The following is a 288,358-nucleotide window of genomic DNA, read 5'->3' as shown; positions in this document are numbered from 1 at the left end:
CAATTCAAATGTTTCGGTACACGTTTTACCGATTTTAAATCAAAATTTGATATTAGCTCTTTGTTCGAAACCCATTTTCGTACCGATGACACAACCACACTCACTCTTTAGACGCAATAACTTCGCTTCGACTGAACCGAATGCCACCAAGTTTTCACTGGAAGTAACACTAGGGAAGTAACTTTTAACGCCCTAACTCATTATAAAATGGCGCCATCAAAAACATTTTTATGACGCCAGTGTTGCGTATTTTGGACTTCACCTTGTAGTTATTGGCCAAACCTTGTAAATCTATCATCCTTGCACTATTTGGTGGAAATTCGCAGCTTTCATACAAATGTGAAATATGAGCACAAAAATGTGACTTATTATGCTCGCTCCTTCATTTCGGCGCTGCCTTAAACAAATGATTGCATGATTGTTTTTTTATACAATTTGCGTGCAATGCTCGACATTCCTAAGCAACTAAGATGAATTTATTATTTGCCTACCAACGAGCGTCAAGTCGAGCAATTTAGGGCTCACTACCTTTAGCTTGTCACTTCTCCACCTCGAGCTCTGCATCAAATCGAAAATGTTTACTCTACAATTTGAGCAAAAGAAACAAAAAAATACTTTTCGTAATTCCTTTTACTCGGACAATTTTTATTTATTTCCAATAGAAACGAGCTAATGTTTGAGAACATTCTTGACCGACCTCACATGGCCATTTCTGTCAACACAGTTTGCTTGGGCAATAGCCGACTTGATTCAATTGCTTTACATTTGTTCGGGTTGATGCGACAGTTTGGTGGTGGTGGTGGTGGTGGTAGTGGTGATGCTGCTGCTCTTGGTCGCAATGGTGATAGCCATGGTGCACCACTGCCGCTGCGGTCAATGTATCAATTTGGGCTATACTCAGAGTAGATTTCCTTTCGTAAAATATCTAGCTAAACTAAACTGCCCCTTTTACCATTTAATATGGTATAGTATATGGTATAGGTGTGCTGGTTTGCCTGGCTAAGCAAGTGTGCCTGTGCCTGTGCCTGTGCTTGTCTGTTGGTCTGTTGCTCGGTTAGTGTGAGCCTTGGAAAAGAAGAATGCTAAAATTCCGGTCACATACGCAATGCTCACTAACGAGCGATGGCAGCAGCAGCCAATAATTGGCCGGCCACAGCAGCTGCTGTCACATATAGAAAAAAAAAAAACAACAATAATACTCGACTGGCTGGTAGCCGTTTGCCGCTGTTTTTTGTGCTACCACTCGTGGCGTGGCGGTAGTGGACACAAACCGCATCAGCAATCACGGCATGTCCCAGGTCGGGTTCTATTAGCAATTCTCCGTGCGCCATAACCGCAATTTTCGCCACAGGGTGGCTTTCCGCTGAGCAGCTGTACACTAGTAAATACTATAGGTATTTATTGGCTGCGTGCCGACTTAAGTACATTGTTGTTGTTGTTGTTGTTGTTGTTGTTGTTATTACGATGGATATGTTCCTTTATTTATGACTATAAAAATTGCTGCCAAAAATTATTTCGACGAAAATTAATAAATGTTCTTGCAGAAGGAATATGGAATGGCATGAAATAAAATTTCAAAAAGCAACAGAAGAGAGAAATGAAAAACAAAAATTATCAATTGCAATGCGAATCAGCGAACATTGCCAAAATTTTTGATGAGTCTCATTATATTTACAACACCAACAAAGGACCACTTGATTTTGTGGCTCTGCTATGATTAAATTGAATGCTTTAAATGATGTACTCCAAAATAACCCTGTGATAAAGTTGCACTCTGCTCGATTAGACTAAAGACAGCCAATAACCTCTGTAATTTGATTAAAAGTTTTGTCAAAATTTTTTTGCACTAGAAACTTCGCATTTGCTTTATTGCGAAAAGTTGCAGATGCAGACGAATCTACTACGTGCAAAGTGTAACTTCAACTACTTATGTATGCAGTTTTTGGTTTCAAGAAGAAACGCACAAATAACAACAGCAATAATAACAACAACAACAACAGCTAGCACATCACCATCATCAGCAAGCAATAAAAATAAACAAAAGTAGCAAACTTGGCTACAACTAAACAAATAAACACAATAAAGTATGTAAACAAGTGGCCACAAAGGAGCTACGCCGAACGGCCGAGTGCCAGAGCGGGCGCGAGAGAGAGAGAGGAAGCGAGCGTGCAAGAGAGATAAGCGCAAACAAACGAAGTGCCACAGAGAAATGGAGACGAAATGGGGACGAAATGGCGTGTCACCCAACCACGCATACAATCACAAGTGCGTGTTGCCGCGCACATACATAGATAAGTTCACTTGCAACATGCTCGATGCTCGTTCCAGCATGCGACTGATTTCATAAAATTTATTATAGACATAAGTGTGTAAGTGCATACCTCGCAGGCGTTGTGCTAATGTACGCACACACACACACACACAAACGCATATACTTTACTCTGACTTTTTCTGCAAACACTTTTAGAGATTGTGGAGTTTTATTTGAATTTTTATTAGTTTTCATTTGCGTTTCTTTCTTCTCTGCGACTTGCACTTTATAATTGGGACAATCTTTGTGTGCGTGAGTCTGAGAGCTACGAAAAACAAATGAATTATTGATGCTACTTAAGTTTGCTTGAAAACTGACGCAGCATAAAATTCTCCAGCTCTGAGTTAGAGAAAGTAATCTAGAAAAGGCTTTTTACAAGCCGAAAGAAAATGGTTTTTACGGTTTTTTTAAATACATTTTTGGTTGAATAAAATTAAATTTGTTTAATTAAATAATTTACCTGTGCCTTAAAATGGGGTAAAAAAATAGCAAATTTAATTAAATAAAAATAAAAATTAATAAAATTGTGAAAAAGAAAGAGCTATCGACCGCCTATCGTTTCAATTCTAAAGCGTAATCAGATTAGTGGCACTTTTTCCAATAGGGATTTTTTTGACAGATCTCGCGTGACTACAGCCACACTAAATACATCATTTTTTCAGTAGGTATTCATTGACATTTGATCATGGAACGACTTATGGCACAACAACATTTTCGAATCGTACAATTCTATTACAAAAATCGACGCTCTATGAAAAGTGTTTCTCGTGCGCTCAAGCCAACCGAGTTTTATTCAGCGAAGATGCCCGTTTTTGGCTTAATAGCTACAGTTGCGGACAAACCATCTGTACGCCCCCTTTTTTCTAAATTTCTCCCGATCTAAAGCATGTAAAAGAAATGTAATGATGCAGTTTTGTTTTAAGTCTAATTATATAACAAATGTAAAAAAAAAATATTTTCAGTATTTACTTTAAAAGTTATTCACGAAAAGCCAGAAGAAAGGCACTGACAAAAGTGTACATACGAACTTAGAAAATAGGAATTATCCAGGAAAACTGATTCAATTTGTGGAAATTAATATTTTTTTGCACAACGCTGGGCTTTTGCTTGCAACGTCTGGGCATTGAAGCTACTAAATTTTCAAGCTCATCCCCTGAGATATTCTGCCATTCCTCCAGCAACTTCTCTTTGAGAATTGGAGCACTAGTAATAGAGTGCTTTCGAATCTTTCGCTCCAAAATTTCCTAAACATGCTCAATAATGTTTAAGTCTGGGCTTTGTGGAGGTGAAAATAGTTGCCTTGGAGCATAATACAGCAGCCAGTCCTTGACGATCTGCGCAATATGCTTCGGAACATTATCCTGCTGGAACATCCAGGTCGGGCCTAGTCTTAGTTTGTCCACGGATGGCATCAGGTTTTGTTCGAAAATAGTCTTGTATTAGAAGTGATACATATTTCCTGCAATGAAAACGAGGTTTCCAACTCCTGTGGCTGCAACTGCTCCCCAAAGCATGACACTGTCACCACCATGCTTTACTTTCGGAATCAGAATCCTAGGATCCATGGCAGTGTTTGGGATCTCCAAACTTTGACTTTGACGTCATATCCCGATATGTTGTATTTGGACTCATCAGTGAATAAAACTAGTTTCCAAAACTCGATTCCCTTATTAAGGAGCTTTTTTGCAAGCTCCAGACGAAGCTTTCGGGTTTTCTCGCTTATAAGGGACTTCTTGCAAGGAGTTCTGCAATTGTAACCTTCATTATTAAGGGCCCTGCTTATTGTGCGTGAATGGACAACAATTTGAGACCTTTTGGCTACCTCCTGGGCCTAATCAGAAACATGTATTTTCGGATTCTGATCCCCTGCTTTGCAAATAAAGGATCCATCTTTCCGGTTGAGCTTCTTGGGTTACTACGCGGCTTACTCTCCAGAGAATTGGATGTTTCAAAGTTTTTACAAATAATTGGTACCGTAGACTTGCTTAAATGTAATAAATCAGCTATTTCACCAAAGGATTTCTTATTACTTCTGTACTCAACAACTAATTTTCTCAAATCAGTAGAGATTTCTTTGCGGAGCGACATTATTCCGATCGTACACTTTTTCGAAAGACAGAATGCCATAAATTTTAAGAAGAATGCAAAGTAGAACCACAAAATAAAACAAACGGTACTTTACAGTTAAGTTTTCGCAGAAAAGAAGGGCAAAATAAGTGTCTTAATATAACGTATGTACACTTTTGTCAGTGCATTTTTTTGGTTTTTCCGGAATAACTTTTAAGGGAAATACTGAAAATAATTTTTCTTTTTAACTTATGTTATATAATTACACTTAAATCAAAATTGCATCATTACATTTCTTTCAAATGCTTTAGATCATGAGGAATTTAGAAAAAAAGGGTCGTACGGAGAATTTTGTCCGCTTCTGTATGTCAATAAGCAAAATTGTTGTATTTGTGTTCAAGAACAGCCATTACATCCTTTGAAAATAACCGTTTGGTGTGGCCTATGGGCTGGAGGAATCATCGGTTCATATGTCTTCAAAGGTGAGGCTGGCGCCAATGTAACAGAGAATTGCAAACGCTATCACTTTTTGATGCCGGAATCCGGAAGCCCGAAATCTCCATAACATTTGGTTCCAACAAGACGACGCTACTTGTCATACAGCCCGTGAAATAATAGATTTACTGTGTCATCATTTCGGGGAGAAAGATATCTCTCGTCTCAGACCAGTGGATTCACAATCAAGATCGTGTGATATCACACCTTTGGACTTTTATTTGTGGGGGTATGTAAAAACTAAATGCTAAGTGAATAAGCCAGCTTCAATTGAGGCATTGGAAGCCAAAATTACTAAAGTTCATTCACGAGTTACCGAACGAAGTCCTCCAGCGAGTCATTCAAAATTGGATTTACGGATGGCCGAATTACGGCGCAGTTGCAACCAAAATTTGAAAGGGAATATCTTAAAAAAATAAATTTCTTGAATGGTTCTACACAAAAATAATAAAAATTGTCTAATCAATTTGAATTCTCTTTGTTTTATGTGATTTCAACTTAAAATGCGGTATTTCGAAGTTGATCACCGTTTAAAAGGAATTTTTTTAAGTGCATTAAAGTTTTCCTAATTTGGTTTCCTCATCATCATTCAGCCGTTTGCACCCACTGTTAAACATAGGCCTCCTCCATTGGTTTCCAATTTTCTCTATTTTTTGCTGTTTCTATCTAATTTATCGTTATTCTTTTGATCTCATCGCTCCATCCTGTGGACGGCCTTCCAATTTTCCTCGTTGTCCATCTGTTACCAGTAACGTGCGCTATGTGCAGCCATAGGTTATAACAGGTAGAACGCGCTGATCATAAGCCTTTTTTTAAGGCACATAGGTAAATTGCGGCCGTCGTAGCCGAATGGGTTGGTGCGTGACCACCATTTGGAAGTACGTAGGTTTGCATCTTTGTGAGGCAACAAAATTATAGAAAAAGTTTTTTTTTCTAATAGTGGAGGAGGAGTTCGACCAAAAACATAACAGAAATTACGCGCTTATTTATTAATTTTTTTTTATTTTTATTGGAAGATATGCCATACTTTATGATGCATCAATTAAAAAAGCTTGCTGTAAAAACGTATCAGTAGAATCTATCTTGTACAGGACTGCTAAAGATATAGAGTAGTTTCTGTCTCAGAAAGAGTTCGCAGAGCGAGAATATGGGACCTTTCCCCCTAGTTGAACTCGCCGGATAGATGGACACTGAGTAAGAACCTAATGAAAGACTAAATGTCTACCCTCCCTCGCTTCTCGCTAATTTTATGGTTATTGTTTGCGAAGATACTCCGTCAGGAATTCACGAGGTGAGACCCGGAATTATTCGGAGTCCTGTTTATAACAGCTGTATGGATAATGAAATAGATCATCTCGGCACACTCTTCTCATTTTTCTTACTCACATGACAAAAGATTAAGATTTAGGCACCTTGGCTCTAATTTTCTTGCTACTGATTCGGACTAGGCACAATGATGATAGATTACAAGGTTTGGCCATCCAGAGTAAAGTTTTGAGGGTAACATTGGCTGTTACGTCAATAGGGATTTGACAGAGAAAAATTGAATGAAATGAAAACAAAATGTATAAAAGGTTAGTTGAAGGCTGATTGTAGCCTTCCAATGAGTCGTTGTTCGGATGGCAACGAAGTATCAGGAGCAATCATTAGTTTTGCTAACCTCTGCTGTAAACAAACCACTGTCGCATCGCATGTTACGTCAACAAAAAAACAATTACCTTCAAAGTCGCTGAGAGCCGGTCAATGGTCTTATGTTGGCCATATCTTCTATATTCTACACAAGGTGGCGGATTTAGGTATTACCCACCTCATAAGTTTCGACAGTAGTTTGGCACGGTTAAGACAAACATAAGCAGTCATCACTCGGTCTTTCATTATAGCCCTCTCAAGAGATATATTATATCAACAAAACTCGATACGTATGTCATTTTTGTCACTATGCTTGATATTAAAAATAGGAAGAGCCGAGTTATAACCACTTGAGTTGGCTAAAATGAAGTCCACTCAGAAAGGGGTGTCGGCGGAAGAGAGATGAAGAGGTTTTTCGCGGAGGTGGCGAAATAATGCTACACGAGGACGGTGATAGATTGCAGTTCCCACGATGGTGCGAAGCAGACCAATCTTAGTTAACAGAAGCTTAAAGTCTTAAAGGAAAACTCCTAACGTAATCTTAGCTATTCGAATGCCGGATGGTTTCAGTCCCGTGTCAAGCTGGTTTGATTTACATATCGGGAAGAGATTCCTAACTAGTCAAGGTGCAGAAAATGGAGGAAATAGGAGAAACTTTTACTGACTTTATGGCCCTGGATAGGGTGATCCAATGGTCCCAGCAAAAAGAATCATTCTTCAAGCAGAGACCTAGGTTTGGGTGCTGAACCTTTCTCGCATTCGTAGCTGCTTGCTGGATGGACGCCGCCTGGCTTGGGTGTTTGACTCTTACAAGCCCGTCAAATCGCCTCCTCCCAATTGAGGTCGAAAACGACTTAACATGTAAGCCCAATATTCCAGGACTGATGGCGGCATGCCCAAATCATTTAGCGAAGTCGCTAAACAGGCAGGCCACATCACTCTTGGAGTCATGAACAGTGCTAGGGAGGACGGCGCCATTTCCAGGGAGGAATGGAAGAGAGTAGCGTCCGCCATCTCCGCTGTCTTCATGAGGGTAGTAAGGGAAAACCCTGGCCTCGGAATGTGAGGACACCGACCTTGGGATGCTGGAGAGGATTATCGAAGATGATTATTCTTCAGATAAATCTTCAGCATTCTAAGGCGCCGTCCGCCAATCTACTGCTCCACCTTGAACAAGGTGGAGTTGATATAGTTCTGATCCAGGAACCGAGGCAGCGGCATTTCTGGACTCAGGACGAAAAGATACAAGCTGATGGCGTACAGCGGGTTAGGTAAACCAAGATCTTGTATGCTCATCAGGAAGGAACTTAATGCATTTATCTTGCCTAATTTTAGCAATGAAGACATTGTGACTGTGAGCCTAGAGGGCCCTGCGGGGAAGCTATGGCTGATGTCGGCATATATGGCGCATGAGGACGAGGTGGAGCCAGCTCCAATGATGCTGAGGGAAGCCCTGGCTGAAGCGAGACGCAGGAAAACCGGCGTAATTGTAGGGACGGATGCAAACTCCCACCATACCTGTTGGGGAAGTTCCAACATAAATGCAAGAGGTGAGTCACTTTTTGATTTTATTTTAAACGAAGACTATTTATTTGCAACAGGAGTAAGGACCCCACTTTCATTACCGCAACCAGGGAGGAGGTGCTGGATCTTACTCTGGCCTCCTCCTCACTGTTAAACCGAATTTCCGATTGGAGGGTGCTTAACACTCACTCCTTCTCGGATTACAGGTATATTCAATTCTCTCTCACTGAAACTCGTCCAAAAAGACCCTCCTACCGGAATCTGAGGAGAACGGACTGGGATATTTACGGCAGGAATCTGCTGAACCTTCTCCCCGAAGCACCCAGGGAAAATTTAGATCTCTCGGAGGGAGCGATCGATGATCTGGTTGAGATCTTCACCTCAGCTTGTAATAAGGCTCTTGAAAGCTCCTGTCCACTTAGAACGCTCCCTAAGAAGGATAAGCCACCTTGATGGACAGCAGAGCTCTCTGAGCTTAGGGCCTCGTGCAGACGCCTCTTTAATAGGGCTAAAAGAATTAAGTCTCCCTCAGGATGGGAACTGTATAAAGTAGGACTTGGAATCTACAAGTCCGAAATTAGGAAGGCCAAGAGGGACTCTTGGAGGAACTTCTGTGGAAGCGTGGAGGGCTGTCATGAGTCTTCAAGATTCAGACGAATACTCACGAGGAGCTCGGCTCCCTTGGGATACCTGAGGGATGAATCGGGACGTTGGGCGATGAGCGGCGAGGAATCACTAAAAATGCTTCTCGACGCTCATTTTCCAACGAATCCGGTATCTAGCAGCACCAGCTTGGGAAGTACACCAATCGGTCTTCAGAACCGGGGCTGGCTGCTGAATGAGCACCGCTTGGCCTGGGCCATTGGCTCCTTCGGGCCCCTCAAGTCACCTGGTCCTGATGGCATCATACCTGCCCAACTGCAGAAATCTGTAGTGGTGTCATGCCGCTGGCTGAGCCCCATCTATGCGAGCTGCATAGCCAGGGGCTATATACCGGGATCTTGGAGGGCTGTGAGGGTTGTGTTTATACCCAAGGCTGGCAAGAGCTCACATGTTTCCCCAAAGGATTTTAGGCCAATCAGTCTCTCATCTTTCTTGCTGAAAACCCTTGAGAGGTTGATTGACCTACACATAAGAAGCGGAATTCCTCGGGGGCGTTTGTCGCACACCCAACATGCATACTGTAAAGGCAGATCAGTGGAATCTGCTCTGCACACAATTGTTAAAGATATTGAGGAGTCTCTATATCAGAAGGAACTCGCAGTCGGCGCCTTCCTCGACATTGAGGGGGCTTTTAATAACGTTCTCCCGGAGGCAATCACTAAAGCTCTGGATAGGCTGGGGGTCGGAGCCGATCTTTCCAGGTTTATCTACAGAATGCTCAGCGACAGAACGGTCGTGGCAGAGTGGGGCGGCGTCTCTCTCCGCCGGCAGGTGAGCAGAGGCACGCCGCAAGGCGGGGTCCTCTCACCATTCCTCTGGATCATTGTTATCAATGACTTGCTGGAGGAGCTGGTGAGGAGGGGCTGTAGGGTGATTGCCTACGCGGATGATGGGGCATTAATTGTTAGAGGAAAGTTAATAGATACCCTGCACGATTTAATGCAGGGATATCTGAACGTAGTTGTTCGATGGGCAGCAGATTGCGGCTTATCGGTGAATCCTCTTAAGACGGAGCTCGTCCTATTTACGAGGAAATATAAAATACCCAGAGCTCAACTCCCCTCGATGGGGGGCGCTCCGCTGGTGCTTTCTGACAAGGTGAAGTACCTAGGTCTAATCCTTGACAGCAAGCTGACGTGGAAGCCCAACATTGAGGAGAGAGTAAGGAAGGCAACAATCGCCTTGTATGGGTGCAAAGGCGCAATTGGCAAAAGGTGGGGCCTCTCGCCCAGAGTTGTATTCTGGCTCTACAATACCATAATAAAGCCAATTTTGTTATATGGAGTCACTGTCTGGTGGAACTCACTGGAGAGGACGACATCAGTTAAAAAGCTAGAGAGAGTCCAGAGGTCTGCTCTCATTGGGGTCAGTGGGGCGCTTCGAACTACTCCTACTCTGGCGCTTAATGTAATGTTAAATGTGGTACCTATAGACATCGCAGGCAGAATTGCCGCTGCTCGTACCGCAATCAGACTGAGGGGCTTGGGCTATAAGCTCAACCTCACATATGGACACTCAAGCATCCTCAGAAACTTTGAGTTCATCCCCTCGTCGACGGACCAGTGTGTGCCTTCGCTAAGTCCAAGCGGAACTTTCTCCACCTATATTCCACCAAGGGAGGAGTGGAGCGGGGGCAACACCTGGGGACAGGGCCTCGTTAACCTGTTCACGGATGGCTCGAAGTTGGATGGTCGGGTTGGAGGAGGAGTATTCTGTAAAGAGCTCCCCATCAAACTCAAATTCAGGCTACCGGATCACTGTAGTGTGTTCCAAGCAGAGGTGGCCGCAATTAAAGAAGCAGCTGACTGGCTACTTACTTGCGTAATAACTGCTAAAAAGGTAAATATTTACTCCGATAGCCAAGCGGCCATTAGGGCTCTAGGCTCTATTATGGTGCATTCGAAGCTGGTCAGGGAATGCCTGGTCTCACTCTCGATTGCATCAGAATTCTTCGATATTAAGATAATTTGGGTACCTGGTCACAGTGACATTGCAGGAAACTGCGAAGCCGACAAGCTGGCCAGACAGGGGACCTGTGAGGCAATGTGTCCGCGAAAGGAGAGGATCGGGATCCCCTTGACAACCTGCGCTCTACTCCTGGAAGGATGGGCTATGCACCAACTCAGCGAACGCTGGGCAAGTACACGAACGTGTAGAGTCGCGAAGTCCTTCTGGCCACGTTTGGATAGGAGGCGCTCGAGGGATATCCTGGGGATGACAAAATGTCATCTCTCAAATTTCGTGGGCATCATTACGGGGCACTGTCCGCGAGGTACACATGCCGTGAAACTCGGAATTACTTCGAGTCCTTTTTGCGTCAGCTGTATGGAGGATGAGGTGGAATCATCTCAGCACCTGCTCCTAAGCTGCCCAGCCTTCGCGGGACTAAGATTCAAATATCTTGGTTCTTACTTCTTTTCTGCACCTGCTGATGTAGCAGGTGTTGATAACAAAAATCTGATGAACTACATCAGCAGCATAATGAGGTTAACACAACCGCGGACTAGTCACCGTTCGTAGTCCACAAACACTCACCACTCCCCATCCCTTCCCTTCCTCCCCCCTCTTTGTCCTTCAATGGTATCGTAAAGGACGAACCAAACTATTTCGTCCAAGTGGGCCCTACCCTCTGGGCAACCATTACAACCTAACCTAACCTAAGCCCAATATTAAAAAGAGGGATAAAAGGGCATCAGTTGCCTTGTATGGCTGCATGGGCGCAACTGACAAATACTACTATTCACATGGAGGCCACGTCTGGTGTAACTTGATGGAGAGGACACCGTTGGTTAATAAGCTCGAAAGAGTTAATGGATGTGGCTTCATTAGAATTAAAAGGGCGCTTTCAACCACTCCAGTTCTAGCAATGCTAGACCAATAATGCAATGATAAATGTGGTTCCCGTGAGCATCGAAGGCAATCTTACTGAGAGGTTCGAGCTACAAGCTACAATGGTGACTGCTCAAAGCACGTCCTCGCCGGGCCCAAATAGCACCTTCTCCATTCACTTCTCTTCAAAGAATGGGTTGGCATGGTACAGCATTTGGAGGCAGGGTTTGGTGAACTGGTTCATGGGTGGTTTGAAGTATGGCAGAGAGGTTGATGAAGAAGTATTCCGCATGGAGCTCTCCTTTAAAAGCCGAAGCCACCGTTCCGCTGCAGTGTGTCGCAAGCTGAAACAGCTGTGATAAAAGAAGCAGCTGATGGACTGCTTACTTCTGGAATAACTGTCATGGGAGTAAATATATATACCAACAGCTAAGCAGCAATTAGAGCCCTGTTACTTATACTTATACTTATACTTATACTTATACTTATACTTATACTTATACTTATACTTATACTTATACTTATACTTATACTTATACTTATACTTATACTTATACTTATACTTATACTTATACTTATACTTATACTTATACTTATACTTATACTTATACTTATACTTATACTTATACTTATACTTATACTTATACTTATACTTATACTTATACTTATACTTATACTTATACTTATACTTATACTTATACTTATACTTATACTTATACTTATACTTATACTTATACTTATACTTATACTTATACTTATACTTATACTTATACTTATACTTATACACTCGAGTTCCCTTTTTTAATTTTCTTTAAATCTACCCTAACTCCGAAGAAAACTAACTAGAACTCGTAGTACCAACGAGCCAAGGTGGTCGCTTCTTAACACATCAGTGCCAAAGACCTCAAGCCTGATATGAGTAAAGGCCAAGCAGATGCCCATAAAGTGGTTCGCCCTCTCATCTTCCTCTCCACATGCTGGACAGAGTGCACTGTCTCAGATGCCTACCTTTTCCATGTGCTTCGCCCATATAAAGTGGCCCGTCATCAGTCCAACCACCCGCCTATAGTCGCTTCGGCTTCATGACGGGAGGATCTGCAGCAGTCGGTTGGATATGATAGGTAACATCTGTTTTGTCCATTTGCAGCCTCTCGCTTGGCGGAATTGTAACCTAAATTTGAACCTGAACTTAGAATGGGAATTAACTTTGTGGTTTGAATTTGAATGCTGTTTGGCCTTTAAAATTGTTTAAATTTTACTTGATTTGGTTTTAGTGGTGTGAACCGTCGGTTTTGTAAATTTCAGTTTTAATTTAAATTTAACTGCTTACATTTTTTTCTACAGTTATGGCTCTAATATTTATCTGGTGTTTACCACAATTTAAGCCGATTTCAGATTATTGAATGAATTTGTTGACAGGCTCAGACCTGAAATATGTGATCTACAACATAATACCCGACCTGACTAATGACACTTTTAATAACTCAACCGTAATCTGAGCGATTATCAGTCATCCACCAGTCGCATCCACTTACAATTTAATCAGTATTTATGCATTGTATATAAGCGAATTAAATAACAAAAGGATCAAAATTAACCTGCTGACGCTATTTATTAAGATGTCATTTATCAAAAGGATTCTAAACGCGAAATTGCACCTCGCAACTAAGTGCCTGACTTAACTAAATCAGCTATGCGCATCTTTTCATTTCCTTATACATTTCTACTGGCAGTCAACCATACAAAGTTTGTATAAATGTGGCATTTTCAAGGATATTGCAATTTACTGTAATTTTGACAAGATTTGATTTCACTTTTTCTTCCTTGATTTTTATACTCTAATTTAATTCCCAGGTAGAACTCGCTTGTTTGATGTATAATAGGTAGAAAAATTTTCTATGCATGCATGTAGATTTGTACTGCTGCTGCTTAACTATGCATTAATGCCATCCGAAATTGCATTACTTGATCCACCCATCAGCCGCTCCATTCCTGCGCATTTGTGTGGGGCGCACGCTTTGATGCATATCCTTGGCACTTGTCAGCGCACTCATTCAATTTAGTTGATTTGCTTGACTGTTTGGTGTTCGTGTTTTTTTTTTGTTTTTTTTTTTTGTACTTGCTTTTCACTGAAGTCACTCATTGCCTTTGCTACTCTTGGTCGCATTTGGCAACTTTGTTTGAGAGTCTACATATCATTGAATGCAAAGTTATTGCCATGGAGCGCTGTGAGCAATGATGCGTTGATGCACATGCAAGTGTACGTTGGTGTATGTATGTATATGTACATGTACATACATATATATGGCACATATGGGCTCCGTGCTACTTGTGTATGCATTTGTATGTGCACTAACGGCGATATGGAGTGGTGAACTTAAATAAGAACGTTACTGAAATTAGATTCATTTGTGAGAGATTAAAGTTTGAGATTCCTCGATTATTGGAAACTTTCCAAAGGAGCACACAAACGCAAAACCAACAGCGATATCTGTGCTCACTCGCTTATTACGTATTATCTTAGATGAGATTATTGAGTTTCAATCATACCAATGCACAAAGTAGTCCTGGTTGTAAATCATACCAAAACAAAAACATTTTCAACTGCTATTGACGTCAATACGCCAATACTGCAGCAGCAGTAATGGCAATAGTTCACATTTTGTCCGCTTGCTTGCCATTCAGCCAGCCAACCAGTCAGCCAGTCAGGCAATCCAGCAATATGCTTTCGGCCTACTCTTACATGCAATTTGCATATTTCAAGAGCAACTACCGATTTTTGTGTTGTCCTTGAATTTGCCCAAACAAATAGCATCTGCAGACCTACAAAGTAAAGGGCGGCATACGTATAGAACTATTTATTTACTCAGCACTCGGTTTGGTAAGCCTATACGGAGTACTTTATATCCACATAGGTGCATACTTATGTACAAACAAACAGGGTGGGCAAATATAAAAGTTTATTTTTTAGACATAAATTTTGTTTAAGTGAGCGACGTTCTTTATTTTATTATTTCACACGCTTCGCACAGCAGCTGATATTCTCTGGAGGCTTATGAGATAATTGATGGACATGCCGTGTGTGTTTGCGGCTCTTCTCAACAACAGCAGGAAAGTAAAAAGTTGCACAAAGGGGCACTCACTTTGATTCTCTGCACTTTTTCGTAACAAGTGGCTCCTCTCACTCGAAGACCAGATTTTTAACACACCTTTCACCTTTTACCTCCCAAAGTCCGGACTATTACTTAGAGCTCTACGTAGGGCACTGGGGTCTGGCCAGACTTTCACGACTTTGGACACGATTTTAACATACATCTTTTGTAGCTATGGACTTGAGCTTTCAATTAACTTCCTAAAATTTAATTTTCTATCGATTTATGGATATAACCTTTTAAAAAGGATCCGCTAACAGGACGAAAAAAGGCCAGACCCGGCTGCGCAACCGAAGGTTTTAAAAAAGGTGTCCAACGAAGGGACTACTCCTTTCCTCATACCACCGACGAATGTACATATTGAGTAGGTAGATAGGTAGGTAAGGTGGCTGTCGCAATGACATACTTAGACCTGCCGCATATCCACTGAAACTTATCCTTATACTATGGGTTCCGTTTTAAACCATCTGATAGCTATTTAAAAAATGAGCAAGGCTTCGTTAGTTTTAGCTGCGCTATTTCCGCTGCATTAGTTAAAAATGCAGTACCAAGAGTGTAAAGCCTCCTTCTGGCTAAGCCTTCACACTCACATAAAAGGTGTCTGACTGTTCAGCCTCTTCTTCTTTATGTTAAGACAGCTTCTACAGAGATCTTAGTATGGGAGTCCTAACCTTCTGTATTAAGTAGCTTTAACAATTTTTGAAAATAGTTGTATTATACTTGTATGTCACAGTGTGGCAATTCGTAAGACTTCTAGATAACTTTTGCTCTCATGCAGGCAAAGCAAATGTAAGAAGAAACTGTAAGAAATGTCGAAGATATCAGCAACTCAAGATTTCAGGGCAGCACAGACAGAAAATTTTCCATAAAGATCTTTGAATAAACTCGCAAAAGCTTAAGTTGTCTCAGCACTGGAAGTCAAACGACGATTCGCTTAAATATGAATACTTAGTTTGAGACTCAGAGCAGAGTGTATGGGCCTTCAAAAAGATCAATGAGGTGGGTTTACACCTCGACTATTTCAGAGAATTTATATTTTCCATTTGTTTATGGATGGAAGTTAAATGCAAGGGCTTGGACGATAATATATTGTATATAAAGTGTACTCTCTTCTAACGAACTCCTCTCTTAAGCGGACACCTTCCAGAAGCGGACAATTTTTTCAGTCCATACCACAAAGCCTTAATAATTAAAAAAAATAATAATTTCTCTTGAGCGAACGATCCTCCCACAACACCTTAAACGTCCCATACCCTTTTTGCAAGCTTTTCTCATAAGCGAACAAATTTTTCAGTCGCTTAGGTATCCGCTTAAGATAGTACAGTGAAGAGTAAAAGTGGCGCTTACATCCTTCTTGAGTGTTTGGCCGAGCTCCTCCTCCTTTGTGGCGTGCGTCTTGATGTTGTTCCACAAATGGAAGGACCTGCAGTTTCAAGCCAACTCCGAACGGTAATTGATGTTTCCTGAGGAGCTTTCTCATGGCAGAAATACGCTCGGACCGCTTTCAGGAAAATCGTTTTCATCATTTTGGTGTTTCATGCACGGAGAGGGTCTGCTCCTGGAAAGATGGGCCTCGTGTCGACTCAACGAGCGCTGGGTTAGTGTGCAAAGGTGCAAAGTTGCGAAATCCTTCTAGCCACGGGCAGATCGAGGGCGCTCGAGGGAACTTCTAAGGCTAACAAAGCCACAGCTCTCGAATTTAGTAGGTGTCCGGGTACCGGGTATTGTCCGTTAGAAGCCCATGCGGTAAGACTTGGGATTGTTTCAAGTCCTTTCTGTAGAAGCTGTGTGGAGGACGAGTTGGAATCAGCTCAGCTCCTAACAAAGCCACAGCTGTCGAATTAGGTAGGTCTCCTTACCGAACATCGTCCGTTAGGTGTCCATGCATGTAAACTTGGGATTGCTTAAAGTCTTTTCTGCAGAAGCTGTGTGGAGGACGAGTTGGAATCATCTCAGCTCCTAACAAAGCCGCAGCTGTCGAATTAGTTAGGTCTCCTTACCGAACATCGTCCGTTAGGTGTCCATGCATGTAAACTTGGGATTGCTTAAAGTCTTTTCTGCAGAAGCTGTGTGGAGGACGAGTTGGAATCATCTCAGCTTCTAACAAAGCCGCAGCTGTCGAATTTGGTAGGTCTCCTTACCGAACATCGTCCGTTAGGTGTCTATGCGGGTATACTTGGGATTGCTTAAAGTCTTTTCTGCAGAAGCTGTGTGGAGGACCAGTTAGAATCATCTCAGCTCCTAACAAAGCCGCAGCTCTCGAATTTGGTAGGTAAGGACATCGTCCGTTAGGTGTCCATGCGGGTAAACTTGGGATTGCTTCAAGTCCTTTCTGCAGAAGCTGTCTGGAGGATGAGGTGATGTCATCTCATACATTCTTCTCAGCTGCCCTTCTCTCGTCGGGCAAAGATTAGACATCCCGGCTCTCACTTTTTCGCTACATTTGCGGATTTTATGGGTTTAAATATTACACCCCTTCGGTAGCTCGAAGTGGTTAATACGAACGTAAATAATTTCTTTTTCCACCAGCCTGGTTTTTTTCCTTTTTCTTTTTCTTTTTCTTTTTCTTTTCGTTTTCCTTTCTCTTTCCTTTTCCATTCCTCTTCTTTTTCCTTTCTCCTCTCCTTTTATCACAACGGACGAATTTTGAATATTTGTCCAAGTGGGTCCCTCGCAAGGGCAGCCATTTATCCTAGTCCAACCATGCACGGAGATTTGAATCTGACACGCAGCAACCCATTCGGCTACGGCGGCCGATATTTGCTGTGGACGATATTTGCTTTCAGCTATTTGATGCGTCAACCTCCCAAACTCTTGATCTTTTGCGATCCAGGCTCGGTAAAGCTGTTATCAGCCACCTTAGGGATGCCAATGAGTTGGCTCGGCGCTGCGATTGAGTACTGGTATTTATGTGTGAAGAGATATCTTAAAAGATCTATATTGTGAAGACATTTTCAAAACGCTTTAGGTCTTTAAGGCGCGCCACGTCTGAGTTTTGGGTTAGATAGTTAAAGCGAGAAATCGTCACCAACACCATAAATAAGTGAGTGCTTTTTTTGTCTTTTAAAAGGGTGATGATATTCTGAAAAAAACGTATACTTTATTATTTTTGGACCACCCTTTTTTCTTCCTAAATATAGTACATATAAGCGATTGCCTAGCAAATAGGTAGGAACTATAGACTCCATAAAAACTAATTTCCGAGTTGCAAGTGTAATTTCCATAACACTTTCTCGCATACCACAATGACTGAACACAATATTGGCACTGGCACTACCACAGTCGCTGCCACATCGGTACCTCAGCTGGCGCTAGCACCGACTTTGACGCTCACATCGGTGCTGGCTGTGTTGGCGGCAGGAAATAGCAAACACTAGAAAAATATTGTTTTCCTTTCAGCTGCTCTGAGGCGGAAGCGAAGCGAAGCGCAAAGAAAGACTGCAAAACTTTCACATTTTCCTAACAATAACAGAAGCAATTGCATGGAATTGTTGTTGGCTGTGATGTGTAGTATGTGTATGTGTGTATGTATGCATATTAAACGGCACTGGCTGTGTTGTACGCTTTTGGCAATTGCGTGCATGCAGATGCTCTGTATGGGCGGTACCCTTTTTGTCCGTCCGTCCGTCTGTCTGTCTGTGTGTCGGGCTGTATCTATGGGAAGGTGTGTGTGTGCTGTATATATGTATGTGTGAGTGTGCGCCATTATGTGTGGGTAATGCAATGATAACAATGTGGCAAGTGTCTCTTGTTATAAAGCCGTGAAGTGCCGCAGCAAAATAAAGAAGCTACATAAGTCGCACGTACTTATTCGTATGTTCTGGCAGGCACTTATGTACGCATAAGCAAGCACCTTGGCATGCATAATATGTATGTATGCGTACTTGCAACACATGCATGCCACATGCTACATGCATACACAATTGCATATACATACATGCGTGTACTACTTATGGGTTTGCTTGTTTTGCACGCATTCGTATGCAAGCATGCATATTCGTTGTAAGCAGGAAAAATCCTTGAACTCATCAATCAAAATGAAAAATTTTGTTGACAAACATGCAGTGTTGTATGAGATGGCAAAGGGTGACACATGCAGCGGGTGCGGGCGAGTGAGTGCAGTGTGTACAGTGGCTGTGCTCAAGTCAACGAAGTGCTAGCTCAACTTCTGCCTCAATCGGTTAGGCAGGCGTATTGGTTGTATGTACATACATATTTTGCTTTTAACGTTCAATGAGCGAAGTTTGAAAATGGAAAACTACCACTGGAAAAACTTTCTAATAAATCGTCACTCAAAACAAAATGGCGTTGAGGAATTGGTAGCGAAATGATTGGAAAATATGCAAAGTGGCATAGAATTTAACTCTAGAATTCATACCATGCCCAGGTTACTTTAAGTTGATTTATGTGGAAGTTGCGTATACGACACGTAGAGTAAAAAAAAGAAACTTATTAAAGGCAGCAATGCGTAAAATTCACACAAACCTTAGGATACCAGTTTTGTTTAGGAAAGGAAATATTGCTTTCCTTTCGTTAATTTAAAAATATTTTTGAATTAAAATAATTTAAAAATTATTTTAAGTTATTATAATTCAAAAATATTTAAAATTCAATTAATTCTTCCTTTCGTTAACTTAAAAATATTTTTGAATTAAAATAATTTAAAAATAATTTCAAGTTATTATAATTCAAAAATATTTAAAATTCAATTAATTCAAAAATGAAGGGTGGTTAAATTTCAAGGGCCGCTGTTGAATGTGAACCACACCTAAACGTCAACGACACCGTTGGACTTCTTTCTTTGGGGTTATTTGAAAGAAAAGGTGTACGTCGATAAGATAGCAACATTTCAAGAGCTAAAGGATGAGATAATTCGGCACATTAACGGCATAGAACCTCAATTATGCCTCAGCGTAATCGAAAATTTTGACCTTCATTTGGAGCTGTGTCGCCGAGGCCGCGGCCAATAGTTTACTTTATACGTAATTGAACTATACTAATATTATCATAATAAAGAGAAATGACAAAAATTTCCTAAAAAAATTGTATTTTATTCAAAATCAACACTGGCCCTTGAAACTTAACCACCCTTTAGATAAGGAACTATTTGCATTTGGTGGTCTTTGGAGGTGTGCCGTCGAGGCTGTGGCAACTATTTGGCCAATACTTTGTTTTATACGTAATTGAGCCATACCAATATTATCATAATGAAGAGAAATGACAATAATTTCCTAAAAAACTTGTATTTAATTCAAAATCAATACCGACCCTTGAAACTTAACCATCCTTTATTTTTCCCAAGTGTTGATTGCTATTTTTAGCAGCTTAACAAATAATTCTGATGAGCGCAGATCAGAAAGCTTTTGAAATGACGACGAGGCGAGTTACATTAAATATGTTTCTTTGAAGTGAAACTTCTTTGCGCGCGTCAGAGTACTCGTATAATTTCAAGGCCGTGACACATGAGCTAGCGTTACGAAAAACCGTCACGAAATGTATAAGCCTACGGCATACAAGCTATTCTCTTTCTCCGCTTTGTGCAGGGCAAAACATACACATTTTCCTGTGTTTGTCCTGTAGTTTGTCCAATACGTTAAAAAGCAGTCACAATCACTAGTGTATGGCGCACTGTTAAGTGTTACTTCCATTGATGGATTGTTTACGAGTATAATTACGCGCAATGATGATTTGAGACTCTACCATGGCCAACCTCATTGTTGTCATCATTGCATCATCATTGCACCATTGCAAGCAGAATTTTGAAGACTGTCGATGAATTGTTTGGAAACTCTTGACCAACAAATGATTCAATTTATATAACAAACAGAAGGATTGTCGATATACTCTTTTAATTGTCAAAGTCTACGTGCTCATGTTACTGACGCATTGAATCCAGTTGTGGAAAAATGATATGTGGTAGTTTTCCATTAGACTTGGTTGCGTGAAGACGAAGAAATCAGTTTACCGAATTTTAACTGCATCATCCAGTGGAAAAGAAGTAATGTTCGAACCGGAGGAGTCGCTATCTACCACAACAGAACTGATACCGTGAATGTGCTCACACCACACTTACGACTTACCGCTGTACAGTCAATATCAAATGCAGCTATAGCAGAAGATGTCGGTGATATTTATATTTATGTGTGGGGTGCGATAAATGGACAGAACATAGTAATTGTGGGTGTCTACATAACTGGGCTGTCAGTTGCGGTCTCAGAGTCAACTCTGGCAAAACGGAGTTGATGCTATTCACCAGAAAATACAAGCCTCCACCTTTTAAGCTCCCAAGATTTAACAACCAGTGTCTTACTCCTTCATCGAAAGTCAAGTATCTTGGCGTAATACTTGACCCCAAGTTCCACTGGAAGCTGCACATAGAAAATTGAGTTAAGAAGGCCAATATAGCCTTCTACGCCTGTAAATCTACGTTCGGGAAAAAATGGGGTCTCAAGCCACGTGTCGTACGTTGGATGTACAACTTAGTGGTTCTGCCTGTTTTGACATACGGTTGCCTAGTTTGGTGGGTAGCTCTTCAGAAGGGCCGCAACACCACTAAATTAGAGAGAGTGCAGAGAACTGCAGAGAACTGCATTTGTGGGCATCACTGGTGCTTGTAGAACATGCCCCACTGCTGCGCTCAAAGTTATTCTGCACTTACTTCCTGTGGATCTGCAAGTTAAATCCATTGCTGCTCAGAGCGCTATTAGATTGAATGAGATTGACCTTTGGAGACAACTTCCTGCAGAATATAGTAGCATCTTGAAGCAGATCTCCCCTTCCTTCTCTCTTATTCGCACTGACCTCTCCATCCGCAAACTGTGCTTTGAGGGTTGTGCTAGGGCTATCTTTCCGAGCAGGCAAGACTGGAAGGAGGGGAGAGTCGGCACGGATATAGATACCTCTGTTTTCATTGACAGATTGAAAATGGAGTCTGGAGTGGGAGCGGGGGTTTACTCTAAATCAGCCAGCATTTCGGTCTCCTTTAAACTGCCGGAAATAAGCAGCGTTTTTCAAGCAGATGTCTTCGCGATCCTGCAGGCATGCTAAAAGCTTCGGGATCGCTGTTGGGAGAGATACATTAATATTTTTTCCGATAGTCAAGCTGAAATCAAGGCGCTGTCGTCGCCGTATTGCAGCTCTCTTCTCGTGAACTCCTGTAAGAAAGAACTCAAACGTCTCGAACGTGCAGGAAACATTTCCCTTATCTGGGTTCCTGGGCACAGGAATATAGAAAGAAATGAAATTGCCGATGAGCTTGCCAGAAAGAGGTCGACAGAACCGGTTTCAACTGTCCGCTTCTTAGACATCGGTGTCCCCTTGACCGTTGTTAAAGGGAAACTACACAATTTCTTTCTAAAAAAAAGCGCAAGACAGATGGAGATCTGTCTCATCGTGTGCTATTTAAAAAGCACTTTGCCCTCAATACTATAGAAACAAAACGCTAAAGATGATGGGAATCTCCCATCACTCAATTTCCAAACTCATTGCGGTGTTCACTTTTCACTGGGTGATGCGGAGAAGCTTGGAATTCCATACGACCCCTATTGCAGAAGCTGAAGGATCCCCCTGCGGAGAAAGATACTGTGGAACACTTTCTCTGCAAATGTCCGGCTCTGGCGGGTAGGCGTTTAGATTCCTTAGCGTGCCCTTTGGAGATGACTTGAAGAAATTCTCTAGCCTAGATCCCTTTTCTCTCCTCCGCTACATCAACAGCACTGGATGGCTGTAGACGGTTTTCTCTCCTCCCTAAATCCTTTTACAGGTAGTGGTCCACATTATGGTATCAAAACGGCACGAGAGTGCTACTTGTAGTGTACCTGGGGTACTCTTGCCATTTTACCTACCTGCCTACCTACATAACTCCGAATTCACACATCAACGATAATCGCATTTCTACATGGTTTGTTATTAAGATACACTAGAGATGGTGGTAAACTTCTTCCTCAACGCGACGATCTGAAATCTCTCATATTAACTGGAGACTTCAAAGTAAATTTTGCTTGGAACACTTCTATGAAATTTTTAGAATTTTTAGAACATCAACTGAATTTACAAATGAGTAATGACCGCTATATTTCAACAACAAATTCAGGAACAACGATAGATGCCGTATTTTCTCGCTACATCGCCAAAACCGAGTGAAGAACATATTCCACAATTCGTGACAAAAATTTTGACAAATCCTTAAAAACCACCATTTATAAAGTTATGAATACATTTTTTGTAACAAATTTTTTGAAAACAGACTTCAGTATCGTATTCATTACACCTCAGACTGTCCAGGAATGGTTCAGTTTTTAATTTGCACAAATTATTGTCTTCGTTATTCTAATTTGTATCATGACAAAAAAATCAGTCTTTTTCGTATTTGTACTTTCCTTTTTTCTCTTTAACAAACTTTTAAGCAATTATGACTTTCAGGTTTTCACCATTTTAAAGAGCCTTTCACACACTATTCGAATCAACAAAAAAGTGAAAAATGATTTTTTGACACGTAAGGTACCTTTTCATAGACTGTGACCTGGTCTACATATATTCTATTTCAGTTACCACAAACCGATTGTATACACTACTGCTATTGCACCATTAACACAAAATGTACAGGCTATTGAAGCACCGACTAATGTACAAATTTCAGAAATAAATGAATGATATTATTATCCACTACTATTGTGTGTAATTTAATAAAGAATGTTTTCAATCCTCGTTAAAATATTTTAATTTAATCCAGAAATTAAAAAGTTTCACTTCAAATATGCGCACATAGTGCGGCTGGTCTTTTTTTTACTTATTCATTTACTTTTTTTTTAATATGCAACACAGAACCGTGGGCTATATTTTCGCATTGGATACATAATAAGTTGACAATATATTTTAAATCTAAAATTTATTCCTACAAAACTAAAACTATTACCTGCATTTGAAAATTTTTTATAAAATTTGGATATATTCAATATAAAAATATTTTTATGAAGTTTTTTTAAACAAATATTCTCTATTTTTTTACGTTTCAATTTATTTTTTTTATTTTTTGAGATAAAATATAATTCTGAAAAAATAATTACCAAACAAATTTAATTTTTTTGTTCCACATTTTTGTGAATGACATTTTTTTTGCCAAATATGAAAGACACTTGAGTTTTTTTTCATTAAAAGTGCGGAAAATTTAGTAGCAAAAAATTAATTTTTTTTTGTCCAAATTTTTGCGAAAGAAATAATTTTATGTCATATGAATAACTGTGGGATTTTGTTATATTTTTTTCTTCATTATTTAGGATAAATTAGTTTTACTTTTTACGATAAAATATAATTCTGAAAAAAAAAAATTATCAACAAATTTTATTTTTTTGTTCCACATTTTTGCTACAGAAATTATTTTTTGTTATATGGAAAACCGACGGATGTTTTTTTTTTTGTGTTCTCATTAAAAGCTGCTATTTTTTCAACGTTTTTATAATTTCGTTTCTTTATTTTTTAGGATGAAATATAATTCTGAAAATAAACACCAAAAAAAATTTTATTTCTTGTTCCACATTTTTGCGAATGAAATTATTTTTTGACAAATATGAAAGATGAATTTTTTTGCATTAAAAGTGAAGAAAATTTAGTGGGAAAAAATTTAATTTTTTTGTTGCAAAGTATTGCGATATAAATGAATTATTTTTTGTCCTTCGTAAAAAACAGTCGAATTTTTTTAATTTTTTTCATTAAAGGTTGAGGAAATTTAGTTGGAAAAGTGTTATTTTTGCGGTCTAAATTTTTGCAAAAGAAATAATTTTTTATCATATCTGAAAGATACTCTGATTTTTTTCCTATTTTTTTCATTAAAATTTAAAAAAATGTAGTTGTAAAAAATTAAATTTTTTTGAATTAAATTTTTTTGTTCCAAATTTTTGCGGAAGTAATTATTTTTTATCATTTATGAAGCACAGTCGCATGTGTTTTCTTATTTTTTTATTAAAAGTCGAGAAAATTTAGATGGAAAAATGTTATTTTTGCATTCCAAATTTTCGCCAAACAAATTATTTTTTATCAATCTGAAAGATTTTCTAATTTTTTCCTATTTTTTCATTAAAAGTTGAAAAAATTTAGTTACAAAAAATAAAATTTTGTTGTTCCATATTTTTGGGATTATTTTTTGTCATACCTACATGAAAGAAAGTCTGATATTTGTTTTATTTTGTTAATTAAAAGTTGAAATAATTTAGTTGCAAAAAATTGAATATTTTTTTTTTCAAATTTTTTGGGTAAAAATTCTTTTTCGTTACATGAAAGACAGTCGAATTCTTCTCTAATCTTTTCATTGAGAGCTGAGTCCTGGAGAGTTAGCAATCCCTGAAATTTTAATAGTGCCTTGAATACTCGTTTACATAATGATTAAAGGTTTAATGGCGAAGGTGTCTTTACCCGGTAAAGTACCCGGCGGGTTAATGTTCTTGTAAGCGAAAAGGTTGAGGTGGGATTAACAAAAAGAAACTTAATCGGATGTTGTAACGCCTCCTACAGCTGCCAAGTAAAGGGGCGTGTCGAGTTTATGGTAAACAAAAGATATAGCTGTAAACTACTTTCGTTCACTCCGGAGGACGAGCGTCTCGCGCCGATTCTCAGCGAGATTTTAACATCTACCCCGACGAAACGATTGCTTAGTGCTTTTGGAATAAAAATGCTTTTTATGGGATTCATCACCTGAAAGTTAAGTTGGTTCTGCGTGATCGGAACGACCCGGATTTGAGTCCGGCCAAGACCTGTTACTTCAACAGAATTCCCCGTAATTGTATGGGGAATGTTTTTGCTGGTAAAACAACATCAACACGCGCGAGCAAGGACGCCCATTTTTCTATCTATAGGTATCGCTGCCGAAGAAGAAGTTGGATTCAAGAAGTCTAAACTATGTTACAAACTGCGCGTTCAATAGATTTACATTTGTCGATCTACATCTGTCAATTCTGTGTCCAAAAAAGTTGTGGGTCGAGCAATAACCCTATACGACAGGAAAACAAACACTTCTATGGGACAACGCTAATATTTGGTGTAACGAGAGCCGTTTAAGACTGTCACCGGGAGTTGAGAAGAAACGAGAAAGGCAGATCCAGAAATAACTGAGTGTGAAGAACTTGAGATGTTGATCGATAGGAGGAACTACCAAAACTATCAAAAGTTCGAGTAATTTCCCATAACTAAGAATTGCCTGGAGACTGACAAATTCTTCTTAAATTTTCAAACCGCTTGCGGCAGCACGAAAGTGAGCTACCTGCCATGCGAGCTAATATGTCATATCTAGAACTCTATAAAACTTATACGGATGTAAAAAATTACGGGAAGAGCTTGTCCAAGCTGTTCAATACCAAATCTGGTATCGATACCCATGTCATTGTTGAATTTATAATTCTTAAGTAGCAGTGAAAGCCAGCATTTCAATCATTACTAATGCCAAATTATATCGAATGCTGACTTATGGGCCGGAACCCAGCAGAACCCAATATTATTAGAGATCCGAAAGAGACAGTGGGGCTGAACTGGCCATATTGTACTCCAGGGCCGCCATTGTGTGGATCCTCCTAGGAAGCCCCAGACTTGGAAGACCAGCGAATAAGTGGAGACGACTGAAGTTAAAAGGTTGGCGCAAAACAGATTTGAATGGAAGAAATTCATTCCACACTGAAACTGTAGGAATTCATGATGATGATAATTGCCAGACGTAAGATTCAATGTACATAGAACCTTTCGTGCCAAGAATTTCTACTCTAGACACTTGCTAATCACGCAACTGCGGAGTAACTCTGCACTCGGCGAAGTAATGCCGACAATCTACCGATTCAGGCCTTTTAGTCCATCACAGTTGAGGTCAGTCGTCTACAAAAATTAGTGCAAATCCTCTGAAGTTTCGGGGAAAATTCAGTCTCTCAGGATTGGCTCACCGATTCAGTCATTTATGTTTGAAGATTTACCGGTAAAGGGGATTCCGCAGGATGGGCTGGCCAGTTGTTTAAGTAAAATGTATATATAATCGTCAAGACCAAGGCTATTAGAGTCAACCGCAATAAACCAAGACCTATAATGGCAGGCGGGTGTCCGGTGGAATTTGTCGAAAGCTTCTGCTACCTCGGCTCTACTATCACGACTGGCGGCGGGGTAGTCTCCTCTGCAGGCACACTAAACTGCGTTTATTCAACTCATGTACGAAGTCTGTATTGTTGTACGAGAGTGAAATATTGCTGGTTGCCAACATCATCACACAGAGGCTACAATCTTTCGTCAACAAATGCATCCTCATCATCTGTAGAATATTCTGGCCGAACACCATCAGCAACGACGCACTGTGGAGAGCAACGAATGAGAAGCTGAAAACGGCGATAAATTGGTCACACGCTTAGAAAACCACCAGATGGCATCACGAGAATGGACACTGGACTGGAACCCGCAGGAGAGGAGTGGTCGCGATCGGCCAAAGATCACTTGGCAAAGGTCAATGCTGAGCGAACTAGCAGATGCCGACATCTCATGGGACGGCGCAAAAAACAAACAGCTCAGAACCGTGTGCGATGGAAGAGTCTTGTCGAGTTTCTATGTTTTCGAGCGAAGTGAACAAGGATATAAAATTAACTGGCGCTTATACCCTGTATTGGGTTTGTGGCCGCGCTCCTCGTCGTATTTGTGGTGCGTGATGTTTTCCCACAAAGGGAGGAACTTACGTTCTATGGTATGCCGCCTCGCTATGGCAGATGGTACACCCGGAGGTTTGCCATTGCTTGCCGAGAGGTCACCGCTTAAAGAAAAAAACTTTTTCCATCAGTTTGGTGTTTCATGCACGGAGATTTGAACCTACGCACTCCTGAATGGTAGCCACGCACTAACTCATTTAGCTACAGCGCCGCTAATAAATATATATACTTTAATATTTTATTGCATTTTTTTAAAAGAAACCAGCAAAAGGTGGATCTAATGATTTCTTCTTTCCTTGACTCTCTACTAAGTATTTATGTAAAAGTATATTATTTCACATTTGTGGAACAACATTAAGACGCACACCACAAATAGGAGGAGGAGCTCGGCCAAACACCCAAAAAAGGGTGTACGCGCCAATTATATATATATATATATTATTCCACACCCTGTTAAATTTTTCTTATACCTGAAAAGCATTTCCGGTCTTCATTTATTCACCATTAAATTATATGGAAATGTTTGCGAAAAATATGTGTCTCTCTATCTGGGGTTTTTCTTGTTTGCCTTTTACGTAAGAGTTCGAAAAGGGCGCCGACTGACAGCAGCGCCACAGCTGCAGATCGATGGAAGAAAGACAATCCGGAAGGATGTTGTAGGAGACAGCTTGAAAGCGTAACATATGCAAATCTCCGATTGCAAGCTCACCCCACTCCACACACACACACACGCAGCACTCATTCTTTTGCATTGCTCGCATACGGAGCCTAGCTACGGCTCACTCTCTACCCATTCCCTGCCCAGCTGTTACACTTATTTTCCACATTTTTTCCGCTTGTGAAAAGTTCAAAATTTTTTCCAAAGTTTACACACATTACCCCAAATGACAAATGGCAATGCAATAGCAGATAGACTGGTATGCGTTCATGCAGCACACAGCCATCACCTTTTGTCCGACTTGCGGCTGGAGTTATGTAAGTATGAATGTATGTGTGCATGTAGGTATGTAGGTAATAGCGGGTGTGGCACTGCTTCAAAGCATTGTAAATATATGAAATTTCTATGGAACCTTTTGCATAGCTAGCTTTCCTCTATTTTCCGTTTTCATTTGTTGGTTTGTTTTTAATGGCTTTGGAATTTCTATGCTGCCTTTGTTGTTGCTTTTCCACTCACTTTGTTATCGCTGCAATGTTGTGATTTTCCGCACACGCCTTCAAAAACAGTAAAAGTTGCCCTCAACGCTTCTAGTTAAGATAGATGTTAAAAGGGTGCATCTTTAAGTTTTCTTCCTTCAGGCTGCTTGTGTGGGAGGTGGGCGGTGCGTTGGAAACTAGATAAGAATTTTATGGAAACTTTGCTTTTAAGCTGAAAGGGAAGAGAGGTGGCTAGCACTCGAAGAAAGTTATGAAATTATGCGATGTGGAATTCCAAATATTAATGTAATTGCAGGAGGAAGAGAAAAATGGGGTATATTACGATTGTCGTTGTCGTTGCGTAGAGTCCAATGTGCGCCCAATAAGCCATCATCAATAGTTGCCGCCAAACGGGTGCAGCCAGGTGTGGGTATCGTCGCATATTTTAACAAATTCACAGACATAAATATTGTAAGCAAAGTTGGACTGACTGTTTGTGATTTTCTAATTTGTACACAATTTCGAGGCTTCAGGCCTCACAAAACTTCAAGGAGGAAATATAAAGGGTGGCATTTTCCAAAAGTGTAAAATTTTAAAAATGTTTCATAGTGCCTTGGATACTCGGTTTCGTAATGGTTAAATGGTTTCGAAGGTGTATGCTATTCATGGAGCAATGAACTTTGTTGTGGAAAACAATTGGAAAGGCAAATCTGTATGTGTCTGCAGCGACAACAAAGCTGGTCTCATGGAAAAGTGCCTTAGACAGCCCTCCAACCACTTCCAGCGTAGTTGAGTCCTATAAATCCAGGCTGAACTATGCCAGAAGACATAATATCCTGATGTTAACATGGGTCCCGGGACACGTGGGTATCGCTGGTAACGAGACTCCCTTCTGCAGTCATCAAAGCCACGGTTAGCAAACGGGTTATTTCAACCCACAAGCGAGCTTGGCAGGCTAAGAGAGACTACAGATGGACAAAACTGATGCTACCTGTCATGTCCGACCGACTGCCGCATTTCCTCCTGTCACTAAGCAGAAGCGACTGTAGGCAGCTGATTGGACTGATGACGAGCCACTTTCTATAGGCGAAGCACATGGAAAAGGTAGTCATCTCAGACAATGACCCTGCCCAGCATGTGAAGAGGAAGATGAAACGGCGGACCACTTTCTGTGCGTCTGCCTGGCCTTCGCTGAATCAGGCTTGAGGCCTTTAGCACTGATGTGTTAAGAAGGGACCACCTTGACTCCTTGGCGCCACAAGATCTACTTAAATTTCTTCGGAGGTTGGGTAGAAAGTAGGTAGGTAGGTGAAATGGCTGGAGTACTTGGGAGTGTCAAGTAGCCCTAAAGCGTCATTTTGATATCATTGTGAGACCTACAACAGAAGATATCTACAGCCAACCAGAGCTGTTGATGTAATAGAGAAGATAGATGGGATTTAGGTTGGCGCTCTGCTTCAGGCTGTCGAAGAAAGTAGCACCTAGTGGCCTGAATCCTCAAGCTGCCAAGCTTGGGCATTTACAGAAAGATCCCTACAGTTTCTGCAATGGATGTTAAATGGTAAACCTAGCTTTTCCGCGTGTGTGCCGACCGTCCAATAACCGCCAAACACAGCTAAGAGTTTGGAAATTGAATGGCGAGGGGTCCAAAGGACTTTCTGAGTCCTCCGTACATTGTATTGGGGCCAAAGGGGTTTCGAAATAGCACATGAAGAAATGGAACTCCTTTTTTTTCTGCGCTTTCCTGAGAAATATTTTGTGCAATTCCCCTTTAACAACTTTCAGGGAGACGCCGATGACCGGGTAGGAGGACCCTGAGGCCAATTTGGTCCCCTTCCTGGCAAGTCCATCTACAATTTCATTTCCCTCCATGTTCCTATGTCCTGTACCATGATCGCGGCTTGACTATAGGAAAAAATGTTAATATCGCTCTCACGTTCCCTAAACATTTAGCATGCCTGCAGAAAAGCAAAGACTTCTGCCCGAAAAACACTAGCAGTACTTGGAGAAATCTGTCCAAGCTCGGAGAAATACGGTGTTAACTGCCTCCAGAGGCCAACCTTCTCTCGGGTAGACTTAAAGATAATTAAAAAGGGAACTCGAGTGCGGCATAATGGACTTAATGTTGTCTGAGTGCTGTACTTGATAGCTTCTCTCAAAAAAAAAAAAACAAAAAAAAACCCGGGGAGTTGGTACCCTTGTAAGAGAAAAGTGTGAGGTGAGATGAACAAGTAGAAATGTGTAACGTTTACTGCCAAGTAAAGGGACTTGTCGATTTTGTGGTAAGCTTTCATTCACTCCGGCCGGTGAGCGTCTCTCCCCAATTCTCATTATCGATCACTTTTCCGAGTAGCAAAGATCACACATTAAGAATACCTAGCGCAAGTTGTCACCGAGATGGTAGGAGGTCGTTGCTTTGTCGGGATTTACCTGCATCTTTACATGCCAAACCTTACCATTTTTGTTGATAGTCAAGCGGCAATCAAGGCACTGGCCTCAGCGCGCATCAATTCAAGATGTGTTAAAGAATGTATGAGGTCGCTTTCGCTTATTCAACAACACACTTTGTTGGGTTCCCGGCCACTTTGGAGCGGGGGGAAATGAAAGAGTGGATTAGTGTGCCAGTAATGGCTCAAAGCTTGACCTACAACGAGTGGTAGAGGACATAAGCATTAATCTAAATGAACTATACACTGCGATAGATTTTTGCGCGATCGCGGAAACCAATAAAAGATGGTATATGACCACTAACTGCAGTCTCCAAAGCGCTCTGGCTAAACCTGAATCTTAAAAGGAGAAAATGTCTGCTTGGATTCAACAGATCAACTACCAGCATCCTCACAGGTGTTATAGCGGGTTATTGCACAATTGGCATCCTATCCAGTAGAATAGTACCTGACAATAAATCTACCCGATCTCCGAAAAAATCTGAGTAGATCTTGTAGTGCCAACGAGTCAAGGTGGTCGCTTCTTAACCCATCAGTAACATAGACCTCAAGCCTGATTCGAGCGAAGGCTGGGCATACGCACGGAAAGTGGTCCTCCGTCTCATCCTCCTCTCCACATGCTTGGCAGAGTGCATTGCCTGAGATGCCTACCTTTTCCATATGCTCGCCCATAGAAAGTGGTCCGTCATCAGTCTAACCAGCTGTCTACAGTCCCTTCTACTTAATGTCAAGAGGATCTGCGACAGTCGGTTGGACATGATAGCTAACATCAATTTTGTCTATCTGCAGCTTCTCTCAGCCTGTGTTGAAGTAACCTGTTTGCTAATCGTGGCTTTGATGGCAGCAGAAGGTAGTAACGGAACGGGCTCCGGGCGAAAAAAGTTGTTCTCAGAGCCCATAACGAGTCAGAGGTCTCAGTGAACAAACAGTCAATTATATGAATTAATCGAGTTTCGAAGGCGAGAGTTCCCCCAAACTTCCCAGCATTGTCGCCACGTCAATAGCGTAGATCAAACTTTGCAGCTGTGCGCACTGCAAAAAGGTAGTTAATAAAATAATGAAAAAATTAAAAAAAAAACCATAAAGTTCGGGGCTAAGCCTCATACCGCCCACACCTGCTACTTCTAAATAATTGTAAACTTCCCAACTTGCTTAAGCCATCTGGGGACGGCTGTCTCCTTGTCGCCTTGACTTCGTTACACTTTACGAAAAGCGAAAACTTTTGCGTGATAAGAAAAATGAATGAATGCGAACATAAACAACAACAAAACTGTTGTCACCGATGCTACCGATGCACTCAATATTGCAATGGCATACGAAAGAAGAATAATAAGAAGGAAAAAAACGAAACAAATAGAGGAAAGCAAAGAAGCAGAATAGGACTGCACAATGAAAGGAGCAGAGCATCTGACAAATTTCTATGCTTCCCTCACCGAAAAACGCAAAAAACTTGCTTACAACGAAAATCCTTCGCTAACACATACACACACACAATCTCACATGCATGCACGCATACAAGCAAACATTCTTCCATGCATAAATCATGTTGTTTGTTTGTTGTCGTCATCTTCGTCGTCAATGTTTTTGTTGCACTGTTGTTTACGTGCAGCGCCAGCAAAGAATGGCAATGCACAAAAAACACGCAGCTCCCTGCCATGCACAATTCGAGCAAAATAGGCAAAAAGCGGGGGTTACTGAGAATTTAAGTTGACTCTGCTCAGTGACTGGCAAAACAGCAGCGCTAGCAAAGATCAGCTGTGCGCTTGTTAACACCGGCAGCCCCCTCTCCTACTGTTGTACTCTCGTAGCAAGCCTTGAGCGTGAGTGTTGTGCGTGTCATTGTGAAGCAGCGCTGAGCTACCAAAGGAAGTATGAAATAAGGCTGTGGGCGTGGGCGGTGAGTGTTTGTTGCTGCCGAGTATGCCAGTGTGTCATTGTTTTGCATGCGCGTGTGTGTGTGTGTGTGCATGTGCCACGTCTATACTCCGGCGCCACAATTGGCGTCGCTGCTGCTCCATCGACTGCATGTTGCCCTCCTAGCACAGGTGAAGCGATAATCTGCGGAAAAGCTAAATGTGGCGGCGGCAGATAAAAACTACAGCGGTGTGAAAAAAGTGGCAGAGAAGAGAAATGTCAAATTGAGTGCATTGGCAATGTGCATACAGCGGCGGGACTCAATTGCAAAAAGTAAGAAGCATGCAATTCGTTATGCACACGTACGGGTGTATGTGTGTGTGTGTGTTCGTATACCTATTTATGGAGGTACACTTATTTATATATACAATCCTTGCCTACTGCTATAGTCGTCGCCAGCGTCGCAAGAAAATACAAAAGGGAAATTAACTCAAGTGGCTGCAATTGTTCAGAAGACTTCCGTCCGCAGTGGCGGTGTTGTTGGCGCGCAGATGCTGCCGACACAAATATATACGCATGTTTGTATGTGTTTATCCGTAATATCTGCAATAGCAGCGCGGAAAAGTATTGCCTTTGCGCTGCGCTAACGAGATCGACGACATAAAGACGCAGCCACTGCGTCTACGGATGATTGCAAGTGCGCTTAAGCTTGCATTGGAAGCACCGGCGTCGCTGGCCTATTGATAGACTATCGAATTTCAAGGTAAAATACGTGATTGCCAATTCCTTCATATTCACTTCGCTATGCGCTAGAAAGCACACAATAAAGGGGATAAATCGCGAAACGTTGCCAGGTGTGGGAGGTGGAAGGAGGAGCTGTCGGAAATGCTTGAATATTTCAATGTCTGGATTACTTAAAAGAGCAAAAAAAAAAGTGTACAACTTAACAATTTATTTGTATAGCTATTTTAGAAACTGAGTTTTATTTTAAATTTAATTTAATTTATTTTAAATTTAATTTATTTCAAATTTAAATTGATTTTAATACCCACCGACGAAGTTTCATCAAATTATGCAGGTAATTTTTTTTATGAAGTGGAAGACTTCATCACTGTAGAAATAAGGTATGTTCGAGAGTTTTTTAAAAACTCAAGTTGGTTTTACAGGGTGTAAACCAACTTCAGACGGGCATCAGCTGTCTGTTAATTATCTAAATGAAAGTCCAAAGTATTGTTTACATGCACGAGGAAGCATTTTGCTGAGAGTAAACGCGAAAAAAGAAAATCAGTAATGGCTTTCAAACATAAAAGAGTGATTGCATTATATTTGACTGGAAAATCACAACCAGCGATTGTTCGCGAGCTCGAGCACATTAAAGTAAAGTTTTCTTTTTTTTATCGCACCATTATTCGTTACAATCATACTGGTAGCATCGCGAAACCTCATGGAGGTGGTCATGAAAAGACTGCAACGTCACGTGAAATGGTTCAAACAGTGAAGAAGCGACTTGAGCAAAATCCCCGATGAAGTGCCAATCAAATGGAACTGAAAATATCTGACCATAGCATCCGCCGCATACTGGACTGATCTCAAAGTCAAGGCTTACAAGATCCAAAAGGCACATGATATCACACCAAAGCAACAACAAATCAGACTTGAGAGAGCGAAGGAGTTGCTTCGCTTGACCGAAAGCGGTCAATTTCCGACCAAAATTGAGCAATTCGTAAACTCCCAAAACGATAGGGATTATTTGACCGACAGTTCATACGAAATTTTGAGTCATCGATTGGCCACTGGGAGACATCACCCGCCCCAGGTCATGGTTTGGTCCGCTGTGACCGCAGATGGGCCCTCTTCAATTGTTTTCATCGAGCCTGGCGTCAAGGTAAACGCGAAATTATATCGCGAAAGTATTCTGGAGGTTGCTTTGAAGTCGTGGGCAGGCAAAAATTTCAACGGCAGACTATGGACGTTTCAACAGGACTCGGCACCGTCTCACAAAGCTCGAGTGAACCTAGAATAGCTAAAAAACAACGCTCCGAACTTCATAACGTCCATACAATGGCTCTCAAATTCACCAGACGCGAATCCTATGGATTATTTGCTCTTTGAGCCATTTTGGAGAGCAAGAGCCGGAACTAAAAGATTCCCCAGTTTCGAGGCGCTGAAAAAAGCCATTGTCCGCGAGTGGGCCAAAATACCTGCACGTCACATTCGGGTAGCTTGCGACTCATTTCTGGACCGTCTCAAGGCCATAGTCAAGGCAAAAGTTGGTCATATCGAGCAAAAATAAATTGATTCTTAATTTTGTATTATTTTCACACATTTTTTAACTTAAATTGAATAAAAGTAATTTTCCAAACTAAATGTATGGCCTTTTTAATTAGTTACTGTACTCTACCGGACTCTGTAGAAGAAATCGGGACAAGATCTCTATGCAGCGCCCCAATGGGTTATGAGCTTGGCTGTGTCCCATAGTGGGCAACCCCTACAACAACCTAACCTAACCCAATTAGGACTCTCCTTGATTTGTGCGGTCTCAAATCCTAAAGGTTTTTAGATTTGCAAATGCGAGCAATTCGTTAAGATCAGAAAATAATGGAATTGGAAGATCAGAAAAAGTGGTTTGGGGTTCTTTTGAGAACCTGTGGCCTATTCCTGGACAGATGGGCCTTGCGTGAACTCAGCAAACGCTGGGCTAGTGCGGAAATGTGTAAAATAAGGCATCCTTGTGGTCATGCCCAGATGGGGGGTACTGAAGAGAACTTCTAAGGCTAACAAAGTCGAACCTCTCGAATTTGGTATGTATCCTTACCGGTTGATCGATTTCTTGAGGGTCTTAAATCAGGTCGTATATCCGAGCCTGTAGAATCGTTACGAAAATTGACGAGTTGCTTAATTTTTGGGACGAAAAAAAAGACAACGTAATAGTTGGATCATTGAAAATATGAAAAAAATGTCACTTAAGAATGGGGTCCTGATGATTAAAGCTTAGAATATAGGAAATACAAACCACTTTTCCAAAGAGAAGTTTTTTGCGGTAGTAGGCGATCGTTCTTTGTTGTACGAACATTTAAATAACTGAAATACTGCCCCATACATAATATGATTGGGAGTTTTTGGCTAAGTCAGCTGTGTGCACTAACATCTTTCGGTTCCGGCGATTTCGATAAGCTTCCCTTCATGGGTGGATGTTTCGTCCCGAAAACTGAACCTTCTGTTTGCTGAACTAAAGATGCGCAAAATTCCTCTCATCTCACAAAGCCGGTACAGTTTTTCTGGGATGACGTGAGGTCAGCTTAAGCGTAACCGCCGGACGGGCTTTATAAGGAGCGGACCTTTGAAGTGCTTACCTCTAATGAAAGTTGAAATGATTGCGTGAACGAGCTGCTAAGCGAAGTATTCCCTAAACGAAGTATGGCTGCGCGAATATAGGTAAATTCTTCCGAACTGAGATGAGAACTGCAGATGAGTTGGCATGGAAGGAAATTAAGCTCAAGCCAGTCAACTCTTCACATAGTACACCCTCTACTGTATCTTCATGTAACCTCCGACTTAGATCCGTTGATTATTTAACAGAAAAATCATAACGAATGTGCCATGAAACCTGCGTGCTCGTTGAAGACAGATCTTTCCAGGAAGATCTAGAGATCTAACTTTCCTTGACCAATTCGCATATTGGTAGGTATCATAACTTGACATTGCTTCATAGAGACGCATGACAGGCCGATCGGTCTCCCTTCCTTACAACAGATGTGAAGCAAATGAGACCAAATTGCAATTGAGATAAAAATTTATCATTTTACCCAAGTGCACCACTTTTCATCCTGTGTAGAACGGCAGCCGTGATTGTCGTTCATCATCAAACATAGGAATTCTCATATGAGGCTCTATAAAATTTGTCTAAGAATTTTGTTTGTTGCATATTTGCAGGGACCAGCTGGTTAATCATGAATATCAAATGATCCTGGATGCCAAATTTACAAAGACGTCACGACATTTACTTGAATGCATAATTTTTGTAAATGAAAAACGTTTATTTGAAAAGTTCAAATGTTTTTATTTTAGTACTCGCAAGGAGGTTACGGCTCACGTAACCGATTGGGTTAATGCATGACTACCATTCGGAAGTGCGTAGGTTCCAATTTTTGTGTATGAAACCGCAAAATGAACAAACAATTTTCTTATAGCGTACGCTCCTCGGCAGGGAAAGGCAAACCTCCGAGTGAATTTCTGCTATGAAGAAGATCCTTATAAAAATCATTTGTCATGCGGAGTCGGCTTAAAATTGTAGGTTCCTCCTCAAGACATACGTCAGAAATAGGAGAAGGAGCTCGGGCAAAAACCGAACAGAAGTGTATGTGCTAATTATTTATTTCTTATTTTGTTTTTAAGGAGGTTACGAAGGCCGATGATAGAGGTTTGCGCTTTGTTGAACATTTTTGGACAATTGGGAGGCTGAGTTAAAATACGCTGTAGCCGAATGGGTTGGTGAGAGACTAGACATTCGGTAGTGCATGAAACACCTGAAGCTAGAAAATATTTCTTTCTATTAAAGCTCGCCTTTCAGCAGTTAATATTCGTGTTTCTGTAAGAAAATCTTCTCATAAAATGCCATACGGAGGCGGCACAAAAGTATAAGCTTCCGTTTTGTTGGAAAATATCAGACCGCATACCAAAAAATTTGCGGAAGAGCTCAGCCAAACAACCAACAGAAAGGAAATAGTTTAAATCCATTGCAAAACTTTTTGAATTGCAAATTATGACTAAATAATTTTATTTTCAAATTTGATAGCTATAGTCCGGGACCAGGGGTCGATTTTGGACTGCGTTTTTATACCGTTAAATTCTTGACTATACTTGTGATTGACTGATTGTAATATTGAGGGCAGACGCCATCCAATAGATAACGAAACCAACCGTCAGCTGGAACAGTAGCGGTGGGTACGTGCGTTTTTTGTATTGTTGACATTTAGTATATTAGAATGAAAAAAAAAAAAAATAAACAGCTGCGCCGTAGAGGGGGGAAAAATACGTCAGCTGAACAGGCGAACTTGTAAAATAAATTAAAAAGTAAAACTACTTTATGCCGATTGAAATTTTTTTTACATAATTTTGGACAAAATATAATAATGATGTTCAGCTACGTTTATAGCGGTGGGAAGACCGTCAGCCGAAGCATTGAAAATTCCGCACGCCGCCGAGATGTATGAACGCAATGATACATTCTTGCTTCGGCGGACCCCTCTACGGCGCAGCTGACTACTTTTTTTATTCTACTAAATGTCAACAATACACAAAAAAAATTTCAGCCGGTATTAAATGAGTTGTTAAAAATTTTTTTTCGACACGTTTCGCAGCATCCCATGCACGTACCCACCGCTACTGTTCCAGCTGACGGTTGGTTTCGTTATCTATTGGATTGCGTCTGCCTTCAGCATTAAAATCAGTCGGCATGAAAAGATGAGGTCAAAATGACCCCTGGCTCCCGGACTACTACGAGCACATTCTTTATTCCTTTTCTATTAATATTTCAATACTTTCTCTCAGATATTTCAGTGTCATTTGTTCCATTTTTCTTGAATCATTGCTTGGAGGGGGGAAGCTAAAGTTCTGGTCTACCTAATATTGCACCACTTCGAGTATTTACTGGAGGTTACTGAAAAATTGTTTTTAAAATTTCTACTTTTGCGAAATTCAAAAGTTACGCACACAATTAACCTCTCCAATGGTGCAATTACTATTTTGCGTCCTAGCCAATTGTATGAAATTTGAAAATTTCCTAAATACACACATACATACATAAATATGTAGTTGCGTGGCGAATTAATTCACTTAATTTGCTTTCACTAAACAAAATGGACCACTTTGCTGGCAAATAACACCCATAGCTAAAGAGCGGAGTCGAACGGAATGCTTCCACTACAATTTGACACAAATTAAAGGTAAACAAAAGAGGCGTGACGCCATCGACATTAAAAACAGCAGCAACAGCAGCAACAGCAACAGCGACAACAGCAGCAACGCGACCATTATTTGCGTAATATAATGTGCGAGAATATTCACTTCGGATATTTGGTGTCATTATGGTTGAAAAAAGAGCGATAAATAAGTGAATGGGAGCAAACAGCAACGGGAGCAATGTGTGCTTGTATGTATTAATCAATAATCAAGGGGAAATCACAACAGCAGGACGGCGGAGATGAATGATGTGGTGAAAATGAGCGGACACGTATGCATGCACAGGTATATGTAACGTATATGTATATGTATATATGAGTACGTATGTGTATATATAAGTGCGTATATGTACATCTGAGAGACTATTTCTCTGTTTGTTTGTGCCCAATAGGCATATGGACATGCAGATATGCAAGTAGTGCAATGCGCGTGAATACACAAACAACTTCTACTCACATACAAACACACACAGGTGATTTTGTCAACTCCTGTTGTCCACTGTACCTGAAGTCATGTAGAAAAAACTACTCATTCATGAACGTTAGCCTGTATATGCATATTTATATTCCTTTATCAATTTAACTGCTGGTGACGAAATATCCACCAACTATTCGGCTGGTGAGCTTTCAGACGGAAGTGTCGATATGTTTCGTAGTTTCTCTGCAGTAAATTGAGTTGGTTCTGTTCTTGTGCTTAACTGGATCTTTAGTTGTCACTTCTATAAGGTTAATAGAGTACCTCAATAAGATGATTTCTTGACATCTGTTTCTCTCTGTTAAGTTTTGAAATTCATGCAGAATTAATTTCGTCTGTAAAAATTGAGTTGAATTGAAAATTTCCAAACAAAAAAAACGTACCATACCTTTGATGTGCTTCGAATTGGCTGCCTTCTACGTCAGTGGCAATAGGCACTCTTCGTGTGCAAGATGGATAATTTTCTGCCTCTGAAATTTCAGTCTTCGAGGCAAAGTTCGGCAAGAAAAGCCATGTTTTTTAGAATTTTTATTTAGCGATGTCTGAGTTTATCTAGTCTATTTCAATATAATAATGCAGCATTTGGATTTGGACATTTGATATTATTAAATCTTTCCCAAATTTTTCCTCGTCAGACGAATTCAATTCTTGAAATTACATTTGGATGTAAGCGCAAATATGATTAGAAAATTAAAGCACGCGCAAAATTGAGCGCTGATTCTCGCATCCACTCTGTGATGCCTAATCTTGATCAGCGTCGATCGATGTATGGCTGTGCGGCTCGGCTCGACTTTTAGCGTCCACTAAGCAGGTGCACTTAGTTGAAAAATTTGAATAGATTGGCTTGTTCAGACAAAAAATTTGGTCGCCAATCGGTTATGAACTTCTGAGCTACAGTTCCAGGTAATCAAAAAGCGGTAATTGAACAGTAAGAAGTCTGTCCAGTGCCAAAATACTGCTCCCTCTTCAAGTTACTCATATGAGATTTAATGTCAAACACTTGCACGCGCTTCTCTTTCAGAATTTTTTTGTGTCAAGAATGTCTTCAAGAAATTGCTCTAAATTCGCCAGATTTATAGTTTATTTTAATTATTTGCACAAGATAACAAAAATTGTCAGTGCAAGATCAAGTTTTAACTATGCCACTTTCACTAGTTTTACACCAGTTTAGGGCCAGTAATGACGCAAGTGCCATAAATCCATTCCTTTATGAGGCCATCAGAAGTTTTACTACCGAAATTTTATTACCAGGTTGGGCACTTACGCATAAGCACAAATGTATGTATGTATGTATGCACATGAGCGTATATGTATGTGCCTACATTTAAAACTATGCTCCTATGTATCATTTTCGAGACCGCGGAGGTCGTTGTCAAATATAGCAAATTCACAGAGTCGACTTGATGCTGCACAACCTGATACACCTACAGCCCACCGCTAGCCACAGCCCATCACTGCACTCGCTCGGGCTCGCATTGCTGAAAATGAAGCATCAAAAAGTGGCATAAAAACAACAACGACGGCGTATGTAGCATGTTGCAGCTGACTGACGGTGACGAGGCACCTGTAAAATGGGGGTTTTAATGGCAAAAGGTAAATACTGCATATTATCGTGTATATTCGATGGGAAAATAATGGATTGACTCTGGCAGCTTGGCTTTGGAAGCGTGCAGAGCTCCATTGGCGCCTCATCCTTGCCTTCACACTTGTATCTGTAAAGATACCTTGGCAACTGTGGTGGCACATACATACCTACCTGTGTAATAATATAGCTCCAGATGAGTATGACAGCTGCTGTTAAGTTGTTTTCCATTCGGAATGGAGCTTTTGTTTTTGCACTCGCTGTCAAGGTAGATATGTGTATAAGGAAGCGATGTAGCGAGTTGTGTGTGTGTGTGTATCAGACCATATATATTAATACAATTCGAGAGTCTGTTTGTTGTATTCGCTTTGGTAGCAATGTTTCGTAAAATTTGAGTTTCAGTGAGCCACGGAGGCTGTTTCAATTTCGGTAGACCCAGAAGCTGCTGATGGATAAAGTTCAACGCGATCTCCCCACCTCTCGACCAATTCGTCGATGCCGTTCCGCCAAAAATAACCTGGTCTGGTGTCAAAGAAGTTCTTGAGCCAGTTTTTAAGAAGGTTGTTATCGAAGGTACATCTTTTATATGGTTTGACAGGGAGCAGAAAAGCTGGTAGTCGGTCGGTGCAAGGTCCAGAAAATACAGCGAATGCTGAAGGAACTCCCATTCGAGCTCTTGAGGTGCGACTTTGACGACTTGCGCAACATGGAGCCTGGCGTTGTCGTGGAGGAGTATGATTTGACCAAGTCGATCATTATAGCTGGGCAATGTACAACTCCTTGTTGGCCCTGGCATTTTTTTCGAGCATTTCCCAGTGCACCACGCCCTCCCAGGCCCACGTAACACATATCTTGATCTTCTTTGTACGAAGATCCGGCTGGTCTCTCGGCTTTGGCGTATCTCCTGGAGCCACCCACTCCTTTCTTTGTTTCATATTGATATATAGGCATCATTTCTAATCTCCCGTGACAATTCGGTACAAAAAGCGCCGTTTATGACCACGTGCTGCTTGATGGCAGGCAAGATGTTGAGAAGCAATTTGAAGGCGACTTTCTTTGTTTTTTTCGTTGAGCTCGTGAGGCATCCAGGTTCCCAAATTTTCGGTAAACCCCATTGAAGGATGGTGATTGAGAATCGTTTTATGATCGCAGTTCATTTTTCCGGCAATTCACGGCTGGTTGGGCGATCGTTCTCTTTCAAATGTGATTTGAGACCTTTTTCATCGAATTCAGAAGGCCTTCCGCTGCGTATCATCGATGTCAAAGACGCCATTTTTGAACTTTGTAAACTATTTCCGTACTGTAGATTCGCCTATTACCCCTTCTCCCCACGCGTCGCAAATGTCCCAGGCTGCTTCGGCATGAAAAGCACAGAATAGCAGGTGTCGAAAATGTTGATTTTTGCCTCCCCGGCGTTCCATTTTTAAGCCTCAAAAATTAAATAGCTCAAAAATACTATTATCATAGTTGTGTTGAGCAGAAAGAGTTCTATCGAATGAATACTTACCCTTTGCCAAACAGCAAACAAATCATGAACCATGTGCAGGCGTTGTGTCCTCTGATTACACCCACCAGTACTCTCAGATTCTTCCTACCAAGTTTAAGGAGAGAGGTCATCAATTTCCTGTTTGGTTCCTTCACAAAGCACTTATCTACTCTGTAAGAGCCTAACCCAGAACAACGTCTTCTAGAGGTAGACCTCCTCAAGTCGTCAATCCATCCATAGTTGAATCGATGCGGAATTGACACCTAGAAAGGGTTCAGGGCCTAGTGGCATACTTGCAGAGCCTTCATTAGCCTGTTTATCAGCCAACTCATAATACCAAAATGGCACCAGGCACCCAATAAGGACAAACTTTGTTGTTTGTCTTACATTCACCGACTAATTTCAAAGATCAGCTTAGGTCAGCAAAGCCTCTTAGTGCAGCTTGACTGTCACTGCAAATTCCAATACTATAAGTACTACCTCGCTACTTCAAAAAAAAGTGCCACTCTACTTAGAAGTTAAGATAAAAAGATATATTCGAAAAGCTAAACAAGAGAAAGAGGGTTTGGCTTCGTTACTCTCCTTTAAACTTCTAAAGCTCCTTAAAAACGCACTGCCCTTGTGGTGTCACTTAAACTTAAGTTTTTCACCTTTCGTGCGAGCCCTGTGAAGTAGGGGACTCAGAATGCGCCAACCACAAAACCCAATTCACCATGTCATACGATGCCCTTTGTAGGACTAATATTTTGCTTTCCAAGGTTCCATTTAGATCATTAAAGGGCTTTGTTTATCCTGATAGAGAGGTTAGATAGCTTTCCTCACTCTTCGGAAAGCTGATGGCCTTACCAATTAGCGCGGGTGTATATAGGTTAGATGAGGTTAGGTTAAGCGGTTGTCCACTGTGGAAAATTCTCCCATATCTCTCTCCGGCGCAGGTCCCGGTTTGATATTGGGATTTCGCTATCAAGTCATCATCCCCATTTGTTTTCTTTTGCTACATAGACAAAATACCTCTCGGGATCACCACGGGTTCGACGATAAACTTTCCATTGTGGTACCATTAAACAAAAAAAAAATTAGATACAATGAAGAAGTAAAGGAAAAAGTACGAATTCCCATTTACCAGTCCACCTTCGCTGTTCTCGATACCACGAACTTCGCCTTTACATGAATGAGCTCACATCTTCACCTGGAGCTTATTACTCTCCGCCGGTTTTGGATTTAGAAAAACATTTCTTTTGGCATCGGCTTGTTGGCCTACCATCTTCACGAATCCATAGCCTGTGCATTTAGCAAAATTTGTGTTTGTCGATAAGTAGCCTCAGAAGAAAGATTTTCTAATTTTGTTTTCATCGTAAGCACGACTTGGGTTTTTTGTGGTATACGACACCTAACAATAAAGCAGACCATGCATCAGACTTATTACTTTCTTTTGCCACATTTTTCAGAGATTTTCGTGATGCTAAAGAATACGAAATATCCCCATCGGTCTCATATTCCAATTTTTAAAGAGTTGTTAGAGTCAAAGGCCATAACAGAAACGAAAGAACAGCGCCTTGAAGCCAATGCCTACCAAAATCTGACTGCTAAGCACAAAGCTTCCACTTTCCTTTACACTTCGGAATTCTATTGATAGATCCATATAACATTTAATGAATTAATCTCTAGCTAGTTTCTTTCACTAACTTTTTATCCTGCGCGGTAAAGCCTCGGATTGCCACGATCTACTCTTTTTATGCATTTAAATATATACATAATTACACTTACATACATTCGTCTGTATTGGCAATGCTATTACACGAACATGCATACATACTTACCAGTTTTGTTTTGCTTTTCGTATTTTCTGCCCTCTTTGTTGTTTTTATACTCGTCCCATTCCGTTTGTTGATTCGGTTGTTAATGTTGTTTCTGGTGTTTTCCGAACGTTTGCTGTTTTTTTGTGTTGTTGTTATTGTTGTTTTATTCGGTTCACCTCACTGATGTGTTGATGGATGAGCTTGTCAATTATTTGTCATTCACTTGTTGTTATTGCATATGTTATTGAGCTGAGTGCAGCACAGTTACAGCAGCAGCAGTAGTGGCACCAACAGCAACAGCCACAGCCATGGCAACAAAATGGCTACCACATAAAGCACATTGCTTTCCCATTGTGGCTGTAGCTCCATCCTACTCACCTGTCTACACAATTTCACTTTTTCTACTGATACCATTTTTATTTTTGTTAACATATGGAATTGTTTGTTTTTGTAGCCACGAAAAATTCACTAGAAAAAACTGTTAACCATTAAGTAATTGCAACAATGCCGGAAATATTTTGATTGCTGTCAAAATAAGCAACAAACATGCACACTCACACATATATATGTAGGTGTGTATTTGTGTATGAGCGTATATTAGCATAATGATAATGGTTTCCTGGGTGTGTTCGGAGTTACTACTCCTGTCACCAAGAGCTTTAAAATTAAATTGGCGTAGAGCTTAAATTTCTATAATACGAAAGATAAATAATTCTTTAATGGCCTCTTTGTTACGGGCTTTTTTTGGTGAAGATGCTCAGCCATACAATAGCGTAAATTGTGCAAAAGAGGGGAAGAAATATTGAGTAGTTGGGCTGAACATTTAGATTTTTTGTGCAATTCTTTTTTCTTTGAATTGTAAGTCAAATAATTTTGGGTTAGCACTGAAGGCCCTAGTAGCCAGTGTGCTAATTAAGTTAAGGTTATATTGTATACATATATTTCCTATAAATAAATTTGGGTCTAAGAGAAAACAAAATAAGCGCTTTCTATAGGATTTTTTCTGTCTTTTCCAATAAAAATTAAAATGTTAAAAAAAAATTTTTTTTGTGCAAGTTTTTTTTTCTTTGAATTCTAAGACAAATAATTGTCGGTCTAAGAGAAAACAAAATACATGTTTTGTGTAATATTTTTTCTGTATTTTACGATAAAAAATAAAAAAAAATAATGTTTTACAAGTCTTTCTTTTTGAATTGTAAGTCAAACAAGAAAAAAACAAAATTAATGCTTTCTATAGGATTTTTTCGATACTTTCCGATAAAAAATTAAAAAAAAAATTCAAACAATTTTTTGGTGAAAATACAATAAAACTTTTAATTTTTATATGAATTTTTTTCTTTCAAATCAGAATTTCCGATTTTTTGCTTTTTGGTTTTTGAAGTATGCCCAAATGAAAGCTTAAGTTAAATCCGGTCACTTCTGCATTATTACTGAAGAATGTTTGGAAAATGTTTTGTCCTGTTACAACAACAGCAACCAAAACAGCAAGAAATACTGATGTAGTTGTAGCTGAAGTTGAGCTGATGAGGGTTTGATTTTTTTCGCAAATGGAATTATTGCCCACAAATAAATGGGTTATTAATTACTAAACCAAAAAGGGAATTAGCGCCCAAGTCATCTGAATGGCTACAAAGACGCCAGCTCTAAAAACACTCGTTGCGGTATCTGCCGTTGGTAGGAGAGGAAGAGGAAAGCCTCTCTTGTGTTAGAAAGATCGGGTGGACTTAGGACTTAGCTGCACTTGGTTTGTTAAACTAACGTCCGTTGTCACGAGCAGGAAGTGACTTTCGCGCTTTGTTGAACACGACTAAAATAGGTTAAGGCTGTCGCCTCATTTCAAATGGTGTTTATTGGGCGTTTCTTTAGAAGCGTGTAAAAACGAAAAAATATTTTTATTTTAGTTTTGAGTGTTCTGTTTTTTAAACTATTGTTAAAAAATAAAATTTTTTTTTTTAGCCGTACGAAAGTCGTTCAAAAAGTTGTTAGCTTGCAAAAAATGGTATTCACATGGACACTGGACACAGATATAGACGGTTCTACAGAACCGATTTTGACGAAATAATATTTAAATGACGCATAATTGATGTCGTTATCGTGTGAACTACGATTATTAGGAAATAATGTTTTTAAGTTTTTTTCGGACCTTTAAAGTCAAAAAAGGGTCCAAAAACGGGTTTTCATCTTTGAACATCCGCGATTTTGTAAAAATTGTTTTTTTTTTTAAGATTATACGATAACGACATTTATAGTCAAAGACTTTTTGACTTTTTGATTTCAGACACCTGTGAGTCCGAGAATTCGTATCGCCAACGGTATACATTTTTTTTGGAAGACGGACAACTTTTTGAACGAACCTCGTATGGTGAACATTTTTTTTATTAGATGCGCAACTAAGTTGTCGCTGTTTTTTTGATGAAAATACAACTTTATTCTGAAAAAATGGTTACAAGTGAATCGTTGAAAGTATTGTTCATCGCTGGCTACTACTTTTTCCCATCTTTCTGGTAGATTTCGTATACCGTCGCGGTAAAACTGTTCATCTTTTGAGGCTATCCACGGATCAAGCCATTTTTTGGTGTCTTCATGTGAATGGAATTGCTGGACCATGGCCCGACCATGCGCCATCGATCGGAACAGGTGATAATCGGACGGCGCAATATCTGGAGAATATGGCAGGTGGGGTAGGATTTCACATTTCAGTATTTCCAAGTAGGTTTTAACGGGCTTGGCAACGTGAGGCCGAGCGTTGTCATGCTGTAGAATCACTTTTTCATGCCTCTCCTCATAATGCGGCCGCTTCTCGCGCAGTACTCGGCTCAATCGCATCAATTGAAGTCAATACCGATCCCCAGTGATGGTTTCGCTTGGTTTTAATAGTTCATAACAAATAACACCGACTTGGTCCCACCAAATACATAGCATAATCTTCGCAGCGGGAATATTCGGCCGAGGCGGCGACGAAGAAGCATGACCTGACAGTCCCCATGACTTTATTTTCTTTGGATTGCTTGAATGAATCCATTTTTCATCACCTGTCACGATGCGATGAAGAAAAACCTTCAGTTTTTGCCGCTGGAGCAGTTGTTTACTGGCGAAAAAACGACGTTCAACATCCCTTCATTTTAACTCTTAAGGATCCCAAGTCCTCTGTTTCTAAATCATTCCCAAAGCATGCAATTGCTTGGAAATGGATTGGCGGGTAACTCCTAATACTGAAGCAAGCTTTCCTTGCGTTTGACACGGTTCCTCATTGAGCAATGCCTCCAATTCAGCGTCTGCGAAGGTTTTTGGCCTTCCTTCAGCGGAAACTTAGTAGCGAAACTATACTTTTTAATAATGAATCAAAAAATACCAAGATACTGAAAACAAAAATAAAAAATCGTTTTTCGTTTCCGTTTTACACGCTTTTAAAGTAACACACGAAAAACACAAATGAGGTGATGGCCTTAAGTGGTTATTGCGGCAATCACGAATGGCTTCCGAGGGCGTTGGTTCGCAACAATACAAAAAATTCAAAAGACAAAAAAAATTATGGAAAAACTTCACTTTCTATTTTCATTCCCTCAACTATCATATTATAATATGCCCCTTCCCCTCTTCTCATCAGAACCCCGCTTCTGTTGTAAATCTTTGCATATTACAACTTCCGTCACATGAGTTCACACCGGATAGGCGTTAATTATGCAAATCGTTCATTCGTGATATCCGCTCATTGTTTTCGTGCACTGCCTGCGCCTTGTTCAGGTTTAATCGTTAGCAATCAGTTATCCAGATATAATTAAAATTAATTGACTTGCGAGGTGAATAGATACTAATCAGTCAAGTTGCTCATAAATAATTCACCAGGTGAGCGAGATTTGATAGATGTGTCGCTGCTTCTGCTTACTCTTTGACTTCTGTGTGTTTACATTGACAATTTCTGAAAATGCTGATAAATTAAAGATTTTGGTCGTTAAACACTTTTCATATTCCCTCTGCTTTGTTAAGCACACAAAATGCCTTCAATTGAAAATTTAAGTATTTAACCAATTGACTACAAATACAGACACTTTGGCAAACATCGAATATTCTGTAAATCAAAATTTGTCATTCGATTGAGAATAATATGCGTTTGATTGCCACAATTACGGCAAAGTTGGAAAAATTGACAAATCACATCACAAAAGTACAAAAGTACATATGTACGCATGTAAGTATTTGACAAAGTTTAGCCAATTTTGTAACTTTTCTTGTTACGTTAATGAGCTTAGCGTGAATGACAGGAAAATCGGCTGCGGTAGCTCAATTGGGAAGCCGAGCAGTTGGTCGTTGGAAATGTGTGACATTGGATTTTATTGTTAGTCTGGTGTTAGACTGTCTGGTGTTCGTAGGTAGGTAGGTTCATTTTCTTGGCCGCAAATGTGGCCTTGGCGAATTTCAGTTTACGCAATCTTTGGTTGATTGGTTGGTGGTTGCAGTGTCGGCCAAGTGACTTTGCAGGAGTAAATTAGCGAGTAGAGGTGGCCATTGCTTAGAGTTTTTATTTTACCGTAGACCACGTGGACAAACAATTTGGTTAAAATATATATATATGTATATTATTGGGTATGGGAATGAGTTTCCGTCCTTTCTTAGCCAAAGTTACGTGAAGTATGTGCCATTGGAAGCTACAACTTTACTATATCTTTCAGGCTGCATACGGATTCCTCTGCCGAAAAATTCGAGTTCTTTTGACTTGACCCATTCATTGAGCCGGTTTGCGATGCTCTCGTAAGAAGTGAACCGCTCTCCAATAAGAGCTGACTGCATCGATCGGAACAGATGATAATCCGATGTCTGGGGAATACGGCGGGTGAGGCAAGATTTCCCAATTTAATCCCTTTAAATATTTTTGAACCAATTTAGCAACGTGTGGCCTGGTGTTGTCATGCAGCAAAATCACTTTGTCAAGTCTACCGTCCGATTCCGGACGCTTTTCTGTGAGAGTTCGATTCAAACGCATTAGCTTCAGCCGGTAACGACCACCAGTGATGGTTTCATATGGTTTAAAGAATTCATAGATGACACCGTTTTGATTCCACCTTATGCACAAGATAACCTTTGAAGCATGAATATTTTTTTTCGCTATCGATGGACCTGGTTCACTCGGCAGGTCCCAACTTTTTCGACGCTTAGGGTTATCATAAAGGATTCATTTTTCATCGCCAGGGACGATGCGATGCAGAAAAACTTTTCTCTTCTGTCGTTCAAGAAGCATTTCACACGTCACTAAACGTCTCCCCATATCACACACCTTCAATTGATGCCTGCAAACGTTTACCGACGGTTGATCAACTTTTTAGACAATAAATTAAGGATTTGACATGCGTCTTCATCCAATAATTGTTATAGTTGAGTATCTTCGAATACTTTCGGTGCCCCTTCGCGATCCTCATTACTCACGTCGAAATTGCCACTTTGAAAGCATCGAAACTACTCAGCTGCACTTTTCTTTAAAAGGTAATAATGAAGTATGACTTTCCGCAAATGCTGTTTTTTCGGGACGAACGTAAACATTTTTGACGTGAGATAAAAAAGAATATTTACGCTTCAAACGAATGTCAACTACTGCGATCGAGACCTCACATATACACCTTCAAATCACCAGTATGTTACTCGAGCGAACGCAAAAATAGTATCAGCAGCGAGATCTCTTTACGAGGGCGGACACTTATTCCCATAGCCAATAGTTTGGGGAAAAAGAAATCCAATATTTTTATGGTTGAAAACTGTTTTATTATCGATCTTTATCTCCTGCGAGATTTTAGCGATATTTTTGACGACGAGCCTGCCTATGCGAGATGCCTCTTTAAGATCAAAAATGCTTCCATTTTTGGGTGTTTGGGCGAGCTCCTCCTCTCATTTGTGGGGTGCGTCTTGATGTTGTTTCACAAATAGAGGGTTCTGCAGTCCAAAGCCGAATCCGACGAGCAGATGATTTTTTTATGAGGAGATTTTTTCATGGTAGCTGTTTTCGGAGGTTCGCCGTTGCCTGCTGCTATTAGAAAAAAACACCTTTTTATATCATTTGAAGTTTCTTGCACGGAGTCTCCACACTTCGGGTCTCCACATTTCGGGTCTCCACACTTTCGAATAGTAGTAATTCACCAGCCCATTTGGCTACGACGGCCGCCTAATTTACTTAAGCTTAATATTTCTTGTTTCACATATTTAGCGAGCATCACGGGTCTTACGAACAGGAAATCTTGGATAACACAGGCCGACAAGGAGTTGACCAGAAATCAGAGGGTACATTTCTAAAGGATTTCGAAGTAATGAATCCAAATGTGGGGTCATAATTGCTCTGATGGCTCAGGCTTCGAAGATATTTTAACCTAATTTTCCTTCAGCTGTTAAAAAAGGTAAATGCTTATGGCTATGAGTCATGGGTAATATCAATCAAGGATGAACAAAATCTCCGAACTTTCGAAAAAAGAGTCTTACGATATGTGTAGGATCCAATCCGGGCTGAGGATGGTTGTTACAGAATCAGATACAAGGAGGAGCTGCAGCAGATTAGGATTAGGTCGTGTAATGTGCATATGTAAGGAACGTCTCTAAAAATCATTCCTAAATTACAACGCGCTGACCACCAGATATAAAGGCGGGCCTGGGAAATGCTGGTTCGACGACGTCTTCGAAGAAATCAAGAAACTGAAAAGACATAACTGGTCACCTGCAGCATTGAACGGAGTAACTTGGTGAAGGCTAGTTGAGGAAACTAAAGCTTACTCCGAGCTGTAACGCTGCCTGATGATGATGATGATGTTGAAAAACGTGGACCTCGCATTTTATTTTGGATGCTCGGGATCAAAAAGAAATCATTAGATGCCAAAGCAGCGACTGTAAGGTAGGTGATCTTTTGAGTACTCAAAAACTCTCTTGTGTGAGTTGTGTGCCGATACGTGAGAGCTGGCATTGTCTTGGTGAATGATGATTCACCTTCGGCGGTTGGTTTTAATTAATTTTCCGAAAACTTCTGGTAACCAAATGGTTGTATATAACTCAGAATCGACAGTTTTAAGTTACGTTTTTTGAGTAATAAATTTGCCACATGACCAAATTTTCCGAAAAAACAGGCGTCTATTTACTTTGAGGTGTTTCTTCTGCAAACATCTTTTGTTAGATGAAGCTCGTCTTGGAATACCCACACAGTTGATTGATATTTTGTTCCCGGCTCATATGCATGGACCGAAGATTCATCACTTGTCACGTATTACGATGTCGTAGAATTGCTTTGAACCACCGCAGCTGAATTTCTTCAACATTTCTTTACACCAATCGATAGAAGCCCTTTTTTGGGCAATTGTCAAATTATGCGGAGCCCAACGAGAACAAATCTGATTGACGACCAAATATTACCAGCGTTTCACAGTGGCTGTCTGGTGCCAAAAGCGGAAGTAAGTTTATTAATGCATTTTTGTCTCGTAATCCTTATCGAAAATCGTAATAAATCATCGCAAGAAATTGTTGGCGAGTTAGTTCCATCTTTGTTTGGCAAAGAAGCTCGGACGATGGCAACATCCGATGAGGTATCCCTTGGAGTGTTTGGGAGAAAGATTCTGCGGAAGATTTATAGACCTTTGCAACGGCGAGTATCGTATTCGATGGAACGATGAGCTGTATGAGCTTTACGACGACATGGACATAGTGCAGTAAATAAAGATCCAGCGGCTTCGTTGGTTGCCTCATGTCGTCCGAATGAATACAAACGTACCGGCTCTGAAAGTATTCAATGCGGAACCAGCTGGTGGCACAACAACGTCAGGAAAATCAGATGCGGAAGGACTTGACTTCACTTGGTGTTTCCAGCTGGCACCGGTTAGCACGAGAAAGAAGCGACTGGGGCGCTTGGTTAAACTCGGCCAAAATCGCTTAAGCGGTAATCGCGTCAATCAAGAAGAAGGAGCATCATTCCATCTTTGGACGGGGTTCATTTTTCAACTTATTCAATTTAAAAATATCGCATAACAACTCATCATTCGCAATGTTGCAAAGGCGAAAAATATAAAAGGCAACACTTGTAAAATAATATGAAAATGATTAATAAGGCAACTACGAATGATTAAATTTGATTTTATCCATTCGAGAAAAATATAGTGGAAATCTGTACTTGCAAGTTTGCTGATCAAAAATGTGTGTAAAACTCTATGAAAAGCTTTTCAAAAGTCGATGTAAATAACATCTGCCTGAAAATCATCTTGAAACCCAGATATTCAATCCTATGTCAAGATGGCAAGGTTAGAGACGGTCGAAGGATTTGGAATATGCCCGTGCTGTGGTAGTGGGTGACATCAATAGTTGAGTAGGTTAACTGACAATAGAGTATCCAAAGGGTGATTTTTTAAGAGCTACAGGGAAGTTTTTCAAAAAAACACACGTCAAATTCAGAAAAATGCATGCAGCTTTTATTTAAATCGATAGTACAGACCGCGACTGCGCTTCAAATGGTCTATCCGCTTAGTCCAATTTTGGCATACTCTTTCCAATGCTTCGGCCGGTATCTCACATATAAATGCTTTCATGTTGTTATCCACTGCGTTAATTGAAGCAGACTTGTCTGAATAGACATGAGCTTTAACATAGCCCCACAAAAAATAATCTAAAGGCGTTATATCGCACGATCTGGGTGGCCAATTGACAGGTCCCGAACGTGAAATAAAATGTTCACCGAACTCGCCTCTCAACATGTGGCACCGTCTTGCTGAAACCACATGTCATGCAAGTCAAGCTCTAGCGTTTTAGGCAAAAAAAGTTGGATATAATTTCACGGTTACGTTACGATTCGCAGCATCTTTGAAGAAGTACGGTCCAATTTTACCTTCAGCCCATAAACCGCACCAAACTGTGACCTTTTCTGGATACATTGGTAGCTCTTGCAATTCTTCTGGCTGATCTTCACTCCAAAATCGACAATTCTGCCAAAAATGAGCTTCGTCGCTGAACACAATTTTTCGATAAAAAAGTGGATCTGAGACCAACTTTCCAAGAGCCCATTCAAAAAAAATTCTGCGTTGCGGTAGGTCGTTCGGCTTCAATTCTTGCACCAGCTGTATTTTGAAAGGCTCCACACCTAAATTCTTTCGCAAAATTTTCCACGTTGTTGAGTAACAGAGGCCCAATTGCTGCGAACGGCGACGAACCTATAATTGATGGTCATAATTACACTGGCTGATACAGCTGCGATATTTTCTTCAGTTCGCACTCAACGTAAGCGTGTTGGTGGTTTGATGTCCAATAATGTAAATTTGGTTCTAAATTTAGTCACAATAGCTCGAATAGCCGCTTCAGGGGGTCGATTAAACTGACCATAAAATGGAAGAAGCGCGAGATAAACTTTCTTAACAGAATACGTATTTTTATAATAAAATTCAATGATTTGCAAGCGTTGTTCGTTTGTAAGACGATTCATGGTTAAATTATAGACCAAACTGAAGATGTGAAAAAAAAACACGAAACGTGCGTCAGCAGTTTAAACCAACTGTTTAAATAGATAATAGCTAAAAAATCAGCTGTTATACAAATAGAAAATATTATTTCCGATTTTCTTCCGTTAAATAAAGCAAGAATATTCATGAATAAATACATTGGTTACTAATGTTTTTGTGAACTTAATTTCTTGGCTCTGGGAATACGACTTTGATAGCGCCAATCGGATTGAGTCTGGTTCACAGCACCTAGATATGTAAAAGGCGGAGCGAAAGGGTTCCGGTTAGCAACTGACATCCTTCTAAGTCAAATTTCAGAAGATGGGTTTGATGCATCATTCCTTAATGGTCAGGGTGACACAGTGAAACTGAAACTACGATTGTCATTTCAAATGTATATCAAACCCCATTTTTGCCGCCTGACTTTACCATTTAATTAGTCCGCACACTATCTGCCCACTCACTCATAAAAAAACTCATTTCAGACTGCCTGAGCAGCTGCCTTATCGGAGGCTGATTCTGTTTAAAAATGCATTGGTGCATGATATTCTAATTAAATGAATATATAAAGTGTGCAAATCGTAAACATGCAAATTAAATTGATTATAATTTTAGTAATTTCCACATCATAAGTTCGCTTTATTAATTTTAAATGTTTCGAAAATATTTTATTATTGTTGATGAGGAGAAACTAATTCATTTTAATTGAATCACATTAAATAATTTGAGTCACCACAAAAGTTGCAGACAAGTTCACTGATTTTTGGGGAGAACACAAATTTGCCCTTTTTCTTGCTTTTCGGCGGTAGACCTCGAAACTATTACGAACAGGGTGACCAAAGCGCACTGGAAGTGCTGTTAATAATTTCACATTTCGAATTTTATAGAAACGATTTTGATACACTTGAAAGCGTCCGGTGGCATTTATATTAACGTTTTGCTGAAATATTTGCAAAATGTAAATGGTTTCTGAGCTAAAGAAAAGTATCACAAGCAACTATGCAACGTTTCTTCGAAGAACTCGAAGTGATTGCCTTACAAGCGTCTGAAAAGACAAGAGGCTACATTCCATACTTCATTTCAATTATATGGCGATATCCATGGCTGTTAGAAAACGACTTAGTGTATATCTTATTTATTAAAAAATAACATTGTTAAAGTGTTGAATAGAGTTATTCCTTGTTAATAGAGAAGATCCAGCAGTACTTTACGGTGGCAAATGTTTTTTGGTGTTACCATATGCTTCCGTACATCAAACGTACTAGGTTCCCCAAAGGATTGAAGGGTCGACTAAGCGGTGATGTCTAAGAATTGTGCCGCCGAAGCATATAAAACTGGTTTTGCCAAAGACTGGGCACCCATATACGAAGTTTCTTCTTCTATACGAAATCTCTCATACCACGAAGTATCTTCTTCTTCCAGATACTTTCCACATAAAACTGCGTCTTTAAGCCCAATCCTGTAAAGATACTCGCTTAGTTTAGGGCTTAAGAAGATTTTCAGACTACCAACTTGACTGAAAGTTCCGTTTTACGACAGTTGGTTTTACGTAACCGGAACGAACCGGGTTTTGTATCCGACTAAGGACTGTCACTTCAGCAGCATTTCCCATATATGTATGGGAGATGTTTATGCTGCTACAACAACAACAACCAACTTGACTCTTCCCTATCCAATAATCGTAAGGAGTCTGTGGAAATAGACGTCACATATTTTATGCACGGTTGAATTGTACCCAAGAACAACTTTGAATCCGGCGACTTTTTCAGCCAAAGCCTCTTGTCTTGTGCGTCATCCCACTACCTTCATTTACCTCCCTTTACCCTATGCGGCAGAGTTCACGGATGTCCAAATAAGAGTAAGAAATTGCATCCTAAATAATTTTTACCTGCAGGGAGGCATCGTATTGCTATCAGATTAGAGAAATATTTCGCCTTTGTTTACTCTCTCTGCTTATCACCTCGCAGCTCAGCATCGCGAACACAAAATACACTGGTGTTACCCCCAAGGGGAAATTATAGTTTAATTGGTCTTGTTACTGATAACTACCAACCGCGGAATATATTAGAGACCCATCCCCATCCCACTAGGGACCCTACGGCCTCAGCCGTTCACTTTGTCACCTTGATCATTGAGGGATGATGTATCGAACTCGCCTTTTGTGATTTTATTTAGAAGGATGATAGATTGCTAACTAGAGCTCTTTTGCTCCTCTTCTTACATTGGTGCTCCGAACTGCCTCAATCCGATTGGTGTCCTCAAAGCTGATCTTACGGTTTTATTCTCTCCACCAACCTTTAGAGAAAGGAAGGAAGGATTTGCAATTATCAGAGTGCCTCGCAGATAATCTTTTATTCAAAGGCACACAAGGCAGCTGCAGCATTTCTAATCGCCTCTTCTGCGTGGTTGAGCTCATTTACTATATCAAAGCACCATATGGGTATAAGGTTTGAAAATGAAAGTTTTTATGTTATAGGTCTGTTAAGAGTTGAGCTCTACAAAACCGGCTGAACTTGTTTCTATATTGCCACACGATGATTTTAGCTCTTTCCAGTAGTGGACAATTATATTCAGTGAACTGAAACTAAGGACCGAAATGGGTCCTTTTCCACTCATGAACGAATATTTTTGGTAAAGTGCATCTTAAGATTTAACCCAAGATGCGAAAACCCAACCGCGGAATCCATTAAAGACCCATTCCGGTATATAATATTGGCGTCACCTTTTCTCTTTGTTACCCTGCTGCACTGTCACTGGATGTTACTTGCTTTCCCCACTGGTAGTCCTCTAAATTCAGTAAAATGGACCTAAGAACCTAAACAAATTCTAAGAGCCTTTTGAAGCCTTTTCCACTAGTGAAGGAATGTTGTCAGTGAAGTGGAACTTAGAATTCAACTCTACCCCAAAATATTTTACGCTCTATGACTGTTGGAATGGTAAACAAACGAACAACGAAGTTTCCTCTTTGTTACGAACATTTTCATCTTTGCTTTCACAGGAGTGGGGTTTTTATCTATATCATTCAATACAGATTTTTTTGCGTTCACGGAGTGATTGCAGATTACTGCCACTGACTATTATTATAAAGATCCAATGGATAGGGAACCATTCAAAATCCTCTCGACAAGAAGATTGAAAAGGGCTGTGAATAAAATTTAAAATTTTTTTAAATTTGAATTGGTCGAACCAAGGAGCTCCGAGAGATTTCGTGGTTCCTAAAACACTCAGGCTAAAAAGCCCATTGTGTTTAGAGCTCTGGAAAGAGGGTAGATATACAAGGGGGAAAGGAGAAAAGTATTAGAGAAAGGGTTAGGAAAGAATAGAAATATATAGAAAGGTTAAAGTTAATCCTGTGAGAGTTCTCCAGATTTTTTGGTAAATCTTTAAATATCCTCCAGTTTTAGAGAATGAATATTATTCATTCTCACGACTTCGGAACCCAAACCTCGTAGTCTTAAGTAAGTCTAGCAAAGGCAGCACACTCACAGAGAAAGAACTCAGTGCTATCCGCTCCTTCCAAGCAAGACAGGCACATCGGGTCCTCAATGATTCCAATGGTGGTCATATGTTGACCCCATTGGGTTGTGCCCTGTAATAATACCGACCATCAACCGCACGTCTTTCCTTCCAAGTTTTAGTATAAAGTTTCACAGTTTTCTGTTCGGACTTGCCACAAAACACTTTGCAGTTCTGCAGTGTTCTAGACCGGACCATAAAATACTCTGCTAAAAAAACCGCTCGACTGATCGCTTGCTGATATCAATAGGTGCTATTATTATTATGTTTCAAAGAATCGCTAGGATGCGCCTAAGCAATGGAGACAAGAAATCTGACACCTAAAGTGCCTTATCGGAGATAGGCCTTATCGAAATTGTAGCTGTCGAGATAGCCGTACGGCAAATTTCAAATAAAATAAAATACAAATTTTTCAAAAATTAATCTTTCTGAAAAGTTACAGTTTTATTGGAGCACCCTGTACTCTCTGTGAAAATTATTTGATTCATCTATCACAGTTCTCGTCTTTCCTTAGACTTTTTCGTATTTTCCAATCGTACACTTCCAACTTGCTTTCAAAGTGCATTGACTGAATTGAAAATTGCCAACTACGTGATTGCCGTGTGGCAGCCACGTGAAGTCAGCGACGCTTTGTTCATTGCACTCCCACTTTAAATCGATGCAAAATCGCATTTTCTGTCTGATTTAATTATAAGTATTTGTTATTTGTTATTTTTGGTTTTTCTGCTGTCGCTGATGTCGCTGAAGTTGTTGTTGTTGTTGTCACATTGACTATTGTATGATATTTGCTAAAAATCCATTTAACCGTGTTTAATTTGTGCCATTAGCAGTTGTTGCAACAATGGCAATACAGAGAAACGCAACTGCGAAGAGCTGCACATCGCAGCATCGCAGACAAAAGCACTCAGAAAACGACCGCGACCCATTGATTTGCACCCTCTTGTCGTGTCATTCTACAATCCAACACCCACAGGCGATGTCCTTTGCACTCTTTCACCAAAAGTTTAATTAAATTTTCAAGCTTAAAAGTTTTGCAAAAACGTGTGCCTTAGTGATGTATAGCGGAGAGAGGCACTACTATGTAGAGTAGGCATTACGATAGTAGAGGGAGGTGGAGTGGGAGGGGCCATTGACAGGCTGCGTGCCCTCTTTTTTGACCAGCTAATTTTATACGCTTCAGTAGTTCGTAACAAGTTGCATAAGTGTCAAAGTGAATGAAGCGCAGCGAACAAATCAAAGCCGATTTTTTGCTAACTTTTCAACTAGCGGATGGACTCATTTCTCCCACACACACACACACACTTACGCACATTCAAACTCTTGCACACACGTCCGCTCTCAAAAGCGCACAACGGCATACAAGGTGGTTGAGGTATAATTTTCTTATTGACTAGTAGGTTCTTTGACTCTGAAGGCTCTTCCCCAGATCAAATATGAACTCGCAGTCAGCAAAATTATTTCCATAGTGAAAGCGGCGTTTCTGTCGAATGCGTCTGTTAGGCAGAAGTTGGTGGCAAAAAGTCCATGAGGCTGGTTCGCTCACTAGGATCTGCATTGCATATCAGTGAGAATTCATCCAAGGAAATTTAGCTCGAATGAGCTCGATCACCTAAACTTTGGCATACAAAATTAACTTCTTCGATGAGACACAAAAGGATCCGAAAACCTCGTGCGGCAGTTTTGCCGTAGGAGTTTCTCGAATTGGTCTTGAATTGGCTGAAAAATCAGTTTTTCTTATGAGGCGTATTTTCATCTGAACATAAGAATTTTGCGCGATTTGTTTATAAAAAACTCCGTTTCTCAGCTAGGGTCGAAGAGCTGCTCGAATTTACCATTGAATTTAGCTGAAAAATTATTTTTCTCGCAAGATAAAATTCCATCTCGTTATAAACGTTCAAATACATCAGCTGACAAATCTAATTATACCATCCGTTAATTGGACTCTGAGGCCTGCTCAAATTGAATATCATTTTTTTTTTCGAAAATATTTTCTCACGTTTCGAATTGTTATCGCATCGGCTCTGTTGGTCTCTGTGATATCATTGCAAAGGAGATAAGAAAGCTGGGAGGAAAAGAAGAAGGAAGAGGGGGATGTGTATTTGGTGAAGTTGACCGAACGATGTCTGATTTACGGTGGGTTTAGCCACTTCGTACTGCTGACGAAGTTCACAAGGTTTTTAATATAACTGCCTGCTTTATCAACATCGTAGCACAGAAAGGAGAGCCACGATACTTAAATCTTATTAACCCTACGAAAGGGCACGACAGTTAAGGAGAACACGCCGAGACGATTCCGCCTCATTCTCCATACAACTGAGTCAAAAAGGACACGAAGTAATGCTGAGTCTCACAGCATGTATACCTCATGGCCAATGTCTTGCACCCTGTTTGGGGCACCCACAAAATTCGCGAGTTGAGATTTTGTTAACCTCAGCAGATCCATCAAGCGCCTTCGATTCGCGCCTCGTGGCCAGAAAGATTTCGTGACTTTGAAAAGTTTGTGCACTTGCTCAATGTTTGCCGAGTTTACGCGAAGTTCAGCTCTCCAAGAGCAGACCGCTGGTAGTTAAGAGGATTCCAATCTTCTCGTTTGTTAACAAACAAAGTTGCCAGATTTGCGGATCAGTTTGCGCCACAAATATGTTCATAATGGCCGCAAAATTTTGACTAACAAGTTTTCATTTTGACGAACTAAACTGCCACTTTTTCGGATCGGAAAACCCGCTGGTGGTTATTGAGAGATCTGTGCTTTCATAGAAAGTGACCATGTGGAATGGATTTCAGAGAGTTGGCATATTATTATTTTATTTTTGTGAAAATACTGTTCCATTTAGCCTCACGATGAGCACAAACGATCATAACTGACGATTTTTTATGGAGGGAAATTAAAGTTTTGCGCTTGGACGCTCTCTGGATGCAGCTAATCGAGTCAAGCTCGGTAATGGAGGAACATATTATCGGCGCTTTTGGGGATACTAACTGGCCTACGAGACTGTAATTTGATGAGTCGTGTGAGTTAGAGTTCCTTTTACTTCTATTAGGAGCGCAACGTGTCATGGGGCGGGTGTGTGTTAGGCACGGAAGGGTAAGCGTCGAGTTTATTAAAATATAAAAAATACAAAATTATAGGAAAATATTAAAAACAAATATATGCAGTCGAATAATCGTCCGAGTCTTTCGTGGCTTAAAGCCAGAAGCCGTGAACAGAGTCTGTAAATAATAAATTTTTTTTCTTTAATTCCCTTTAAATTTTAGAAATAATGTTACTTGAGGAGCACCCTCTAAGAATGCGAGTGTATAAGTCAATGTATTTCAATGTATTTGTGTTCAATGAGCTGGTGCGTGCGAGGCGTAGTCATCCTTTGATGATATTAGATGACTTCAGTTGTTACTGTGGCAAGTTTATGTTGCAATTGTGTGATAGTAGTTTCATTGAGTTTTTGTGGCATGAAACTTTGATACAAATTGATGTGGCAAGTGGACAATTGGGTTAATTAACGATTAATATTTAATGTTATGTAAACTTGTCCAAAAGCTGAAAGTTTAATTTTACGCTTTTTCTATAAATGTCGCAAACGAGAGTGAATGAGCTTTAATGTAAAATGCAACGGATGTTGCCTCAGGGATCGTGTTCGAGCAAATTGATTTCCATATATTTTAGTTGTGACTCAAAGGAGCAAAATTATATTAATAATTTGCGTTTGAATAAAACTTCTTCTTTTGAGTCTCTAAAGTTATGTTTTGAATTGGGAAGAGGCTTGAATACTTCACCAATTGCCTGTCTCCTTTACTGAGTTGCGCCAGCTATTTATGCCCAGGCAGAGTGGTGCTTCCGGGTGGATCCTAACAACGTATTTGCAGGTCTATGCCTACGGTCGCCGTAGCCGGATGGCTGGTGCGTAACTACCATTCGGGAGGACGTAGGTTCGATTCTCCGTGCATGAACATCAAATAATAGAAAGATTTTTTCTAAGAGCGGTCACCCCTTGGAGGGCAATGGCAAAGCTTCGAGTGTATATACGGCATAAAAAGGATTCTTATAAAAGCCATTTACCATACGGATTTGACTTAAGGTCCCTGTAGGTCCCTCCAATTGTGGAACAAGATCAATATGCACATGACAAATAAGAGGAAGAGCTCGGCCAAATACCTAACAGAAGTGTACGCGTCAATTATTATTATTTTTTGTATGTGTCCGTTTACCAGTTATGGATGCATAATTGAAAGATTTTTGCTCCGGATTATCTTCTTTCATATCTTTTACTTGGTCAAGAGAGTAAACGTACCGTTCGTCATTAAGTTTTCTTCGCTATACGTCGCATACGCGGGGCTAGTGATATTTCGGATGAAGGATGAAAGGATGAGGAAGGTCGAAAATATCTTCTCAGCTATGTCTTTTTTGGTCTTTCCAAGATATAGTGATTGCAGTAGCCGAGTGAGGCTTATGCGTGACCACTATGCGGGTGGCATGAAAATCGATGCATAATTTGAATATAAAACATAAATTGAAACACCGGCTGCCGTCAGGTAAGCGCATAACTTGTAAGTTCATTTTTGCCATGAATAATATTCCACTCTTGTAGGCTGCATCAAGGCGCGTACACAACAAAAATGGTAGGGGAAGCTCGGTAATGAGACAAGATCAATATGAAAAGATCAAGAAAGATATTAGGGTATCACTAGTATGAGGAGAAACTTTCCCATTCAAAAGAAAAATATTCAAAATTATTTTTCACATTATAGAATATCTTTTACATCCTGATATCACGTTTATAATTCAACACACTCCAGGCAATTTCAGACTCGCTAATGAAGGGGAAAAAAGTCTTTCATAGCCATATTCTTAACAACACCACAGGGTCATCCTTACTTTCCTTAATATAATATTAATCTACAATAGATTCGGTTATAGCCACACACACTGGCCAAAAAATGTGTGGATGCATTTCGGAACCTTCGGTCTACTCTATATAGACGATTTACTTCATTTAAATTGTGGAAATTTCTAGGAAATATCTAACTAACAAAGGAAAGATAAAATTTGTCAGTACTAATGTCATTCAAAGTTCCCTCTCGACGAACATAACTAACGCTCTATAAGGTGCAGAAGCTTGGACGATGACAACATCCGATGAAGCGTCCCTTGAAGTATTTGAGAGAAAAATTCTGTGAAAGATTTTTAAACCAAAGTTCAATCAGGTTAAAAGAGGTTCACCTCTAGAATTAATCACTCAAGGAACAAGGTAGCATTATTAGGCAGTTAACATGACTTGAGATGGAATTGAGAGTCGAAGTAAGGCTTTTCTCTATATCAGCTCATTTTTAAAATAGATGGAGCTCCATTTCTTCGTATGCTATATCGAAAACCCTGTGGCCTAGTAAAAGGCAGGACTCAGAAAGTTCTGGAGACTTCACGCCACTCAATTCCCAAGCTCGTAGCTATGTTTACCGGTCAGTTGACGATCGGCACACACGCGGGGTTTATCATTTAATCCCCATCGTAGAAGATGTGGGGATCTTTGATAGAAGGAGCACTTTCCCTGTAAATGTCAAGTTTCGGCAGCTAAACGATTAAGGTCACCGCGTCTTTCTTTCTTTGACAGCGTGGGGTAGTGCGCCAACCTACATTCTGTCAAAAAAGTACCGGGAATTGTTCAATAAAACGCAAAATAATTGTTTAATCATCAAAATTGGTTTTGTCGCCTTCAAAATGGACTCCATTTAAAGCAATACGCATATGCCAACGATTAGTCTAGCCATCAAAGCACCTTTTAAACGCGTTTGAAGAAATCTTCTTCAGCTCCTTCAGCGAGTTCTCCTTAATGGCCTCCATCGACTCAAAGCGGCGTCCGTGGAGTGGCAATTTAAGTTTTGGGAAAGTCACAGGGGGCTAAACCCGGTGAATACGGCGATTGTTTGATGATATTTGTTGAGTTTTTGGTCAAAAAAGTGTTCACAATATGAGCCTTGTGAGACGGTGCGTTATCGTGGTGCAAGATCCATGAGTTTTATTTCCACAAATTGGGCCGCTTCCTACACAAATTCTCTCTCAAGCGCCGCATAACTTCCAATAATAATATTATTTATTTACCGTAGGACCATTTGGAAAGAATTTCAGGTGCACAAAACCATGACAATCAAATAAAACGAGTAGCATGACTTTCACTTTTGACCGACTTTGAGGTTGTTTTTTGGGCTTCGGCTCATGTGGATAGCGCCATTCAGCCGCCTGTTGACTGGTCTGCATGGCAAACTTATATACCCACGTTTCATCACCTGTTATGATGCGCTGGATAAACGTTGAGTCCGAATTCACTTGCTCAAGCATATCTTCAGCCACCTTCTTCCGAAGAATTTTTTGAAAGAAATTCAAATCTCTTGGAACGAGTCGAGCAGGCACGCGTCTCAGGCTAAATTGATGTTTTAAAATGTTGCGAATTGAGTCGTGAGACACGCTAAGGTCACGAGCGACTTCCATCAAACTTAAATGATGGTTTTCTAGCACCACTTCCTTGACTTTGTCGACGTTTTCATCCGTTGAAGACGTTGATGAGCGACCAGGTCGGGGCAAATCTTTCACGACTTCTCGGTCCTCTGCGAAAGCCTTATACCACTCGTAGACCCGTGTTTTTGATAAAGCACACTCGCCATAGGCTTTCTGCAACATTTTCAACGATTCGTCACACGAAGTCCCTTTCGAAACACACAAAATTTAAGAAAAATTCGATATTTTGATCCATAGTTAAAATCGCTTAGCACACCGTTGAGCACACGGTTGACTGATATAATTAATGCCAAAAATAAAATAATTGACAGAGTACGTTCAAACTTTGCGACACTGTACCAACAAAAAAAAAAATTTGACGTATGTGTAGCGCGCCTTTTTGGGTGTCTGGCCGAGCTCCTCCTTCTATTTGTGGTGTGCGTCTTGATGTTGTTCCACAAATGGAGGGACCTACAGTTTCAAGCCGACTCCGAACATCAGATATTTTTATGAGGAGCTTTTTCATGGCAGAAATACACTCGGACGTTTGCCATTGCCTGCCGAGGGGCGACCACTATTAGAAAAATGTTTTTTTTTTATTAATTTTGGTTTCACCGAGATTCGAACCAACGTTCTCTCCGTGAATTCCGAATGGTAATCACGCACCAACCTATTCGGCTACGGCGGCCGCTGTTTGCCTGTTGCAGGCATAATGATATCAAAATGGCGCTTTTGTGCTACTTGGGGAGTACCAGACTGGTACTTTAGCAATTTCCCATACCTACCTACGGTGTTGGGTGTTTTCTTCAACACACATATCGATCATTCGTTGTATGAAGAAATTTACATTAGTATTAGCAAAAACTATAATTGTATATATATAATTCCATATATTTGTTAAAAAATTCAAATGTGGCAACGCTATTGCTAATACTTGCATCTGGGGAATTGCCAAAAATCTATTTTTTAATCAAACAGAATCAATCAAAATTCAAAGAGTAGAAGTGGAAGTATCTTCTTTATTGTATCATGGCCCAGTCAAAGCATCCTCCGAGAGAGATGTGAAATATCTCTAAGTAATTTCCATTTACTGCCGCATGGTTTCATATACCCTGGAGTTGCACAACTCTATCCATCAACAGAGCTTCTGTGTACACAACTAAAACTCCGCCTACCACAAAAATGTTTTTGCGGCTACGACGCCAAACAAGAAGAAAAGAAGAAGATGTGTCATATATAGAACAGCGGTGGTAATAGCATTACTGTTAGTACAACAGGAAATGGCTTTATTCACGAAAATTGTCCTAAACTCTTAAACTTTCATTTTAGGCTAGAACTAACTGAAGTTTCGATTAATTTACTGATGAACTAAAATTTCAAATGTATGCGCAAATGTGTGATAAAACTTTCAAAAATCTGCTGCATAATTTACTCTCCATGTTCATGGAATTTGGCTCACGATCTGCCATGAATACTTTGACGCAGTTGCATGTGCGCTCAGGCCTTCTGACCCCCGTCCAATAGTAATTAATGTTGTGTGCGGCTTCGTCTCGTGCGTGCCATGCCTTCAAATTACAACTTTTGTCCACTGCAAAGTACTTTGCCTGATCATATGCATGTATTTATGTACGTATGTATTCGCCATACAGAATGTGCCTTCAAAAATGTCACGCTCCACTCCACTTGCTTTGCAGGCTTATCCTTCGTTGCACGAGTAGCAGTCCCAGTGGCTGCAGTGGACGCGGTTTGCACGTTCGCGTATATCTCACAGCCGCGACCATGGCGACCAAGTGATAACTTTTTTAAACGTGCTTATTTACATATATACATACACATATGTATTCATATATATGCGTGTGCATACACACATACAGATGTATTTACTTTGATGAGATTTTTTGGTAATTTTTGTAGTGAACTTAAAGAGCGAAATGTTGTGTTGCTATATTTTTTGCTGAGTGCTGTTTTTTTTCTTTTGGTTTTTTGACACTTGCAAATTTTCCTAAGTGCCTGCAATCTTGTTGCTCCTTCTAGTTCCATTTTGTTTGACTGTTGCATGCATTTATTTTATGAAAATGAAATGTTAATGTTTGCCTTTCGCAGCACTTGCTCGTTGTCCTATGTTGGCTTGGCTGAAGGTTTATAAATTTTAATTTGTTACTCAACAATTTTTTATGTGTTTTTCTTTTTTTGTTTGTTGAAAATTTTTTATTATTCTCAACAAAAAAGTGCATAATAATCACAACCTTTATAGGCCACATGCAGCTCGGAGACAACAGCTTGGCGAACAGAATGACTGGAGGCTACTTTACAGCAGCCTACTCGTCTTTGTTCTAAATAAGTATACTCGTAATTCTTAGCTGCAATAGTGTGAAGATTTAGAGTTGCCAAGTAGAAATAATTGTTAGAAGTAGACACTTTAGAGATTCTAAATTAATTAATTTTAGCCGGGAGTTATAGGAAGGAACAGGGGCCTCAAATCGTGGGGACGTAATATCTCTTTTAGAAATATTTTTTGAACGCATTCTATTCTATGTATTGAAAGTTGGTCGTAAGGTCTCCAAATGGTAACAGCGCACTCTGCGTGAAAACGAACAAGAGCAGTACACAGCAGTTTGTAGGTATACGGATCAGAAAATTCAGATGTATTGCGACGAATGAAGCCCATAACCGAATACGATGTTGAAGGAATAAAATTAACGTGACCACTGAAGAAAAATTTCGTATCGAATAAAGCTCCAAGATCCTTAAACTCGGTTACACTTTGTAGTACATTATTAGAAATGGTGTTAAAAATGTATTGACATCTCGAAAATTGATGAAAATTGTTCAAGTCGAGTTGAAGCTTCTGAGCATCCCCTATCAGGTGTTTGAAGTTTTGAAATAAACGTTAAAAATCCACTCAAGTGGTTTTGAAATTTTTGTCCATCTACCTGTTCCTTCTTCTTCTTCTTCTTGTTCTTAGCATCACAGTCGTTGGTGAACCATTCATTCACAACCCATAGTTCGCAAGCATAAATTTTGTATATCCTTAACTTTTGGTCGCGAGATGTCTATTTGTTTACTTGGGCTTTTCTTCGAAACCATTGAACCGAGTTTGGGAGTAACTATTTTTATTAATCACTAGTTCGAGTTGGCGTCGAAATATATAAAATCGTATTATGGTTCGAATTTTCGTTCCAGCCTGCATGAAAGTCTTTAAGTGTGCGTTATCATCTCGTTTGAAGGAGATATAAAAACATCCTTTTTCATTAAAAACATTTAAGAGCCCTGTTACATTTTACATCTATACAGTCGAATTTTTTTCATATTTGAGGTTTGCTGACACCGGATGACTAACGGAGCCATATATATTTGAAGCCGTTATACAATTCATTCTAGGGTTGTCTATGTATTTAGAGATGCGTGCCAAAATTTCATTACTAACATTTTTCTACTGTTTTTTTAAGCGCTATAAATTTGTTTTATGGTCCTTATTTCTATTTTTCCCGAAGAGGACAACACATTAGGACTACATGGAAAAGGTAGAGCCTTAATATATTAGGTATGGGAATAAGTTTCCGTAATTTCTTAGCCAAAGTTAAGTGAAGTATGTGCCATTGGCAGCTACAACTTTACTCCATCTTTCAGGCAGTATACGGTTTCCTCTAACGAAAAATTCGAGTTCTTTTGACGTCATCCATTCATTGAGCCAGTTTGCGATGCTCTCGTAAGAAGTGAACCGCTCACCAATAAGAGCTGACTGCATTAATCAGAACAGATGGTAATTCGAGGATGCAATGGCTGGGGAATACGGTGGGTAGGGCAAGATTTCCCAATTCAGTCCCTTTAAATATTTTTGAACCAATTTAGCAACGTGTGGTCTGGCGTGGTCTTGCAGCAAGATCAGTTTGTCATGTCTACCGTCCCATTCCAGACGCTTTTCTTTGCAAGGTCGATTCAAACGCATTAGCTGCAGCCAGTAATGATCGCCAGTGATGGGTTCTGATGGTTTAGGGAGTTCATAATAGATGACACACTTCAGATCCCACCAGATGCACAACATAACCTTTGAAGCATGAATATTGTTTTTCGCTGTCTATGAACCTGGTTCACCTGGCAGACTCCAACATTTTCGATGCTTGAGGTTATCATAATATATCCATTTTTCATCACGATGCTGAAAACCTTTTTCTTTTCTGCCGTTCAAGAAGCATCTCACACGTTACCAAACGGGTCTCGATATCCCTCTCCTTCAATTCATGTGGCGCCCAGGATATTTACGCTCCAAACGAATATCAACTAGAATATAGAGCGAGCGCAAAAATAGTATCATCAGCGACACCTTTTACGAGGGCGGAAACCTATTTCCATACCGAATATTTCACAATCAACTTTGACTATCAACACGCATTAAGTTAAGACTAGCGCCATGCTTTTCTATAAAAATGGTGTAACATACAGGGAATGTGGTTATAGTTATAATGGGTGCAGCGAAAATTAAAATTTTTAAAACTTGACTTACAAATCAATCTACTTTGAGCAAGGAGCTCCATTGAACCTAAGAAAAAGGTTCCTCCAGACCATAAAGTAAGGTTTAAATTATTCACATTCAATATTAGAAGAACTTTTGCAAAAAAAAAGAAACATAGATCGAAGGCAGTGTGCGATAGAACAGAGACTTAATGTTAAAGCAAGCCTCTGCTATCTGCCTCTGCACCTTACCATGAAAGCGATGAATATTTCCTGTCAACCATTAAAAAAGGATTTACACCACCGGAAACATTCCTCTATCTTGATAAGAACGGTTTTATACAAAATAAGGACCATATACCGATAATTTATCACATTCATAGAAGAGCCAACGTCAAAACAGTCACGTCAAAAGCCCTTAACAGAGAAAACCAACGTTTTGATACATACATCTCCCCCAGAGACAAAATAGAAGCCCTTGATATTAATAAAAAATGCTGGTGGCTAAACAATACACAAACATAAACACTATTTCATGCCGAATACCCGAGATATCTTCCTTTTAAACCATTTTATCTTCTATTAAAAAAGCTAAGAATGCACTGTTTTTTACAGGTTTTTTTCTCTGCAATATAATCATAAAATATTATAAAAGCTTCAAATTAAAGCAGACACATCTAAAATACCATCAATTAATAAAATGTTACTATATATATCTATAAGAAGCTCGTCATGTACTTGAGAACTCGTCTAGAGTCATTGTATAATCATATCATATACTTAAAACTATTGTTTATTTTAGTACATAACATTATTAATACCAAATAAATAATCAACTTAAAAAAAAAAAACAAGCCTCTGCTATGTTAGTTGTTGATATCGCAACAAAATCGACTCAATACCTTCTTCCCAGCTTCTAGACAGCTACATTTAACAGGATAGGAGCATTTATCGCAAAATTTAACATACGGCTCCTTTCTGAAACCATTTCTGGACCATTGTCGCTATAACCGTCAGGTTTTTGCACCTCATAGCGATTTCTTTAGGAACTTTAGAGATAAGAAAAAGCCAGGATCTACAAAACACTTCCTAAGCAAATGCTCTGCACATCGAAAAAAGCGCTTCAGTTTACTAAGAGGGCAATAACCTGAGAAGTATGGACGCAGCTCAATGAAAGCTGACTGGTTTCGTCTAAACATCGGGATGGTTGTAAGATCTTTAGGCATAGGTTGTAAGATTTTGAGCAGCAATTTTGGAAATACCAATGCCACATTGGACCGTCGGCTAATTGTTATTGTTATTATTTGGCGGTCGCCGTAGCCGAATGGGTTCGTGTGCGACTACCATTCGGAAGTGCGTATGTTCGAAACTTCTTGCATGAAATACCAAAATAATAGAAAAGGTTTTATCTAATAGTGGTCGCCCCTCGGCAAGCTATGGCAAACCTCCAAGTGTATTTATGCCATGAATATGTATTTATGTTCTTCATAAAAAATCATTTGCCGTTCGGAGTCGGCCTAAAACTGTAAGACCCTCCTCCATTTGTGGAACAAAATCAAGACTCATGTCGCAAATAGGAAGAGTAGATCGGTAAAACACCTAACAGAAGTGTTGTTAAAGTATACGCGCCAATTATTGATTTAATTTTTTTTGAACGCCACATTGGACCGTCGGCTTATTATTATTGTTGTAATGTTACCATAATGCATTGCTTCTGATAAATTTGGCTTCCTACTAAGGTTTCTTGATCCATATCACCAATGGATGGCTTAGCGTCGCACCACCTAGGTGTACTAGTGCTCGGTTCGCGAGAACTCCACATTTACATAGGAGCTCTGAAGGGCTCTGGAGTTTTATCATCAGGTTCGCAAAGACAGCAAACGCTTATTTCTATGTATTAGTCCTAGTTTTCTGAAATAGTAACGAGGACTACGTTGAAGAAAAAGTGGCGCTTCTTCGAAACTACTTCTCCATAGGGTCCATTCGAAACTACTTGTTCAAATATTCTTCAAAGGACGCCGGTTTTTAGACTCGATATCATTGAAAGGGCCGGCCCGATTCATTTGAAGATCTATTTGATTTATCGAAATGTGGAGAAAGGATAGTGAACCACTTTCATTGGCATCACAATGAGCCTCTGTAGCCACTGAAGTATAGTAAAAACTTTCTTTTACATCACAATGAGCCTCTGAGGCAAGTGAATAAACTCTTTGGGAGTATTTGAGAATATACAGGGTTTGATTGAAAAGTAATGAGCCTTCCCGCGCGGAGCGGGTGCCAAGCGATCAACCGAATCGGCTGGTGGGGGAAAATGATCGTTGGGCCTTCCCCTTCCACTAGAAACCGATCCCAGTTCGCTGGCAGGCAACAGCGGTGCAGTCAACATCGCTCCGCGCGTGAAAGCTGTTTAAAAAATGTGTTAGGATTTTGCAGAGGCGAAAATGCAGTGATCGTTGGAAACATGCTGATCATCTTTTTCGACTCTGGAGGCAGCGTCCACAAGGAGTTTGTACCTCCAAGAAGCACTGTAAACGCGGCATTTTACAAAGAAGTGCTCCTTCGGTTGAAAAACCGCGTTGCTCGGGTTCGGCCCGACCTCGTCAACAATTAGACCCTTTATCACGACAATGCGCCGGCGCACACCACCTTCCTCTACACCTCTGCATTGGCCAAGATGGGGGTTCCGGTGCTTCCCCACCCTCCCTACAGCCCAGACCTGTCCCCTCTGGACTTCTCCTTGTTTCCGCGCCTGAAAAGAAAACTGAAGGGGAGGCGTTTCGACTCCATTGAGGCGATCCAAAAAACTGTGAGAGCCGAATTGAACGCGATTCCGGCGGATGAGTTTAAAAAATGTTTCCTGCAGTGGAAGGACTGCTACCAGCGGAGTATTGACGCTCAAGGGTCCTATTTTGAAGAATATTAGTTGTATAAGCCAAAAGGTTTAATAAAACTGCTTAAAAAATAAGGATCATTACTTCTTAATCAAACCCTGTAAATAGGGATCGCTTTCTTGAACAGCATACGCGACCCACAGGTAAACGAGTAAGTTTTCGGCCTCGCATCTAAGTGAAGCTAAACTAACTTACCACCTCTTTTCCTTCACTTGATCTAATACTTTTCTCTCGTCTCATAGTTGCATCACAAATTTATTGTTACTGTTACTATTTTTATTACCAAGTGGGCTTGGCATTTCGCCAAGGTGGGTAGCAATAATTATTTTACAACAAAGTACTTTCGAAAATCTTTACATTCATAAAATTAATTGTTACACTATCTAATCTTCTAGCCTCATTTCTTGGCAACCCATCTAACTTCTATGCTTGCTAACACACACACACATGCACACACATACACGTGCACTCGTCTTTGTCTGTAATTATTGCTGCATAATTTCAACGACATCCTCTTGTGCTGTTGGTTTATGGCTTTTCGCTGCCTTTACGCTGCCTTAACGCTGCCAGTCATTGTTGGCTTATTACACTCACTAACTAGTCCTTGCTACACACACACACACAATGTCTATATGTGCTTATGTATATGAGAGTTTTGTACATATGAGTAGAGCAAACATGCGGCTGTGGCTGCAACTATGATTTCGGCTTTGCTTTTGGCTTACGGCGACACTTGGCACTCAGCAAAGCCATAAAGAAATTATGCTTTGCATTTTTAATGATTTTGCAATTTTGTCAACACTCCACACCCACTCGCAATGACTAGTACATTCTTGCAAATATCAAGATGGCAGCGCATGCTCCACGTTATCCTTTTGTAGCGGAAATGAGCAAAAGATGATAATTAATTTTTTGTTGTTGCTCCTGATGCTGTTCCTACTGCTATTGCCGAATTGTAGCGCACGTGTATGGCTGGCTGGCTTATATCTACTTATGGTATACATCCATTATCTGGCTGCTATTCAAATAATAAAACAACGAAAAAAAGCACTCGTTTGAAGTGGTTCACATGCCGTGCGGTGGGTAGGCATAGTTTCCTGTTTTTTACCAGTGCATGTCTTACATTGAATTGTGTTTGTCTCTTCTTATTGTCTATTTCTTATGTTTTGTCTCTTCTGTAACTCATTACCTAGTATTTTCTTACATAATCCAAGGAATGTAAGCAAACATATGCTGCTTAGAATTCTAATGACTTTTTTCTGCACGCCATTCAAAATAGGCGCCTTCTTTTCTATTTAAATACAAATGCTCTGTGCTGTGCTGCTCTAAGGAAGCTGTTACCCGTAAGCATATGTATGTATCTTCAAGTCCTTCGCTGCGTGCTCGCATATTTTTTTTCAACTTAAATATTCATATCATTTGTATGCATTTCACGCGCTTTGTAGTCATTTACGCAACTCGGTCCTTCTTCAAAAATGACACTTTTCATCATTGAATTGCTCACTCCGATAGCTATGAATGTCGGTAAATGTGTTACTCATACAGATATACAGATATGAAGGTGCTTGGGTGTGTTTATTTGTATTTTGTTGTTGTTGTTGTTGTTTTTCACTCGCTGCGTGCTACAATTTCAATTTAGGTGCGTTGTGTAGTGTCAATCGCATCCAAAGTCCGCTTTTGTTGGCTGCTGGCTTATCGAAGCATATCAAATGTAGTGCGCACTCATACGCCTCGCCGGCTGGTATTGGAATTTTTAGTACAGTGTTTTAATTTAGAAATTTAGCGCAACAAAAATGTGTATACCTACATCGTAACGAATAATTTTCGAATATTGCTTATGTATCAGATTTTACGGCGCTGTGATTGATTAAGGGGGGAGCCTGCTTTAGAGGCTTCCAAAAATCGATTTTTGTTTTGCATAAATGTCTTCCCAAACTATGCAAGAATGTATCCTCAAAATTTTAGAAGCAAATTCAAAATATTTTCGGAGTTACAGAATAATTGTAAGATATCTAAATCTTAGCACTGCGAGAGCAGGATAGCTAAGAAGAAGGTGCTGAGACGATTCCACCTCATCTTCCATACACCTAATGCAAAAAAGATTCGAAGTAATGCCGAGTCTCACTATATACATACAGCGTGGATAGCATCCTCTAACACTAAGGAACCATAGAAGCTCCCTTGGGCACCTCCGATCCATCACCCATCCGTGGACAAAGGGATCCCGCAACCTCACAGGTTTGTGTATTTCCCTAGAGCTCGCTGAGTTGATACTAAGCCCACCTTTCTAGAAGCAGATCACAGGCAGTCGAGGGGATCCTAAGCTTAACATTTTACGGGGAAAACTAAGTCACAGCTTTCCTACCTAGCCAACTCATCAGCTCAAAAGTTGCCAGATAAGCCTAATTTATCCATATCTCCTTAACCTTTGTTAATCCCTTCAACTCTTCCAATCCATACGTAGTGGAAATAGTCCCGACACCTTGTTTGTATATTTTCCTAGCGCTTCTTATCTAGTTAACGCGAAGCCCACATTTTCAGCAGCAGACCACAGACAATCCTCTCATTTCGCGGGGCAATTAGCTCATAAGTTCCCTGTCTAGTAAACTCAACCATCCAGCTGCTTCTTGCATTATCCCTGTGACTAGGAACCCAGCTGAGCCTAATATCACAGAATTCGGATGTAAAAAGAGCAGGCAGACATTTCTCGATTTGTTTCGAGCTCAGGACCATAATTGCCGAGTAGATATTTATATTACTTCCGCAATAGTTATTACACAAATGGGAAGCTGCTTCTTTAATTGTGGCGTCCATCGCAGGAGTCCGCTAGCCTGAATGTTTAGTGCCTTGGCGATGTCATGGCAGCTTATGTGACGGTCCTGGTCAATCTTTCCGATAATTTCATCGACTTTTTCACCGATAGGTCGACCGGAGCGAGGTGCATCTTTCACATCGAAGTTTCCAGAACGGAAGCGAGCGAACCATTGTTGTGCTACACGAACTGATACAGAAAAAGAAGTGGTCGTGCTCACGTGGTTTGAACCAAAGCAGCCATAAAAGCTGTTCGAGAAAGAACTCGCAGAATTGCCCTTAGAAAGCACAAAATCAACCAGATCTATGTCAAGACTAATTAAACTCGGCAGATGCAAGCATCTTCTTCCGTGGCACACGGCCAACCGCCATGAAAATATTACTTTCATAGATGAGCAAACTTTCACTGCTGAAGAATTTTTTAATAAACAAAACAACAAAATCTATGTTAAACCTTTTAAAGACGCAAAAAAATGTTGTTTCAAGGGTTCAGCGCAGCCACCATCCAGTCTTTAATGGTTTGGTGGAAAGTGTCTTGTAAAGGCGTTACTTCTCTTCATTTTTGCGAAAAAGAGGTTAAATCCGGGACAAAGTGTACAAGGATTATGCCTTAGAGGGCGTGGTGAAGCAGTTTGGACAGTCTCAAACAATTTTTGGCTCGAGCAACACGTCAATATCCATTGCTTTCGTGCGTGCGGCAATAGCTGGAAGACCTAATCGTTTGAAAGCGTGTGTAAAAGCAAATGGTGATCTTTTCGAATGAATTTAAGCTTTTTTTGTTTAATATTTACGTAATTAAATGAAACTAACTTCATTGAAAAAAGTATTATAGTTGCATATCTATAACGGACTTAACTTGCGAAAGATACTTGTATGCCTATATGTGAGATTAAATCTCTATTCCGAACCTCTTAGTCTGATGTTCATAGACTAAAATTCGGTGTTCAGCTAAAATAGGAGTAGGTCTAAGCGACGAACTGATTCCAATGAGAGCAGACCTTTGAACTCTCTCTCTAAATAGTTTTCGGTGTTGTTTACATAAATCGCATACCGATGCACTGTCCGTCGACTAGTATTGGTATTTATATTTTCTTAACACACACTCTGCTGCACATCAACTTAAATATGTACATGTTTATGTTTGTGTGTATGTATATTATGTATGTTTGCGTGTGCGCTAGTAAGCCGCATATTTACACTTGTGTAGGCTAACACAAATGTGAGTATTGAAATTTTATTCTTTACTTTAAGTATTTCCTTTTTGGCGAAGTCTATTTTTTCATGTTCTCGGTTTGTTTATTTAAACCGCTCACTAGTACTCGCGTGTATGGATGTGTGTGCTTTTTATATTGCATATTTTCGGTTTTTTGTTGTTACATTATTTGTGTGCCTTGGGTGGAATGTGTTGGAAATTGTTTTATTCACACGCCCACGCACGAGATTTTGCCGCTTAAATATTCCAACAATTTTTATTTAGCCCTTTTATTTGCGCTAGAAAAAAAAATGTTGTTACAGTTGTTGCAAAACAAAAACACAAAAAAAAACCAAAATGTTTTCAATTATTTTTTTTCGCCGCATTTTCTTCTCTTTAAATTTTTATGTACTTTTCCGCAATGGCACCTTTTTTCATCTGCACTTTACATTTGCGTTGGTTTGTTAAATTTTTTAATCCACTTTTCAGAATTTATTATGTCAGTGTGTTTGGGTTCAAAAACTTTTGTTTTTAAAATTTCTCCGCATTCTCATTTTTTTAGTATTTTTTTTTTATAACTATTTTTTATGCTCTGTCATTTACGCGCATTTTCCCACAATTTGTGCTCGCTGTTTGACTATTCCCATTGCAGCAGTGCTACATAGCCACCCTAGTGCCATAAGTTTATGAGACGATTTACCGTACCTTTCTATGTGCATGTATGTATATATATGTATGTATATACATATGCATGTAAATTTGAATAACTGTTCGGCTATGCGAATGTGGTTGTGGCAAAACTGTACTGGTCTGCCGGTGTTCGCGTGAGAGACGAGTGGCCGGCAATAAATTTACAATTATTAGTCAAGCACAAAGTTGGGTCAGAAGTGCTAAAATGGATTGCGTAAATGTGTATAAAATTAGGAGCAAGTGAAAATTTCGAAATTAGTGCATATTCATGAACACACTTACATAGACATGTGTAAGTATGTGAGGGTTGCCTTTTACCTTTTGCGGCAAATAATGAAAACATAGTAAAGTAATAATGAAAATGGCTTTATTGTTTTTCAAAATATCCCCCTTGGAAGTGAATGTAGTTCGGCATTCTCTTGAGCCAATTTTCAAAGCAGTTTTGCCACACAGAAGTGGATACCTCCAAAATGAGCTTCTTCTTCTTCTTCTTGATGGGCGTTAGCCGCTTACGCGATTTTGGTCGTGCGCGTCAGTCGTTTCTTTCTCGGGCTAACCGGCGTTAGTTGAACAAACCAAGTGAAGTCAAGTCCTTCTCCATTTATTTTCCAACGCAGAGGAGGCGTTCTTCTTCCTCTGTTACCACCGGCTGGTACCCCATCGAATACTTTCAGAGCCGGAGCTGGACGAGATGACCCAGCCAACAAATCCGCCGGATTCGCTGCGCTATATCTTTGCTGTCGTAAAGCACATACAGCTTATCGTTCCATCACCTGGAATATTCTCTATTGCCAACGTACAAAGGTCCAAAAATCTTCCGCAGAATCTTGGAGAGGGGCGTTGAAAAACGTTGACCTCGCATTTTATTTTTCATATTCTGGAATAAAAAGAAATTTGAAATCTATGAACGTATTAGAGTCGTTTGAAAAGTGTGAAACTACTTAAATGTTTAGGGTAAACCATTTTTTATTTTTCGGCATAGTATTCGTTTAGGGTTGTACACTTCATCCAACGCTGTCCTAGGATTTGTCCAAGTCCTAATAGGATTTGTCCAAGACAGAAAAATAGCCATTCGTTTCTGCAATCACCTCGTCGTTCGAATAAAATCTTTTGCTCGTCAATCATTTCTTCAAATTGGGGAATAAGTAGTAGTCTGGAGAATAGGGATGATGTGAAACGAGTTGGAACTCCATTTCCATTAATTTTGCTGCCACAACTGCTGAGGAAAAGAAAATTACTCGACTTCCTCGAGACAAATGAATGCCAAACACAAAAAATATACCATTCTGGCTTAAGGTTAGATTAAGTTAGGTTAAATGGCTGCCCTTTCGAGGGGCCCACTTGGACAAAAATTTCAAATTTATCCGTTGTGCTACTATATTCGGGGAGGGGAGGGGAAAAGAAGATGAGGGAGGAACCAGACAGGTGGCAAAAAGCAAGAAGGGGCTTGGATTAGAGGATGGCAACCAACAGTGGCGATTTAAATTTGTACTAACCGCTTCAAGCTACTGATGAATTTCACCAGATGTGTGATATTTAAACCCGCAATATCCGCCGGTGGAGCGAAAAAGGGAGGTCTCACATGTTTGAACCTGCGCCCGACGAGAGCAGGGCAGCTGAGCAAAAGGTGCTGAGATGATACCACCTCCAGATGAAAAATAAATAAATAATTGGCGCGAACACTTCTGTTAGGTGTTTGGCCGAGCTCCTCCTCCTATTTGTGGTGTGCGTCTTGATGTTGTTCCACAAATGGAGGGACCTACAGTTTCAAGCCGACTCCGAACGGCAGATGTTTTTATGAGGAGCTTTTTCATGGCAGAAATACACTCGGAGGTTTGCCATTCCCTGCCGAGGGGCGACCGCTATTAGAAAAATGTTTTTATTAATTTTGCTTTCACCGAGATTCGAACCAATGACCTCTCTGTGAATTCCGAAAGGTAATCACGCACCAACCCATTCGGCTACGGCGGCCACCGTCCTCGTCCTCCAGATGGCTTCTGCATTAAAGGCTTGAATCAATCACAAGCCTCACCGCATGGATACCTAATGGACAATATCCAGTAACAATACCTAGCAAATAGCTGCGGCTTTGTTAGCCTTTGAAGTTCTCCGGAGCGTTCCCGATCTACCCACGGCTAGAAGGATCTACACGTCTACGCACTAGCCCAGCCCTCGCTGATTTGACGGGAAACTCATCTTTCCAGTAGCAGGCCACATGCTCTCAAGGGCACCCCAATCCTCTCTATGATATGCAATGAGGCCGCCTCCAGGGCCTCATGTCTAGTCAGCTCATCGGCCCAGCAGTTTTCCTTTATGCCACTATGACGGGAAACCCAAATGTGCCCAAATCAAAGTATTCGGATGCAACCGAGAGAGAAGTAAGTCATTCCCCGACTAATTTCGAACGCACAAACGACGAGCCCAATGCCCTAATTGCCGCTTGGCTGATGGAGTAAATATTTACCTCCTTTACAGTAATAAGAGAAGCTAGCAACCAATCCACTGCTTCCTTAATTGCAGCTACTTCCACTTTGAAAACACTACAGTGATCCAGAAGCCTAAATTTGTGCTTGATGAGGAGCTCATCGCGGAATACTCCCCTACCAACTCTTCCGTCCAACTTCGAGCCATCCGTAATCTGGCTGAAACTTGGTGTGTGTTCTTCCAAGAGATGCTACTACCTATGTATATGCGCCAGTAGTTCCATATCTCTGATTTTACACGTAGTTTTCAAACTATCACCGTAGTTCACAGCCTTAGTTAATTATACTCACGCGCTCTTCAGCCTGATGAATTTGTTTTTAGTCTGAAACTTTCTTCCTCCCACTGTAACAATTCTTAAGTCCTTTCGTATACTTGTATAGTTTTCTCTTTATATGTATGTATGTAGGCACAGCTAATTGTGTACGCCACTTGTCACACTCTCCATTCTCCATGAGGTACATGCAACACTTTACACTTCACAGGCCATACAAGTAGACTTTCTGTTGTTCTCCGGTGTTAATGAAGTACTTCAACCGACCTCATGCGGCACATATGCGTACACAGTTTGAGCTTACACTTAATCATGCAACAGGCGGCACAAGTTGGCCAACACCACTTGGGTCAAGTATACATGCATACATACAAACATATGAGTGAGGATCGGCAGGTCCTTTTGCTACTAATTCGGTGGAATGTATTTGCGGATGTGAGTACATGAGTGTAGGTAGACTTTTGGCGTATGTATGTGAATATTAGATTGGTTGTATTATACCATATACAGTTACAATATTTTGTATTTCACTTCTCACATTTTCACTAATAAGAGTAGCTGTGCGCTGCTGTGTAACGCGACGCTTCTACATACAGCTACTCAACTATCGCGCGCTCTAAACTAATCATACATCCGTGCAAGCAACTGAATGACGCCTGCAACAAATTCCTTTTTACTTTCATGCAACGAACTGCAGTTACTTGAAGATGCGACTCAAAGAAACTCTGCTATTTTGCTTATTTATATTTGTAATATTAAAAAGTTTCTCCTTAGATATCTCTCGCGTATACACACACACACACATGCGCAACCCGCTCATTCATTCACTGGGCCACTCCATTTCTGGCCAGCTTTTTTCGTTAGTTACTTCTTCTAAGTAGAACTGCTTTTCAATTTCCTTTTGATTATGCTAAGAGCGCTTCACTTTCTTGAAGCTTCAACTTCGCCTCAGCCCCGTTGGTAGGGCCAATACGGGCAATGTTTGACGCAGCAGCAGGTTTCTATTGATGTTGATGACTTAGTTGTAGTGAAATTTTTATTTATTTACCTGAGAAATTGCAATTGAAACTCCGTTGATGGGCGCTGGAAAGACTAAGTTTTGGTGGTGGTAAATGTGCGTGTGTGTGTACGTGTTTGTGTATGCAGTTTAACTTCGCTTAGCCTTTCAATATTTTCCAACATGAACACAAATTCCCAATTTAGTGAAATGGTTTAATAAGTCAAAAGGTTGCGTGGATCTATTAAAGGATAAAATGAGTATAAAAAGAGAGTAGCATCTGGCAAAACTGAGAAAGTTGTGTGGCTTGGAAAGTAGTTACAGCAAAATATTAGTAGGTAGGAGGATTCAATTAGAAATTATCTGTAGGGACGGATAATTTTTAGTTACAACTGCACACACACATACAAACTAACTTTTCCAATATATTTAGTTTTTAAAAAGTTGCAATAAATCTTATCCTGCCTTAGGCAATTTTTAGTACTTAAAGTAATGGATTCCTACTGCATAAGATGAGATATTTTCGACCATATGTATGTGAAAAGTAGAGACACTATTTATTGGTCAAGTGAAATTTTTTGTACTTTTTAAGGTACATACATATAACCATTTTTAATACATAAATTCACAAAAAAAAACGTATTAATACAAGTTTTCACAAAATTAAGAACCAAAAAAAAGTTTTGATATTTTAAAATTTTTTTAATTATAAAATTTTTAAATTAACTTTTTTTTTTTAATTAAATAAATTCGTTAAAGCAAAAGAAATGTTTTCAATATTTTTAAATTGGTTTAATTAAAATGTTTATAACTAATATTGTTTTTTTTTTAAACTTTCAAATTAAACAAATTAATTAAAAGTGAGGAAAATGTTTCGAATATTTCTAAATATTTTCAATATAAAATCTTAAGATTAATTTTTTATTTTATTTTTAAATTTAACAAATTAAATGAAAGTGAAAAAATGTTTTGAATATTTTAAAATTTTTTAAATTAAAAATTTTTAGATTAAATCTTTTTATTTTTAAATTTTTTTAATTTTAAATTAAAAAAATTAATTAAAACTAAACCAAAAATATTTTAAATATATACAGTGAGGTGCAAAAATGGAACATAAATAACATAAGTTACGTTTAGTACCATATCTACGCAAACAAGCTTGTTTATTTGAATGCAATTGTACATGTATTATATAATTAGTGTGTAAGCTTTCAAATGAGCCCATAACGGTTAAAATCTAACAACAACAACTACTCATTGGAAGAGCTGAAAATAAAAACACAAATGTTCCAATTTTGCACCGCTTACTTCGTTGTTGTTCAAGGCTTAATTTTAACGGTTATTTTTAAATTTGGCTGTGGTTTCTTTTGTTCTTTTTCTGGAATTGGTGTCATAAAGTGTCAAAGTGTCAAGTCATTAATAAATAAAACTATGAAACCAAGTGTTGAAGAAAATATTGTAAAATCTGTGCGGGACGGGTTGTCTATTCGAGAATGTGCCCAAAAATTCAAAGTTAGTCACACCGCAGTGCAAAGGCTTAAAAAAAACATGATTTATTGCAAGTTAAGCAAAATCCTGGGCGTCCAAAAAAATTACCGAGCGGGAAAGCCGGCATTTGGCTAAATTAGTTACAAGCGGTAGCGTAAAGACACCGTCAGAAGGCATTCAGACAATGAATTTGAAAGTCAGCAAATGGACAGCGAGACGAAATTAGGATTGAAAGCTGCAGAAAAGAAGAAAAACCCGCTGCTTTCAAAAAAAAAACCATAATGAGCAGGAAAAAGTTTGCTGAAGTACACACCGATTGGACTAATGCAGATTGGCAGCAGGTACTAAGCAGTAAAGCTTGAATAATTAATATCATTTAATGGATATTTTTATTTTTTACAGGTGATATGGTCAGATGAAACAAAAATCAACCGATTTGAATCGGATGGCTGTTCATGGTTTTGGTCAAACGATCCCCAGCAGTGAACAAAGTCAAGCGTGAAAGAAACCGTGAAGCATGGTGGTGGCAATATAATGGTTTGGGGTGCATCACTTGTAATGGTGTGGGTCCTTTGATCAAAATCGAAGGACGAATGAAAAAAGAGCAGTACTTGACGATCTTGCAAGAAAATTTGCCTGCTGCCATCCAAAAAGCCGGTCTTGCTGTTGAAAAAGTTATTTTTCAACAAGACAATGACCCTAAACATACGGCAAAAATGGTGTCCAGCTGGCTGAAGTCCCAAAAATTTTCGGTTATGCAGTGGCCAGCACAAAGCCCTGATATGAACCCCATTGAGAATTTGTGGAATCTCGTAAAACAAAAGCTCGCAAACTATGTAAACCCGCCAAAAGGGATGAATGAGGTCTGGGAGCGAGTCCAGGATGTGTGGTACTCCATTCCGCCACAAACTGTGGCTAAATATACAGAAAGTGTGACTAACCGTATAAAGGCATTAAAAAAATCGAAGGGGCTTTGGACGAAATATTAAAATTATTTCTTTTTTCTACTTTTTTTATAAATAAATAAGCGGTGCATAATTGGAACATTTGTGTTTTTATTTTCAGCTCTTCCAATGAGTAGTTGTTGTTGTTAGATTTTAACCGTTATGGGCTCAGTTGTAAGCTTACACACTAATTATATAATACATGTACAATTGCATTCAAATAAACAAGCTTGTTTGCGTAGATATGGTACTAAACGTAACTTATGTTATTTATGTTCCATTTTTGCACCTCACTGTATATGTACATTTTTTTAATTAATTTTTTTTCATTTTCAAATTAAAACAACTAATTACAAGCAAAAAAAAAAATGTGTTGAATATTTTTAAATTTTTTAAATATAAAATTTTTAAACTAATTATTTATTTTTAAATTAAGCTAATTAATAAAAAGCCAAAAAAATGTTTTGAATATTTTTAAATTTTAAAATATAAAATAAAATAAGAATTTGAATTAATTAATTAAAAGCCACCAAACATGTTTTGAATTGTTTTACATTTTTTAAAATAAACAGTTTCAGATTAAATTTGTTTTATTTTTAGCTTCAAAAAATTATGTAAATGAAACCATAAAAAATGTTTTCAATATTTTTAAATTTTGGAAATATAAAATTTTTAAATTAAGTTCTTTGATTTTTAAAATAAAAAGTTTTAAAATAAAAATATTAATTAAAGCCAAAAAACAATGTTTAAAATTTTTTTAAATAACTTTTTTTATTATTTTAATTACATTAATTTACATTTTTTTTTTATTTTTAAATAAAAAACTTTTTGAATTTTTTAAAAGCTTGTGAATTAAAAATGTTTAGATTAAATTTGTTTTAGTTTTAAATTCAAACAATTAGTTAGAACCAAAAAAAAAATGTTTTAAAATTTTTAAAATAATTTTATTTTATTAAATGTGTTAAACAATTAATTTTTTAATAAATATAAAATTTTTAAATTAAATTTAAAAATAAAATTTTTTAATGAATATAAAATGTGTAAATAAAACTTTTTTAATTAAAATTTTTTGTTTTTAAATTCAAAAAATTAATTAATAGCAAAATAATTGTTTTTAAATGTTTATTTTAATTCATTTATTTATTTGAAATTCTTTAATGTTTTTTTTTAATAAAAAACTTAATTAAAAACCAAACCAAATATTTTGAATATTTCACAACTTTGTAAATTAAAAATTTTTAGATTAAGCTTTTTTATTTTTAAATTCAAAAAATTAGTTGGTTGGTTGGTTGGTTTAAGGGTGACCCCGCATCGGAGTGCCACATAGACCGCAAGTTGGGTCCGTTGTGTTGCCCTAGAGCTCATTATTTTAAATGATTTCCCCACCTAACCGAGATTTTTATTGTAGATTTTGGTCAAAGATATTAATTCGTTTCGAAAATTTGACGAGAGATTCGATTTTCAGGTCCGAGAGTACTGAAAGATTGTCAATTGTTGGAGAGCCTAGAAGAGCGAGTCGACTTCTGGCTAGACCCGGACAACTGCACAGCAAATGTCTGCTCGATGCTTCCTCATCTTCGTCCTCGCAGTATCTGCACAGGTCGTTTTGAGGAACCCCGAGCCGACGTACGTGAGTGCCCAAAAGGCAGTGGCCGGTGATAAGAGATGTTATATGCCTTAGTTCGTGTTTCGAAAGACTTATAAGGGTTTTTGTCTGTTTCAGATTGTAGGATGGCCAGATTTGTCTGGTCGTAACGCAAGTAGTTTCCACTCGCCACCTCCGATCAGCAATGCTGTGAAATTCTCGATCGATGAGCATTTTACATGTTGAGAGCGGAATGTGGATTGTGGGTAAGTCACTAACATATGATTGCGCAGCTCCAGCTCTTGCGAGCTCATCAGCTTTGCAGTTACCTTCGAATCCACTGTGACCCAGTATCCAGATAACTTGGACAGAATTCTGAACACTTATCTCGTTAAGAGATAAGAGACAGGATCGAACCACATCTGAGTGGGTATAAGAGGAGCTGAGTGCTCGAACGGCCGCTTGACTGTCGGTGAAAAAGCGGATATCCTCTAGTGATATTCTATTTTCTAAGAGAGTTTTCGCAGCATACCAGATAGCGCATACTTCCGCTTGGAATACGCTACAGTAGTCGGGTAATCTAAATGATAGATTGATGTGAGGGGAATTGGAAAAGATTCCAAATCCCACTTTGCCGTCTTGTTTTGAACCATCTGTATATATAATCAGAGGGCCATCGATTTCGGTAAGATTTGTCTTCCATTCTTCCCTAGTTGGGAGTGAACAGGAGAATAGCAAGGGTGGTGATGGAAGACTTACATGATAGTCTATGTCGGAAGAGATAACAGTGTTCCTGTTCAGTATGGCCGAATGGCCGAGATACTTATTCCATTTCGATATAGCATTCATGCGTGTCGCTGCTTTCGCTGCAATCGCTTTGCCAGCCAGATCGATAGGGAACAAGTGAAGCAACGTGTTTAGAGCCTTAGTAGGTGTTGTACTTAAGCATCCTGTTATCAGGAGGCAGGCTGTTCTTTGAACTCGATCAATTGTGGCTACTCTACACCGTTTTTCGAGTGCTGTCCACCATACAACCACACCGTAGAAGAGTATCGGTTTGATGATCGAGGTATATATCCAATAAATGATCCGAGGTGAAAACCCCCAGGTTTTGCCTATAGCTTTCTTACAAGTATAGAGAGCTATGAAAGCTTTTTTACATCTGTTTTCGATGTTCAATTTCCAACTCAACTTCCTATCTAGAATAACTCCTAGATATTTAGCTGAATCAGATAGAAGTAATGATTCCCCTTTTAAAGTTATTGTTTGCAGTGGAGGAGATTGTTGTTTCCTATTGAAGAGAACAAGATCTGTCTTTGCTGGATTCGCATTTAGTCCGCATTCGGTGCACCATTTTGACAGAATATTGATTGAGCGTTGCATGAGCTCAGTGAGGGTATTCAGGTGTTTGCCTGACACGCAGAGATCAATATCATCTGCATAGGCTACAACCTTGCAGCCTGCTTTTTCGAGATTTCGAAGCAAACTGTTTACAGCGAGATTCCAGAGAAGGGGTGAAAGTACTCCGCCTTGAGGAGTGCCTTTGACGGCGTACATTCTCATGCGGCTTAACCCAAGCTCTGAAGTGATTATTCTATTTTGGAGCATTTGTTCGATCATCTTTCGGATGGAGTAATCAATACCCAATTTGGCAATTTCAGACAAAATAGCGTTGGGTTCAATATTATTAAAAGCACCTTCTATGTCCATAAATGCGACAAGAGAGTACTCCTTATTGTGAAGGGAAGTTTCCACTGTTTGCACCAGTGAATGAAGTGCCGTTTCAGTCGATTTCCCTTTAGTGTAGGCATGTTGTGCCTCTGAGATCAACTTAGTATCAAGTTGGGTTTTGATTTGCTCATCTAAGACTTTTTCAAAAGCCTTTAAGCAAAAAGAGGTTAGGCTAATGGGCCTGAAGTCGTTTGGTTTACAGTGTGAAGGCTTCCCCGTTTTCGGAATGAATACTACCTTCGATTTCTTCCAAATTGTCGGAAGATAAGACAGATTTAAACACTTGTTAAAGATCCTGGTTAACCAAGGCAGTAGAATTTCTAGTCCTTCTTGAAGTTCTGCTGGAATGATGTTGTCAGGACCTGGTGATTTAAATTTTTTAAAGCTTAGTATTGCTGTAGAGATGCTATTAGAGCTGATTAGATCTGATCTATTCCCATAATTACTCTGAAAAGTGCTGGGAAGTGCAGGTAAGTTGGCAACACAGCCTGGAAAGTGAGATTCTAGAAGTATTCTAAGAGTGTGGTCAGTTGAAGTAGTCCAAGTTCCATCTTGAGTCATGATAAAACTGGGAGAGACTGGGTTTGAAGCAAGAATCTTGCGTAGTCTGCTTACTTCTGAAGTGTTCTCTAATTCTTGAGTGTATGATCGCCAGGATGTGCGTTTCGCACTTCTGACAGCTTTCTTAAAGTCTTTGAGACATTGTCGATATTCTTCCCATTCGTCTGTTATTTTAGATTGCTTAAAGAGTTTCCGAGTTCGATTGCGAAGTTCTGAGATTTCTGGAGTCCACCATAAAGGTTTATGCTTACCTCCTGTTTTTGTCAGGGGACAAGATTGTCGTGCTGCGCTTTGACACGTCTTCGTTATCATGTTGACAGCGTTTTCGACATCGTTTTTATTTGCCATTTCAAACTGCCTGATATCAGGAAGTCCATTGGCAAGATGTTCTTTATATTTGATCCAATTCATACGTTTTTTGTTAAGGTACTTCATGGGTTTTGCCGTTTCGGCTTTTAAAGTGAATGTTATATATTGGTGGTCGGAAAAAGAGTGTTGTTTATCAACGCTCCAGTCCTGCACCAGTTGTGTATATGATTCGCTAGCAAGAGTAATATCGAGTACCTCTCTTCTAGACGAGTTAAGAAACGTAGGGACATCACCTCTATTACATATATCAAGCTTATTCGTTAGAATATAATCAAAGAGTTGCTCACCTCGTGTGTTGTTGTTTGTACTGCCCCAAACAATATTATGTGCATTAGCGTCTGCTCCAATAATTATGCGTTTCTGGTTCAGATGCGCCGTATTGACGAGCCTTCTCACTGCTTCAGGAGGAGGCGCCTCCGCTGCGTTGTAGGGCATATAAGCCGACACAATCCAAATCGGGCCGTGGACAGTTTCAACCTCTATGGCAGTGGTGTCAGCATTGCTAAAGGGAAGAAGAAAAGCATTAATATGTTTTCGAATGAGAATACAAGAGCGCGATCTGACGTTAGCCTCACCTTGAAACAAGGTGTAGTGCCTATCTTTCAGGCCGCATATCTTGTCCTTTAGTTAGTTAAATTAGTTAAAACGAAAAAAAATGTTTAGAATATTTCTAAATTTTTGATATACAAAATTTTTAAATTAATTTATTTTATTTTTAAACTCAAAAAAATAAAAAAAACCAAAAAAGATATTTTTTAAACATTTAAAGTTTTTTTAAATATTTTAAAATTTTTTAAACATAAAATTTTTAAATTAATCTTTTTTTATTTTCAATTTTTTATTTCTAAATTAAGCGAATTAATAAAAAGGCAGTAATGTTTTGAATATTTTTAAGCTTTTATAATTAAAAAATAAGAAAATTTAATTTAAAAATTTTAAATTAAAAAAATTAATTAGTATTGAAATAATACAATAATAAATTAATAATAAAAATTAATTAATAGTCAATTAAAAACATTTAAAATTAATTTAAAATTGAAATATTCATTTGTTGTTTTTAACAAACAGATTACACGCTGTTGATAAATTCCATAATTTTTATTTACATATTTTTCTAAATCTCTTTTCTCAGATTATCACGTTTTTTTAATATCTTCTATATATCTTAAAGTACGCAAGATAATATTAAAAGTTGAAATAACTAAAAAATACTCCAAAATATATATTTCATAAAAAAATTTCAATGAAAAAAATTTGTTTTGCATTTTTTTGATACTAAATATAACTTAAGCACCCTTAAAAAATATATAATGGACATTTTTGTAATGATTTATATAAATTTTTTTTTCTTAATTTTTTATTTCAAAAATTGTTTTTTTTTAATATTCCTATATTAATTTTTTTCCCCTTAATTTGTTACATTAAAAATTAAGAAAAATTAAGAAAAAATTTTCATATCAAACATTTTTGCTTTTAATATTTTTATATTACAAATTTTTTGCTTCATTTTTTATATTAAATTTTTTTTATTAATTGTTTACATTACAATTTGCTTGCATAAACATTTTTTTTAACATATTGATAGTAAATGTTTTTTTTTTAACATTTTTATATTAAATATTTTTTTCTTAATTTTTTATATTAAAAATATTTTTTTTTAACTTAGTACCAAATTTTTCTCTTAATTTTGAAATTTTAACACTTTTATATTACATTTAAAAGTACATTTATTTTTAATGCAATTATTTCAAAACGAACTTAAGCCTAATTACCATAAACAAATATTATATATAAAATTTTTAAAAAATTTTGAATACGAACCGAAATTTTATAGTTAAAATTGCCTTTAATTTAAAATATTTTAAAATAATTGTTAAATTTTTTTTGGATTGAAAACTAATTTTTTTTATTTAATTTTGCAGTAAAAACCAACTGAATTGGCGATATTAATAAATTTACCACCTTTATAAAGGGTTTTTCAATAAGGGCGGGTAGATGTTGAAATGGAATGTCGTGGCGTTTGTTGTGTGGCACGTAGCGCCGTCCTGCTGGAAGCACATGTCGTCTAGGTTCATATGGTTCAATATGGGCCATAAGAAATTGGAAGGGCCACCACGTCTACCGAAAAATGGGCGCAACGCACGCAACGTTTGCGTTAATGAACACTCATTTTGATAATCAAGTTTTATCATTTGAACGTGCTGTTCAATCGTGTAACTTGCCATGATGATTTGGCATAAACAACTGAATAATAAACAAACGATTTGACAGATGTCACCAAAAGAAAATGGCTGCCACAGGGCGCCAAAATCGACCCGCGCCAATTGAAAAACTCTTTATTATATATTTCCATATTCTCCACTTTTTTCTTCAAAGGCAAAATGTAATACATCTTTTATCACTGTGCGCATATTTTAGCAGAAGCAATTTCAGAACTAAATTCAACTTAAATACCCTTAAAATATTCTTTTATGTACAAATATTTTATTGTTAAACTCTAAGTTGAAGGTAAGAGTAATTTTAATCGATCGACAGATATTTGAAGGTTGAGACACCGTATAGTAATGATTTTTTCTCTCTTTTTATGTGGCCTTCAGCTATGGTGACAAACGAAATTGAGCGCGTAACTTTTACTGCCACTCGGCCACAGCATTCTGCTCGCTCTTTTCACACGTATTGATACACTCTTGCGATCGGTCGGTGCTCAGACATGAGCGAAGGCTGTGTTGATATTTTTCGTATATCACCAACACAATCTCAGTGTTTTTGTGAAAGCAAACCGCTCTGACGACCCCGGTTACACCAGCCAATCAGGTGATTCTTTTAAATTCGCTGAGAGCCAGTTAACGGTCTGGTACTCGGCACAACTTCTACATTTTTTTCACCATGGTTGTACACTCTACAGAGTCAGCTCGCTCAGGGTTGTAGTCCACTAACAAAGAGCTTAGCAGGCACCAAGGCAGAATAGAACGACACTGATTGCATAACTTCGAAACTTTTTTTTTTTTTTATTGAAACGTTATAAAATTGGTATACATTTCATGGTATTACGCCTAGCATAAGCTAACAAGTAACATTATTCTATCCTTAACATTGAAATTTAAAAACAATTATAAATATTTTACAAACAATTATACAGCGTTGGCGACTAAATCTCGTGGCTTAGTTCTTCGAAGTCTTCTTGTGCAGACTGTTTTGGTAAGCTCTGCGGCCTCCGGGTTTATGTGCTCTTTCAGCCTGGTTTCATGGTTACTTGCAAGAATTTGGATTATATCAGCGACTTTTTTCACCGACAGATCCTTGTGCAGGTCGTGATTTCGCACATACCAAGGTGCGTTGACCATGTCTCCGAGAATCTTATTCTGCAGGCGTTGTACAGCTTCAATGTTTGATTTAGTGGTACATCCCCATAATTGAATGCGAAACTTCGAAACTGAACAACCGAATGGACGAGGTAGTAAAATAATAATTAGGTACTTAAGTCTAAGTGCATTTTGTTAAAGTGAGTTATATTAATTAGCATTAAAACGGAAAGTACAAGCTCCAAGTGCATGTATCTCTCTTGTTATTCTTCTTAATTGACGCGATAACTGCTTAAGCGATTTTGGCCGAATTTAATAAAGTTCGCCAGTCGTTTCTTTCTCGTGCTAACCAGCGCCAATTGGACACACCAAATAAAGCCAAGTCCTTTTCCACCTGATCTTTCCAACGCAGAGGAGGCCTTCCTCTTCCTCTACTACCACCAGCTGGTACCGCATCAAATACTTTCAGAGCTGCAGCGTTTGTATCCATTCGGACGAGATGACCCAGCGAACGAAGCCGCTGGCTCTTTATTCGCTGCACTATGTCTGTGTAAAGCTCATACAGCTCATTCTTCCATCGTCTATTATAGTCGCGATCACTCACCAATGTGCAAAGGTCCAAAAATCTTCCGCAGAATCTTTCTCCCAAACACTCCAAGGGACGCCTCATCGGATGTTGTCATCGTCCAAGCTTCTGCGCCATACGCCGTACATATAAGCTTGGGCGATTTCCCCTGCTCTTAAACCATTATAACCTACTGGCCAATCCAAGCACTCCTTTAAGCGAAACCGGCTTAATTTAAGCACCTACGAAATCTACCTGTAAATGTCGACATGCAAACTTTGTTTTGCGGTTACGAATTTTACCTTTGTTTTGTTAGCATAGACTAAGAATTTGACATAGTCCCACGGAAAATAATCGAGGGGTGTCATTGTTATTTGATCACCCTATATATTCAGAGTGCAGATAAATAGTCCGATTCGTACTAGCTCTGTCTAGAAAAGAAAGCAGAACTATTGTAGGTATGCTGACAGGCTACAATTTACTAGCGGCGCTCGCATACAAGATAGAGATTACAAGCAACGATAGCTACAGATTTTGCAATGAACTAGAAGAGAGGAAAACGCTAGAGCACCTTCTATGTTCCTGCCCTGCATTAGCTAGAACCAGATTAAAATGCTTAGGAGCTTTACAATATGAGAAGTTAGAGTACCTCTCGGGGATAGAGCTCCAAAGTTTACTTAGATTCGCAAAAGACGCAAACGTATTACAAGATGTCTACTAAAGGGTGTTTTTTTTAGAGGTTAGATTTTTTTTGGCACTACTTTTTTCGTAGATGGTCTTTTTGACAGCTGTCACTTGATTTATGCTCAGTTTGGTTTGCCATTTCATAATGAATAGACTTACACCTGAACAACGTTTGCAAATCGTGCAAATTTATTACGAAAATAATGGTTCGGTTCGCGCGACGCATCGCGCGCTGCGTCCAATATTCGGTCGACATAATCGTCCATCAGAGTCACTAATTCGATTAACCATGGATCGGTTTCGCACCACGTTTGCTCTAGTGGATAATACGCATCCTCAGAGACGTCGTACAGTGCGCACCGAAGACGCTATTGCTGCTGTGGAGCAGAGTATCGAAGAAGACCCGAATGAGTTCACTCGCCATCGCGCGCAGCAATTGGAGATGTGCCCATCCACTTTATGGAAGATTTTGCGGAAGGATCTTGGTTTGCGGGCTTACAAAATCCAACTCGTGCAAGAATTGAAGCCGAACGACCATCAAGCGCGTAGCACGTTCGGTGAATGGGCCCAAAACGAGATGGCCACCGATCCCGATTTTCACAAGAAAATTTTGTTCAGCGATGAAGCTCACTTTTGGTTGAATGGGTATGTCAATAAGCAAAATTGTCGCATTTGGGGTGAACATAATCCACAAGCCATTGCTTAGACGCCGTTACATCCTCAAAAAGTCACTGTTTGGTGTGCTCTATGGGCAGAGGGAATCATTGGTCCATATTTCTTTAAAAATGAATCCGGCCATAATGTTACAGTCAATGGAGAGCGCTATAGAGCCATGATTAATGACTTTTTCGTGCCTGAATTGGACGATGTTGATGTGGACGACCTTTGGTTCCAACAAGACGGCGCTACATGCCATACAGCCAACGCAACAATCGATTTATTGAAGGAAACTTTTGGTGAGCGCATTATCTCGCGCCGTGGACCTGTGGCGTGGCCTCCAAGATCGTGCGATATAACACCGCTGGACTATTTCTTGTGGGGCTATGTGAAGTCGCTTGTCTACGCAGATAAGCCCGAGACGATTGACGTCTTGGAAGAGAATATTCGGCGCGTTATTGCTGACATACGGCCCCAATTGCTGCAAAAAGTGGTCGAAAATTGGGCCTCTCGGCTGGAATTTATTCGAGCCAGCTGCGGCGGCCACTTGCCCGAAATCATTTTTAAAACATAATGGCAAACCCTTATCTTTATAATAAAGCTAAATTCTTGGCCATAACATTAAATTATATACGTTTTATTTCATCTTGAAAACCTAATCTCTAAAAAAAACACCCTTTACAAAGAAATGTAAGGGTCTAGCTCCATCTGGTAACACTAAGGATCAATAGGTCTATGTGGTGGCTTTCAGCCAGCCAGGTCAACCGAACCTAACCTAACCTAACCCTATATATTCGATATGGAATTGGTGAAATTCTGACAGCAAAATAAGTCAGTAAGGCTAAATATTATCGAAAATTTCGTCGAAAGAGATCACTGCGAAATGTTTATTCATTGGATACTGCTGCTCCATATTCTGAGAACTTTTTAAATACTAAATTTTTTTTCCAACTTTAAATAGATTCAAAATAAGCACCCTTTACTACGCATTCATATTTAACAAATCCCGCTCAAACTTAAATTTATTGCCTGGCTAAGTTTGTTAAAGTTTTGCAAAATAATCGTAAATATAAACTAAAAACTTCAACCTGTACATTTTTAATTCATTATGTTTACTTTTTGACTATTTGTTACTATGCGCATACATGCGAACATATGCGCATATGTACGTATGTATGTATGTATGTGTGTAGATGTGTATTTAACTGCATTTCCCTTGCTGTCATATTGACTCCTCTTCCGATGCATAAACAAATTTTCGCTTCCAAAAAACATATTCGCTGCACCATTCCGCAGTGCGTGGGGGAATTCAGGCCAAAATTTCACAACAGTACAGCCATTACAAATTTACGCTACATAAAATGTTTCTCAACTTTTTCTGTCTATTTCAAATGCAATAAAGTGCAAACAAATATATACATGTGTAGATGTGTAGGTATGTATGCATGTGCAAACACAAACATATGTGCATAGTGGCGTCATAAAAAAGTTTGAAATTGTTGATGTTTGTGACCGTTAAGGTGATGAAAAAATAACCAAAATTGCCATGGAATGCGTGGAAAAATAATAAATAATTTGAAATATTGAAAAAGAACGGAAAATATTGCAAAGGTGAATTTGTGTGTGTGTATGTGTGCATGTGCTAACAGAAATAACTTTAGTTCAATACAAATAATAATAGAAAAAAATAAAATCCATTTCCAATAGTAAAGCCAAACTTCGTCGAAAATCACAACGTGAATCGGAAAAGTTGAAAAGTTCACAACGATGTGTGGGGCAGGGTGAAAAAGAACGCTGGACAGATAATTTTTTGTTTTCATTGTTTTTATTATTGTATATTACTAAATCTTTCCTATTACTTAGAGATTAACAATAAGTTTTCAAATCTTAGTGTAGTTTTCCTTACTCTGGTTAACAAAACACCCTTCAGTGGTGAAAATAACCCATTCTGAGTGCGATTCATTTGATTTTGGACTTTTAAAGTAAAAAGTCCGAAAAATCAAACCAGAAGAAGAAACCACTTTTAAATTGTGAACTACTTAATGCCTTGAGTCTAACCAAGTACCGTAGAATCGGGTTTGAACTGAACAGCGGCTTAACTGAACTCCTCGATCGACTTAACACCAAATTTTTTCATTGAATTGTCTTTAGAGTGAAAATAATTTCTTTTGCGCTAAGTAGAATAAATATTAAGAATTCTATAAAAAATATTTATAATGGCGTTAGAAGCTGTTACAGCCTTTGACAAGACCTTGACAATATACTATACTTACCCTTCGAAAGTTTAGAAATGAAGCTGTGAAGAAGTGTTTTAAAGGACAGAAACGAACCAATATGAAAGACTTGTTTGCAAAAAAAATTGTTTAATTATAAAAAGGTTTGAATTGAATATTTTATCATTCGGTAGAATATATACGAGGTGTGTTCAAAAAGTATCGCGAATTTTGAATTTTCACAGGTTACGTATATTGGAATTTCGATTTTTTTGTGGCGATATGTTGGTACTCATGTCTTTGACCAATGCCGACGAGTTCGGCCATTTTGAATGTTCAGTTAATTGTTGACAGCTGCTTTGCTTACACGTTTTTCGGCGCGTCTTCGATTTTTACCCATTCAAAAAGATGTATCAAAGAACCTGTATGAAATTTTGTGTGAAAAACGAAATTAAGTGCGCGGATGCATTTCGAATGTTGACTGTGTCATACGGAGAAGCAACGTTTATCGGTGGCACAAAATGTTCTCAGAAGGCCGAGAAGTGTGGGTGTTTGGCCGAGCTCCTTCTACAGCTCCGACCTACAGTTTTAAGCAGATATTTTTTATGAGAAGCAGAAATACATTCGGAGGTGTGACATTGCCTGCCGAGGTGCGACCGCTATTAGAAAAAACTTTTTCTTCATTTTGGTGTTTCACCGAGATTCGATCCTACGTTCTTCGCTTAATTCCGAATGGTAGTCACGCACTAATCATTCGGCTACGGCGGCCGCCAGTATTGGCAAACCTTTTTGTGAGGTCAGCGACACTGATGAAAGCGCTTTGAAATTGAAATTTGAAATTTTAAAAGTGAGCCAAGAAGCACCTAGAGATTGGTAGCTCCAAAAAAAAAAAAAAAAACTCAGGCTAAAAAGCCCATTGTATTCGCAGCTATGGAAAGTAAAAGGGTATATTTCCTATCCGAAGATATCCTCCAGTTTGGAAGAACGAATATTATTCATTCCCATGAAAACGAAATCCAAAAATCCTAGCAAAGGCAGGACACTCACAGGGAAAATGCTCAGTGCTATCCGCCCCCTCTAAGCAAGACAGACAAATTGGGTTCTCAATGATTCCAATGGGAGCCATATGCTGACCCCATGGCTTGTGTCCTGTAGTAATACCGACCATCAACCGAAAGTATTTTCTTCCAAGTTTAAAAAAAATTAAAAAATTAAATTCTATTCGGGCTTGTCACAAAAAACTTTGCAGTTTTGCAGCATTCTAGACTGGACCATAGCTCTTTATGTAAATTGCATACATTATCGCTGATCCAATTCATAATTCCTGGAGAACTAATTGCGATTATTGACTTTGGTCCCTGGGAGTAACCGCTGATCTGCAGTTGGCCAATTTATCGGCAATTTCATTACCCGAATAAAAACGTTGGATGCCGAGAGTTATAGCGTCCGCCTCCTTGCAAATTTGGCTTTTGGCTGCTCACTGCTCATTGCTCAGCCTCTGTAATGCGAACGGAATTGGCAGCTCTGTTTCTCCCTTGAACTTGTCGCTAAGCACAATTTCGACACCAATCGGGCTAGGGTCAATAGCCAATATGAGAGATAACCTCGCTCGAAGTGTGTCACGACATGATTTGTTTGCATTAACTGCTTTAATTTTGCAAATTTTAACACACATTCGTCATCAAATAATTTTTGTTTACTATTCTCCAATAATCCATTCACAGCTAGATTACAGTGCTCAGGTGTTCAACAAAACGTCTACGATAGTTGAGAAGCTGTAACTAAGACATTACCTCGGCGAGCATCGAAAGCCTCACCCCGTCAGTGTGGGACTTTAACCCGAACTAAACTTCCTACCGTCAAAGTACTGATTCCCCGGCTTTCTTGCCGTTCGCATTATCGCCTTGTCGCCCGCTGTAGCGAAGTTGTGGCATTATTTCGGCAGCCGCATGCGGTATGTCCTTCCATGCATTGTTGCTCTTCAGCATCTGTGGCAAATTCTGGGGCGTGTCGCTACAGTCGAGTTTATCTTCTAGTGTTTTCCTAAGTCTTCTGAAACGACGATGTACGAGAAACACATGTTCTGAAATGCATGCTCGCACATGAAATGCTCACAGTATGGAGGCTCTTCATGCCCAAAGCGATGAAGCTATGCTTCAAAGCATCCATGACTACTACGGATTTGGATAAGGTAGTAATCGACCTCCCCGTGCTTTCTTTCAAGCTATTATTTCATTTTAAGAATGAGGTAATGGGTCCACCTGCCTTTTGTCTACGGGTCTACACCTGCCCACAGGTCTATGTATACTGCGCAATTTTACCATTTTTACGGGTTCATTGGGATCGCATTGCTTGTTGCTGCGCCTTATGGCATCCTCATCGCTGTGGCAATCAAGTATGTGTAAATGACGTAATATCTTCAATTTGACGTAAATGCGTTGAATCGCCTGGAGCCGTAACTTTAATATCGTCCAAGAGCACCGATACGACGGGATTGCCTAATGAGCTTCTTCCACTTTTGCCAACTGGGCGGAGCGCAGCGCATGTTACGTCAAATATAAGACGAGTAGGTTGAAAAAGTATTATCGGTGAAGAAAAGGTGAACGTCTCGCATCGGGATGCCCTTCTAATTGCAAATACGGTTTTATCAAATATATTTCTGAAAATTTATCTTCGCCAGCTATAGTACTAAACAATTCCTCGATCGTGGATCCTCTATAAAACCACTATGGGAGTTACCCAAGGATGATAAATTTACCAAATTTGCTCTTTAACTATGGTGAAAAAGAAAATTGTGAGGGGAACTTTGGCTGCCACGTCACTTGAGGATTCGGCAGCCGAATTCTGCACGATCATTTCGCACATATTCACACACTCGTCCAATTAGTCGTTGTTCAGTTTTTTGTGAATGCACCCCAAGTGACGTCAGCCTATCAGCTGATTCTTTTAAATTCGCTGAGAGCCGATTAACGGTCTGCTAAATAGCACACCTCGAAAAATTTTCACCGTGGGAATTACCCACTCGCTGTGGTTAATTCTCTCTAAAATACTTTGATGACCACCTTCTCTGTAGCTATGTTTAGGGGGCAACAAAAAACGGAGAAACGTTGGATGAAGCTCTTCGGAAAATGGATTTTATTTTTGCTGAAAAGAGTGACTCCTATGCTAATAAATCGTTTATCGTTATAAATGAGTTTTTCAAGGGTATCTTTAAGAAGTTTTGGGCATGTTCAACTTAAACTTATGGCGATTGCTTATGGGCCTCGCTTACACTGGGTAGCTAAAATCAGGGTATCTTTGAACCGAAATCAATGAAAAGTTTGCTATCTAAACCGCATATTTCTTAATGACTCTTATCATTTTTATATAATATTTGCTCAGTACAAATGAGGTAGCCAACACTCTCTTTCACCCCCTGTTCATTTAACAATTTACAGAATTGTTGCAGGCATCTCGCAATCGCATATGGCTAACGTCATTTATTCATATTTTGTTATTGCTTCCCTTGTTGTTCTTATGTTTACCCTATCACCATCAACTATAGAAGCAGTAACAACATCGTCGCCAGCGGAAGCTCAACAATAATCATATTGACTATTTAGTGTTATTCTTTCCTGTCTAACCGCCTGCCTGTCAGTCCGTCTGTCCGCCTTCCGTCATTACACATACCATCTATTGTTGTGTTTGTAATTCTTCTTGTTCACATCCTGCTAACGAATGGGTTGCCTTTGCAAGACATACATACAAGCCAGGCAATCAGTTGCGGTGGCACTGGAAGGAAAGCGCGCTGATGTTGGAAGATGGACGCGTAGAAGTGGAAGTGGAAAGTGCACGCCTCGGCAATATTCTTGCCGTTGAATAAATTTGACCCGCTTTGGACCTAAGCCAAATAACTAAACACGAATAAAGTCAGCTGTTGTTGAGCAATGGCGATGTGCTCTGGGGGGTTTTCGTCTCGGTCACAGAAATCATCTGCTGGCATTCGCTAAGCGCCGCGGCAGAGTTATTGTTTACACATGTAATGAATACAAATATAATATATGCTAGAACTTGTGAATTGACGTACATACATAGATGCATATAGATATATTACAGTGCACTCTCTTCTAACGGACATCTCTATTAAGCGAACACCTGCCATAAGCGTAAACTTTTTTCAGTCCCTCAGGTGTCCGCTTGAGAGAGAGTATACTGCGTATATACTCATGGAAAATCAACTAGGTGTCCGATTGTTTTTATCAATTTTGTTTGTTTTGCTTCTACTTATTTCATGTCTATTAATTTTTCCTGATTTTTGACTTTTTGCCAATTTTTTGCTGACGGTGACACGCATTTTCTTCCATACAAAGTACGTTCGATAATTTTTTTATATGGAAAAAAATTACTACCACTATCAAAAAAAAAAAAATTCCAAAAACCAACACTATTTCCTAACTACTTGCAACTTGCACTTTATTACACTAAAATTGAATGGGCTGTGAAACTGCATATCTAAAATTATTCTAAAAATTCTAATTAAAAAATTTGGAATTTTGGTGATATTTTGCAGAATTGTTATAATTTTTGCAGAAAATTTGAAACACCAAAGGGTTTTCCAATACGAGGTATTATTCCCGTAAAAGATCAATGGTTTCGTTGCTTGTGTGGCACGTAGCGCCGTCTTGTTGAAAATAAACGTAATCCAGATCAATACCATCCAATTCCGGCCATAAAAAATCATTGGTCATCTTTCGATAGCGCAATCTATTCACCGTAACTGTTGCAGCAGCTTCATTTTTGAAAAAGTAAAGTCCAATAACTCCGCCGGACCAGAACCGCACCAAACAGTCACACGTTGAATATAGAGAGGCATTTCAGCAGTAACTCTTGGATTTTCTGAGCCCCAGATCGGACAATTCTGCTTGTTGGCAAAGCCACCGAGGTGGAGATGGGCCGCATCACTCAAGATTATTTTTCGATGGAATTCTGGATAATTTTCATGTATTTCAAAGACCCAATCAGCAAAGACACGACGTTGTTGATGATCGGCCGGCTTGATATCTTGTGTTAACTGGACTTTATAAGCCTTAAGCCCCAAATCTTTATCCAAAATACGGTATAATGACGTTTGTGGAATGCCTAATTCCAAATAACGGCGAGGAATGGACAAACCTGGGTTTTCTCCAACACTTTCTGCTACAATAGCAATATTTTCGGTTGTTCTTGAGCGACGTGCAAGGGTTCTATTCTTCACATCACTAACTTGCTCCAACAGCTTGAATTGTTTCACCAATTTCTGTATTGCGGTCCGAGAAGGTGCTTCACGATGACCCAAAAATGTTCGATTTTTCCGAACCGTCTCTGCCAAATTTTCACCATTTTTATAGTGAATTTTAATAATATCAATGATTTGTTTAAGCCGATAACGTTCCATTTTTATTAATGACGTAGTTTCTACTTGTCAAATATCAAAAAATGACAGCTTCAAAAGTGCCATCTACCGAAATAGCGGGCTATTCAAAAAAACAACAGTTATTGGAAAACCGCATATTTGTGTCGGTTTTGTTGTACAATGAGTTGAGGTAGGTAGGTCAAATGGTTGAAGTACCACTCTGACACTCCGCATGTGCCACTAAAGCGACATTTTGATTCCTTTATCAGACCTCCAAAAGACAGATATCCATAGCCAGCCAGAGCGGTTGATGTAGTGGAGAAGATTGATGAGATTTAGGTTGGCGCACTGCCCCTGGCTGTTGAAGAAAGGATCACCCAGTGGGCTCAATCGTTTAACTGCCATATCCGGACACTTACCGAGAAAGTGCTCAACAGTCTCTTTCTCTGAAAGGTCCCCACAGCATCTGCAATGGGGGTTAAATGGTAAATCTAGCTTTTCCGCGTGAGTGCCGATCATCCAATGACCGCTGAACACAGCTACGAGTTTGGAATTTAAATGGCGTGTAGTAACCAGGACTTTATGAGTCCTCTATCTATTGTAATTCGGCAAAGGGTTTTCAAAATAGTAAATGAAGAAATGGAGCTCCCATCTCTTCTGCGCTTTCTTGAGAAATAAGTTGTGCAATTCCTCTTCAACAACAGTCAGCGGGATGCCAATGACCGGGTAGGAGGTTTCTGAGGACACTTCAGTCCTCTTCCTGGCAAGCTCTTCTGCAATTTTATTTCCCTCTATGACCCTATATCCTGGAACCCAGATTAGAGAAATGCTACGTGCATACCCAAGAGATTTGATCTTCTACCTTACATGAATTGACTAGTTTGGATCTGCAAAATTGTGTCATCGGAGTCATTGTTCGCGGTCTGACTATCGGAAAAAATATTAATATCTCCCTCCCTCCCACGTTCCCTAAGCGTTTTGCATGCCATCAGGATCTCAAAGACTTCTGCCTGAAAAACTCTAGCAGTAATCGGCAATTTTAAGGAATTAGATAAATTGGCTCTCTTGCCAACAGCTGTAAAGGCTTTTCCAATAAGAGGTGTGATTTTGATATTCAAAGAAAAATGCTATATTATTTTTTAATATAAATGATCGGATGTTTATTTCATTATAAAGAGGAAAGTATGCCGTTAATAGTGGGAAATAACGTCAGCCAAATGACCACCACGACCACGCTTACAGGACAATATCCATCCTTTTCATGAAATTTTCCATAACCGAATTGCAAAGTGGCTGCCCTATGTCCTCGATAGCCTCACGAATTCCATTTTTGAGGTCCTAATTCGACCCTGAGCTGTTGGCGCAGACCTTCTCTTTCAGGAGGTACCAAGGAAAAAAGTCACAAGGTGTTAAATCACAAGATCTCGGTGGCCAATTGTGATCACCTCTTCGAGAGATAAACTTTTCCCGTAATAGATCAATGGTTTCGTTGCTTGCGTGGCACGTCTCACGCCGTCTTGTTGAAAATAAACGTTGTCCAGATCAATGCTATCCAATTCCGCCCATAAAAACCATTAATCATCTCTCGATAGCACAATCCATTCACCTATAACACCTGTTATTGGAAAGAACTTTTTAAGAACTAGTTGTAAAGTATAGAAAACAGTTGAAAAACGGAAAAATTATTATCCGTCGAGAAAGATAAGTATAACGACTCAATGAAAATATATACAGGTATCCCTTGTATAACGCGGTCTTATACAACGCGATTTCGATATAAAACGATTTGGAAAAATTAGGTTTCAGTACAACGCGAAATTTAGGCTTATATAATGCGAAGGGGAAAATACATAATTATAAAATCTTAACACTAATTTGCGTACCACATATTTATAATATGTAATGTATTTTTAATGTAAACCGGGAATTACCCTTTTTTGCCTTAGATAGATAGAATAGATATTAATCTAGCACCTTATTACGAAATTGAAAAGGAGCTTAAAAAAACCACCCACCAAAAACTGATAACAGATTTTGCAATTATAAAACCAGTAGAAGAACAACAAGGTCCCACAACTAGTTTCTTATCCAATAGCGAAAACTATGTTGAAGAAATATCTTCTGATGAAGCTATTGCTCCCCCAAAACGCCCACGTGCAAAGATCTTTGAAGACAGTGAAACAGAGTAATTACCATATGAAGCTTGAAGAATAACAATAAAGTTTTTAATAAACATTTAATTTGTTTTAGTTTGTTTTTAAATTTTTTGTTTTGTGTTTTTAATTGTGTAAGAAAGTCTGAACTTTAGTATTGAGTTCAAATATATGTGCATCTGTTATTTTGTATGTATTTTATTTAAAAAAAAACCTATTGGAACATAACCCCCAAATTTATATGAAAACTATGTTTTAGATAACGCGGAATTACATAACGCGCAATTCTTCTGGAACGTAACTATCGCGTTATACGAGGGATACCTGTACAGTGAAATTCCCCATTACGGACAGTCCTTATAACCGGACAGCTCCAATAACCGGACAAATTTTGGGCACACAGGTTTTTCATTCATTTTTTCATACAAATATCATCCTAATAAACGGACACTCTAATAACCGGACGCGGACAAAGTATTTCAAACCATTTTCATAAAAAAATTTCTCATAAACGGACAAAATTCAAAAATATCACAAGCAAGCTTTGTTGTTCATTATAAAAATGAAATAGGTGATTCCCCTTTTAACATGTATGCACACATTCAAGCCCTGTGTTTTAAATTAAGAGTAGTTTTCCATTCAGTTTGTTAAGTCAGTTGCATGCGAATGGTTTTGTTCAAAATTCGTAATAATATGGCGCCGAAAAAGAAAGTACTTTCTATTAAAGAAAATATGGAAATTATTAATGTTTTCGAAAAAGATAAATTATCAGTAGGTGGAATTGCAAAAAGGTAAAGTATACTGAGCCCAAAAATTTAATGGTAGGTACACGTTTCTATTGCTTTGAAAGGTTCAATATTGGCAAAACACAAGCTGCTGAAATCAATAAAAATAAAAAAAAAATTCGTTCTAAATGGGAGTCTGGAGTTAATGTTCATCAAAAGCGAGGCTTTCTTAAAGAAGGCGGCTCTGGGTGTACCTAATTTTAATGCTTCAGATGGATGGTTAAACAAATGGCGAATAAGGAATAATGTTGCTTTCAAATGCGTATCTGGTGAAGCTGCAGATGTAAACTAGGATGGTGTCGAACAGTTTAGGACAAAACTGCCATCTCTGTTGACCGGTTACAAGCCTCAAGGCATTTACAACGCAGACGAAAGTGGGCTTTTTTTCGTGCCTTACCTGACAAACCGCTCGCTCTTAAATCCGAAAAATGCGTGGGCGGTACACTATTAAAGGAAAGACTCACAATTTTGTTCTGTGCTAACATGGCTGGAGATAAGGAGCTTTTGGTTATAGGCAAAGCAGTCCGTCCTCGATCTTTTAAACATGTCCCAATCGCAAAACTGCCAGTGGATTGGAAGTCTAATAAAAAAGCATGGATGACTCGAGAAGTAATGAGGGAATGGCTGCAGCAGGTCAATCGAAGAATGAAAGCCCAGAATCGAAAAATTATCTTGTTTTTAGATAACGCGGCTTCTCACCCAAAGGAATTAAACTTAACCAACATAAAAATTATTTTCTTGCCGCCAAATACAACGGCAGTTAGCCAACCCCTTGATCAAGGTATAGTCCAAAATTTTAAAACTTTGTATAGAAGCTTAGTTTTAAAACACTTGCTATCTAAAATTGACAATACAAGTTCAGCCTCAGAGCTTTCAAAATCGATTAATGTACTAGAAGCTGTGTATTTCATCAAAGCATCTTGGGATAAAGTGGAAGCCACAACCGTCCGAAAATGCTTCCGTAAAGCAGGATTTTTGGAAACTTATGAGGATCTTCCTGATTTTGATTCTGAAGATGATATTCCACTGGCAATCTATAATAGGCTTCAGGAAGGACTAGACTTTGCAAACGATTTGGAAGGATCCAAATGGATCAAAATGTTTTCACTGAGGACAACAATATAGAAATTCAATTTGACCAACAAGATGATACTATGGACATAAGTGATTCAGAAGACGAATTTTCAGAAGAAATAAGTAAGCCTATAATATCATATGATGAGGCTTTAAAACTTGTTGCGGGCTTGAAACAATTTGCAAAAAATGACTATGTAGCTTTTTAGCACATTAAAAATATCGAGAGTCACTTTGAAAATGAACATTTTAAATTAAAGCAATCAATGTTTAAGCAATCAAGCATTACCGAATTTTTTCAATCAAACTAGTATTGAAATGTAAAGACTTGTACAATGCACTTAATCGATATATGTACATACTATATGTATTTATATGTGATACTAAAGAATGCAAATATTCTTTACTTCCAAAAATTTCTTAAATAAACTATGTACAATACAATTTATATGTATGGTATATATTTTGTGACTTCATCCCTTATAAGCGGACATCTCCCATAGCCGGACAAAACACTGCGACGGTGAGTGTCCGGTTATAAGGAATTTCACTGTACATATTTTTTTTTTTTTTGTTGAAAAGTATTTACGTTTTAATCTGTTATCGTTTCTTGGGGACGAATCACTCGCACTTCAATTCGGTTTTTCCAACCACTCGCACGAAAGTTGGGTTATTCCGAAATGTCATAAAATAATAGACAATTTTGTTTGCATTTGATTATCGCTAAATAAATATTTGATGAATTAAAATAGTTTGAATTATTTTATAACTATTAATTTGGAAATAAAATTGAATAAATAGCAGTATCATATGGGTTCATATGTAGTAAATGGTTAAAATTGATAAAATAAAACTTAAAATGCAAAACATTTAAGTGATTTTATTCAAAAAACTCTCACAGAACTGGGTATCTTTCTTAAGTATTTTTTAATAGCCAAATCTGGTGAAAATGTGGCACACCCATTTTATTGTCCATGAGTGTATGTGCATTTATATTTATGAACTCAATATTTAATTTATAAAGAAAGAAAATTTCAAAAAAGTTTCGACTGTAAGCTCATTCCACTATAACAGGGAAAAAGTGTTCATCTCAAAAGAAACCAAAGCAGTCCAAAGGATTAAACTTTGATCGCACCAACTTTTTTCCCAAGATAACTTCTTTTTATTTTTATTTTTAAATAGAAAAATATACACAATAAAAAATGTAGCACCCTACAAATTTTTTCGCTCTTGCACTGCTTTGCCCGCTTGAAGCTAAAAATACAGCCTTACTCAATTCGATTCTCCATCAACAGAACAGTGTGCTGACATCTACTGCCATTTTTACTAATTAGGGCGACACCTTGTGATGAATAGAGAACTGTCCAAAGTTCCTGGTGGCATCTTGCGTTGGGTAGTCGCGACCCTCAATTGGCTGAGGCGCCACCACGCGTAGACTAGCCGAGATGTTCAGCAAAGGAAAGTGTCGCTAGATGCCGCGGTGGCAAGTATGAGTACACGTTATAGGATATTCGTGTTTTTTATGGGTTCCAGTCTCCGGCATCAGATAATCTGAATTGAGCTACTCACGTGGGCCACAGTCACGCCTTCCTATTCTGTCCCTGCGGACTGCATTGCCGATTTCAACGCAACTGCATAGTTCTTGGTTTTTCAATAAGAAGCATTTTTATAGCAAATTCTGCAAAACGCATCCTGTACCTGCATCAAATACAGAGTATTATTTGAACTGTAGCGCAGTTTGCATAAATAGGGATAGGGAAATTCATTTTGCGCCCGTTGCAAAAATTAGAAATTTTCCTATACGGTGATTAATTTTGGACCAGTTGGAAACATTAGAAATTTTCCGATAGGGTGATTCATTTTGAGCCATTTGCAAATAAAAGAAATTTTTCGATAGGGTGATTAATTTTGCGCCAGTTGCAAAAATTAGAAATCTTCCGATAGGGTGATTAATTTTGCGCCAGTTGTAAAACAAAGAAATCTTCTGATAGGGTGATTAATTTTGCGCCAGTTGCAAAAATTAGAAATCTTCTGATAGCGTGATTAATTTTGCGCCAGTTGTAAAAAAAAAAGTTCTTACGATAGGGTGATTAATTTTGCGCCAGTTGCAAGAATTAGAAATCTTCTGATAGAGTGATTAATTTTGCGCCAGTTGTAAAAAAAAAAAGTTCTTACGATAGGGTGATTAATTTTGCGCCAGTTGCAAGAATTAGAAATCTTCTGATAGAGTGATTAATTTTGCGCCAGTTGTAAAAAAAAGAAATCTTCCGATAGGGTGATTAATTTTGCGCCACCTTGCATTAAGAATTCTGTAGCAAATATGAGAAGGTGACAATTTTAAGTGAATTTTACCCTGAGAACTTCTAAAGATGAGAAGGCGTAAGTAAAAATCTTTGAATAGAGAAACAGCTTTAATAGTTCTCTCCATCCAATGTTACCAGAGACGCAGTTTTAATTGTAAATTATAGGTTTTTAGATAATTACCTCATAGTTCATATTACAGTGAATTGCTGTGGAAGCACAATGTTGAGGAAATTGTGAAAAAGGCCAGTAATGCGCTGTACGCATGTAAAAGAATGCTGGGCGTTACTTGTGGTCTATCGCCCGCACTGATGCATTGGTGCTACACGACAATAGTCAGATCGATATTGCTGTATGCGGCCTTAGTATGGTGGACTGCGACAAGAAAACTCACGCACTTAATGCCACTGGAAAGGATTCAGCGACTCGCTGCTCTGTGCATAATAGGAGCGATGAAAACCACTCCAACGGCGGCGCTAGTAAGGATACTCAGTATGCCACCTATTGACCTTATGGCGGAGAATCTGGCAGCGAAATCCGCGGGGAGGTTAGTGGCTGCTGGAGTATTCACTTGTAGAACCTTCGGTCACAGCTCAATAGGAAAGAGGAGTTCAGGTTGCATAGACTACAAGGACTCCGTATTTTAATTGGGAAAGAAGGTTTCGTACTACAATTGAAGATGAGGGATGACACAAAGGCATGAAGCCTGGCAGTAGGCCTTTTCACATCTACACAGACCGCTCTAAAACTTTGGACGGAGTGGGAGCGGGCATTTACTGCTCGAAACTAGGGATTAGGCAGCCTATCAAGCTGACAGACCGGAGCAGTATTTTCCAAGCGGAAGTTTTTGCTGTGGGGAAAGCCGCGGAGCTAGCCTACACTAGAAGAAGAAAGAACCCAACAATTAATATATACGTGGATAGTCAAGCAGCAATAAAAGCAATAAGCTCATATTGTATTAAGTCCAAAAATGTTCAACGGAGCAGGGAGGCCATAGAACGGCTAGCCGCAAACAGAAGGCTGCACATCTATTGGGTACCTGGGAAACGAAATGATGAGATAGCAAAACGTGCTGTTAGATTACCATTTGATCAAGAGAACGACATGCAAAAACCGCTAAATACAGTATACAACGAAATGGACGACTACATGAAAAGGCGAGTGGAAGCTAGGTGGACTAATCTCGCCACAGGCAAAACAGCAAAAGTCATGTGTAGTACAAAGTACAAAAACTCACTCAATTCGTTCTTACACTCTCGCGAAAGGACTGCAGAACTATCATAGGTATGCTAACAGGTCATAATCTATTGGCTGCACATGCGTACAAGATAGGGATTGCTAACATGGGCAAATGCAGAAAATGCAGAGAGGATGTTGAAGAGACTTTAGAACACCTTCTGTGCGTTTGTGCTGGTCTGGAGGACGTCTCAAAAGCGGATCTCTCAGCTCTGCTTAGATTCGCCAAAAACGTTGACATCCTACATGATGTCTACTTTCAGTATTCTTAGAGGTCGGTCTCCATCTGGTATCGCTAGGGAACAAAAGGTCTATGCGTGGCTTATTGCCAACCAGGCTAATCTAACCTAACCTAGAGTCAGGGGGCCAACCTTTAGACATCGCAGGCAGAACTGCCGCTGCACGTACGGAAATCAGGCTGAGAGGTTCGGGCTTCAGACTCGACCTCTCGTACGGACACTCAAATATTCTAAGAAATTTTGGATTCATCCACCTGACAACGGATCAATGTACACCCACGTTTAGTCCAAGCGGACCAAGTGGCTCAAAAATCGCGTTGATTTTTAAGGGGACAGATACCTGTAAAATTTTGAAAAAAAAATTTGTTTTCATAAAATATTAATATAACCCTTTAAGAATATGACACAAAATTTTTAGAAAATTTAAGTATTTCTTATATTACATATAGATCGTCTGCTGTGAGAGTTATAGTTACGTTGCCGACTTTAGACGCGTTTTCTCAAAACTATATTTTTCGAATTGGCGTACACGATAACTCGATCCTGCTAAAATCTTTTTTATGATATTACTTTCTATGTGAATACAAGTTTTCGAAAATTTTTCGAAAAAATAATTTTTTCGAAGCAAAATAGTAGGAAAATTCGACCCAAAATTCAGTTTTTTTTGAAGCATTTTATTCATATAGAAGTTATGACATTAATAAACAAAAAAAGAGGTTGTCTGTAAAGTCGGTTTACTGACGATAGTTTAACGTGACAACATCATAAGAAAATACTGATGTAATGGTTGCAATTTTTAAAACAAAATTTTAATTTTATTTGTTTGATAGATATTTTGTATGGATATAGAGGAGGAGGTAAATGGAATTGCAATGGAATAGGTCAAGTTAAACTTACACAAACGTGAAAATTGACGAAACATTTATCAAATTCATGAAAGATATGTTCAATTTCGATTGTGCATCAGACGTTAGTAAGTCAACAACACTAAGAGGCAACATCATCGATTTGCCTTTTTCAAGACACTTTACACTCGAAACACTCCCTTTCATTTCCTACTTTTTCTATCATCGTCCTATTCTCAACAGAGAAATGGTTCATTACCACGCACACAGGAAGAAGGCATATGCAAATACAAATATGTGAATTTATATACAAATGCGCATATACATACATATACATACATATATATGCTCACTCAAGTAGGACAGAGCCAGATGTCGAACGTTGCCGAACGCGGGGGCCGATTGTGCTTTTTGTCGTTCGTTCCCCGCCCTCGCTTGCAGTTCATGCAAGGTAACGACGATTGGGTAAGGTAACGACACATTTTTTCGTGCGTGCAGCCGGCTAAATCGAATTATAAGACGTTATCACGTCAAAAAATTTTTGGTTTTTTGTATTCAGGTCACTGACGCCGATGCTACAATGCCCGCCGATTGAGAAGCCCCAGTGCGACCTTCCTAGAAGAATTGAGTGTACATCCGCCATTTTAAATGATTGAAATAAAAAGAAAAAATTTATATTATTCTAATGTATAAATAAACTGAATGCTAATTTCAAAAAAAAAAATATATTAACTTCAGTTAAAATATATTAATTTTAATGAAAATCAGGGAAAATATGGCCCATTATAGGTATCTGTCTCCTTAAGATTTTTTCCTTCGCGATCTTTTGCATTTTCCCCATACAGCGAATGCTTGATATGTTTTTTTTTGTGGAATAAAACACCCAATACCATCAGTCGAGTTTTGTTACAAAAGTGTGCTGAAAATGCAGCTTCTGGTTTTTATGAGCTTTTCGTTATCTGGTGCACAAAATTCAATGTCGTTGCCATGTCAGATATTAAATATATATATATAACCTTTATTACAACTTCCTAATAAGAAGTGTAACTTTAGTGTCTAGAACGGCTAGTAGCTTTTCTCTTTACAATGTGTGGATGCATGCAGAATCTGTATGTCATCTTAGTACAAAATGGAGCCAGTTGACTTACTTACCTGGTACTTACTTAGCGCTTTTATCCCTTCATATCTATGTATTTCAAGCCTTCAGAAAAGAATACACAAACTGCAGATTTTTTTGGCAATTTAATAATTTATACTCTTTTTGTGTTGCATGAATTTTTTGTAACAATTTCTAATGCTGCATTAAAATCTTAGAAAGTAAAATATAATATATTCATTTATGTATATGTCCCCGCTTGCAGTGGTAGACTTAGCGATATGCATGATCGATCAGTAGTTAATAGTTAGTTATACATACACACATACATACATACATATATGTAATAATAGTTGCCTTTTTACTGCGCTGCCTTCTGCCTTCTAATTTGTTACTTGGTTATTTGCATAGGATCAGAGAGTCTTACTAATGAGACAATTTAAATAGTGTAAATGTTATTTGAAATAAAAAATTTGGTAAAGAAAAAAAGAGACTATAAATAAAAAGTTAAAAACACTTAAACGAGTACAGCATTTGCGGCAAGTCTTGCTTCATTATTAACTTTCAAAGAAAATGCAGCTGAAGCATGTCGTATGTTGATCAATATTTACGCTAATCGCGCTCCATCACATACAACTTGTAAAAAGTGGCTACGACGCTTCCAAAGTGGCAATTTCGACGTGAGTGATCACGTGAAAGATCGCGAAGGGGAACCGAAAAAAATCGAAGATACTCAACTACAACAATTATTGGATGGAGACGCATCTCGAACCCTTGATGATATGTCTAAAGAGCTGGACTTTGACAGATCAACCGTCGGTAAACGTTTGTATGCGCTGGAAATGATCGAGAAGCAGGTAACTGTGTGCCATATCAATTGATGCCATAACGATAGACGATTGGTGACGTGTGAGATGCTTCGTGATCGGCAGAAAAGAAAAGGTTTTCTACATCGCATCGTTACTGGCGATGAAAAATGGATCTATTATGATAACCCTAATCGTCGAAAAAGTTGGGACCTGCCAGGTGAATCAGGTCCATCGACAGCGAAAAAAAAATCATGCTTCAAAGGTCATGTTACGCGTCTGGTGGGATCAGAAGGGTGTCATCAATTATGAACTCCTTAAACCATCTACAACCATAACTGGCGATCGTTACCGACTGCAGCTAATGCGTTTGAATCGAGCTCTCAAAGAAAAGTGGCCGGAATGGGATGGTAGACATGACAAACTGATTTTGCTGCATGACCACGCCAGGCCACACGTTGCTAAATCGGTCCAGAAATATTTAGAGGGACTAAATTGGGGAATCTTGCCCCACCCGCCGTATTTCCCAGCCATTGCACCCTTGGATTACCATCTGTGCCGATCAATGCAGCCAGCTCTTATTGGTGAGTGATGCACTTCTTACTAGAGCATCGCAAACTGGCTCAATGAATGAATCAATTCAAAAGAACTCGAATTTTTCGTCAGAGGAATCCGTATGCTGCCTGAAAGGTGAAGTAAAGTTGTAGCTTCATACTTCACATGATATCAAGTATTATTTAATTCCTTAAATAATTCGTAACTTTGACTAAGAAAGGACGGAAACTTATTCCCATACCCAATACATAACGGCAAATAGATTTTTATGCGAAGCTTTTTCATGACAGAAATACACTCGGAGAATTGCCATTGCCTGCCGAGGGGTGACCGGTATTAGATAAAAATTTGTCTACGATTTTGGTGTTTCATTTCACCAACCCACGATGACCGCTGTAGCCGAATTTTTCAACCGACCATGGTGAAGACAAAATTTGGTATTGCATGTGAATGAAATGGCATTCCGAAAAAATTGTGTACTACCATCGGACATCAAGAAGCTTGAAACATTAAACCAAATTTTCTGTTATTTTTTTACAAAGGACTTAGTTTCTTTTATTGCGAAGCAAACACAGCGAGCGGCCTTCTCCGAAAATATAAGCAACCAGTTCTAGGTCGATGCTGAGGCAATACATCTCGTATACCCTTATCACAAGTTCGGAAAGTTATTGGGGGAAAAATGCTTTTACACCAACTGAAAAGACGATGCCTGAGAAAGTATTTGTCTTTAGTTCGTGAAAGTAAGAGAATTAAAAGAGTTCAACCAGACTATGGAACACTTCTTCTAATCGGGAAATTGTGCGACGAACATAACAAACCATTTGATTCAGTCCCTAAAACCTCGCGAGGGTATTCAGTTGATATACCTATATGGGCAAGCCTTATGGAATTCATATGAGGTGTTGTCAAAGGGCAATAAAATCGAACCATTGGCATCAACTTGTGTTGGAGTTCAAGTATTTAAAAAACAAACGAGAATAAGCAATCTGCTAAGGTAACAAACTGCGATCGAAGCATAAAACAGCACAGAGATGCAGATAGTGCGAGAAATGTCCGGAAATGCCACAGTAATACGAGAGAAGTGGACTTAATGTTTGGTCTCATTGAGCGGTACCATATTCAAGCTAAAACTCGAAACCCAATGAAACGACTTTTTTACTACTTTAATATGTAGAGCTGCGACCAATGCATACATTTTATATCGGCGAGTGCATTTAAAAAACTAATGACTCAAATAAATCGGCGAGGGAAGCGAAATTATTGAAGTTGCTTGGGTTCCGGGACAATATTGCTGCTGATATTGTGGCTTCTACCAACATATGAAGGAGAAAAACGTGGAAAAAGGTGGATGCTGAGCTCCTTACAGATGTACGCTTCGATTTACGATCATTTTCCTGTCTGGCTTTCCAAAAGTGACGACAAAAAAGTGTAAGCTATGCCTAACTTGAGACATTCAATGTTTTTGCTCCAAATGCTAGTCAAACTCGTGCTAATTTACAAATAAAAATCGTTTTTGAAGTGAAAACTTCTTTAGAATCGTTGGGAGTGATTTGAGACTCGATGAAACGAAAAAGCGACACTCTTTGCTACGAAGCGTTATATGTTGATATACGTATATGTGTGTGGCTGCGTACTGCTGAGCCACGCTAGTATAGTGAGTATTGTAGTATGTATACTACACTGCCTATTACTTGCTTTGGTGTTTAGTTCAAGCGTCATACGTATGTATGTTTGTATGTATGCTAGTACGTATCTGTGCGCGCCTGCGTATTACGGAGCCACGGTGAGCGAGAAGGCATTATGTATACCAATACTACACTACCTAATACTTGCTTAGACCAAGCATCCTACGAATGTTTGTGTGTATGTTAGTACGTCTGCATAATATACGCGTTACGACGCTCATAATAGCAACCGCGTGTGCTGTATTGCGTCTGTATTTTTATATTCGTAAATATTTTTTTTTCATTTTTAAATATTTACCGCAATTATGCCGAAAAATAATGCAGAAAAGTGTCGTGAATATCGACAGAAAAAATAAAGTATACACCAGAAGTATCGCGGATACTTAGAAAAGATTACGATAAAGTTCCAATGATTTTAAGTGCCGATTTTAACGTAAATTTTGCATTGGACACAGCGGTTCCTTTAATTAACTTTCTCAATACAACATTCAATTTAAAAATGTGTAACAATCGCACTGAATCGACAACACGATCGAAAACAACAATTGACGCGGTATTTCAAAGATATGTTGACAACATCGAAACCAAAGCATTTGTATCATATTTTAGCTATCATAAGCCACTCGTATCATTTGTTGAAATTGAAAACATTGAGGATGAATAATAATAAAATGAAGAAAATAAAATATGAACTTTATAGCAATATTATAATGAACCTATAATTATCCCGCTCCTAATGCTGCTTTCGTCTCATTCTCTCTCAGTTTGTTTTACGGAAGGTTTCACTTCTATCGCGTCTAAATTTTAATTTTTAATTTAATTTTTTTTTTCCTATGATAGTAATAAAAAAAAAACCGATTTGAAGTTACTGTAAATTTATTTTCAATTTTAAGGGGTTACATATGTATGTCCAGAATTTGCAAAAAATCGATTTTCTTCGATATTTTGAAAGTATAGTGTCTTAGGAATATACTGTGAAATTTTCATCCGGAAATTCCCAATTTTATAGCTTCTACAGCCCAATAACTAGGTAGAGAGCGGTCCGCGTGCTTCTGTACTACTACTTTTTCCGGCACGGTTTGCATGATAACTCATACAGTCTTTTAATACTTTTTAATATTCGAAAGTGTTTTCTCTCTAGTCCGTATTTTTTATATTTTTATTGAACAATTTTATAAACTTAATAAAAGTGTGACATTTATGACGTAAAACGCATACTTTGGTTTAAAATGCCGTAAATTGCAAAATTTTTAGAAATTCAAAAATCCGGCTCGACAACTTTATTTTACAAGAATTTCTTTACTTTTTACAGATCCATCAACATTTCAAGGAGAAGTGATGCAGATCGTGGAGCAAGTTTTTTTTCTTTGGTTCACGTGATTTTTATATACTTATTTTTGTAAACAAAAATGAAAAAACATTTAGTTTAAATACTAATAAACAATATATACAATTTTTTTATATTTATTTCTATCGTTATCTCTTCTAAAAACAGTTTTCCTTTTAGCGCATTTTTGGCGTTACTGGATGTATGTAACCCCTTAAAATTAGCGTACATTTACACACACTTACAAATCTGTCTGACTTTAGTGAGTATTGTACCCCAGCATTCCTCTCGGGGTGCCAAGTTGATTGCATTTATACCGACTTTTCTAAAGCCTCCGACAAAGTTTCCCATACGGTGTTGATGGGTAAGCCCGCTTGCATGGGTTTTTATTCTACTTTTCTGCAATGGCTTAAATCCTTTTTGAGTCGGAGGCGGTGCGTTGTCACACTCTAGATGATGTTCAATCTGAACCTTTTTGCGCTACCCCTCTGGCGTACCACAAGGCAGCATTCTGGGTCCATTGCTGTTTATTCTGTTTGTAAATGACATGGGTTCTTGTTTTTCAGGCGCCCACTTTCCATTATACGCTAACGATCTGAAAATTTATTAAGTCGTTAAGAACACTGCAGATATGATGAAACTCCAATCCGCTCTAAATAAATTATATTTTTGGTGCTTGAGATCACATCTTTCTTTAAATATTGAAAAATGCACTCATGTCTCCTTTTCAAAATCACGCAGTTTATTAAAAACTCAGCACGGCTTCTCTGGAGGAATTTTGCAAACCCTTCATGAATTTAAGGATATTGGCATTATTTTTGATATTCCAGTTTCATTCATCAGCCATATTACTTTTGTTGTTTGAAAGGCATACGCTATGCTTAGTTTTGTGCCACGTAATAGCACTGAATTTACCGATCCGTACGCCATAAAACTGCTTTGTACCTCTTTTGTTCGCTCGCATCTGGAGTATGCGGCAATAATCTGGCGCCCTTTCCATCAGTTCCTCATTGATAGGATAGAGCGCGTGCAGCAGGTGCTTCTAAAATTTGCCTTACGTTTATTGGGTTTCTACGATTGTATGTCTATCGCACCTTTAGCGCTGCTCAATTTGAAATCGCTCGATAAAAGTAGGTCCTTATATTATCTTCAACTTTTATTTTTTCCATTATACAAGGAGTCTATGACTAGCCGAGTCACGAATAAATTTTAATGTTCAAGAATAAATTTTAATGTTCCGCCGAGGTAATTTCGTGCTTCGTTGCCCTTCTATGCCGATAATGCTAGAACGAATTATGCACGCAAAGCACCTATTGGAAGGCTATTTGCGAATGCAACCAAATCTCAACATCTATTGATTTTGAATTTTCTTTGGGCTAAAACAATTTTTTTGAAAAATAACAAAATGACAGACTTTTGAAAAAAGGTATGTTTTTCGGGTGGAAATCGAACTGTAGTATTTCCCCATGATTCAATTATTAAAGGTTTGCTCACTAGTGACATTCGATTTTTGACACTCCCTTACAAAAGGTTGTATTTAAGAAGGAAAAAATTAAATCCTTTTTGGGAGAAATGGTAGCAAAATAGTATTTTGTTACTTAAATGGAAACAAACTGCGAACGGTTTAAAAAATAAATTTTAATTAATATTTGAATGTAAATAATGGTATAGATAGAAGTGATTAGCGGAAATTGCCAAGTCTAATATTAAAACAAGAAATTATTTCACATAATCCAAGATTTTATTTTGTGAATTAATTTTTAAAATTTAAAACCAATCGCAACGTTTCGCCAATATGAAACTATTTTGTTAAAAATAAATAAATAATTGGCACGTACAATTTCGTACAATTTGTTTCGCCGAGATCCTCCTCTTATTAGTAGCGCGCGTTTCACAATTGGAAGCCGATTCCGGTAGATGGTTTTTTATGAGAAGCTCTTTCATACTGGTACTGTGCTTTTCTAAGCCTCCTGTGGACACTTCATCCATCCATAGGAAGGTGGGCTCATTGGAAACAAGTTCTGCCAACTTTTTTATAATGAGTTCTGCAATGTAATCGATTGCGTCGGGACTATTCAATAATTCTCCCTGCTGTAACTCTTTAGCAAACGCTAGCTCTTTGCAAAACATGAGTTCCGTTTAAATCACCACATCATAAGAAATAAAGCTTTGTAAATTCTCCATCTCGATCTAGGATTGTGTCAAATACTTTACTATGTCCTGACTTAAGCGGTATCTATTTCATGTCATACTACCATAGTCCTGAACATACCGATAAAAACTCTTCAGCGAGTTGTTGCTCGTAAGCAGTCCATTTTGAAAATGAAATGTTTTTTCTACAAATTTTACTTTTCCTCCACTTTTAGTCAAAATTTCTAGAGCTAGCAACCCAGTGTCTTGCTAAGGGAGCCGATTTGTCAAGAGGGAATGAGAAAGCTGCTTACTAAGCAAACCTTTTATTATTGAATCATGGTATTTCCCATTGTAGCACCTGCCACAATGACAAGCCTACCGAATAATAATCTATTTAACTGTTTCGTTTCAGATGCCCTGAAGAGCCAAAATCCTGTTGACAAGCGACCTATCTTTTTTTTAAGACGCTTACTTTGGCGCGATAACCGCTTACGCGATTTTGGTCGAGTTTAACAAAGCGCGCCAGTCGTTTCTTTCTCGTGCTAACCGGCGCCAATTGGACACACCAAGTCAGGCCAAGTCCTTCTCCACCTAATCTTTCCCACGCAGAGGAGGCCTTCCTCTTCCTCTGCTACCACCAGCTGGTACCGCATCGAATACTTTCAAAGACGGAGCGTTTGTATCCATTCGGACGACATGACCCAGCCAACGTAGCCGCTGGATCTTTATTTGTTGCGTTATGTCTATATCGTCGTAAAGCTCATACAGCTCATAGTTCCATCGCCTGCGATATTCGCCGTTACCAACGTGCAAGGGCCCAAAAATCTTACGCAGAATCTTTCTCTCTCAAACAGTCCAAGCGTCGCTTCATCAGATGTTGTCATCGTCCACGCTTCTGCGCCATACGTTAGGACGGGCATGATGAGAACCATGTAGAGTGTTAGTTTTGTTCGTCGAGAGAGGACTTTACTACTCAGTTGCCCACTTAGTCCAAAGTAGCACTTGTTGGCAAGAGAGATTCTACGTTGGATTTCAAGGCTGACATTGTTATCGGTGTTAATGCTGGTTCCTAAGTATACGAAGTCCTTTACAACCTCGAAATCAAAACTGTGAACAGTGTATACTCGTACTACTTGATATCAATAATAACATACTATAAAATCAAAACGATCGCATTTTATTAAAAAAAAAAATATTCCTAAAAAATATCTATAAAAATGAGTATTTGACCAGACAACAAGCGACCTCGATAGGTCGAAATGCACCCAAATGAATTTATCGTTTGCTCCGATTGCGTTTTGGATGAAAAAATGCAATTAAAAAATTAAAAAGTTTCTATGATATTTTACAATTTTATTTTATCTCATTAGTAGGACTACTCATTTCTACTATTAGCTTTTGCGCACTTCCTTCGCTCAATGTAAAGTGCATCATATCAAATTACTCGTATAAGCTATTTTTTCGCAAGTTTGCTCATAAAGTGATTTTCGCTATTTCTTTTTTTGTTTTTTTTTTTGTTGCATTTTTTAATTTTGTAATTTTTTAGCTAGCTTGAACTATAAATACAATACTTTCGCAGTTACTGCAGATTTTTGCAGCTTTTCTTTTACATACATACATACATACGTGTGAATATATGTAGTTGTATATTAAGTAGTTTCGAAAAAATCGGTGCATATTGAGATAAAATTTGCTGCGTCTGCTGGTGGTGTGGCTGGTGTGGAGACATTTATTGTATGTAATATATAACAATGCATTTCACATATATTTACTATGTATAACTGCAATAGTTACTGTTTCGTGAATAGAAGACATTTATTGAATTCATTCTCTGCTTCTCTGTTTCTCTCTTCAATTACAATTTTTAAGTAAATAGTTTGTTTTTTTTAATATTAATTTTAATTATATATTTTTTATTTTTATTCATAGTTTAGTTGTAGATATAAACAAATCGCCAACTCAATTCATATGATCGTGCATACATATTTTATTATATATTTTTTATACCTTTTAAGATTTTACATACATACGTACATACAACTTAATACCATAACAAAATATTCAGTAGCGTAAAATTAAAGTTTTTTTTTTTAAAGATAGTATAATACAATTTGTACAAATGAATTTTTTTTTTTAATTATGGATACTTTTTTTTAATTCTTTATAAAGGAAATTTGACAAAGGCAAGGATATTAAGGGAGGGGAAGAAAAGTAAACTAAAAATGGGGATAATTTAAAATCAAATATATGCTACTATATTTTCTAGGGGCTACAGTTTTCAGCGCAAGTGCGCGCACATCCAGATGCACTCGTATATACAGTGAGAGTGACTTCAAATCGTACAACTATTTTCTTGGTAATATTTGTCAAGCTTTCTTCTTTGTTAAATTATGTAATAATATATAAAGTTTATATTATTGTAATAGAACGCCGAATAAATTAAGTTTATTTAGAAAAAAAACACGAACATTCAAAAAAATGTATATTAGAACAATTTTAATGACTAAAATTTGTTTTTAGAATTTTTCCGATTATGCAGTTTAGCAGCTCATCAAATTTTAGTCTAACTTCGTGCAAGTTTGTAGTAGCTGCTATTAACCGTTCAGGCTTTTCACGTAATTTTTGATTTGTACAAAGAAAAAATTTGAATGTTATGTTTCATGAACTAGTCTGAAAGAAACTAGTTTCATTTTCACAAATTGGAAATAATTCAGAAAAGCAGAAATGTATTAAAAATTATATATTTAAAAAAATTGGTTTTGTGGAAGCAGTACTAGTCCGCAAGTAACCAGTTACCATTTGAATCAGTTTGTATGAAAATATACCATTTCAAATTACAGTTATCACCAGATTTTGAAATTTAAAATTTAAATTTTAACGAATAAAATTGTTCAATGTTTCATAGACTAGTTCGAAAGAAACTAGTTCCATTTTCACAAATTGCAAATATTTCAGAAAGACAGAAATTAAGAAAATGCTATGTACTAGTCTGCAAGTAACTAGTTACCATTTGAATTATGAAAATGCAAAATTTCAAATTATACTCGAATTTCTAATTGAAATTTCACTTTTTGATTTTTACGAAGAAAAATTTAAAATATTTGACGAGCTAGCCCGAAAGTAGCTAGTTTCATTTTCATAAATTGAAAATATTTCAGAAAAACAGAAATTTGTTAAAAGGTATATATTAAAAAAAATGGTTTTGTGGGAACAGTACTAGTCCGCAAACAATTTCAATTTGAATAGTGTGAAAATAATTTGAAACGTAGAAAATTATTTTTCTCACCAGTTTCTGAAAGGTTAATACTATACTAGAACAGTATTAGTCTCCAAACAACCAGTTGCCATTTAAATAGTGTGAAAATAATTTGAAACGTTGAAAATTATGAAAATGAGCAATTTTAAATTGTATTTCTAGCCGAAATTTGAATTTTCGATTTTTACGAACGAAAATTTTCAATGGTTCACGAACTAGCCCGAAAGAAACTAGTTTCATTTTCGCAAACTGCAAATATTTCCGAAAGACAGAAATTTATTAAAAATGCTATGTTTTCAAAAATTAATTTTGCAGGAGCAATACTAGTCCGCAAGTAACTAGTTACCATTTGAATAGTGTGGAAATAATTTGAAACGTAGAAAATTATGAAAATGCACAATTTTAAATTATATTTCTAGCCGAAATTTTAATTTTTGATTTTTACGAACGAAAATTTTCAATGGTTCACGAACTAGCCCGAAAGAAACTAGTTTCATTTTCGCAAACTGCAAATATTTCCGAAAGACAGAAATTTATTAAAAATGCTATGTTTTCAAAAATTAATTTTGCAGGAGCAATACTAGTCCGCAAGTAGCTAGTTACCATTTGAATAGTGTGGAAATAATTTGGAACGTAGAATATTATGAAAATGCATAGTTTTAAATCATATATCTAACCGAAATTTTAATTTTTGATTTTTATGAAAGAAAATTTTCAATGGTTCACGAACTAGCCCTTAAAGAAACTAGTTCCATTTTCACAAATTGTAAATATTTCAGAAAGACAGAAATTTATTAAAACTGCTATGTTTTAAAAAATTGGGTTTGTGGGATAGTACTAGTCCCCAAACAACCAGTTTATATTTCAATAGTGTGGAAATAATTTGAAACGTAGAAAATTATGAAAACGCCCAATTTTTAATTCTATTTCTAATCAGTTTCTGAAAGGTTAATCCTACACCAAAAAACATTGGTTTCATTTTCATGCCTTCTAAATGCTCAAAAGTCACTACTTAAAACTTGCATTGTTACATTAGAATTGCATCAGCGGCAAAACTGTATAACTGTATAAATTAAATTGTTTTTTTTTTAGTTTTTAAAAGGTTTCTGATTGTATGATTTTCAGTGGCATCCCACTCTGCATGCATGAAGTGCGCATTTCTGGCTGTTTTCAAACTTTCTCTAAATAAGCTATGTTTTTTATTTTTTTAATTTTAGTTTTTAAATTTATTTATTTAAATTTTGTTCTTCATTTTTCATATGTATTTTTAATTCTTCATTCCATAAGCCATTCATTAAGTACAATTAACATTAATAACTCTATTAACAGTGTGTTGCAATGCGTTTATTTTCTCTGCCTATATGTGTGCAAGTTTTTTATTTATTTGTTTTTGTTTTTGTTATTTTTTAGTTAATTACAGCGGGTAATTGATATTTAGTTGATATTTTAGATTTATATATTTTTAATACATAATCTAAGGTCTTTTTTTAGTTTTTCGCTATTCTACTTTACTACACTCTGCTCCATTCTAGGCTGTCTCGTTTATCACTTGGCGTTTTGCCCAGCTGGTGTTTTTTTTTTTATTATTTTTAATCTGTGTTAATTCTCTGTTTTACAGATTACTTTAAGTAATTCTGCTTCAGCTGCTGTAACTTATTTATAAATTATTTAAGTACATTTAAAATGAATAATTTAGTTATGTGTAATGCAAACACGTTGTTCCTCTTTATCACTCTATCTCCATCTCTGTCCGTATTTTACTCTAAAATACTATTCACAACAACTATAACATCGCTGCATCGAGCATTTGGAACAAAACTAGCAAATGACATTTAATCGCAGTGTGCTCTTCTTTCGAAAGCTTTTCAAATTTTAAATATTTCACGGACTAGTCCGAAAGGAACTAGTTTCTTTTTCACTAGTCAGCAATATTTTGGAAGTATAGAAATTTATTTAAAATGCAATGTTTCAAAAAATTAATTTGGCTGGTACTAGTCCATAAACAACCAGTTTCCATTTGAATAATGTGGAAATAATTTGGAAAGTAGAAAATTATGAAACTGCATTTTTAACCAGTTTCTAAAAGGTTAGTACCAAAAAACATCGGTTTCCTTTTCACCAGATTTGAACTAATTCAAGAGTATTGAAAAGGTTGCAAAAATTGTTTGCCAGTATGAAGTGAGTAACACAATTTTCACGAATTTATACAATTTTATACAAATTAATATATACGAATCAAAAAAGAGGCACTCACTTTTATACAAGTTTAAAAATTTAGGAGAATCCTCACAAATGATGTTTAAACGAGCGCTAGTTTGAAATAAACTAGTTTCATTTTCACTAGTCAGAAATATTTTAGAAGTAATATATAAAAACTTGATATTTTTTCGGAAGCTTTTAAAATTTCAATTTTTCACGGACTAGTCCGAAAGAAACTAGTTGTATTCTCACTAGTCAGATATATTTTAGAAGTATTCAAATTTATTACAAATGCAATCTTTAAACAAATTGGTTTTGCTGGATCAGTACTAGTGCATAAGCAACCAGTTTCCATTTGCATGGTGTGGAAATAATTTGGAATGTAGAAAATTATGAAAATGTACAATTTTAAAGTCAACTGCATTTTTAACCAGTTTCTAAAGGGTTAATACTATACCAAAAGGCATCGGTTACCTTTTCACCACGTTTGAACTAATTCAAAAGTATTGAAGCGATTGCCAAAGCTTTGAAAACAGTCCAACATTGCATACATTTAGGCATTGATACGTAAATGAAAGTAACACCGAAGTAACCATACGTAGCCCAGGATTCGTTTGCTACATGTTTTGCAAATGCGACTCGACAGTCGATTGGTTGCTTCGTCGCCCATTGTCTCTGCAATCGTTTTGCTCTACATTCGCCTGTCTTATTTGAGTTGCTAATCTTCATCACCCATTACTCGAACACATCAATCGTGCCATAGATTCTCCCTCACTGATATCTCCTACTTAGCAGTACGAGTACTTTTCATACCAACTCTTTTATCTACAGCTGCACCTGGAATGTTTGAGCCGGTACCTTCGGCGGTGAAATGAATGGATTGGTACTGTGTAATGGTGCAGCTGTACTGCTCACCGGGGTCGTAACTGCGGTCGCCACTGGCATTGTGGGCGCCACAGGCAGATCGGGTGAAAGTGGCTTTGTAACGCCGGCCACCCACTCGGCGTCGAAGGGATCAACACCTAAGGCAGGCGCGGCGCTCATTGATTGTGTACGCCCAGTCGAGCTGAGCATACGTGGCGCGCGTTTGATGGCTGCTGGCGATGTCTTCTTCACTACTTCACCCAGCCATTGATCGGCATTGGGCAGTGGTGCGACCACTTCCACAGGACGTGCTGTTGGTGGTGGTGGTGGTGGCGGCGTCATTGTCAACGTTGGTGTTGTAGGCGTCCGCACTGGTGAATTGGTGGATACTGGCGACACCGAGGAGATGCGTGGCGCTACTGATACCGTAGGTGTAGTGGCTACACCAACCATTGAACTGCTGCTACTGACTACACCCTCGACATATTCATATCCTTTACTGCCAGTGGTAATGCTATGGTTGCTGCTGGTGGCCGGCAAGGCAGTTGGTGTGGAGATTCCCTTGTGTTGTTGCGTCTTTTCGGCCGCAATAATATTCTGATTAATGCTCAAGTTGTTGTTGAAATTCAGGTCGTCACCAGCAGCGATCATTGCATCGGTTTGGCTGAGCAACGATAGACCCTGACTGAGCTCCTGACACAACTGGCTAACCGTATCGATGCCATTATCCATATCTGCGATGCCCAGTTTAGCTGGTGAGATCTCTGGTATTGGTGAAACACTACGATTTGGCGTAGCCAGTGCAGCGGCAAGCGAGCCGCCACTGGCAGCCGCTAAAAATGCTTTCTGTCTTTCTGTGTTGGACGGAAGATCGTTAATCCGCAGTGACATCTGTCGCTTAAACGGTGACTGGCTGCCGATGGTGCTGAATGCGCGGAACGACCCCTGACGTTCCAACATTGAAGGTGTAGCATGCGGACGCTCAATGGCGAAGGGATTGTAGGGTTTTGGCTGTGGTGGCACAACAGCCGATGGTGTTTCGCCTTGCGCTAAACGCTCGGTCATTGTTTGCTGGCGGAACGAACCGGTACGCGTAAATGTCGAATTTTTAACATCGAACGTCATTGTGACACCACATTCCTTATCGCGACGTTGCTTACGCTCCAAACAGACGGCAAAAGCGCAACCCACAGCGTGTGAGAGTCGTTCGCCGAGTTCTTTACACGCAAGAAACCCATGACACATCCAACGCCGTGTAGTGCCATCGCGACAAATGTAGCTGAAGCCGCGTTCGTGGTTACGATCTGGAGCGCAGAAACTCACTTTCTCGATTGTCTGATCGACAATGAGGCCCTTCGTCTCATCGTCCACGACGCGTAGTCCATCTCCGCTAACGTGCAGCACTCCGCGTATGGGTCGGCGGCGCGAATTCTGAAATGGAAAGGGGCAATTAGTATGACTGTAATTGAGTTGAGTGATAAACGTAGAATACATTGTGCATACGCCCACATTTGCCAGCTGATAAAGCGAGGGCGATAAAAAGTGTGAATTTTTTAAATGTTATAATAATTTCATTTTCATGCATTTGGTAGTGGCGATAAGCCGTAGTACGCCCATTTTTTGAAATGGAAAGCGAATGCTGCGCGAAAATGTAATGAATTACTCATAAATTATATAAGAATATGTGTGGTACAAAAATTTATAATACCTTGCAATAAAAATAGTGAGTGAAAGCTGTCGTAATGGGAGAACTAGTTTGAAACAGACTAGTTCCACTTTTACAACCATAAAACGTCTCGAAAAATTAAAATCCAGATCAAAAGAGAATAGTGGCCTAAAAGTGACTAGTTATAGAACTAGTTCCAAACATACTAGTTACATTTTCACTAGCTAAGAACCACTTCAGAAGAAAGAAAAAATATACGAATTCAGAGTTTCAAGAGCATTGAATTATAAGTTCAGTTTTAGACTTAACGACTCAATATACCACTACTTCTCTAGAAGCAAGTAATTGGATATTAACTGTATAAAAGGTATATACGAGTATTTATGTATACAGTTACTCATACGAATGTAAGTACACACCTTGTCAAAAGTCTATCAATTATTCTGAAACTACCTTGGGAATAATTTAGGCGTATCCGGAATCAGATCTAATTCCACTTTCCCAAGCTTAAAACGTCTCCAAAAATGAAAACTCAATTTAACAAAAAAGAGAATATTTCCCTAAAAAGGACTAGTTTCAGAACTACTTCCAAATATACTAGTTCCATTTTCAGTAGTTGAGACCCACCTCTGAAGTAAGGAAAAAGTGTACGATTTCACAGTTACAAAAGCATTGAATTATAAGTTCAGTTTTAGACTCAATGACTCAATAGTCCACTTCAATAGTTTTTCAGATTTAATTGTATAAAATGAATATATACTATAGTTGGATATATACATGTAAAAATACGCCATACCACAAATATACCACTTATTTTGCAACTAGCTTAGGAATAATTTAGACGTAATGGTAAAGATCACAATTCATAGTTCCAGGTATATCATTTGAAAGTCTAGTAGTAGTCCGAAAGAAACCAATCATATGATTATTTATTTTGATGGCATGTATTCGTAAAGGCATTTTTAGACATTTTAGAGAAAGCCCAGTTTTGGTCCAAAAATGACCAGTTGCATTTTATATACTTCAGAACTAGTTTGAAAGGAAATAAGAGGCTGCCAGCACCGTTTTAGTCATATATGAGCGCAGACAAATGTTTGATTGGAGAATAATTAAAATTAATTGCTTTTTGCAGGGGTCCACTACTAGTGTGAAAGAAACTAGTTACATTTGTCCTCGTTAAAACCTGGTTTGGGAGGAAATAACAAGTTTTCGAAAGCTTGTTAGCCAGAAAGAAGTATTGTACATGCATGTAGTTGATGCCGATAGAACTTGTAATCACTACACAGCTTTTAGAGATGCAATATAGGGTCCAAAATAACTAGTTTCAGTCTGACTGGTTTTATGCGAGTTTTAAAAAAGTCGTAAGTCATGAAAATCTTTTTACTTATATGTATGACATCAGAATGTTATTTGGTTCTGAGATGTCGACTGATTAGACAACTTGTAAAGGCTAATGGTGGCAGCACGACGAATAAAATAATGAGTGGCATGTTGAAGATTGAATGCATTTATTATATATGTACATATGTACACATGTATGTATGTCTAAAAAAAATACAAATTTTAATTTACGATAAATGTGAAACCAATTTGATTCATTCAACTAAACGAACATTTTAAGCAAAAATAATGGATTTTTTTGCTTAAAAATAATAATAAAAAATTATTTCGATATTTCAAATTTTGTTTAGCAGGATTCGTTATTTCTGCGCATTAACCAAAAATCTCGCTTTCAGCTGGCAAATATGCTAACATTTCAAATGCACAAGAAACATGTCTCAACTACTTACATCTCTACTTACCCTCAATACTTTTAGGGCCTCCTCGCAAACTTGCATACCGCGCGACTCGAATACCTCAACGCAACCCAAATATTTCACCGCAAACGAGCAGGTCGCCGAACGTACTGCTTCTTCATCTGCCTGCCATTGATGCGGCTTCGATGATTCGGGTACACGGTCCTTCCGACGACGAAACGAATCACGAAAGGATCGACGCAAGCGATCCATTTTCTTTGGTGATTTCTTGCTAAAGCGAAATGATGCGGATTTCTGCGTACATGAGGGGACAGAAACGGAGAGAGAGAAGGGCAAAAAGAAAGAAAAATTAATAATTCATGCATATTCAAATTTACTGTTTTAGACAAAAGCACAAAATGCAGAAAAAAATAAAAAACAAAAACAAATAAGACGCGATCGTGTGAAACAAGTGCTAGACTACCGTTGAGTTTAAAATGCGTTCAGCGCTACAGCCAAAGCATGAGCAACTATCATAGATTGCCCTTTGTATGCATGGATGTGTGTGTTTTTTTTTATTTTACCTTCTTTAACAGCTAAAACCTACCCCATTTTTAACATCACCAAATTTTCCGCGTGTGAAGCCGCGCTCCAGTGGTTCGTGTGTGTGTGACGATGAATTTCCCATAGCGGTATTAAATTGAGCGCTCCGCTACTACTGTCGACCCGTTTCCTTCCTTCCTTCCTGTCGTGCTTTCCGGCTGGTCGTGCTCACTTGCTTGACTGACTGGCTGACTGACTGGCTCGTTTACTGACTCACTGTTGCTTGTTAGCGCGTTAGAGCTCGGCGAATGCGTGCTCTAAGGGTTGTTGCATACGACTGACCGTTAAATTTTGAAAAAATTGCGATGCTTAAACGTGTTGTTGTTATTATTGTTTTACTGATTGCTTGCTTGGTAAGATCTATCAGTAATTTTGGATGCTTTTGCGTCTCTCACATCTCGATATCACAAATTTATCAAGTTTTTTTTGTTCTCGCTTAAGTGTTTGTAAGTGTGTGTGTGTGTGTGATTGTCTCCGTTTTTTTTCCTGTGTCTTCTTTTTGTTATTGTTATTGTTATTGCAATAAATATTATATGTGTTTTTGCAATGAACAGCCGCTTATGGTTTTATTAAACTGCCATTAATTAAATATCCACACAGAATTAGTATCAATTACACACAAATGTACTTGAGTTGGTTGGTTGTTTCAATTTATTTTTGTTGTGAGTGGGTCGTTGTTGAAGGCTAAAACTGTATTAAAAATGTTTATTAAAAAAGCTGATTAATTTTTTTTTTAATATCTACACCTCGTTGACACGCGACACATTAGCGAAATCTTATGCAGGAGGTTAAATGTTAAGCAAAAATCCTCTTCCACAGATTTGAAGCAGCAGATGCATTAAGTATTACAGTAAAGTGTTAAAAAATCAAAATTTTATTAAATTTACAAAAGACCAGGCTGGTCTTATGAAACATCTAAGGTGACTCACGAGCTCTTTTTCAACTCATTTCATTATTACCAACTAATAGACGCAGGCCGACCGAGGCTTCAAAACATCAACCTATCAGAAATTCTTGTGAGTAACATTTTCGATTGAATGGCTTGCTAAGAAGCTTTTTTAAAATACATACATACAAACATAAATATGCATATGTATATGTATTGTTATTATTATTATTTCCTATGGTTCCAGGGAGGTACAAAGGGCCACCAAAATCGTAGGTATGACTACATTTTAACAATTCGAAAATTAATCAGTATATTTCTGATACAAAGTGGTGTAAAATTAATCAACTTTGGAAGCCTAATTAATATATTTGGGTAAATGGGTCATATAAAAATAATTACTTCTGTTAAGTGCTAGGTCGAATTCTTCCTCTTATTTTTGGTGTGCGTCTTGATGTTTTCCACAAATGGAGGGACCTACAGTTTTACAGCGCCTCCGTAATCGGGGCTTTGTTAAGGCAGAAATACACTCGGAGGGTTGCCATTGTCTGCCGAGGTGTGACCGCTGTGCAAAAGAATATTTTTTCTACCAATTGGTGTTTCGCTTCCGGGTTTTTGAAACTGTGCGGTCTCATAAAAGTAGTTGAAAATATTATGAAACATTTCTAGTTTTTTTATTGGAAATAAATATTTTAGTCAAAACAATTTTTAAAAACATTTCTTGATTTTACTGTTTTGGTATTACTATTTTTTTCTGGTAAAAACATTAACTCTTCTAAAACAAATTTTGAATATCTTTTGATTCTTCTAAAGGGTGGTTAATCTTTAAGGGCCGATGTTGAATGTGAATCACACCTAAGCGTCAAGTTTCTTTCCGCATTTCATTTGACATTTTTCAATATCAGACAAACTCAATTTGAACCATGGAAAGATACACAATCGAGCAACGCGTTAAAGTTATTCAGGCTTATTATGAAAACGGGTGTTCAAATCAAAATGCATATCAAAAAAAATTATCTTCACTGATGAGGCACATTTTCACCTCAGTGGATTCGTCAATAAGCAGAAATGCCTTATTTGGGCAAATGATAATCCAAGAGTGATTGCCGAAAAACCAATGCACCCACAAAGAGTGACTGTTTATGGGCCGGCGGCATCATTGGGCCGTATTTTTTCCAAAATGAGGCCGGTCAGTTACTGTGAATAGTATTCGCTATCGTGAGATGATAACGAACTTTTTATGGTCCGAATTGGAAGATATGGATGTGGACGATATGTGGTTTCAACAGGACGCTGCCACTTGTCACACAGCTAACGAAACAATGGCCCTTTTGCGCGGAAAATTTGATGGCCGAATAATCTCACGTTGCGGCGGTGTCAATTGGACTTCTTTCTTTGAGGTTATTTTAAAGAAAAGGTGTACGTCGATAAGCCAGCAACAATTCAAGAGCTAAAGGATGAGATAATTCGGCACATTAACGGCATAGAACCTCAATTATGCCTCAGCGTCATCAAAAATTTGGACCATCGGATGGAGGAGTGCCGCCGAGGCCGCGCGGCCATTTGGCGGATATTTTGTTCCATACGTTAAATTGTTATGTAAATTACAATAATTTCTAAAAGAAAATGTATTTTATTCAAAATCAACACCGGCCTTTGGAACTTAACCATCCTTTATAAAGAGAGGTATCCTTCTGTTCTTTCATTTTAATCAATCCATTTATGGTACTATTTATGTTGAACATTGGGTGGCAGCCCTGTTGAAAATAATTTTAATATTTCATTGAAAAATTAGGTGGCAACCTGGATGAAAATAATTTCTTATTTTAAAATTTTCTTAATATGTTAGATTAAAAGGCCTATTCTAATTAAAAATTGTAATAAATTAATTTGTATATTTAATGATATTGCGGAACTAGGTGGCAACCGTTTGGTAAATTATTATTTTTTTTATTTCCTTAGTTTTATGCATAAGCGTTCTATTCCATACCAATAAACTGAAAAAATTATAAACAATATACAATATAAATATAAATATCCAATAGCTGGCAACCCTAACGAAAAACACGCTCAGTTTAAAATCTTTTCCTGCATATAAATTTTGACGAACACCAATATTAGCACAGATGTATGTACATATGCACATGCATATATTATATAATACTTTTTTTGATTGCTAAACAGAGTTTTTACACTCGCTTCACTCGAAATTTGACCTACTTGAGATATCAAGATGAAATACAGCCTATCCTTCAAGATGATTTAGTTGTCAGAATAGCAAATTTTATCTCAATCCGTTCAGTGGCTTCCAAGTTTGTCGTAAATAAATGGATCAACGGCTAAAAATGACTGAGCTGCATTTAACGCAGAACTTTTATGCAAAATCGAAACTCATAAACGCACACACCAATTTTATTCATGTATGTATGTATATGTGCAATATAAAAAAATATTTATAAAAATTTCTATTTCATTATGCTTTCCATTATCTATTCCACTTAAGTGCCCTTGTGCCACGATAAGCATTAATACCCGCCTAATATTCAGCAAACCTCACAGATTTTTCGTTGAAAAAAAAAGAATCAAACTCTTGTTAAAATGGTGACTCAGTAAGATAAAGGCTATGACAAAAGCAAAAATAAAAAATAAAAATACCAATGAGCACAACTGCAACACGTTTTTGGTTTCATTTCAGTTTCATTGTTGGTCTGTATGAGGAATCGTGTCGATCAGGTTCGTTTGGCTGCCAGTTGTTGGCCGACTGTGATTGCTTGAGAAGTCATATCATTAAAAAGCACCCATACAGTCTACATTGCCAACACCAACCATGGTAATGTGTTGTTGTTTCAAACACGTCATTGCCGTTATAACGTCTGTTACTGATATCGCGAACAATATGAGTAAATTCCAAAAATTGTAGAAACTTCAAAAGCTTGTGGAGAGCCAGCCACTCATAAGCATAAAAGTCAGTTGGCAATCAATCACACTTTTGCTTAGGCGATTGAAGGCGGCGATATGGGTGGGGGAGTACAATGCGTAAGCCCAAAGCATACAAGCATTTGAGTTGAAAAATTATTCACTTATTTGACAATGACTTTAGTTGATGATAAAATGTGTGAGAAGTACAAAAAGAAACGATTAGTAGGACAAGATATACCGGCAGTTATGGGAGTGCCCAATTGAATAACTATTAAACTTTCAAGTGATTGACTTAAAGAATTTTTTGATGGGAGTTCTTGGAACTCTTGTGTGGCTATGATAAAGTCATATCTATGAATGTGAAAAATGATGCTTTAAAGGCACCGGGTACTTTTGGCTTTCCAAGTACAAAAAAAAAAAACAATAGTCTTAGTCCAATATCTCCAGACCCGGTAACCATCCAACACAAATCATTAAACTCGTAAACAGCTGCGTCTTGGAGTTAGTTGAATAGGTCTATGAACTCATCTAGAAGTAACATAATAAGCCGGATAAATTCCATTTCCAAAGTTCTTTTGTTGTCATATCGATACTGCTCAAATCGATGAAGCTGTGAAGTGTTATTAGGCAAGCCATCTAATCGTGAGCTCAGAAAGCACGATGTCTCAATGAGTGCATAGAGTGGAGAGAAATTTCGTTTTATTTTACACTACCTGGCGATTTAATGTATCTCTTTTATAAACCAATTCATTAAGCTTCCATATATCGCCGGATGAACCAGCAAATCGCTAAGAAAATATCAGCTATGAAGAAAATAGTGTTTCGTGGCTTGATTTCTGTTTCTCAATAGCAAGAAAGTACACCACAGATCATTATAGAAGAGATGCCATCCATTTAGAGACATTTCTGACCAGAAAAGTGAATGATTTTTTAGTTGTAAGTTTATTCTACTCAGATAGACAGTCAATTGATGACGTGCACAAACATTGTTGATAATTTCGAAAAACTTGCTCTGAAAGATTTAGACTTGAAAAAGAAACTCATCATCTTGGAATATCATTTGCGACCATTCCATGGTCATTTTGGTATTTTTAAGTTTTAGCGTTAGATGGGTCCTGAAATGTTAACATCACTTTAGAGCAACGACGCGTCAAGTGTGCAACGAGTTTGTGAAGCGAGGAGAGTAATGCAACGAACAGGGTTGTTAATTATGCGAGACCTTCTCGGACGCTTCGAGCCCCTTCTCGGACTGCTTGGGAGCTTATAACATAAACATGTTAATATGAACAAAGCGGCCCGACATTACTGACGAGTACGGAAGATAACATATAAGCCAAAGTCTTCGATCCGAATATATTAGCAAGGACACTCCGAAAATACTCCTTAATAATACCAAGCTCGTCGTCAGATTAGTCGCTGGCTTTCTTACTGGGACTTACAGAGTAATTACTAAGTACTTGTCATTTTGTCAGTGCAGATTGTGTGATGGGGAGCAAGAAATGGCAGCACACTTATGCTCCATATTGAAGCGTCCAGGTTTCACTTCTCAGATTTACCGTACTTGAAAGTGCATCAGCAATAGGAACTAGCATTAACACCGATAATAATGTGCGCCTTAAAAGCCAACGGAGAGTGTCTCTTCCTAACACGAACTAATATGGACTAGATTAGATTAGATTGGACTAAGTAGGCAATTTAGTAGTAAAGACCTCTTTCGATTAACAAAACTAACACTTTATACATCTCTCGTCATGCATATCCTATGATATGGCATAGAAGTTGGGACAATGACAATAACCGGTGAGACGTCTCTTGGAGTCTTTGAGAGAAATATGCTGCGGCGGATTTTTTAGACCTTAGCACGTAGGCAATGGAACTGATGGAGCTGTATTAGCTTTATGGCGACATTCAGCTCAGTTGGCTAGGCGTGATGGCGTCTGAATAGATACAAACATTCGGGCTTAAAAGATATTCGATGTGGTAACAACTGGTGGTAGCAGAGGAAGGAAAAGGCCACTTGTGCGTTGAAAAGATCGGGTGTACAAGAAGATCAAGAAGAAAAATGAAGTGCACGGTCTAAGCAGCAACTCACCAAACGACTTGGCGTGGCACGGTATGGTTATATGTTTCATACTAAAGGTCTATACCGAGTAGAGATTTGTTACAAAAGATCAATTCTAATCGCAGTGATTAGCTGATGATTAGTCTAAAACTAATCCTATTTAATTAATAATATATTGAATTCATAACTTTCGAGGATAGAAGCTAAAGGGCTTGATTATGATAGCGGTTTCTTTAATTAAGTAAAATTTGTAGCTACTTTTTCTTTCTTTAAAGCTTTTTTAAGCAATTTACCCAAACTCCCACTCGATACTTTTTCTAAGCTTTGGTATGATTAGACAAATTTTTAATTGTGATTGCATTTTTTATCCTGGAATAGTAAACAGGGTTCAAGCAAGTATGAGAAAAGTTTTGTTTAATAAAAACAAAGACTGACAAGAACTCATTGATAATATCTAAAAAAGCAGCAGCAATATATATACACTTCTTCTTCTTCTTAATTGGCGCGATAACCGCTTACGCGACTTTGGCCGAGTTCAACAAAGCGCGCCAGTCGTTGCTTTCTCGTGCTAACCGGCGCCAATTGGACACACCAAGTGAAGCCAAGTCCTTCTCCACCTGATCTTTATAACGCAGAGGAGGTCTTCCTCTTCCTATATATACACTTGAGCCCACATAATTAAGTCCCTTTACCTTTTTACTATGTTGTCTCTTTACCTTCTGGCAATGTTTTTCATGCTAAATTTTTTTCGTTCATTTTTTATGAAAATACAGTTGTATGCACAATTGTATAACAAAAACTTTATAAATTAAGGTTCCAAGCTTTCCACAAAATTCATAAAAATTTAATTAAAATTTCAAAAAATTGTCTTCAAAATTTCCAATTTTTTTATTAGAATCTTTATAGAAATTTTATAACTACAGTTTTCTATAGCCTACAGTTTTATAGCACATTCAACTTTATACTTATACTTATAAGTATGGGCGAAGTTAAGTTGAGTGGCTGAATAGTGTCATTGTGATACCACTGGAGCCGTCCTTTAGCCGTCCATCATAAGTGTAAAAAGGGTTATTTTCAGACCACTCAAAAATCGCATTGATTTTCGACATTTTTTTTTTTGCATACGATGTGGAAAATTTTCTTCTATATTAAATAGATGCCCGACATGTCTATGGCTATATGTAAGATGTTGCCAAACACCGTACGCAGAAAAAAAAATTGCCAAAGGCGAGCGCGATTTTTGAGCGACTTTGAACTTGCACTTTATTATTGCAAAGTGAAATGGGCTATAAAACTGCATACACAGAATCCTTCTAAAAATTCTGATTGTTGGCGATTCTTTGAAATTTGTAAAATTTTTGTGAGTTTTATATAATTTTGAAATTTTGGTTTATAAGGTTTTTTTATACAATAAAGTATATTTTTATAAAAAAATTACCGAAAACAATGTAAAATGAAATTATTGCGAATATTAAAAGAGAAAAAATGATTTAATTATGTGAGCACAAGTGTATATACATATGTACGTATGTACTTTTATCCACATGAGCTATCCAAACATTGTTTTTATTTTAATTTCGACTTATTTGTCTTCGTCTCTGAAACACTGAGTGACGCATTTACCTTCACCAAGTCTCTTAAACTTTTTTCATTCAATATAAATTTGCATATGCAGTTATGTCCATGTGTATGTGTATACTACATACGTAAATATTAACCTTTATAACTCCGTACATATATACTTATTTGCATAACTACGCTTGTATGAAAGTTTTTGTATGCCCACCTGTATAGGTGTGAAATCAGTAAAAATGTCTGATTTTTCAATTAGTACTGTAACGCGAATTAGTTGCTGGTAATTGCCGGCATAAATGAAAAAAAGGTAATTATCTCATACTAAGTTGCCGCATTTAGCTGAAGGCAGGGTTGCAGTATTTCAGCTTAATATAATTGTAAGTGTGTTAATTGAAATTTTAGTTATTTCGGAAATTTTTGACTAACAAAACGTTGATTAGACGTCTGACTAATCGCAATTTTACACGAAATTTATATAGATATTCATTTAGCGGATTTAGACAACTGAATTAATGCTATGCCTCATTTGCTGTCAATGTATTGATTTTAAGTTTTCAGATTTGGCTTTCATTCAGCGTACTGTAGCTGTCTCATGGAGGCCTACAGCAGTCTTAGGCTTCTATTCTAGATAGAAAATATTCTGGTTCTCTTCAAATTAATGGTATGATTTTTAAAAATAATTATTCCATTAAATGAATTTGTTATGAAATGTTGGAGTATCTTCAGGGGATCCGGTGGCAGAATTAGGTTTTAAATTTAAAGTTTCACTCTAACCGCTGGGCGCATTAGCTGGAAGGGGACCGCGTTAGCTTTGTTATTCGTAGTCACGTGTGAATGACGTGCGCTCGCAATCGAATCGTATTTGAAGGCGAAGCCTATTTCGAGTTTATGTTTACGAGATGCTTCAAATAAAGATTTGATGCGCGAAGGTGCTGGGCAACAAGTTCGATGGTTAAGAGCACACGCCCGCAGCCAAGCCGTACATCGAGAACAAATGAAAATAATGAAGTCGTCGCTACAACTTTGCACGATAATCGACGTCAATCTGTGCCTAAGGCAGCGGAAGGCCTAGGGATTCCATAAACTATTGTGTACGAAATATTGAGGAAGGATCTTACACTTCTTCACCCCTTCATAAATCAAATCATGCAAGCAGCACTTCCACTTAACGATTGCGATTCGCGTGAAATTTTTTTTGAGACAATATTAGAGCGATTTCGTACAGTAAACAATATCTCTGGAGTGATGAAGCCCATTTTCATCAATAACATGATTTTGAGCGACGGAAATCTTTTGAATAACTTTTTTACTATAATAAATAAAAACACAATTATTTTGAGTGATGACAATATGATATTTATTTTGATCTTTACGCACTCCATTGGTTGTCTGTTTGTATAGTGCAGTTGTTTGGTTCACAAGTCTCAAACCTCAGATATGATTGACATCCGATGCCATTTGCAAAAATTATAAATATTCCGATAGGCTGATTAATTTTGCGCCACCTTGTACTGCGATATATTCTATATTAGCAACACATGGTACTTAATTGTCTCTCAAGTCAAATCTTTCTTCTGGCACATTATTCACATCAAATCATACTTTTTTCATATATTCAGCTCATTCAGCAACGCACTTCTCAAATTAATTCAGCAGCTATTTAGTCAAATTATATTTGTTGCACGGTTTTCAGAGCCAATTGGACATTTCTTACCCATTCAGCTCATTCTGCAACCTTCAGCTCACTCAACAATATGTTCAAGCCATTGAAAAATATATTCAGCTCATTCAACAATATATTGAGCTCACTCAGAAATATGTGAGACTCACTCATAATATATATTCAGCTAATTCAACAACATTTTGAGCTCATTCAACAATATATTGAGCTCATTCAACAATATATTCAGCTCACTCAGCAATATATTCAGCTCATTCTTCCATACGCGAAACTCACTAAGCAATATATTCAGCTCATTCAGCAATATATGAAAGTCATTCAAAAATATATTCAGCTCATTCACTCAAAAATGATTTAACTATAACCTACAACTTCGCACATTCATTTAAATCTGTTTGGCCAAACTACATTTTTTGCAAATTTTTTCACACTTATCTCTTTCCTCGCTCTAAAGCAACAAGTTTTTATAAATGCACTGAATTCTTACACAATTGGCTAAACTAGCAGCATATGCAATTAATTTTTTTTGAATATATAGTAAGAAGGCTGCTTTTACTTGGTTGCTAGATTTTTTTTTTAATTTTCGAAAGCTTTTCCCACATTAAACTCACTTCGCAACACCTTAATGCACCCATCAACAATCCGCACTTTTTTTCTCACATTCAGCAACATATTCAGCTCTTTCAGCAACTTATTCAGCTAATTCCGCAATTTATTCAGCTCACTTAATCAATACGTTTTCAAGCACTTTATGTGCCCTGCTCCATTTATCCATACCTTTTTCACCTGCTAATCGTACTATTTTTTTCACTTAAAACTTTATCGCCTCGTCTGTGCCTTGTTGCGCATAGCATCTGCTACCACACAGAAGCCAGAATGAAGTAGCAGCAGTGAGTCCGGTGACGGTATCGTTAAGCACATTTGTTTACGCGTTGGCTTAGGTTCTTATTTATTTTCGCTTTTACACAACTAATTTGCTAACGCTGACTTTTATTGTTTTACGTTTGCTTTCTATTTTAGTTTGTTTATTTTTTTTCTACTTCTATTATAATCAGTGTGTACTTGGACGTTACAGAAAACTAAATGGTAGTGTCAAAGCCATGAGCGGAGTTTCGGCTTTTTGTAGAATTTCCGTTCTAATAATTTCATTAAATTGTATGGTGGCAAGAAGGCACATAAAATAGAAAACGTGTTCTTATGCGCAAATATTTGTGTGTGAATGTGTGCAGTTGCTAAAAAAAACAAAAAAAAAAACAATTGTTGACACATTTATGCCAAATCGAACGCGAATTTACTTAGCAATTTAAATTAGCTTAACATATTTGGCTTTCGTACGACTTTTTGGGCGCTGAAATGAGTTGATGTTGAGTTCAGTTATACTAGCCGAACTCAGCTGTGTGCATATATCTTAGCTATTTTTCATGAATGTCTGCTTACTAATTGTTCTTAGTTAGCGAGTTATTCGATTAGAAAAAATTTAGTGAATTGAGGAATCTTTTTTTTTAATTTTTTTTTTTACATTAAAAAAAAAATTTTTTTTTAAATTTAATTTAAATGGTTTTGTTTTTAACTTTAAAAAATTTTTAATTAGAATTTTTTTTTAATATTGTACATTTTTTTTTAATTTTAATTTTCTTTAAATTTAATTTTTTGAAAAATTTAGAATTACGAAATTTCGCAGTAGAAAGTTTGCTTGCATAATTTTGCCTATTTATAATTAATATTTAATTTGATTTTTTTTATAAATACTTTTTAACTGCATTTTCACAGATTTCGATATTTTTTTTGCTTAGTTTTAAAATAAATATAATATTCTTTGGAATATCTAAGATTATTCCAATAAAAAATTAATTATAAACAGAGAAATTTTGATTACTTGAAGACAGTGCTGCGAGTACTTTTTAATCTTCTCTTACATTTCTGTCGTAACAATTTTCAACAGAATGACCTAAAAATGTATACACATCTTCTCCAAAATGTATACACATCATCTATACACAGGGTGATGAAGGATTTCGTCGACGCTGTAATTTGTGCATGACCCCGGACTCGGAAGCATCACCCACCTTAGGTATGAAGATTTCTTTCTAATAGCACTAGCCTCTCGGCAAGTAATAGAAAATCTCCGAGTGCATTTCTGCCATGAAAAAAGATGCGTATAAAAACCATCTGCCGCTCGGACGCAGCATGAAGCTGCAGGTTCCCCTATATGTGGAACAACACCAAGACGCATAGCGAAAAAGAAATTTCTTCGTATTGGACACAGATCTTTAAACTTAAACTTAATTCAAAATCGTTACAAAGTAGAAGAGGTATACTTTCGCTCTGCTTTGTTTTCTATATTATAAATATCTCTTGGAGCGCATCCATTTTCACATACCTCAAAAAAAAAAATCGGAGTAATGATTTATTCCACCTAGAACTAGGGCTAGAACTGCTTATGCCTCAAAAGCACCATTGATTAGAACATTGAGTTTAACCAGATTTCAAATTCTCTGGCTTAGTTCTATGACTACATCACTTTGAACAATGTGGAGCAAAACTAATCATCCAATTTTGTTTCTCAATACATTTTTTGCCAAATAAAATAAAAATAATTTTGAGTCAGATAACTTTATTTTGACTTTTACGTCATGAAAAAACAATCTCAATCGGAGCCGTGTACCTGCCTCGTTTAAAAAAAATTTCTTTTTGTAATACAGGGTGCTAAAAAAAGAAAACCAAAACAATACTCTAAAAAACATGAGTTTGCAAACTAACGGTTTTGGAGACATGGCAAGTTATTTTTTTTTGAAACACTTATTTCCCATAATCTGTTTGTGTGGCACAAAATTAATCATCCATTTTACTTTTAAAACTTTTTATACTGCATTTAAAAAAAGGGATTTGAGTGGCCTTTACGCGCTCTATTGTTTGTCTGTTCACAATTTTGTTATTAATTTTGCGTACATACAAACAGGAAAGCAAGAACAAAAAACACAGTTCCTAGTACGTTCAAAGCGGCCTCTTCCATTTGGTCCAACTAATATTTGTCCGATGGATATTCGAACTCTTTCCAAAACCCTGCTGTTGTTGTTGTAGTAGCAAAAACATCCGCATACATGTACGGGTAGTACTGCTGGAGTGACAGTCCTTAGCCGGATATATAGGTACATAGTAAATCCTGGTCGTTCCGGTAACGTAGAAGGCAATTTATAGGATTGAAATACACTAATATTTCATAATATCTCCAAACAAAGAAAGAGGATGTAAAGCAGGTGGTACTTGCAGGCCATAACACAGGTCCGTCGCTTCCTACCCAACTATTTCGAAAAATTTGGCCTGAATGTTCTTAAACGGCAATCAGAAAAATGAGCTCGAACACCATCTTGCAGAAACCCCATTTATTGCCTTTGGTATAAAGGAATGCCCTCCAGAAGATGAGCTACCGTGCTTTACCGAAAGTTTAGGTATGCAGCGCCTGTTAATCGGTTTGGTAAAACAACAGAACCTAGAGATCTGCCACCTCAACTACGCATTCCAAAGCTTAGAGAAAAATATGCCTGCTGCTCAGATTTCATTAGAATTATTGTGAAAATGAATAACAAAATTTCATATGAACTCATCCTCATTAGTGAAAAGGATATACGCGAAAAGGGCGGGGATTTTCGGCATCATTGCTTATAAACTAAAAAATGAAAATCCATCTTGATTTCAGGCTTGTGCTCATTGTACACGAAATGGAGGCCAAAGCAGCTGCTCGTTGAAGGTTTTCCAAGCAAAATTAGCAATAAGCCCTACCTCGGCTGATATTCGAGTACTCATCACCGAATTATGCGCACCCAGTGCTAGAATTTCAACTTCTGCTCTAAAAGTAGATACACCGGGGTATCTACTCTTAGATGAATAGCGCAATTTTTGGCCGTAAGTTCATTAAATGCACTAAACATTAATAATTTTAAAAAAGTTGTAGGTCTAATAGTTTCGTCTAAAAAGAATTTTTGTTTTGTAATCTTCCCACTTTCATGCCGTCAGAGTGGTCTAACCCTTTAACTTTTAAGTACTTAATTTAATTTAATTTATTTAAATTTTTCCAGTGCCTCCTCTTTGCCATTTCTACCCATAACTCATCTTAATAGTTATGTGAATTGGTACATTTTAACTACATTTCCTCGTAATTAGTTATTTATACGCAAACATGTGCACAACTATGATACATATATCAATCGTATATCTTTAGCATTTCTCGAGCGACGACAAGCTGCTTTGTTGTTCTTTGTTTAACGTTTGAATCGCGTAAACAATGTCCGCCGTTTTGACTGCAATCGCCATGTGATAATGTCGCATAAACGTCAGCTTTTTTGTTTTATCAAAAAGTATACATCGGCATAATATATAGGTGCGTACGTATGTATGTATGTGCATGTGTGTGTGCGTTTGTGTCTGTTTTTGTGTTGCCGTTATTTAACTACATTACCAGCACTTTGATAAGCGTTGTGGCGTGGAAATTTGCCCACGATAATAATAACTTTATGTAATATTTAGTATAAAACCACAGTTATCGAGATTTCGTATGGCGAATATATGAAATTGTAAATTCTTTGAAATCTTAGAGAATGAATGCTCCTTTTAATTAATAACATTTATTGAATAAATAAAAACTTAATAAGTGGCAATCCTCTTTTTTTTATATATATATTATTGAAGTGAAACTTCTTAGGCGTCGATGGACGAGCGAGAATGGAGAGTAAAATTTCAAGGCCATGCAACTTTTTGGCATTTTCGTTCCGCGAGAGAGAAAAAAGATGTAACGTAGAGGAAAAGGAGAAAGAGAGCTATTCCTTGTATATATCTTAGATACACTTTAGGCTATTTTTTCTAAGTTTTTTGTCTATTTGTGTTCTCTGCAAATGTTGTGAATTTATTTAGATATATTTTCTTTCTCTCTCTCTCTCATTCTCTCTTGGGTCTCTCCCTTTTTCTTTATCTGCCTTGAAAGTTTCACTTCTGTTATGTGTACTACGCTATACGCACTTGTTTTTTATTAAAAACCCATATGTACTAATTAATTTTCGCAAATAAAACGTTAAGTTTTGAATTATTCAATTTTCTAATTTTGAAATTTATTTTCTTTATTTATTTTATCAAGCAGAAGAAAATTTGAAAATTATGTATTGTATATTAACAAAAGAGTTTCGCAGTATCAATCTCTTGAGACCAATAATGTAAAATTGTTACCTAAGTGTTTTATAGGGAATGCTCAAACTTATTCAGCATATTCACCAACATAATTCGTACATTTATTTCATTAGTTCTTCTTGGTACTTTCATGCAGAATGCGTGCACCGAGTCACATAGGTAAGGAGCATGAATGGTTTGGGTTCATTTTATATTGATGTTTTTCCTTGATCCTGTAATTCTACGGACTTAAATCCTATACGTCCACGACTTCCCCTAAATGCACGATATGCATACCAACACTGAAACCCTGCAAGGGCTGAGATCGCAAAAAATTATAGCAACAAGTGCATCGAAATTCGATATTACTTTCATTAAAAAGCAATTACAGGCTAAAACGACTATGGAGACAAGCAAGAGCTTGTTCTAAATTGATTTAGTCACCGGCTTTTGGAAATTAATTTCCAGCGCAAGAGGTAAACTGGTCTTGAGCACACAAAATAAAAATGCCAACATTTTCAGATGATCGTGAAAAGGACTAGTTGAAAACTAGTTCAAAACGGAGTAGTTCAAGACGGACTAGTTCAAAACGTAGTAGTTCAAAACGGACTAGTTCAAGAAGGATTGGTTCAAAATGGGTTAGTTCAAAAAGGATTACATCAACAACAAATCGCGCGTATTTAAAGAGCTTTAAGATTGAAAAAAAAAACTATATTAAGTGATTACTTTTTGCCATTTGTGGTACAATATCAAGCCGCGCACCACAAATTGGAGCAGGAGTTCGGTGAAACCGCTAGTAGAATTATAGCAAATTGAAATAGCAAATTTTTTGCAAGGCTTTGATTTCCTCCAGAAAAAGTGAACCGCTTATATGTGAACCTATGTATTATTAGCGCCTTTGGAAGAAAAATGTATAGATGTGTAGAGCAATTACACTGAACTAAGCGAATGGCAATAAATTGCATCAAAAGCATATTGACCAGATATAATGCAGTCATCGAAAAGAAAGGCGGCCGAAGGGCGATAAAAGACCCGGTCGCAGCTGAGTCTGGGGTCAAAATACTTGAAAAAAAATTATAAAATAAATTTCTCCAACGGCAGTTGCGCCTCACCCTTCTAAATATTAGGCTTATGGTATATTATACTTATACATTATAAATTAATACAAGGAGGCGCAAAATTAATCATCCAATATTGTTTTGAATAAATTTTTACTAAATAAAAACATGATTTTGAGTGATAGAAATATTTATTTTGGTTTTTACGCGCTGCATTGCTTGTACTTATACATATGACTGTATACTGCAGCTGTCTAGTTCACATGACTGAAATATGATTGACGTACGATGCCGTTTGCAAAAATTATAAACCTTCAGATAGCGTGATTAATTTTGCACTAAAGTACAGTAGTTTATTTTTTATCAACATTAGAATTCAAGTGGTCATAATTCAATGGTCATAGGCTGTAGTATAAAAAATCGCCGATAGACTTTTAATGCCAATAAATTTTATTAAAAAATAATATTTTACTAAAAGTAATATTTTACACAAGTAAAAATAATATTTCACACAAAAACTTAGTTAATTAACTATAGAACATTTTTTTAATACAATTCACTTTGACTTAGATTTGTGGTTTTGTTTAATTTATTCAATTAGAAAAAATCGAAAAATAATACAGCTATTGAACTTCAAACCTGTGGAAAAAAAACTTAATTACTTAACGAATTTCCTCGCCAATACAGCCAGATAGACATTTATATACAATACACCAACAAATTTATCAGTGTATACACCTATACTAGCATACAAATTTAAGGCTCAAGTACCTGCAGTCGAGCAGTGAATGCCGGACTCAAGTGACTCCACAACTGCCTTCTTATATACAGTCTAATCTTGGTAATTCGGACACTTGATAATTCGGACAGCGCGGTAATCCGGACACCAAAACGTTTTCTATTGAAGTCTCTGTAATCCGGACACCACGTATTCATGTACCTCTAAAATTCGGACACTTCTTTATTTTCCAGTGAATATGCTGAAATAAAAAGGAATTCCGTTATTTTTTATTTTATTTTATAAAGGGGACTCCCCTGCTAACTACTTTGCGTGAATAGTGCGTTTAAGTGCTCGTCAGGCTCCTAGTTCATATTCATAAGCATATTTGCGTAACGTGTAGTTCAGTAGCTAATTTCAATTAATTAATTTCATTAACTCCATAATTTCTTTAACTGTGGACTGTATAAATTTAACTATGGCACCAGCAGCTAAGAAAAAACATACGCTTTTAACGATAGACCAGAAAAAAGAAGTTCTTAAGAAACTAAGTGAAGGACAGTCAATTCGACAGCTAGCTGCGCAATACAATGTAGGTAAATCTACAATTTCGGACATAAAATCAAGTGGATTAAAGATTGATAGGTAAGAAACGAAAACATTTTGTAAGAAGAGTTTACACTCCTTTGATTATATTTTGCAGTTACATTGCTAGAACAGAATGTGGCTTTGGAAAGCATAAAACTATGCGACCTGCGGAGTTTGAAAAGATGGAAGACCACTTGTATAAATGGTTTGTAAACGCAAGACGAAACAATGCACCGATTTCCTCGGAAATCATCAAAGAAAAGGCCAAACAATTCTGTTCCCAAATTTACGGACAAAGTGTGGAATTTGTGGCTGGTAATGGTTGGTTTAGTAATTTTCGCTCCCGATATGGAATTAAATTCTTAAAAATATCTGGCGAAAAACTTTCCAATGATTCTACTGCTGTGCAACCCTTTATTGAAAAATTGCGAAAGAAAATTGCAGGAATGGGCATTCCGTATGATCAGGTTTATAATGCAGATGAGACTGCTTTGTTTTGGAGAAAACTTGCAGAAAAAAACCTTGCATTGCATAATGAAAAATCCGCACCCGGGCGCAAAATTGGAAAAGAAAGAGTAACACTTCTAGTTTGCTGTAATGCAACCGGAGAACATAAACTTCCATTATTCATGATAGGGAAAGCCAAAAACCCCAGATCGTTTAAAAAAGTAAACCTTCCGCTTGGGTACTCCCATACCAAAAATGCTTGGATGACAGAGCAAATCTTTAAAAATTGGTTTGAAAACTCATTCGTTAAAGAAGTAAAGCGTTACTTAAAGGAAAAGAATTTACCAGCCAAAGCCATTTTACTGCTAGACAATGCAACTTGCCATCCCCAATCACTGTCGGATGCCGATAAGGACATATATGTTATGTTTTTGCCACCAAACTGCACGGCTGTTATACAGCCAATGGACCAAAATGCTATCCGAATTTTAAAGACAAACTATCGGAAGAGTTTTTTGTCTCTACTTTTGTCCAGCCCAACGAGCAATCTCCCAGAATCTTTAAAAAACTTTACATTAAAAGATGTGGCTTTTTTATCGTCTAATGCTTGGAAAAATGTGGGTGAACGCGTGCTCAGAAAATGTTTTAACAAAATTCTTTATGATGAAGAATGGGACTCAGATGATGATTTGCCTCTTGCGATGCTACGGCCCAGCAGCTCAACTAAAATAATTGATCTTCTTGTTGAAATATCCCCTGATGTATATAATGATAACGAGATTATTGAGTGGTTGAATGACGGCACTGATTTCGATATCAACGAGATTGAGGAAGAAGTTAACGAGAACAGCCGTCTTGACGAAAATGAAAGTCAAGATCATAAAATTTCGCACTCTCAAGCTATTGTCGCATTTGATAGTTGTATTAAATATGCAGAGGAACAGGAATTTTCATCCGGAGACATTTTAAAACTTGTGAGTCTCAGAGATATTGCCTTCAGAAAGAGAAATGAAACAAAATTGCGGCAAGCGAATATATTGAATTATTCTACGGTCGAATAAAAACTAATATATGTACATATAACTCATTGAATATTAATCAATTTAAGATTAAATAAAAGTTTATTTCATTTAATTACTGATCTACTGATTTCTATTAAATTTTTTACCCACTCGATAATCCGGAAAATTCGATATTTCGGACAACCTCTGGTATTTAATTGTCCGAATTATCGAGATTATACTGTACTTAGTTGCATAAATAAATAAAATAAAAATAATAAATTAAATTCAATGACAAGAGACGAAAGAGAAATAAAAATGTGGAAAACAGCAAAATCTGTTCTTTCACTCTGCAGTAGGCACTCATACACAGATAAATGGGCGGTGAAACAGGTTTTCATATAAATATATATATACCTACATTGTAATTTACCGTTACTCAAGGTAACAGATAAATAAAAAAAATTGTAAAATGGGAAAAAATACAAATAAAATGGATACAAAGAATTGTCTCGAGGTGCAAATCGTATTGTCTTGAGTTACATTGACGTGACGCCTTGTGGAAAGAGGTTAGTGAGAAGGCAGCGGCGACAGCAGTTGGAATATCAAGTAGCGTCGACGACAATACGCCAACTGTCTGTCAGTGAAACAGTCACACAGCCATACAAATAGCCAACTTTAATGGTAAGTATAAGCGGATTGTCACAGCTTTATTATTTATTCCCTGAATATTCGTTTGCCAGCGTCGATTTTCGTTGTTTAATTGCTTTTGAAAATTTCTTTTCACGCTTTGCGCCCGAGCGATTAAATAGGTTAAGTCAGCGCTGATTGCAGCTGAATTAAGTTAGTCTCACAATTGGAAATACAAATTCTGTTGATTACTTAGTAATTACTGGCAGTAATTGCCAAACAGAACATAAATCCACTTTACGTAGAAATGTACCCGAAAAACATAGAAATTGGAGGTTAAAATGAATGTGGAAAAATCTGAGCGAAAAATTTATATAAATTTCAAATTTTCTACCTTTTGCTTGGGAAGCGAATAAATGAATAAATATTAAATGGAGTTCACTGAGCTGAAACTGCCTTCTTCGTAGAGAGTCCAACTACAGAAGAGCCCCTGAGGTCGGTAACAACCAATTCGAAATGTCTTCAACAATTTTAAGGGCGCTCATGAATATTTTATTAATTTATAACTGGCACGTACACCTTTTTTGGGTGTTTGTCCGAGCTCCTCCTCCTATTTGTGGCGTGCGTCTTGACGTTGTTCCACAAATGGAGGGACCTACAGTTTCAAGCCGATTCCGAACGGCAGATATTTTTTATGAGGAGCTTTTTCATGGCAGAAATACACTCGGAGGTTTGCCATTGCCTGTCGAGGGGCGGCCGATGTTAGAAAAAAACTTTTCTTAATTTTGGTGTTTCACCGAGATTTGAACCTACGTTTTCTCTGGATTTCGAATGGTAGTCACGCACTAACGCATTCGGCTACGGCGGCCCTCATGGATATTAGAGTATGATATCTTAACTTAGCAGATAACCAATTTTCACTTTAACAAGGCACAACATAATTATTTTCAAGGCACAAGGCACTTATTTTCAAGACCAAGGCTATGAGAGTTAACCACAATAACGCAACTCAGCTATTGGTTGACAGATGCCCGGTGGAATTCGTCGAAAGCTTCTGCTACCTCGACTGCATCTCTCCGGTAGATGGTGGAGCAGACGAAGATGTCAACTGCAGGTTAAACAAAGCGAGGGCGAATGCATGCAGTATGAGGGAGTTCGCAAATCTCCTGGCACACTAAACTACGAATATTCGCCTCATGCGTGAGGTCCGTATTGTTGTACGGAAGCATGGCTAGTCTCTAACACCATCACACAGAGGCTATCACCCTTCATCAACAAATGCCTCCGCATCATCTGCAGAATACACCATAAGAAACAGCACACTATGGAGATTGACGAACGAGGAACCCATCCTTAGGCAAACCAAACGCAGAAAGTGGCGATGGATAGGTCACACATTGAGAAAAGCACCAGGTAGCATCACGAGAATGGCAGTGGACTGGAATCCGCAAGGGAGCAGAGGTCGCGGTCGACCAAAAAACACTTGGAGAAGGTCGATGCTGCGCGAACTACCAGATGCCGATATCTCATGGGACGGTGCGAAAACAACAGCACATAACCGTGTACGATGGAAGAGTCTTGTCGAGGGCCTATGCTCCCAAGAGGAGTGAATAAGGAAAAAAAATTGGGTGTGAATGAATTATTTCTTCGAGAAATGAAAAGGTTGAGGAAATACGGTTCTAATAACACCATAGAAGTCGAAAGTGTGCAATATTTGTTTGAGGTATTCAAGTTTTTTTGATCTAGCTTCCCAAAAAAAAGTAAAAAGTAAATACAGTTTTACTTTATTGTAATAAAAACAGTGAACATATACGCATGCTAATTTTACATATAGCCAATTTTTACATATATACTCGTAAGTAGATCGGATGTCTGCTGAGTACTGCCCATCGTCAGCTTATCTCTTTGTCTTACAATCCCTGCTCAAACAAAAAGTGGTGGCAAGAGCCATTAAGCATAGGCTTACATGCCATTCTTTCTAAAATCTTTGGCAGTTTTAAGAGATTTTAAAGTTCTATTGCGCTGCACACTACTGTACATACACACATGCGGGCATATTACCTCTCCCAATAACCGATTATTTGATAACTTTACACCCTGGCTAAAATTAAAAATCATTTTATTTTCTGCTTTATTGCACAACATTTCGTATTAAATTCCAAGCCGTTAAAACCACAAAGAATGTGAGAAAAACACTGCGGAAAAAGCAAAAGCACAAAAAAAGTCACTCATTAGTTATTAAAGCCAGCTACTCATTTGACAGCAACAATGCAAGTAAACAGGAATACATAAATGTGAGATATGTGCGTTTATAGTCACATACATATGTATGTATGTATGCATGTATACGTATGTTGTACAATAATGTACAGAGAAAGGGTATTACAGAGTGTTTTTGTTTTGTTTGCGCTTTGTTGTTGTGTCGTCAACGAAAATGCCCATAAATTTATTGGTATTTGGTCAGCTTTAACCGTAGCCACTATACCATCTATATATATATCATAATTATATGTACTTATACATAAATATGTGCACATACATATACACTTACATGCCCCGTAAATAACGACACTAACGACAGACACCGGTGAAGGTGGCGGCAACGACATTGGAAGCCGCAACAACAGGTTTAGATGGCATTTCAGTTGAATGACCTACCTGTTGCGCATTTTTTCGTTATCTCCTCGCTCTTTCAACTCGTCTGTCACCACTATCATCACCATCACAATCACCATCAATGCCTTTGTTTACTTATGCGACAGTGATTTTTTTTCTAATTGATTACACTGGACGATTACTAACCGGAATATCTAAGCCTTTAATATGTGCAATCACGAAGCTGACATTTTTCGGATAAATTTCGTTAAAAGCGGAAAAGAAATTTTTTTTTAGATTTCCTGCCTTTTATTAATACCTAGCTACCTCTATAGTATACGAGTATCTATGTCGTATAGTATAACATGCAGCTTTTCGTTTCACTAAGTAAAATAAATTCTTTGCGACTTACAATGCTTCCGGCTTGAAAAGGCCAAATACCACAACGGAAATGCCACAAAGGCTTTATTGAACGGTCACAGTGGCTGGCTGCTGCCCACGTGAATGCAAGCAAAGTGCCTTTGAAAATGAATGCATTGAAATTCCTTAACGATTTATTGGCTAACAAAGTCGATTATCTTATCTTCGTATAGAAATCTAATAGATAGACGTCTCGAAGGCGTCTCCTCAACTTGCCAAGGAATTTGCCATGGAATTGTGCTGTGCATGACATCAGCCACAGGCATTCGATTTAGTGCACCCACAAACGTTAGTACGTACACCCACTGCTAATACAACAAGATTTGAGAGCATCATTTTTGCATAGCGTTTATCAATGGTTGCAAAAGGGACCCCAATGGTCGTTTTTGCTCCACTTGCCAACTTTTTTTTTAGTAATATTTTTTTCATGTTTGCCCTCTTTTAACTTTGAGTTCACATTCTGTGCAGAAAGTGATGTCAGGAGGGATCAAATGCATTTAAAAAGCTGACAAGTATTTAAATACCAAGGGGATGTCAATGAACAAATGAAAAAATAAAGCACTTTAGCCTGTTTTATTAGTTCAACGAATTTTCTTAATATTTGCTTTGAACCAAAAAATTCAATTCATAATTTTAAAAAATTCCAATGTTTTCTTTTTTAATTTTAATTATTTTTTATTTCAAAATACATTGTTTTTTTTATTGAGTTTCATAATACTTATAAAAAAAGTAAAAGTAATTTTCATACTTTGGGAAAATTTCAAAACTGCAAAAAACTATTTTCTTCCATACTAAAGGGTTTTTCAATAAGGGCGGGTAGATGTTGAAATGGAATAAAACGGCGTTTGCTGTGTGGCACGTAGCGCCATCCTACTGGAACCACATGTCGTCTAGATCCATATGGTTCAATATGGGCCATAAGAAATTGGAAGGGCCACCACGTCTACCGAAAAATGGGCGCAATGCGCGCAACGTTTGCGTTAATGAACACTCATTTTGATAATATAATAAAGTTTTATCATTTGAACGTGCTGTTCAATCGTGTAACTTTCCATGATGATTTGGCATAAACAACTGAATAATAAACAAAAGATTTGACAGATGTCACCAAAACAAAATGGCTGCCACAGGGCGCCAAAATCGACCCGCGCCAATTGAAAAACCCTATATTAAACTCTTTTTAAATAACTGAAAAATAAAATGAAAGTATTTTTCATACTTATTCTTATTTTTAATTTTAATGCATTGTAAATTTTTATTTTTCGTACTTTTCGAGAATTCCAATTTTTTTTCCTAATTTTAATATAGAGTAAATTGAAGGCACGTGCTTCGATTATTTATTTCGTCATCGTAAATACTTGCGAGATTTCGCCATCTGCTGCCAACACTAGCGGAGTGTCTTGGAAATGGAAGAACAGCTCCTGAGTGGTAAAGATGTAAACTACCATTTATTATAATTTTTTAGTCAAAAACTATTTCTCTGATTTGATCACATTCGTACAAATCGTCTTAAACATTTAATTCATGTTCTTACTTACTTCCTGTATGTTTCAAACTAGATGCACTTGTTAAGATACTATTTCAGCTTATTTTCAAATATTTCAAATCGTTTCAAACTGAATTTACTTGTTGAAACACAATTTAAGCACACTTCTTCTCTGTTCCCGTTTCGTTCCTGCAAGTCTCAAATATTCCAAATCATTTCAAACTAGATGCAATTACTCTATGCTCAATTACGATTACAGCGTATTTACTTTCATTTAAATTTTATTTCTGTCTATTTCAAATATTGAAAGTGGTTTCAAGCGGGAAACAAACGCTAAACTACTATTTCACCTTATCTCTGGTATATACCCATTTCATTCCCGTGTGTTTCAAAACTTCAGCATAGTTCCAAAATGGATATAATTATGAAAATACTATTTAAACACATTTCCTTTATATTCTCATTTCGTTGCTGTATGTTTCGAAAATTCCAAATTATTTCAAACGAAACACATTTGCTAAAATACTATTTCAGCATTTGTTTTTTATATTCGCGTTTCATTCCTTCGTGTTTCGAAAATTCCATATCGTTTCAACCTGCTCGTACTTCTTAAAACACTATTTCAGTTCACTTTTTTATATACCACTTCTCTCCTACATGTTTCAAATCGTTTTAAAACTCATGAAATCCAAACACCGTTCAGTATTAACAAACCAGTATCTCAAAGAATTACTGAGTAGTGATGTTATTATTATTCGCTAAGATTGATAGATTTAGGTTGGCGCACTGCTTCAGGCTGTCGAAGAAAGGATCACCTAGAGGTCTGAATCGGACAGAGCTCAACAGTCTCCTTCTTTGAAAGGTTCCCACAGCTTCTGCAATTGGGGCTAAATAGTAAACCTAGCTTTTCCGGGCCGATCGTTCAATTACCGGTAAACACAGCTACCAGTTTGGAAATTTAATGGCGAGGAGCCGCCCCGGCTTTCTGAGTCCTGCGTTTATTATACTGGGGCAAAGGGTTTTCGAAATAGCACATGAAGAAATGGAGCTCCATCTTTTCTGCGTTTTCCTGAGAAATAAACTGTGCAATTCCCCTTAACAACTGTCAAAGGGATGCTGATGACCGGGCAGGAGGTCTCTGAGGCCAATTCAGTCCACTTCCTGGCAAGCTCGTCAGCAATTTCGTTTCCCTCCATGACCCTATATCCTGGAACTCAGATCAGAAAAATTTTACCTGCACACCCAAGAGATTTGATCTCCTCTTTACAGGAGTTGACTAGTTTGGATCTGCACCATGGCGTCGTCAGTCCCTTCATAACGGCTTGTCTATCGGATAAAATATTAATATCTCCCTCGCTTTGCTTACCTACAGGATCGCAAAGATTCTGCCTGAAATACACTAGCAGTATTCGGAAACTTTAAGAAGATAGATAAATTTGATAATTTACAGGCTACCAATTCCATCTTGGCGCCATCTGTGAAGAAAGAAGTGTATATTTTCCCTTTGGAAAGATTGTCCTAGCACGACCCTCAAACTCCAGTTTGTGCATAGAGAGATATGTTTGAAGTTCGGAGAAGAGACTTGTGAGACTCTGAGACACGGTAATTTGAGCTCTGCTTTCAAAACTGAGAATAATGACAAGAAAGTGCACCTATCGATACCTTAAATTTTTTTGGTTTCAGCGAGCAGCAAACCGCAAATAAAGTAACTAACGGGGAGGAATCGATTTTGACAGGCGAACGAAATAGGGGGAAATACCTAAAAAGACTATGAAGGCTACAATTTCCGCATGCACAGAAATTTTTCCAGGAGTTTTCCAGACATGTCTCAACGAAGGTACTTTTCCGAGGAGATGGGAAACTCAAGGCGAACTAACATCCTACCGCCCCAATATGTTAGCTAGTCACACAAGGAAAGATGCTTGTGAAAATCATCTGCAATAGACTCACGCCATTCGCTGAAGACCAGGGCATTCCATTGACACCAGTTTGATTTTACAAAGATCCGTTCAGCATCGATTTTGAGGGAAAAAGTGGGAAATTTAGTGATTTTTTTTTTTTAATTTTCATAAAGTTGGAACCTTGGATTTATACGATTTTTGAAGCAGAATGAACTATGCTTTCAAAGAAAGTTTATTAAAATTAAATAAGAAACTAATAAATGGTAAAAAATTTTCAATAATTTCGTGTGCTATAGGAAACGAAAAAAGTTAAAGAATACTTTAAAGTTAGCAATAATTTATCGACTCGGTTAATAAAGCTCACTTTATAGGCTAGATGAGAATGCGAGTCTGAGTATTTTAAATAAAATTTCATAAAAATTTCTTCATTATTTTTCGATGTTTTGTAATAATTTTTTGTCTAGTTTTTTTTTTATTTTTTTTGTTTTGTTTTTACATATTTCATTCTATTTTGGATTTTCTTCATATTCCATAATTCTATTGTACGTGCAGAAACCATTCCAATAATCGTTCCTATCATCAAATTAATTGAATCAATTATTTTTCTCATTTCCTCGAAGTCATTTTGCTTGCAATTTCCTACTGTGTGCCGCCAATTTGTACAACACTAAGTCCCAGGTGCTCAAATGTGCCATTCATACAAGCAGAAAATCTGTGGCTAATGACAAAATCTCGACTGCCAACCTACTGGCCCAACTGTGGTAACGACTGCTGGCTGCTAACGCCTCCATAAAATGTCGCTCAAATGCAGATGTAAGGGCACATATCCAGTGACGTTTATAATTGTCTACACATTGACGGCTCTGACACCTGCTGAGCGTGCGGCTGCTATGTCTAAGAGTTGAAAGTGTCACCAATTCGTGTGTGAGTGTATTTGTATGTATATATGTATATGTTTGACGCGATGTCATGCGACTGAGGGATTTGATTTACAACAACAAGCAGCTCTTTCGTACAAAGGTAAAACTTGTAGGGATTATACTTGTGTGTGTGTATGTGTGTGCACCTGCTGTGCTTGTGTGCTGTCACACTGTGATTTGGTAAGATTTTAATTATTCGCTTAGGAATTGCGCACTACCAGCACAGGACATGTGTATGTCAACTGGCGGAGCGGAGATTTGCATCGTAACTTTAATCCTTGCGCAAATCCTTGTGACAAACAAATTTAGAGTCTATTGTGTAGGTGTATGTGCGCATGAAGGTATAATAAATGTAATCCTTTCAACATCCAGAGTCTTTAACGATTGTTTAGTTAGTGAAAACAGAACAAAACAAAATATTTTTGGGTTGTTTTTGGAATGCCGTTACCTTTTAAAATTCAAATACTGTTGCATGCGACCAGGCGCGAATAGTAAAAATTAATCCGGACAGCAGCCAGCCAGACAGTTAGGTGAAAGAAATTCACACGCTCGCCCGAAAGCATGCATTGGCTGACATATTCATGCGTTTGTGTGTGTGTGTGTGTGTCAACAACGCTTTGTTTGAACTTCACTCACACACACACTCAAACCCACTCACTTTTGCTTAACCGCTCAAAATCGGTTTGGCCATACCTCGCTTGCATCCAAAACTTTCCTCCCTTACTTTGCTGCTCGTTTCATTGTTTTTTTTTGTTTTTGTTATTGCACTTTTGAAAATATATGAAATCATTTCCTTTTCTATCCTTTGCTCCTTCAACATCTCCTTCCCACCGTTCTGCATACTAAGTACATAAGTACTATGCGGCTTCTACCTTTGCTGCCACAGTCAACCACCACCGGCGGCTGCAATTTAGTAAATATTTTTGTTTTTGTACGCTTTCCGCTTATACAGAAACGTTATGTTTGAAAATTTTCAAAACAAGGATACGAAATGCGTGAATGCTTAGCAGCAGAATGTGTGTGTGTGAGTGACAAAGCGCAGCGCAAAAGTTGAGCGATGCTTCTGAATAAAAAAGAGGAAACTTTTTCTGCTGCATTTGTGCCTGGTTGCCTTTAAATTGTATACCTGAAAATTCATGCATGTAACATTTTATATAAGTAGGTGCGCATGCTTTGGTATTGTTGTAGCATGCAACATGCAATATGCAACATTTCTAGCATTATTAAGCGCCACTGTTATGATATGCGCTTAAACGTGGGAATTTTCTGTTTTTTTTCTGTTTTTGTTTTTTTTTTGCTCTCCATCTTCTCTCTCTCCTTCTTTATTCTCTGCATATACTCTATTAAATTACTTTACTCGCTTCGCAACGTGACCTGTAATGCTGCCACATGAATTTTTAACAAACTAATAACACAATGAGGTTCAGAAACAATGCCACAAACTTGCATAAATTTATGAGGGAGAAAACGCAAACAAGGAGAAGCCCTTTGACTGACATCCTTTTACACACTTGACAGACTTCAACTTCACAGCTATCGTATGCAAGTAGAGAAACCTTGTGAGCCGGGTTCTTTATGCGCTTACTTTGTTTTTTTTTCTCGAAAATCGGTAACCGCGACTAGAGCTTTGATTGCTCGCATTCGTGTTAAATTGAGTGCGAAAAATTTGTTGAGCTCCCGAGAATTAGTACAAATTCGCAATGTATGGCAATTCTAAAGGTAAGAAAAATAATTTCTAAATTTTGATGCACAAAAAAGTCGGCAGATGCCTTAATTAATGAGGGTTAAGGACGGTTAAGGCGGCCGTCCCAGCCGAATGGTTTGATGCGTGAATACCATTCGGGAGTCCGTGCATTAAACACCAAAATGAGAGAAAAAATGGTTCTAATAGCGGTGGCTCTTCGGCATGCAATGGTTAACCTCCGAATGTACTTCTGCCATGAAAAACCTCCTCATAAAAATTATTTGCCGTTTGGAGTCCGATTAAAACTTTAGGTCCCTTCATTTGTGCAAAAACATCAAGACGCACCCCACAAATAGGAGAAGGAGCTCGGCCAAACATCTAACAAAAGTGTACGCGCTAATTATCTATTTATTTTTAAGGACAGTATAGATATATATATGGATAGAGGGACTTTAAAATCTTCGCTGCCTTCTACCTCTCACAATATCTCATCCAGATCTTCTTCTTCTTAATTGGCGCGATAACCGCTTACGCGATTTTGACCGAGTTTATCAAAACGCGCCAGTCGTTTCTTTCTCGTGCTAACCGGCACCAGTTGGACACACCAAGTGAGGCCAAGTACTTCTCCACCTGATCTTTCCAACGCAGAGGAGGCCTTCCCCTTCCTCTACTACCACCAGCTGGTACCGCATCGAATACTTTCAGAGCCGGAGCGTTTGTATCCATTCGGACGACATGAGCCAGCCAACGTAGCCGCTGGATCTTTATTCGCTGCGCTATGTCTATGTCGTCGTAAAGCTCATACAGGTCATCGTTCAATCGTCTGCGATATTCGCCGTTGCCAACGTGCAAAGGTCCAAAAATCTTACGCAGAATCTTTCTCTCGAACACTCCAAGCGTCGCTTCATCGGATGTTGTCATCGTCCAAGCTTCTGCGCCATACGTTAGGACGGGCATGATGATAGGCTTGTAGAGTGTTAGTTTAGTTCGTCGAGAGAGAACTTTACTGCTCAGTTGCCTACTTAGTCCAAAGTAGCATTTGTTGGCAAGAGAGATTCTACGTTGGATTTAAAGGCTAACATTGTTATTGGTGTTAATGCTGGTACCTAACTAAACGAAGTTTCCAGATCTAGTTCTTTCAGTAAACCTAGAATGGTTTAGCGCTGGGCTGAGCATATGTGCCTCTCTTCTGACTGCACAACGTCAAGATGCTTACTTTTTTCTTCTCAATATGGCACCACATTTGAGAAGCAAGTGAGCTAGTGTTTTTTGGGGATAGAGCGTAGAATCGACAGGAGGTTACTTTGCAGTCTGCGAACATTGTCAGTTTGTCATTAAATATTTTTAAGAGGTATTTAAATCCCTTTTAAGAAGTATTTAAATCCCATCTGATTGCACCCACTATGTACAGAATGTAGAGATGTGGTCAACATCAGACTGTTAATCGACACAGCGATTTTGGAGAAATCAGCCGTTTTGTTTACGTAACCAGGGTTCTGACAGCGGTTTGTTCACGAAAGAACTGAAAATGTGTTGGGGATATACGAAAAAAAATCAACGCAGCCTTCACTCACTCTAATTTGTTGCCGTCTGAACAACGACTGATTGAACGATCGTGTGAATGTACGTGAAATGAGCGGGACGAATTCTGCTAGCGAATCCCCGGTGATGTGACAGAGCTCTCAGATGAGCTATAGGGGATAAGCTGTTGTGGATCTAAGATCAAATGGTTAAGTACAGCCGATTTTCTCCAAAAGATAAGGGATACTACTTTCAAATAAGAAGTAGACTAACAAAATGTAGAAAAGGCATAGAATAATTCTGAAATTTATTCCTTGTTAAAAATTATGGTATAGGGGGTTTTTAAGTGAAATATCTTCAATTTTGTAAATTTTAATATTAAAATTAAAAAAAAATTAAATTTTTTTTTTAAATTTTTAGGATAAAATAATATTTATATTAAAAAAATTTGTTTAGAAAACAGTTTCGCTTGCCAGTTTAAAGAAACATGAACCTCGATTTTTTATGTGCAAAAAAATGTTAAACAAAAAAAAAATTTTTTTTCCCAAATAATTTTTTTAAGTATATTTTATTCTAAAAAATAAAAATAAATTATTTTATAAAAATATGAAAAAACCGAAGATATACCATAATTTTTAACTTTTTAGTGTAGTGATGGGCAAACTCAGCACATTTGCACTGTGCTGCAGCGTGTGCTTCTGCGAGCTAAAAGTGCTAGGTGAAGGGGGATAACAAAGCACAGGGAAGAAACAGAAAAATTGAGCGAGTTGTGTCTGTGTTTGTATCCTGAATGAGAGAGCAATTATTCATGAACTCTTACCAGGGATGACAACTTTTAACTTCATATCAAAAAATTTCTAAAAAATTTGGTTTTTTGGTAGATTTTTCTTCAACAACTAAATTAAATACATATTACTAGAGATCGGATTTTTATGCAAATTGAATATTTTATTATGATGAGTTTCTACCTAGGTGCCAACTTCATGTGATGTTAAACAAAATATGCACTTGCATAAGAGTCCGATCTCTACATATAATATTACACTTTCTATTATAATGATGAATTAAGATAATAAACAACAATAGACATGCAATAAAACATTTCAAAAGTTCGCGTAATACTGTTTTTTAATTGCTAGATGTAAAGAAGATTAAGGCCTCTGAAAATATTTCATTTGAGACTAAATTAAATTGAGCTAAGAAATCCAGAAAATCAATTTTTTTAGCAAATTACTTTATAAAACTGCAAACTCTCTTCAGTTGCCGAAGTTTGTCAAATTTTTCAGAATTTTTAGCTGATACCATTTTTTCTTTTATTTTTCATAAAACGTGGACGTGATTGACAACTAATTTCGCCCATATAAATCCAATACACTCTGATATGCACAACTGCAGATAAAAATAAACAACCAATAGTATATACTTATGTATATAAATCATGAATAATAAAATCAACAATTTCCAAAATTGATTCCCACATTTAACAACTGCGGCAACTCTTACTCATAAGTTTTGACATTTCATAAATAAAATCAGTTTTTTCGTGATTTCTTCATTTTTCGACGATATTTTTTGAGACCGTAAGTTACATATTATTGTCGCATAAAAAACCACTAATATTAAGTGTATTTGTATGGTGTGGATGCAGTGAAAGTGCTGAAAATTCTATTTAAAAATTTGAAACGGCGAACGTCAAAACAAAGTGCACAGTGTTCAACTGCCGACAAAACCATAAATTTATTTCTAATGTGTAATATATTACTCTGTTTTAACTTTTAATTTAGATAATCAAAGTTAAATAAAATATTAAATATAAAACATTTGGTTCAGCATGACCTCAAATAAAAGAACATTCTTAAATTTGAATCCGAAATGGAGGGTAACTTTTTTATGCAAATATGTAGACGGAGTATCACAATGCCTTGTATGTGAAAAACGTGTGGTGTGTAAGGTTTTTAACATAAAGAGACATTATGAGCTGCACAGGAGTGAATATGATGAATATGTAGGAGAAGAAAGGAAAAGTATATACAAATCCTTAAGTCTAAACGAAGAACCCGATTCGATGTGCCAAATTACAGAAGGTCGGAAAAATTCAAATTATTAAAATTTTTGTTTAATTTCTTAGGAAAACGAAGATTACGTTGTAGATGTAAAGCGTGCAACTTATGAAATCGCGTTAAACCTTGTTCGTGAGAATCGTCCATTTTCGGATGGCGAATTCGTGAAGTCTTGTATATTAAAAGCAGTAGGAATTTTGTCCCCTTATCTCGTAGAACTATAAGCAGACGAGTAGATGAAATGGCGGAAATTACAAAATCGCAGTTAAAAGAGCGTATAAAATCATTCACAGCGATTTCATTGGCAATTGACAACAGTACAGATATATCCGACATAACCCAATTTGCGATTTTTATCCGAGGAGTTGATGCCCTCCCAAATATATGTGAAGAACTTTTGGACATTATTCCAATGAAAGGGACGACTAAAGGTGAAGATTTATTTCAATGTGTTAATGAATGTACTGAACGCATGGGTGTATCATGGCGAAAAGTGGTTTGCGTTGCCACCGATGGTGCGAAACCCATGAGCGGATGCAAACAAATTTTTCTAATCATTTTTGTGTACTTTGTCATACTGTGCGCATTGCCATATGCGTGTGATTTGAATTTGAGAGCAGCTAAGTACTCACCAAGAATACCCACTCTGCTATGATAATTTTTTGAAAAATCCTCTATTTTTTTAATGGAAACATGTATAAATTGTCCTCTTTAACAACATAAAATTTTTAACATGCATTTTTTAAATAAAACATGGCTGGTTGAGATTACGGTTTGCTGCATTTCTTTAAAACAATTCACTAACATAAGGACATACGATATACATACATACTCATATGTAAACGAAGACAATTTTTTCATTTAGAAAAATATACACCGATTTGTCAGTACAAATTTTTACCACATAGTTTGAAACTATGAAACTTTGACATGCGAATGTTCAAACTTCTTGATTATAAAATCGCCTATGCTTCTTGATTACAAAAGTTATAAAAGTAAATAAAATAGAAATTTGCAAAGATGATGTTAATATTCAAAGAAGCGTTTCCAATAAAAAAAAAACGAAAAGCATTTTATTATTTATTATGAACGATCTAGCAAATCCCAACACTTCAAAATCCCCTAACATGGAATGAAGTCCCCTTATCTGGTAACTTTGCTATTGGCAAAGCTTCACTCTTTTTTTTACAAACACATATGCGTTGCTCAGAACTGATTAATATACGTACACGCCTATTGCTTACCCTTCTGATGTAAGTTTGACGCCCCCTCATCTAGCACTTTGCTAGCACGCTCTGCTGCGAGCGTGCCACTCTGCTGCCCGTCCCTATTTTAGTGGAATAAAGTTGATATTTTTAAAATTGAATAAATCTCAGAATTATTCCAAAACTTGACCAGTTTACTTCTTATTATATTTACTTGAGTTGGCGACAATGTCTCACATATTTGGGTAATTTGGCAGAGAATCGCTTACGTGCCCGAACTAGTTCAAAGACTACTTGTCTACTTTGCCATTCGGAATTCTACTTGTGAAATTCCCTCAAGAATGAAGTTAAACTAATTTCAAGTAGCTTCGCCATATACTCCAGATGCGTGCTTAGAGTGTGTTTTGAAACTGCTTATCAATGCTTAAGTTAGAGCACGTTAGTTGGACCCACACTAAGGCTCAGATAATTCCATATTGCAGTAGCCGTTCAGCAAAAACTAAGATTGTTTACTATTTTAGAGGAACAAAAGCCTGTCCGTGATCTTCAAGTTCTTAAGTTTTTGTTTACCGACTGAAGTTTGGAAGTGAAGTTACAGATTATTGACAAAATGACTGATATTGGGCCTAATCATACATATATGCTGTAGTTGTTGTAGAAGTTTACAAAATACTACCCAGGTCATCGAACATCGTTGTCTATCTCAACTGCTGGTAGGCCTAAAAACGGGTTGTTTCAATCGGTTGGGGCCAGTCGGAAAGGGGTGTTAGTTGAGAGAGTTTAAATGGTCATGTCAAGAGATCATGTATTAAGTGTATCTGGGTATATTCTGGACATGTGGGAATTTAACTTGCAACAGTATCCGAAACGTAAATGTGCCAGAATAACTCGCACCTCTGAAGCCAGCTGTAGCTTCTTATCTGCGTTGGGTGATGGTTGGACTCCGATATGCATATGTTGCTATTGCTCAGAGCATAAACACTCCACATACATGTGCGGGGAAAGCTGCCGAAGTAACAGTCCTTAGCCGGATATAAATCCGAGTCGTTTCGCTAACAAAGAACCGACCGTCGTGGGAACGTGCATTTACTGCTTGCTTTAGCTTTTTTCAAAGAATGTTTTTAGGATTAGTTTTTATTTCACGTTTTCTGTTGCTGAATACATTTAATTTAAAGTTTTTTACAACATCTGTTATTTCTTGTTATTTACTGGAGGTGTAACCTCTTGTCCCTTCAATAACTGTTTTGTAAACTAGGCTCCATTTTTCTTTTTAATTCCATTTACTGCTTTAATTTTTATATTGTAAATATTTTATATAATATAACATTATTCTTCCTATTCTTTTCATACACTATTTTAAAAAAATTACAAGCATATAATTATTTCTCTTACCTAATAATTTTGAATTTCAAACGCCCGTTAATTAAATCTTTGCAGTCGCGTTTCTTTGTCCTTTCGCTTATATTTCTGTCGCCCAACGGCTTTACTTTTCTTCACTTTCAACCGCATTGACAAACACAACTACTGCCCTTAAGCCTCTACCACCTTCCACATTTCCTGCCTACCTTTCTACCCTCCGCTATGCCTTACGAACATCACTGAATATTTTTTTCCCACCTAGAGGTCCTTTTGTCCATTCAGAACGCATACCTTTGCATAGGTGTGAAAAAAGTTCACACGCTCTTATCAGCGCCGACAGACACAAGATTTGGTGTGAGGACTCGGTAAAAAAAAAAAAAATTAATATAAAAAAAACTAAAAAAAGTCTGAGCCACAACCGCCACAGTTACCGTCATCAGCAACATCGCTACCACAGGCATACGATAGTTATTCGTATCGCTGCTCTTCTGTGCTCGAATGCAGAGGGTGAACTTTGGGAATTCATATTTGACTACAGACATATGCATGTATAGTATGTATGTATGTATGGATATGTGTGTGTTTTCATTGCGAATTCCTTTGCACCCATCGCTACCACCACTAATACCTAGAATGCCTTTAGTCCTTTTATTTAATGAAAATTTTCGATTCATGTGTGAGCGGCATAATGAGTTTGTTTATTATTGTTGTTGCTGTAATTGTAGAAGGACTATGATTACGAATGCATAGTAATTATTAGCTGTCAATGTTATTTACATTTAAGGCAACTTTATTGAGGTGGGAAAAAAATGTATGCATATGTAAGTATAACAACAACAACAGCCACAGAAAACTTGGGTGACTTATGAGAACGTGGAATTTTGTGACATTTGGTAAATACAACAGGCAGATGTTTTACTTTCGTAATGCCTGAAGGAGTTTTCGCTATCAAATTATCCTCTTGTGATATATCTTTAATTAGTAATTCACTTGGACATTAAAAAAAAATGTGTGAGAAAATTATTTTCTGCGAAAATTGTAATAATTATAGGTGAAAGCAGATTTGGGTAGGTGATATAGATTGTAGTATGAAGCATAGCATAGCGAGGCATAGCATAGCTTGAAGGCTTTTGGCTAGGTTAGCATCTTGAATTAATATCATTTTTTTATTTAATCCGACAAAAGTATTTGAATAATAGTTATTAGTTTCATTTGAGTTTAGATGTAATGAACGTGAAAATAGTATACATTTTTAAATAAGAAAGTATCATGAAACTAGTTTGTCGCAGATTAGTTCGGAACTAGTTACATTGAATACTTACATTTACATTTAATGAACGTGAAAATAGTATACATTTTTATATAATAAAGTACCATAAAACTAGTTTGTCGCAGACTAGTTCGAAACTAGTTACATTGAACCTTTCATTTACATTTGATGAAAGTAAAAATAGTATAAATTTTGTTGTAATAAAGTATCATGAAACTAGTTTGTCGTGGGCTAGTTCGAAACTAGTTGCATTAAACACTTGAAAATTTGCTTTAAATCGGAAATCAAATATTAGAAACTGGTTTTACACAAACCAGTTCGTGACTAGTTTCTTTGGAAGGAGTTTCGTACCTAGTTTAGATTAAATTTTAAGTGTGACAAAGCAGTTCTCGCAGAAAATTAAATTGCAGTAATGGAAATAAAAAAGTTGCTTTCGAAGCTTTTCGCATGAGCACCCAGCTTAGACATACTTGATACGCTTTCTCCGGGAACCTCTAACATTATTATCTTGATTCGCTATTATCTTACAATCACTTGAACATAACGATTAACCTACTTCTGCTAGATAGGTAACACTTAAAGGCCGGCTTTAGTTCCTGCCCATATCTCATGACTATTGTGCGCTAAGGCCGTATGTTCGCAAAGGTAGTGTAAAGTCATTTTCACACTGTCTTCGTTTTTATATTATAAATATACAGCCAAGTGTTTTACGAAAGGTTCTTTTTCCAAACCTATCCCTTTTTGATCTTCTTGGAAGGATCTTTTGAATGCAAATTTACAAAAGTTGCTTCGTCATTTGGCTAATGCGTACTTTCCCATTTTAAGCTGGCAGACAACTCGTACTCCCCGCACTGCTCCAACACGATCGAAGATGCAGAGCGATTCAAAATGCATGCATCAAACACTGTGTGTATCAAGCAATAACTGGAATACTGTTAAGACATATGCAGCAAAAATAATGCAGTACCTCCGATACGCGGAGTGGACGGCTGAAGAATAGGAACTCTTGAGTAAGGAGGCACTAACTGTTTGATTGGCGAACGACACTTCCGAACGCCTGAGGTAACGCTCACGGCGATATAAGACGAGAACAAGTACATACTAATAAATTTCGCTTTCTTCTGATGCTTCTGTTGCTCCAAAAGAGTAGCAATCTGACAAAAAGAGAGGGCTCTGGACGCAGGAATCAATTGTGGTCAACAGACGCAAACGCGGCGCAGATAGAGCCATAAGAAGATAAGCCTATAGCTCCGACGAGATCCAGGACAAAACAAACCGACAATTACTGGACCAAATAGTGTTTAAACAGACACTTCACGACATTCATCGAGAGACACTTAACATCTTCTTAAGCTCTCGACTGCCAAATGCCGACAGCACCCACAGCAGATGAATAGTTTCAGCTACCCCGAGAGACGCGCGTAACCTTGGCACATTTACTGTAGCAGGTTAAACTACTACCTATCCAGAATTGACCCCGAAATACCCATCATATGTCCAGCATGTGAAGACATTCCACACGACACTAACCACCTTTTCACTTTCCTCCTCAAATCCACTCATCTAACATCCTTCTCCCTCTGGACCCAACCTGTCGAAACAGCGAGTTTCCTGGGCCTACCGGTAGATGAGCTATACGAAGACGACCAGTAATCTAAATTGCACTGACAGTATTTAGCCAACGAGCCTATAACATGAAGCTGGCTACAAATATAGTGGACCCAGATGTGGGTGAATAGAACTAGTACACTCCATGGACGCCGTTTTGGGCCCTCCCGAAGTAATGTAGAAAGTAGTTCCCCGAAGCGTGTCTCCCCAGAAGAGCAGTGTTTTAGTGGTCACACCACTCAACGCAATAGACGCCGGTCGCTGGAAGACAGTTTGAACCTGATATTTGACATATCTCACCCACCACAAAAAAAAAAAAATAAAAAAATGTACATATGTACATATATTGCCTTAGACTTTCCTTAACTCTACACATTGACTTTAAGTCGTATTTTGTGTCCAATTAAATCTGTCATCGGAGTAGCCGGTTTGTGAAACAATTTCTGTTGCTTTTTTTGCTTGTGCGTATTTTTCATTTTCAAAAAGTACTTAGAATATCCTTCCACACTTCTCTAGTCTTGTTAAGTATTTTGAATTGCCATAAGTACCAACTTCAATCCAATTGATGACTCATTCTTCCACATTTCTTGCTTCAATACTTCAATATTCATACATATGGATGAGCACACATACATACACACCCTAGTAAGTGTACACCGGACATATGTTTTTTACTAGCAATTGCGTGCGTTTTGTATACACACACATACAAATATTTAAGAGCGCACATGTCCTGCCGGCATATCCTTTTCCATAATTCCATTGCTCGCTCTTCAACCAAGTGCATCTGCTGCACATTTTCCTGATAATTTGCTGTTGTTTACCACTCAAGCGCAGCAGATGAGTGCAAGTCGAATAAGAGGAAGAAGCATCAGCAGGCAAACGTAAACAAAACAAAATGCAAGGACAGTGTGTGGTGATGGGAAAAAAATTAAAGTGAACATTTAAAACATGTTTTTCGAAAATTCAAACTGCCTATGATGGCAAGTTATTGTTTTAACTGCCTACCAATCTAGCAATCCTAATCTGCGTGTGGTTTGTTGTGACCCAATACACTGTGCTCTTGTAGGTACTCTTAAATACGCGGTGTTGTTTGTTGCCCATGTGCACGTGATACAAATACACGGAGCAAGCGAGTATTCTGTAGCAGCTTGCCACTGCTCATGCCACCACTTTCAATTGCTATCCTAACCGCTGCGCCTGTGTATATCGAATTTTGCTCGTTATTCCTTGGCTGTCGCTCTGCAGGTAGGAAATAGTCAACGCTTCCTGTCAGATAATGGCTATAGCCTGTTGTTTGTTACTTTGGTTTGTTTTTTTTTTTTTTTTCTTGCTTTCGTTCCTTCCATTGAAGTTTGTGAAAAGAGGCGAAGCAGAACTACTGGCTGCATAACACGCGCATGACCGAGAAACAGCTGTCATTTTTCCACATACTCCTATAAGTAGCGGAGCAGTGGACTACAGACAAATATTGCTTTGATGTGAAGTATCCCCGCAGTGAGAAGAAAAGCCACTCGGGAAATGTTCTAATTCGGGAACTGGGGTTGTGCTTAATGGAAGTCGTACTAGTTCGAGAGTGACCCGAATTGTACCAGTTGCAAAATTACTAATTAACTAGAGCTGTATGGAAATTAAATATTCGCCATGCGAAACATTTGTATGTGAAAGCTAAAAGAGGTGAGCGAGGTTCAAGCATCTTTGTTTTTAGCTGCTTAGCTAATAAGCGACATGCTTAGGTCAGTGTTTCCAATTAGAAGTGGATGCTTATCTCACCAAAATTTAATCACTTATTGCGCATTGGTATGTTTTTAGATATATTTATTTTGTCTCGTTTGCTTTTTTGTCAAATCAAAAATAGTGCAGTGCTGCCAAATCATCTGCAACCACGGATTCAAAGAAATGTTTTTATTTTGTTGGTTGATTTAAAGCAGCTTTGGTCCAGCTGTTTTCCTATCCCGTTCTTTATCTTCATATTTCTCTTTACCTTAATAAAATACCAAATTGTAATATTGAAATATAGAAAACGAACTACTCCTGGTTCAAAGCAATCTGGCAGTACACAAGCTTGGTCGGATCTAGTAGGTTTGACTGCAGGGATGTTGTACTTACATACATACACATATGAATGGGTACATACTTCAATTGCTGATTTATATGTTTGTGCATGTGTATGTGTGCCATTGTTAAAAGGACGCTGTTTTTAGAAGATTTACAAGAAGTCGTTCAGCAAAGCGGCGCGTCAGAGGTGATGATCTTAGCAAGCATTTTACCATTCGTTGCTTTTGGGACACACACATGTTTATGTATGTATGTATTTAGCTAAATTTGTATATACACATAATTAGAATTTTGTGCTCAAGAATTAACTAATTCAATAAACAGTTTAAAATTTAGTTCCTTTAGAAAATTCGATGTTTGCAAAATTCACTAGTGATTTTTATTATTGAAGTCAAACCTGCGAGCCCTCAACTATTAAGTCACAGTTTCGTTTCGGATCATTATTAGCTAGTTCGTTTTCCATAGATTATCAACCTCATTCTAAAATAGGAATATCCCACAAATGGTTTATCGATAGCGATCGAAATGTATGGAGGTCCCACGTACAGCAGGCTAAAGCTCACAAAGAGCTGCTGTGCCAAAAGTGATGATTTTGATGGCTTATTTGCTATGGCACCTGGAATTAGTTAGGTTAGCCAAAAAAAAAATTGTGTAGCAATATTTGTGGAAATTTCGGATGTTTTATAAACAGAAGTAAACATTTTTTTTCTAATTTTTTTAATGTTTTTTTGTATTAAAAAAACTATTTAAAATAAAATTATCAAAAAAAAAAATATTTATAATTTTTCTAGTTTTCATTAATTTTGTTTTATTTAGGTTTTGCTTAATTTTTTTATTAATATTTTAATGTTTTTTGAATAAAAAAAAACTTAAATTTGTTAAAAAAAAATGTTTAAAAAAAAAATTAAAAAAGAAATATTTATAATTTTTCTAGTTTTTAATAATTTTGTTTTTCTTTAATGTTTTTTTTTAATATGAAAAAAAAAAATTCAAATTAAAAAAAAATTTAGAAAATTTAAAAAAAATTTTGAAAATTAAAAAAAAAAAATTAGAAAATTTCTTTACTTTTTTTTAATTTTCTTTTATTTTATTTTTTTTTTATTTTTTTATTAATTAATTTTTTTATGTTTGTTTGTATTAAAAAAGAATTATTTTAAAAAAATATTTATAATTTCTCTAGTTTTTATTCATTCTGTTTTATTTTTAATGTTTTTTTTTTTCATTTGAAAAAAGTTAAATTTAAAAAAAACTTTAGAAAATTAAAAAAAAAATTTAGAATATTAAAAAACAATTGGAAAATTTTTTACTTTTTTTAATTTTCTTTTATTTTTATTTTTTTTAATTGTAATTTTCTTATTAATATAATTAATTTCTAATGTTTGTTTGTATTAAAAAAATATTTATAATTTCTCTAGTTTTTATTCATTGTTTTATTTTTAAGGTTTTTGTTTTTTAATTTGAGAAAAAGCTAATTTTAAAAAAAATTTTGAAAATTTTTTACTTTTTTTAAATTTTCTTTTATTATTTTTTTTTATATTTTTTTATTAACTAATTTTTTAATGTTTTCTTGTATTTAAAAAAGTTATTTTAAAAAAATATTTATAATTTGTCTAGTTTTTATTAATTTTATTTTATTTATGTTTTGCTTAAATTTTTTCATTAATTAATATTTTAATGTTTTTTGTAATACAAAAAATTAATTTAAGAAAATATAATATTTATAATTTTTCTAGTTTTTATTAATTTTCATTTATTTTTAATGTTTTTTTGTTTAATTTTAAAGAAATTTAGAAAATTTGTTACTTTTACTAAAAACAACATAAACCAAGGGCGAATTTGTTTTAATAATAATAATTTTGTACCTGTCGTGTGCCCAATGGCCGACACTTCGTCCTGAAAGATATTTCGTGCCTTAATTTGTAATAAATAATATCTTTAATAATACTCATCTTATATTTTATATTAACCTTTTACTCATTTAAGATAGCCTCATTTAATATTTGGTGTCTCAATTTTTTCATATAATTTTATGCTAATATATCTACTAGGTATGTCAAAGAATAAAAAATAAAATTTAAAAAATAACCCACCCTAATGCAAATATATGCATATAAGTATGTTCATTACAATAATTATGCATACGAGTATTAAATATTTAACATTAACATTTCCAACCAAAACTTTCGACCGCAACTCATTTCGATTCCAACAAATTTGTCACAACCAATTTTTCGCTTATGACTAATTTCGCGGTTTTTTGCGCATAATTATAGGAGTGCGGTATTACAAGTTAAACAAATCGGAATTGAATATTTATTTTCTTTTTATTATTGTAATTATGCATAGCATTTGAGAAATATTCACAAAAAAATCTACTCATACATGCGTTCACATGGCTATGCTTGTTTTTATTGTATTTTTTTGTTCTTGTACATATAATATATGGAGTTTGTGAACCATGCGACCATGCGTGATTTCATATGCATGCATGTGCGTGTGTGCGTGTGCATATCTAATTTATGAAAACCGGCTAAGATCAATTTGAAGTATTCATTCGATATGCATAACAGCTCTTGGCTCTCTTAGAAATTGCGTTACTGTCACGAAATGCATGTAAATGAGATGTGACTCACACACCACGCCACGCTGTGTATGTGGGTATGTGAGAATACAGAATATACAGAGACATGCGAACGTAGAAGTGCTGATATTTACACGCAGCAACAGGTTTCATTTTTTTATACTAAGCAAAAGCAAATATTTTTGCAAAATCTGAAATTTTTAGCGTGAAATGGGGGGAAAAATATTTGGTTATTAAGTCATCATCCAATTTCCTACAAACAACTTTTTTTATGTATGTTTTTGTGTTGTTATTGTGTCCTACGATATTAAAATATTTTTTATGAGCCCAAAGCTAATAAAAATCCTTTCATTTGAAAGTTCATTAATTGACGTAGCAGTTGCATGATTTGGATTTGATTTGAGTTCGCCCAAAAGTTTAGAAAGAAGAAGAAAGAGGTTTGGCTCTCATTATTTTTCCAATTTTCAATAAAAAATATTATGTCTTAATTAGAAATACTATTCATTTTTTCAATACACATTTTTTCATTTAAAATTTTATAAACTGGCGTAGCAATTTCTTCTCGGATAGAAATCCGAGCCGTTTCGATAACGTAGAATCGACTTTAGAGGAAACATCTCACATTTTGTCAGCCTTTCCTTTTACTTCAAACCCGTAACGCTCTGAAACCTAACTAAAAGTTAATTTACTAAGTAAGGCTTTAATTTTCCTCAAATCGCACTCATTTCCAAGTCTCGAGATTTCGTTTTAGTGCAGCCTGATTATCAGAAAGGATATTTGGTTATTTATGTTGACTTCTGTGATCCTTCTAGAAAAAAATTCAAATATATAAAATTCACTTGCAAAAACCTTTGCATAGGATGTGGACCGGTATATACGCTCCGGAAAGCTTTTTTGGAATCAAAATCTTAGCTTAACTAGTCTTGTTCCCCTTCTCCTATTATGCACCTTAAATCCATCAGTATACCAAATTTGAGGTCCTTTCAGTCCTTTCATTTCTTTTCAGGAATCATAAACATGAAGAGTTTACTGAATAATAACTTCGGTAGTAGAAATACATACCTCGCAAGACTTTCAAATTGGTTAGACGACGTTGAGGACGATCTAAGCAGCATAGGAGCGACCAACTACCGTAGTATGGCTATGGACCGAGATGCATAGAGAAAACTTGTGGATGAAGCTAAGGCTCATACCGCGCTATAGTGCTCCGCATGATGATGATGATCATGAACTTCGACAGTAATATATCCAAAAAAATTTTAGCGGATAGCTCAGGTTCAACCTACTCGTACCTTCTTCTGGTCGCTATTCTGCACCTGCCATCTTTTACAATCAAAAAGTCTCAGTGGCTCAATAAGGGGGTTACTCGGTAAACTGAAGAAGTCTCGGAAATATGGATATTTGGCCACCGAATATCATCGCAAACGAGGTTATCCACAAATTTTCAGGAAATACCTATTTGATAAACCGAAGCGAGTAAAGGTTCAAATCAGCAAGTTGAACTCTAATGTATTCTAAATATGTATTCATTTCAATCATCCATCAGAGAGAGCACATTACTTACGCTCTGGCCTAAATATGATTTTTACTGAACATTTGCACTCTTAGCAAAGCCCGAGTGTGATCATAAGTGATTTATTGCTATTTCGACTGGTTATTGGCCTGTTTGCTTCTCTATAAACAAACCGCGTATGATGATTGTATTGGTTACTTTATTCGCCTAGTTCAGTCGCTGAAATCCTCAAGTAGTTTATGAAAGAACTGATAGACATGTCACGGAATTAAAAACAATAAGCCAACTCTCCTCAAAAGGCACAGAGCCATTGAGATCGAATAAATAAATTAGAAGAGCTCACTCCGAGACACAGATTTATTCCACTCTCTTCTCAATAGCAACCTACTCGCTTTTCAAAAAACTGAATAGTAGTCAAGTTAGAATAATTTTATGAAATGCGGTGGTTTATTTTAAAAACACTTTTTCATGGTTTATAACGACGAAAAGGTTAATAGTTACTTTGTTTGTGAGTTCCAAGACGTCACAGCAACACAGCTTTACATAACATAATCGAACTTAATCTAACCTAACCCAAACTAATCTAATTTTTTCAAAATTAACTAACTGAAAAAGGTTAAAGTTGGGTGGACCATTGCCTTCTCTACAATACGCCTCCATTCTTCTCGACAGTCCGCTTTCGCTCTATGTTATGAGATTTTCATCTTTCATATATCGTATTCTACGCCTTGCAACCATCGTCTCCTTGGCCGGCCTCTCCTTCTTGCTCCTACAGGGTTTGTTTCAAATACTTTTTTGGTCGTTCTTTCGCTGCTCATTCTTAAAACGTGTCCTTACCAACATAATCTTTGGGACTTTATAAACCGCGTTACATTTCCTCCCGCGATTAAATCACTGAGCTCGTGGTTATACCGTATATGGTATGCACCGTCTTGTAATCGTATAGGGCCGAATATTTTTCTAAGAATTTTTCTTTGAAATCGTATCTGTAAATTCACGTCATTAACTTTAAGAAGCCATGCTTCACAGCCGCAGGTGAGGACCGGTCTTGTGTGTCTTGATGGTATTCCACAAATGAAGGGGCCTACAGGGCGGCAACTGGTTTCTTATGAGGAGGTTTTTCATTGCAGAAATATACTCGGAGGGTTGTCGAGGGGCGACCGCTATTAGAAAAAACTTTTTCTGCGATTTTGCTGTTTCATGCACGGATATTTGAACCTACGCACTTAGGAATGGTAGTCACGCACCAAACCATTCGGCTACGGCGGCCCTTAACCGACGACCTAACCTAACCTAACTTAAGCTTTAGTAACATAACTTAACATTACATAAGCTAATCTCACCTAACCTTCTTTGCAGAACCAGACCTAACCCAAACTTAGCGCAAAACTAACCCAAAGCTAACCTAACATAGACTAACCACAATGACCAATAATGGTAAGAAAGTAATATATGTCAACAGGGAGTCTGCTTCTGTGTCACACCATAAAACGCGTGTGGGTGTGTACTTCGCACTAAGAAATATTATATTAATTTTATGGAAAATAAAAAAAGTAAACAAATCCCAAAAGAAAGTTAAATTTTTACTTCAAAATTCTTAGAAAATTTTGCTTTAGTTTACTTGTGAAAAGATCACCACCACTTGTGAAAAATGAAATTTTTTAAGCGCCATTGTGGCTAAAACAAAATTCCGCAAGGATATGCAAACCCCCAATGGCAAGCAAAGTTTGCTAAAGTCAATATTTATTAACGGTATATCACAAAAAAAAAACAAAAACAAAAACAAAAACAATTTGTCGCTTCTTGAGTATTTTATGACTTGTGTAAACTTTAGCAAGAAATCCAAACTTCGGTGACTTTTTGACCGGCGCTGCTCAGGTAAGAAAAAAAATCCACTTCAAAACAAACAAACCGCATGCCACAAAATGCAACAACTTTCTCGTTGGCTTGTCTTGGCGAAACCCCTTCCACGTGGCAAACAAGTGTGACGTACTGTTTGCTGGACATGGAATGGGAGAAAAGAGTTGGATGCGCGCGGGGATGCTGCTCAACAAATCATTGTTTTCACTACGATTATTTATGGTAAACTTTAGACATTTTCTACTACTCGTACAACTATAAGTTTGTGCGCCTCAAAGCACGCAAATATTTGTCAGACTTATCTACACGCGTTGCGGTATTCGGGCGCGGGATTTGCAGATTCCCCCACCAAGCAAATACAAGCACACACACACGCGCACGCCTACAATGAGAAACTTATCTAATTTTTAAGTGCTACGCTATGGCATTTATTAATTAATGGACACACTGATAAGCAAATCTAAACAAAGTCGCACGGCGGACGATACGCTGCGGTGCTTCAAGGTGATCTCTACACTTTACACGGAGGTGATTGGTCTACGAGGGTGAACCATAAAGTGCGTAAGGTATTAAGTTGAAAATTCCAAGGGTTTAAAGCATCAACGACTCAGTTGGCAATCAGCTACAGTTGAAGTTATTTGAACTTTTGATAGATAATTTCACGGATTCATCTAATTTTGCAACGCGCAGCATTTGCACTTTCACATTGCTTTAGATTCAAAAGATCAACTACCAGCATCATCACAGGGCCTATGACGAGTCACAGCATTATTGGCACCTTTGTCAATAGAATGGGTGACTTCTGCAGGAGTTATGGAGATGAAGAAGAATTTGAGTCAGTACAACACCTCCTCTTTGAATATCCTACACTTCGAAGAAGCCGTGCCAAATATCTTGGTGTTTATTTCTTTGAAGACCTGGGGAATTTGTAAAGTGTCTCACTAGAGGGAAAAAGATTTAAGTGGCTTAACCAACTTAGTTGGGGGATGGAAATCAAATGCAGATATCACAATGGGTCGTAGGGTTACCGAGTGTCTTGTCTTAGAACTTAAGGGGGGAGCCTGGTTTATAAGGTAAAAAAAATCATTTTTTTTTTCGTTTTAAGCGATTCCTAATATACCTATTTCAGAATATTCACACAAAGTTACAGAGCCTAATTCTCAATATTTCCGTAGATACAAAGCTAAAGGTAGGCGAGCTTTAGGTAGTTCGCTGTGACCGGACAGCTATACTCGTAGTACAAACTTTATCTTCTTTTCTCGACTTTTCATTTTTATGATTTCTTTGAATTGGCGTACATGAATGAAAAAAAACGAACGAACCTTTTGAAATGAATCATAGCTTCTTCCCTTCAGTATTAAATTCTCCTCTATTTGCACTAACAAAATAGATAAAAAAAAAATTTTTCAAGATTTTTATACCAAGTTGAAGTGAATTTTTTTTTTATAGAAAGGAATTTTTTTCTTTAAAACCTCCAAAAAGTTGAAATTTTGGAATTTCTCTCAGTCTTCTTAGTTCATCTAGAATAAAAAATCATGATAATTAGAAATCCATTTGAATTTTTTGCTTTAGATAATAATTACGAGCTGTATTTGTACGCCAGTTGGAAACTCCAGCGTTGCAGCGCTCTACTAATTTCTATGTTAAACATTTTTTTCAACTTATTTTAACCAGTACACACATTTTTTATACTTTTTAAATGTTCATTAAAAGATAGAAAAAACTTTGCAGTGCTAAATTAATTTTTTCCTTAAAAAAAAATTGCAAAGAGATGCAATTTTTAGACCTCATAAACCAGGCTCCCCCCTTAAATGTACCTAACTTACAGTTTCACAAGAATGCATTTGCTGGTTAGAAGAAAGCGTAGTCTGAACTTAGGTGGGATGAGAAAACGATATTTATAATATGTTAAAGGTTTTTGTGCGAAAGTCTTACACTTCGAAAAATTTGCTTCACATTTTTGGTGGACCTCTATTTTGAAGAGACACGAACCATATTTAAAATCTTTCTGTAGGAATACACCGGACTTTGAAGCATTTGCTTCAGCTTTCTGGAGAACTTTAACTTCGGTAAACTGGATATTTTAAGAATAGTGTCGATAAAAGAAAAAACCAATTTGGTTCGCCAAAATATAGAAATTCTTTGGTGTAACTGAGGGATATGAAAGGGCATTATTCAGTCACTGCAATGGTCTTTGATCAGCGAGTGAATTTTCTTTTAAGGGCAGCCCGTCTTACCCAATATAGCCGGCATAGAAGCCCGATAGAAACCATCCCTAAAATACTGCACCGACATTCCAAGCGACTACGATTTTAAAAAAGGTCCATTGACATGCTTTATAGCCATACAAAACGCTGTATTGAGTAGAAGCGAAAATTCCGAACATAATAAATCGGTATAACTAAAAGTATAGGAGATACTAATTCAAGAGAGAAGAGAGTTACGGCGGGCGAAAGAGCGCTACAAATACCTACTTGCAGTCAAAAGTAAATAAGTGTTATTTGCACGCCACAAAATATGCAATGAAATTGCTTGAATGTTTGTGAAGGTATGTTGCAATAAAAAATATTACACCGCAACGCCTAAAAGCACACAAAACTTGTAAGCAATTTGTCTTCGGTCACCTTGAATGCAGCTTAAGAAAGTGCTTGGGCGCCTAAAAATATATCAGCTATTATAATTTTTTAGTATTTGCTTTACATTTAGCATTGTGGTTGTGGGGAAAAAAATGTTGTAATTCTTTTTACAACCTTAGAAGGAGGTTTCAGGAAAATTTTTTGATATCATTTATGAAATATTTTTTTTTTATTTATTAATTTTCTTAATTTTTATTTATTTTTCTTTTTTCTTTATTTATTTTGTTTTCTTTATTATTTAATTGTGTTTCTTTGTTTTATTTTATTTTATTTTATTTATTTTTTATTTTTTTATGTATTTTTTTAATTTTTACTCTATTTTTTATACATACTTTTAAAATTTTTTCTTTATTTATTTACTTTTATTTGTTGTTTTTAATTACTTTTTTCTGTGTTTTTTTATTTTTATTTTATTTTTTTTTGTTTTTATTTATTTACTTTTTTCCTTATCACTTGACAATGAATTCGTATTTTCACCCATGATCAGGCCTTAACTTTATTTTGTAAAAGCACTTAGTGAGCTTATGCCCTTTAAATTACCATATACTTATTACTAAGATGTCTGTTACACCAGCCTAATTTATTGAGGTGTTATATGGGGATTAAAATTTAGAGCGCTTAGTGCTTTGATTTACAATGGCGCGTCAGTTAAAGTACGTATCTAATAAGTTAGACCCGTTAGAGCGGCACAGCAGCACAACTGAAAGTACACATTTTAAATAGGACTGCAGCTGAAGTGAAAATCAAACCGAGAACTATTAAATTGAGCACGAAATTGGGGCACAATTGAAATTAAACGAAATTAGTAATGTGAAATTAAATCGTAAAACCAATATCCGGTCAGGTGAGTGAGGTCAAAAGTGAGTCAATGTAATGCAAATTATGTAGTTCATGCGATTAAGCGCACAAGCACGTAAGTAACACTGGGCAACACGAATTTTCATGCAACTGCTAGTACTACAAATTTTTAATATGTATTGTAACATAGTTAGATATTCAAACTAAGAAAATCAAAAAAAGAAAATAAAAAAAACAAAATAAATCAATAAAAAAATCAAAAATACAAAATAGTTTTAAAGAGTTAGCTAAGTGTATATGTATGTGTGTTTCCATCTGACGGCATGTTTGACTTATTAGATGACTAACACGCAAAGCAAGAAATGTGCATATTTTGCCTTTTACCTTCTTTTATGTTGTTATATATTTTTAGAAAAAATTGAATTGAATTTCTATTTCATGAATTGAAGTCTATTATTATTTCTGCGGATTGACATATGAGTCAGCATAAGCAGATAAGCGTGACTTAAGATATTAACATATACATGCCTTAGCTGAAGTGAAAATTAAAAAAATCGTGCTACCATAAAATATTTCTTATTTTTTTATTTTTTATTTTTAGTGATTTTCAGATCGAACTACTTCAGAAAAAATAACAGCAACTCGTAATGGAATATTTTTAGCCAATTCAAACTTGCACTTTGTTACACTGAAATTCAACGGGATATAAAACTGCATACCCAAATTTTTTTTAACTCTGATTACGAAGCTTGAAATTTTTATTAAAATATGTAAATTTTTTTTTTCAATTGCATAAATTTTTAAACTTTGATTTATATTGGTCTTGTAGTAGAATTTAATGTATTTTAATACAGAACAAAAAAAAATTATTAAAAAAAGGGTATTTTATAAAGTAATTAAATATTTATTTAGCAATAATTTTTATTTTTTTTTTAATTATAATTTTTTTAATATTTGTATTTATTTTTTGTTTTTGATTTTGCTGCCTAGTGTAATTAAACACATACACATGCATATACTACAAATTAAATTCCGATTAAAAGGTTTGAAATTTTGATTAAAATATGTAATTTTTTTTTACATTGCATAAATTTTTAAGCTTCGATTTATATTGGCCTTGTAGTTGAATGTTCTGTATTTTGATAAAAAAAATTATATTAAAAAAGTATATTTTGTAAAAAAATTTAACATTTATTTAGCATTAATTGTTTTTTTTTTAATTATTTTCTATTTTGCTGCCTAGCGTAATTAAACAAATTAAAGACACATACATATACATATGCATGCATATGCCAACAATTAGCAACAGAAAACAAAAACAATAAAAAAAATCAGTTAATATCAAAATCGCATAGAGAAATCCGCTCGTTCATCAGATAATTGTGAACTTTTACATTTCAATCGAATTCCCTCACTAAATTTACAACCTTTTCATCAGTCACTCAATCGCTCAACCACCCGACTCGGTCGGTCACACCATCACCATTTGGCATGCAATTTTCATCGAGACATTGTAAAAGCCATTATTCGAACTAATAATTGCCTCGATGATTAGTGTTAGTGCCACAGTCGTGTACCTGGCTGACTCATTTGCGCATCGAAGCATGGCGCATTGTTTTTATTTTTGTTGTTGTTTTTCCAGTACAAATTTTGTTTGATTTTATTTGTTGCTTTGTTTTTCATTTGCGCAAAACATGCTCTGATTCCTAGCTTTTTGAGCTCAGGTGAAACCGCAACAATGACAGGCAGCTGACGGTGACGTGCATCTGTGACGGTGCACGATTAATTGGCGTTGTGTTGAACGGGAGTTTTGTTATTCACCGATTACATAGAATGACACTTTGCGGAGCTTTCATGCCAATACAGTCAAGCATTCTTCTTCTTCTTTGAATGAAAGCTTTGTAGAAAATTTAAATAAAACGAGTCAGTACTATACCTTTTTTTCGCCCAAGTGAATGCTTTCTTTGGTCAATCATTTAACCTCACCTAACTATAAACCTTCAAAAGCTTCAAAACAAAACTAACACTTTATAAGGCCTTTCACGTTGGTGACGGGAAGTGTCGGAGACGATGCAACAATGAGCTGTATGAGCTTTACGATGACATAGACATAGTGCAGCAAATAAAGATCCAGCAACTTGGTTGGCGGGGTTATATCATCCGAATGGGTCTCCGGGTCTGAAAGTATTCTATGCGGTGTCAGCTGGTGATAGCAGAAGAGGAGGAAAGCTTCCTCCCACAATCGCCTAAACGGTTGTCGCGCCAATAAAGAAGAAGGGAAATATAAGCTTTCCCGTAGTCGAAATTTTTTCAATTCAATATAATTAAAGCTTTATGCATATTTTTCTGAGCTTTCATGTCCATGAAAGCCGTGCTTTTATGAGCTTTCATTTGATTGGAAGCTTTATGTTATTATCATTATTTATTAGGTATACACATAATACTGATATCTCTTTACTAAAAAGGGGTACTAGCAGCCAAATGGTTAAAATAGTTTTTTTTATATTATTAGAAATATAATAAATTATTCTTACAATATTTATGATGATTTTTATGTTAAAAACTTTTTATTACTTTAAAAAACAATGGAGTTCATTCAATAGCACTAGCTCTTAAAGATTTCAAAAAAATTCAACCAAATTCAAGTTTTCACAAATTTTTTATCAAACTTTTTTATAAAATTTGTGAATTTTTTTATGAAAATTTGTTCATTTTTTATCAAAACTTCTCAAATTCTTAAACAAAATTTTAAAATTTTTTAGATTTTTTTATCAAAATTTCTAAATTTTTTTATCAAATTTGTGAATTATTGTATCAAATCTTGTTCATTTCTTTTATCAAAACTTCTAAATTTTTTAAGAAAGAATTTTAAATTTTTTGACCAAAATTTTTATGAAATTTTTTGAAAATTTTTTTTATCAAAATTTTGTATCAAATTTTTGAATTTTTCATTTAAAATTTGTTCATTTTTTTTTATTAAAACTTTTAAAATATTTTATCAAAATTTTTAATAATAATTTTTTGGAAAATTTACAGAACGTAGTGGGAAGTGGAGAAGGACTTGGCTTCACTTGGTGTGTCCAATTGGCGCCGGTTAGCACGAGAGAGAAACGACTGGCGCGCTTTGTTAATCTCGGCCAAAATCGCGTAAGCGGTTATCGCGCCAATTAAGAAGAAGAAGAAGTGGGAAGTAGCTCAATATTAACATTAATTTTAAAAATGATGATTTAAAAATTTAATTCCACTTTGAAATTGACCAGTTCAAAAAGCTCACAAAAGCAATACGGGAAAAGTTTTAATATGGCTGAAGAAAAATGATTTGTAAAATTCAGTTACTTCAAGTTTTTAGAGTCTAAAGCATGTTAGCTCTTAGACGAGAGCTTGTCCATTTTCTCCTTATAACGACTGCTTGGAATTTTTTTGTATGAAAGAAAGTCACCCAGCATTAGCAGCGCAAAAATTCTCAAAAATCATGCAAAATGCAATCGAATAGCTTATAGATTTAATATCATACTCACGAAAGCTTTATTAGTATATCTTATATTATTATTTATTGATTTAATTAAAAGTAAACTGTATCTCAACCTAAATAACAAGTAACTTTTATTCATTGAAGCTTTCATATGACTTATTGAGTTACTTGAAAGTAAGTTTTATTTCCACTTAAAGAGCAAATAATTTATATTCCTTGAAGCTTTCACACGCATGAAAGCTTTATTCATAAAAGCTTTCACATGACCGAATGACTTTTATAGCTTTAAAGCGAAAGTAATTCACTTAACTGAAGTAGCAAATTGTATTTTTGTAGTTATGTGCGAAGTTAATATAAAATTCTTTTTGTATAATAAAATTAGTTAAAGTTCAGTTTCTCATAAATTAGGTGGGGAATTCTGCTATCTACATGAAAAGCTCAAGCTAATGGTCCCAATGCAAATAACTTATCCTCATCGTACATCACCTGGAGCCAATTATTGACAACACAGCTAGCAGGTCAATGGTGGAGCGCATGAAGGAACTCATCCAACTGAAGTGCTGTCTCGGGAAGGTCTAGTCAGCTGAGCTATTCTTAACAGATGGTAAAATGTATGACAGATACGATCCAGCCAACTTCCGGATACCCATAGATTTAGCATGAATTTGATACAAAAAATATGTACTTTTAATAGCAAAATATCAGCTTTTCCATAGATCTCGGCGCGTTGCGTGATGTCAACCCCATTGTTGTCGTGTTAATGATACCAATGATGCCTACATTCTCTCACTCATTCATACCGCAATCGAGCGGTTCTCTTTGACTCAGTATTTTCAACACGCAATCCCCTTATTTTCGCCCGCCTATTCTTTATTGCATGTGCACAAGTATGCATGTGTTTGTAGGTGCCTCGCATACGCGCGACAGTAAACGTAAATTTCGTGCTGAAATTACTTGGAAATCGATATGATAAAGGTTGGTGACAGTACAGTACGAAACCAAAGCAATGACCGTTGAATGCACTGCTGAGCGTCCGGTCGGTAGCGAACAATTGGTAAGGTACGCGGAAATGTCACTGGGAAACCCAACAAGTGCAGGTCAACATGTAATTGGTCCACATACGACTATAGTAAATTCTACATGCGAGTCACTGCCAGTTCAACTAAAATATAGGGAGCCTTTCATAGCTAAAACTAAAGAGGTGCTGTAAAATATATGTAAAATTAGTGGAGAACAGGTAATTTGGAAAATATGGCACTGCAACGCCTAGAAATATGCCAAGTGAGCGCTTTATCTTTTTTCGGCAACCTTGCACTTTGTAACTGAAGGTGCTTGAAATTACTAAAAATATACACAGCAATTTTGAGGTGTTATTTGAATAAGTCATTTTCTGGTAATTTCCAAAAATATCTCCGTACAAACTACTTTTTTTTTGGTAAATTTATTTTCGATTTCCACTTCCCACTTAACATTACTCTCCGCATTTGCTAATAAAGTACGGGTTTACCTTGGAAACAGCACAACAAACGCGCTTCACACCGCCGCAATGTTCTCGCAAGTGTTGTTGGAGTATTTGCTGACGGCAAGACATATCCACTCAAACCAAAACAAACATTCATGCTTTCAGCACGCATAGTACCTTCCACACAAAGTCTCAACAACACTACGCCACGAAGCAAATGAACGGTTGTGTGAAATTGAAGTTAGTCGACTTTTAGGCGCCACAGCCAATAACCTCATTATTGATACTGGCGACGCGGCCGCAAGGTCACGCGCTTGCTTAAGTGCAAAAAAATATTGAATCGAATTTCATCTTTTGAATGGAATTGAACTGAGTGGCATGAGTTGGTGTGCCAAGACAAGAGTTTGCAGCAAACAAATACAAGCATGAAGAAGGCAAATATTTTCTTTCAATTTGGCATTATTTGGAATTCTGAAAAGTAACTGTAAGTGGCTAAAAAATTAACGAAAAAATGAAAATGTTTTGGATCCCTTCGGAATGTATGAGGGCTAATGTAGGAGGGCAATAAAGTTTATGGGAAACGTAATTTTAACTTGAAATTATTTGAAATGGTTAAATCGCTGAAAGTTCTAAGAATTAAATTGGGCTTCATTATTAATTCTTCATATAAAACGGTACATACACACAAATACGTTAAATTGAATATAACATATCTTTAGCTTTGTCCGACATTATCAAAAATATGCTCAACATGCCTGCAAGCCCCACAGCGTGAGCGTCAGGAGGATATCTCAAAAATAGATCTTCCGGCGCTGCTTAGATTTGCTAAAAGCATTGACATCCTACATGACGTTTACTTTAAATCTTAATAGAGGCCAGTCTCCGTCTGGTATTACTGAGGTCCGAAAGGTCTATGCATGGCTTAATGCCAGCCGGGTTAACCTAACCTTACCTAATAAGTCTAGATTGGGTCACATCTGTAAATGAGAAACTCACTTAGACACGCTATTTCACTCACAGAACTTGATACATTGCTTCCTAATACATTGCCTATAGAACCTTAACAGAGATGATAAATTTAAATATTAAGTTACTGACTGAAGCTGCATACTCAAGCCGTTGAGTAAAGGAGCCTTCCTTTGCGAGCGAAAAAAACGATAGAGAAAAGAGGACTAATTGAAATTGGGAATAGCAAACAGCTGCCTGGTGTTAATAAAATTCTGCAGAGGGAGCATTTATTATTATTATTTGCTGGAGCGCCGGCCGGGGGCGCAAAGTGCCGAAACAAATACGTTCCATTGGGGTCGATTTGCAGCGCTCAACTTTATCTATGGCCACATGAACGAATCGTCAACAGTCGTGATTGCATTAAATAGGCTTCACCTCCAAGTTTCTTTTGGTCGTGCTCTACGAAGAGAGCCTTGCGGGTTCCAGTCCAATGACATTCTGTTGACGTCAGTAGCAGGTTTACGGATTGTGTGACCAAGCCACTTCCATTTTTGTACGCGAATCTCAATCTTGGTCTTTGATCACGTCGAGTAAGAAGCTCTTCATTCGATATCCAGTTATCAGGCCACCAGATATGCAGAATGGCTCTAACGCAGCAATTTATACAAGTGTGAATTTTTTTTGTGGTTGAGACCGCTACAGACCCAGTTTCACAGCCATACAATAGCACATACTTAACATTTGAGTTAAAAATCCTTAGTCAACTGCATAGAGTACCATCAGCTTTGAAGTGTGACAAAAGACGACCTGGCTTTCAAGACGACCTGTTCTCGATGTCTGCAATTGTGCCGCCATCTGGGCTGACTTGGCTACCTAAGTAGGTACATTTATTTTCATTTCGATAGGTTGACGTGCAGCGTAAAAACGCCAGGCCGAGTATCATTAATAACCATAGATTTCGATTTTCCAGCATTAATACGCAACCCAACACGTTCAGAATGTTGTTGCGCTAACATAGCGATTCTGGTCTGTGAAACCTGCCTTAAATCCTTGATGAAATAGAGAGAGCCAAATAAAGCCCTTTGAGTTTTTGTAGGTACCTACTGGCTTGTCGGAGCCACAAATATAGTTTTTAGGGAACTGGGGAGCAGCGCTAGATGCTTTTATTACCCGCAACATAACTAAGCGGCCGCCGTAGCTGAATGGATTGGCGCGGGACTACCACTCGTTGGAGCTCGGATTCGAAACTCCAAAACATGAAACACCAAATGATAGATGAAGTTTTTTTCTAATAGCGGTCGCCTCTCGGCAGGCCATGACAAACCTCCGAGTGTATTTTTGCCATGAAAGAACTTCGCATGAAAACCATCTCCCGTTCGGAGGCGATATAAAACTTGAGGTGCCTCCATTTGTGCGACAAAGGGGAAGAGCTCGGCCAAATACCCAATAGAGAACGTACGCGCAATTCTGAGCTCAGAGAGTTGGTTGATATGGTAAATGACCATAATAAATTATGCGGCTGCCTCACTGGTCCAAATTAAAAAATATTTTAATTTATGGTCAAGAGAAAATTCGGTGCAAAGTGGCAGTTCTCGGGCCTCAGTGTCAAACCACGAATTAAAAGTAAAGAAATTTATTTTACCGCAGATTGTTCTAGTCTTTAGAGTCGCAGATTCTTCTAAGCTCAGGAATCGCCTCTCTATTTCTGCACTGATTAAAATGGGATAGCTATGGGCGTAAATCAAAAGCTTCGTTAACTTAAATTAAAGTGACCACGCAAAGAAAAGTGACAGAACTGCCATAAAGTCGTATTCAGATCGCCGTGAGTTGTTCATGGATGAAAGCCTTTAAAATAGATACACACACCAGGTCAAGGGCTCAAGTGCTTTGAGACCATCAAGAAAGTTTCACTGAGAGAACAAAGAGCTACTCTCTGTTGATCATTCTACGAAGTACTCGTATTTGTTGGAAGCTGCAATTCAAATATGTTGAGAGATATTTTTAACTGCTCACTCAGGGAATACAACATTTGCTCTTTACATTCTTGTATATTTAAAGCCAATTCGAATATAACTACATCTTCTACAAAAGTACATAGAAGAACTGGAAGCATTTCAAAAGTGCTAAACTGAGCTGATATTCTATGGAGCCTGCGAAATCAGCTATTATTTATCTAGTGACTTTGGTCTGACCTCATCAAAACTCTATAAGTACATTTTTTGGACCGGCAGACATTTCAGGGACGCTCGTTTTCATGTGCAGGAATTTTTCACCTTCCGCGACCCTTAATAAAATTTTATCTAAAATATTTTTATAGAACATTTTTCCTCTCTAACTGTCCTTTCGATGAGAGAATACAAGCAACATATAGAGCATTATACTCACTTTGTTAAACTTTTGAAAGCTGCAGAATCTGCTGAATAAACCTTGGAAAATTTCACTATAGTCCGACCAGTTCTTTGCTACGGATCGAAGTCTTGGACAATAAGTGAAAAAGACAAAAATAAACTCCAGGTATTCGAGAGAAACATTTCGAGATTAGCCTCGAAGCCTTGGTGATGTCAAAGACAACGGTGAATGGCGTACAAGACGGAAACCATGAACTGGGCCAACTTATAGGAGGGAAAAATGTTGTGCGGTTCATCAAAGCTCAAAGACTAAAATGGCTAGGCCATATCATGAGAATGAACGCCACGAGAGCTCAACGAAAACTGATTGACCCTAACACATTTGCAACGAAAGCAAGAAGCAGACCAAGATCAGGATGGATGGATGAACTAGAAGACGATATGGGGAAACTCAAGTCCAACAACTGGAAGGAATCAACCAAGGATCGGCGCAAATGGAGGAATTTTGTGCAGTAGGCCAAAACTCACGCAGAGCACCAAATGATGATGAATTTTTATAAAATTTATTAAAGAAAAATAATGGTTATAACCTTCTGAAAAAAAGTGCTTGCAAGATTTTCCTATGGACCTCTGAAGCTAAAAACTATATTCGGCATCAATTTGTGCACAATAAGACCCTTGAAACTTTAAGTCTTTGTAAAAAGGTTTTTTATAAGGTGTAGAAAGATTCACTCAGATCCAGCTGATGATAGCAGAGAAAGGCCTCCTCTGCGTTGGGAAAATCAGGTGGAGATGGACTTGGCTTCACTTGGTGTGTCCAACTGGTGCCGATTAGCACGAGACAGAAACGACTGGCGCGCTTTGTTAAACTCGGGCAAAATCGCGTAAGCCGTTATCGCCCCAATTAAGAAGAAGAAGAAGAAAGATTCACTTGGGAGCCTACTAACGATTAAAATTGGTTTAATTGAGGACCGAAAGTGTCATCTTCGACTTTTCAATTTCAGCCCTAAAATTAGAGTCAGAGAGACTCGCAAGACGTCAATAACTTTAGGGTAACCCTATTCATTGCTTCAACAAATAAGAATCCCACTTAGTGTAAGTGCTTTAATATTTGTCTCCGAATACAATACTTTAACAAGGCTAGCTGCTGAAAGAGCCCAGTCTCCTTTCACTTTTAATTGTCCTGTCGTCAGATTAACAAATAGTGTTCGCATAAAACACCCATTATCTTATCAGTGCAATTACATCAAAGCCATAAACATTTGTAAACAAGCAGCAATAGTAATGAATAGTCGTGAATCGCTGTGAATTTCTGAGAATCGCGCGGCATATGCACCACTGTGGCTGGTCACATTAAACGCCCAACTTAAGCTGTTGACTGCCGCCTGACAATATTTCGCCAATCACAGTCCGTGTAATGACTTCTTGCCAATGTTGGGAAGATTTGTTTAGCAGTCTGATGTCGATACTTAACTTCTGCTTCTACCGGCACCAGAAGACAAATCAGCAGCCAGGCATAGAACATTTAACAATGCGACTGATGATGCGCTTTTAGTTGGGCGTTCAGTTAATTGTTGGACTTTATGACAGTTCGCTGTTTAAAAGATCTTGCACACAGATTAAAAATTAACTTGCCATAACTTGACTTGAAGAAATAACAAGGCGAACGAAGATTCACAGTTGGAAAAGTAAAAGGAACTAAGATACTTTGCGCTTTGATTGGCAGAGTGGCATCCAAAGGGGCCACAAAGTCAGCTGAGACAATTTAAAAGTTCATGCAGACCAAGAGGAAATGGTAGCTTAGCACAAATATGCGAGAGGTCTTGTATATATTATATATGTATGTATGTATATATGTATGTATGTATGTATGTATATATGTATGTATGTATGTATGTATGTATGCGCATTTGGTGTTGGAAAGAATGAAGTAATTTTTGCATTTGTCTCCCGCTTTTCATAAATTAAACAAGAATTCTAAGCTTCCCTCTCACCTGCCTTGTTTTTTGTTTTTTTAACTGGACTTTCGCTCGCACAGCTCGCATTACAAGTAAGTGGAAGAATTTAAGAAGAAAAAAAATATCTCTATGCCACGAACGGATGTGAAATACAGCAGAAACAGACAAGTTATGCAAACACCAAAGAACAAAACGCCAAACCAGAGCAATAAAAGATAAGTAATGGGGAACGGCGCGAGTAAATGCAGAAACTACAACATCTTCAGCAACAGTCGTGAATTGAAAGTTGCACTCTAATGATTCACAGATGGAAAGAGAAGAAATACAATAGTTGAAGCAGCATAAGAATTCTTATTTTTATAAATGAATAAAGCTGCAGAGCAGACATTGGAGCCAAGCGAAAGAAATTGGCAATTGCATAGGAACGGCTGACGAGTTGGAGCTGAGTTTACGGCTGCAAGAACTGGTTTTGCTTAGCAAGAATTTAGCTGGCTGCAAGCTGAATGTATGTATTGTGAATGTATGTGTTTATGTAATATTCATGGATGTGTGTACGCGTGTGTGTGCGCAATTTTCTGACATTTATGTAAGCGCATTTTAGTGGCATTGTTCGGGTTTGAGTTGGATTATGGCACGAGAATGCTAAATGTATATATTCGTGGATACGTATGCGTGTGTGTGTGTGGGTATGTGTGTATACACGTATAATGTGTATGTACGAAGGTAAATTTAGGTAGATATGGAATAAAAGTAAATAAAATAAATTAATTAAATGAAGCTAAATCAAATTAGCGCCGATACATAGCCGTTGCTGTTGCCTCAGTAGTGAAAAATAATCTTTGGTAATTATATTTCATATAAATAAAGTAATTAATTAATGACATTATTTAAAGTAAATTAAAATAAAATATAATTAAGCTAAATAAAATAAATTAAATTTATTGAAATGGATCCAAATAATATATATAAAAAAAAAAATCAAATAAAATTAATTTGAATAGTATGCGATAAAAAAAAATTGAAAAAATAAAGAAACCAAAGAACTAAAATGAAATAAAATAAGTGAAAATAAAATAAAATTAAGCTAAATATAATGAAATAAGTTGTATGAAATGGAGCACAATAATAAATCTACAAATTAAAAAAATAGAAAAACAACAAAATTGGAATAAAAAGAAACAAAATCAAATATATAAAAAATATTTAAAATATTGTAAAATAAAATATAATAAAATAAAATGGAAAAACGGTAATTTAAATTAATTAATTTAAATAATTTAAAGATACATTAATAATAAAACTAAATTAAATTGAATAAGAAAAATATAAAATATAAGAAAGAAAGTAACTCAAAATATTACAAAAGCAGAATGAAATAAGGTAAGATGAAATAAATTAATTAAATGAAAGAAATAAAATAAATAAAACAGAAAATATAATCATAAATACAAAAAAAGATGAATGAATGGAACAAATTAAATGTAAAAAATGTTTTAATAGTTTAAATACTAAGAAATAGAAGGAAATAAAAGAAATGTAAATAAATTATATTAAATTCAATTAATTTAAATAGAATAAAGTGGAGAAAAGGTAATATAAAAAAAATTTAAGAGCTGAAAATATTTAAAAAGAATAGAATGAAATGAAATAAATAAAAGTAGAAAGAAAAAAATATACAAATTAAAATAATTTTCATTTACTTTCTTTCATTATATATTTTAATGTTTTATTTAATATTTAATAATACGAATTAAATTAAATTGAATAGAATGGAAAGAATTTATAAAAAATCAGCTTAAAATATTAAAAATATATAATTAAATAAAGTAAATGAAAATAGAACGAAACTAAGTCAAAGAAAGTGAAATTAAGTAAAATATTGTTATTTATAATATATTAAATTAAATTAAATTAAACAAAATAAATTAAATTGAATAAAATGGAACAAAGTTATACATAAAAAACTAAGAATTAAATTAAGAAAATATTTAAAAAAAAATGCGAAAATATTAAAAAGTATTTTTTTTTTTGGGCGGCCGCCGTAGCCGAATGGGTTGGTGCGTGACTACCATGCGGAATTCACAGAGAGATCGTTAGTTCGAATCTCGGTGAAACCAAAATTAATAAAAACATTTTTCTAATAACGGTCGCCCCTCGGCAGGCAATGGCAAACCTCCGAGTGTATTTCTGCCATGAAAAAGCTCCTCATAAAAATATCTGCCGTTCGGAGTCGGCTTGAAACTGTAGGTCCCTCCATTTGTGGAACAACATCAACACGCACACCACAAATAGGAGGAGGAGCTCGGCCAAGCACCTAACAGAAGTGTACGCGCCAATTATTTATTTATTTTAGGAATGAAAAAAAAAAAAAATAATAAAAAAAAAGTTATTTAAATTAAACTAAAATTAAGTTAAATAAAAATAAAGAAAACAATATATTAAAAAAATCAAATGAAATAAAAAACAAAATAAATTAAATTTAAGTAAATTATATTGTATCAATTAAATAAAAATAAAACAAAATTAAATTGAATTACTTCAAATTGAATAGAATAGAACAAAAAAAAAAAATAAAATATATTATACAAAAAATTTAGAACTCAAAAGAAAAATAGCATCATCATTAATGGCACTACAGTTGCACAATTCTTCTCCATGCATCTCGTTCCGTTGCCAGACTACGATGGTTGGTCAGTTCTATGCCCCTCAACGCGGTCTAACCACCATTTCTGCGGCCGTTCTCTTCGCCACTTTGATTTTTCTGATTATTCTCTTTATTTTACTAAGTTTATAGACAGCAGAACTATTTTTGGCCGCCTTCTGTGACTTTACACCTTGCTCGTGGGCGTAATGGAAATGTGTCTATATCTATGAATATATTGACTTTTTTATCTCCATTTTAGAATGAGAATCTTGATAGGTACCACCAGAAACGACATATTTCGCAAATCGCATTTGAAGTCCAGTTTCGTTTATATTCAGGATTCAGGATGACCCCAATTTTTATTTCTCAATTATATGAGGAAAATGTCTCAAAATATGGGCCTGCTAGATCATCAGATCATTAATAAAAAGAAATCATCATTCACTGCACCCATGATTAGCAGGTGATATGAAAAGCGTTTCTCAGAAAATCAAAGAAAATACAATGGAACAACTAAAACCAATCCACTCCCTTTGCATTTCCAACAAAAATCGCACCTAGGCGCGCCCAGCCATGCATATATGCTTGTATCTCTCTATTCATTAGCGTTAGCAAAAGCAAAAAAAAAAAAGAAAAAAAAAATATTTTCAACTTTTAATTACATTTGCCACTCATCAATAGCATTGAAGGTGGTCGCCGTTGACTCTTGTTTGCCGACAAGCGCAGTGTGAGGCAAATAAACTTCATTACTTTGCAAATATTGCACTTTAATTCAGCAGCAATTACAAATACAACAACAAGTAGTTAAGGAGCACATTTCGTCATAACCACACGAAGTGCCACAAAAGCCACTTTGAAAGTCAGTTAAGAAAATAGCAACATTAAAATGAGCACAGAAGACACTAAAAACAACAAAAAATAAAAATAAAAATAGATATACAAAAAAAAAAAAAAAAAAAAGAACTTAAAAAAACACGATAAAAACAATAAAAATAAATGAAAGAGCAAAAATGAGAATATAAACAAAAAATGCAATTAACGCGTAACAACAACGTTCAGGGTTGCACACGTGTTAAATGTCGTTGTGGTAGTTATGTACTTGCATGTGTGTATTAGAGTACGTGTTTGGGTACATACACAGGTGCATTTTGGATTGGAAAGGGCATAAAAAGTGGGACGATGAGGTGAGCGAGCGTAAAAATCGACTACAAATACATACGCTTGTGTGTGTCCATGCATACGCATACATGTGGAAAATTGGTGGCGGTCAAGTGAGCAGACATAAGGTGAAATTGCTATCGATATTAGCCAAGTGGGAAACTTTGTAACCGCGCAACATTTTTGTAACATTTATATACAAAAATTTTGAACTATGCGATGAAACTAGCAAAGTATTTTCCAGTTTCATCAGTTAAAGTTATCAGACGGTTAAATTTAAAACAGTTACGATTAAGAGTTAAAATAAAAAGTTGCGTATTTAAATTGTACAGTTTCAAATTTTAACATACAAAAATATTGTAAAGCTCATAATGTACATATTGACATAGCGACAATTCTTTTTTTGTGTTTTTTTGTTTTTGTTTTGTGGAGGAGGGGAAGCATCAAAAGCCTATGGCCAAAGCCGTGGTGTGGGACTTTAACCCAACTACATTTGTCTAGCCTATTCTAATTAAAAGTAATGTTTATAATTTTGTAAAATATACATTTTCAAAAAATTCGTTTGATAATTCACTCAGTTTTATTTAGCTTTACTTTTTTTAACATCTGGTCGCATTGCCCGCGATTGCGGTTGTTGTTGGTGTTCTTCTGCTTTCAGCAGTGAAATCTCTCTCTCTCGCTACTGCAGTGTTGCCTAGCTTTGGATATAAAAACGCACTAAAATGCCCATTTAAAGAAAATAAAATACCAAATTTTTATTGAATCACTTAAAGAACTTTGTGTGCGTGACAAATTGTCTTTAAAATGTGCGTTTTTTTTTTAATAAATGTGTTATGCTTGTGTACAATTTAATTTATGGGTTTTTTTTTTTGTTAAGGGAACGACGTTTTTTGCTATATTTGAGGTTATGCCACAAGATAAGTCACTCGTTTTGTAAAAATGTCGTTATGGTTTTTTTAGTATTTTCTGGTATTTTTTTGTTAATTTTTACTATGAATACACCCTATGCCCCACTAAGAATTGATGACTGGAAAAAACGATTACACCTCTATGGTTTCAATTCGCATTCAGTAAATGCAAACGCTTTTTAAAATGTGTAAAAAGGTGTTCAATGTTGAGAAGTGTTGAGAGAAGAACATTTAATAATCTTGCCATAACTTAAAATGAGCAAAAAATTAAATTTGCACTTTCAAAATATCAAACTTTATAAGAATCAACAGATTTTCAGTAGCACTAAAATCTGCTCAGAGTGACCTTTTTAACATTCTTTTGTTATACAATAGTTTTCTTTTAACTTACAGTTTCGGTAGCTTTAAATTAAAAACAAAAAGAAAGAAACACCAAACTTAAAAATTTTCGAATTTTGGATGTAAAAAAGCACTAAATTTATTGTGAAAAGCAAATGGTTGGCAACACTGCACAACTTGGCAAACGTGACGTCACACACTCTCTGATGGGCGCAATCTTGTTTCTATCATTCTTGGGTACAACATTTGTAGTCTCTCAATCGTAAGAGCAAATTAGCTCAAATCAGCTGATTTCACTAATTCAAGCTGGTCAGTTGCTTGCTAGCCAGCTGGGTTAGACAGTCAAACGAACAAGTGAAACCTCAACAGCCGATTCATAAAAATCTAACTCGAATATTTAAAGTGACATTAAAATTTTTGAATAAATAGGCAGAGTACTAAAAAAGGAAACAAAAGCATAAAAGAATTAGCAACCAATTTGTTGACAGTCGACTTTTGAAACTCACTCTTTACTTCGAATTTAAATTTCTTTTTTCAATTTTACTTTTTATTTAATTTTTAATTTTACTTTTCATTTTATTTTTTTATTTCTTTATTTTATTTTTGCATTTCTTTATTTTATTTTTGTCACGCATTTGTCATTCAGTTTATTTAGTTTTTGTGAATTTACAATTTGAGAACGCATTAAAGTAAATTTAGTATAATTTATGCATTGATAAATGAGGCAAGGATTTTGGGCAGTTATCAAGCGCATGTGGCGAAAAAAACAATGCGGTTCCATATAATTAAAAAACTCGTGCGCAAGCACATACGAGATGTGTGAAGCTGAAGCAAATACACTTTGCATTTGTGTTGAGCAATAAATATTTAAGTCACAAATAAAAAATGCAGGAAGTTGTGTGACACATTCACGCTGATTAATTGCAATTTTAATTAAGGCTGCGCATAATAAAATTCTGCCATCGAACGCCTGCCGTGCGCGGCGTTGATAAGGATATTTGCAGGTGTATTGACCTCCAAATTTAAAAAAATTAAACTTTGGGGCGAATTTCTTACCAGCGGCCAAGGTTAGAAACTAAAACGTTTATTAATTTCTTTTCCCAACTGGCACAAGTCCATTAAGCAGACACGTAGCTTTGCGATAAGCCTTAAAACCTTGACTAAATCGGCAGAATACGAATGAAGAGAGTTGCCAAGAGTATGGGGAGCGATTTCAAGAAAGGTGTTAATTGCCTGCTTAGCTGATAGCACAGACAAATAGTCAGTTAAATAGAAAAGTGTCTTTGTTATACAAAATTTAAAAAAAAGGTTTAAAAGTTTAAAATATTTTGTAGTGATGACAAAAGTACTTGTTTTTACAAAATCAACGATACAAAACCTATTCGGTCGATATTGCAGTATGACAACTCTCCGCCACATATTGCAAATGTTGTCAAGAGATATTTGAAAATAATGAGTTAGAAGGTCCTTCGCCATCTTCTCGTATTCACCAGGCAATGCACCTTCTAAGTACTGGTTGTTCCGAATAATGAATAAGAATTTGTCTAATTACTGTTTTCGTTCTTTTGAAGAAATTGAAAATTTTGTTTTCTTCCATTTAAACGAATGTCAAACTTTCGTTACATGGAGAAAATACGCCACAAGCGGTGCATAAGATCGCCAGAAAGAGCAAAAAAAAAAAAAATACACAAAAATTAATGAAAAAGGAAAAAGTTATAAAATGATAAAAAAAGATAAAAACAAAATAATTTAAAGGGAGAAAAATTATCAAAGATAAAAAAAATAAGACAAAAATAAATAATATAATATAAAAAGAAAAAAATTATTAAAAAAAATCAGAAAAAAATTTATGAAAAATGCTAAAAATAAATTAAAACGAAAAAAAATTTAAAAAAATTAAAAAGGATAAAAAATACATTTAAAAGAAAAACCTGATAAGAAAATTAAAAAGAAAAAAATTATAAAAAAAGATAAAGAAAAATAAATTAGAAAGAAGAAAATTATAAAAATGAAAATAAAACGAAAAAAGATAAAAAATAAATTAAAAGGAAAACATTTATAGAAACCAAAAATGATAAAAAAATAGATTAAAAAGAAAAAAATGATAAAAAATTAATTAAAAAGAAAAAGTAATAAAAAAATAAATAAATTAAAAAAAATAGTTAAAAAAACAATAACAAATTGAAAAAATTATAAAAAAAAAATTTGAAAAAATAAATTAAAAAGATGGTAAAAATAAAAAATGATAAAAAATCAAAAACCCCTTTTAACTTGCACTCTAACAACAATAAAAACCACATAACTCAAAACTCCAAATTTTGTACAAAATTCACAAAAATTTAGCAAGTTTAAAAATTTCCTATCAAAATTTTCAGTTTTTAATTGGAATCTTCAGAAAACTTCAACTTGCTGCTGTAGCTCATTTAATTTTGTTGCAATAAAGTGCAAGTTTGAAGTCGTTCAAAAATTGCGTGGATTTTTGAGAATTTTTTTTTCTTGCCTACTATGTTAACAATTTTCTTCCATATAAAACGAAACGAGAATTTTAAGCCACTTAAAACTTACACTTTGTTGGACTAATATCAAATGGACAATAAAACTGCATACCCAGAATTTTTTTGTGTAAATTTTTCTGTATAAAAAGTAGAAAATTTTGCTGCATTTTTTTTTTTTTTTTAATTTTATTACTTTTTTGTGAATTTTGTATAAACTTAAAATTTTCAGTTTTTTTGTTGCAGCATGCACTACATTGAAAAAAAAAATTAAATTCAGAAACAACTTTATACAAAAAAGTTGAAACTTGGCGGTTCGTCACGCTCCTATTATTTTGAACACAGGTGTACGAGTATATAGCAGAGGACAAAGTACACTAAAGGATAACGTTTATATATAAATTATTTACTTATTTTATTCATTTATTTCATTAATAATTTTAATTTATAATAATTTATTTTATTCTTTTATTTATATATTTAATTCATTTTATTATTTGAATTATTTATTTAATTTATTTATTTTAGTTTCATTATTTCATTTATTTATTTTATTCATTTTATTATTTCATTTATTTAATTAATTTATTTAACTTATATCATTAATTTATTTTATTTATTTATTTTATTTTATTTATTTACTTATTTATCTATTTATTAAATGTATTTTATTGTTTAATTTATATTTATTTTTTCATTTCAGTTATTTTATTATTATTTTTATTTTTTTTTTTATTATTTAATATATATATTAATTTTTTTTATTTCGTTTACTTTATTTATTTTACTTCATTTATTTAATTATTTTGGTTGGTTGGTTGGTTTAAGGGTGACCCCGCATCGGAGTGCCACATAGACCGCAAGCTGGGTCCGTTGTGTTGCCCTAGAGCTCATTATGTTATATGATTAATTTTTAATTATTTTACTCAATTATTTTATTATTTCATATACTTTATTACTTGATTTATTTTATTAAATTTATTTTATTGTTTAATTTATGTTTTATTTTGTTATTATTTTTATTTTTTTTTTATTATTTTATGAATTTTTTTTATTACGTAATACATACATATATTAATTTTTTTTTTTAATAAATTTTAATTTAATTTAATTATTTTTTATTACTTCGTTTATTTTATTTATTTATTTTACTTTATTTATTTAATTTTTTATCTATTTATTAAATTTATTTTATTGTTTAATTCATATTTATTATTTCATTACATTTACTTTAGTATTTTTTTAAATTTATTTTTTTTATTATTTCATTTATTTTATTATTTGATTCATTTATTTAATTAGTGTATTCAACTAATTTATTTTATTTTATTTTATTTTATTTTATTTATTTTATTTATTTTATTTATTTTATTTATTTTATTTATTTTACTTATTTTGTTGATTTATTGAATTTATTTATTTTATTATTTTACTTATATATTTTTTTTTATTTTATTATTTAATTTATTTTATTTTTTTATTTATTATTTTATTTAATTTAATATATTTGTTCACTTGAAAACATGAATTATGGAAATGAGAAACTCTCCACTTATATTTGCTTGCTAATTGTAATTTATTTCTCTGCCTTTCATATTTATTCTACTATTTTGTGTGTTTAGAAGATTTCTAATAATTTTTGAGATATCTTCATTTGTTTTTTTTTACTGTTTTTATTTTGAACTACTCTTATCCATCTTATACCAGCATTCATCTGTTCAAAAATGTTTCTGCTGCCATATCCAACAAATATTTTATTCATTAATTTATTTAATTTTTTATTTTTATTCAGTTTTTTTCAACTCCAACCTCTTCGCTGTTTGTGTCAGTGTCTCAACGAGGCATTCTAAACCACACAAATGAATCTCTGCAAGAAGCATGGAATGCAGCACAGCACAGCGGAGCGCAAATGTCTTGAACAGCTGAACTGTGCGCCGCATCGGTGCTGGATTCCTCGCTGTGGGGAAACGAGTTTTTGCAAATAAAAAAAAGAGAAAAAATAAAAAAAATATTGTGTCTCTAAAAATTAAAAAAAAAGAGGTGCAAATCAAATCGTCATACGCGCCTTTGGTGAGCTACTCTGATAACTTTTTTCCAGACAAAAGTTCTGGTCGAGATTTGAGTTTTTCGCCTTTGAATGTTTGCGTTGCTAGAGTGAGCGCCTCGTCTTCATGCTTCGTGCAGAGTTTCATTTGTTTAGTTGTGTACTAACTTTTTTTTCTAATTTAACTTAAATCAATTTACCATTTATGCGAAGGAGTGTGGGTTTGTGTGCATATGTGTGTGTTATATCCAGTTGAGAGGAGTTGGTTGATTTGGCCGCTGGAATTTTTGTTTCAACTATTGTTAACTTTTTAATTTTTGTTTTGTTTTTGTAATTCGTTTAGTTGTTGCTTGATTGTGATTTTCCGCTGCTCTTTTGTTGTTTTTGTTGTTAGCTGAGGAAATTTGCAAACCAAATTATGTAGAATTTTTTCTAGCGTCTCACCTTGCTTTTATTTGAATTTATTTTGTTGATTTTCTAGGTGTAACTGCATTTAAAACTACAATGCTATTGTTGTTGGTTTTGTATTGGGGGGTGTCGTTGGAATTTGTGATTTACTTTTTTTTTATTTTTGTTTTTTGCTTTTGTATTGCAATTTTTTGTATTGTATTTTTTCTATTGCTAATTTTTGTGGTGCTGCCGCTTAAATTTGAATTTTTTAATTTCGTGTTTTATTTGCTTTAAATGTCATTTCAATACTTCTTTCTGCTTTTTTATTTACTTCTTATTTCTTACAAATTTTTGTGTCAACATTGGAATTTCAGTCGCTTCAGGTCCGGTTTTCATAACGACACGTCGATTTTGACGGCTGTTATTGAGTGTTGTTGTCAAGTTTTTTGTTTTTTACTTTTTTGTTGTTTTTGGATGTATTGGTATTGGTATTCGTTTCTCATTGAACATTCACAAAGGCCATAAGCAGTGGCAGCATTTCAGTGTAAGAACCAGTTTCGCCTTATTTCTTATATTAAATTTTATTCTACGTAGTTTTTTGTTTTTATTAAATTTTATGAATTTTAAACTTTCCTTTGTTTTGCGTTTCACTCATTAATTTTACGCTAATAAATTAATTTAACTTGTCAAGTTGAAAAAAAAAAAATCGAAAATTCTCTGCTCGCGAAATTCCGGTTTTGCACAATTACTTCCACCGCTTGACCGCAGCTCGGGATTTTCCACTAATCCCGATTACAAAAACGCGAGTACTTCAAAAAATGTCGTTTTCTAACTGATCGTACCGTTATTGCGTTAACGTTTAATCGAGTATGGCTAGCAAGTTGGACCCCAAAAGTATAAGAAAAAAAAAACTATTTATTCGCGAGAAACCTGCCCCGAAGACCCGTTGCAAGCGCGCTTCACGTACGTACGTTCCAGCAGTTCAAATTACTCTACTGTACTGACAAACAGCAGACAGACTATCTTCACGCTCACTAGCCAGCTACATAGCTGGCTGACTGGTTGGTTGGCTGTTAAGCTGGCATTTGGCATTTGTGTGGTGGTGTTGGTAGTGGTGTCAACAGTTGAGTTAATTCTTTTGCCTACTGCATTTCAATTTATTTATCTGAGCGCTCAAAAGTGAATTTGTGTGTGTGTGTGTGTGTGTGTGTGTGTGTGTGTGTCTTGCCGTGCGTTTGCATGTGTGTGTGCGAGCGCCTTGCGGCAAAAAAAACAAGACGCGGACAGCTGTTACTGGAACTGAAGAAAATATATTCAATACACTCACAAGACGACAAACATACATGCGTAAACACATTGACACGCAAAATCATGCATACACGGCAAAAGGCGCGCTCAGAATACTACAGTTTGAATAGCGATAAAGCGGCACCGGTGCACGGGGTGCTCTCTGAGCGCTAACTCAAATTTGTAAATTTTGCTTTTATATGCTTATTTTACTGTTGTTGCTGGTTACTGCTCATGTATAATTCACTAATCGTCTGCGTTTCATGTGAACAAATGCGTATGTATCACCTTTGTTTGTATGTGTGTTTATCTGTGCACGCTTATTTTTTGATTTTTGCAATTTCATGCACACATTCATTCTTTTGTGTGTGTGTGTGTGAATCTCTATGGCTCAGCAGTTAATATGTCATTCTTCTCATACAACAATAGTGGGTAAAACACATCTGTCATCGCACGCAAACAATAGAAAATTACAGGTAAGTTGGACCGTCAGAGAGAGAGAGTGAGAGAAAGAGAAGGAGAGAGCACGAAAGCTGGAGTATGAAAGCGTGAGTGCAGGCTTTTTTGATAATGTGCAGAGCAGAAATGGCAATAAAACGTGTCTCACTAAATTGAGTCGGGTGGAATTAGGCGTCACAAAGATGAAAATAAACAAATAAGTATTTAAAATTATATTTCAAGAAAAAAATTGCCACGATATCAAATAATTTGCAACAAAGTCAAACTTCACCAGAAGTAGTCGGCAAACAAATAGTCACTCAAAAGGTTTTTTTTCGAATTGGCAGTGCCATTGACACTCTTATCACTCTTTTTATTCACTTCAAAATTAGAGAATTTCTAGAGAGTATGTTGTAGAGATTAAAACAAGGTCATGAAGCGATCAAATATTTATAGATGTATGTATGAATAAAATTTGAGTATGAAGTTGAAGTGAAGAGAGTGTAGTGCAAGAGAGTTGGAAGTGCAGCGCACGTGTGTGTATTAAGAGCAGAGTATTGCCGATGGATGTGCTCAGTAGCTATTTTAAGAGAGTTTTACACTAAAGAGTTGAGAGTTTACATTAACCCAGTAAACAATTTCGCCACTCAAGGCAATCGTTGTATGAAGCACTGAATTACGCTTACTTTCAGAGATGGCAAAAACAAACCTGAAACGAAATCTTCTTTAAAAAATTTTATTTTTTTCTTTAGATAAAAAAATGCCAGGTAAACTTGTTCACGGATGACTCGAAGTTCGACAGAAGGGTTAGTGAAGGAGTATTGTGCGAGGAGCTCCCCATCAAGCTCAAATTGAGGCTGCTGGACCACTACAGTGCGTTCCAAGCGGAGGTAGCCGGAATCAAAATTGAAAAAAAAAGTTCAGTTTCAGTTTTTCAGACAGTTTCAGACGCGAAGAAAGCAATTACGATCCAATACGTTCATAAATTGCGGCTTCTATTACTCATTTTTTGAGTACAGGTAGGATTTGTCTGTGTCTTGGACCCCTGGGTCTGAATAATTTTTACTCGGCTGATGCTTTATTCGAAAAAAAAATTTTAAAAATTGTTTAACAATAAAAAAGAAAACGCACACACACCTTTGAACAAGCATTTATGTATGTTGATGGTAGGGATATTACTCGCGATATACGAGTCTTGGCTATTTCTTTTTAATCCCGAAAATTCCGGGACGAGTAGTATTCTTTATTCTTCATTATATGTCAAATCTTCATCACGAAAATCCTTCTTTTTGAGGGAAGAAAAGCTTTATTGGTCACATTGGTTGAGCTTTCAGTGCTTTCAATGCCTTGTTTTATAAAACTGTGACTTAATTAATTTAATTTCGGAACATTTTTAGGATACCGAGAAATCGCGGGATTGATAAAATGCCGAAAATTGACATGCCTAGTAGAAGAGGTAAGCATCTTAGCGATCGAACGAACTTAAGTCACAAAAGTTCGTTACGCTTCAGTTTTGGCCGAATTCTGGTTGAACAATTCTTCAATTTTTTTTTTTTTGAAAAGCTGAAAAGGGTGATCACATTAGAGATACTTTTTCCAACAGGGTTTTTTGACACACCACGCGTGACTACTGTCAAATTAAATACACAACTTTTTTCAGTATTCATTGGCATTTCATCGTGGAAAGATGAGGCTTACTCAACAACCTTTACAAATCGGACAATTGCATTACGGAAATCGACGCTCTGTGAAAAGTGTTCATCGCGCGCTCAGGCCATTTTACGGTGTACTGCGATGAGACCCATTTTCGACTTAATGGCTACATCAATAAGCAGTATTGTCATATTTGGGCTGAAGAGCAACCCCAGGCCATTCAAGAACAGTCAATACATCCATTGTGAATAATCGTTTTCTGTAGTCTATGGGCTGGAGGAATCAACGGCCCATATTTATTCAAAGATGAGCCTGGCGCCAATGTAGCAGTGAATGGCGAAGACTATCGTACCATGATAAACAGCATTTGGTTCCAACCAGACGGCGCTACTTGCCATGCAGCTCGTGAAACAATGGAACAATGGATTTACTGCATCGTCGTTTCGGTGAGCAATTTATCTCTCGTCTCGGAGCAATGGATTGACAACCAAGATCGTGTGATTTCACACCTTTGGACTTTTATTTGTGGGGGATGCAAACCAGCTTCGATTGAGGTATTGAAGGCCAACATTATTAAAGTTACCGACCGAAATCCTCCAGCGAGTCATTCAAAATTGGTGTTTACGGATGGCCGAATTAAGACGCAGTTGCGGCCAACATAGCATACGCCGATGACTTGGTCCAAATGGTCTCAGGGCCCTTCCCATCAGTAATGACTGAAATTTTGGAAGGTGCACTAGCTACATTGGGCTGCCAGTTGCGGTCTCAGAGTCAACTCTGAAAAAACGGAGTTGATGCTATTCACCAGAAAATACCAGCCTCCACCTTTTAAGCTTTCAAGACTAAACAACCAGTGTCTTACTCTCTCATCGGAAGTCAAGTATCTTGGTGTAATATTTGACCCCAAGCTCCACTGGAAGCTGCACATAGAAAATCGAGTTAAGAAGGCCAATATAGCCTTATACGCCTGTAAATCTATGTTCGGCAAAAAAGTGGGGTCTCAAGCCACGTGACGTACTTTCGATGTACAACTTAGTGGTTCTGCCAATTTTGACATATGGTTGCTTAGATTGGTGGGTAGCTCTTCAGAAGGGCTACAACACCACTAAATTAGAGAGAGTGCAGAGAACTGCATGTGTGGGCATCACTGGTGCTTGTAGAACATGTGCCACGGCTGCGCTCAACGTTATTCTGCACTTACTTCCTGTGCATCTGCAGGTTCAATCCATTGCTGCTCAGAGTGCTATTAGGCTGAAGGAGATTGTCCTTGGGTGACAACTTCCTGTAGGACATAGTAGCATCTTGAAGCAGATCTCCCCTTCCTTCTCTGTTATTCGCACTGACCTCTCCATCCGCAAACTGGATTTCGAGGGTTGTGCTAGGGCTATATTTCCGAGCACGCAAGATTGAAAAGAGGGGAGAGTCGGCACGGATATAGGTACCTCTATTTTCACTGACGTATCCAAGATGGAGTCTGGAGATGGAGCGGGGGGTTCACTCTTAATCAGCCAGTATTTCGGCCTTCTTTAAACTGCTGGAAACAAGCAGCGTTTTTCAAGCAGAGGACTTCGCGATACTGCAAGCATGCAAAATGCTCGCTGGGATCGCTGTTGGGAGGGAGATATTAAAATTTTTTCCGATAGTCAAGCTGCGATCAGGGCCCTGTCGTCGCCGTATTGCAGCTCTCTTCTGATGAACTCCTGTAAGGAGGAGGAACTCAAACGTCTGGAACGTGCAGGAAACATTTCCATTATCTGGGTTCCTGGGCACAGGAATATAGAGGGAAATGAAATTGCCGATGAGCTTGCCAGGAAGGGGTCGATAGAACCGGTTTACCGGTCCCCTGTCCCCTTCTCAGATATCGGTATCCCCTTGACCTTTGTTAAAGGGAAATTACACAATTTCTTTCTAAAACAAGCGCAAGACAGTTGGAGGTCTGTCTCATTGTGTGCTATGATATTTCGAAAACACTATGGCCTCAATACGATAGAAACAGAACGCTTAAGGTGATGGGAATACCCCGCCATTCAATTTCCAAACTCATTGCGGTGTTCACTGGTCACTGCGGGATCGGTACTCATGCGGAGAAGCTTGGAATTCCGTACAATCCCTATTGCAAAAGCTGTGGGGATTCTGCAGAAAAAGAGACTGTTGGACACTTTATCTGCAAATGTCCGGCACTGGCGGCTAGGCGCTTGAGATTCCTTAGGGGATGCCCTTTCGGGATGACTTGAAGAAATTCTCCAGCCTAGATCCCTTTCCTCTCCCCCTCTACATTAATAGCACTGGACGCCTGCAGACGGTTTTTCTCTTCCCAGATAGTGGTCCACATTATGGTTTCAAAACGGCACGTAAGTGCTACTTGAAATATACCTCGGGTACTCTTGCCCTCTTACCAACCTGCGGCCAACTTTTGAAAAATAAATGTCATGAATGGTCTTACAAAAAAATAATAAAAAGTGTCCAATCAATTTGAATTCTCTTTGTTTTATTTCAATTTAAAGTCCGTCAGCTCTAAATTTATCACCCTTTATAGACTCCAATTTTTCGCAAAAATGTTGAATGCTGATATCACAAAGTCTGCAATTTCATTGAAATCGAAAAGGGAATTTTTGTTGCAATTCATTAAAGTCAGGTGTATTTCCGTGTCAATATTTTATGGCAGGTTCACAATTTAATCGAGATATTTTTCTTTTGATATTCTCAAATATAAACTGAAATTAAAGTGAGCTACATATATTCAAATGTGAATCTTTGTTTTGTCTTATTAATAAAACAAAGCTGATTTTTGATACTCGCAAATGTTCTGTTCAATTTCGTTTCACCCGAACATTGGCAAAATTGGCCGAAGTAGTTACTAGTCCGCACCTGGCCTCAAAGCGCGCTGCTTGCACGTTATCTATGTATTATCATTATTCATTTTTTCAGTTTTTTCAACACTTTATGACACTACTGAACTTTTACTAAAACTTTAAACCAACCGCAATGCCATAAATTTCCTCGAATCCGCGGAAGCCAATTTGTGCTACCCAGCGCATTGTAGTGAATTATTACTTAGAGTAGTTTGAACTGTTCGAAAGTTCGATTGGGTGTTGTTGGTGGGCTTGGTAATAAAATTATAATGAAACATACAAACATACATTAATGTGGTGGAAAAACTATGTAGAAGTTTAATATTTGTACTCACAATTTAAATACAAGTCTGTATGTATGGGCACTTGTACTACTCCATACCTGTTTGTATGTACTCATACTTGTAAATGCTGTGTGGGCGAAGGAAATGCATAAAATAACGGTAGTAAGTAGATAATTGAATTGCGATAAAATACCAACGAACTGATAAGAAAAATTTAATGAAAGTGTTTTTTTTCTTTGTTTCAGTCAACAACAATGAGTGATGGCCAACTGATGTCTTGTCATTTGAGCGAAAATTTATTTATGCCGATCAAATGCGGCTAAATGTTGTTGTATCAAATTTACGTATAGTAAAGTACGTCAGTTGATTCTAAGAAAAATATTATGGAATTTAATATAAATAAATTTCGCCGTCTAAAGGATGATCAGAATTTTTTACTGTGAAAAAATGATGTTGTTACGAACTAAAAGTTTGTTGGGCGGTTGATTTCACTGTGCGATTTACGAAAAAACTTAAAATTTCGCAGGACCAATTGTCCAAAAAATATTTTTAAAAACTTCCACTTACGCTATGTTGGACATCCAACGAAAAGACAAAACCCAGGACAGCATATATCAGGACAAGTATTAAGGGTGGCTAAATTTTAAGGCCCGATGTTGAATGTAAATCACGCCTACCTGTCAAGTTTTTTTCTGAATTTCATTTGACATTTTTCAATTTCAGATTAATTCAATTCGAACCATGGAAAGATACACAATCGAGCAATGCGATAAAGTTATTCAGGCTTATTATGAAAACGGGCGTTCAAATCAAAATGCATATCGCGCACTTCGTGCCTCAGTGATGAGGCATATTTTCACCTCAGTGGATTCGTTAATAAGCAGAATTGCCACATTTGGGCGAATGATAAATCAAGAGTGATTGCCGAAAAACCAATGCACCCACAAAGAGTGACTGTTTGGTGCGGTTTATGGGCCGGCGGCATCATTGGGCCGTATTTTTTCCAAAATGAGGCCGATCAGGCAGTTACTGTGAATAGTGTTCGCTACCGTTGGTTATCATCAACTTTTTATGGCCAGAATTGGAAGATATGGATGTGGACGATATGTGGTTACAACAGGGCGGTGCCACTTGTCACACAGCTAACGAAAGAATAGATCTTTTGCGCGAAAAATTTGATGGCCGAATAATCTCACGTCGCGGCGATGTCAATTGGCTGCCAAGATCATGTGATTTGATACCGTTGGACTTCATTCTTTGGGGTTATTTGAAAGAAAAGGTGTACGTCGATAAGCCAGCAACAATTCAAGAGCTAAAGAATGAGATAATTCGGCACATTAACGGCATAGAACCTCAATTATGCCTCATAGTCATCGAAAATTTGGACCATCGGATGGAGGAGTGCCGCCGAGGCCGCGCGGCCATTTTGCCGATATTTTGCCCATTCGTAATTGAGCCGTGCCAATATTATTATGATAAAGAGAAATTACAATAATTTTCTAAAACAATTGTATTTTATTTAAAATCAACACCGGCCCTTGAAACTTAACCACCCTTTAGGGTAATAACGTCGTTTGAAAAACTTATCTTCAACCATCCTTTTAATTTCCTAATGAATTATTTTGAAAAAAAAAGAAATTTATGTTAAAGGGTACCGTGTGGGTTCGAATCCCACGTAAAGTACTTTCCCAAACTTTCCCACTTTCCTAGTTTCTAGTTTCTAAAACAAAAAAAAAAAAAATTTTATTCCTCAACCCCAAACACCTTATTCTTCCGATCCTTACTCCCGCACAAAAGTCAGCGCATTACTTGCATTGTGGCTGCTAAAACAAGCAAAAAACAAAGAAAAAGACACAATTACACATTGCATCAGTGGCGCCAGCAAGAAGAAGCTGGCAATCGCGGTAATAGCGCAGACACATCAAAATTTAACGAAGTCCTCAACCATCTGTGTGATCCTTATGACAGAAAAATGTGAAACACTGATGGCGCGCTAAACAGTTAGAAGGCACTGTTCCTAAGCAACGACAGCTGGGCATTCCCACTATTTAGGACTAGCAGCGGCAGGCTAATCACCTACCCTGCCAAAAAGCAAAATAGATGACTAGAATATCCAACGTAAGACTAAGTCTTGTCGAGGCCCTATGCTCCCGAGTGGAGTGAACAAGGAAAAAAAATCGTAAAGGATTAAAAAGTTCCCCAAATATATTTAGAAGATTCAAAATGCAAATTTATTCTTCAAAAGTCATATTATCGCCAACACACGTTTGATCCAACTCTCGACCTATTTCTGGAACTCTATTTTCGGTATAACCATCAGAGCCATTTTCGAATTTTCTATTACTTTCCTTCGGCTGTTAAAATGCATTCCCAGTAGTGTGGGGTAGTTGAGTTTAAGGCTGGTTAAATCCTGTAAATCCAGGCGGAACTATGTCGGTAGACGTAATATCCTGATGCTGGCATGGGTTCCGCGACACGTGGATATCATGGGTAACGAGATCTGTGACTCTTTAGTTAGGACGGGCTCTGAAGCAAACTTCTTTGGCTTGGAGTCCGTTCTGTCACTCTCTTCTGCAGGGTTACTTTAACCCACAAACGAGCTTGGCTGACAGAGGCTGCAGATGGAGGAAATTAGTAACTAATATTACCTGTCATGTCCGGCCGACTGTTATTAAGCAGAAGGGACTGTAGGCAGCTGGTTTGATTGATGACGGGCCACTTTCTATGGGCGAAGCACATGGGAAAGGTAGGCATCTCAGACAGTGTACTCTACCCAGCATTTAGAGAGCAGGATGAGACGGCGGACTACTTTCTGTGCGTCTGCCCGGCCGTCGCACAAATCAAGCTTGAGGTCTTTGGCACTGATGTGTTAAAAAGCGACCAACCACCTTGGCTCCTTGGCACCACAAGATCTACTCAGATTTCTTCGGATATCGGGTAGATTTAAAGAAAATTAAAAGGGGATCCGAATGCAGTACAATGGGTTTATTTGTATCTGAGTGCTGTTCTTGCTAGTTCGTCCGGACAAAAACAACAATTCGATCAAACAGAAAAAAATTGCAGGGAGCCACGCGATTTGTTCCATAAAAGATCAAAGTAGGCTCAAATTTATTTTGATATTGTAGCGGGTTAAGCTCGTATTTATCCAGAATCGACCCCGACATACTCAATATAAATCCACCTATTCATGTGTCCTCCTAAGCCCACTCACCTAACACCCCGCTCTCTCTAGACTCAACCCGTCAAAACGGCATGTTTACCGGGCTAACCGTTGGGTAAGCTATGGTAGACGATGAAGATTGGTGACTATACCGAACTGGCAGGGCTTAGTAAGCTGCTACAGCAACAATATCTATTCTAGCTCTTCGTTACACTTCTATAACTTGATACAACAATTTTCCTTGTTCCAGGTAGCAAATCTGCTCTTTTTACTCAGCAACAATTAAGCTAAAACTGACTTTTTCTGATTAGCTTGTTTGAATAACTGACCATCCCCTCTTTAGCAAACCAAGAAAGCCCAATGAGTATTTTCCTGGGTAAGACCGTTTACGCAGCGGCGACAACGACCCCAGTGTAATCTAAATTTAAAAAAAAATGCTCAACCTTTCAATCCTATCGGATCATTTCGCTCTAAAACTTATAAGATAACCAAACAGTAACTGACGCATTGCAGGAACCTATAAGGCTGACGAGCTGGCTAGGCAGAATATACTTGAGTTGATGTCTTCGCGCAAATAAAAAGTGGAAATTTCCTTAGCTATATGCGGTCTGCCCTTGGAAAAAGAGCCTCTAATCAGCTGAGCGAGTCTTTGTGGCAACGAATAGATCGGTCGCGGTGGAGAGATCTTCTGCGGCTAACAAAGCCGTTTATTTTGTCGGTGGTGAGAGTCTTCAACGGGCATTGTCCACAATTAGTAAAATAGTAATCAGACTGAATATCATTATGCGTCCATTACACGGGTAGATCGGTTGCGGTCGAAATATCTTTTATAACATAGTAATCAGACGGAACATCATTCCCATCCCTTTCCACAGTGGATGAATTGCGGGTGAAAGAATTTTTGTGGTGGAAAAACCCGCATTTCTCGCTTGTGATGGGAGCCTCAATTGAACACTACCTATTGGTAATTTATACAGTCAGACTCATTAAAATTTTGAACACCTTTTGCAATAACTAACTGAATAATGATGAGATCACCTTGTCGTATATTGTTTTCTTTCCTGTTCACTCCTCTCGGGAGCATAGGACTTCGACGAGACTATTCCATCGTACACGGTTCTGGGCTATTGTTTTTGTGCCGTTCCATGTGATATCGGTTTCTACTAGCTCGCGCAACATCGACCTTCTCCGAGTATTCTTTGGCAAACCGCGACCACTGCTCTCTTGCGGGTTCCAGTCATTCTTGTCATTTCTCTCGTCTTGTCTCGTTCTTGTCTTTTCTCGTTATTTTGGCCCTCACTTTTTAACTGAACTGGAGAAGGCCAAAAGTTTCTTTCCGCTATTCCTAGCGCGCCAATTATCCGTCTTTACTTTCGCGCATGTAAAATTTTAACATCCGGTCCAAAAGTTTCTCTTCCGTATTTCTTAAACTATCAACATTCGCCTTAATTAGTGTCTCTACACATCCGTCCTTTCTTATCTGGGATAGTTTTCTTAATGATATCACAATAGAAGGTTCCTATAGTCAACTGTTTGAGTGGCCCTTTGGCCGTTTCCTTTTCGAGCAGCCATTTAGCCTAATTTAACTAGACCTTAAAGACGTACCACATGGCGCCACTATGAGTTTATCCACTCGGTCGCGACTATTTTAGGTGCATTCGGAATGACCTTGAGTGCCTTTGTTGGACAAGGTCTTAGTACACCTTTTAGGGCTGCACCTGACGCTGTTTGCTGGTATTATATTAATAGCACCACAAAAGGCAATTATGAGTAAATTTGTCATCATATATATGTATACATATGGGCGTATGTATGTATGTATGTATAGTACTTGCACTCAGGCTTGTTCACCTCTGATTGCCTTTGCCACTTGACGCCTTGACTCACATTTAGCTCATTCATTTTAATGAATAAATGAGCAGCTTATTATGTAACCTATCAATATTTCATTTAATTAAAATTGCCATTGATAGCAGCGGACATTCAGTCCTCGCACGCGCTTTTATATTTATAATTGCAACACCTACCCCCTCACCACATTCACAGTCCATATTCAGCTCCTGCGTGATGTTGTCGCATGAGTGGCAACAATTCAATGACTGCTCAAACAATACAACCTAATCAGAAATTCAATCAATTAACGCAACCAAGTTGAGGTGGAGGACAGGAGGCTGTGGCTACCTTTACACAGTTTGCGTCCAGATATACTTGAACTTTCATAAATTGACAGATATAAATTTGTTTTTTAAAGATTAAAATTCTTATATCCACCCAGTCGGAAGATTAACTGATTTGCACTAAATTTGCTACAAATTATGATTTTTTTACCTCTTGGGTACTTTTACATATATATTAAAGCTCATACAACTCATTGTTCCATCGCCTACGACACTCGCTGTAGGTAATTAAGTTAAAAATTAGGGAACTCAATCGATTCCTCGCCACTGGCCGAAATTGGAAGCCGCTCAGATCACATTAACTTAAGCAGAAAAATCACTAGATCATTTGAAACGCCGAAGCTTCTGCGATAGAGCTCTGTAAAAGCTTTGATATGCCCCCATAGAGAAACCACTTGACGGACCTTAGCAGTTCACAATCATTTAGGGTCTATTTACACATATCAGTGCCGTGACACGGCAGTGAACTGACACGGCGATGATCTGTGTAAATAGACTCTTATACAACTCAAATAAAATTTCCACACATTTCAAAGTTATTACGAATTTTACCTACTGGGAACATTTGAAATTTTCAGAGTTTCAAGTAAATATACAGTGTAAAAATAATATAATAAATTCCACACGAAAATTATTTCTTAAGCTTGAGGCATTTCTTCCTCAACAGTAGCTTAGTTCACTTGTTTCACTTTATACGAATATTTGATGTTGCTATTTAGGAAAATTTTAGACTTGTTTACTTACCTTGGATTGCCGCTAACTGTTGCGCGTAGCTCGATGAATATTTTAAATATCCTGAAAGATAAAAATGGAAGCTTAAATAAGTAAACATTCAAATTTCCTAGTTTTGAAATGTTGTTAGAAATATATCTAATAATATTATATATTTAAGCAATCTAAAGTCGGAGAAATTGTTAGGCCCAAAATTAAAAAAAAAAATTACGCAACCCAGTGGGATTCGCACCACCATACATACAATGTTTTTTTTATATCGCAAGAAATTTTTCATATTAAGTTTTCTTTATAGAACTCGTAAAATGTTTAAACAGTTGAATTAGTTGATTTTTTTCATTCAACATACTTTCTAAAGATGTCACAATAGCCTTTTCTGTACTTTTTTAAAATTTGATTGTAGTGGTCACCTATATTATATACAGGTAAGGTGAAAGAGCCGATAAAAACTTGTAATTAAACTTTGATTCTTTAATTTCCATTTCAATTTTTTACGCTAAATAAATTATGCTAAAATAAATAAAGTTAAAAATGTTTTTCCAGTTCCTTGAATGCTCCAGTTTTTATTATATTTTCGCCCAAAATTAATATTAACATAATACACTTACAACCACAACAGTACAACAGAAACGCTCATAAGCGGCTGTGTATTTGTTATTGTTGTTCCCATACGGGCATTTCGTATGAGAGGAAACCATTACTCACATAAAATATCATAACTCAGGAACGGCTGCACCGATTTCAATCAAACTTCACACAAACCACCTCCTCAAAGATAGAAAAGAACTCTAAAATTTTTGTGTCAATCGGTTCGACAACTTGAAATAACCCAGGATCAGCAGTGTTGTTAGGAATTTCAGCTGATATAAGGCTATCGATTTGATTCGGAGTTATTTTATGTACCAGCCAAATTAGTATATGTGCGTGCGGCAATCCCCTTTTCTGCCATTCGATGGAGTACATATGGCAACGCACCTCCCCAAATACATATAATTTCACAATTAAATCCTTAAGTGCTTTACATTTTTGCCGAAATGGATACTCATGTGGTCCAAACACATCCTATGGTTATCCAGGTCCACATTTTGGGCGATATCTCGAGACCCTAGCCACGGAGCGGCATCAAAAATACTCTATACTATAGAATCATCAGCAGCTTCCATTTGCTACCCATATTGTACAAACACATCCTAGGGTTACCCGGTTCCACGTTTTGGATTATATCTCGAGACCCTAGTCACGGAACGGTATGAAAAATACTCTATACTATAGAAATCATGAACAGCTCCCATTTGCTACCCATATTGTACGAACACATCCTTAAGTTATCGGGGTCCACATTTTGGGCGATATCTCGAGACCCTAGTCACGGAGCGGCATCAAAAATACTCTATACTATAGAATCATCAGCAGCTTCCATTTGCTACCCATATTGTACAAACACATCCTAGGGTTACCCGGTTCCACGTTTTTGGATTATATCTCGAGACCCTAGTCACGGAACGGTATGAAAAATACTCTATACTATCCGTTTGGCCGGCGACGTCTTCGAAGAAAAAAGGTCCGATGACTCCTCCAGCAAAAACAGCACACCATACAGTGACTTTGAGCGGGTTTAATGGCTCTTCGTGGGTTACACGCGGATTTTCAGTGCCCCAGAAGCGTAAATTTTGTTATATTTACGTGCCCGCTAAGATGGAAATGGGCCTCATCACTCATGATTATTTTTGATGAAAAATCATATTCCTCTTGGTGGTGATTAAGGATGGCTTCAGCGTATGTTAGACGCGATTGGCGGTCAGCTGCTACTCGTAACAGCTGATGCACCGTCTGGACTTTGTACGGAAACATCTTCAAATCTCGTACCAAAATTCGCTGTAAAGACCGTCGATTGATACCCATTTGCGTGGCACGTCGTCTGGTCGATGTCGACGACGCTTCCATGACATCCTCGGCTACAGCAGCAATATTCTCTGCAGAACGGCTACTCCGGGGTCTGCCACGCCTGGCAACATCTCGTGTTGTGTCAGTCTCTTCGAGGCGAGCGGCTAAACGTCGCAGTGTATCACCAGTAGGCGTTGGGCGGCGAGGAAATCTGCGACGAAATTCACGCTGTACCAAAGTCACCGACCGATTATTGGTCAAATAAATAATCAGCAATATTCCGCGTTCTGGAGCAGTGTAGCGTAACATTGTTTATTAACGTGTATTTCGCATGTGTTTACTACACAAATGTCAAAACAGAACTGACATTAGGGGCCAATCGCAAAATTTATAGCATTTTCTGATAGGAGGATTACTTTAGCGCCACCTGTTACAAAAGTCATTCAAGAATTTTACAAACCTGGCGTCGCTATCAAGCTTTCCAATTAAATCCTACCAAATTACCAAGAAAATTCGACATTAAATTCTGCAAAGATTTGGAGTTTCGTAACTGTTTACTTTTAACATATCATAATCTGCCTTTTACATCGTTGGACCATTAAGCCCGGAAAAACGGGTGTGATACTTTTCTACAGGAGACATAATACACTTGTTCTTAAAGAAATATCGCTAGAGGGAAAACCCCTGAAAGTAGCGGAAGGGGTAACATATCTAGGCCTTGTATAGGAAGCCCTGGATAGAAGGCATTGAGAACGATGTAAACATTAATGGAGTTGAAAAGGTTCAAAGACTCACATCTGTTCTCCTAACCGGTGCAATGTCAACCACGTCAACGGTTGCATTATAAGCGACATTGAACTTCCTTCCACGCAATCCAGTGGCATCGCTGGCAGTGCGAAAATAAGGTTTAACACTTTAAGTGTTTGGTCAAACATGGACTATGACCACCGCAACATCCTAACCGGCATTTCGGAGCTTTCCGGACTGGTAGACTATGCGTTCTCGCCTTCAATTACCAATACAACATACACGACCCTCCTCCCGTCAAAGGAAGAGTAGGAATTGGACGATGTAAGTTTGAGCGTAGGGTGGGCAGAGGTGTATGTTCCTCACTTCTGGGTATCTCCTTTAGTTTTCGGCTTCCCGACTACTACAGTGATTTTCAGGCTGAACTGATGGCAAAAATAAAATCTGTAATACTGGTACAGTGTGATGCGATACCTAGAGATGATATCTACATTTTCACTGATAGCTAAGTGGCTATAAAATCTCTCACAAAACAGTCGACAACCTCTAAAGTAGCCATGAAGTACCTCTCAACTTTTAACGCGATGTCTGAGTCATTTCACCCAAAGGCAACATGGATTTCTGGACATTGCGACATTGAGGGGAACTGCAGTGCCGATGAACTAGTGAGACTTCCCACCAAGGATTGACACAACAGGCTTACTTTCTGGGCCCAGATACGGCATGCGGCTACCAAAACAGCAAATACCACGGGATTGTTAAGCAAATTAATGGCAAACATCGGTGAACCAACATAGAGCAAAAGAAGGATAATCATGGTGGCCACTAACCCGATTCGCCTGGACGGCAGCGAAGTATGGGGAATTGCGGTAAACTGCAAAGACAAGCGCATAGCACTGGAGGCTGTGCAACGAGCAGCGGCACTGATAGTTGTCTCAGCCTATCGCACTGTCTCTCGCGCTACAGTCTTTGTGATCTACGGAGAGATACCCCCGACCTCAAAGCCCCGGGAGCAAATAGATGTGTGGGATTCTAAAAAGAAACACATCATCATTAGCGTCGAGGTGCGGAGATGGGACAAAGCCGACGGGACACTGAACCTAGTGGCAGATGAATGGCGAAACTTATTCCATCAAAGGAACTTTGAGGGGAAGTAAATTACTTTAAAACTCTGTTCCTCTCGAGCAACGGACACTTCTGAAGATACCGATACCGTAAGGGCAAGGTAAGCGCTACCAAGGGCATATACTTCGAAGCGCCAAGTAATGACGCTGAACACACGTTTTTTAGTTGTGACAGGTGGCTGGCGGAAAGAGATGCTCTGATGAACCAAATTGGCGACATTACGCCGAGCAACATAATCAGCAAGACACTCGAACACGGTAAAGAGATACATCAAGAACGTACTACGGAAAAACAGATTGACCTCGACACAGTGCAACAAAGCGAAGCCGTACAGATAGAGACGTGCAAGAAGACGAGCTTATAGCTTGAAAGCTGGCTACAAATACGATGGATCCACACGTGGGTGAATAGAATTGGTCCTTTATGGATGGATGCAGAAAGTTGCGTGCCGAATAAAGATCCAGCGGTTACGCTGGCTGGGTCATGTCGTCCGAATGGATGCAAACGCTCCGGCTCTGAAAGTATTCGATGCGGTACCAGCTGGTGATAGCAGAGGAAGAGGAAGGTCTCTTCGCGTTGGAAAGATCAGGTGGAGAAGGACTTGGCTTCACTTGGTGTTTCCAACTGGCCTCCTCTGCGTTGGTTAGATCAAGTGGAGAAGGACTTGGCTTCACTAGGTGTGTCCAACTGGCGCCGGTTAGCACGAGAAAGAAACGACAGGCGCGCTTTGTTAAGCTCGGCCAAAATCTCGTAAGCGGTTATCGCGCCAATGAAGAAGAAGAAGAAGAGAAGAGACGATCTCGCACTTTTAATGGCTTTCACCTGTTCTATCAAGACGTATATTCACCAAGTATACAATTTTTTAGTTAGTTAGAAGTAATAGGGAAATGATCACACTGGTTTTAGGAGATATAAGGAAAAGTTTCCTACACGGCTTCACAATGGGTTATACGGCTGAGTGTGTCACATAGCGGACAACCCGTACAACCAGACCTAACCTACGTATATTTGTATATGTCTTATACCTATTTATACGTTTTAAATAAAAATTTCAAATGCGTAAGTAACAACTGCCATTTATGTGTAAATTTGTTTTGTTAAATTAGGTACAAGCTGAAATTTCGATTTTTCATCCCTGATTCATGGACTACAACGAAAACAACATTTTCACAATGCGCTCTCTTAGCGCCTACTCTTAACTAAATCTCTTAGCCCTCAAGAGTCAATCACGTGCTCTCCCCTATCATTAGACTTGCCAAGAGCGACAAGCAAAGCGCTCATTTTAGCCATTCAACCGTGCAACTATTCAACTGAAGTGAAAATTCAAAATGTTTGTAACCGAAAATTCCCACAGTCATTAAGTTTGTGTGCCAAAAAAGGCGTTTCCATATCAACAGAGAAGCTTGACGTCACTGCCATGTCTACTATAAGTCCGAGCATTGATGCCAGGAATGATTGCATGATCACAATTCAACGCATTGCCTTTAGGCTCTAATTGAAAAATGAAGGTTTTCGCTTTTATAAAAATCTATGCACTCCAATTTTTTTCAATAAAACTTTTCAGCAAAATGTAAGAAAGTAGTTTCGGACATTTGTGTTTGCCTTATTCCTTTCATTCGATTCCAGTAAATGCGACGCTTATTTATGTGCCAATTTTTGCATAATAAATTCTTAATGCAACAAGCGAGCAGTAGTTCTTAGCGCAGCTGAGCGGCTTTGGTGTATTTGGTAAAGCCTACTTCGCTAAAGTAGCGCGCTTGCGATTCGCAGTCACGTCCTTTGTTCGCCCTTGTAAAAGCGTCAACTTAAATCATGTACGTGACTAGAATCTAATCCAGCTATTATCATTGGGAAATTTGTATGTAAATACGTTTGTTTGCAGCAAGCAGATATGTATGCAAATAGGATTGACCGGAAGATTTGCGAAACTTGCATAGAATCGAGAGAGAGATGGGAGGGAAATTATCCGCATAATGTGCGAAGCTCCCCACGTCGAAGTGAGAAAGAAAGGGTTTTTTGCATCGAATTGTGACTGGCGATGAAAAGTGGGTCCATTACGACAATCCAAAACGTCGGGCAACGTATGGATACCCTGGCCATGCTTCAACATCGACGTCGACGCAGAATATTCATGGCCTGAAGGTTATGCTGTGTATCTGGTGGGACCAGCTGGGTGTTGTGTATTATGAGCTACTGAAACCGAATGAAACGATTACGGGGGATGTCTACCGACGACAATTGATGCGTTTGAGCCGAGCACTGCGAGAAAAACGGCCGCAATACGCCGATAGACACGACAAAGTTATTTTGCAACATGACAATGCTCGGCCACATGTTGCACAAGTGGTCAAAACATACTTAGAAACGCTCAAATGGGATGTCCTACCCCACCCGCCGTATAGTCCAGACCTTGCGCCATCCGATTACTATCTCTTCCGATCGATGCAACATGGCCTGGCTGACCAGCACTTCCGTAATTACGATGAAGTCAAAAAATGGATCGATTCGTGGATTGCGGCAAAACCGACCGAATTTTTCACAAAGGGAATCCGTGAATTGCCAGAAAGATGGGAAAAAGTAGTAGTAAGCGATGGACAATATTTTGAATATTAAATTTGTAACCATTTTACGTCAATAAAGTTTCAAATTTCGAAAAAAAACCGCACGAACTTATTCATAGTCCTATTAGATTAGATGCTTAGTTTTGCGCCACCTTGTAGAATATTGTATATTTTATCTTTTATTTGTTTTATTTTGTTTTATTTTTAATTCTTCCACAAATTTTATTTTTTGAATTCAATTAACTATTTTTTTAATAAGTTCTAATTTATAATTGGAACTTTTCAAAAAGGAAATTGATTAATTTTGCGCCAACTTGCAGAATAATATATACATATTTTATATTATATTGTCTAATTTTGTTTTATTTTATTTTGTTTTTAATTTTTCTACAAATTTTATTTTTTCGAATTCAATTTAATTTTTTCTTACTTTCTTCCAATTAATATTTTTAATTCATTTTTTATTTTGCAAAACATGGGTTCAGAAAGAATATTCGATGATTTTGTGCCCCCTTGTAGTATATTATATATAATATTTTATTAAATTTTTTTTTGTTTTTTATTTTTATGTTTTTGAGCTTAGTTTAATTTTTTACTAATTTATTTATTTTTAATTCATTTTTTATTCTTCATTTAGTACAAAATGGATAATTTTTCGCCTGTAGTATGTATATTAAATATTTTAATTTATTAGATATGGGAGTCAGTTTTCTGATACCATTTTTGTGTTCACTCTAGTATTATGTATACTGATGATTGGAAGATGTAAGGCAATTCGACGTGAGTGATAAAATCGCGAAGGGGCACCGAAAAAGTTCGAAGGTATTCAACTACATACAACAATTATTGGATGAAGACACATGTCGAACACGGGATGATATGTCTAAAGAGTTGGATGTTGACAGATCAACAGAAAGCAGGTAACTGGATGATACATCAGTTGAAGGAGAAGGGCATCGTGAGAAGTTTGGTGACGTGTGAGATGCTTCTTAAACGGCAGAAAAGAAAAGGTTTTCTGCATCGCAACGTCACTGGCGCTAAAAAATGACCTATTATGATAACCCTAATCATCGAAAATGTTGGAGCTTGTCAGGTGAACCAGGTCCATCGACAGCGAAAAACAATATTCATGCTTCAAAGGTTATGTTGTGTATCTGGTGGGATCAGAAGGGCGTCATCTATTATGAGAACTCCTTAAACCATCTGAAACCACCACGGGCGATCATCACCGACCTCAGCTAATGCGTTAGAATGGAGCTCTCAAAGAAAAGTGGCCGGAATGGGACGGTAGACATGACAAACTGAATTTGCTGCATGACCACACCAGGCCACACGTTGCTAAATCGGTCCAGAAATATTTAGAGGAACTGAATTGGTAAATCTTGCCCCACCCGCCGTATTCCCCAGACATTGCACCTTCGGATTACCATCTGTTCCGATCAAAACAGTCAGCCCTTATTGGAGAGCGGTTCACTTTTCCGAGAGCAGCGCAAACTGCCCCAATGAATGGATCAAATCAAAAGAACTCGCATTTTTCGTCAGAGGAGTCCGTATGCTGCCTGAAAGGTGGAGTAAGGTTGTAGCTTCCAATGGCTCATACTTCACTTAATATCAGCTATTATTTAATTGTTTAAATAATTCGTAACTTTGGCTTAGAAGGAATGAAAACTTATTCCCATACCCAATAGTTTGTCTTATTTTGTTTTATTTTATTTTATTTTCTATTGTTTAACAAATTTTATTTTTATTATTATTAATTTTTTTTTTTTAAATTAACTTAATATTTTTTAGTTTATTCTAATTATTTAGTGAAAAAAAAATTTCAAAAAGAAGATTTGATGATTTTGCGCCACCTTGTAGTATATTATAAATTTTATTTCATTTTACTTTATTTTGTTCTATTCTATCTCACCTCATTTTATTTCCCTTTATTTTATTTTAGATTTATTTTGCTATATTTAATTAAATTTTACTTTTACTCTATTTTTCTTTTATATAATTATTATTATTTTATTTTTATTATTTATATTTTATTGTATTTTTTTAGTATTCATTTCATTTTACTTTATTTTATTCTACTCTATTCTTTTACTTCTTTTCTTTCCATTTTATTTTACTCGGTTTTATTTATTTATTTTTTAATTATTATTATTATTTATTAGAATAATATAAAATATTACACTAATTTAAAAACAAAAAAAGAGCACACTAGCTGCAAATTAATTTTATGTAGCTTTTTTAAAAACTTTTTATTTTATTATACTTTTTCTCTTTTATATCATTTTCCTTTATTTTATAATATTTATTTTCTATTTACTTTATTTTTTTATTCTTACTTATTTCATTTCGCTTCATTTCATTTAAACTTAAATTTCATTTTATGTAGCTTTTTAATATTTTTTTATTTTATTACATTTTTTTTCTTTTATTTCATTTTCCTTTATTTTATTATATTTATTTTCTATTTACTTTATTTTTTTATTCTTATTTAATTCATTTCGCTTCATTTAAACTTAAATTTAATTTTATGTAATATAGTTTCTTTAACAATTTTTTATTTTATTATATTTTTTCTTTTATTTCATTTTCCTTTATTTGATTATATTTATCTTTTTTTAATTTATTTTTTTTTGTTCTTATTTATTTCATTTCGCTTCATTTCATTTAAACGCAAATTTAATTTTATGTACAATAGTTTTTTAAACAAATTTTTATTTTTATATAATATATTTTTTTCTTTTATTTCGTTTCCCTTTATTTTATTATATTTATTTTCTATTTAATTTTATTTATTTCATTTCGCTTCATTTTATTTAAACTAATATAATTTTTTTATTTTTACGTTTATTTTTTATTTTTATTTATTTCAATACATTCATTCACTATGTTTTATTTCATTTTTTTGTAGTTTAATTTTATTTCGTCTTTTTTATTTTACTTAATTTTTTCTCTTTTGTGTTATTTTTATTTATTTCATTCCCCTTTATTTTACTTTGTTATGGTTTTCTATTCTATTTATTGTTTAATTTTTTTTTTTAATTTCGTTTTTTACTTTTATTTACATCATTTCACTTTGTTTTATTTTTTTGTTTAGTTAAATTTTATTTATTTTGTTCGTTTTTTTTGCATTTTTTTAATTTATTTTATTTTATTTCTCCTGTTTTATTTTTATTTATTTTATTTCGCTTCATTCTATTCTATTTTAGTTTTATGTGGTTCTTATCTATTTCTTATAAATTTGTTTTATTTTATTTAATTTTTTTTATTTTATGTAAGTTTTTTCTTATTCTTATTTTTTCATTTCATTTTCATTAATTTATATTTATTACCTTTTTTTATTTTCTATATCATTTTCCACATTTCTAATCATTACTTTATTTTCGGTTTTCTTTTTAGTTGGATTTGTTTTGATTTTTATGTTTTCTTTTTTATTTTATTTAATTTCATTTTCTCTTTTTAATTTATTTCATTTTGTTTTTATTTTCATTTCCTTTTTTTGATTTCATTCTACTCTATTTTTTGTTAAATTAAAATTTTTAGTTTTGTTTACTTTTATTTGATTTCCATTTTTTATAGATCTAAAAAATTCCCACCGAAAACCACATATCAATTACAAATAAATATATATCTACATATGTATGTACATTTGTAGGGGTAAAATGTAAACACCGCTATCAAACAACTTCACACCCTTCTGCCCAGTTTACCTAGTGAGTCAGTTGATAATCGTCTAATCTACCGCTAAGGGTGCATTTAGGCGTGCAACCAAACTGTCTTCGAGTGCGTACGCATAAAAATAATCAACACTCTGTAGTTAAAAATAACAAAGCATCCACTTTCCGTTGCATACCTACACATATACACAAGACAAATAAAATGTGCACACGCATACACTAACAATTATAATTGGCCATAAAGGCAATTAAAAAATATTAAAGTAGATTAGTGTGAGTAATAAACAGTAAGGACACACACACACACACACACACAAGATTGCCAGGAAAAGTAAACAACCCGAGCAAAGCGCCAACAAAACACTATCACTATGAATATCACATCGTTTGATAGACGATAACAGGCACAACGAGAGGCTTCGAACTGGCAATCGAGTGGGCACCCTCACAGCTGACATCCCTCCCAATCGCCTTTCGCTTTCTCCCTTTGCCATCGATAAGCTACACTCTATGCTATTCTTGCACGCCCAAGTGCCACAGAGCGGTGATAAGTGCTAAGTGGTCGACTATAAAGCGTTTATGTGAACGAGCCATACACTCGCCCATACATACAAATATGCGTAAGGCCAAACACCCCGGCTGTAGTGCATTTGCTAGGGTGGTAAAACGCGATAAATGTCTGTACGATTAGTTGGCAATTAACAAAATAGAAATTAAATCAAATTATTTGTATGGATGTGTATCCTGACGATGTAGAATCCCATAATGCCGGGCAATTAAAAAATAATGAAGGTGACCCGTTGCCGCGTTGTGGGCAAACAAATGTTTTGAGAGCGTGCTTAAGAAAACAAAAATACATTTTTAAGTGTGAGAAAAGTCTTATATAAATAATTTTTTTTTAGTTTATTTAAATTTTATATAAAAGTATTAGGTGCGCAACTAAGTAGTCGCTGTTTTTTTGATGAAAATACAACTTTATTCTGAAAAAATGGTTACAAGTGAATCATTGAAATTATTTCCCATCGCTGGTTACTACTTTTTTCCATCTTTGTGGTAGATCTCGTATATCGTCGCGGTAAAGTTGTTCATCTTTTGCGGCTATCCAAGGATCAAGCCATTTTTTAATGTCTTCATATGAATGGAATTACTGGTCAGCTAGACCGGCGCAATATCTGGAGAATATGGCGATTGGGCTAGGATTTTCCATTTCAGTGTTTCCAGGTAAGTTTTAACGGGTTTGGCAACTTGAGGCCGAGCGTCGTCATGCTGTAGAATCACTTTTTCATGCCTCTCCGCGTATTGCGGCCGCTTCTCGGGTAGTGCTCGGCTCAATCGAATCAATTGAAGTCGATACCGGAACCGTGCGCCAATGATGGTTTCGCTTGGTTTTAACAGTTCATAATAAATAAAACCTACTTGGTCCCACCAAATATCATATTTAGCTTTTCTTTACTATGCAAAGGCTACCTAAGTGTTCGTCATTCGTCGGTGCTATTTCGAGACCAAAACAGAGGAGGGTGGTGTCCTTTCACCATCTCTTTTTAACTTCTACATCTCGAAACTCCCCAGCCACCAGAGGGAGTCTCCCTGGTCTCCTACGCCGACGAGGGGCAATGACATCGATGGCCTGTGCTCCAAGGTAAACGACTACCTGCCTTTCTCGCTTCTTTACTGCGAGGAACTTACAACTTTCCCCCACTAAGTGAACGGCGAAACCCTCTTTACCACCTGGACAAAGAAGGTCAAGCTGCAGCATAAGATAAAAACCGATGATACACCAATTCCGACTGTAAACAACCCCAGAATATTGGGAGTTACCTTCGACAGCTTGCTCCCCTTCTCAGCGCACACAACCGCTATTGCCACTAAAGTAAAGAACCGCAATAAGGTAACAACCGACGATGCATAACAAACTGCTCAGCAAGCAGTTCCTGCTAGGGTGTTACCGTGGGCCTCACCCATACAGACACCTGCTTAAGTCTGAGCTACCTCCCAGGTATGTCAGGAGGCTCTTCCTCAATTACGCGCACGAGATCCACAGACAATCAACGACATTCATCGTGAGACTCTTACCGCCTTCCTAAGCTCCCGACGCCCAAATGCCGTCAGCGAAGTCCAACCACCGCCTATTGCAGACGAAGAGCTCCAACTTCCCCGAGAATCCCGCGTAAACTTGGTACAACTACGTTCTGGATACTGTAATAGACTAAACGCTTACTTATCCAGAATCGACCACGCCATACTAAACATATGACCGGCATGTGAAGGCATCCCGCACGACACTAACGACCTTTTCATATGCCCCATCAAATATACTCATCTAGCACCTCTCTCCCTCTGGACCCAACCTGTCGAAACAGCTAGTTTCCTGGGCCTACCATTGGATGAGCTAGACGAAGACGACCGGTAATTGCACTACACTGACAGGGCAAAGTTATTGCTACAACAACAACAACAACAAGAGGGACACTTTTTAAGGTTGATTGCTGGAAGACCGTCAATGTTCATATGCACCAATTTTAGTGATACAAAGCCTCTTTCTACAACTTCTTCTGATAAGATCAGCGGAATAAAAGATAATAAAGACTCAGAAATTAAACTGTCACCTAGAGATAAGCCTCAAGTATCAGTCAGAATTGAGGTTTAAACAGAAAAAATCAGATCGTACCAAATAAATTTCCTTTATACCATAAAAAGTTATTCTACCAGAAACCAGAGCCAATCTAGGTCACCAGGGTGATAATAAATATGCGAGAATGGTGATTGTTTGTATATACTTGTCAACTTTGAAATTATCAAATTCTGAAGATAAACATCGCATCTTGCAAAGTGAATAGTGAAGTGGTTCGCAACTGCCGAAATGGTTTCATGTGCGTCGATTTATTTGACAGCCACAGTTACAAATTACCTTTTTAAACGATTTCTCGCTATAATTACTGATGTTCAACCTAAAGTAACTTTTGCTGTAAACATAAATACAGAAATCTATAAAAAGCATTTTTTTATTTTTTTAATTACAAATATCTTCAGAAGTATTGATGAGCGAATTAAAAGAAAGTGATAACCGCACACATATGTATGCTCATATGTACGCGTGCATGCAGTAGTTTATATGTTTTCTCTTCATTCTGCTATTTGTACTGATAACGAAAATTCGAATGAGTTATGAAAATTTAAATCTTACAACATTTTGCGTATTTGAGCCATTAATTAAACAAATTAAAAATCGCTTCATTTTTATTTTCTATTTTTATTTGTGCTGCATTTAATAATCCTACTAATTTTATATTTTAATTGTTTACACAAAAATGCAGTGGGTACATTCAACTAACAGAAATCACTGAAGCTTGGCCTAAAGTAACGCAATTAAAACTCCCGTCCACCGTCGCCAGCCGCCAACCAACACCGCCACTTATACTTCTCGTAGGCTTCAAATCTACTTATAATTTGCTCAATCTTAGCAGATAACTCTGAGTAATTTTCATTTCAAATATAAAAAAACAAAATAGTTGCGTGGCTGTAATGCGGGCGCATCCAAATCACATACCATATTTCACCTACTCAAACGCTAAGCGGTGTTTGCTGTTTCTCCGCCTAGGCAGCGTAAAAGCCACTGCTGGGGCAAGCTGAGTAAAGTTAAATAGAAGGCCGTAATTTACAGAGACAATGTAGCGCTTAGGCGCATTACGCGAGTACTAGACGCTTATGAGGGTTAGTGTGTTTGTGTGCATGTGTGTATGCGGTGAGCAAAGTACCCTGTAGGGAAACTGGTTTACAGAATTTGGAAGCAATACACTTTTGCGATTTCTTTCTTCTTCAGACAAATGGTTAGAAATCGCATTGAAAAATACCCTTTGCTATTTGGAAGTTAGTGAAGACCCACCCACCGTTTGGTGTCTTCTTCAAAATACTTAAAAAACACTCTTCAATATTTTCCTTCACTTTTCCGATTGATTGTACAAAAATTTTGCCAAGCCGAGCTCCACATTAGCCCATCCAGTCAGCTTAAATTTCCAAGCCCTGAAACTGACTCTATCTATGAATGACTATGAATGGCTTGGCTGATATAAGGTCCTGGATTGTCCTCTTACTATTACTATGTAATGGCAACTCGCAACAAAAGTTGTAACAGGCTCTAGTAGCAGCTACGAAGTGATCAATTGACATGGCCACGATTAGCGAACATTGGGACCGACCTTTGGGCCTTTCGTTTGTTGAGCTGTCTCACAAGGTGCGACATCTTACTAAGATCAAAGGATGCCCAAGTTTATATCGCCAAATTTAGGTCACAAAAAGTGAGGAATTACTGAGTCATAATTCATTGATATAGAGAAAGTACTGGCGCACTTTGTTAAACTCGGCCGAAATCGCGTAAGCGGTTATCGCGCCAATCAAGAAGAAGAATCGATATAGCGTTTTTAGCAAAACTTTCAGAAAAAGCCTATTTTGTCAGATCGCACTGTACTGTACTGGCTTCTAGATAATCAAGTGTGGGATTTTCGGTCATCAGTTATGACAATTTTCTCAGTTTTGACAACGAAAGGCTTTTAGTGACATTATCGGAAGACGTGAAAAAAGAAGCCTATAATAAAAGTCAAAGAAGAAGAAGATCGAACGACCTCCACCTGAATCTTGTTCTTGTAGCAGTTTACTAGCCCTGGTTGTTGTAGTCAACGATCTTCACCAATCGTCGTCGTCTAACCCATCAAACGATAGGCCCAGGAAGCGTGCTGTTTTGACGGGTTGAGTCCAGATGGAGAGGGGTCTTAGGTAAGTGGTGGTTAGTATCGTGCGATATGCCTTCGCATGCCGGACATATGTATATTCTCACCTTTATCAACTCTCGTCACATTATTACCATATTCGGAGACCAAGAAACATCTACTGCTGACAAAGAGTCTTTGTTATCTCAGCGATGTATTGGAAACATTTTGTCGACATTTTAGCAGATTAAACTCCTAACTAAACAGAATTGATCCCGCACACTCAACATCTTTTTTTGTTTCCTTATTCGGGAGCTCGGGAGCATAGGACCTCGAAAAGACTCATCCATTGTACACGATTCTGGACTGTTGTTTTTGCGCCGTTTCATATACTATCGGCATCTGCTCGCTCGCGCAACATCGACCTTCTCCAAGTATTCTTTGGCCGACCGCGACCTCTGCCGCCTTGCAGGTTCCAGTCCAGTGCGCCATTCTCCCAACTTTCCTCTGTAAATATATTATTTTACTTGGCCGTTCATACTAACTCAACTAAAGCCCCTTTCTTTTTGGTCCGACCCCGTGGTTGATGTAAAAGCATAACTCTTCCCCATAAATGTTTCGGGGAATGCTGCACGAGTGACAGTTCTCGGCTCAATGCCGTTCCGGTAACGTAGAACCGACATGCCGTTTAGTAGCAGCAACCACGAAAACCGTTGAACTTTGGTATGCTGTTACAAAACCAACAACCTATTATCTTCATCTTTAGCTGTTGTGGATTTCCGAATCTCAAGCCTAAAAAAGCATTAAAGAGCAGAACCCAAGTATGATAGAATACGGAGGTACACAGATTGAAGTAGAAAAATTACCGTAATTTCGTGACGAAATTTTTAAAGGGGTCCATATGAGAACCAATGAGAGAGTCTCGAAGTAGCCAGGTTTTTTAAAACAAAAATTAAATGCTAGTTTTGGTTAATATAAGCAAGAACGAAAATAACAAAGAGAATAGAAAGAAAACATGAATGGAAAACAAAACTCTAAAATTACTGATGCGCAAGCTTCTGTTCTTTGGTGGTTGGTTGGTTGAAGTGGTGCTTCGCACCATTTCCTTGACACATCTCCGCTACCAACAAGTTATACGGTGAAGGAATTCACGATTATATCCAGTCTGTGCGATTGAGAAACCTCTTAAGGTTGTTTACGTCTATACCGGCCAGCTCTTCGAGGTTTTCAAAAAGCGATTTGCCAAGGGTTAACATTCACGCCTTCCATAGGGCAGTGCATTCACAGAGGAAGTGTAGGATAGTTTTCTTTTTCTCCGGTTGACTACAACTATGGCAGTTTATATTGTGAGGAATACCCATTTTGGCTGTCTGCTCTCCTATGGACCAGAAGCCAGTTATCACTGCGGTGAGTCTGCAGACATTATATGTCGTTTCATAATTGTTAATATTGACGTTTGTTTGGTTGTACGTGGGCCATCACGTTCTGGTAACTTTGCATGTTGTCTGTTCTCTCCATCTACAATCCGCGATTCGTAGGTTATTTTGAGGAAATTGCAATCTTGTTTGCACCCTAGGTACTGAATACCAATTCTACAAGAATATTATTCATGGCAGATTCTCCCGTTTGCCAGTTCGTTCGCTTTTTCGTTTCTTTCAATAATCCGATGTACTGGGACCGAGATTAAGGTAACCTTATGATTTACGCTATTTTTGTTTTGTTCCACCAGGGTAGGGGTTGATGATTTAGAGGTTGATATTGTTGTTGTTCTGTTCCCAATTCTAAGTAGAATCTCATATTGTGTTCAGTATACTCGTATGTACGAGCTATTTAGCGGTGTGCTGACAGTAAGGGACGTGGATGTAGCCATCAACATGAGCATAGGTCTGATTTATGCTGTCGCATGCTAAATTGACAGAGCTGGTTAAAATTCCAAGGCTTAATAACGATTCACAAAACCTATACGACACCTTTTAGCACAAAATTTACCTCCGTCTAAACATGAGTTCAGTTCTTGTGCCGAAAAATTTTAATTTCATAGACCGAGCTTTTATCCAGTTCTCTCTCCGTCTCATTTTGGTTGGTTCCTGTTGCTATTTATTTATTATCAACCTCACTTACCGATCCCCATCCAAGTATTAGTTGCGAACAAAATTTCATTTTATCTACTCAATATTTTCCCTAGAGGGTACTAACTTAGGCCACACCAAAAGTTGCAATGTCACACAAGCGTAAATTGTTTGAGCGAAGGTGCAGTGGACGCCACGATATGCTGCTGCAATATGGGTCGCGCTTCGTTGGTTACTCCTCAAGAAAACTTCAATTACCTTTGTGTAGCTGAAGATGTGTGTGTGAGTTCTTCAGTTAATATTTATTTTTTCGCCTTGAGCGGCGCTGCATATGTGCCTTATGGTCATAAGTGAGCAGTCAAGCGCAACTTCAAGCAGCCACCCAAACACCACTAAAACATGCACACACACGCACACGCACGCCAGCAATCGCATGCACTCGGAGCAATAATAAAAGTAGCAGCGAAAATTGCTGGCCTTGTTGTTGTCATTAGTAAGTAGTGATTAAAGCGAAGTATAGAAGAAGACGCCGGCGACGACAAAGACGACAACCGAAAACCTATCCCACCATGTTGTTGGTGGGAGTTAAAGGTGTGCGTTGCGTGTGGGAAGCTTAAACCGCTACGGAACTATAAACTCAAAATTGGTTCGGAAGTTGTGGTGGTAGCGGTTCTCTACTCTATTCTCACATTCACAATTCGTTTGTGTAAATGAGAAGTTCCATATTCTGCTTCTGTGTACGTGCATACGTCCGCAAGTAGGCGCCTTTGTGTGAACGTTTGCGCTGACAATCTTTGAACAACAATTTGCCACATGCATGCAAGCAGCACTTAAGCACTTTATTGTCACCCGTATGAACTTAAGCTCTGCTGCGCATGCATCGCAACATCACACATAAGTATACGAGTAAGTAAACACCGAACCCTGTTGGGAAAGCTTGAGAAAGTGAAGCTGATTTTTAGTTCAGAACTATTACAAGTTCACCTATTGTGAACTGCGTCGTTGTTCACGCCGCTACTAGCGACATCTGCCTTCAGAGTGTGACAATGAAAAAATTACGACGAACTATGGGCGTTCTCACCCATTGCCAACGTAGCGTCAAGTGATGACTATGGCTCATGGTACAGTTCAAGTCCAGCAGGAATTCAGTTTGAGTCCAGCTAAATTCCATCTTTCCGATTTCACGGAATGAAAAATAAATGTAAAACCGCACCTTTGCGCTTTGGTCTTGTGGATGTCATATAACTCTAAATTCCATCTACTCACCTGCAAGAGAAGACTTGCATGCCTATGTGTGCATGCCTGGGAGCAGTTCGCTCGATACCTCAGGTGGTGGTACCGTTACTTTTGGATGTTCCACATATAGACAAGGATCTGAGAAGTTCTACTGCTAAAAGTGCCCTAAGCCTGCAGGCGAAAAACCTGTGGATGGCGGACAAATATGATACTTACACATGGAAGTTACGGGTGGAACAGATCAGATCAAAAATACCTAGTTTGGTCACACTTCTTTAATATATTTGACATAATTCTTCTATACAACAAATTCCACGACAGCAGTGATGATAGAGTACCGGAGTACGCAGATTGAAATGGCATTTTTAGAGTGATTTCGACGCGTTGTAAATTTAGATGGTCTGTGAGAGAGTTCTATGGATGGTGCTATGTCATCGAACTCACCGCGATGTTCACAACCTTTCGCAACCTCAGCGATGTTTGAGATTAAAATTTTCACAGACAGTTCAAAAATGAGCAGGGGAACAGGATCAGGCGTCTTCTTACAGCAATTCTAACTGAAAGTAGTACAGAGACTTCCAGAAAACTGCGACGTTTCTCAAGTCGAAATCTATGCAATTGACATACCAGCAAAATTGATCAGAATGACGTACCTCGCTCTCTCAAAATTCGCCCTCTATATTTAATATATAGCCAGATGGCAATCAAGTACCTCGGGCTAGTAACGACCAATTCAAAATGTGCTTCGAAGCCACCTTCAAAATTAAAGAGTCAATCTGTGCTACATTTTGGAATATAGTTGTACTTCGCGAAATGAGAAAACAGACGAGTAAGCGAGATAAGCGTCAGAGTGACAACTTGAAGATATAAGTCCAAGCTTCAGAAGGAAGTCAATAGGAAGTCCTGTTTTCAGAAGTTGAAGATAAGGGCAGAGCAATGACGACTAATATGAGGAGGACTAATCTAATTGGCGGCCACCGTAATCGAACGAATTGGTGCGTGACTACTATTCGGAATTCAGAGAGAACATAAGTTCGAATCTCCATGAAACAACAAAATGAAGAAAAAGTTTTTTCTAAACCGGCCGCCCCTCGGCAGGCAATGGGAAACCTCCGAGTGTATTTCTGCCATGAAAAAGCTGCTCATAAAAAATATCTGCGGTTCGGAGTCGGCTTGAAACTGTAGGTTCTTCCATTTGTATAACAGCATCATACGCACACCACAAATAGGAGGAGGAGCTCGGCCAAACAACCAAAAAGTGTGTAATTATGAATACATAATATATGACATTTAATCTATAGGTCGACATCTGTGGAGTACCCCATTCACGTTGACCAACATTCGTTGAACGAAGAACATACGGCTTATTATGGAAATAAAAAAGTGGCACTGGCCTTTAGGCTATATAACCGCCAGCTTCGGAGCTGCACATTAAGATGTAGCAGATTTAGTAATCAGGAATATTTTGAGTCCATTCAGTCCACTTCCTATACGAATGCGCTCTAGATTTCTGGATAATCACTTACATACTCACTTAAATACAGTCTAAAGTTCAAGGTCTCGCTGCAGTGGCTGATTAGATTAGTCAAAAGAACGATATGAATTAAGGACAAGTAAGGAGCTAAATGAAAAAAATGTTCCAGAGCAACAAAGTGGGTGCCGAATGAGTCGAATAACCTGCCCCAAGATGTTCGCATATATTTTATGCTGTTACAAAAACAAAAGTAAACTTCTGAGAGCTGGAAGTTCAGCCTATTGCGAGCTAAATTTATAAATTTAAATGCAATGAAAATACTTCTATTACCAGAATCTTAATTGAGTTCAATGGACCCCCAAAATATGGCGAGATTGATTTTTCATTTTCAAAAAATCATTTCATGACTTCATTAAATTTTTTTTATAAGTAATTTAGTTTACATTTTCTCCGGTTCCTACTTACGCTTAAATATATAAATTCCAGCCTAATCACTGAAATGTATGTGACTATTCTAAGAACAGGCTCAAGGGTCTTCTATGTGGCACGGGAAAGCTCTTACTCTTCCAACTAGCAGCGTTACAAGTTGAGACACAGTTTCATTTCATCAACACCTTGTAAAATTCATTACTTACTTGTATGGCAAAACGAGGAGAGGAAAAGTAGTAAATTTTCCTACGGGGAACATCAACTCGCGTATGGGTGTGCACATACTTTTCTTGTGTACTTTACCCGCTGTACTGCGGTCAATTGTTTCCTTTAAAGTGCCGAAGAGATGAGCTTAACTTGGTATCTCACAGAGTGAACTTTGCTGACCACAAGTGCGGTGCCGTTTATAATTTAATAAAATTTCTTACACTGCGAAGGCTTGGAAGAGATTTTTGTGTGGGAAAGGCCACATTTACTGTGCGCACAGGTGTCGAACGCTATTAAAGTGGCGAAACTTAATTTTCTTTTATAATTAAATTTTTTACGTTGCTTTGGTAGAAGGTGTGCCAAGATGAACTGCTATTTTACATTATCAATAATATGTTTAGGTTTTTTTTTCAGAGCGCTAGTATTTATACTTTTCAATCAAGCTAATACGCGATTCGGTTCGCCGTGTCTGAGAGGTGAATGCCTCAACATTTTTTTCCAAAGTGATTACTTATTTATTTATTTTTGAAGTGAAACTCCTTAGGAGTCGATAGACGAGCGAGAATGGAGAGTAAAATTTCAAGGTCATACAACGTTTTGGCCATTTTCGTTCCGCGAGAGAGAAAAAAAATATAACGTAGAGGAAAAGGAGTGAGAGAGCCATACCTTATATATGTATATTAGATACACTTTAGGCTATTTTTCCTGAGCTTTTCCTTGTGGTTGCTAATTTCTAGTGAGAAATAACACTGCCTACTTTTTCGCGCTTGTTTGTTGGTTCAAACTTGTAGGAAATATATTTTTGGTGCCTACTTTTTGGCGTTATATTTCCTTGATGCCTACTTTTTGGGGCTTTTTTGGCCCCAATTTTTTTGGCGTTTTTTTTGGTGCCTACTTTTTGGCGCTTATTTCCGTTTCCTGGCTTGTTGTGTGTGCGTACTATAAAGTACTATCCATTCCGGCGTCGGATTTATTGGTATTGCCTTGCGGTAATTTGTGCCGTTTGCTGCGGTCCTGGAATAGCTGCGTTTGGCTTGTGTGGGTGATAAACGTTCGGAGTAGTGTGCATTGTTGCCACGGTTTGTGTCCAGCGTTTGCCTACACCGGTCGACCCTTCTCCGTCTTTTGTAAATTTTGTCTATTTGTATTCTCTGCAAATGTTGTGAATTTATTTAGATATATATTCTTTCTCTCTCCCTCTCTCTCTCTCTCTCTCTCTCTCTCTCAGGCGGAAAAGTATTTAATTTATCCGCTTCGCAATGTCTAGATGGGCTAAATGGCGTTTTGGTTATGAACCCTCAGAAAACAGAATTAGTGCTGTTCTCGATATAAAATTCCACAATTTGTGAAACGATCATTGAATTACACCATTTAGAAGTGGGAGGTCACGCCAAATATAGGGTTTTTCAGTAAGAGCGCTTCAACTTTTGAACTTTTTTGAATAAAACACAAACGGTTTGACTTTTTTAACTAATATTTTTTTTATTATCGAGTTTGAACATATACATTTAAGTATGAAATTCGATTTCTTTTGCATGACCACCGCGTGCACGTTTTACGAAGTCCAATCGTTGAACCCAATTTTCGACCACTCTTTTGCATAAATCGGCCGAAATTCCAGCAATTTCGCATTCAATATTGGCTCTGAGCTCACAAATCGTCGCCGGCTTGTTACTGTAGACCAATGACTTCACATAACCCCAAAACGGGACGGCTTGTTAAATGGACCGTAAAATGGCCGTAATGCTCTTAAAGTAGCAGCAACAGAACGATTATTTTCATAAAAAATTTACACGATTTGCAATCGTTGCTCAAGTGTGTAGCGTTCCATGATTAAATGTATACTAATGAAGTTTACAAATGACAAGCGAAAAATAAAAAATATTGCGTCGTTCGCCCTCCCTATCGGAACAACCCAATATTTAGGTGTAGAGGACAGAGTAAGGAAAGCACTGCAGCTCTACTTTCTTGCAAAGATACCGTAGGACGCAGGACGTGGTCTTTCTCCGAAGAACACTCACTAGCTGTATAGGACCGTTATCAGGCCTATCCTCCTTTAAGGGGTTATAGTCTGGTTGACGGCTATCGACAATACTACGATTAGAAATAGGCTTCAGAAAGTATAACGTCTGGCACTTCGATTTATCAGCGGCGCTCTTAGAATCACACCCTCTGATGCTCTGCATACCTTTTTCTTCTTACCTCCCCTAAACTTGGTTGGTAAACAGAATGTAATTAACAGTGCTGCTCGACTTGCCGCAACTAATCAAATGTTATTTAGTTGTTGGACACTGGGTCATATCACTCGGTCTGGGTCTAACAAATCCTGTTGACTATTGTTTGACCATATTTTAATAGGTTATTTAGTACTAGAATTCCAGCTAGATGAAAGTGGGTTGACAATATACCTGGTCGGAAAAACTGCCTACCGTTCTTTACTGATGGCTCACAGCTTGACGATAAAGTTGGCTTTGGTGTCTACTACTGCTGCTGTCGTCGTCCTAATCACAGTAGTGTATGTCAGAATGAAATTCTAGCCATTATGAAATTAGCTATCCCGTTAGGCAAAAATGTGACTACCTTTGCAGAAATCTATATTTATTCTGACAGCTAAGTGGCTATGAAATCTCTTGATGGGGTCGTCACCACATAATTCCATCATTGCTCGCAAAAGGCCAGGCATCTCTTAACGAGATGGCGGAAAATTCTTGGTGACATACCAGGGAATTGTTAGGTAGACGAATTAGCAAGAGAGGGCACTACAACTCGGCTCAATTTAAAAACTGCGTAGTAAAAGTAGCATTTCAGTCAACATGAGATAGGTTGATAATCAGGCGCTCAAATCACAAGGAGCTTAATCGGTCAAGGAATAAAGTCTCTATGTTAGTTGCTTTAATTCCAGGCCACTGTCTATGGGGTCGACATGCTAAAAGACTGAATGTATCTCATTTCGACCATTGCAGAAGCTGTAAGAATGAAGAGAAGGAAGTGTCTGTTAAACATCTTCTTGGTCACTGTCCCGTGTGTGCCACTAGGTTTTGATACATTGGCTGATCGTTCTTGAGTGTTATTGATAATCTTAGGAGTAAAAGTGCCGGCCAGATCAATGGGTTTCCATTTAAAGCGAAATGGTTTAACGAGGAGTGGCAGGCAAACTTCTACTGTCGTATCACAATTGATCGGTAACGGTCTAAGTGAGTTGGTTTAAAGACCGACTGCCACTTCCACCTACCTGCCTACCTACCAATGTCGTTAAAAGGGTGATAAAGTACTTCCACATTTTCTCCAGTATATTTGTGTTTCTTTAAATAAATGCATATTACCTCAAGAGTATTGTATTCAAAGTTGCTTGAAGCGAAATTGACAAAGTTATGAGTTTTTATAGCTGTTCTTAAGCATTTTCTTAAAGCATTTTTCTGAAACTTGTTATTTTTGAAGCCAGTGCGCCATAATTAACTCCAATGAGAGGTGTAATTTTGATATTCAAAGAAAAATATTTTTTTTTTATTATAAATGATCGGATGTTTATTTCATTATAAAGAGGAAGGTATACCGTTAATAGTGGAAAATAATATTAGGCAAATGACCATCACAACCACGCTCACAGGACAATATCCTTTTCATGAAATTTTCCATAACCGAATTGCAAAGTGGCTGCCCTATGTCCTCGATAGCGTCACGAATTCCATCTTTGAGGTCTTGAATCGACCCTGGGCTGTTGGCGTAGACCTTCTCTTTCACGTGGCTCCAAAGAAAAATGTCTCAAGGTGTTAAATCACAAGATCTCGGTGGCCAATTGTGATCACCTCTTCGAGAGATAACACGGTCCGGAAACTTTTCCCGTAAAAGATCAATGGTTTCGTTGCTTGTGTGGCACGTAGCGCCGTCTTGTTGAAAATAAACGTTGCCCAGATCAATATCATCCAATTCCGGCCATAAAAAATCGTTAATCTTCTCTCGATAGCGCAATCCATTCACCAATAACACCTGTTATTGGAAAACCCTATATTACATACAAAGTGGCGCAAAATTATTCACCCTATCGGAAGATCTGTAATTCTTGCAAGTGGAATTGTACGTCAGTCATATTTGACGCTTGAAAACTAGACAGATGGAACGCGTAAAAATCAAAATAAAGATTTCCTTCACTGAAATTATTTATTTTTTACTTAGTAAAAATCAATAATTGATGATTACTTTCGCGCCATCTACGGCACCGATAGTTTAGAGATTTTGCACAGTACTTTTTCACATAATTCACCTAATTTTACAATAACAAATTCGATTTTTTTAGCAAAAATCGGGTTTTTTAGCTTTCAAGCGCTACGAAAAGTTCAAACGTTTAAAAATCGAAACATCGAAAAAAATCCTCCCAAGAAAACATCCGCTTTAACAAATGCTTTAGAAGATTCTATGCGAGTTATGATGTACACCGCAAAAACACTTTTACTTGTGGCATCTGCGCAGATTCACTGTCACTCGCTTAAGTTTCCATAATTTCGCAATGAAAATGTATGAAAATATTGTTCAGATGCTGCATTATTTTATAGAAACTGGCTGAATAAAGTAACAGTAAATATCTGCATCATCAAAAAAAATCTCACTGGCATGCCTTTTTTCACCGAATTAACCTCAGAATGCTTTGGCGCTTGGTATTTTGTTAGAGACATAAAATTTCAGGCCGAAGAATAAATTTGACCAAAGAATACGGAAAGAGTTGTTGATACGAAATTTTCAATAACTATAAATTAATAGTTTTTAAAACATATCCTTCGGCAAATTTCGACTTTCATCTAAAAAATTTGCTGCTGGGCATTAGTTAATAAGCTTCTAGCATTGAATTTAATTCAATATTATTTTTTTTTTTTTGCTTTTTTTAGTTGAGCTTTTTATTTACAAAGCAAATCATTAATATATGTACATATGTATGTACCTCAGTACCAGCTATGTATTGCTTATCAAGGCATCAGAAGCGCACGAGTAAAAGCTCTCAGCTACCAACTCGTAACTGTAACGCAACCTATTGCTTCCTTAAAGCCACTTGCAATAGCCTGCAGCAGTGATTTAATCTCAAATCCATTTAGAGCAGTCAGCCGTAAAGCCAAAGTCCTCTTATCTACCCTCTGCCATCCTCGCTATGGCCGCCAACTGACGGCGCGTGCGTCACATCAATTGCGTCTGCCGCAATATTTATTTATTAGCACCGAACCAACTAAGAACGTGCCACACCGAGCAACAGTAACTAGAAAGCAATAAAATTGCAAGGACGTTGTGAAAAAGGATGTGCGTGGTGATTAAAGGGGCGGATGTGCAATGAGCGAGCGGCTGTGAGGCATTAACCTGATAAGCAAATCAGCTGTGAAATAGCGCACAAGATGGTGGTGACAACGACAAGCAACTCGCCCAACAACGGCAGCTACAAGCGTGTGAAAGTGAAAGCGGAAAATGCTTATATGTAAATAGATTACAAGAAGCATATTACCAGGCGCATTTGCCTTATTGCCTCATAAGCTTCGAATATTAGTTTGCTCAGCCAGTGCTAAGCCTATTAAAAAGGGAATTGCCTGTGTAATAGTGCGTCAAAGTTATAGAGTGTTATACCACAATTTTTTTGCGTACCACAAGGTAATACAATTTTTTTCTGTGCGCAGTAGAAGTTGTTGTAGGATGGCACGAGTAAGGAGAAAAAAACACCAAGAATAATATACGCTAGCGTATGTATATACAAGTGGCGCAAAATTAATCATCCAATTTTGGTTTTGAATAAACTTTTTACTACACAAAAGGAATGATTTTTAGTGCTGGAAATATTTATTTTTTTTTTATTATTACTTGTCTGTAAACAGAGAAAAAGTTGCGAAAACAATTATTATTTTAGGATTTATTCAATGACGAAATGTCTGGCATTGGGTAAAATGTCTTCGGTTCTTTTCAACATTTTTACATAAATTTTTTTACATTGGAAAAGTGTGAAAAAAAATTTGGAAAAAAAAGATTTGGAAAAAAAATTAGGAAAACAATTGTTTTTTGCTTTTGCTAAAAATTTGTGGGCAAAAAAATGTTGTCTTGTTTTTTGGTTACATTTTTGGGAAGGAAAATCTTATTTTGTGTCTCGTAAAATTTTTGGTATGCAAATTATTTTTAATTTTAAATTTATTTTTTTTTGTTTAGTCGGAAAAAAACATTTTGTTTAAAACATTAATCATCAAATTTTTTACACAAAATTTTTTTGTTGCTAAAATGGTTGGAAAAACAAAATTAAATATTAGTTTTGTTAAAATTTTTGGAGACTGTTTTTTGTTAAAAATTTTGAGAAACAAATCGTTTTTTTTTGTTCTTTGGTTAAATTTTTAGGAAAGAAAATCTTATTTTGTTTCTGGTAAAATTTTTGTTTTGTCGGAGAAAAAAATTTTTTTGTAAAATTTTTATGTAAAAAGTACGTATTTTTTTTTTAATTTTTGAAAAAAAAAATATTTTGGTAAAAATTTTTGAGGAGCTTTTTTTTTGTTGATGAAAACTTTTTGGGGAAAAAATACTGTTTAAAATTATTGTGTAAAATTTTTTTTGTTAAAATTTTTGGGGAAATTTTGTTGTTGTTATTGTAAATTTTGAAAAACATCCGCCTTAACTTTTTTTATATTGGTGCCTTCCCAATTAATATTAATATTTTATTAATAGGCGCCTTCCCAATTTTCCAAAGATTTTTTTTTGTAATGCAAGCTCTTTCCGTAGTTTTTTCCTATTACTCATAATAAATTTTAGCTTATTTCTTCGTTATTTACGGATACTGTAATTTATATATGTTTGTACAAACCTTTTTTAAAGAGTGCGCCATTTTGTTATTTTTTAAAAAATTTTCTTATTGTAGCACCTGCCAGAATTACAAGCTTACAGAATAATAATCAGTTTAACTTTTTCGTTTCAAATGTTCCGAAGAGCCAAAATCCTGTTGACAAGCCACCTATCTTTTTTTTAAGACGCTTACTTTGGTGCAAGACTACTACAAAAAAATATGTCAAAAAAAGAAAAAAATGTTTTTATATACTAATATATTTGATGCCAATAATGACATACTAAACGATCGAGCGCATATTATTTTCTTTAAAAAAAAAATCCTAAAAAATATCTATAAAAAATGAGTATTTGACCAGACGCAACTATATGTTAAAATCGACATTATATTGCATGTCAATATTGCACATGTTACCTTTCTTACGTTAAGTCTAAATTTTTCTGTAAAATATTCCACACATTACTTAAGTTGAGCTGAGAAAATTTACACAACCAAACTGAAATTTGCGATCGTCCATCTGGGTGAGCATAGCCCGAATGATGGATGGAATCTAAGGTATAACATTTATCTATGAGCGAATGTAGTAAGCGAACTTGAATATGCTACAGGCTTATCACATGGACCAGTGGTTTCAGTTTTGCCTGAATATTTCGACGTGAAAAAATACCCTCTTTACGAAACAACGCACCGGCGCATATGTCTTCAGTCTCCAGTTGCAAGTGCAAAATTACATGAGTTAAGTTTTCGAAGTGCTTCCTCCTCTTTATTTACTGTAACCTTAGATGCCTGGAACTATTTCCTGTTTTTTGTTATAAGGAGTGGCTGAAAGGCAAGCAAATTGGGTCAAATGAGAAGGCAGCATGCATTTTTGTCAGTACGCCTTACTACGATTTACTGGCGCTTATTAAGCAACCCCCGAATGTATAATAAAAAAAAATATTACTTGTAAACACAAAGATGTCGATTTTTTAATAATAAAAATATTTGGATTTCGTCTACTTATTTTTCCCTGCTTTAATTTATACAAAAAATGCATATAAATATATTTTTTCTCTTCCATACAAAAGTTAACAGCAAATCAATTTGGTTTGCAAACTTTTGAAACACAAAAATTGTTAGGCAAAATTCCCACGCCCACTCGTGCGGCATGTGGGAAAGTCTTAGTTTCCCACGGGAAACATCAGAAAGCCTCCGCTAAACAAAAATTCGAAATTGCACGCTTCTCATCATTTCCTTAAGTTTGATATAGAAATCTAAATCCAAATCAAACCAAAAGTAGAGAGACAAGAATATATTAAAAGCGCTTTTGTTGGTGTCAACATTTCCACCACAGCAACAACAATGACCGCTGACGTCGTTCGAGGATAATAAGCACACGGCGCAAACAAATAAATACACGCACGCGTCATAAGCACAGGTCCAGCACAAAACGCCTGTCTAATGCAGACGTCAGCAGTCAGCTAAACAGCCAAGCAGGCAAGTAGCCAAACAGACAGCGAGTGAGTCAGGCAGTCACACCTCCTCAAACGGAGTGGTGGCTGATTCATGTGCTTGTAGTGAAGTAAGCCTTCGCGTCCATCGCATGGGGGCGTTAGAAAAGCGTGTTTAGGTGTAAGTTGTGTGCCGTAACGAGCACCGGAAGTCAAGCAAAAACGTGCGGTGCGTGAGTGTGTCATATGGAAATGTCACGAAGTGTGTGTGTACTTATAGATGCGGTGTAATGGGGATGATGAAATAAAAGTTTATTTGCAGCATATAAATTTCACTAATGAGGACTTGTAGTTTGGCGTGTATGGCAAACCAAGAAATTGAAAAAAAAAGTTAAGCTTAGAAAAAAACTTGAAGAAAAAAATACACCACAATTTATTCTAGCTCTTCTGGCGCCGATAATGACTAGCAAATCAAATACAAGTTTAAGAGAAAAAGCAAATAAATATTGCATTCACTAAACGTTGCTATTTATGGTCTACTCGTTAGTGTTTCATAAGTATAAATTAAGAAATTCCTGAGAAAATGTAGTGTGCAAGAAATAAATAATAATTGGCTATTAACCGACTGGAAATAAATTTTGGACGAAACACGAAAATTAGTAGCCATATTTTATGAATTATTTATGAACCTAATTAATTAAGTTGACATTTGGATGAGTGGGCGGGCTGCTCTTAATTTGTTTCTGAATTTGCATGAGCTCGAAATGGGCGCACAGTAGCCTTGTGTTTCTGTTGGTATTTTATGCCATGAATTCAATTCCCACATCCGGTATGATCATCGAGTAAAGTGCGAAAAAAACGCAAGTTAGATAGTCATGCGTCTAAAAACTCGGTGTATCCAGAATGTTTGTGTATCGTGCTATCAATCGATGCTTAAATCATTCCAAGGGGAGGAATAGAGCCAGAACTGAACGCCAACTCGTTGTTCGTACGAGTAGCGCTATAAAAACCGTGCCGAAGCAAATTCGCTGCAATTGCTTGACTACACGTCAATGGCTGGCATCGCCAATCATTTCATTTATTTAGTTTTTGAAGTGAAACTTCTTAGCCGTCGATGGTCGCTCGTCCATTGGAGAGTAAAATTTCAAGGCAATGCAACGTTTTTGGAATTTTCGTTCCGCGAGAGAGAAAAAAGATAAAACGAAGAGGAAAAGGAGAAAGAGAGAGATATACCTTACATATATCTTAGATACACTTACCATAAGGCTATTTTTCCTGAGTTTTTCATTGTGGTTGCTAATTTCTAGCGAGAAATAACACTGCCTACTTTTTGGCGTTTGTTTGTTGGTGCAAACTTGAAGGAAATATATTTTTGGTGCCTACTTTTTGGCGTTATATTTCCTTGGTGCGTTTTTTGGTTCTAATTTTATACGTTCATATTATTAACAAAATAATGTATCAGTTCACTTCTAAAGCGCGGTGTGCTTCTGATTATTTTCATTTTTAGTGGTAGAAGGTTCCAAAGGCGGACAGCAAAGACGAAGACTTGACGTTCTGTTACTAGGCAACTGTACTTTATACTAAGTAAGTTAATATATCGAAAGGAGTTTGCAAATTGAAGTCGGTCCATAAGGTATTTGGGCTCCTGAGAAGTATTGACTTTGTGGAAAAGTGTTAAACATTTTAACTTTAGCAAGTCATTAAATCTTACGGAGACATAGACTATCACAATCAGCCTGCACACAACCATAAAGAAACAGGCACCATGCGGGCGTGGACTACTTCAAAAACATAAAAGATATAGACGCTTATGGGCCGAACCGATCTATGCGTGTCTACAAGTCAACTAGTTGAACCTAACCTAAACTAATCTGGTCGATGATTTATCGACAGACCAGCGATTTTACATAACTATTTTGAGAACTGTCTCATAGTAAAATGTTCTCGCTGACCAAAGGGTAACTGCGGAACCGATCTGTTAGATAAAAAGGCAAATATGGCCTAAAGTCGGTGAAAAAAAGATCTCACCAGCATCGTCATCATCATAGCATTTACAGTTTGGGGTGAGCCAATACTTCCTTTACTATTGCGCTCCATACGTCTCGGTTCATTGCATGGCTTCTTCGTGCGTTCATGCTACGCAGGTCGTCTCCCACATCACCGTCCGCGCTTGCTGCTGTTTGTCTATTTATAAGTTTTTCGATCTTTTTTGTTATTTTTTATTCTATTGGGTATATAAGCTTCTCGTACAGGGCCAATACTTTTCCTCAAAATTTTACACTCAAAGCGTAAGAGGTGGTTCTTTATGTTAGTAGTGAGAAGAACCCATGTTTTGACATCCATGCGTTTCTATTAGCCTTATAAGGGTTTTATAGATCTACAGCTTACACGCCCATGACACGAGTTTGTTTTTAAGCAGCTTGAGATGTGGGTAATAGCTTTTATTCGCAGCTTGCAGTCTGTCGTTTATGCAGATCAACGCATCTGCTGTACTACTTAAGTTTACTTCAAGCACTTGAAGGTTTCGACTTTTTGAAACACGTGGGCCGGACTTTCACTTTACCGTAACGAACATTGCTTCGTGATCTCACCAAGTATTTGGCGTTTTAGAATAAGATTTCTAGGCCTACTAACTTTGCTTTGTTAATTAGATTTGACGCGGTGTCTGCAAGCACATTTTGGTTTATTCTTTCAGCATAGCCACAGAACTGAACGCTCTAAGAAAAAAACACCAGGGTCGATGCCGTTGATAACAACGTTCAAAACTGAGTTAAACATTATGGCGGTCAGTGTGCCATCTGGTTTGATCCCCGTGAAAACATCGAAAGGGTCAGAGGTTTTTCCTTGTACCATCACCTTGGGTACTGTTTCATCTAGTGAGGCGAGAATGACGAGTAAATGACGTGGAATGAAGAGTAAAACAGTTTCAATCGCATGTAATTCTTCCTCCAATTAATAGTACGCATAATAGTAGAAAAATCAGTCTTCAACATTGAGTTCGTCGTGGAGAAATTACGAATATAGCCTTTCGATACGAGTTCGCAAAAGTTGCTATCACTGTAGCTATGTGAACTCGAAAAGAGTGCTGCCAAATTCACTCAAATTTTGATGTTTCCACCTGATATTGAAACAAATCTTAACTTTTTTTAGAATTATTTTGCAATTATTTTTCTGTTTTTGGCAAATATATTTTATTCTATTGGAACTGCAGCGGTAAACATAGTGAAATTAATTAATTATAAAATTTTAAATCTTTCGAAATGGATGTCACTTTGTTAGGAAAATTGACTGTCCTAGGATATTGAGCTCCTCTGCAAAATTTTTCCAAAATCTGTCCACCCTCTCATTCTGGCGTTTGGTATAATCCTATCCAAATTCCAGACTTTCTCGCAATATTTCAAAGAACCGAATGTATTGGCGGCGGTTTCTAAATTTTTTTATATCAAACCAAAGCGAATCTATTAAAGCTGATTTCGGTAAATCAGCTGATTTGTTTTTTTCTTTCGCCGTTTTCATGTATGTAGCTGTCAGCACGGAATGAAACAATGCGAATTCATTCTATGTTTTCCACTCTGCCAATACTTTGCCGTGACAATCAAACGTGCAAAACATTGTTGTTGGTTAAGTGCCACCACTTTTAATGAATGCGCCTTTTATAAAATGCAAAAACCAATTTCTATACGCACATTTTACAAATTTATCGCATTTTTTCAAATTTATTTTTAGTAGTGAATCTTTTTGAAACTTTTTTTTCAACTTTTCTTCGAACACCAAAACATTTCGTAACAAGTTATCTTAGAAAACCGCGGAAATGGCGCTGGGTATCAAATCAGTGTTGCTATTCTACGAATTTCGAGTTAACGAAGTAGCCATTCAAATCCAGTGAAGCCCTTTTTCTAAAATCTATGAAAATCACACTACGATGGATTTAGTGATAGGGCGGATCTTCTGATGGGTTTACACGTAAAGGAATGGGCTGCATATCTAACGATTTGTGCCGCAGCTCCACAGATGAGAAGGAAGTGGCGAGTTTTGTCCACCGCCTATACTACAGTCCGGCTTAGGAAAAGGCGTGAAACCTACACTTCCATAAAAAGTAATTTTTCGTATTCCTAGCAGACTTAGATGCAGCAAATTTTCAGAACATTTTCACCCGGGGAGCTCTCTCCTTCACTGATACCATAATTGGCTAAACAACAAATAATCGAAAAAAGGTGTTTAGGTTACATTCTTCAAAAGAATATTCGTACTAAATTTCTCAAAAGATCCCTCCAATTGGTTTTCTTATTCCCGTAAGTTGTAATTAACATTTGTACATTGACTTTTTTCCCACACTGTACTCACATGCGTCTATACATCTACCTAACGGGCACTTAGCTTTGCATCTAAACACCAACGGCGCATCGCTTATCCGCATTTGCAATAAAAAAATCCATAGCATTTATGTGGCTTTACGCTTTGCGAAATTTATCGTATTCAATGTGTTTACGATCCGCAAAATGCTGCCACTAAAGAGCGAACACTAAAAGTTGGCACTAAAAACGCAAACAAGAGAATTAAATAACCTTACACCTACGTAGTGAATCTCCTGCTCCTGCTTTCGGAGATGTGTGTGCCATATGTGAATGAAAATGGAAATGGGGATGGGTAGACGTTCTGCTAAAAACGTTTACAAATAATTTGAATAAGTCAGGTGGTGATATTTTCGTGTGTTGAAGGTAAAAGTTTCGATACATGAAAATTCGACTTGTTTTTTTTAAGATTTATCATGATAATTTGGGCAGACTCCAATTGAAAGTCTTTGTAAATCAGAGTAAGAGGTTTCAACTGGATTTTTATGCTGAGATCCTGTGCTTATAAAGGACGACTGAGATACTCACACCGAGTTATTTATTCTTCTGATCAATAATTTACTATTTACGATTTCCTTTGGCTTTTCCAGCCAAGAGACATAAACTAAGCCCGATTTTCCAAAGATTTGTAGATTATTCCAAGTTCTTGGCTTACAACGCATTGATTTTGACATATTGGATTCTTAAACCCCCAATGTAGATGGAGTTAACTTCACAATTGGACACACCAACAATTATGAAATATAACTTAGACGGTTTCTTAGACGCCAATTAGGACGAAGAACAAGCCACATAAGATTCATCAGTAGTTCAAGTGTGATGTATGAGCTTCCTTTATTCGGCTGAGATCTGTACGTCCTCTGCTTGGAATGAAATGGAAGTGTTGAAGGTGGGAATTTTCCGGCACCAACGGCCCTCATGAACTTTATTAATGAAAACCTTGTTACACCCGACTATTCTCGCTATCTCCGCTTACTCTGCCTTGGAAAGACTATGTGAAGAAGAGCTTCATTACTCTGATTGTTTCTAATTGGCACCATTTAGCAAGAAAAAGACTAAGATTATGAAGGTTAGAACGCGTAACCTTTACTGCTTATAGGTCTTTTTTAGAATGATGTACTATTCCCGTTTGAAATCAGCAAAGTATCCTCACTGCCTAACTCCTCGGCTACCTCAGTGATTAGAGATTAAAAACAAGTCTGCCAGAGTTAATATCTTAGACGATTTCCATTTGGTTGGAAAATACTAGAAACCAAGTAGCGACACGGGCGGCCGCCGTAACCAAATGGGTTGGTGAAGATGAAGAAAAAGTCCTCCTCTGCGTTGGAAAGATCAGATGGAGAAGGACTTCGCTTCACTTGGTGTGTCTAACTGGCGCCAGTTAGCAGAAAAAAGAAACGACGGGTGAGTTTTGTTAAACTCGGCCAAAATCGCATAAGCGGTTAATACGCCAATCCAGAAGAAGCAGAATAAATTAGGATAGGAAAGAAATTCATATGAAGGGGCAGGATAAAATAGAGTAGAATAGGGTATGATGGATTGAGAGAGGTCACTAGATATCATGTTAAGATGGGTCAGAATATATTCGAAAGGATAGGTTGTAATAAAAATAATAGGAAAGAATAGCTTAGAATGATATGGAACAGAATAGGAGAGGATATCTTGGGATGGACAGGATATGGTACGATTGGAAAGAGCAAGATATCATACATAAGGGATCTTATGGAGAGATAGTGATAATATAGGATAGAACAAAATAGAATACAGTAGGATAAGGAAATAAGTAAGTAATAGAATACAATATGATAGAATAAAATAGAATAGAATAAGGAAGTAGGAGAATGCTATAGTTTTTATCGAATGCAATAGATGATCGGGTAAAATAAGAAAGGCCATAATAGACCAGGCCTAAGGCCAAACGAGGGGGAGTTTTTTAGTCCCCGGACATACCATTGATGCGACGGCGACGACAGTTTTGATGATGCATCGGGCATTTTAAGCCCTTTAAGCAATGCTGTCAGCAACTGCCTCACAACAGACCAACATATTGATAAGGCGCGCAAGCAAATCAAGATCACTTTAAAATCAGTCGCTTTAGCCTAACTCGAAACGGGCATTCGTATACCCCGGAATTTTTTATGATAATTGCAATATACTCTTTTTTTATTTATATGATTTAGTCCGCAACACCTCACTGTAAGTGGAAACATTATATGGAAGTAAATACGCGGGCACATACATACAAATTTACACTAGCTCTACTGAATCACTGCAGAGCCAAAGCGACACCAGGCTCCCCACAAGATCAGTAACCGGTTGCCGATTCCATAGCATGCAGTAGATGAGTAACTGCATACGAGTAGATATGTGGGTATGTATCTAGGCAGCAGAACTGGCTGATGTTGGAAAGGCGTTGTGGCAGTCAATGCAAATACGAACGTGCCAAATGTTCAAATCAAATTTCAAAACAATCTAGTTAGATATGTATGCATAATATGGGTGGACCAAAGCGCTACGTCGACGAGCGCAACAACACAAATTCATGTACATTTACAATCTAGGTGATGGAGAATTTAAGTGCGTAACTATGCGAGTGCAAAAAAGCAATCTTGCACTTGCAAATTTTAAAATGTACGTGCACACAATTTGTGCGTATGTATGTGCTTGGATTATCTAGCGACAAGGCTAGATAAGTGTCCCAGATTCATACATACGAGTGAATGCCATATAAACACACGAATTGATGGTTGAATGAATTTGGGTAGCTAAGGGAACGTTGGCGGTTAAGTGGGCGACGCCAATAGTGTAGAAGGAAAAGTCAAGATTCCAGTGACAAGCAACATTTGACATTTTTCCTTGCGTTGACGATAAAAAAAAGGGATATATTTTGTGCGCTTATTACATGATGCAACCAGATGCCCACGACATCCGCTTCCGCTCAATGTAGGGGAAAATAATGGAACGCTTAACCGACTTGAACAGCAGGAAAGCACAGAGTTGAAGGACAAACTATGTATTGGCATGCATTGAGTGTAATAAAAATGAATGCAGGGCGTTGGTAGATGGTAGATGGTTAGCAAGAACTTGCAACACTCTCTCAGAATGAAAAATGATAAAAATCTACTTGCGCACAACCAAGTGGCCAAATGCACAAATGCACGCTGGAACAGAAAGTAATAACAATCTAAAGGGGATAAAAGCAAAACATAAACTTAGATGGATAACAGGATTGAGGCATTTCCCCAGCTGCTTCGTTGTAATTTACTTGCAGACATACGCGTACTAAATCATCGCATGACGGAAGGTTAAAGGTTGAGTGGAGTTGGTTTTTGAGATATTTTCTTTTCATTAAAACTTAAAATCAAATGCTGCATACGAGGGTGAGTTCAATTGTGCTTGAAAATTAGAATAGAATAGATAGATGTTACCACCTAAAATTTATAACTTGCTTGGCCAGAAGCAACTTTCAAAAGGACACACCCTGTTTCTTAAGTGAGCTGAGATGTAGTTTTATTATGACAACGACCCCATGACAGGACCGATTAACCGACGCTAACGGAACGAGCCGGATTTATTGCTGGCCAAGGACTGTCACTCCAGCAGCATTCCCCGTACACGTATGGGAAAAGTGTATGCTGCTACAACAACAACAATCATTAAAAAAAAAATTAAAGAAAAAATTAACTTCGTAGTTTGTAAGCACTATTTTTTGTACAAAAAACATATCAGAGTTTCAAGCGTCAGCGAACTTTTGGTTATACAAGGTGAAGTCCAAAATAAACAAGACTGGCGTCATAAAGATGTTTTTGATGCCGCCATCTTTTTAATGAGTTGACTTCCAGTAAAAGCTTGGAAGCGAAGTTATTGCGTCTAAAGTGTCAGTATGTTTGTGTCAGCGGTACAAAAATTAGTTTCAAGCAAAGAGCTAATATCAAATTTTGTTTTAAAATCGGTAAACCGTTTACCGACACATTTGAATTGATGAAAAAAGTTTACAGCGATGATTGTCTATCTCGTGCAGAGTTCATGAGTGGTTTACACGTTTCAGAAATGGTTGTGAGGACAGCAATGACAATGAATATACGGGCCGCCCAAAATCAGTAATCACCGAAAACTTCATCGAAATAGTTCGTAAATTTATCAAACATGAACCGAAATCATCGTTGAAATTCATAGAATCGGAGTTGAGTATCTCCAAAACATCGATTTATCGCATTTTAACTGATTGTTAAGCCAGATTCTGGCAAACTATTATAATAGAATAATGTAACGTAAATTAGAATAGAATTAATTAAATAATATTGAATTTAAAAATTGAAATTGTATTAAAGCTTAATATTAAGTTATTTTATATTGTTTATTTATAAGTAGGTATATAGTATACTTTACTGTTTCTCGCTGTCGCTATTTCTTTACCTGTTTCTATTTAATATTACTTCCGAGCATTGACTTTATTTCTACAGCTATACCTACTTTCCGTTCTTCCTATTTCTATTTACTTAACTGCAAACTCTCTCTAACTCTCCACATACTGTTCTTCCATTTCCGCTATTTCTCGTATCTTAGTTTTAGGCCTAATATAAGGACAGTACATGTGTAATAAACCACTTTTGAAATTGTAATCGGACGTGTGCGGTGTTCTTTCTTGAATTCGAATATCACAGGCAATTAGTTTCGCGCTTCCTTTAGTAAAGTGTTTTAAAAATTAATATCGTTATTATTATATTAATATACAATATCTTCACAAAAGAGTGAAGAATTTTCACTGATCATTTGGGCTTACGAACGGTCTGTGCACGTTTCATTACGCAAAAGTTAACTGAAGACCAAAACTTGCTCAGAATGCAACATTCGAAAGACTTCATTAAAGAGACGAGAGAAGACGAAAACTTCCTGTACAACATTGTAACTGGTGATGAAACGTGATGTTTCCTACATGAACCTGAAACTAAGCGTCAAAGTGCCGAATGGAAGGCCCCAGACGAGCCACCACCCAAAAAATCGCGTTTAGAGAAGTAAAAAATCAAGTTGATGCTCATTTGTTCTTACGACTCCAAGGGAATTGTCCACAAGGAGTTCGTGCCAACGGGCCAAACCGTCAATGCAATTTTCTATCTTGGAGTTTTGAAACGATTGTTGAATCGCATTCGTCGAATTCGCGCTGAATACCACGACGGAGGAAGCTGGCGCTTATTGCATGATACTGCACCATCTCATCGATCCACTCTTGTGACTGATTTTTGAACTACGTAGAAATCGCATTTTAACCAACAGTCATTCACCATATTCCCCTGATATGGCTAAATCTATTCGGTAAATTGCATTTAGTTTTGGTGGGGTCATGATGCACTGTGACCTGAGATGTGGTGGGGAGTGCTTGACACTGAGCCTCCGAGCCTGTAATTAGAGGATTAATGAATTTTATCACTTCTTCAGGCATTTTCTTCTTAATTACCATTGGATTTAGAGTTACTCCACCTAGGTGAATGATACCTCTTTCTTTTACGAAAGCTGCACATTCGCCGATGGTATACTCTGGTGCTTAATCGCCTAACTCGAAAAAAACACAGACGCTTGCTGGTCTTTGTAGAAGTATTCAAATTCTTATCGATGCTTTTTTATTTTGAAGTAGTTTTTAGATCAAATAGCCTTAACTCTTCCACATTTGAAATAAATTGAATTCCATTGGACAACATGTAGTTCTATTTGGATAACCTACAAATATCTACCGTTTTTTATTTATTGACGAGCCTTAGGTAAGGTTAAATGGCTGCCCTAGCTTGGGGCCCACTTGGACAAATATTCAAAATTCGTCAGTTGTGATGCCATACAGGGGAAGGTGAAAGGAGAAAGAAATGAGGGAGGAGCATGATTACAATTTTAACATATAATATATTCACTTTAGCTCGATATAACCACCTTTTGCCTTGACTACAGCCTTCAAACGGTCAAAAAATGAGTTGCATGCTGCACGAATGTGATCTTGAGGTATTTTGGCCCATTCTCGTACAATCGCTTTTTTCAGCGCATCCATACTGGCATATTTTTCAGTCCTCCCCTTGCTCTCCAAAATGGACCAGATAGAATAGTCCATCGGATTTGCGTTTGGCGAATTCGAAAGCCATTGTGTGGACGAAATGAAGTGTGGAACATGATTTTTTAACCATTCTTGGTTCACACGAGCTTTATGAGACGGTGCCGAGTCCTGTTGGAACGTCCATGGTCTACGACCGAAATGTTTGCGTGTCCACGGCTCTCAAGCAGCTTCTAAAACATTTTCCCGATAATAAGTCGCATTCACTTTGACACCAGGCTCGATAAAAACGATTGGAGAGCGTCCATCAGCGGTCACTGCGGCCCAAACCATTACTTGCGATGGGATATTGCTTCGAGCGGCCATACGTAGGCTCAAATTCTCGTATGAGCGTTCGGTCAAGTAAACACGATCGTTTTGAGTGTTTATAAACTGCTTAATTGGGAAATTTTTTTCATTAGAAAACACAATGTTAGGAAATTCGCCACGTTCGTGCAAGCGCAACAACTCCTTTCCTCTTTCGCACCGAACCTTTTTTTGCTGGGGTGAAAGCTCGTGTGCTTTTTGGAACTTGTAAGCCTTGACCACGAGCTCATTTTCCAATATGCGTCGAATGCTGTCTTGCGATATTTTCAGTTCTTTGGCCATTTTTCTTCCACTTCGACGTGGATTTCGTTCAAGTCGAGCCTTCACTTTCCGAACCATTTCTGGCGCTGTTGCGGTTTTTTTTGGTCCACCTCCATAGCGTTTTGCAATGCTACCGGTATAATTGTAACGTTTTATAGTGCGATACACAAACATTTTATTCACTTTGAGGTGACTGAGCTCACGAACAATGGCTGGTTGTGATTTTCCAGCCAAATATAACGCAATTACGTTTGAATTTCATCACAGAAACAAAAAATTCAACAAAACTGAGACGGAAATGCTTTTGATGGCTTATAAACAATATATTGAACTATCATTAGAAAAATTTTGACGTTGATGTCATGAGCTGTTTTACAGATACAAGCAGTGTGAAGTTGGTAACACTTCATATCCTTCACCCTGTATATATATGTATTTATATAAAGGGTGGTTAAGTTTCAAGGGTGTTGATTTTGAATAAAATAAGATTTTTTTAGGAAATTATTGTCGTTTCTCTTTATTATGATAATATTGCATTGAAGTAAACGATGCATGGTAAGTCAAATATCTTCGCTTCTTTTTAACATTTTTATAATTTTTTTTATTTTTATTGTTTTTGATAAAATACAATTTTTTATCTAAATTATTTAAAATTATTAAACTGTTTTTTTAAATAACAAAATTATTACATAAAAAAAATTTTTTTTGTTAATAAGTTTTGTTTAAAATTTTTAATAAAAATTATTTTAGAAGCATTTTACAAAAAAAATCATTTTTTTGTAATTTTTGCAAAAAAAATCTCACATTTTTGGCAAACAATTTTTCGAAAAAAATTCAATTCTTTTACATTTTTATAATTTTTTGCTTCCTTTTTGTTTTGGTTGATAAAATACTTATACTTAAAAAAAATATTTTTCTGTTCAAAATTTTATAAAAAAAATTTTACGAAAAATTTCACAAAACTTGTTTTTATCACAAAAATTATAATTTTTTTGTCATTTGTAAAAAATACCCTTTCCCAGCTGAAACTATATGAAAATAACTCGATAAGTTAAGGATGAAAGGTCGAAAAGAAAATCGTCCATTGTGATGCCATTAAAACTCGAATTACGTACGGAAGAAAAGGAAGACCTAAAACAAATGATTCAAAGATGGTTTTTTCAAAAAACAAATATTTCTTTTTTGGCCATCCTCATACACAATTTATATCAAATTTACGTAAATCGCATTTTTTCCTATGGAATTTCATTGCTAATATTCAAATTTAAATAAACTAAAAAATAAAAAATAGATGTCTAATTTTTTTCGCCATAGAACAAATATAAGGGATGGTATCAAGAAAAAAAATGTTTGGGTCATTCTCTTGCGCTCCCATTACAAGACAACTTAAATCGCCCTAGCGCCCCTTGCCCGGCAAAGACAAAATTGCTGTGCCTTAATGTGCAATAATTAAATTATAATTCATTCATATGCATCTGTAGCTTTGTAGAAACCATTCTAATAAAAGCTTAGTTCAAATATTAGCCTCTTATTTGCGAAAGATTATTAGCTTTTGGTCTAAAACTAAAAGCTTTTAAAGTCAAATTTATTGTTTTCCTAAAAGCCCAATGATATAAATTGATTTATAATATCTTTGCATTCACAAGCATATGACCGTAATTAGATTTGGGTTCATCCCTTCGTTCTATATCTTACATTTTCCTCGCCATCATCACCATCATTGTCATCTATTTCCTGCATACGATTTCAATAGTAATCATAAAGCAATTTCTCGGTTATTTATAGACTCGATTTCGTTTAATTTGCTTTTATGTAAATTGTATTTGACAGCAGAGTCTTTACGAAAAATATATGTACATACATATGTATGTACTCATATGAATGCACATATCGCACCCTAAATACAAAAGGGTCACAACTCAAAATGTACTTCTGCTCAAATATAATTGAGACGTTATCAATAAAACGGTCCGCGGATGACATATGGCAAAAATAAATTTTTTGTTTTTTGGTAGGACTGTTATAAGCTTACATGGCAAATTTCAGCGTGATATGTCACATAGTTTGTTTTCTGTGCTACTGTAAACAAGTCAAGCTCGAGTGTGGAAAATTTTGAGTTGTGACCCTTTTGTATTTAGGGTGCGATATGTCCGGTGAGCGCCTTGGCAGTTTCATCGTCCAGCCAGTCAATCCAGCCGCCCCCGACTTTAACTACCCATGCATACTCTCATTTACATACAGACGACAATCAAAACGCTCAATCTCAATTGTGCGATTATTGCAAGTGTTGCTGTCCAACCATGAGCCAGCTACAAACTGCTCGGGCGACACGCGCTGCTGCCAGGGACACATATCCATGATACGCCAACAAAGCAAATGTGTCTGTCCAACCAAGTGGGGTTCACATAAATTTGTTTGTTTTGACTGGTTTTTATTAATTTTATAGTATTTTTTTATTATTTATTCCGCAAGTCGATGAGTCGTTGCAAAGCTGATCGTCTGCTTCTTACTAATTCTTAAGATGCCTGTGCGCGTCTTGATTGTGACGGTGAATGGTCAGCGCCTCAGTCTACACACTCGAGAGCAGAGTACCAAATGTTTTCTTTAAAACACGCTCATGCTCAAGCCACTGTTGTCGGAGTTTGTATGGATTCGGTATGTGTGCTTGTGTGCGTGCGCGAATGCCCATTGTGAGTGCCTTTTGCTAGGCAACAAAGTAATTTAATTTCTGGATATTCATATGCGATATATATTCTTATAATTATTATTGTTTGGCTTTCAACGTTTTCATTTAATTTGTGAACGCAAAACGATTTTTATTTGTATATATGCAGACACATATACACACACACATGTGTGCATATGCCGTCCATTAGTAGATAGACAATGTCACAGTCATAACATTTGATTTGTTCATATTTATGCGGCAGCGCTGCGACCCTCTGCGTTTGCTCCGCTTTTGGTGCTTGCGCGGCCTGCTTTTCTTAAGTTGATTTAATTTAATCGACATTTTCGGCAGCCGCTCGCCTTGGTCGCATGTTTGGCATTTGACTATATGTACATATTTTGACAATTCTCTGGTGTGGCAAGTGTATGCGAATTCGTTTGAAAAGCTTTTAAAGCATGAAGTGCAAATGACTTTACTTTAATGGGGTTAATGAATTCGATATTTTCTTAATGTTCTATTACGGGTTCGAAGAAAGGGCAAGAAGTTTACTTGGCAGACTAATAAAATTTGAATAGGAAAATTAAAGTTTATAAAAAAACTTATTTATTTATTCATTCTTTCATCAATTAAAGTACAAATCAAATAGATTACTAATACTAAAGCTTAAATATAATATATCGTAAACAATACTGTGAGATACATTAATCACAATTCAAAACGTGTATCTCCAGATTAAGTTTTGATTTGAAAGTCTCTCGTGAGTTAGAGAATATATCCAAATTTGTACATACTTGATTAGACTGCCTTATACGAGTACCACGTGCAAGCGGTTCATTTCGACTAAAATTGGTCTTTTGATAAGGTAAATGGAACATATTGCTGAGTCTAAGGTTACGAGTGGGACAATTAAAAAATATTAGTTCCAGCAAGAAGTAACATTTAAAAGGGTTCGTGACTATGTCCCTTATAAACAATACCGATGAAATTTTTCTCCGCATTTCTAAAGTTGGCAATGCTAACAAAAGACACATACTTTTATATGCAAACTGCAAGGCCAACAAAGTGAATGAATAGCAAATCTAGTGAACCGTTTTTGAACCTTCTCAATTCTTAAAGATAAACCCATATAGAATGGATCCCAAATAATACTGCAATATTCGAGGTTTGATCTCACAAGAGAAAAATACAAATTCCTCAGCGTAGAAATATCCTGGAATTCCCTTGAATTCCTTATTACAAAACCAAGCATAGATCTAGACTTGGCAATCATAAAGTCTATATGTTTAGAAAGCGGCATTTTCGAAGTAAATATGACCCCCAAGTCTTTCTTTTCATAAATTTTTTTGAGGGTGGTAGTGCCCAACTTGTAATCGAAATCAATCGTAACTTTGCGTCTATTGAATGACATGTGCTGGCATTTACCAGTATTAAGAGGTAAGGAGTTATCATCACACCAAGCTTCCAATCTTGTTAAGTCTTCTTGGAGTCTTATGCAGTCAGTTACGTCCTCTATCCGACTGTACATTTTCAGGTCATCTGCATACATCAGACAACGTGATGTCTCGAAAACGTCTGAAATGTCATTAACAAACATTAAAAACAATAATGCCCCAAGATGGCTACCTTGAGCTATGCCTGAGGTAACTTTGATGGCATCAGATTTTATGTTCTTTATACGAATGAATAGAGTTCTATCTGTTAGATAAGATGCAAGCCACTTGAGTAAGCTAGGATGAAGGCCAAATTAACCCAGCTTTTTAAGTAGGATTCTATGGCTGACTCTATCGAACGCAATCGGCAAATATGGCATCGCATTGTTGGCCTGTTTCAAATTGGTTTAAGACAAAATTTCCAAATAATCTTAAATTCGTAACAGTAGATCTACCCTTAACAAAGCCGTGCTGATTAGGCGATATGAGATCTGAAATTTGAAAGAAAATCAAATCATGAACTAGCTTTTCAAAGAGTTTAGGTATGCAAGAGATTTTGCAGATAGGGCGATAATTTTGGACTTCCGACTTGCTTCCAGACATATGTATCGGTATGATAAACGATTTTTTCCAATTATGTAAAAACTCACTCAAGCTAGTGATTTATTGAAGATAATTCTTAATGGTTTTGCTAACGATGTAGCACAGTTTTTTAATAACATAGGAGGGAAGCCACCTTCTCCAGGAGTTGGGTCATTTACCAAGGCCGAAAGACTCCTGAGTGCATCATTAGATGAGAACTGAAAACCTTTATTTGTTCGTGAGCTGTTAAAAGAGGTATCTTCTATTCCGGCGTCAGATTGACAAACATAAACAGATCGAAAAAAATCTGCAAAAAGGTTACTAAATTTTTGAATGTCCGACAACGTTTCCTCCAAATAATGCGTTTTATCCGGAAAACCAGTGCTTTTCTTTTTACCGTTACTGAACTGCCAAAAAGATTTACAATTAGTTTAAAGTTGTTAAATCTTTCTGACTTGACCTACAAAAGCGATTCCATGTCAAGTGATTCAAGCATTTTTGACACAGTCTTAGATTGAAAAATTCTTTCTGAAAATTGGTTCGCTTGTAGGTTCAAGTATATTAAGAATTGAACTGAAAAAATTAAAAAAAAAATTGTAATTTTTAGATTTATACATATATACACATATATATATAGTTTGAGGAAAAATAACTCCATTATTTTGTCGGTAGATGGCTGTAGTAATGATATCTCATAGAATATCGATCAAACAATTTAAAATTTATGCTGGTTGTCAAGGTGACATTTCACACTAAAAAGTCCTTTGCTGCTTTTTGTTCGTTCCATTTTAAGTTGTGAGTTACAGGATGTTAACAATTGAAGTCAACAGAGAAAATTTGGTGCATTTTTCGATTTTCCTTTGACAAAGGCGAAAATGTAAGCCAGGTTGAAACTGTGAATGGTGTTTTATGATGCCGATACTTGAATAGCCAATTACGTGTAATTTTGCAATTGGGAGACAGGTTGAATTTTCGCAGGTTACGTACATTCGAATTTCGATTTTTTTGTGGCGATATCTTGGTATTCATGTCTCTCACTCATGCCGTCAATGTTCAGTTACGTGTTTCAGCTCGTCTTCGATGTTTACCTATTCAAAAAGATGGATCAAAGAACCTGTATCAAATTTTGTATGAAAAACGAAATTAAGTGCGCGAATGCATTCCGAATGTTGTTTGTGTCATACGGAGAAGCAACGTTTATCGGTGGTACAGAATGTTCTCAGAAGGCCGAGAAGATGTGAACGACGAAAATGCGTGCCGGACGCCCGAGCACTTCAACAGACGAAAAAATTGATGAAGTGAAGAAAATGGTATTGGCCAATCGTAAGAGAAGTTGCTAAGAACCTCTTTCAATTATTTGGGCATGAGACGGGCCGCCGCAAAATTCGTACCAAAACTGCTCAACTTCGACCAAAAGCAGCATCGCATGAACATTACTAATGAGATGTTGGACTCTGTCCGCGACGACCCAAATTTTCTCCAGAGGGTCATAACTGCTGACGTAGCCACCAAAGCTCAATCATCTCAATGGAAGCTGCCGCACGAACCAAGACCGAAAAACGAAAAAAGCGCGCCAAGTTCGGTCGAATGTAAAAGTTTTGCTTACCGTTTTCTTCGATTGCAGGGGCGTTGTGCATCATGAGTTCTTGCCACAGGATAAAACGGTCAATAGGGAATATTATCTGCAAGTTATGCGCAATTTGCGCCAAGTAATCCACCAGAAACGCCCGGATTTGTGGAAGAACAAAAATTGGCTCTTGCATCACGATAACGCCCCCTGCTCACACATCGTTGCTTGGGCGCGACTTTTTGGCTAAAAACAACACACTAATGATGCTACAGCCACCGTTATACCCAAATCTGGCCCCCAGTGACTTTTTCTTGTTCCCGAAACTGAAGAGGCCCATGAAAGGGCGACGCTACGCTAGGATTGACAAGATAAAGACGGCGTCGAAGGAGGAGCTGAACAAAATAAAAAAAAAATGATTTTCTGAAGTGCTTGGGGACTACTTTGAGGGGACAAAATTTATATTAATGAATATATAAATCATTTTTGAAAAAACACAAAATTCGCGATACTTTTTGAACAGACCTCGTACACTAGTCCACTGCCACCGCTGCTAACACTTAAAACAGCAAAAAGTTGAGCGTGAGAAGAGAGAAAGTAGTGATGAAAATTAGTTTCAATTAATATACAATCATTATAGTTTTTTATTAACTTTTCCAATCAGTGGTAATCAAAACTTTCTTTTCCCCATGAATAATTAAAAACATAACAGCACAAGTTTAACTTTTGCTAGAAGCAAGCAAGCGGTCAGTTTAGGTATCAACATTTTTTTAAGTTAAAATTATATCATTTCCGCACTTTTTTAATTAGCTTTAAACTCATAATAGTATTATAATAACAAAATTACTTTTCAAAAAAAAAAAATAAAAAAAAAACACACAAAAACAACAACAAAAATTACTGCTGTAGTTAATAGTTTCTTGCTTTTCAATGCATGCTTCGATAATAATTTGCCACTATACGACTGTGCTAAATACTTTAATTATACACTTAAATAGATAAAGTTGCTATATTTCTTTTGACGTCTCTTCGCAGTTCTATTTTTAAATAAGCAATCACCCAGCATGACTTTGAATTTCACCCATGACTTCTGATTTTAGAGTTTTTATACCTTCTTCGTCACAGCAAATGTTGCAAAAATAATTGCGGAGAAAGCCTTGTCGTCCTTAGTGACTACCGTTAAGAACGTGGCCTAAAAGTATCCCCATGGCTATGCATATTTTTCATATTCTGAGGGAGACAAACTCTTGCGATATTTTCCTTTGCCATACTTGAGTTCATCTGTGCTACAGACACTAGCGAGAAAAGCTCTTCCGACTTTCTTATGCTGTACTCTGGCCACTGCACAACTTTAAATGCAGGATTTTGCACAATCAGCAAAGGCTGCCTATGGTCTGCTCCCATTGATGATATACTATCATAAAAAGTTGCATTGAGGAGAAAAGAAGAGGTATCTATGGGAACTTCCCCGAACATCGCGGAGACTTTGCTTACGCTGATGGTATATGGCTTATCTCCGTCAAACACACCGACATGCAGAACAAAATTAACGATCTGTCCTCAACCTCGTTGAATGCAGGACTAAAACTAAATCACGGGAAAACGAAGGTCATGAAAATTCGGTCCACGAGCAGCCGCCCGTGCCTCTTAAATGGTGATCAAATTGAGAATGTTGACTCTTTTACTTACTTGGGTAGTATCATTGCCGCTGAAGATAGTGCGAAACTAGACGTTATAGTCAGCTCCGCGTATGCACAGGTCCGATATATTTGGCCGTCAAACATCCGCAGCGTAGACACAAAGTCACAGATTTTTAAGGCAAATGTACTATCAGTACTCTCGTATGGACCGAAAACCTGGCTCACAAACAACTAGATTGAATTCAAGCTGTGTGAACAGACGTTTACGCAGGATATTGAAGATCTGGTGGCCCAACATCATAAATAACAACCATCTATGTATTCGAGAGGTGCACAATTCAGTCGATGGTAAAACTGCAAAAGTGGAGGTGGACTGTCGTCGGATTGGAATTCACAAACCGTCCAAATTATCTTGGAGGAGAACGATCCGAAAGGAAGTTGAAACGTCAGCAAAAACTTGGAACGAAATTAAGCTTTTTGCAAATAGAAGATGAACCAGATGAAGATGTTTTACTGAGTCCCTATGCTCCAGTGGGAGAAACAGGAATCTATGATTAGGATGACTCTGGCCACTGTGGAGTTCGAGTATGTTGCAAGTGCTAGCGTGTTTTCAATTCCCCGCAGCCAGGAAGTATTCCTCAGCTCGAGCGTACAGGAAGTCTAGTCTCTTTCAAGTCTAGCAGTGAAAGTTATACGGAAATACTCTTTCTTGCAAGCTTGCCTGCCTACTTGTCTTATCTATTATGTTTCAGGATTGAGTAATTAGTACTTACTCAATGGTTTCAGTGTCTCATCTCAAGACCAGGCGAAAATCGAATTTCTCTGCCATCATTTGCGATAGTTCCCTGTTCCCTACTTTTCTCAAAATGAGCATGAGGAAACTAAGCCTTTTGAGGACAACTTGTGTTTGCTAGTCATAGGGTATCAATAGTTTCTTGTATTGCCTCGCCAGTTCGGATTGTCACAAGCTGAAGAGGTATGGAATTCGACGCGCCGCTTATTCAGCGACCTAGACGCTTACAGCCACTGTGACCTTTAGCTGAGATGTTATTGTTGTTGTAGCAGTTTACTAAACCCTCCCAGTGCGATGTACGGACCGATCGTCTTCGTCTAACTCATCCAACGGTAGGTTCTGAAAACAAGCAGTTTCGACAGGTTGGGTCCAGAGGGAGAGGGGTGTTAGATTAATAGGTTTGAAGAGGCATGTGAATAGGTGATTAGTGTCGTACGGTGTGCCTTCACATGCTGGACAAATGATTAGTTTAGAAGATTAACCAAAACATAATTGGACCAAAATTATGCGCGTCTCATTGGAGAGACTAATTATCTTCTTAAAAAGATGTAAGTGGTTTAAGCAACATAGTTGAGGATGGAAATCAAATGCAAATATCACAATGAGCCTTAGCGTCACCGAGTATTTTGTCTTACACAAGCAACCAGGCTAACCTAACCTAACCAAACCTAACAACGGAGACAATATGGCGGTCTCAGGAAATAGCATGAAATTATTTATACAGCGAATCTAAAGGCAAATAATTATTTGCTTTAGAAAGTTAATTGACCACAACGTGAAGCCTGCAAGTGAGAACTGTTTTTCGAAAAGAGCAAAAAAGTAAAAACCAAAATGTATATATATACTTATAAGTGAATATATACGTAGGTTAGGTTAGGTTAGGTTAAATGGCTGCCCTAGCTTAGGGCGCACTTGAACAAATATTCAAAATTCGTCCGTTGTGATGCCATACAGGGGAAAGACGAAAGGACAAGGGAAGAAAGATGGAGCCTTGGGATTAGGGACAATGATGGCCATGCATTTTACGACGACGTAAGGCTGATTTGCCTTCGTAATTAGCCACAACAAACTACTGATGAACTCCACCTGATTTGTGATATTTAGACCAGTTATAGCCGCCGGCATAGCGAAAAAATGAGAGCCCAGATGTCGAAATCGTCGCCAGCTTGTTACTGTAGACCAATGACTTCACATAACCCCAAAGAAAATAGTCTAGAGGCGTCAAGTCGCACGAGCACGGCGGCCATTCGACCGGTCCATTTCTGGAAATAATGCGCTCATCGAACTTACTCTTCAATAAATCAATTGTAGCGTGTGCTATGTGGCTTGTAGGCCCGTCCTGTTGAAACCATATGTCGTCTAAGTCCATACCATTCAATTGCGGCCAAAAATAATCGTTTATCATGTGGCGGTATCGATTTCCATTCACAGTAACGTGGCGATCGTTCTCGTCAACGAAAAAATACGGGCCAATTACGCCGTAAACCGCACCAAACAGTGATTTTTTCGGGATGCAACGGTGCCTCATGAATCACGTGTGGAATGCTTTCTGCCCAGTAACGCATATTTTGCTTGTTGACAAAGCCATTGAGCCAAAAGTGAGCTTCATCACTGAAGATGATTTTTTGGAATTATTTGGATTTAAAGTAGCAGCAAGAGAACGATTATTTTCATAAAAAATTTGCATGATTTGCAATCGTTGCTCAAGTGTGTAGCGTTCCATGATGAAATGTATACTAATGAAGTTTACAAATGACAAGCGAAAAATAAAAAATATTGCGTCGTTCGCCCTCCCTATCGGAAAAAAGTTGGAGCGCACCTATTGAAAAACGCCTTACAAATCTCAAATGGCTCATGAGGAGATAAGTTGAGCAATAAACCTGAAGTAAGTAAATCCGAATTGAATCCAGTGCTATAACGCGGTGAAGGTTGAGGCATCTCGACCAATTGCAACCAGAAGGCAGACACATACGTTCAGTCCACCCCAGCTCTATCTTAAGTGTAATAAGGCAACTGGGTCTGGATGAGGTACTGTGATGAGTAGAGCGCACAAAAACCATGAGGTCGAAGTATGAACCGCAAATTAAATCTAATCTAAGTAAGTCCGCAACTAAAGTGAAGTATCTGGTACTTTCCCTCTGCTCTCCTCTCGCGCATATTCCCCGAAATTCGTCACCTAGCTGTATCTAGAAGGTTATTACCAACACAGTAAACTTCTGCTTCTGATTAGAAAGGGCAACTAAAGAATAATAAACAAATGCATAAATGCATAAAAATTTACCGGCTAAAACTAGAAATTCATACTATTGTGGCTCATGCGCTCACGTTTTTTCTCAACAATAAAATTTGTTAGCTCAAGCTCTCAACATCGCGAACAATTTTCTGTAGAACGCTCCAATTCTAATTCTGAGCAAATTTATGGGGTAGGGGTAGTCAAAGGCCCGAAAAAATGATGATTTTCAATAATTCTTTTGAAGTGACACTTCTTAGGCGTCGACGGACGAGCGAGAATGGAGAGTAAAATTTCAAGGCCATGCAAAGGTTTGGGTATTTTCGTTCCGCGAGTGAGAAAAAAGATATAACGTAGAGGAAAAAGAGAGAGAGAGCTATTCCTTGTATATATCTGAGATACACTTTAGGCTTTTTTTCCTGTATATTCTTTCTCTCTCTCTCTCTCGCTCTCTCTCTGATTCTCTCTCAGGTCTCTTTCTTTGTCTGCCTTGAAAGTTTCACTTCTGTTATGTGTACGCCCTTTTTTTCTGCTAGTCAATTGCTTTATTTTACTAAAATAAAAACATAGCATTAATAAATCATGTTTCCACTTTACTTTACCAAAATTTCAAAAAAATTACTTAAACAATAAAAGTTATCGCTGTTTGTTTGGAGCCCGCTTCTCTTGGAGATTCATCTAAAATCAATCGGACAAGAGAAATTAGTTTTATTAATAGATAATCTGGTGCCTGATCTAAGCTTTAAAATCAACAATATGGCGACCTCAGGAATATTTTTCAGATTTTCGAGAAAAAAAACGACAATTCATTGTTTAAAAAACAATCGAAATTTTTGAAAAAAAATCCTTCGACCTTTTTTATATTTTTCAAAAGCAGTATACATTTTATTGAAATCTACGAGGCGGTTTTTAAGTTACAGTGATCACCAGTTCAAAAAACATAGTTTTGAGAAAAATTCATTTAAAGTTTTGCGGACGCTCCGGAACGCCAGAGCGCCCTTTGTTAATTGTTGAATAACTCTAAAAGTATTTGTCGGATTCACTTCAAATACTCGCACAAAATTTTTAAGATACTTGTATTATACTTTAAGAAAATGCAAAAAAAATCCGATTTTTTTTTTAATTCTGACTACCCCCAACCCCTGAAACAAATGGAAGCGAGTAAGCAAAAAAATCAAATGGGCCTTGATTTTTATTTTATTTCATTTCACTTCATTTTCATGACGAGCAACTGCAGCGATAGTTGACGAGACTTCATAAAATGTAGAGTAACTAAAGTTTCTTGGTCTGCACGCTCACACAACGAGCAGAGGTGTTGTGCTAGAATTTATAAATAGGCTATGACTTTTTACTCATTCCTACTACTTCTTCAAATGTCAATAACTGACTCCCCAACGAACTGGGTGCCTGTGCTGTTCACCTCTGAGTTTGTAAACTTAAAATTACTTCAGCACAACATCAGCCAGCCTCGCAACTCATTTGCATCAACACAAATTTCACACATTTTCAGGGACAATTTTCGCAGCTGTTGCTGGTGTGCGCTAATTAAATTAGAGAAGGGGGAGTGGAACCCAAGAAAAAAAGCAAAACAAAGAAAAAACTAAAATGGCAAACAACTCAGCTTTACACTGAACGAGGAACTAAAATTTACGTAAAAGTGGCGTTGACTGCGCGCCACACTGCAAAGGGTGTTGCGTAGTTTACTGACTGGCAAGCAGAGTACCGACATGGCAAGGCAAGGCAAGGCGTAGACATTTAACCAAACAACAGCCCGTGCCAATGAGTAAAGAAATCATATGAAAAAGTTGACGAAAAACAAGAAAATTTTCAACGATGGCATTCAACGTTTAGGCGAGTATGGGGCTAAATACGGATATTAGATTATATGTAAATGTGTCGCCAATCGAGATTGATGGCGCTTCCGTACGTGAAACGGAGTAGGGAAGTGTTACTTACTACATGCATTAGCTAACGAAGGGAGCTTGACTCGGAGCCTCGCAGAAAGCAGCCGAGGGGAATAGTTTCCTGGTGCAAAAATGAGGTTTACATGCATACATACATATGTACATGTACTTACAATATGTAAATAGGTGATTCTATATATTACTGAACTTGTGGAAGTAGGTGCCTCCGTTTATGCATTACATATCCGAAGAAAATTTTGTGTACACGAATGGATTGATAAAAGTTCGGTTCGCAGGTTTTTCATTCAGCACAGATGGAGCTTCCTGTTGCTCTGCTATCACAACCAGGAACGGACGGCATCGAATGCACTTAGATATAGAGCTAGACACACAAAACGCCTACACTAAAGATTTATACCCAGAAGGAACTTTCTGCATGTAGTGCTGGTAAGATAAGCTAACATATAACCCAAGATAGCGAATGGATTACGCTTACGTTTACGAGTTTGAGTTGATGAATGTCCGTTAAGACATTATTCTTAACATTACCAAGGCAGTTAGTTTATGTATCCTGGAATTTACAGACTCTAAGACCGATATAACCATACATAACATAATTTGACTGAGTTGCTGATCGAATTGCGGCTCGGAAGCGAAGCACGATGGTACGAGCCCAGACCTGACCACTCCACATAGACCAAGCTGCATCAAGACAATGCAGGTGCGTAGAACTAGCGTATCTCACCACAGACAAGCACTAAGCGGGAGAACCTTACCACCTTCCTAAACTCTCGACCACCGAATGCCGTAATCGGACTCCAATCACACTCTATTGCAGACGAAGAGCTCCAGCTTCCCCGAGAGTCCCGCGTAACTTTGGTCCACTTGCATTCTGGATATTGTAGCAAGTTTAACTCCTGGCTGTCCAGAATCGACTCCGACATACTCAATATATGTCTAGCATGTGAAGACACACCGCACGACACTAACCATATATTCACATGTTCTATCAAATCTACTCACTTAACACCCCTCTTCCTCTCGCCCCAAGCTGTTGAAACAGCGCGTTTTCTGGGTCTACCGTTAGACAAAGACGACAGGTGACTACATCGCTCATACAGGGTTTAGCAAGCTGCTACAACAACAAGCATAGCTCACCCATTTTCCGCCAACCATTCGTTAAAGAAGTCTCGTAACTCAAGTGACTCATGGAGCAAAACACACCGGCATTGTGGGATGGTTATTAATAGTGGAACTTTACTACTTCTTCAAGCGAAAAGAAAGAAGTAGGTGAAATAGGATTACATTTTCGAGCAAAACAGCGAGCGCTCGATATAAAATCATACAAAAGATCTCGGCTAACAGTTACTAACATGAGTCATGATCAGATTAAATAACTGTGAAGACGAGGGCACCAATCTGTTACCGTTGGAAGTAGATATTTATCCACTCTAGTTCCACTCTCTAGAGATGGAGTCAAACTATCAGTATTACCCATTAAAGGGATATTTCAAACAATTAAATAACAAAACTTGTGTTCTGCTATGACTGAACTAGAAGAGGCCCAGTTAGAACTGGGAATAACCTCTGAGAGTCCTTTGTAATGGTAATGGTTGCCCGGGTTGGGCTAAGGCATTTATGAACTGCGACAAAACTGATCTATTATGCGCCCCTAAGTGCTTAATTTTAATTATTTAGTATTGCGAGGAATCAAACCAACCGGAGCGAGCATTTGGAGGGAGTATTCGTCCTCTAGTAGGAGAGAGTCTTCATCCTCTACTAGATACGGTGGTAGATTTCAAAGCGCTTCCACCCCAGCAGTTGGAGTAGTTCCCGTATCCTCTATTATGCTTAGGCACGCCAGCCTTTGTGGTCTACACAGTTTTGATATAGCTGTAATTTGATTGATTTTTGTCCCCCATAACAATTTCCGATATAGCAGGATAGGCCTTACCATTTGGGTGTAGATCCAACAGGTCAATTTAGGGTTTAGAGCCCAGGATTTACCTAAAAGTTGTTTTGTTGTCCAAGGGTTTTTCGTTGCCTTTTATATTACTGACTCGAAGTGGGCCTCCCAGGTGAAGTTTTTATCCAGATTAATTCCTAGATTTTTATCCTCTGCCTTTGGAGATGCCTCCATTTATTTCCAGAGTGGGTATATTTAACATCCTTTTCGCCATAAAGGTGATTGACCCCTGGTGTGCTTTTGGAAGGGTTTATTGATAGTCTCTCTTTTCTACAACATTTCTAGAGCGCTTTAGTGACAAATAAGAAGATTTCTGTTCATTTGCTTATCTCTGATGTTAGAGAAAAAGCACAAGAAATGAGAAAATATATAAAACATTACTTGAGTTCAATACTGAGTGCCACCGAGACCTCAAACAACCATCGTCTGATTAATTACTTGACCGATATTAGATCGTCCAATAAGGTGACTTTCTTAAATCCTACACACAGTGGGAAAATATCAAGCAAACTCCTAACTGGGAACGCATAATCTCAGTAGGATTAAATATATTTTTAACCTGACAATATATCAATGTAATAGCCTTACGTTCTACTAGTTATAAGTACCCATTGTATATATATAATTGTCTTTTGGAAATAAATAACATAGAATTGCTACTACCCCGCGAAGAACAGAATTCGGGCTACTTAGAGGCATCCTCATGGTCAATGCGCACCAAAAAGTTATCTCCACAGAGTCGAGAGGTCGACCGGCTTTTGTTGGTTTCACTATTCGGTCCCTACTTCTTGAATGTGATACCATCTCGGAGAGGTGAAGAAAACATCCTGATTCAATTTGACCAAAGGCAGAGCATCTTCATTCGCTACGACGTAATTTACTCTTGTACTTCATAAGAGCATTGAATTTGGGCGAAGTACTCGTACTCGCACTCGCATTTTGCAAACAAGAAAACCCAACAGATCTTCAGCTCGAAGTGCATACCGCAATAATGTCTATCAAAAGTCTTTGAGTAGTAGTGCAGCCTGGCGACGAAAAGCAGTGCAGACGGTGGGACGACAAACTATACGAATGCTCGAAACCACATTCAGCCTTGAAACCGGCCATATACCATTTTTGTCATGTAGCTTTTAATGTTTTTTGAGTCCACTTCGATTTTTAAGAGTTTAGAGCGCTTAACCTACCGTCCCTCATCCTTCATCTCTTTATCAAAGCGAAGGCGTACCAGACGTCTTAAAGACGTATCATCGCCTTAAAATCAGCCAGCTGAAGTTGTAGCCCCTCTGATTTTAAGAGAAAGGATATTAAGGCGCCTGCAACGTTTAAGGCAAGCAAGCAAATTGTCTCCAGTTGCATGTGTTTAATGATAGGCTATAAGATACCTAACTAGTACCTCTGAGATTGATGACATCGTCACTTATGGAAGACGAAATTGTAGTATGCCTTCAACTATTCCGACCAACTATCCAGGACAAAACTCACCGGCAACTATTGGGCGCAACAGTGTTTAGAAATACGCTCAATGGCATTCATCGGGAGACACTTACCACCTTCCTAAACTTTCGAACGCTGAATGCCGTAATTGCAGTCCAACCACCACCTACAGCAAATGGAAAGCTCCAGCTACCCCGAGAGATCCGCGTAAGCTTGGCACAATTACGTTCTGGATACTAGACTAGATAATAGACTAAACGCTTACTTATCCAGAATCGACCCCGACATACCCAACATATGTCCAGCATGTGAAGGCACCCCGCCCGATACTAAGCACGTTTTCTCATACCCCATTAAACCTACTCACCTAACACTCCTTCCCTCTGGACCCAAACTGTCGAAACAGCAAATTTCCTGGGCCTACCGTTAGATGCGATAGACGAAGACGGCCGATAGATAACTACATTGCACTGGCAGGGTTCAATAAGCTGCTACAACAACAACAATAAGGCATCCCAAGTCTACTCATCTAACACCCTTCTCCCTTTAGTTCCACCCCGTCGAAATAGCTCATTTCTTAGCCAAAGTCGATTTATAACTTCACCATACTGGACCCGCATATGATTGATCCCTTAAAAAAAACGTTAGTTTCCATATTTCTGTGATTTGCAATTCCTACTCCATTCCACTACACACCTGTCCGCTTTTTGTAAGCCTATAAGTGACCTCCAACGTCTCCCGACGTATTTTGAGGGTGAACGTGGCAAAGCACCAGGCGCTTGAGAAGAAGCTCTCATCTAATCCCAGACACAAATTGAACGAATTGAGTTCCAACAGCTCAAAAAGAAGCCAAGTTAAAAATACTTCAAGCAAACTTACGGCCTCTGTTGATTTTGGGCAATTAGATTTAGGGTCTTTTCAGTGTTTAAGAGACGAAAAGGAAGAAAACTTAACCTGCCTTAAAGTACTCAATTAGCATTACTTTACCTTGGAATAGGATATGGAGGCTTCACTTTTTTACACCAGTCGAACGCCAGTTAGGGAAAAGAAGATATAAAAAAATTTAAAAGTTTGTGGTTAATAAATGAAATCAAAAGCAATTTGATATTTCCTTAAGTAAACAAATTTCGGTTAATCCCCCCGCTCACATAAATGTATGTAGGTTATCCCATGGCAAGTGGTACCCACATTGATTGGGCTCGGCAAATGCGCTGTGTGTGTGGCTATGCATGTGTGTGTGTGTGGGCAGCAGACAGGCAAACCGTGCAAAGTGAATGTACTTTGAAAACATACTCGCAACTCCTGGTTGGATAATGGCTGATATTGAGCAACGGTGGCAGTGTGGGCGACAGTAACGCGTCGCGACTAACGCGGCCAAATGTCAAATTGGTAAATATAATATATTTAGTTGCTAGTAACAAAAAGCGTTGAGGTGCTCCGATGGGCGGTGAAAGAACAGTTGTTGTTGTTGGTGCTTAGCAAGATTATTGGATAATCAAAAAAAAAACAAATAAATAAAAAAACAACGATAACAACAACAACATAGTTAAAGCCTCGAAAAACCAGACGCAAAATAATAAAAATCGCAAGGGGAAGTGTTGATAGTAGCAGCAGGAAAATTAGAATAGCAAAAATAGGGAGGAAAATCGATTTTTCGTTGGTCGCCGATAAAATACGGCGCCTGTGCCTGTGTATGTGTGTGTGTTTGTGTGTACTACGCGTTTTATATTGTATTTGTAAGCATATATGTATGTACATATGTCATCACGCACGCACCTGCGAATTTGTATATTCTTGCTCCGCCTCCTCCTCTTGCTCCTGGTAACGCCCGCTCCACTAGTGTCTGCTAGCTTTGTAGTGGCGGATGTGACTCGATCTACGCCGTCGTCCGCGAACTGCTTAAATTTCACTGGAGTTGTGCGTCGAAAAATCCTTTCTACGTGTCATCTGTGCGGTTTCCCAATGACTCCTACTTTCTAAGCACACGCCGAACTTCGAATTTACAACTTTATGCGCGATTATTGCACAACACAACTTCGAAACTCACTTGGCGCTCGGCAGTACGTTGCGGTTATTTTTCTATTTTTTGCTAATTTTCTATTATTTTATCTTTTATTTTTTATTACTCTAACGGGAAAGCGCATAAATAACTACTCACTCATTTACTCTGCGTTGCAATGCTCCAAAAAGTGGGTGTAGTATTTTTTGTGCAAAAAATTTCCCAACTTTAAGCTTTTCGTAATTCACAAAATTTCTATTTTTTAACGAACTTTTTCTTTAATGATTCATAATTAAATTTTTTTTTGCTACAAATTTGAATGCCGATTTTTTGCACGACCGCCGCCGTGTGACCGCGTTCTAATTCCTTTACTTAACTTTTTTGTTGTTTTTTTTTTTTTGCGAACTTCAAATCACTCCACTGCCGACAGTAGAAACTTCAATAAAGACATTCATGAAGTTTAGTCAAGTCATACATCTGTATACTTGTATGCGCGTATGTGTGTGTATGTACATACATATATGTACGGAGTATAGCGGAGCACAACACTTTGGATGCTCACCCGAGACACGTCTAATTCCATTCGCAGCGCATTGCACACTATTCGTACGCCACATACAAGTAGAGTCAGCGATGCGTCTGCCCGATTTGACTGCTGTATGGCAGTGAGCGCGCTATGTAGTGCGCGTGTCGGCCATCGTTTGTGGATAACTTGGCGGCGCGGAGGATGGGCAAGTGAAAAACTCTACTCGCATACTTCATAGTGCCGTATGAAATTTCAAAAAGTGAGAACAAAACATCTACTAAAGTTAAGCTAACGCGATGGAGACACAAAGCCCTAACGAAGTACATAGAATTCAAAGACGAAGACAAAGCCGTAGTTTATTTGTGAGCAAACAGATGACGTTAGCGTTAGCCGATTTGTTGGTAACGGTGCTGAGCGCTCAACTGCGCTTGGAGTTCTAAGCTAAAAAGTTGACTTTGAACAAAGCTGTGCAGCATCAAAGCTGGCGTCAAGAGCGTGAATGGTATTCCCAAGTATGGCTTGTGTGATGAGCGTGCGATGGAGGCGCTACGTTGGCGTTAAGCGGAGATATAAAGTTCGCTTTAAAAGTATAAAAAAAGCATTAAAAAAAAGACTATGAAAAATTATTACTAAGATACAGAAAAACACATTCGAAATGTAAAAACAAAAAACATGAAAAATTTTAACTCAAATTTTTTCTTGGAAATATCAAATAAACCGTTTTCACACCACATTGCTAAACAAAAACAAAACACGTTAACCCTTCGCACGCTTTCTCGCGTTATTCGTTCAAAACGCTCTCCGCTGCACAAAATTCTGTGGTTGTACTCGTACTCGCTTTAAAGTTACAATTACAAAATTTCAGAATACAAAATAAATAAATAAACAAAAACAAAATGCTTGATTAACACTTTGGCAACAAGAGCTTGAGAGATTGACTACTACTTTCTGCGCTCATATGGTCGTACAGTAACTCACAAAATTGAGTATGCATAGTGCATAGTGTTTAGTAACAAGAATGATAGAAAGAAGATTGCGCCCATCAGAGCGTACGTGACGTCACGTTTGCTGAGTTGTGCAGGATTGCCAACCATTTGCTCTTCGCAATAAATTTAGTGCTTTTTTATACCGAAAATGCAAAAATTTTTAAGTTTCGTGTTTGTTTCTTTTTTTTAATTTAAAGCTACCGAAACTTTAAGTTAAAAAAAACAAACTATATTATTAAACAAAAAAAGGTTAAAACAGGTCACTCTGAGAAGATTTTAGTGCTAATGAAAATTTTTTTACTCTTATAAAATTTGATAATTTGAAAGTGCAAATTTAATTTTTGGCTGCATTTAAGGTTATGCAAAAATATTAAATGCCCCTCTCTCAACTCTTCTTAAGATTGAAAACCTTTTTACACATTTAAAAAAGACTTTGAATTTATTGAATGCGAATTAAAACCATAGAGGTGTTTCGTTTCTTCCGGTCATCAATCCTTAGTGAGACATAGGACATTAAGAGTTATATTCATTGTAAAAATAAACAAGAGAATACCAGAAAATACTAAAGAAACCATACTGACATTTTTACAAAAAGAGTACCTTATCTAGTTACATAACTTCAAATATAGCAAAAAAGTCGTTCCCTTAACAAAAGAGTCTCGCTGAACAAAAAAAAAACTCATAAATTAAATTGTACATAAGCATAACACATTTATTAAAAAAAAAACGCACATTTTAAAGACAATTTGTCACGCATACATATGATTCAATAAAAATTTGTTGGGTTATTTTCTTTGAATGGGCATTTTAGTGCGTGTTTATATCCAAAGCTAGGCAACACTGCAGTAGCGAGAGAGAGATTTGACTGCCGAAAGCAGAAGAACACCAACAACACCTGCAATCGCGGGCAATGTCACCAGATGTTAAAAAAAGTAAAGCTAAATAAAACTGAGTGAATTATTTAAATAATTATTAAAAAATGTATATTTTACAAAATTACAAACATGACATTTTAATTAGAACAGCTAGAAAAATGTCATGAAGAAAGAACTAAAACTCCGAGACTAAATAACAAAAAAAAAAGCTAAATCAAGTTACGAAAATGGTAATCTGGTCATACTGGAGCTAAAATCACGTAACTAGTTGTCAAATTCGCTGAGCGCAAAGTAACGGGACCACGATAGGCGCCATCTCATTATTCTTTCCATCATGGTTTAGTAAATGCCCACCAGTTACGGCGCTAGCGCTTGTATTTTCGTAAATCGAATCAGAGATCAATTGCCAGCGCATCATTACATTTATAGGTAGCAAAAGAAACTAGACGTCTATCGCGCTCTCTGCATTACTTTTCGTATAGCCTGTGAAAGTTCATTTTTTTTCCTGCCATACGAGAGGCAAGACTCTAATCGAAGGCAAAGAAAAACAAATTTACAAACAGTGAAAAAAAACTTCAAAAACTTCACAAACGGTCGACTTACAAAAAACTGCCGGTTGTTTTATTGTTTCGCATCGTTTTCTGTACTTTCTTAGTTCTTTTGCAATCATTAAAGCAATTAATTAAATTATAATTTTATACATAATTGAAGCACGTTTATTTTGCATTCTTAATTCTCAATAGTTACTATCCTCCTACATCTATTTAGCTATCACCGAAGGGAGTGACGGAAAGCGGACGACTTGTACGAGTAATACATAGGTGGCTTTTGTCGCCTTGCTTGCGTTTTGCTATCTACTTGTAATGCAACGGTGGCGATAGCCCACTACCCTAAGATATGAAAATCTTCAATACGTGTATGGAAATCATTGCGAATAGATAAGGCTGGGAGTACTGAACGTGAATCACTTCACATATATGGTATCCACTAAAAATAGACCCTAGGTGTTGCCGGTAAAAGGTAGAGAATAATTCACAGATCCCTTACGCGAAATGAAAAGGATTTATCGCTAAAATGCGTTCACTCAATAATCTTAATAGGAGATAGTAAATATTCTGAATTCAAATAAAAAGTCTAGCGAATTGTATTTCTCGTACGTAGTCATATATTACGCCCGTTTGCAATTCGATCGAAGCGTCGATAAATTAAATTAGTAAGCAGGCACACGGTGGGTTTTCGTTTTCCTTCGCTTTACGTATTTCAATATAACTTGAATAGTTAATGGCATGCCACTAAGAAAATCTCAAGCAATACTGAGCATAGTCTTGATTGTTGTGATAGTTGCTGTTTTTCATAAATTACAAAAAAAAAATTTCTTATAAAAATACGAAAAACAACTTTTCAAATTTGGTTAAAAAAGTATATTTTATGATGAAAAAAAAACAATTATAGAAATTTTAAAAGGAACCGAAGATATTTGACATAAAAAAAAATGCGTACTAAAATTTTCAACAATGAGTAAACTCCAAATGTATTAATTTTTTCTTTAACTCTTCCAATTTCTTCTTATTAATAAGCGCTTAAATCGTTTCTTTCGAACCGGTGTCAGTTGGAAACACCAACTGAAATCAAGTCCTTCTCCATCTAATCTATCCAACGCAGGGGGGGCTTGGCTTTCCTCTTCCTCTGCTACCAGCAGCTGGTGTCGCATCGAATTCTGAGCCGGGCCTTTTGTATCCATTCGGATGACATGACCCAGCCAACGTCCCAGCCGCTGGATATTTATTCGCTGCACTATATCTACAGCTTCGTAAAGCTCATACAGCTCATTGTTACGAGCCCATTACCTACGATAATCTCCCTCGCTAACGTGCAAACGTTCAAAAATCTTCCGCATAATTTTTCCAGGTTACTTCTTATTATATCTATCTACAAATAAAGCAATTTTCAGAAAAACTTAACACCATATCCAAAATACCTCGATCACTTGATATGTACCCGCTCCGCTTTGAAAACGACTAAGCGATTTCTTAAAGGCAATATAATAAACTTCAATAAAGTCTTTGACTACGAAAGTCCAATAAGCTCATGGAGTTATTAAAGAGGAAGGGCAACGAAGGAAATTCGTTGAAATACATAGTTCGCTGATTTCCCGAAAAATTTCAGATTTAGTGATGTTCGTGCGATTGCTAATGCCGATACCGAAGTGATCATATTCGAATAAAAGACTTTAGCCGGTAATTCGGTAACTTAAAACGTATCTTATTTGAGGGCAAAAATGTTACACATAGAAAATATGTCAAATGTTTATGAATTAGCCAGAATAGCTTTTCAAAGGCGTAGTCGGTAATAAACTTCGCAGCTGTTTATAAACTTCGCGATAGCTAGCCATATAAATTATCTTACTAAGATTTGTGGCTCTTCACCATCTGCTAGTCTATTTAGTATTGAAGTATTTGCATCTTACATAATCGTTTTTCTTGCCTCGTTTTGTTTTGACCGCATAAAAGAATAATTGCAAAAAAAATGGACAAAAACGTCTGCCTAGAAAAGCATCACACAAGAGCAGGCTTGCCTGTATTTTATTGTATACAATTTAATGTAGGTATATTTTCGACCGAGTTTCCACTCTAAATAGTGAAGTGGAAAACTTTCCCATAAAACAATGCACTTGGAAGCTTGTCATTACATTACTTGGAAGTGAGGTGACCCGTATTAGGAAAACTTATAACTTAAGGGGACAGATATCTATAAAATTTCGAAAATATGTTAAATAATATAATATGTTAAAATAATCCTTTAAGAATGTGTCAAAAATTATTAGAACGTAAATTTAAGTATTTCTTATATTATAGAACGTCAACCGTGACGACTCTATTCTTTTCGTTCGAGCGCTGGGAGAGGTATAGCTACGTTGTAGTCAAACTTTAGACGCGTTTTTCTCAAAACTATATTTTTCGAATTGGCGTACACGATAACTCGAAAAGTTATTGACCGATCTCCCTGACATTTTGCACACATCTTTTTTATGATATAACTTTTTATGTGAATTTACAAGTTTTCGAAAATTTTTCAAAAATAATTTTTTCGAAGCAAAAATAGTAGGAAAATTCGCCCCAAAATTCATTTGTTTTTTTTTTTTTTGAAGCATTTTATTCCGCAAATTTTTGTTTTTTTAATTTTTGTTTAATTCATATGAAAAGTATGTCATTAATAAACAAAAAAATGTTTGGTTTTTTGTATTCAGGTCACTGACGCCGATGCTACAATGCCCACCGATTGAGAAGCCTCGCTGCGACCTTCCTGGAAGAATTGAGTGTACATCCGCCATTTTAAATGGTTAAAATAAAAAAAAATTCTATATTATTTTAATGTATAAATAAACTTTATGCCAATTTTGGAAAAAATATATTGACTTCTTCAATTTTAATGAAAATCAGGGAAAATATGGCCGTTTACAGGTATCTGTCCCACCGTTTGCATCCTACTCGGCTATAGTGCTTAAATTTGAATTTGTACACAAAAGACCTTCACTGACCTCTCTATTCATAACTTTCCTTCCCTCAACCAACAAGATTAAAACCTGTAACATTAGCAAAATTTTACTGCATCATCAATATTCTTTTTTTTTTTGTGCGTATTTTTGTGGTAGTAACTGTATGTCTGTAAGTTTAAAATGTGTTTACAGCTTTACATATGTTTAAATGTAAATATGTATCCTCTCACGAAGCTCTATTACATCATTTACTCACACTCATGGCACATGCGCAGTGGGCGAAGTGCCAGAGCGCTCCAATGTTGTCCTTGAAAAAATCCTGCGGGAAAAGAAAAGTACCTCTTTTCAGTGACATACTTCTTCAGAGTTTTAGATAAAAAATATCCAGTTTTATATTTTCAAAATTTCCAACAACAAATTTGTCGCATAAAATACTTTTTAGGGTATAATAAATATGAGCCCCACAACCTGAGGTGTGTAAATTTAAATCGAACATGAAACTTTCATATTTAGATGTGAAATTGAACCACTGCCTAAGCGAGTAGAATATTTGTTTATTATTTCATTCATTCTGTAATTATCAACAAGCTTATGAAATAATTAATGGATTTTGCATAAATCAAACCAAAAAAATTATACAAAGTAGAAAAAAATCTAAGTTATTTTTTGTCAGTGCTATTTGAAAGTTGATTCTATGAAGCAATAATTAAAGGTGAAGTAAGATGTTTAATTTTCTCCTTCTGTCAGCCATCTGGAGCTACTTAATAAATCCGTAATGGAAAAGCTACTTTTTTTTCAAATCAAATTCTAAGGAAAAAGTACTCAAAAGCATAAAGATGAAAACTTTTGCTAAAACAGTTAGCAGGTAATACACTGGTAATACACTGTCCCAAAAGACAAAATGAAAAGAAAAAATTGGAAAAACGTGCGACACTTTATTGAAGCGAAAGCGAAAAGAAAAAGTTTGCGTATATCACTTTTCAGCAACAGATTTCGAAATCGGGCCAGATCGGAAGAGGGCGAAGATATCTGTGATGCACTTCCAGTGTCCATCGAAATTTTGTATTGCTGGAATGAGCTCGAAGTGGAACGTTTGACGCTTTTACATACGTAAACAGAGTAAAACTTTTTTTATTTAAAAAAATGTGGTTTTATTTAAACGATTTAGATCATATACTGATTGCCACCAATATTCACACTACGAGAAATCTTCGAAAAATCCAAAAAAAAAAAATCGACACATACCACCTCCCTGTCGATTTTAAAACCGCTTTTGACAATTCGAAAGGACTCACCTATTGCCGCCGTGTTTAAATTTTGTATTTCCGCAGAGCTTCTAAGTGTAAAATAACAAAACCACTACCTGGACTAAAATTAAGAAGAACATCTCTGAGCCATTTGATATCAAACGAGAATTCGAACAGCTGAATCACTTTGAAGCGATTTCTTTAAAAATTAATTCGTGCTACAGGACTCTGAGGCACAGCGTCGTTTGTTCTACCTCTTCTAGCTTGGCGCTGGTGATGAACAAAAAAAAAATTAAGTTGCTTCTATCAGCAAAGAATCTGTCAGTGAATCTTCTGAACTCTATACGCCTTGCAATATAGGCGTAGTGGAGCCAATTAACATAAAGGGGCACCACTACACTCCAACCTTGAAAAAAAATTGATGCGGGACTTATTGGTAGTAGCAGATAAATGAAGAAACCTTCTTCTCTACAGCAAGGTTTCCTAATTTAAGTGGAGAAGTAGTTACTAGGCTTTCCTAACAGCAGTAAGGCTTCCTCATTTAAGATAGGGGTACATTTTTCAGATCGGCAAAAACCGCTTAGACGTTTAAAGCAAAGAATATGCTTGGGTATTCAAGACCTTTGAAACTTCACCCTAAACAATATTTGTAATGTAAAAATTTACTTTAGTTTTCCTGTAAGATTTTAGCTGGAGCTTTTCTTTCGATTCCTGATATGTGTATTAAACTTCTTTGAAATGTAAGCAAGTTTTATTTCGCTTCCCAAAAGGCTGGAGCTTTCATGAGAAACATTTTCCCAACAGTAAATGCACTCTGATTAGCTTAGCAAAAAGTGAGAGGCAAGATATTTAAATCTTAGTTCCGCGATATCGGGACATGTGAGGAGGAGGTGGTTTATTCATTAGAGGTTTGCCCTTATCCCACATAAATATTTCAGTTTCAAATTCTTAATGAGCCACCATCACATCCATTAAAATTGACTGTTTGATACGGTTCACACGCTGGCAGCATCACCGGTCCGTTTTCTTTCGAAATGAAGTAAAAGCTGTTGTTACGGTGAAGGGCGAGCACTTTGGTTCTAGCAAGAGGCGCAACTTATCATACAGCGTAGCCACCTCGTTCGAGCAATTTAACGCCTATGGATTACTTTTTATGGGGCTATGTTAAGTCATTGGTTAATGCTGACAAACCAGCAACTCTCAAAGCATTGGAAGCCAAAATTCAAACCACCATATGGAAAAAGTAGTCGAAAATTGGACTGATCGAATACTAAATAATTCGTAGCTGCGGCGGTCAGAGCCGGTTTTCATATTCCAAAAAAATGAATTTCATGAACTTATCTACCAGATTATAATAAAAAAATGTATTCCAAAAATATTTCTGTTTCATTTTCTGTTATCATTTTAAGTTCTCAAGCTCTTAAAATAAAAACCCGTTATAATATGGTGAAAATACGGCCATTGTCCAACGATTATTTTTACCTTTGCAATTATAGTAACTCAGCATTTTGTCAACAGGAAGGCATCCTTCGTTGAGTTATGAATAGATGTTATTTTGGGTAACTTTTTCGAGGCATTGGCAATAGTAGATGCTCATGGCAAGTGTGCACTTGTTTTTGTGACTTATATACAAATAAGGTATCAAAAATAAAGGCAAAAGTTTATTCATATCGTAGAATAGCTTTGGAGAAATAGGCCTTTTTGACATATGGTTGCAGCTGTGTTTATATTCACTTGCAATAGTTTTTGATCAAGGCTGTGTGATGAGAAAAATTTGCTCTTTACGCCTTTTCAATTCATCAACTAAATCAAGAACGACCCATTCTCCTTGATTCCTCTTAGGAGTACCAGTCACGTCTTTTCAGAAATAGGGCTGTATTTTCCATATGTGAGTCACTAAGTAGCCGATATTTCCGACCATATTTCTCCGGTCCAATTTTTCCCAAAGGCTCCAATCCGTGTGAATTTGTCATCATTTCTTTGGCCGCATCGGGTAAACACGTCACCAATGTGAATGATTTTATGGATATATAAAAATGTTCTTTCAAACCTCATGGACTGAAATGTTGGCCAAAAGCCGTGAAACCGCCATTATTTCTAATAACTGTACTAACTGTACAGAATTATTTAAAAAAATATATATTTATTCGAAACTTAAAAAACGAAATTTATCATTTCTAATACAGCGCTCGCTTAACGGTACCACCTGTACATGCACAAAAGCACCACAATGTGGTTTCCAATAGCAACGATATCACCGAACAGCTGCCCAAAGTGCATAACAAAGTCGAGTACGAGTTTTCGTTTTCACTTTGCAGGCCTCAGTAAATGAAAGTTAAATTTTTCCAATTCTACACCTTAGCAAATCTAAGAAATGTTTGAAAAACGTGACAACGCACAAGCAGGTGATAAACGTGAAACTATACAAGAAATCGCCATTAAATTGGCCGAGGAGCAACTGCGCACTTTACAATCGGAGAGCGGCCCTAAGGAGCGCACGGTTTTCGTACTGGGCAGTAAAAGTGTCGTAAGTAGGCTACAGACAATCCTCACCTTCACTTCTATTTACTTTCCATATCCTCACTGCTGTATAGGGCAAATCCACTGTACTGCATAAGTTCTTCGATCGCGACGACAATCCACGACCCACACTCGCCTTGGAATATTCGTACGGGCGACGCACGAGTGGTACACAAAAACAAGTGCTGAACGTTTGGGAGCTTGGCGCATTGGACAATGCCGAGCAACTGATTTCAGTGCCACTACAAACACACGGGCTTGAACATTTCTCGGCCATTATAATGTTGGATCTATCGCAGCCGCATCTTGTGTGGCAGGACTTGGAGCGTATCTATCGTGCTCTGCGTGCCACGAGCAATAAACTATTGAAAGCGGAAGAAGAGCAGGCGTATCGTGAACGTATGGCGGAACGCATCAAGCGGGATCACAATGAATTGGAGAGCTTTGATTTGATGCCATTCCCGCTGATCATCGTTGGTGGCAAATATGATTTATTTAAAGATTTCGGTGTGTATGCCACACGCTTCTTGAAATTTAAATAGCGTCCAGGTACGCCTAAAGCTCTCTATCTTTTCTAGATCACGAACTGAAGCAAAGCATTTGCCATTGTTTGCGTGCAATGGCTCATCTCATTGGCGGCAGTGTGCTCTTCTATTCCAGCAAGATGCCCAAATTGGCCAAAACACTACGTGACACTATAAGCCATTTGGGCTTTGGCAGTCCATCGAATCCGTTTCGTGCACATGTCACCGACTGCACTGACGCACTCTCCATTTGGTTTGGCACCGATAGCTGGGAGTCCATTGGCAATGCTGATGTGATGAGCGTAGAACGAATCGGTGCACTCTTGGCCGTCGAGATGCCGCAATTAAACGAAGCTGGAAAAAAGCGAAAAACAAAAGCACGTCTAAACGATCCAGCCAAGGATCCCGGTTTCAGTGAGAGTATCATCGATGAGATGCGCGCGCAGAAGGATAAAGAATTGCATGCGATTATTAAGGAGTCACAGTTGCGGGGACAATTCGAGACGATTATTTGAATTGGCTAAAGCGCAGAAATCCACTAAAAGCAATGAGAAGGAGGAACTCGAGGAAGTAGAGAAAATGTGAAGCAACGCGAAAGGCTGAATTTGTAAACAGCACCAGTGAAAAATTAAGCCAGAAAAAGTGGCTTATTATACATCTTTGTATTGCCATAATAATAATAACTAAATAATATATTTTTTAAGGCGATGCCCGGTGACCCAAGCAAAATTTTTTTACTTCGTGAAGGACTAAAATCATTGCTCAGCTCTTTAATCTTGCAAAAGGCTTCTTTGTTCTGTTATTGTTGTTGTTGTTGTTGTAGCAGCATAAATATTCCCATCCATATACGAGGAATGCTGCTGAAGTGACAGTCGTTGGCAGGATATAAATCTGGGTCGTTCCGGTTACGTAGTCTTAGGTAAGAACTAGCTCAAGTCTTAGTCTTAGTATCAGTCTTAGGTACGAACGAGCTCAAGCAGATATTCCTTGTACATCATCCTCCATCACTCCCAGATTTATGGATCATTAGATCATTGATGTTGGAGATTCTTCCACGTCAAAAAGCAATGACTAAGAAAAATGTCAATGTTATCACGTCACGAGAAATAGTATAAGTAAAAGTTGGGTCAATTGGAGGTCTTATAGTCTCTGTAAGCACCTAAGCGCGACAACACGTGACGAGATCATTTAAGTTCCGTCACACAAGTCCTTCTTGCAGTAAAACTGATTATGTCTATCCCACGACAGTCCGTTCTACGTTATCGGAAGGACCCAGATCTATATCCGGCCAAAGACTGTCACTCCAGCAGCATTACTAGTACATGCATGGGGCATGTTTATGCTGCTATAACAACAACAACATGTTTAGTATGACTCATACAATGGAAATGGCTTTGAGGCTGAGGCTGATCCTGAACGGAGTGCTAGTTTAGATGAGATGGACAACTGTTAAAGAAGCTTCACTGGGACTTCAAAGGTTCATTGTAACATCCAGAAGGATTCTGTATTTCTCTACTACACACCACTCCCTCCCTTGCCTGCAGTTTTTAATAATACCTGATAAATCACTGGACGTGGGAGAACAAAGGGGCACTGAGACCTATAAAGCCTTTGTATCCTAATCCCTGATTGTATAGATTTAAAGAATGATCACAGCCTCTAGAGGACAAATTCCCTACGCTTAGAGGTCCGACTATAAACAAGATAAAATATTGTAATCTCTGCATGACCAACTCCGGACAACTTCCGCAAGACAAAGTCTACGATCTGTCTTAATAGCCAGACAGGTGAAAACACAGCCTATTGTGTAGGATTAGTTAGACAGTGAGCAGACTATTGCCAGTTGTTGTAGAAGCTTACAATACCCTGTCTAGCGGAGCGAAGGCATCGGTCATCGCCGTCTTACTCGTAAAACGGGAGATCCGGGAAACAGTTGCGACAAGATGGACTCAGAGGGAAACGTCAGTCAGGTCAGTCTTATCGATCGCACATTCCGAATAAACCAACTACTTCACAAATCTGCGACATTCGATTCTGCGTTACCGAGATGACCCGAATTCAAATCCGAGCAAAGACTGTAATCAATTCAGCAGTATTCGCCAAATATTTCTGAAGAATGTTTCATGGTGTCCTAGCAGCATATGCTCCGCTCTGGGACTACGAACTAAGTAGTTACACCTCCGGAAGATTACCAGCTAAGGTCGCAAAATGAGTCCGTTTCTACGAAGATGATTTCCAGCTCGTTGATGACCTATTTACCTTCGTTTTTGCGTCGCCAGTTACCCATAACTGTGTTTTTTGCTAGAATCTAAAGGGTACCTTTTAATAACTAGGCAAATAACTTTATATATAACCTTTTCTGAGGTTTATGCTGGCCCAGGTCGAGTTTGTCAGCGATGAAAAGTTTCCTCAACTACCTTCGACGAGTCTGTGTTGGGAATACCTTTGTCCAAATTTTTCTTCCTGGCGAAGCAGTTTCCCGTTGTAGAGTTAGAAATCGTACAACTTTTCAATCCAGGAGTCTTTCCCATATTAATTTTTCGATACTTCTTATTGGGGCAGGTCTCGTCAGATATTCGCGGTTGTATCCTCTTCGACAATACTACACGATATGGAAATGAGAATGAGAACGAAATTTTCCCTTCTTTTCGGGTCTCTACTCATCACTGTACCTCATCCACGGCCGGAATGAGGTTCCCTTCAAAAACCTAAGATAGGAGCGGGCTAGGCTGAGCGCTTGTGCTTTTCTTCCGGCCGCATTCGGCCGAGCTATATAGTTCTTCTTCTTGCTATAGCACCACAGAGACATTTGCATAGCAAAGAAACTAGCCCAAAATCATTTAGAAAATGAAGTTCACACACGATTTAGGAAAAAAGACGTCTCCAAGTCCGTACTATCTCTATTATCTCATGTCGCACAAGGCTCAGTCAACGAAGACAATGGAATCTCGGCCATTGTGGCTTTCAGTACGGCCCCATCGTCATGAGAGATATAGGAAGTTTCAAGGGAGACTGGAAACAAGGCCTTTCCGCCTCTCTCCATCCAATGCCATAACATAAAAAAAAAAAAAAAAATCTACACAATCGTCGTGAGAAACAACGGAATCTTAAAGTGAGACTGCAAACTAGACCTTTTTGTCTCCCAGCTATGAAAAACCCGGAGGCTGAAACTCATCCTTTTCGGCTCCCGCTATCCACATCTATCACACACGAAAAAATGAGATAACGGAAGCTTTAAGGGAGACTAAGAACTTGCTAACATGGGTCCCGCGATAAGTGTGTATCGCAGATAACTGGACCTCTAACACTTAAGCTAGGATGGGATCTGAGGCTAACTTCTTTAGCCCCGGAGGCCGTTCTGCCATTCTCTTCTGCAGAAATCAAATCCACGGTTAGCAAACAGGCTACTTCAACCCACAAGCGAGTTTGGCAGGTCGAGATAGGCTGCAAATGGACAAAACTGATGTTACCTGTCATGTCCGACCGACTGTCGCATATCCGCCTGTCATTAAGCAGAAGGCGCTGTAGGCAGCTGCTTTGACTAATGACGGGCCACTTTATATAAATATTATTTAAATAATATTATCTGAGGGCTGTACTTGCAATTCCGGATAGGTAGGAGTTTAACTTGCTCCAGTATTCAGAATGTAATTGTGCCAAAGTTATGTGGGACTTTCGGGATAGTTGGAGCTCTTCGTCTGCAATGGGTGGTGGTTGGACTCCGATTACGGCATTCACGGGACGGGAGTTCATGAAGGTGGTAACGGTCTCCCGGTGAATGTCGTTTATTGACTGTCTGAATACTGTCCGGTCCAGTAGGTCTCGGTCAGTTTTGTCCTGGAGTTCGTCAGCGTAGTCGAGGAGGTGTCTCCTGACGTGCCTGGGAGGCGGCTCAGGCTCAAGCAGGTGTCTGCATGGATGGGAGCTGCGGTAACACCCTAATAGAAACTGATTGCTGAGGAGTTTATTATGCTGCTTTACAGGGAGCATATGGGCCTCATTTTGTGGGGTCATCAAGAGACATCCTGTCGCAGTCCTAATGGCAGTGTTTTGACAAGTATGTTGTTGTAGCAGCATAAACATTCCCCCTACTTACATACGCTGAATGTGCTGGAGTGACAGTCCTTGGCCGGATATAAATCCGGGTCGTTTCGGTAGCGTAGAACCGACTGTCGTGGAAACGTTGACAAGTCTGTAGCTTCGTCCACTGCGAATCACTGGTTCCAAGCGACCAGACAGACGCAGCATAGCTTAAAATCGGCTGGCATATTGCCTTGAATGTCGATAGCAACATTTCTTTGTCTTTGCCCCAAGTGCTGCCGGCAGGCGATTTGAGGACCTTGTTGCGATTTTGGACTTTAGTGGCAATAGCGGTTGTGTGCGCTGAGAAGGAGACTAAACTGTCAAAGGTTACACCCAAAATTTTGGGGTTGTTTACCATCGGAATTGGTGTGTCGTCGACTTTTACCTTAAGGGACAGTTTGACCTCCTTTGTCCAGGTGGTGAAGAGGGTCACCGTGGACTTAGTGGGGGAAAGCTGGTGATTCCTCGCAGTGAAAAAGCGAGAAAGGTCGGTGAGGGAGTTGTTCACTTTAAAACACAGGCCATCGATGTCATTGCCCGACGCCATTATCGTACAGTCGTCAGCGTATGAGACCAGAGAAACTCCCGCTGGTGGTTGGGGGAGCTTCGAGATGTAGAAGTTGAACAGCAAGGGAGTAAGGACACAACCCCGCGGTACACCTTGCTTTATCTTCCTCTGCTTTGATATTTGATCTCGAAAAATCACTGACGAGTGACGACCGCTCAGATAGTTTGCGGACCACCTTCGTTGTAGCCGTATATTCCAGCGCCTATGCCTTCTGCGGTCTTCGAGCCATCTGTGCACCAGTGCAGCGTCATTCCTGGAGTTTCTTTTTAAATGCAGGTCTACTCCACTTTCATTTATCGTTCAGTTCAATTCTGCACTTCGTCGTCAACGTTGCCAATCATTTCTCCCCTCAATCTAGACTATTTTTACACCACTTTTTGCCATTTTCAATTTTATTTATTTATATAAATGATTGATACTTTTGTTATTCAGAATTATACTAAATTATGTTTTTATCTTAACAAATTTAATTGCACAGATCAATAACTACGTACATACATATTTCAAATATATTTATTTATACGCTTGCGTTCGTTTACTTTTCGAGGGTTTTGTATATTTTTATTATTGGGAGCCTAAGTACAAAGAGAGAACTACGAGAACTTAAGCAAGTCTTTACTATTGCATTAATTATTATTTTAATTATTGTTCATAACCGCAGGCGTATGTATGTTTGCATATTGAATCTTAGTTTAAACAAGTGTTCCTGTTCCTTTTTTCAATTTTTTTTTTGTTTGCGTTTGCGTGGTTTCAGCTCCTGCAACTCCACTAAAAGCTGCCTATGCCTTGCAGTTGCGCTGCCACATGCACGTTTTGCTACAAAAATATATATCTACATACTTATGTTTGGTTGAAACAACTTGAAATGTTTATATGTTGCTGTGCTGCTGCACCCCTTAGGGGAAATAGGGGAATTGGCAAAGGTATTAAAAACAAAAAAAAAAAAAAACACATGGGCTCGCATTGTTTGTGAACAAATACAGCAGTAAAATTAATAATAAAACAATTGCCTTAAAGCATAAAATAACAAAACGGTAATGGCCGACTATGGTGAGCCAGCCAGTTATACAATTAACGATCGCACCACAGTCGAAGCGTACGCGTCAGCATTTAAAATGTCCATATGGTCTCCAGTATGTCGTCGCTCAATTCCGTTGGCGGCAATGCTTTCAATGTACGCAATGTTTCCATATAAAAAGTCAACTCTGACGTCACCACGCCATGCTGTGGCCCGCCATTATTATTAATATTGAGTTTCAAGAGCTGCTCTCTCAGCTTGTCCTTGAAATTTCGATGCACAATGCCATAGATGGTATGGATTTGCTGTTCGGGCAGTATTGGCGCAATAGCTTCGTGCAACTTCACCAAATGTCGTGAAATATTGCGAAATGATTGCGATGGTATGGGCGGACGCGCATCCCATTGCTCCAGCTGCAACGATACGCGTTCTGTTACAATACTGTAGATTTTGTTTTCGATCTCTTTTATGTGGCTGTGAAAATCCTTCTCGATCGAATCGAAACCAGACACTGCATTCGCATCGTAACTCGCAAAATGTGCCTTGATTTTGGGTAAAAGCCAAAGCACGAGCTGTAGTGCGCGTGAAACCAGTGCCAAATTGGTGCTGGTGATGGTTTTCAAGCCGGCTATGCGCATTGCGCCAGCGCCAATAACCAGCTGGCAGGAGCGTGAATTGAAAGTGCGCAACAGGTCGACAACGTTGCGCGACAAATAGCCTGCCAAGATGGGTAGGCGCGTGGCGCAGTGGCAGTAGTCGCTTAACATTTGCACCAGCAACAGTGCGGCGCTGACCAGGCTGAATGGCTTGCCATCGATGAGCAAAACTGGATTGGCCTGCAATTTGATGGTGGTGGTGCTGCTGTTAGCTGTGCTGTGCCCATTTAGTGTGGCACCTAAACCTTCAGTGAAGGTTTTGCTCGCCGGTTGCTGAAAGTCTTGCATGCCCATGCGGTCGATAATTTTCTGAAATTCATTGGGTATATCGACTTGACGCCAACGCTCCGAGTCGAGTAGCAAAGCCAATTTTTGCTTACGTTCGGTGTGGAAATGATTGGCAAAGCGCGAAGCCTGCACTTTGGCAGCCACCTGCAGGCATTAAGTGAAATGGAATATTTAGAATACTTAAATAATAGCGCACAATCTTATCGCTTACCTTCAGCGGCACGCTGGCTGTGCCACATATTTCTTCACAACCTGCGCTAAACTCATCCACAATCGCCGTCAGCTGCTCAACCTCGTTCGCTGTGGCGACTGAGCGTTGCAAACTCTGCGTTGACACCAGATTTGCACAGCGCTCATGACAATAATTACACACTGCTACCAGCAGTTCTTCTAGACGTTCCGTTACGTGCGCATGGTCAGCGGAGTTTAGAAATGCTTCCGAGTCTATAAGATTCACTGCTGATTCTTGCGCTACACCTGCGGCGCTGCCACAACGCCCAGCAGCTGCGTCAGCTGTCTGTCGCATTATGCCTGTTACGGCGCGTATGCGTTGCAAAACCGTCGACAGCGCCACCGTTGCTTTCTTCAGCAATTCTATCCACTCGCTGATGGAGAGGCTTTGTGCCTCCTCGCCGGCACCTGTAAGGCAAAGCTCTGCATCGCTGGAGGCTATCACTTCGATGACAAGTTGTTTGATGATGGCGCGTATGGTCACTATTGCCTCTTCTTTGTAGACGGTTACGAAGGAGAAATTCTTTTTCCGCAAAAGTCCCATTACGATGCACACCAATTTGTCTTCTTCTGCGCACACACTTTCGGTTTCATTGAGCACATCACTCAGCGGCCTGTTGAGGTCGCTGGTGGCATACCGCTCGAATTCGGTTGTGAGCATCTTATCAATGAGCTTTTCCATTTCGGTGAGCTGCATAGGCAGGTGCTTGAAGCAGTGTATACCAATCAACTCCTGCGTTAATATTTCCTGTGTGGTGCCTGGGAGTTGAAGGCGTTTAAATTGGTTTTCTACGATTAATATAGCAGTAGATAACTCACCTATCAAGTCAAGCGCTGCTACATAATCCTGCGTGCCAAGTAAAAGTTGCAGCATTGGTTGCGTCTTATGAACTGTCGCCATCAGGCTGAGCTTGTCCAGTGTCTCCTCGAAGTTCTGCCTCCTTTGCGCGAAACGCATCACCCGAAACGAGTCGTCCACAGCGGATTGATGCAACGTGCGCAACGAAGTACGCAACTCGCGCACATTGCATGCAGCTTCCTGCATCTCTGCCATGATGGCGTCTTGTGAGGTCATCGCATGGAAAAACGCAGCTGATTTTTGCGACACCTGATGCGCTATTTTCACCTCAACGATATCTAAATAATGCGACAATTGCTCTTGCAATAAGCGACCCGACTGCTTATTCTCCTCGCTGCTAGAAGCGCCAATACTGGGAAATACAAGCGCAAAGGTCGCTGGATGATTCAAATTTAATTGCTCTTTTAGAAATATATCTGGAATGGCGCTAAGGCTGACAGTGTGAGTTGGTGATGTTGGCGCGTTAGCTTCGTGCTCCGCCATTGCTGCCGGGGTTTGCTGTGCACACATGCGCTCATGGCGTCGATAACGTTTGCCGATTTTCGCTATGTATTTGTCAAAATCTGTATAGGTGATTTCAGGCAAACGCGGCGTAGATGGTATGTGCGCTTTCTCGACGAAGCTGTCGCCCCACTTTTTTGTGAAAAGATTACTTTGCTTACCACGTGAGGGATCATTGAGTACGGCCGGCAAGTTTTGTGCAGCCGAAAAGACCGACCACTCTGGCGGTAGCTCACGCGTCAATTGATTCACGTGATATTTGGCAACGTGCGCATCGTAATCTCGATCCGATACGCCATCCAAGGGCAGCGAAGGACAAACACCGTTGAAGCCATATCGACAAACATAGGAGCCGCCTTCACGTGTGCAATGTCGCTCTCGCAAGTGTCTGAAATGGCGGATAGTTAGTCAGTAGTATGCAAGTATATTCCGGAAAATTAGTTAAACTCACTTGACAAAATCAGTTGAAGTTTTAAAAGATTCGCAGGGGCAGTAGTAACAAGTCTCCCAACAACGCGTATGCAACGCAGAGTTCATGAATGCCGATGCACTTGACATTTGTTTCGCTTTCGTAATAGCAGCCACATCGCCCCCACTGTTCCTTCGGACAGCACCTGTGTTCTCTGTTGTGGACATCATTTATAAACTGCAGTTTGGATATTATAGAGCACAAGTTTTTATTTATTTATAGTTTTTTCTTCGTAAATGGCCTACTCTCGGGTGTCTTATTACTAATCAAATTCATTACTTCTGCCGCTCCTCCATCAGTCGTTTTGTGAACAAAGCCTTATGCTGACTAAGACATATTGATTTCGCTTCAATATTCTGCGCTAACTTTTGAAGTTTTCAATTAATTGTTGACCGCTGAAAATTGAAAAACACTGCAAAGTAATTTTCGTCATTCGATTCAAAACAGCAGAGACGTGTAGCTGTCAGTATAATGACAAACGTCACCAGTTTGACATTTAAGCAAATATTTACGAAACACATTAGGTCAGCCCTAAATATAGTATTGGAAATTTTTTTAATTTTCTTTATTTGTTGAATCTTTCGGCTGGAATTTAGAATAATGTCTATTTTTGGCAAACTATTATGTCTTTATTAATGCAATTTGGTGGAGATGTTAGTGAGGTGTTAAGGAATACTCTTTATAACTCCAATTTATTCAGGAAATAATAATTTCATAATTATTTGCCTTCAAAATGCCCTTTGGAACTTCACTATAATTTGCCACATTACACTATATATTTTTTAAAAATTCACTAAAATTCACCAAATATACATTCACACACGATCCCTATCCCTATATTCGAATTATTTTTATTAAAATTAAATGCAAATGCATATGTCCATACAATCACTTTCCAATTTTAAACGCCAATAAGAAGAAGATTGGAATGACAACAGTATGGTGTTGCCGGATGCCTGCAAATGAAAACAAAAATATGATAGCGACACATTTTTTCGTGCATGCAGCCGGCTAAATCGAATTATGAGACGTTATCACGTCAAAAAGTTCTATGCATGAGGGCCCGTTTGTAAAACTGATCGAAGCAATACAATACACTTATAAACCGTAATTTTTGGCTTTTAATTACTTTATTATTTTTTGTGATACGCTTAATATCATTGTTTTTAAGTTTCGATGAGTTGTATGTTTTTATTTTCAAAAATATTTCTCAATTTTAAATTACAGCAAAAAATGCCGCAGTTTCACAATGAACCTCCCTGCATACCATTATTTCAGGTGTATGGCAACACCAACTTTTCGCTAAATTATAGAACTTTAACATTAAATTACTTAAAAACTATAAGCCTCCGGCAGGTTCTGTTTTCAGTTTTAAGATGGGGATACACCCCTCTATCACCCTCTTTTTACCGTTTTTTCCAAAGCGATATACATTATACTAAATTCTAGCCCTTTTTTCAAAGCGATATACATTATACTAAATATTTCCCGCGTCGCTAAAGCTTCCGTTGTCCCTCACGACGATTGTGTGCGATTTTTTGTTTTTTTATGTGATGGAATTGGATGGAGGAAGCCGGATAGGCCTAGTTTCCAGGCTCCTATAAAGTTTCCCTTATACCTCAAGTCAATTGTGCAAGATTGTTTTTAGGTGTGATGGATGTGGATTGTGGGAGCTGAAAAGGACCAATTTCGGATCTCCGATATTTTGTAGCTAGGAGCCGGAAAGGCCTAGTCTCCAGTCTCCCTTAATGCTTTCGTTATCTCTCATGTCAATTGTGCAGGTATTTTTTCGGGTGTGATAGGGATGGATGGAAGGAGCTGAAAAGGATGACTTTCCAGTCTCTGATTTTTCGTAGCCGGCAGCTAGAAAGGCCTAGTTCCCAGTCTCCCTTAAAGTTTCCGTTTTCCCTCACGACAATGTGTGCTTATGTTTTTCTTTGTTCTTTTTTTTTTTTTTTTTTTTGGATTTGTAATTGGATGGAGGGAGCCTGCAAGGGCTGGTGTCCAGTCTACTTTGATACTGCCCTTGTCTCGCATGACGATAAGGCCGTACTGAAAGTCGGAATGGCCGAGATTCAGTTGGCTTCGTGGACGGACCCAAGTGCGAGATGAGATAATAAGGTTAGTGCAGACCTGAAAATGTCTTTTGTTCTCATTCGCTTGTGACCTTCATTTAGAAGTAGATTTCGAGATTTCGTTTATTGGGATGGGCTTTTATCTATTGTAGGTAATTTTTGCTCAAACATAGTAAACATTTAAACGATTTAAATAATTTGGTTGACACTAAATACGTTCTGACATAAAACAATTTTATGCCGAAGTTATAAAACAAGACACCTATACCAAAACTAACAAGTTGTTTGCGCTATGAGAAAAACCTAACCTAAGAATGAACTTCGTGTTTTGGATTTGAAATAAATATTGTACTTTCTCTTTCGAGCAGACTTTTTGCAAATGGAGATTCTTTTTCCAAAACTTTTTTAGCAAAATATGTTCACAGAGCATTAAGAATTCATTCAGCGAATTGACTTCTAAATAATAAAAAAAAAACACCTACACACTTGTCTACAAGATCGAGTGATTTATCGAATCTTGACTATTTTTCGTGGGTTATCCATTAACAAACCATTAATTGTTTAGACCTTAGAAACGAACATGCCTTAGTGGTCATATATCCGAAATAATTATCCATGGCTGAAATGCTGAAGCTGTATTTCGTGTAAAAAATCTTTGTTTCACCAATCGTTATATTTTTTACTTGAATTTATAATTCTAAGCCTAAAATCATATTTCATTAACTATATATAAAGAATTTATTCAAGAATTGTAGAGTAAACCAGTGCGCCCTGGGATTAATTTTGACGTTAGAAATGAAATATTACGAATAGGAGGTAGTCGTTCCCAGTCGGTTCTACGTAACCGCAACGACCTGGACTTATATCCGGTCAAGGACTGTGACTTTAGCAGAATTCTCCGTATGTACATGGGAATGTTTATGCTGCTACAACAACAACAACAATAGGAAGTATTATTATTATTATTAAAATATTAGTTAATGGGTAAACGGTGAATATTGGTAGCCTAAAGTAATCAGAAGTTGCCTAAGTGGAAAAGCTGTAAGAGTTTGAAGGCTGAACAAAGCGAATTTTCCAGATTTTTTCCTGAGAAAACTTTAAATTTATTGATCTAAAAACTTGTACACATATTATTTATCTTATAAATGTATTTTAAGACTTAGTATTAGTAAAAATATTTATTTGGACAGGAGCTACGGCTGATCATTGGGAGCTCCCTTCAAAAAAACAAACATTTAGTGGTGACAAATGTACTTATCTCTGAAATAAATCCTCTGAAATTCAAAACCAAACAGATTTCGTTAAGGTAATGTTCAATCTAGTAATTAATCGAAGGAATAAGCAAAATACATTTTTTTTGACAAAATGGCGGTTTATCAAAAAAAAAAAAATCGATTTCAACCAAAATTTCGGCTTTAAATTGCTTATTACAAAAAAAATATTTATCGGTGAGAAAAAATCTTCGATTAATTACTAAAAAATATATATTTAAGAAGCTCGTGTTAAAATTTGAGTCTAAGCCGTTTTAGCCGTTTTCGAGTAATGTTGGTCACCATTTTGAGAAAAACGCGTAACGCGTTTAAAGTTTGAAAAGCACTTTCAAGCATTCTGAAACGTCTTTTCAAATTTGCGTGTAACTTCGAAAATATTCAGCGGAACGATATTAAATTTTCTGAGAGTATTCTTAAATGGCGGCCGCCGTAGCCGAATGGGTTGGTGCGTGATTACCATTCGGAATTCACAGAGAGGTCGTTGGTTCGATTTTCGATGAAAGCAAAATTAATAAAAAAAAACATTTTTCTACTAGCGGTCGCCCCTCGGCAGGCAATGGCAAACCTCCGATTGTATTTCTGTCATGAAAAAGCTCCTCATAAAAATATCTGCTGTTCGGAGTCGGCTTGAAACTGTAGGTCCCTCCATTTGTGGAACAACATCAAGACGGACACCACAAATAGGAGGAGGAGCTCGGCCAAACACCTAACAGAAGTGTACGCGCCAATTATTTATTTTTTATTTTTATTCTTAAATATATGTACACTAAGGGGACAGACACCTGTAGACGGCCATATTTTCCCTGATTTTCATAAAAATTTTTTTAGATGAAGAAGTCAATATATTTTTTTTAAATTGGCATACAGTTTATTTATACATTAAAATAATATAAGTTTTGTTTTTAAATCATTTAAAATGGCGGATGTACACTCTACTCTTCCAGGAAGGTCGCAGCGGGGCTTCTCAATCGGCGGGCATTGTAGCATCGGCGTCAGTGACCTGAATACAAAAAACTAAAATTATTTTTGTTTATTAATGTCATAATTTCTATATGAATTAAAAAAAATCGCGGAATAAAATGCTTCAAAAAACAAAAAAATGAATTTGAAGGCGAATTTTCCTACAATTTTTGCTTCGAAAAAATCATTTTTTTGAAAAGTTTTCGAATTGTACAATCACATAGAAAGTAATATCATAAAAAAGATTTGTGCAAAATTTCAGGGAGATCGGTCAATGACTTTTCGAGTTATCGTGTACGCCAATTCGAAAAATATGGTTTTGAGAAAAACGCATCTAAAGTTTGAATACAACGTAACTATACTTCTCCCAGCGCTCGAACGCAAAGAATAGAGTCGTCACGGTTGACGTTCTATAATAAAAGAAATACTTAATTAAGTTCTAAAATTTTGTTGACATATTCTTAAAGGATTATATTAAAATTTTGTGAAACAAACGAATTTTTACAGATATCTGTCCCCTCAAGAAAATTAAATAAAAAAATCGCTTTTTTGAAAATTCTAACTGTATATAACTCCTTAATCATAGCAAAGTGGTCTTGTGTGTGTTGCTTTTTTTTTACTTTTGACGCCATATCCATGCAGCTGTTTGGCAAACTTAAACCAAAAAAGTTAGCGAAACATTTAAAGCGCCATTTTCTATTTTAACATTTTTATAAATTATCCGCCAGCTAGAAAATTGCACAACGGTACAACGGACTACCACGGTACAGACCTTACCATCACTAGCGGGAATCAAAAAGAAAACAGCTGTTCGCAGAGAGAGAAAAACAAAAATTTTGTTTTTATTCCGATTTTTTCGCCAAAGCAATTATTCTAACTCGTATTAAACAATTTTTGGGTTCAAAACGCGCTGAAAAATATGAAGTGGATTTCCAAAATTAAGTAATAATCAAATAGCGTATTAAGTGACAGAATTTTGCTGCTGGTAGTTGACCGCAAATTAGTTAAGAAAAAAACAACAACAAAAATTAACTCACGCCTAATTAATTCCCGGCACTTTTGTGTTTATTGAATGTATGTTTTGTGTATGTACATGCAAATTTGCGTTATTGAATAATGAAAGCAGAGCTTTGGCACCGGATATTCTCTGGCTTAGTGCGATAAGCCTTGTAGTAAACGGGCCTTTCTCATATCCCAGTACTTATTATATATTTGACTCATAGATGTGGGATGCAGGCACAGTTGCAGTTGGGTATGATTCCAAGGAAAAATATTTCTTTGTATTTGTGCCAAAATTTGTCAAAAGTAAACAAATAAGTGTCAGTAGCTTCTAAAATGAGCTTTTGGAAACCCTTTAGAGGCCGAAATGCTC

The 288,358-nt window shown here is 37.5% G+C and overlaps 4 protein-coding genes across 7 annotated transcripts in view; 2 read left to right on the top strand and 2 right to left on the bottom strand.

Annotated features, from left to right (window-relative positions):
* Positions 1-117,644: 117,644 nt before the first annotated feature.
* Positions 117,645-264,896, bottom strand: LOC128864311 (protein numb). Of its 3 annotated transcripts, XM_054103916.1 has the most exons (5): positions 263,993-264,896; positions 263,611-263,931; positions 206,288-206,338; positions 124,796-125,044; positions 117,645-122,758 (listed from the first exon to the last, which is right to left on the bottom strand). In XM_054103916.1, the coding sequence occupies exons 4-5, from the start codon at positions 125,000-125,002 to the stop codon at positions 121,289-121,291; spliced, it is 1,677 nt and encodes a 558-aa protein (XP_053959891.1). In that variant the 5' UTR covers positions 125,003-125,044; positions 206,288-206,338; positions 263,611-263,931; positions 263,993-264,896; the 3' UTR covers positions 117,645-121,288. The 3 variants fall into 3 exon arrangements, with proteins under 3 accessions (XP_053959891.1, XP_053959889.1, XP_053959890.1); XM_054103914.1 differs by lacking the exons at positions 206,288-206,338; positions 263,611-263,931; positions 263,993-264,896 and adding exons at positions 125,337-126,022; positions 193,503-194,718; XM_054103915.1 differs by lacking the exons at positions 206,288-206,338; positions 263,611-263,931; positions 263,993-264,896 and adding exons at positions 125,337-126,022; positions 193,747-194,718.
* Positions 264,897-273,216: 8,320 nt separating this feature from the next.
* Positions 273,217-274,693, top strand: LOC128863756 (cytoplasmic dynein 2 light intermediate chain 1). Its single transcript, XM_054103072.1, has 3 exons — positions 273,217-273,490; positions 273,558-273,990; positions 274,062-274,693. Exons 1-3 carry the CDS (start codon positions 273,338-273,340, stop codon positions 274,520-274,522), a joined length of 1,047 nt encoding a protein of 348 aa, XP_053959047.1. The 5' UTR covers positions 273,217-273,337; the 3' UTR covers positions 274,523-274,693.
* Positions 274,694-279,074: 4,381 nt separating this feature from the next.
* Positions 279,075-283,160, bottom strand: LOC128863588 (vacuolar protein sorting-associated protein 54). 2 transcript variants are annotated; one of them, XM_054102820.1, is made up of 5 exons: positions 282,926-283,160; positions 282,663-282,857; positions 281,671-282,599; positions 280,832-281,610; positions 279,075-280,764 (listed from the first exon to the last, which is right to left on the bottom strand). In XM_054102820.1, exons 2-5 carry the CDS (start codon positions 282,848-282,850, stop codon positions 279,769-279,771), a joined length of 2,892 nt encoding a protein of 963 aa, XP_053958795.1. In that variant the 5' UTR covers positions 282,851-282,857; positions 282,926-283,160; the 3' UTR covers positions 279,075-279,768. The 2 variants fall into 2 exon arrangements, with proteins under 2 accessions (XP_053958795.1, XP_053958794.1); XM_054102819.1 differs by having other exon boundaries at positions 282,663-283,160.
* Positions 283,161-287,774: 4,614 nt separating this feature from the next.
* Positions 287,775-288,358, top strand: part of LOC128863510 (alpha-(1,3)-fucosyltransferase B) — a 10,497-nt gene continuing 9,913 nt past the window's right edge. Inside the window, exon 1 of the mRNA XM_054102712.1 lies at positions 287,775-288,358. This exon is cut by the window's right edge and continues 74 nt beyond it. Coding sequence (XP_053958687.1) covers positions 288,322-288,358 — 37 coding nt within the window. The 5' untranslated portion in view covers positions 287,775-288,321.

This window comes from Anastrepha ludens, chromosome 5 (genome assembly GCF_028408465.1).
Source record: "Anastrepha ludens isolate Willacy chromosome 5, idAnaLude1.1, whole genome shotgun sequence".
NCBI lineage: Eukaryota > Metazoa > Arthropoda > Insecta > Diptera > Tephritidae > Anastrepha > Anastrepha ludens.
The sequence above is the reverse complement of the archived record's forward strand: the minus strand, read 5'-3'. Positions and strand labels throughout refer to the sequence as shown.

Coding starts and splice junctions, on each gene's coding strand:
- LOC128863756 (XM_054103072.1), top strand. CDS start 273,338: ATGTTTGAAAAACGTGACAACGCACAAGCAGGTGATAAACGTGAAACT. Junction 273,491..273,557: donor TACTGGGCAGTAAAAGTGTC/GTAAGTAGGCTA, acceptor ACTGCTGTATAG/GGCAAATCCACTGTACTGCA. Junction 273,991..274,061: donor TGATTTATTTAAAGATTTCG/GTGTGTATGCCA, acceptor TATCTTTTCTAG/ATCACGAACTGAAGCAAAGC.
- LOC128864311 (XM_054103914.1), bottom strand. CDS start 125,417: ATGGGAAATTCATCGTCACACACACACGAACCACTGGAGCGCGGCTTC. Junction 125,045..125,336: donor TTGGTGATGTTAAAAATGGG/GTAGGTTTTAGC, acceptor TCATGTACGCAG/AAATCCGCATCATTTCGCTT. Junction 122,759..124,795: donor AGGCCCTAAAAGTATTGAGG/GTAAGTAGAGAT, acceptor TTTCCATTTCAG/AATTCGCGCCGCCGACCCAT.
- LOC128863588 (XM_054102819.1), bottom strand. CDS start 282,850: ATGATGTCCACAACAGAGAACACAGGTGCTGTCCGAAGGAACAGTGGG. Junction 282,600..282,662: donor ACTTCAACTGATTTTGTCAA/GTGAGTTTAACT, acceptor CCGCCATTTCAG/ACACTTGCGAGAGCGACATT. Junction 280,765..280,831: donor CAGCCAGCGTGCCGCTGAAG/GTAAGCGATAAG, acceptor TAATGCCTGCAG/GTGGCTGCCAAAGTGCAGGC.